At 47.7% G+C, this 288,358-nt stretch overlaps 1 protein-coding gene and 1 long non-coding RNA gene across 4 annotated transcripts; both read right to left on the bottom strand.

The window, feature by feature from the left end:
• Window positions 1–60,236: 60,236 nt before the first annotated feature.
• On the bottom strand, window positions 60,237–270,038 carry Disc1 (DISC1 scaffold protein). Of its 3 annotated transcripts, XM_042277873.2 has the most exons (14): window positions 269,359–270,038; window positions 236,027–237,006; window positions 234,156–234,225; window positions 205,455–205,602; window positions 199,176–199,296; window positions 195,995–196,230; window positions 183,856–183,910; window positions 178,146–178,248; window positions 168,667–168,855; window positions 112,708–112,768; window positions 93,224–93,497; window positions 75,451–75,568; window positions 63,942–64,079; window positions 60,237–63,500 (listed from the first exon to the last, which is right to left on the bottom strand). In XM_042277873.2, exons 1-13 carry the CDS (start codon window positions 269,411–269,413, stop codon window positions 63,943–63,945), a joined length of 2,547 nt encoding a protein of 848 aa, XP_042133807.2. In that variant the 5' UTR covers window positions 269,414–270,038; the 3' UTR covers window positions 60,237–63,500; window position 63,942. The 3 variants fall into 3 exon arrangements, with proteins under 3 accessions (XP_042133807.2, XP_076428451.1, XP_076428452.1); XM_076572336.1 differs by lacking the exons at window positions 60,237–63,500; window positions 63,942–64,079 and having other exon boundaries at window positions 67,660–75,568; XM_076572337.1 differs by lacking the exons at window positions 60,237–63,500; window positions 63,942–64,079 and having other exon boundaries at window positions 67,660–75,568; window positions 205,455–205,599.
• A 1,668-nt stretch (window positions 270,039–271,706) lies between these two features.
• On the bottom strand, window positions 271,707–274,973 carry LOC143273349 (uncharacterized). Its single transcript, XR_013051382.1, has 2 exons — window positions 274,687–274,973; window positions 271,707–272,522 (listed from the first exon to the last, which is right to left on the bottom strand). It is a non-coding gene; the product is annotated as an uncharacterized LOC143273349 (long non-coding RNA).
• Window positions 274,974–288,358: the final 13,385 nt, after the last annotated feature.

Here is a 288,358-nt window from a genome sequence, read left to right as displayed (position 1 = left end):
ACAGCTCCTTCAAACAGACAGAGCCCCCCGGGAAGTGACAAGATCGTGAGGCTAGAGGAGCCCATCAGACTGTTCTCTGGAGTCTCACTGACTCAATTACAGCCTCGCTGGGAGCGGACTGCTGACAGCTCTGAGGAGGCGCCGGCTCACATCTCACCTGCAGGAACAGGAGGCTGTGATGAAAACTCATTCACCATCTTTCCCGAGTGCTGGGGTTACAGGTGTATTCTGTATGCTGCTACATCTGGTGTATGCAGCGTTGGGCTTCACGTAAGGCCAGCTGGGTAAGCGCACTACCAACGGAGCGACACCCCCCCCCTCCTGTTGTGTCTTCATGTGATGTATCATGCTTGCAAACACATACGGGCCTCGGTTCTGTCTCTTCTTTTTGTATCTGTAAAATGTTTCTTGTCAGGTTGGGGGTGCGGGGATTACCCCGATAGATTTTTTTTCTGTGACCAATACATATATAAGGTAGTTGTTACAGAGTTAATCCCTGAAATAGTTAGTTTTAAATGTTCACTTTCCACCCCCACCCTAAACTCACTTAGGAAGAACCCCAATGAAGGATTGAAGAGATATAGGTTGGCCTACAGACATGCCTGTGGGGGATTGCCTTGATTGTTAATTCAGGTGGGAAGACCCACCCTGAAGTTGAGTGACATTATTTGATGGGTCAGACACTGAACTGTGTAACAGTGAAGAAAGCTGGCTGAGTGTAAGCAACACAGAAGCAGGTAACGTGGGCACATTTGTCTTTCTCTGCTGTGGATGCGGGTTAAGTTCCTGCCTTGACTCCGCCCCCTCTCCCCTCCCCCATTAATGGATTATAACCAACTGTCAGCCAAATAAATCCTTTCTTCCCTGAGTTGCTTTTGGTCAGGATGTTTCAGCACAGCAACAGAACGAAGTTGGAGCAATCCCAACAATCCCTTAGATTTTCTTTCTGGAAACTGCTAATGTTTAACAATCTTTCTCAAGGTCCACAGCATCAGTCAGCATCCATGGCCCCAGGCCAAGTCCAGGCTGCCACTCATTCTTAAATGGCCCATGAACATTTTTAAGGGGTCGAAGAAAAAAAAAACAGGGAACAATAATAGTTCACAGTGCTTGGAAATTCTATAGAATTTAACTTTTATGTTCTCCAAATAGTCTTCTTGGCTCGTGGCCATACTGTGTCCCCCCAGATTGCTGGGGAATACAGTTTTTGCTATAGAGTAGGGCTGATCAGTCTGCAAAAGAGGTTTCAGAATGCAGTAAGCCCAGTGTACTTCCTCTCTGGCTCTTTACCCAATGCTTGCCAATCCTGGCATGAGACCTTGCCCATTGTTGCTGACTAAATTCAGACCTTGCCTTTGCAAGTCCCAGCCCACCCTACAAGAGCCCTGACATTATGGCCACCCTGTAGGAAAAGCACAGTTCTCTTAGTACAGTTTGGATCTAGTTTCTTTTATAGATAAATAGCACTTTGTTAATAGCATTTGACCACACTATTTATTTTATAATGAGAACTATTGAATTCCCTTGAAAAGTAGGTTCTCACCATCTAATTTCTTTTGAGGGGACAATTAGACCTGTGTACAGTAGGCTGTTGAAAGTCAGACTGTGACTATTATCAGCAGGGAAAGGTTTTCCTTCTAAATGTTAAAACAGTCTCCTCTAATTAGTGAATTATTATAGAACACCAAACAAAGAATAACACTGCTGTTCTTGGCTTAAATGCAGGCCATTGTTACATCCAACAGATCCCAAAGAGCTTTAGACACTGGGCGGAGTAGTGACAAATTTACCACCTCAGCTTAAGAAGGACACCAAATTCAGAACAGTAACAATGATATTGTACATTTTCCTCCATTTTAATTCTCTGAACTGTTTTCTGGGAAGAAGAGAATGTGGGGAAAGGAAGGCCACCTTGGACCAGAGCAACAGCTAGCCAAGGACAAAGAGGGAGTCTTTCTTTTGTCCATTCCAACTCTACTCCAACTCAGAGACCAGACAACCCCTCTAGGGTCTTAGGAAGGGCATTTCAGGAGACACAGATTCAGACTGTCCCAGGTGAGTAAATAAATGTTCCAGAGATAGAGGGGAAAGTGGATGCTTACGTGGCCATGCAGTCTCAATGCACCACAAAGCTCTGAATTGCCTCTGGAGGGAGCATGAGTTGGAGTTGAGAAAGAGCAGGTGCAGTGTGACCATGTAGACATCCATACAGTAAGTGTGTCCTTAGGACAAGCCTCATACCCCGTAAAAGGTGTCTCCAGTCTCTGGACACATGTCACTACCTTGTGGCTTACAGGAATAGGCAGTCAGGGTTGCAAGTAAAGGAAACACTGTTGCCAGGTGGCAGCCTAAGGCCTGGGTCCCCTTCCCTCAGCAGTTACTGACTCGAAGAAATTTCCTTTACCTATTTCATGTGGGAGTACATAGTGACCAAGACAAACTAGCTACAGTGACTTCCAGAAATAAATATGGCTTCCTGTCAAGGGCTGCAGTGGCACTGAGAAGACCTGGGAAGGTTTCCTGCAAACAGAACGGAGCCCTGCTCAGGGTGAGGACCCCAGGAAAGATGCCGCTGCCTGGTCACCGGCACCCTGACTAGACCAGCAAAGAAACAGGGAATCTTTGGCTAGAGACACAGTCTGTGTTCTTAAAAGAGCTTACCTTGTAACTGGAGGAAGCAAATGGACATTCCTGAGACAATTAAGTAAAAAGTTTACAATAGTCTGGCTTGTTCTATCCCAAGAATTGAAGAAACTCGTGAAATGTATAACTATCTTAGTTTCTTTTTCTGATACTGTGATAAAATACTCTGACAAAGTTGGGCGGTGGTGGTGCACACCTTTAATCCCAGCACTTGGTAGGCCGAAGCAGGGGGATCTCTGTGAGTTCGAGGCCAGCCTGGTCTACAGAGTGAGCCCAGGACAGCCAGGGCTACAGAGAAAACCTGTCTGGAAAAAAAAAGAGAAACAAACAAAAAGAAAAGAAAGTAAGTAAGAAAGAAAGCTCACTTAGTAAGCCCTTTACAATTATTTCCTCTTCTTTGATATATTTTTAATTAATTAATTTTGTTATTATGAGACAGGTCTCATGCAACCCAGTCTGGTCTCAATTCCTGATTCTCCTGCTTCTGCCTCCTTAGTACTTTAACTGATAGGATGGAGGGGAGTGGGAGAGAGTTCATTCTTTGCTTTAAGGTAGTGGCCCCTTAACCTGGGTCTGGAGAATCCCTCTTTGGAGATTCCACATCCCTAGGTTCATCCCTCCATGACACAGAGGACACAGAGCTTGCATCTAGGGACATTTATACACATGCACTCTGTATGTGGACAATGGAAAGTGAAAAGTCTCCATTACATGGAAAATTCTAGACCTTGGGCTCAGGTTCACATTTGTTGCTAAGAGCTGGAAGATTCCAGCCATACTAACAAGGTGCCCAGGGCTTTTTCTTATCAGTGACTCAGCATGGTGCTTAAGGAATGGTGTTCCACTAGTCTCCAGTTGCTTCTCAAATCTCTGCATGAACCACGGTTCTGTTCACACAGGGTCCATTCCCATCACTTTACCCAAGTCTCTCCTCCACCTGCTTAATTGCTGCTCCCTTAAATAGTGCTCCTGCCTGCTGCCGCTTCCTACACACTTTCTGAAATCAAAGTTGAACTGACGGCTCCGTTAACACGCCCACTTTTGTATTGGCTGTGGAAAAATTGATCTCAAACAGAGAAGACCCTGGCTGGCTGGCCAAAATATTAGCTTTGCTACCGAAGACCAGGACCCTTGAAATGCTGAGCCTAAATGTGGAATTCTGGGGAGCGAACGTGAGCCCTTTGCTTTGCAAATGGTCTTAGCTCAGATTATGACTTTATTGACCCAGTCATGATCTAGAACTCATTTTGGGGAAAGGTGTGGAATGTTGGACCCTAGTAACTAGCTTACACGTTTTTTTTTTTAATTTTATCTTTTAAATTGTATGTCTGTGTGTGAGTATGTGCACATGAGTTCAAGTGCTTCAGGAGACTAGAAGAGGGCATTAGATCCTTTGTATCTGGAGTTACAGGTAGTTGTGAGCCGCCCAACATTCTAGGGATCAAACCCAGGTCCTCTGGAAGAGCAGCAAATACTCTTAACCTCTGAACCATCTCTCCAGCCCCGTGGTCTTCCCTAATGGGCTTCCTTATTACAACCTTGTCCTTCCATTGTTTGGCAGTCCCAACAGTCATTCAGCTGGAAGATCACAGATGTAATATTCTCCCCTTTGGCTGCACTGACCATGCCTGTATGTACTAATGATTGTTCAATCTGTAGCTGAGGTTCACAGAGCTTATGGAGTGCCTCCCTGAGAAGCATGGGGTTCCGATCATGCATGGCATAGTAATCCAGGTGCTTCCTCCCTCTCTAAATCTGATGGTTAAGTTAGTAGAACCTTAAGTAGCATTTTTATTATAGTTTGGATGTGAAATGCCCCCTACATGCTCATGTGTAGCATTTTTGTTATAGTTTGAATGTGAAATGCCCCCTACACACTCATGGGTTTGAACACTTGGTTTCCAGCTGCTGATAGTGTCTGGGGAGGCTGTGAAACCTCTGATGTGGGAATCATGACTGATGGAAATGTGGTCCTGGGGAAATTGAGATGAAGCACACTGGTGAATATGTGTGCAAGAATGTTCTAGGTGTCCCAGGCCCCATCCTGGTGTATAACACATGGAAGATGTGACAGGTGAAGGTGGGAAGAATTCTTGGATTACTGGACCCTGGAATGTCCACAGGATGTGCATGCATGTTCAGCCTTCCATCTCTGTCTGGGGGTCATTAGTTCCTACTTGTGAAAGTCAAAGTGTGTTTAGTGGTCACTACCAAGGTGACTCATAGAGCCCAGAGGCAGAGCCTAGCACAAGCCACAGGGACGAGGACAAGAGCCTGACCATTCAGAAGCAGGGGGACCTGATGTGCATTCATGAGCTGTTTAACCCTCCATGGCTTCCCTGCCCATCTTCTTTACCAACCCCCTCTCTCTGCCATCCATCCTTGTTTCTCTGTGCTCAGATCCAAAACAGATAATAAACCCATCCAGGTATGAAGGTCCCAAAGGGAGTCACACAATTCCTTGGTCCTAATGTCAGACCACAAGAAAGATGTCAAGGGGAGCTATCGTCAAGGATGTCAGGGACTTCTGGGTCTAGGTGTCTTTGGCCTCTGTTCTGGCTAGAAGTACTCTGGAAGGTTCTGGAAAAAGGAAGTCTGCATCAGAGGGAGACCTGCAGAGCAGGTCAGTAGCTTCTTGGGGGTGTTTCCATGGGGCTATGAATTTGCTTGCTGTCTACATAAGTCCAGTTTGTGGCTATCTCCCATATGGTGGTAAGTCTGCACTAGAGTTCTCATGATCACGAGGACATGCCTTTCTTCACAGAAGTGATATCAGCTCCCATCTCCTGCCTGTCACTCGCCTCTCCCTCTCAGCTCTCCCTGTAAGATTAGGCTATGAACTTGATAGGCTCAACAAGTTTAGAGGTCCCTGAAAAATATCTGTAGGACTACAGTCTCTCTATCATCTTGCTCTTAGCCGAGATTCCAGAGTTTTGTCCTGAAATAACACAGAACATTGTTGTAGAGAATGCTTATGGTCCACAGAGTGGCCATCCCAGGCCAGGGCTTGCTTCTGCTATCAGAACTGTTGGATTGGCTTCGTGGCTCAAGTCCACACTGACGAGAGCCCATGGGCATCCAGCCCATGCCGGATGAGTCAGGAATGAATGGAGGTCTCCTTCCCATCTTGTTCTCCCCTAGAACCTGTCATTGCCATGTGGCCTGTGTGCCACCTCCTTGGTCATTCAATATTTTATGAATGACACCTTCCAAGATTTGCTGGCACACTCTGCGACCGCCTGCCTCCCTAACATCCTGATGTACTCTCGGGGACAGGCACCGCACACTGAGCCAGTCCAGATGGCCTTGGCTCTCTCCACCAGCTCCCTACCTTGCCAAGCTAGACAAACACAGCCTTTTGACCTCACAGAAGTAGGATGGCTCTGTGTTTTATCTCCCTGTGAACACATACGTGGCTCCACCTGGTCATTGCCAACCTCTGCTGTTGGTATGCCAGCTGGAGCCCTGGCATCCCTCGCCTTCTCAGGGCTTACCATCCCTGTGGAAAAGTTCCTCCCCTCTCAGTCCTGACTAGATAGTTCATAGAAAAGCACGCGTCCTAGTGGTCAGCTGAATCCTTCAAGGCCTTGGGAACCAGAAAGCACTATGCTGTACCTGGTGAGGTCACAGAGGCAACAGAAAAAGGAAGGGGTCCTGTCTTCCCCAGTGCCAGTCACTCCTGGGAGCAGCACCGTACTCCCAGAAAGAGGGTGCTGGCCTCTGAAACACATGACATCTAGATGCAGCTTCCCCAAAGGGAGAGTGTCCACTCAGTCACACACACCTATCAGGCAGGGAGATGTATCAGAAATTGGCCCCCTTCTATGTGTGTGCATGTGTGCACATGCAGAATGCACCTCAGGAATCCTGTCTTCACCTCCCCAGCATTGTGGTTATGAACTTACCACAGATTTTTTTTTTTTAAACTTAGATTCTACAGATTGAACTCAAGACCTTGTGTTTACCCCCAACCTCAGAATCCGCTGGCTCTTATTCTCTATGGGCATAAAGTGAGTCACTATAGCTCAGTGGTGTTGCTGAGACTGGGTACAAGTCCATAGTAGCACATGCGTCAACACTATGGCATTGTTTTGCTGTTTCTTTGATGGAAGGAGCATGCAGTCCAAGGTGGCTGGGAACTGGCAGTGAGGAGCAGGGCTCTGGAGCTAGGCAGTCTGCTGGAGGCTGGCTCTGCTGCTCTCTGGTCCTGGGTCCTAGAGCAAGGGGCTCAGATCGGGTAGATGCCATTTCCTCCTCCACAGAGTGACCTTGACTGAAGGCCTTCCCTTATGAGGCTGCTGAGAGAGCAAAATGAGGCTAGGCAGTACCCAACACGGAAGGCCTGCATGAACGTCAGCTGTCCTCTTCGGCATTGTGTTGGGTCAACGCCTTGACAAGGAGTAAAACTGAAGCCCCCACATTACTTGTGAGCTCAGTGGTTATTCTTCACCCAGTTCTCCCTGCTTCTTCCCTCTCCCTGAATCTCTTTAGAATTTATTCTAGAAGGGGGAATCTGGAAAAGGACCAGTGTCTATCGTGTATCATCTCTGGCCAAGGCTACTTCCAGGAGCGGTGGGTGGGCCAGGGCCTGCTGGCTTGTGGGATACAAAAGGAAGACACACTTTGCCTAACTCTGCCAAGGCCCCTGCCCATTGCTCCTGGGATCCTCCCTCCCCAAGCAGCCCCTTTGGAAGAAACACTAACCACTTTCTGCAGATCCGGCAGAGGAAGACGCCAAGGCCTTGGAGGGAGAGCAGCACAGGCCTGGACTGACCCAGTCAAAAGCACTGCCGCCTTGCTAAGCAGAGAAAACCCAGACCTTTGAAATTCCTGCTGCTGTTGTTCCTAAATCCCAAAACATGCTCTGCTGGAGGAAGAGAAGCTGGCTCAGAAGACTCTGGAAGCCTGAGAAACGTACAAGGTTTGGGAGGCTCAGAAAGTTGCAAGGTACACAAAGCCCCTCCCCTGTGCTACAAAAGCAGTCAACGATTGCTAGGGAAAAGGAGGACGGACACACACACACACACACACACACACACACACACACACACTACTCGTGGAACTCACTGCAAGTGAGGGAGCTCCTGAGATACAGCTTGCGTGCACCTCACAATTCTGGGGTGGGCTTTTCAGTGATGTACCTCTCTCTGAGTCACCCATGCTCCTATAAGCCCTTACCCTATAGGCCCTTGTAAGAAACACGATAAGCTAGTGCTTCACAAAGCTAGACAAAGGTGAAATAGTTTCTTTGGTCTGTGTCCGTACCCCATCTGCGGTGGATAGATGTTTGTCCACGTCTCCTCAGGAAGAGTCACACAATGGATTTGGGGAACGACTCTGTGTGGATTTCCTGGTAAGGAAGATGCAGGCTGACGCCTGGAGGCAGAGGAAAGAACAATGAACCGAACAGAGACACATGGCACTTGTCAAGATAAAGCTGGTAAGGGGAGTGAGAAGAATGGAGGCATCTTTACCAGTGCACCAGAGGAGAGAGATAGGGACGGGAAGGCAGGGCCACTAATCAGTCTGGACAGGAAATTAATGATGGGCCTGAAATGGCTGAGATACCAGACTCATTCTTCACACCCCGGTTTGCTGTCATTAGCTTTCGAGGAGGACGGAGAAGGAGCTGTGGAAACGGCCGAGAAGCAACCAGCTTTGTGCTCTCTCCTCTGCAAGCTGTTTTTCTTACTTCAATCTTGTTTTTGCCTGGGACTGGGGAGGCCTGGGCAGACCGCTCTGGGCTGCATTGATGGTTCTGGGAGGGAGAACTCCATCTTCATAGAGCTGACTGCAATTCCTGACGCAACCTGAGCCTGCAAAGCCCTTTAGTCCAGTTCCTTCTTTTCCCAATTGACCTTTCCTGGAGGCCACCAATTACACATCATTTTTATAAGCAAGTTGAGAGACCTGAATTCTCAGTCTTAACAATATGGAAAAGACATGTCTATAATGTCTGGGCTGGTTGTAAATGCCATATAGGAATCTGGTTTTAGAATTATCCTAACATAGAGTTAAGATGTTGAATTTATAGAAATCATTGTGTGTGGCAGTCATAAAGTCAGGGGAGGAAAGGGAAGCCTCCAGCTATTTTGGAGGCTTCTTTTGAGTTCTTTTTGACTTAACACTAATGTCTTGGTACTATGGTTTGAATGTGCAGCATCCCCACAGGTTCATGTATTCGGTTGGACACTTGGTCACCATTTGGTGGTGCTGTTTTAGGAAGTGGGCCTATCAAGAGAAAATGGGTTGTTGGGCAGGTCCACCCCTGGGCCCATTTCTAACCTAATACCCCACCCCTTCCCTGTAAGTTGCCTAGACTGCTCTGGAACCCTGGACCCTAATGATCCTTCCACATCAGCCACCTGAGTCCTGGGACTGGAGGCATGTCTTACCTTGCCTCGTGTTTTTTTTTTTTTTTTTTAAATCTTTCCACAAAGTGCAGTTCTTGGCTCCCATGTGATGGTTAGTCTTCCTTGTCAACTTGACTGGATTGAGAATCACCTAGGAGACACATTGCTGGTGTGCTTGTGAAGGTGCTCCCTGAGAGGATTAACTGAATAAGGGAAGAGGCACCGTGTAGGCTGCACCATCCCATGGGCTGGAGTCCCGAATGAAAAGGACTCTTTTCATTCCGCTTCCCCACCACAGATGCACTGGACAGATGTTCACACTGCTGTTGCCTGCCTTCCTGCCCTGATGGTACCTTCAAACCACGGGTCCAAATAAACCTTTCCGTCAGTCCATCCTCCCTCCCTTCCGCTGCTTCTCGCCATGTATTTTCACAGCCATGAGGAGCATGTCTACTACAGGCCTCCCTGTGCTGACCGACAGGCCGTCTTGCCTTTTTCCATCTGTCTGTATCTGCCCCCCACTTTGACTATCTCAGCTTTTTAACATCTCCTAAGACCGATCAAGGGTCCACAACTGGGAAGACGCTTTGGAGCACACCCTGATTCAGGATTTTGAATATTTATTAGCAAAGAAGCTCAAAACCATACCCGAAGTGAGAGATGCATTTGCATTCCTAGCAAAGAGACACATCACCCCACAGAACTTGGAACATAGCATCAGCTTGCTCTGCAGCAGGGTCAGCAGCTATTCAAGACCATGGTCATCAGGGGCCAGCCCCAGCTGACCCTCTCAAACCAATACTGGGACTAAGCCTGGCATTTCACAAGCCTCAGAGCAGGAGAGAAAACTATCCACCTCCCTCCTTGCTTCTCCACAGATTCCCCGAAGGGCTTCTAATACAGTGCTCCAGGAAGAGGAGAGAAAATCCAATCAGATTTCTGTTCAGTGATTGTTGAATTGATACATGTAGTTGTACAATGGAGTTAAAATGTTAATGATATTCAAAATAGGTGGCCTGTTGTGAATACATAAATAATCTCATTTCTATTTTATAGGCACGGAATTTTGGTCCTTTCCCCTCAACGGTCTCTCTCTTCATGTGTATATTCTTCATAGATAAGAAATGAAATTGTCTTAAGCCACCAAGGATGGAGCCTCATCTGCCAATCAGCTAGCGAGCATTGCCTGTGAAAGGTTTTGAGAATGAGGACTAAGAAATCAATGCTGCTATAAAGAAAAGACGAGGGACAGAGCCTCCGTGGCTGAGTGGCAGGTAGGAGGAGACAGAAGGGCCAGGGTTGGGGGAGGGGTTAGAGTTAAGGTGGGGTGGGGCTAGGGTTAGGGTTAAGTTGGGTCAGGGCTGGGGTAGGTCAGGGTTAGGGTTAAGGTGAATTTGGGTTGTAGCTGGATCATTGGTGAGCTCGGCTGTCATGGCAAGCATTTGGTGGACATGCTTCCTGTGCCCCAAGCTCCAGGAATAGTGGTGTTAGGAGATCAGGTGATCTGCTGGCTCTACTATGAGAAACTTCAGTGATGTATTAAGAGAGCAAGGCCTGTGAACAGCTGGCTAGATTTTAACAAGATGAGAGAAGGAGAATGCCCTCAAAGGAAAGACTTCTGAGGTGGACTGTGGGAAGCTACACACAAAGTCAAACACCAAGGCAATGTCTGAAGGAGGGAAGCAGCCTGGAATCTGTGTCTGAGATCCGTGGTGCTCCTATCTCCTGTTCACATCCCTTTCACAGCGAATATTCAAGCCTGGAATGCTGCAGCCTTGACGGTGTGAACAATGATAGCATTTGGATCTTCCAGCCAAGCTAACAGTACTGTACATAGAAGCACTGCCAACTGAGGGCTTATTCTGCTTCTTAAATGTATTTCTTGAAACACAGCCATTGGGTATGCATAATGCATACTTTGCAAATAACTAATGAATATTTATTTTATTTGTTAAAAAAAAGAAGAAAGTTAGAGACTCCAGATAATGAGCAATAAGCCAAGCAATGGCTGCTTAATCTTCCAAGTTACAGACTTGGTTTGTGGTCCAGATGCAGTTACCAAGTTTCAGACTGGCATCTAAGCATCGGGACACTGAGATGGGCTTGGTCATCCTCCCTACTAGTTCAGGTCTTCAGGGAGGATGCTACTACCTGCTTGCGAGAAGTACACTGTCATAGAAACAGGAAGTTCAGACCAGGGGCCTTTGGTTTGTGGAGAAAGACAGAACACCTTTGTCCCCAAATCTGAGTAGACAACAAAGTCTGGGCCGCCCCATGTGCTAACCATCTCTTCCGTCTTCTGTGGTCTGAGGCTTCGATGACTCCGGAGGGACCGCCCCTTCCAGGCTCGCCAACTCCTGAAGAGAACAGACAACTCGGTGTCCGATGTTCATTTACAAGCCCATCTTTAATTAAACCCTTCGTAATAACTAAACTTTCTTTAGACATTAACCAGTCTCAGCTATCCTATCACAGTAACAGAAGCTGGGCTAAGGCCCACGGCTAATCCAGGAACCTCTCCCACAGGAACCTCTCTCCAGCCTGCCAGTCTGGAGAGTCACTGTGAATGGAGGCCTTGTCATGTTACGCTGAGCCTGGTCCATATTGCATATTCACAGGTGGTGGCATCAGCTTCCACTGGGAATCATAACCCACTGGATCCTGAGGATCTGTAAAGAGTCCTAGAAGAGTCTCACCGACCCAGAGCTCCTGGACTTCAACAACTGGGAAGTGTTACGGTTTGAACAGCAAGTGTCCCCCCCAAAGGCTCTTAAGTTTGGTCTCCAGCTGGTGGATACATGATTGGCTTGTGAGGCTCTGACCTAATCAATGGACTCATCCCCTTTGGAGTCATAATTTGATGGTACTATGGGGAAGTGAGACCACCACTAGCTAGGGGAGGTAGGTCACTGAGCGTAAGTCTCTAGGGGCTGGATCGTCCCAGGCCCCTGCACCATGCAGGGAGTAGGGTGAATGCATGAACACAGCCTCTAGGGTGGACAACTGGAGTTTGAAGCCCGTTGTCACATACTAGCCATGTGACTTTGAGCAAGGCGCTCAGTCACTCTGTGCCTCTGGTCCCTACGCATGCAATAGGCACTTTTTAGGGCAGGTGGAAGGTAATGTACATTAGCATGCGTACAGCTTTTAGAGCAGAGTTGCCTTATAGGGACTGTGAGTAATTCCACTCCTAGTGTTTTCTAGAAATAGGGTGCTGATCATCGGTTTATTTACTTACTCAACAAGCATGGTGGGAGCTCTGACCATCTGCCGGGCATGCTGCTGCACACTCAGTAAACCGGCAAAACAGTGGTGTGACTAAGGGTTTGTAAACAAGAATTTCCACGCCATATTGTTCGTGACAAGATAAACTTGGGAACAACCCGGATGTCTCCAAGTAAGAGACTAGTTAAATAAATTATGCTACAACTCTAAAGGGGAGTAAAGTGTTGACTCTAAAGGGCTGAAATAGAAAAGGCTTCTAAATGCACTGAAATGTGAAGAGATATTTCTAATGCTGTCACTTGCCTCAGGGCCTTTGCATTTTCTGTGCTTTTTGCCTGGAAAACTTGACATGGCAATTGCTCAACAAATGATTGCTGAATAAATGAGCTAACTGGAAAAAAATCAATTGTAAAACAACACAAATTATGGGCTTATTTTCTAGATACATAAACAGTAGGCAGAGTTGAGAATAATACCAAATATTACAATGGTTATGATGGCTTAATCAGATTTTAGATGGCATTAGCTTTATTCTTTTTGCTTATCTATATTTCTGGCTTTGATCTAATAACCGACCTTATTTTTTCTTAAAAGGGCAATTTAGTTTTAAATAAATCTTCTATACCTAAAAGATCAAATGCAGTTCACCCCCTACATAAAAATAAACCAGTTGTGAGGGGTGGGGGCGGGGGAGGGGGACAACAGGAGAAAGCATTTGCCACAGAAGCTTGAAGACCCAAGTTCAATCCCCAGATCCTGTGTTAAAAGGCAGCTGCAGCTGACCTTTAATCCCAGCACTCGGGAGGCAGAGGCAGGTGGATCTCTGAGTTCAAGCCCAGCCTGGGCTACAGAGTGAGATCCAGGACAACCAGGACTACACAGAGAAACCCTGTCTCAAACAACAACAACATCAACATCCAAAAGGCCAGATGCAGTGGTGCACATCTCTAGTGCCGGCACTCCTAAGGTGAAAAAGGAGGGAGCTAGAAAAATGGTCCAGAAGCTCATGGTGCATTAGCTTGAACGACACAGCTCACCAACAGAAAGAACAAGAGAAATCCTGACTCAAAAGGAGGGTACCCCCCACACACACCCACAAACAATAACAAATAAAATAAATAATAGCAGTCAAGAAGCCAGAACAATAGTGTGCATCAGGCTTTCTTTTAGGCCACCAACCAGCTCCCAAATTATGACATTGAGACTTTTTATTAGTTATTATGAATGCTTGCCCTTAGTTTAGGCTCATCTCTTGCTAGGTCTTATTGTGGTGATATATTGTGTACCCTGATAAACTTGCCTGAGGATCAGAGGACAGAGCCAGCCATTAGATTAGACATAGCGGTCAGGCAGTGGTGGCACACCCTTAATCCTATTACTTGGGAGGCAGAGATCCATCTGGATCTCTGTGAGTTCAAGGCCACACTGGAAACAGAGCCAGGCAGTAGTAGCACACGCCTTTAATTCCAGTACTGGGAAACACACACGCCTTTAATCCCAGGAAGTGATGTCTGGGCAGAGGAAGGTATATAAGGCATGATATAAGGCATAAGGAAACAGGAACTCACTCTCTTTAGGCTGAGGATTTTGTAGAGGTAAGAACTAGTGGCTGGCTGTTCTGCTTCTCTGATCTTTCAGCTTTCACTGTGATATCTGGCTCTGGGTTTTTTGTTTTGTTTTGTTTTGTTTTTGTTTTTTTATTAAAAGACCATTTAAGATTTGAACAACACTTATAACTTAACCTGTTTCTCTTTATCTCCATTTTGCTTCGAGACTTTTTACCTTTCATTTTTTTCTGTATGTCCTACTTTTCCTGCTTCTTCTGTGTCTGTCTGTCTGCAGGCTGGATGGATGGATGGATGGATGGCCGGCCGGCCCTGGGTGTCTCCTTTTCTTTCTCCCTTGTTCTCTTCTCCTTCTCTTCTCTCTCAAGACTAGATTTCTCCTACTTATTCTCTCTGTCTGCCAGCCCCACATAACCTTTTCCTGCCTAGCTCTTGGCCTTTCAGCTTTTTATTAGCCCAATCAGGTGCCTTAGACAGGCAAGTATGAAACAGCAACACATCTTTACATCATTAAACAAATGCAGTATAAACAAATGTAACACACCTTTACACAGTCAAAGTCATATTCTGCAGCATAACCAAACACATCTTTACATAGTTAAATATTCCACAACAATGGTGTGTGTTAATATTTATCAGTCTCTATGCCAGGCACCAGCCAAGGTCTGCTGAATTCAAGGTTTTATTTTACCAGTTTACCATGACTGGAGCAAGAAACCATTATAATGATTTGATTGGGTCTATGTTTCTCTGTCTGTCTCTGTCTCTGTCTCTGTCTCTGTCTCTGTCTCTGTCTCTCTCTCTCTGTGTGTGTGTGTGTGTGTGTGTGTGTGTGTGTGTGTGTGTGTGTGTGTTTGTAACACATCTGTCCTTCTATGTCTGGCTTACATCACTTAGTATCATGACATCGTTATACTTCATCTATATGCTAGGGCTTTTTATGGTCAAATAATATTCCACCATATAACCTATGACATCTCACTTATACTGTGCTGTGGTCTGTTGGATTGGTGGGTTTGCTTTTACCATGGTGCTCTCCGGAACCATGCTTCTGTGAACTTAGGTATTCAGATTATTTGAGTTCCTGCTTCCTACTTTGGAAGATGAAGACCTGGATGTGGCCTTTAGGATCCTGTGGAAATGCTGTTCCACCTTTGAGGCACTGGCATAGTTCTCCATAGCAGCCAAAGCCCTGCGGACTCAGGAGGAACCAGCCTAGTACATTGTACTTTGACTTCTCTCTCTCTACCTTCACCTCCCTGCCCTCCCCTTTAGTTCCTGAGCTTCCCTTTCCCTCACAGAGTCTCAGAGGATAAAACAATGAAGAGTTTCAGGAGCCCAAATCCAGGCTAAGAGTCTCTTGGGATGCCCCTAAAAGGGGTGCCCTTGGTACCCATGGTGCAGTGCTGAGATTCCAGCCAGACCCCACGATCACTCACTGCTCAGCTTTCTCGGGGGGGGGGGGGGGGGGGATGGCAGCCTCTCATTCTTCCCTCCTCTGTAAGATGCCTCTGCGTTCTGGCTTCCAGAAGCACAAGTGGATCTGTCACTACAGACAATACCTGGAGAACAGAACGTTAGGCCACAGGGTTACCTTTGGGTAAAACGCTCCTCTGAGCAAGCAGGGTCATCTCACTTTCAGAATAATGCTCTCCACCACAGATCAGGTCCATCAGGGACCGCAGGGTAGGGACACAGCCACAGCCCCCAGCATCCTATACTCCCTGCCCTCAGGGGCAAATGTGTCTCTCCCTTTGGTAGGAGTTATCCTCTCTATGGTACATGAGAAGATACTGTTCCCAAGGCTGGCGAAGCAGACCTCGGACAAGGGCCATAGAGTTGGGAGCTCGAGTCTCACGGACTGTGGTTTCTTTTGTCGTCGATGTCCCTTTCCCTTTCCTCACCAAGACATGGAGGCATCTCCCTCTCAGGGATGAAGCATCCCAGTCCTTACATGGCTGGGTGGCCTCTCCATCGCAGCAGCTGAAGAACTGGTAGGTGGTTAGGGGAATGTGTTCTACATGACCTCAAAAGATGGACTGGGAGATTTCCCACAGTCCACTCTGGAGGGTCCCAGATCTGTTTATGATTTCCTCATAGATATTTACTCTCCAAATAATCTCTGGAATGTGCGGCTACTCAGCCCAGCCTGTGCACCCCTCAGAGCGGGTGTAATTAGACAACCTATGACTCCATCACTAGATCCACACCGGCAACGAAGCAAAGTTGTAGGAGTTTCAGCTCCGCAGCTATCTGTATGGTTGTTCTCACTTAACGCCTGTGATAAATCACACATCTGCTCCCCTCCCCCACCACAATATTTCCACTCCAGGAGGGGACCATATGACTGCAAGACAGGGTGGGGGGTGCTGGGGGGGGGAGGGGGGAAGCACTAGCTCTGCACAGCTACACTCCTGGATACCTGCTTTTCATCATCATCCTCACCTGTGTGGATGCCAAGGCCCCAGTGAGTAAGCTTGGTAGAATGGGTGGGGCGGCTGTAACTTGCAGGTCTCCCTCCCCCTGCCTTTCCCATCCTACTGGTCCACAGCTTCTTTAGTAGACAGCCTGCTTCGTTCACAGCTGGAATACAGATACCAGACAAATGGCAGTTGGGAGAAAAATGGATTCCACCCTCTTAAATCCAATGCTCAATGTCTCTGAGGAGGGACTAGCAGCAAACATTCCATACAACGGTGTGTAGGGACTTAAATCTGAGTGCTGTAATTCCCCTTTTCTGTTGTATTGTGTGCATATGTGTGCGCATGCATGTGTGCATATAAGCAGTGGTCAACCATTGCTGTCCTTCCTCAGGCTCTACTCACTTTGTTTTTGAGGCAGGGTCTCTCTCCTTGGCTTGAAATTCACCAAGCAAACTAAGCTGGCTCACCAGCAAGCCCCAGGGATCTACCTCCTCAGAATTGGGATTGCAAATACATGTTGCCAGGCCTGGCTTTTTTTTTTTTTTTTTAAACATGGATTTTGGAGGTCAAGTTCAGGTCTCATATTTGCAAAGAGAGTACATTTGCTGACTGAGTCATCACCTGAGGTCCTGAAAGTAGACCTTGTATAGAATGATGAACAAGGACTTAAATCTGAGTCCTGGTACCCTTTTTCCACTGTATTATATTATATGGACCAGAACTCTGTGGCCCCCTTGCTAGCCAATGTGAAGTCTCCTGACTGCAAATGTCCCTGCCCTTTTATTAAATTCCACCACCGGATTCATAGTATCAGGGTTCTAGCACTCCCAGGGTGGCAGGCAGTCTTGCTGCAGGCAGGCAGGCAGTTCCAGAGCCAGGCTGTGCCTGACAACCCCATTTCATTTCCTCTGCCTCCTTCCTGAACTCAACCAAACGAACAGGAGTGTCAGCGCTATTTATGTTTTATAAATGCTAATGCCACAGTATGTTGCCTAAGATGTAAAACAAATGTGTTTGTCAGTGATAACGCATTCATTTAATTTAGATGCTAAATACGCAATGAATAATGCCATCAACAAGGCGGGATGAGGGAAATGAGCCCATAACTCCTCACACTGTCCAAGGAGGAAGTCATGGGAGAGGAGTAAGGCTTCTAGAAGGATTACCATGCTTGAGGGGAGCAGAAAGCCATGATCTTCTTCAAAGACATCATCTGTTCCTATTAAAGTTCATAACTTGAGCTAGAGCCCTCAGGTCCATTCAGAACCCACTGCTCTGTCTCCTGGTTTGATACATGGGTGATGTTCACAAGCTTTCACATGAATTCCTAGGTACTTTGACATAGAGGTAGGCATTAGTGGTCATCCATTGGTCCAGCAGCTGTTACAGATGGGGGGCAGAAGGTGAAGCCACGAAAACCACGCACGTAGGACAAAGGGAGCCACGGCAGCACCCAACTTTGCTTTCTGTTGCTGTGATAAACATCATGACCAAAGCAGCTTGAGGAGGAAAGCTTACTTGGTTTATACTCCCCGGTTACAGCCCAGCACTTAGGGCAGGAACTGGCTTGCTTCCCCTGGTGTTCTTAGCCTGTTTTCTTATACAAAACAGAACCACTTGCCCAAGAGTAGTAAAGCCCACAGTGGACTCATATCAACTAGCAATCAAGAAAATGCCCCTTAGACATGCCCACAGGCCATTCTGATCAAGGCAATCACCCAAGTGAGACTCCCTTGGGTGATTATGGGGTGTGTCGAGCTGACAACTGAGAGGTATAGCAATACTACATATTTTAGGAAAACGTCATCTAGAAAATAGACTAATTTTATTGGTTCATATACCATAAAGGATCAGGGTAATCATTAAGGAAGACGTCATAGTCACGTTATCTGTTGCTTGGATGGAAAGGCTTATTTTGGCTTCCAGTTCAGGGAGATATAGTCCATTATAGCTGTTAGTCATGATGGCAGGAGCAGGGATGGCTGGCCACATTGCATCAACAGTCAGGAAGCAGAGGGAACCGGAAATGTGTCCGCATTATAAAACCTCAAGGTCCCGCCCCTGCCCTCCCCCATGACCCACTTCCTTTAGCAGAGATCTGCTTCCAGAAGGTTGCACAGTCTCCCAAGACAGTGCCATCAGCTGTGGAACCAAGTGTTCAAAAACATGAGCCTGTGGGGGACATTTCACATTTGAACTTCAACAGAAGGTGATTTTTCATCCACTTTCATTGTGAGAGTCTGCTGGAGTCCAGCTCTGACCTGGTGAAGAGTTCTTGGGGGGAGGAGAAGGAATGAGGAAGTATTAGAAAGTTAGAAGGAGACAATAAGAAAGGCAGAGACACAGGACAGCTTCAGGAGGGCCCTGGGTCAATACCCAGTCGCCTCGAGATCTATTCCAAAGAGCTCTTTATACAATGCCAAGGGGCGAGGCAAAAGACTCCCTTTCAAGATCAAAGCACAATGTACAGCCAAGTGTAGACCCTTCAAGACACCTGTGTAACCACGCCCGTGGCCAAATCATCCCATTATGCAGCCCTGCTGGGTAAAGCAAGCTCAAATTCCCTGACCCTGAGTAAGGTCTTACCAGGAAGCCTCTGTGGGCCACCACATTCACCTAAAAGGATGTCTCTGTGTGGTAGCACTTACAGTCCTCTCTATCTTGCCTCTCCCAACCAACCAGTCCACACAGTTCCCAATTTGGCAACGTCTCTGGGACTCCCATAGAAGGAAGGAGGGAGTCTGAGGCTGGAGATAGGTAAAAATTACTCCTCAGCAAAAGAAACCAAAGGCAAGCCAGGGCCTTCTGGCCTCCTGACATTACCTGCCACATCGACTGCTTCCTATGGTACACTAGGGCAGCAGAGGAGGTTGCTGTGGATGTCCTAGGTGGCCATCTGGTAGTCCTAAAGAGTCTGAGCATCTGTTTCCCAGAACATTTGTTCCTGTTTCCAAAATACGGTTTAGATAGCTCAGGTCTACATGAGTTGCCTCAAGCTCTGAAACCAAGCTCTAAGGGGTCACCTCAAGACAGCTCTGAGGAGATCACCCTCAGAGACAGCTTTGAGGGACTGTCCCTGAAGACCAACCAGCTCACTGAGGCAAGCCTGGTATGTGTGTGTGTGTGTGTGTGTGTGTGTGTGTGTGTGTGTGTGTTCCCAGAGTGTCCATAGTTAACTATCTGAAATTTAATTAGGGCTTAAGCATGATCATCACGTTAGCAGAGCCAAGCTGCTGAATTCCCTGTGAAGTCACGTACAAAATAAGGCTCTGAGCTGCCTGGATTTAAATCTTTCATTATTCTCAGTGACCTTGGGCATGTCGGGATGACAATCAGGTGAGAGGTGGGCAATTAACTCTAGTGGGAGAATTGGGACATCTGGTGATCCCAGAAGGCTTCCTTCAGTCCCTCTTGATTCCAGCAGTAAGATTCAGTTGAGGTAGAGGTGGGTTGCCAAAGTTCTGCCCAAAGAGCGCAGTGAGGTGCTGTGGGTTCCAGGCCTGTCCTAACAGGGCCAGGATATGTTAAACACTCAGCATCCCACGAAAGATGCAGACCTTCACTCTACAAATGAGATTTCTCTGCCCATCAGCTCACCTTTTGATAGCATCTTAACATAAACAAAGTGTCCTGTGAGCAATTCAAGCCAGTTAACCTCAGTAAGGCCATGCTTTTTTCACCTTCATAGGTGGGCACAGCTGGATTTCCTGGAGCAGATGCCAGACTGTGCTACGGGGCTGATGTCAACTGGGTTTCCAGTGGGCCAGTCCTGTGCTGTGTTGGGCATTTCACCTGATGAGCATGTTTCTCTGGCACTCCTGGAAATCCTCAACCCCAACAAGTAACTGTCTCCTCTTGCTAAGTCTGCCCTATTCAGTTGAAGCACAAGGCAGGCCACAGGTAGCATCAGAAGTGGCTGTGGGAATAGAGGCCGAGGCAAATGGGAATCTGGGGTTGGTTAGCTAGGGATCCAGCCAATATTAGGAGCTGAGACAATGTGTGGGATGTAATGGTGACAGGCTAGCTTAAGCTGTTGTCTGTGCTCATTGGAAGTGGAGAGCTACAGAAGGCCAGCCTCCTGTTATAGCCCAATAGGAAGGCAGGAAGAGTGCAGAACTCATGGGGCTAGGTGATGACTTGGCCAGTAAAGTGATTGCCTTGCAAATGTGGCAACCTGAGTTCAGATCCCCAGGACCTACATAAAAAACCGGGTGTGGTGGCACTCGCCTATAATTCCAACAATGGCAAGATGGGGGGAATCACTGAGGCATGGAGTCCAGCTAGCTTAGTCTACCTGAAGTTCCAGTTCAATAAAAGACCCTATCTCAAAGGATAGAAGGCAGCTGAGCGCCAACACCTGCGGTCGTCCTCTGACTATGACATACTTTCTATGCACACGCACACAGAAATGTCAGAACCTATGTGCCTTGTCTACCTCTTGTTGCTGGGAAGCGTAATGCAGAAAACAAAGACATCTCTCAACTAAAGGCAGGGTTGGTAGGTGTACCTCAAGATGCCCCCACAGACCATCACCCCTAGTATCTCCATTCCCAACCCCCTAATGTCCACCCTTCCTTTCCTAGTATCCATACTCCACTCCCATACCCAGACCTCCCTAATGTCTCTACACCTCCATCACTAGTGTACATCCCTACTCCCGGTGCCCACATGCCTACCCTGGTACTCCCTAAGCAACCTCTCCCCTTGAATGAAGACTGGATTTATTGACTTACTTCAAATGAATGAAATCTGGTGAGAAGATGGAATGTCACTTCCTGGCTTAAGTTGTAAATACACTGTGGCTTCTTTTTCATGTGATTCTCATCTTTTCTTGGGTGACTGATCTGGAGCAAGCCAAACGACCTGTTAGCCCTGTGGAGAGGCCCATGTGGTTGGATTCCAGGGCCCACCAACAATGACATCATTTCTGATCAAGGAGCCGAGTTTCAGTGAGAAAATGATGGGTTAGAAATAACCCTACCTCCTGCCTGAATGAAACCAGAGTTCAGCAGACAGTGTAGCTGAAACTTCATGAAAGAATCAGAGGCACATGGCTAATCTACCCTTAGATTCATAGAAAAAACTATGAGATGCTTAAATTAAACATATGTTAATTTAAACCACTAATTTAGGATGATTTGCTACACCGTGACTCATCCAGATTCGTGGGAACTAAGATATTTTTGACAGTCCTAGATCTCTTTACATGTTTTAGTATTAAGGAAGGGGTGCTTAAAGGTCAGAGTTGGGATGTGATTCTGCAGGGGAGCCCTCAGGAATCCAAGAAGACAAAAATAAGTCTCCTCTCCTGCCCACTCCGGTGCCTTCTCAAGGGGTGGGCACCTGAGCAAAACAGCCCCCCAGGGGAGAAGAGCAATCATGAAAAACAGAAAAGATCTATTCAATGGCCACCTCGGGAAGAGGAACAAAGGGTCCAGTGACCCGTACACTAGCTCTTCTTCAGGGCCCTGAAAGAGGTTTCTCTCTAAATAGAGAAGGTGTGGGTGGCTAAGCAGTGCTGGTCAAGGTGTGGGCCTGCCTGTCCCTGACGCGTCATCCTCTCAGCTCCAGTCTGTCATACATGGTGGTCTGACAGGTTGTCAGAATTGTGTGACATCTCTTCCTGGGAGACAAGTCCCCCTCTGGCTGGCACCAGGCTTCACCCTTTTCCTTTTCCCAACATGAAGATTGCTGAGAAAATTCTATTGTCTTAATGGTCTGATAGACACATGGGGAGCACATTGTCTCACCCCGGAATGTCTTTCCTCTGGCGGGATGGTTACACTGTTACTATGGATAGCTTTCATTGGCTGCAGTCCACCTCCATAGAGGCCCCTTGCAAGGCTGCTGCTGCTCCGGCCTCTACTTGAACCCTTGGGTGGGGTGAGGGCTCCATACTTTCCCTCCCTCCCCAGTATGTCTAAACACACTCAGACTATCATTTTTTACCTTGTAAAGAAGGGGCCCCTGCCATGTGGAGTATGCTTAGCAAAATCTGCAAGCCAACTGTGAATCCACAGGACATACACAGGATGTTTATGATATCTTTGTAGATTAAAAACCACAAGCCGGTACACCACTTGTCTTCACTCATGCGTGTACACACTGCGTGTTTATGGGCATACCTTCATAATAAAGTGCCTGAGGCTTGCGTGGAAGATGTGGACACTTTGCAAGGTGCCCTAGCTAATAGCTTGACTTGTAAGTCCCCGACCACCCACAGAAGCTTCAGAACCAGTGTGTAGAATGTATTTAAGTGCCAGATGAATTCTGAATGGTGGAGATTGACATGGCTGCATAGTGGGAGGGATTTTTCAAGTTGAATTTGACATACACAGACTTTAATCCTGGCTCCGCCACCTTCCACAGCCTCACTTAGCATTCCTGAGACTCAGCTTTCTTTATAAAAGAAAGTAAATACGCCTGTCTTCCAAGTGTGACTGACTGGATTAAATAGGAAATTAATGTGGCCGTTCTTTGTAACTACCAAGTTGCATTATTCAGGTATTCCTCACACATCCACTCAATGTCTCTGCATTAAATGCTGGAAACAGCTATCAGGATGGAAGACAGACACCCAATAGTTAATTGTACAGTGTATAGTTTGGTTGATATCTCTGTCTCTGTCTCTCTCTTGTGTGTGTATGATGTGTGTATGCATGTGGGGGATGCCACAGCATACATGTGGGGGCCAGAGTACAGCCTTGGGTGTTGGTCCACATTCTCTGCCTTGTTTGAGGCAATATCTCTTGTGTCTTTTTTTTTTTTTTTTTTTTTTTTTCAGTTTTTAGAGACAGGGTTTCTCTGTGTAGTTTTGGAGCTGTCCTGGATCTCGCTCTGTAGACCAGGCTGGCTTCGAACTCACAGAGATCCACCTGGTTCTGCCTCCCAAGTGCTGGGATTAAAGGTGTGCGCCACCACTGTCCAGCAATATCTCTTATTTCGTTGCTATGTGTGCTAGGCTAGCTGGCCTTTGATTTCCAAGGATTCTCCTGTCTCCGCCTCCCATTTATCCTGAAGAGCACTGGGATTATAGAGGGGCATTACCATGTCTGGCTTTATGGGGGTGCTCCAAACTCAGGTCCTCATCCTCATGCTTTAACCATCCCCCTCGCCCAGTTCTGAAGTCTTTATGGAGAGGCCCTTCCCTGGCCCAGTCCAGAAGCAGGGAAAGCTTCAGGGGCTGGCACAGGTTGAGCTGAGGGTGAACCACAAGTGGGAAGAACAGAACCTTCCAAGCACAGGAAGCTGGGTGTCTGGGACTCAGGACCTCATCCTCACCGCACTGACACTGATGAGCAATGGGGAACCACCGACTGGGTTTGTTTTTAATAGATTTCCTTTTTCAGAGAAGCTTTAGCTTCAAGTAGAAAATATGAAGAGTGACCATATACCCCCAGCCCCTCTGCACACACATAGCCACACACATATTGACAACTCTCAGCAGAGAGGTTTGTGTGTGGCCGCCAATGGGTCCACATGGCCATATCATGATCTCCCAAGACCCCTAGTGTACATTGGAGCTCATGCCTGGCACTGTATGCTCTGTGGTGTTTGACAAATGTATGCATCATTACTGTGTCACCCAATGGCATCTCCCTCTAAGACTGACTCTAGTGGAGGGAGAGACGTGCTCAAAATTTCATTAAGATCTATGACATCCACATGGGAGGGTGCCAAAAACAATTTGGGAAGTTGCCCTAAAGTAGAGAAACTGCAAAGGTTTGTGTTAAAAGTGTTGGGGTGGGGTGGTGGATGGGGAGGAAGAGAATCAAGAAAGGAGATTAAGAGGGGAGCTAAGTGCCCTAAAGGATCTCTCTGGAGCACGGTAGGAAGGTGAGTGGCCAGCCCTGGCCTTGTTCCAGGTAGAAGTTCCTGAGCCCCACGTCCCTAGTGGGACAGTTCAAACAGCGTTCCCAGGCCCATGACTTCATTTCAGGAACGGCCTTTGTGTCCACACCCTGGCTTCCTGGATGTCTGCCTTGCCTGTGGTGACTTGGCACATGTGATCCCATCCTTGTACCCACAAGCACGTCCTCCAGGCTGATGCTGAGGCACATGGGGTGTGTGGCACGCTCACGCCTCCCCTTGTTTTCCACCTTCCTCCCCGAAGCCAAGGACAGTGGTTTTCTCGCTTGTGCTTTAACTGGGCAGAGAGCAAGGGGGATCGGTAAAGTGCACACAGAAGAGGAAGCAAAAGGCAGCATCGTGGCTCACACCTACCGTCCCGGTACTCAGAAGGCTGAGACGGGAGGATCCTGAGTGAGGGCCCAGCCTAGGCCACTTAGGGAGACCCTGTGTCAAAACAAAACAAAGCAACACAACAAATAAACACAGGTAAGAGAAAAACAACAGAGAGGAAAAATTAAGGAAGACTGAGGCAGTAGGATCCAAGACAGGAAACAGTTTCACCTCAAATTTCAGGTTTTGTAAGGAAAAAAAGAAAAACAAACTCCAACTTGGACAGATTGATGTTTGGCAACAAATAAAAAGCTTTACAGCAGTCCACAGAGTTATCAAAACTCTACACCTGTCCAAAGTCCCTATTCATCTCCAGAAAAAGAAATGTGTTTAGGAAATGTGCAAAACTTGGCTTTGGGGGAGAGTCTTGTGTTTGACAAGTGATTACCGAGCGTCTGCAAATGTAAACGGCACAAAGCCTCCAATCTGCTCCTTATTAGTGTTGCTGAACTTGAACTGCCGCCAGGGACCTCCTCCCTCCTCTCTCCTCCCTCCTCCCTTCGTCCTTCTCCCCTTTCCTCTCCTCTCCTCCCCACTCCTCCCCTCCCCTCTCTTCCCCTCCCCTCCTCTCCCTTCCCCTCTTCTCTCCTCTCCTCTCTTCTCTTCTCCTTCCTCTTTCCTCTCCTCCCCTCTCCATTCTTTTTTTCTTCTTCTGTTCCTTCCCTTTCAACCCTCCCTCCTCTCTTTTTTCTCACTTTCTCTCTCCTTTCATCTCTTACTTTCCTTTTCCATCAATGGGACAGCATTTTGATGTTTTTTTTCCCTGCTTGGGAATATTCAACTTCTCTTATTTATTTATTTATTTATTTATTTATTTATTTATTTATTTATTTATTTATTTATCTATCTATCTATTTATTTGGCTTGCTGCCACCACCATGTGTCTGTATGTGAGTGCATGCACACAGGGCCTGTTTTCCCGATTGTGCTGGAAACTGGCAATCTCGAGAGATGCCCTTGTCTCCACCTACTTTGGGCCTGGGTTACAGGTGTGCAGGAATGTTCAGCTTGTTACGTGGGTGCTAGGATTCAAATCCCAGTCCTCACAATTGCATAGCCAACACTCTTAAGTGCTCAGCCAACTTTCCAGCCCCCTGGCTTCTTGTTCTCACTCAGAAGAGTCCAAAGATGTCAAATAAGAGCTTCTGCACAGGGGTCAGGCCTTGAGCACAGTAGTCTCAAGGGAATTCCTCAGGAGGATGCAGCTTGGTCAAACCTTGATTTCTTCATTTTCTACTCCACACTACTCCACCACCAAAACCTCTTTATTTCTCCTTTTCTACTACTCCTGGGAGGTTTACAACTGAGGTGGGACATTTTTAAATGGAGAAAACCCTAAAAGAGACAAACTTGGAAATGCTTGCTTTAAAGGTGAAATGATAGAACTCGTATCCAGTGACTGATGGAAACAGATGCAGTGATCCACGGCCAAGCCCCAGGTAGAGCTCCAGGAGTCCAATTGTCAAGAGAGAGGAGCGATTGTATGAGCAAGAGATATTGAGACCATGATTGGAAAAAGTACAGGGACAAACAGCCAAACTAGTGGAAACACATGAACTGTGAACCAATAGCTGAGGAGCCCCCATGGAACTGGATCAGGCCCTCTAGATAAGTGAGACAGTTGATTAGCTTGAACTATTTAGGAGGCCCCCAGGCAGTGGGACCGGGACCTGTCCTTAGTGCATGAGCTGGCTTTTTGGAACCTAGGGCCTATGCTGAGACATTTTGCTCAGCCTCGGTGTAAGGAGGAGGGGCTTGGATCTTCCTCAACTGAATCTACCAGGCTGAGCTGACTCCCCAGGGGAGATCTTGCCTTGGAGGAGGTGGGAATGGGGGGTGGATTGGGGGGAAAGGCTGGGGGGTGGGATGAGGGAGGACAGGGGAATCCATGGCTGATATGTAAAATTAAATTAATTATAAATATATATATGTAAACTTATTTCTTAAATAGTGGAAGCCAGAACAACAACAACAACAAAAAAAAAGGTGAAATGTCCGTACGGGATGCTGACCACACAACACTGGAGCTCAGGTGCTGTGCTCTGAAAGCTGCCTCCTCCCTTCATGGGATCTCTGTTCAGGATCTAACGTCTCTGGGTTTCTGTTCATTTAGCTAGAGAGCTGAGAAGCTTAGGGCTCATGCCTCTGCCTCATGTGGCTGTTAGAATGCCCCAGGTAAAAAGTAAGAGAACATGGCTATCATCATTGGAGAACTGGGGTTCCCCATGTTGGTTAGGTAGTCAAGCTGGCAAAGAGCTGAAACCCACCAAAGAGCTGTATCTCTTGTCTCCAACCACAACACTGGTTCAGACACCCATGTCAGCATGAATGGACCCACTCTGAACCACAGGATGCATTCTGAAATCTGTGTATTTCCCTAGATTATTCACATGAGTTCAACATTTCTTTTTTAAGATTTTTTTCATTTTTATTTGTGTGTATGCGTGTTTTGCCCGCACACACATCTGTGTGCCATATGTGTGCCTGTGTGTGCCCATAGAGGCCAGAAGACGGCATTGAGTTTCTGGAAACTGGCATTACAGATGGCTGTAAAGCCCTGATGAAGATGCTGGGAACTGAACCCAGGTCCTCGGCAAGAGCAGCCAGTGCTCTCAATCTAAACTGCTGATCCACCCCTCCAGGCCTGGGTGTGACACTTCTGTATCTCTTCTTTGGACTTTTTTTTTTTCCTGTGCTGGAGTTGGGACCCCCTGCCTTGGACACGCTAGGCCAGCCACCTGCTGATCCACACCCTAGGTCATTGTTTCTTTTTTTCTGTATCCCAAATTGAAATGTGTTTTCTTTTTTTGTTTTTTTGGTTTTTCGAGACAGAGTTTCTCTGTGTAGCTTTGTGCCTTTCCTGGATCTCACTCTGTAGCCCAGGCTGGCCTCGAACTCACAGAGATCTGCCTGGCTCTGCCTCCCAAGTGCTGGGATTAAAGGGGTGCGCTACCACCGCCCAGCTGAAATGTGTTTTCTACCTAAGTTCACTCAGTGAAAAAGCTCCCGCCGTGTACTTCCCAGTGGAGGAGCGTATTCTATTCATGTAGTCAGGGATGGCTATGTCTTTGTGTGGCTGTGTAAGCAGACAGACCGTCTGCTCATTAGGCGAGCAGATATGTGTGTTTGTAACTCCTTAGAACTCATTCAATAATTACCCGTTCTGGTGTTCCAGGTTTAATTTTAGTTCATGTCTTAGTAGGAAGGGGGAAAAAAACCAAAACAGCAGTCACTATGCCTGCGTCTGTAAACATAATGGAACAGGGACCTCCCCAGCGCAGTCATAGACCAAGGAGGGGAAGAAGCCATTACTAGTAGCTCCCAAAGAAAGAACAGGACCCCCATCTGTTCATGACAGTCACCAAGTCCTCAACCCTCCCAGGGTCCTACTGATATCCTCGAAGGGCCCTCAGTGAGTGAGTGTCCAGGTCAAGTCACACAGTGAAGTACACAGGGGAAGAAAGATGTCATCATTGCAGCAAGTCAAGCCTGGCCTAGGAAGAAGGCAGAAGCCAGGGTACAGGGTGTGACATTAAAGAACACACACGGTGCCCTGAACTGGGGCGGCTCTGCCCTGGGCAGCTGTGACTCTTACCTCAGCTAGAATTTTAAAACAAAAAAACTCTACAAGCTGGTTTTCTCTGTGTGGAACCAGCAGGTGCTAATCCTGGTCCCAGGCCACAGGGACCCTCCCACAGAACTCTAGCCGCTTCTGAACTGCCTTCCCTTCTGTGGACTTCTCAGGTCACTGCATTCGGGGTGTGGGTCGGCTGGTCCTGTGTGTAAACTTCGCTTTGTTTTGAAACCATCAGATTCTACTGATGCCACAACGTCAGAGATTCTGAGCTCTGCACGTTCATCTTTGTAAATGGAGCACTTCTAACTCTTCATTAAACTCCATAGCTCTTTCTAATTCCACTGTTTTCGAGGTCACTTCTCCATCTCCTTACAATGAATTAATGAGTCTAAGAAACCACCTAGGCTGGAGATAGTGGAGTTGTCAGAGTACGTGTCTAGCATGCATGAAGCTCTGGGGCCCACCCCAGTTGTTGCATAAAATGGGTCTGGTGGTGTCTGCAACCTCAGCATTGGGGAGGCTGAGGCAAGGGGAATTCAGGGGAGCTCGTCCTTCACTACACAGTGAAGTTTGACCCCAGTTGGGGGGTGTGTAAGCCTCTGTTAAAAAAGAGGAAGGAGAGAAGGAGGAGGGGAGGTGGAAGTGTGGAAAGCAAGAAAAGAATCAAAGTGAAGGGAAAAAAAGAAAAGAAAAAAAAAGGCCATGACTGGGTCTATGACCAAACCCCAGTTGGGTCCCTGGGAGCCCGAGCCACTGGGGCTTGTCTTGGCCTTCTAAAGACATGAGCAAACACTGGCATCAACATCAACGGTCACAGCTCAGGATGACCCTGCCCCTGAACATGCCTGCCCAAGAGAACCCCAGGCCACACTGAAGAACGTGCTGTTTATTCCAGACACACTATAGAGGGGCTGCAGGGCAGGAGCCTGGCTGGGATACCCAGAGTTCACCGGGACTCCTTCCCACTTGGTCATTTTCCACTTTCCTGACCTTGTTGAGTCCCACTGTCCCCTCCCCATCCTTCTAAGACACCCGGTTCCTTTTGCATTCACGCAGGATGTTCCGCCGCCGCCACCCAGTACACAGTACAGCAGGGTTGCCGTCGGTCCTTTGTACCCATGTTTGCCACTGTGGCTTGGCTACAGTGCCTCACAACACAAGAACAAATACAATGGGGGTGGGGGTGGCATCACCTGATGCCAAGTGGAGTTTCTTGCCTGACAGATTGAGCCAAGACACCACCCCCCATTTATCTGTGGCAGGAGAGCTTAGCTTCCCTTTTAAGAGTAGAACAAAGTCCAGTGCCTTCCTCCTGCATGCTTCTGGGCCACTGTGCCCACCCCACATGCCCACGATGGGGACCAGTGGTCTGAAGTGCTCGAAGGTGAGCCATCCCCATGTGTGTGGACATTTGGCCTTCACCTGGTGGTGTGATTTGAGGGACACTGTGGAACCTTCTAGACTTAGAATGGGCATTTGGGCTTATGGGCAATAGCCTGGTCGCACTTCCCGCCCGAGTCTCTCTCCTTCCTGATTAGCACTTTGATGTAGATAGATGCGCCCACTGCCAGCTATTCCCTGATGGATGTTTGGTCACAACGACAAGGAAGTAATGTAAGCCAGTTCTGCTGGGGAAGCAGAACTTCATACCCCACAGCCCAGGCCTCCTGGGATGCAAGTCTCAGGAAAACGATTCAGACCTCACCCCTTGGCCCTGGTCCAGAGATGCCAGCCCCATCATGGGCACTACTATGTACTGCACATGGCATTCCCATCTGACAGCGGGCCCTTTTTGGATGCCCTGGCACTGTGCCCGGGAGATAAAGACGCAAGCAGGACAGAGTCAAGCCACTCTTTCTTCTTAAAATAAGCAATTCATTTTTCAGGGAGGGAGAGCTATTTTTAAGTGCATTTGCTCCTTGGCAGCTGTTCCCAAAATGGCTTCACCATTCTAAGAAGCCATGATTCATCCCTGGGCTAGGCGAAGGCTGGGGACATGGAAATTCCAGCGGGAGTTATAAATGTCACAGCTCATGCTGAAGGCTCCCCCAACCCCTCTGGGAAGCCAGAAGAGAGTGTCTGCAAATTCCACGGCCTTGGGGAAACAAGAGCCAGCATTCAGCTGGTTGTGGGTCAAGTGTTCTTGCCTTGCCCAGTGTGGGAATCCCACAGCAGCAACCTGAAGCCATGAGGTCTTGGGATTGTCCTCTAGTCTGTTGGCTCCAGGTTCCATCATGTCCTTGTCTCTGCATCTGATTTTATCATTACTTTCCTTTTCCTGATGGAAATATTCTAGAAAACAGTAAAAGAGCTGTAAAAATTTTGAATTTTGTAATTATTTTCATATTTGGTATCAAATATTTCAGACAAAAAAACATGGAAGGGCAACGCATCAGTCAACTGTGTAGTCCTCTTCATTTTCCAAGTCTACCATTGCTTTCGTTCATCTTATTTCCCCGAGGAAGTAAGGCCTTGACCACACTAGGCAAGCACTCCTAAGGCCTTGAACATGCTAGGCAAGCACTCCTAAGGCCTTGAACATGTTAGGCAAGCACTCCTAAGGCCTTGAACATGCTAGGCAAGCACTCCTAAGGCCTTGAACATGCTAGGCAAGCACTCCACAACCAAATCATGTTCTACTCTACTTTTTATCATTTAAACTTTTTAAATTTTATTTCTAATTATGTTCACGTGTGTGCGCACATGAATGTAGGAGCCTGTAGAGACGAGAAGAGGGTATTGGATTCTCTAGCGCTGGAGTCATGGGATTGTAAACTGCCTGTCGTGGGTGCTGGGAATTGAACTGGGGTCCTCTGGAAGAGCAGGACATGTTCTTAATTGCTGAGCCACCTCTTCAGTTCCCTATACCTCACTTTTAAGTATAGGAACTCATCATGACAGATCTTAAGACAGATAAGGTAACCACAATGCTCATTTCTTTAGATACACTTCTGAAAAATTCCAAACACACTCGTGCATACATTTGCATATCTATCTCCTCACTTATGCCTTGCTGTGGGATTGTATGATGGGTACCATCCCCTGTGTTTCCTGTTAGACGGCTTCCCTTTATGTTTCTTTTATCCTGGACTCAGTTATCTTGATGACCAAATTGCAGGATTTCTTTGATGGAAACATGAGAATTGATTGGTTGCCCCTTATTGATGGAAACATCTGTGAACAACCAGATATGGTTTCACCTTAATCCCACCAATGTCCCCATCAGCACTGACAATTGTATTCTGTACAATTTTTTTTGATTGTGTGTAGACAGGGTCTTACGTAGCAAAAGATGGCCTTGAACTATTTATGTAGCTGTGGAGAACCTTGATCTTCTGATCATCTTGCCTCTGCTGCCCTAGTCTGGGGTTACAGGCATGCCTCACTGGACTGGGCTCCCATCTGTGTCACTTCTGAGTGCACAGCTCAGAGGTCTTCACACCATTTGGCAACCATCACCAGCACGCATCGTCGACACAATTTTCAAGTCCCTGATGTCTGACTCCCACACTGGGCAAGGCCAGAGTACTTGATCCACAGTCAGCCAAATTCTGGCTCTTGTTTCCTTGGGCTGTGGAATTTGGGGACACTCACTTGGGATTTCCCAAAGTGCTTAGTGAGCCCTCCACATGAGCTGTGGTCCTGGAAGAAGCCAGACACATGCTTTCTGGAAAAGAGAATGAAATTCTTAATAAAGTTCAACAAGAAACTCCCTTCATCCTGCGGCAGCAGTCCAGGAGACCTTTTTACGTGTGTAGTTTATCCAAAGAACCCCTGGAGCAGCCAAGCAATTCCACTAAAAGCGACTTGTGATGGGCACTCTAGGATGGCCTTCCCAGCACCTGCAGATGTTGCATGCTGTGAGTTCCAGATGCCTGGCTGTTCTCAGAAATGCATGGTGTCAGGATTGTATGGAATTCCCCACGGAGGATTTCCTGGGTTGTTTTGCTTTGTTTTCTAGTTACCATTTTAATACTTTATTATAAAGGTTCTTAGAAAGCATCATCAAGGCCTTCCTTTCAGGGAAATGAACAAAGTACAATATATTTTTAAGGGGAAGTTAAGAACTTCCTGTCTAAAATTAGAAGTATTTATCTCGGCTTATGGGTGGGAAATAAATCCAGAAGTTGTGAATATGGTTTGAGGCCCACAAGGGTCTTGAGACACCAACTTGAGGCAGGAAGAGAAGAGAGGTCCGGGAAATGAGGCTGTCAAATGCTGGCAATAAAGGGGGCAGTGGCCAGGTGATTACATAATGCGGTGTCCAACTGGCCAGGAGCCTCCAAATGAACAGAACCTGGTGGAACAATGGCAGAACACAGGAGCAGGGGGCACCTGGAGGCATCAGTCATGAGCCAGTGCAGAGAACAGAGTGCTTCGGGGGAGAAGAGTGTGGTAGTCTGTTCCCTTGGTCATTCTCTGGCGATTTAGAGACGACCCAGCTGATCTTTGGTGACACCCAAAAAGAAACAAACAAACAGAAGAAAAAGAAAAGAACCCCAGCCCACCTGCCGCTGTCTCTGGAGCAGCTCACATTGTCTGGGAAGTTAAACAGTTAAAAGCAGTTATGCAGAGTGACTCACAGGCATGCAGAGATGTGTACATGTGTGTACACACGCATCTATATGCACACATATATGGATGCACCATAGATGGTGGGGTGTGTGGAAAATGACAAGAAGGATGAAGGGAAATGGTAGAAGCATGTGCCCTTTTATCTCACAGGGACAATTTTCAAGCACCGCAATCTACAGAGGAAACCTGTTCCATGCCACTCCTAATGCTGAGCCAAGGGGGCCCAGTGGACCTGAGGTCCACTGCAGAGGGCAGACTGTGCGTGGGAAAGTGTTCATCCCCAATCTGATTCTTTGCTATTGCTGTTTTCACTTTTAACAGGGTGGTGACTTATGCTCCATCCAGTGGGAAGGAGGGTGGGGCAGTCTTCAGACCCCAGCAGAGTGTGAGCATGCCCCTGTGGGGGCGGGGCCTTGCCTGTGCTTTCTTTTTCCAGCCTTGGCTCAGGGCTGGGCTCCCCAGGAGGCTGAGGACAACAGACCCCTTGTTCCAGGCTAGTGCGGGGGAACAGAAGCATGGTGAAAGTTCCTAGTGGTCAAAGCAGGGCCTGCCATCCCTGGCAAGGGCTGGACACTCCAGTAAAGCCATTAGCAGCACAGGCTCCCCCAAGAGTTAGACTGATAGAAATAAGTGGAAATAATACAAAACATAGACAGACCATAAAGCAGTGGTTCTCAACCTGTGGGTCACAACCCCTTTGAGGGGGGATCAAGTAACCCTTTCACAGGAGTCGCATATCAGATATCTTGTATATCAGATATCTATATTACAATTCATAACCGTAGCAAAATTACAGACATGAAGTAGCAACAAAATAATTGTATGGTTGGGGTCACCACAACATGAAAAACTGTATTAGAGGGTCATAGCATTAGGAAGGTTGAGAACCACTGTCATAAAGACTGTGAGAAAATACTTGCAAAATTTGTAAGAAAATACTTAGAAAAATTTGTAAGAATTTATCATCCAGGGGCCAGTGAGATGGCTAATAGGAAAAGGAGCCTGTTGCCAAGCCTGAGGACCTGAGTTCAATCCCTGGCACCCCGATGGCTGGGAAAAGAGAACCACCAACTCCTAAAGGTTGTCCTCTGACTGCCATACATGCATCGTAACACATGTATGTCTCTGTGGATGCTCTCTCTCTTCTCTCTCTCTCTCTCTCTCTCTCTCTCTCTCTCTCTCTCTCTCTCTCCCTCTCTCTCTCTCTCTCACACACACACACACAATCAATCAATCAATAAATGGATGAAAAACAGAACTTAAAAGAGAAAGATGACTTAATTAAAAAATAGGTAGTAGGCTGAGAGACATGTATCAAAAATAGATGTATCGAAATAGCCAGTAAGATACTCAGCATAGTCAGTCACTGGATATATGCACATCAAAACCGTGATGAGTCTTACAAGGCAGGACTACTAAACCAAACAAAACAGAACAAGAATGTTGGCATGGATATATAGATATCCCCAAATGGGGATACAGAGACACAGCGATGCTCCTGGGGATAATGTGAAATAGCTTAGCAGCCGTGGAAGATGAGGTAGCAGTTGGCTTAAGACGACAGCTCCGTTAGTCAAGTGTGTGCTGGACAAGCATGAGGACCGTGTTCAGACCCTCCACCCACCCACATATAAAGCCAGGCCTAGTAATGTCCATTATGTAACCCCGGTGCTAGGGGCAGAGACAGGAATGACCCTGGGCTCCTGGCCAACCAATCTAGTCAAGGCAGTGAGCTCCAGGTTCAGTGAAGGGACTTTGTTTCGAAAATTAAGGTGGAGAGTGATAGATGAATGTTGTGTATATTTTATGTTCTGACAAATAAAGCTGGAGATCAGAGAGCAGAGCTAGCCACTAGTTAACCATAGAGGCCAAGCAGTGGTGGCACACATTTAATCCCAGCACTTGGGACGGGGAAGCAGGAAGATCAGCAGTTCAAGGCCACCCTGGGCTACATGAAACTGAACCAGTCTAAATGAGAAACAGAGCCGGGTGGTGGTGGCTCACACTTTTAATCCCAACATTTGGAAGGTGGAGACAGGAATAAAGGATGGGTGGAGATAGGAGCCCTGCCACTCAATCTGAGGATTCATAGAGACAAGATCTCTCCATTTTGGTCTGAGATTTTGTAGAAGTAAGAACTCTAGTGGCTGGCTGCTCTGCTTCTCTGATCTTTCAGTTTTCACCCTGATATATGACTCTGGGCTTTTATTGTTAAGACTAATTAGGATCTCAAATCAGATGAAGATACCAAAGTTGACCTCCGGTTTCCACAAGTGCATGCACAAATGAAAGAGAATGTGTGCACATGCACAACTCACACATACACCACACACACTTGCCACATACACACTCATACCCATACATATGCACAACACATTTATATACCTCCTCCCCAACAGAGGAGAAATATAAACCTAGGATTTCCATCTGACTACAGAATTAATTCCCAAAGTACATACCTCAAGCAGTTAAAAATGAAGTGAAACAAATACATGTTGACACATGTTTCTGTCAGCACTGTTTGTAAGAGGCACAAAGCAGAACCAGCTTGCTATCCATCAAAGGGTCAATAAAGGCATTATACATATACGCAATGGACTGTCATTTGGGCATGAATGAAATGTACCAATGCATGCTACAAGGCAGATGAACCTCAAAAAATATGATGAATGACAGTGTCTAGATTCATAAGTTCCCACATTATATGACTCCATATGTTAAATACATATAATGTCCAGAATAGACAGACTCAAAGATGAAACAGATTTTTGTGGCTGTTGGCTGGGAGATTGTTTGTTAGTTATAGGATCCACTGTGCATGTTGAAATGCATACAACTACATGGAGTAAGTGGTGACACCATGGTGTAAATGTAGGAGGTGCCACTGGGTCATCTGCTTTCAAGTGATTAATTTTATATGAATCCTATCTCAAAAGATAATCTTTTGAAAAGAAATACATCATTCTCAATGGCTTCTTTTTCAAACCAACCATACTATACTGGCTGGTTTTGTGTCAACTTGACACAAGCTAGAGTCATCAGAGAGGAAGGAGCCTCAGTTGAGGAAATGCCTCCATAAGATCCAGCTGTAAGGCATTTTCTCAATTAGTGATCAATTGAAGAGGGCCCAGCCCATGGTGGGTGGGGACATCCCTGGGCTGGTGGTCCTGTATTTTATAAGAAAGCAGGCTGAGCAAGCCAGAGGGAGCAAGCCAGTAAGTCGCACTCCTCCATGGCCTCTGCATCAGCTCCTGCCTCCAGATTCCTGCCCTGTTTGAGTTCCTGTTCTGACTTCCTTTGGTTTCTTCCCCAATTTGATTTTTGGCCATAATGTTTCATTGCAGCAATAGAAACCCTAACTAAGACATATATATTTGTGTATATATAATCAATAGGAAGAAAATAACATGGTCACAGTTAGTCAATGAATATCAACATCATCTACCTAGAGAATGTAGATATATCTGGTTCTATTTGGGGAGTATAATTTTCCTACTGTCATTGGTGATCCTACTTAATAATTTTGATTTCCTGATAACCCTCACTGGAAGCAGACATCCCACTGCATAGTCTCTGTAGGTCTGAATCAGTAGCCTGTGAATACAAAAATAATTCAAAATAACTACCCAAAACCAGGGAAAATGACCTAAAACCACCTGCCATATGTCCTTCCATATCTGATGTCTTTTGTGAGTTTAGAGTTTGTTTCTTGTTTGTTCTATATCAACTTCTTGGCATGAGAACACATGCTTGCTACATGCTAATTATCTATGGAGAAAGTCTTTAGCTTGCTGTCACTGGGTTATCAAGAAGCAGAATGATGGGCAGGGAGATGGCTCAGCAGCTAAAGTGCTTGCTGCACCAGCATGAGGCCCTGAGGTCCCATCTCTAACACCCAGAGAAAAGCTGGGCACAGACAGCAGCACTTGCCCGCACTCCCTGCGCTGGGAGGCTGAGACAGAGAAACACCTGGGACTCTCTGCCCACCTGGGGTTCTCTGCCCAGAACCCTCTGCCCATCAGGTTCACTGAGATGCTCTGTCTAAAAAAAGTAAGGTGGAAAATATCTCTGACCTACGCACATTGGGTTCGGGGAGGCAGAGGAAAAAGAAGAGGAGGAGGAAGAGGAGGAGGAGAAGGAAGGAGGAGGTGCTGGGAGGTGGGAAGGCGGGATTCTGGACAAGTCATTGGGTACTCAAGGCTTTGGCATTGTCTTTACTGCTTTTTCTGTTGCTGTGGTAAAATATTCTGATGGGCAGTGTAAACAAGAGTAGGTTTCCTTGGGCTACAGTTCGATGTTCAGTCACTGTGTCAGGGAAGTCAAGACCTGAGGAGCTTTTATGAGGTCACATCACATCTATAGTCAGGAAGAAAAGAGCAATGAATGCTGGTGCTCAGCTAGCTTTCTCCTTTTCAGGCAGCCAGGACCCAAGCCCCGGGAATGATGCCTCCCACTCTTAGTGTGGGCCTTCTGACCGCAGTCAACATCATGAACAGAACCCCTGGCAGGCATGGCCCAAAGCATGTCTCCACATCTCCAAGTCTGCTACTCTGCTCTCTCAGGACTTACATGTGAGTGTCCAAGAAAGACACACACACACACACACAGAGAGAGAGAGAGAGAGAGAGAGAGAGAGAGAGAGAGAGAGAGAGAGAGAGAGAGAGAGAGAGAGTTAGAAGAACTATCTATAGCAGTGGGAGATGGTCTGAGGGAGTCACATACACAAAACAAAAGGTAGTCATTGACTTGCTCAGGAAGAAAGGTGGAACCCTGGAGAAATCCCTCCTGAACTGGGTTTGGGGGGCATCTTATCATGGCTGGGGAAGACAATGTCAGAGGGATGGCACCTGTAGGGGTACTGTGGGGCCAGAGAGGGGCTGCTCCAGAAATAAGTTTCAAGAAAATCTGCACACATGGTCCTGAACCACGCTTGATGTCCCCCTCTGCCTCCATGTCTCCACCTTCCCACGGCTTCCCCTGAGCCTGCTTGACCCATGGCCATCCCTGTCTGCTCATGGTTTACAGAAGAACCAATAAAACCCAGCCACTCCCTGCATGCAACCGGAGATGTTGGCAGAAATGTTATTTTCTATTTTTTTTATGACTCTCTAAGATAAAAAGTCTTTCCCAGCGAGGTACTATTATTCTTGGACAGTCCTCTATTTTTAAAATTTGGGCCAGATCATGCCTCTTGCTTTGGAGTTAGGTCAATGAAGCTCCTCCCCAGTCCACGCTATTTTTAAAATCTGTCCACACTGAACGTGCACTAGAGCAGGATTGGTTTCTGGGGTTATCTTGTCATCGTGGACAAAAGCTCCAGTGTCCTGGCTCTTCATGTTGGTTGGTTTATTGGATTTACAGTCAGATTTAAAAGCTGACTTTCTGGCCTTTCATCCTAGAATGTTTTTGTAACAGAAATCGGGGCGGGGGGCGGGGGGGGGGGGGAGTGCGGGTGGATTCCAGAGGAAAAAAATTTGAAAAAAAGAAAAAATGAACAGGCAGTTCATCTCAATATGCTTAGGATGATATCAAATAAATTCAGGTTTTATGGAGTAGAATTCGATTATAAACAGGAACAAATCCATCTGTCCAAAGCCCTTCCAAAATGTAATTACACCACACTGCGCCTAATGGCTGGTGGTTGATCCAGATAGTTGGCGAAAGGGTCATATCCTCCTGGGATGTCACAGCTCAACCACAGCTCCCTCCTCATCACTAGGACCAGGTTTCCAGCAACAATTAGGGGCAATTAGAATTAACAAACAGGCAGATCTTTCACTGGATAAACAGCCTCTGGCTTCGTAAGTTCCATTAGCAATGGTGGCTCCCTCAAGCCTGGAAGGTTGAAAAATTCCTTTCCTGAAGTAACAGGAAACAAAACAAAACAAAACAAAAAAGTCAGAAGGAAGATTTTCCGTGTGGAGAGTAGAGAGTACTTCTGGGGGATGTTCAACCCCGCTGAGTACAGAGGGAACCCACCAGGAATTCCAGAAGGTCAAAAAAGAAATCAGGGTTTGCTTCTTGGGGAACATGAATCCTGGGACTCACGTGACTGCTGGGTCCATCTGTCTCCTGAAGGAATTAACCTGGAAACATCCTTCCCTGCTACTCAAGAAGAGGAAAAGAGGGAAGACTAGGTCCAAGCTTTCGAGTTGGAGGCATGCGCATCAGGATTGTAAGCTTCCTTTCCACAAGTGAATTCTATTTTCTCTATTCAGCTTCCGGGGCTCCTGTGTCTTCTCTCTGTGAAGTATTCTGGGCAGAACATCTCCCCAGAACTGGACAAACATTCCATTCCCTCAGCCCTCATAGTTGTCACCTGTCTGCCAGACCTCTCAGGACTGAGTCCGGCTTCCCAGCACCTCTTTCTTAACGATTGGATATCTCCCTGATGTCCTCCCACGTTCAATTTCTTGTGCTGGGTCAACGAAAAGCATGGGCTGAATTCCTGCCCCTCTGAAGCCCCACGGCCATGTCATTAAGTCCTTGAGGACTTGGAATCATTCTGCTCTTCATAAGCCCAGGCACCACATGGTGTGGTGCTCACAGTGAAGGCTTGCCTTTCTCACACCCCGTCCCTCAGGGTTCTGGCTTTTTGCCCAGGGTGCTCTGCAGTGGGCAGTGACTCATAGCTGGGAAGAAAATTACTTCAGTGGCAAGAGAAGAAAGACCAGGGCAATATCTCCACAGGGTCCTCGGGTCGCCCACTTCCCCTCCCCTCCATCCTCCTCTTCCACTACCCCAGGGTTACCACCAACTCCAGGCATAGATGGTAATCTCAGGAGGCCAAAGGCAACATTCACTCTCCTCAGTGAAGCAACTGAGTCAGAGTTGTAGGAATGGTCACCCTGACCCCTGCTGGGAGATACAGGGGTCAAAACAGCAGCTGCTGGGTGGTTCCAGACTACACTCTCCCCTTAGAAGAAAAGTGGCCCTGAGGTCTGAGGGACCAGCTCCCTCCTGTGGCTCAGCTATTCTAAGTCGCTGCTCTGAGGTAATAGCTGCTTCTGGCTGGCCCTGGGGCCACTTTTTCCTGGTTTCACATTTCTGGTGATTGGACTCGAACTCGGACATTGCTATTTCAGCCATGTGGGGCCCAGATGTAGATGTCTGCAGGGGTGGGGGGGTGGGGGGGGTTGGAGGCATTTGTTCATCAGGCTACTTTGGGTGATTCCAGTATGTTATTTATAAATGTTCTTCCCACTCCACGCTAAGGTGACCGGTGGCTGGAGAATTTGGAGCCGAGCTTGTGAAGGAGTTGATTTAAGCTCAACAGTGAAGAAATAAGAGAAGACTGAAAAGCATTCTGGGGGCTTGACAAAAGGTAGCAGAAGAGAAGCAGGAGACACAAGGCCAGTCAGCCATCTGCATGACCGGCTTCGATGGGAGGTGTGCAGGCAGTTGGAGACAGGAAGTGGAAACATTCTCTCTGACCCATCACTGATGTCACCAGTCCTTATTCTAATGGCAACCGTCTAACAACAGTAACAGCCACTGTGGTTCCTGGCTCTTCAGAGGGCCCTTTTTTTCTGAGGGTCTCCCTTGGCTTCTCAGGCCACCAAGGTTCTCTGTCTTCTTTTACCATTCTCCATGCCCATCAAGGGCTCAGCAAGAGTGTGGGACTTACAGAAACAGTGCTCACCCCCACATATTTGTTGGGTGGCTCTTAAAGAAACATGCCCTGGCATTCTACCTGGAGTAGCTATTGGTTTCTAACCATTTATATAGGGAGAGGGTTTTTTCCATGTCACTCACAAGTCTAAACAACAAGCCCAAATGTTGTCTGTTGTTTTCTTTACTCTTTTGGGGGGCCTGCCACCCAGCTCCCAAATAAATCACACATGGAGGTGTATTCTTAATTATAAATGCCTGGCCTTAGCTTGGCTTGTTTCTAGTCAGCTTTCCTTAACTTTAAATCAACCCATCTGTCTTTTGCCTCTGGGCTTTTCCCTTTATTTCTGTATACCTTTCTTCCTTACTCCATTGCTGATTGTATAGCTGGGTGGCTGGCCCACTTCTTCTCCTTTCCTCCCAGATTTCTCCTTCTATATATCCTCTCTGCCTGCCAGCCCTGCCTATTTCTCTCTCCTGCATCACTAAGGGCCGTTCAGTTCTTTATTAGACCATCAGGTATTTTAGACAGGCACAGTTAACACAGCTTCACAGAGTTAAACAAATGCAACATAAACAAAAGTAACACACCTTAAAATAATATTCTACAACACCCAAAAGCTTATTTTATTTTGTGCATGTATATGTATGTATGTGTGTCAGTGGGTAGACACATGTTTGTAAGTATGAGTGCATGTATGGGAGGGTGCACATGTGTTTGCAGGTATGCACAAACATCTGTATGCGAATGCCTACATGTGCTTGGCCTAGGCTGTTGACAGTAGCCTCTTGACCAGGCTCCCCTTTCATCCTCTGCCTTCCTTCTGTCTGAACTGAATTCAGCAGCCAGGGTAATGCTTTAAAACATAATTCAAACCACATTTTGCTTCTGCTCAGAGCGTTCCAATAACTCCTGGTTCAACTCAGAGTGAAAACAGAGCTCCTGAAATCTGGAGTCCCGCCCCATCTGGCCTGTTCTCCCTCACTACCCTGTCCCTTCACACACGCCCTCTGACCTCTGACAGTGCCTCTCCCCCTGCCTTCATCTGTCTGCTCTCCAGCCTGGGCCTCCACACACTCAGTCTGGTCTCCTCCACGGCTCCTCCTACCCTATCTGCATGGTCTGACCCACGCCTGCTCTACAACTTTGCCCAACTGTTCCTTTGGCTCTAGACCTACTGTGACTGCCCTGTTCAGGATGTACCCGCCCTCTCTCCCAGCACCTCTGGATCCTCTTGAGAGTCTCTTTACCTCCCTGGGCATCACCCCTCACCATGCCAGTGCCTCACTTAGGACGCAGGCTGTTCCTGTGAAGGCACACACTCCAGGAGAGCAGAGGTCTTGGGTTGTTTTGTTCACTGCTGAATCCTAAGCCATTAGGCCGGTGTCAACCCTAGTAGGGATCTAACATACGTTCTCTGAGTCACTTAACCGCTCTTTAACTACATCTTTAACACATGTAGGAACTAGGATTTGGTGGAATAGTTCCCTTGCCTGAAGCCATTGAGGTCCGTTCCAAGTAGACATTTATGTGGTCTTCCAAGTTGAGTCCATTGGATTAGCCTTCCACATACGGATCCCTGGAATCCCACAGCTGGGAAACACTTTATAGTCTTAGAGTTCATTCCCTCTCTAGAGTTTTCTCAGGTGGGCAAGGTTTATAACTTAGGCTTTATAACTAAGGCTTTAGACTGTTTGTAGCTAGCCCTCCGTGGAGAGAAATTTTACCCTAACTTAGGAGGCGCCAGGCTGGAGCATAGCCTGGCCGATGGCTTTGTACTTGTGCTGGTGGATGCCTTGACAAGGAAAGTACACAGATTGTATCAACATGCTGTCTTTGGAGGCCCTGAACCCATGGCCCAGGACCGCATGTGCAGGGCCTGTGCACACAGAAAGTGCTTCAAGCATCTCCCTCCAGACTGTGCCCCTGGAGCACTCAGGGCTTTGGGCTCTACTCATCTACCCCCCCCCCAACCCCACGCACAGTGTGCTTCTCATAAATTATTCTTTCTGACCCCAGCAGAAGCCATGGGTTTAGGATTAGGTAGGTGACATCATTGCCTGAAACTCGAGGAGGAAAAGGTCAATTTTCATCCGTTAAATGTCAAGCAACCAGCATGATAGATTGCTTTTACTGACTTGCCCAAATCAATAGGTTGTTAAGTCATCTTGTTGACGCTGATTTAATCAATGTCATTGTAGTGGAAGGGAAGAAGGCAGATTGTAACACCAAGTGTTTAAGCCCTGTGCGTTGGTCCCCAGGTTTATCTGGTCCCTGCTCCTCATCAGCTCCCCTTCCATCCTCAACGAACCCGCTGGTGGCAAGCACTCTTACATCCCCAGCTCCCATGCATGGGAGGACAACAGGCTTCAGAAAAGTTACTTGGTTCACCCAAGATCACCCATGCAGTGACTGGTCCACTGCTGTGCCTAATTGCTTGAAAAGGCTATCAGACAAGACCCCACCCTGCCTGGTGGAAGCCTATGACCTTCTAGGAAGGACAGAACCAGAAAGGCAGCTTTGAGAGATCCTGCATTATCAGCAGGCCAGTCTCAGAGCGTATTTGCTTGGCTGTCCAGACGTCTGCCTTTGTGACTCTGGAAGTCACCTGCAAGGCTGCAGGGGAGTTATTTCCTTGGGGTTTTATGCTTTGAGATTGGGGGCAGGGGTTGGAAGAGCTGCGGGGTACCTAGCTCAGCTGGCGTGAGTCTACAGATATTTATTCCTTTGCTTCTGTCACACTCACTGAAGCCCCTAAGCTTTCAACTTGAAAGGTTCCTCAAAGGGCACCATCCTCTCAGAAGCCCAGACCCAAAGCTGCCTCCTGCCTCTCCTCCCTCTGGTTCTCAGTGTCACGAAGGGTGAGTGGATTATCTTTGCTCTCCACAGCTGTGGTCCCATTCGTGCGGCCCTGGGACAATCTTGGCATTTAGCACCTGCCCCTCGTCACACTCTCCAGATGCCAGGCTATTTTGAGCACAGCAAGCACCCTGATTTCCCTTTATCTTGTTCACTATTTTTGTTTTCACAAGCTGAGAAGCCAGTTCCTCTTCCAGGGTCTTGGATGTCTCTCCCTTGATCAAGGGGGACAGCCACAAAGAAACTTAGGGGAGAAATAATCTAATCAATGAAAATAGAGTTCAGGTGCTATTTCAGCTTCTTAGGCAGGCTGATGAGAGGGACAGGTGACTGTTTTTCCAGATGAGGCCAGTCTTGGTGGCCTGGAGGCTGGAGGCCTGAAGGCCTGGCATGCGCACTTGGCAGAAGGCTGCTTTGAACTGTGAAAAGCAACCCAGCTTCTTCTGCAAGAAACACCGCCACAAAATGCACCATAGTCAGATCCAAGGCTGAGGCCAAGAACAACAGAGAAATGGTGGCATCTGTCGGTGGGACAGCTGGGTGTCAAGAACTGACTCAAGAACCAAGAACATAGGTTTTGATTGGGGTTTGGCAGTCCTAGGTTGGCTGACGTCACTTTCAAACAGAGATCACTCCAAGTTTATCATTCTTTGGTAGTTGAAAATCACAACAAAAACAACAATGGATAGAAGAATCAAAATGGTTATCATAGACAAAAATGAAAACTTTTTGTACTTCAGCTTATTCTATAATTTTGCCTGCATCTACTTGTGCTTGAGAGAGCTGGACACTGGTAGATAGAACACAAAAGTTTTGACACCCGGGTCTTTCTGAGGTCAACTTCATCTGGACTTTGTCTCGACACCTGTCACTCTCTAGGTGACTCTGGACAACTCCATTCATCTCTGTGCCTCAGTTTCCCTCTTTGTTGTTGGACAGGATTGGTAGAGTTCAGTAATGAGATGGGGGTTGGATTTAGGATCACCATGGAAACACACCTCTGCCTTTTCTCGATTAGGTTTGACTGAAAACATCTGGGGGTCCTGCTTAATTTTGACACTTTTGTATGTTTCTTCTAAGAAAGATGAGAAGAGTCATGATGGATAGGGCCATGCTGATTAGCCACATCCCCTTCTGGAGTCAGCAAACTACTTTAATGTGGACAGAGGGAAATGGTTGGAATTAGGAGGTCTAAAAAACATGAAAAGAGGCAGATTGGTCTCGCCTTAGGAATATTCTCTGATACATCTAAACACTTCTTGTCAGAGGCACTGGAATAAGATTCTGATGGTTTAAATATGTTCAGCAAAGGCTTCAGTATAGAAAACAAAAGAACACTTAACACACAGCCCGCCTGGACTAATGTTTCCTGACACACTATGCTCACCCCAGAGGCCAGACTGCCAGGCTGGGTCTGACAAGTTCCCCAAGCAGCTTGGAGAGCCAGGTATTTGCTGCCCTGTTGAACTGCCATGTGGCCCCATATTCTGTTCTGTGTGCCCCTTTCTTTGGGGTATCACTAATACAATTCTTATAGACTAGTGAGACCTTGTTCCTTTATAGTATACCAGAATTTCAGAGAAAAGGGTTGGTGTGATGGTTAATCTTTGTTTTCAATCTAACAGGGTTTAGAATCACCATAGAAACACACCTCTGCATTTTCTGGATTAGATTAGTTGAGATGGGATGGCCCGCCCTGCCGGCAGGTGTCACCATGCCGTGGGCTCGAGTATAAGCTGAGCAACAAGGAGAAAGTGAGCTGAGCACTAGCACTCACCTCTCTCTGCTTCATGACTAAGAATGTGATGAGTAGCTGCATGCTTCAGCTGCCATGCCTACCCGCCACCCCAGCCCCATGGACTGTATTCATGAACCATGCCCTCCCCCATGATGGACTGTATTCATGAACCATGCCCTCCCCCATGATGGACTGTATTCATGAACCATGCCTTTCCCCCCATGGACTGTATTCATGAACTACGAGTCAAAATCAACCGTTTTTCTCAGTTATTTTATTGCAGCAATGAAAAAAGTTATATAGTTATTTAAACCTTCTTTGCTTGGCTGTCTGGTCTTAAAGAGTCAGCCTGCCTTGAGTTTCCTAGTTTGTGTGTGTGTGTGTGTGTGTGTGTGTGTGTGTGTGTGTGTACCACGTGTATACCGGTACCCACAGAGGGAATAGGGCATTGGGTCCCCTGGAGCTGCAATTATAGGTAGTTGCAGCTTCCTGGTGTGAGTTCCTGGGTCTTAACTTGGGTCCTCTGCAAGAGCAGCCAGCATTCTTACCACTGAGCCATCTCTCCATCCCCTACCACACATTATCTCTGGTTGCTTCAAGCATTGTCTTCTTGGGACTCTACAAATCCTTTTTGTTTGCTTATTTGCTTGCTGGCTTGTATTGGGAGCTTTTGAGACAGGGTCTTTCTATGTAGCCCTGGCCAGCCTGATATTCACTATGAGGCCCAAGCTTCCTGCCTCAGTTGGGATTACAGGTGTGGGCACAGTCCCGATTCTCTCTATAACTTGAATGAAACAGTACTTCTTTGCATGATTTTAGGTTCATCTTACTAACTTTACCTATCACACTCATGAGACATTCTAAATTCTTAAGAATAAAGCTTCATGTCCCAATAGGCATGCACCAAGGGTGCTCTTCTTACACCTTGGACATTGAAAGAAGCACTGTTTGAACTAGCACAGTTGGCTTCTGGGTTCACACACTGACAAGAAGCTACCACTAGTCAGTGTTGGTACTATATGTTTATGTTTTGATGGCTATCATCCCCTCTCCTGACTTACCCTACCCTCTTAATCTGACTATAGTTACAGTTCTTATTTAGGATAACACGAAGGGGAAAAAAGTAAAGGAATCTTTCAAATTGAAAAAACTAGAAGCAGGTGGAAATATGGCTGCATGTATATTTCCAACATCCCAGGGCACTCAGCCTTGCAGCTATACAAAAACATCAGCATTTTTGCTCTTGGAGGAAGGGCAGACCTTGAAGTCATAATCTCCCTATGTGTGTGTCTTGGGTAATTCTCCAAGACCAAACCTCCCCTGGAACCCTGCCTGTCCATGGCCTGGTCATTCTGCCCGTCTTCCCTGAGCAAACAGACTCCTGAGGACACTTTCATGGAGAAAAGAGTTGGCTCAGTACTGTCCATGACCTCCCTTTGGGTGGCTTCCGGGAGAATCAGCTTGAAGGGAGAGGAAAGGGGGGAAATTTGTGTGCAGAGGAGCTTCCTGAATGCTCTTGCATCCACAGACACCTCCATGGCATCCAAGTACCCACCCAGAAGTCATGGCACCAATGTCAGGCCCGTTTCCCTGTGTCACACTTCAGGACCAGATACCAGATGACTAAGGATCATAAGATAGTCCAAAAAGCCAAGAATGAAAGAATAGTGCAACACCCAGAGAAACTGAGAGACTGTGTTAATAAGTTAATAAAAAAAAGTTAATAAAAGGAGCAGAAAAATGAATAAATAAATAAGCCAGCTGTGGAGGTGCATAGCTCAAGTCCCCGAATGCAGGTGGTGAGGCAGGAAGTGAACCAAGGAATAAGCAGTCTTCTTCACTCACAGGGCTTACTCAAAGCCAGCCTGGGATACATGAGTCCTGTCAAAAACAAAACAAAAAAAGAACAAAAATATATGTCACTGCCAGGGATTTCATGAGTCACTGTGTTTGGAAATGAGAGGAGGAAAAATGTGATCGGAAAATGAGAAAGCTTCACAGTTTAGTTGAAAATGACAGCCAAGAAAGAAAAGTGCAGTACAAGGGTTGCAGAGACTGTCAACATCATAAGTCCCAGAATGGAGACCAAAATTATCCAGAGAGAACAGAAGAAAAGATTTGGGAATATAAAGACGACTCAATCCATCCTGGGGAAAGCTCCACAGAGACAAAGCCAAGAAAGCCGGTTCTTCCTCCATCAACAAAATGCACTGAAGAAGTCCCTAAGCAGAAGAGAGATGCAGCCTCCCAAAGCCAGCCATGTGATGGAAGGGACAGAGCCTAGGAACATTCCTGGTGAGCTCCTGGGACAGGAGGGTGGAGAAAAGATCCCCAAAGCCCTGTGGGGAGATGGAGATGAGCCAGCATGGGCTGGATAGGGTCAGGTAGTCACCAAACTCCACAGGAGGCAACTAACACATTGTAGCGTGTCAGGAAGATGACCCTAGCTACAGCATAATTTTAGCAAGTCAGAAAAAGCAGGGAACAAAGGCCATATGAGCATCCTGCAGGCCTGATAGCGGGCAGTGCCGGAAATATGGAGATGAGTCTGTAAACAGCCTCAGAGAGCAGGCTCATCTGCAGAAGCCCAGCCCCAGGCTCCTAAGTCAAGTGTCTAGGGTCCCCCAGAATGGAGAGGGTAACTTAGTGTCTGTCACCTCCCTGCAGAGTGTGAGTCTCACATCCCAAAGTGCTGATGAGAAGGGCAGCTTTCCTTCATTCAGCCTCAGGGGGATAATGCTGGAGGTGAGAGGCCTTTCCCGAGGCCATCAGGCTGGGGACCAATACAGCAGACAAAAGGTCAGCAGGGACAGCAGGGTCAGGCTGGGGATGAGCAGCACAGTGCAGTGGCAGGTCCCTCAGTGACTGTCCCCCAAGACCATTCATGAGTGTTCAGGGCTTTTATTTTATTTTCAAATACGCTTATGTAACTCATTTACTGAGCAGCAACTGTGCCAGAAGTACAGGAAATTGAGTGCTGAACATGACAAAATCCTTGTCCTCTTAGTTAGAAGGAGAAATTTCAGGTAATTTTCTAAAGAATACAAGAAAAGTGTTAGCTAAAATTCCAAAACGAAGCCCCACACAGTAGCTCATGCTTACAATCCCAGCACTCAGGAGGTGGAGGAGAAACATCAGAAATTCAAGGTCATCCTCAGCTACCAAGTGAGTTTGAGGCCACCTTGGGATAAATGAGACTCTATCTCAAAGATAAACAAAGGACTAGAAAATCTTTTTATAAAATAGAGAGGGCGGGGGGGTAGGGGGGTAGGGTGGGGTTTAGTGGTGGAGCGCTTGCCTACCAAGTGTGAGCCAATCTCCAGCACATCCCATACACAAAAGGGGGGGGGGAGAAAGGGGAGGGGAAAGGGAGGGGGAGGGGAGGGGAAAGGGGAGAGGGAAGAAGACAGAGAGGAATGACTGGGAAGGATGAGAGGAAGAGGAGTGAGGACCTGGTAGGTAAGAGGAACTGAAAGTGTGGAGGAAAACATTCTGAAGGAGCAGGAACAAAGTCAGAAGAAGTAGAAAAGATGAGGTACAGGGACAATTAAAGCCCCACGAGACAATCAGGGGTCAAACTGTGGTCTTAGGGCCATCTGTCCCCAAGTGGCAGAGAAGCCACATTTCTTACCCCCTCTGTATTCAGATTGAAATATGACAGCCTGTTGCTCTGATTCCCTCTCCCCACCAGAGATTTTCTTTGGAGCAAGAGCTCTTTGGACCACAGCATCTCCATAATCCCGTCACATCCCGAGCATCTGGTGACAAACTGCCTCCCAGGACTGAGTGCCATCTGATCCTCCCCACCAGCTCCAAGCGCCATGCCTTTCAATTAGTAGCAGGAATTACTGCACTTACACCAGGGGCCCCAACTTGGCCTCCGCCCTCGCAGACATGTAGTCGCTTCCTTTTAGATTGGGGAGGGAGGGGCGGGGTTTGTAATACTATCCAGCAGATAATACAAGATGATAACTGCCTACTAAATCCTCCTGTTGAAGGAGCTGTAAGAAAGCATCCTCTGGGGAAGTGGAGGGATCCAGGAGCTGGAACCCCACGTGCAAGGGTGCTGATATCAGAACCACAGTATCGCCCCCGGCTCTGTTCTCATGCTCCAGCTTTTCCACATACACAGGCCAGACAATGTGACAAGGCGGCTTTTGCTGAGCTTGACTATTTAATGCCATGTGGCCTAGGAACAACACAGAGAACCACTGGGAGCTAGTATGTTTCTGAGTAGTTTTTCTAGTTTTCTAATTATAGTCATAAGACATCAGCCCGGCCCAGCGTGGCTCACACTTGGGAGGCTGGAGTAGGAGAATTGCCTTGTGTCTGAGGCCAGCCTGGGCTGCATAGTTCCAGGCTAGCCTGTAGAGTAAGACTGTCGCAAAAAAATCAATAAGCAAACAAACAAATAAATAACTTTAGATTTAAATTTAAAAAGAAAACAGAACACCAGGCCTAAGAAGAACACTAAATAGAGAAATGGGAAGGTGGTGGGGAGGCAAGACCTGTGGGGGACACACCCTGAGTCTCCGCCCTCATGGGACTCCATCTCTAGCTCTTTCTGATCCAGATGGGGTTTCTGTAGGGAAGTGAGCAGGTCACCTTCATGCTCATGGTGCACATACATACATACACATACTCAGGTGCACACACACTTGCTCAAATAAATGAATAAATAAATCGTTTTTAAAGAAGGAAATGTGGACACACAGAATGATGAAAGACAAACTGAACTATAGCCACAGTGATAACATAATGTGTTTGTGGCATAACCTGGTCACACTGTGATTGATTTTAGGTCAAAGTAGCATAATTATTTAACTGGAGAAGATTCTTCTAGACATTATTCTAGAACAATTGGTGGGGGGTGGGGTACAGACAAGTACTTTCCAGGGATCCAGTGTTCTCTTCTGGCCTCTGTGGGCACTGCACATGTGTGGTACACATACATACATGCAGACAAAACAACCACACAGATTAAAGAAAATGAGCAAGCCACAGATAAGAAGACTAAGTTCCCTTATTTAGTTGACATAGGATGTGCATCCAGAATATGTTAAATTCCAACAAAAGCATAAAAATAGGAAACTCAGTATGGTGGTTTGAGCTCAAATATTTTAATGCTTATTGCCGAGTTGATAGAATTATTTGGGAAGGTTTAGGAGGTGTGATCTTGTTGGAGGAGGTGTGTCACTGGGGGTGGACTTCAAGGTTTCAAAAGCTCACACAGTTAGCTCTTGCTCTCTGCCCTGTGGTTGTATCGTAAGATGTGACTTCTCAGCTCCAACTCCAGTGATGTGCCTGCCTGCTGCCTGCTACCTGCCTGCTGCCTACCTGCCTGCCTATTGCCTACCTGCTTGCTGTGTACCTGCTGCCTACCTGCCTGTTGCCTACCTGCCTGCTGTGTACCTGCTGCCTACCTGCTACCTGCTGCCTGCTGCCTGCTGCCTGCTGCCTACCTGTCTGCCTGCTGCCTGCCTACAGCCTGCCTATAGCCTGCTGCCTACAGCCTGCAGCCTGCCATGATAGTCTGCAGCTGTGAGCCCCAAATCAAACATTTTCTTTTCAAAGTTGCATTGGTCACGGTGTTTTGTCATGGCAATAGAAAAGTAAAAGAAAAGACCGTCAGCATTCTCCTCCCTCCACACCAAAATAATAACAGGCTAATGATTTATTAAATTAAAGGGTGGTGACATAGCCAAAGATAGAGGGCTTATTTAACATGTGCAAGACCCTGGCCCCATAGAGCAAATTCCTGGGAGATTCAACTTAAAATGAAAATTAATTATATATTTAAAAAATCTGTATACATTTAAGAGTTATGGACAAGTATCATCTGTAGCTGTAAGTTTTCTCAGGTCCTGCCCAGCCCCGTGGTCCCTCAGCCACTTATAAAATAATCATTCAGAGGCTTAATATTAATTATCAGGTGTACGGCCTATGACAGGCCTCTTGCTAGCTCTTATAGTTTAACTCAACTATTAATCTGTGTACCACCACGTGTTCCGGGGCTTTCCCTGCATCCCATTACATGTTGCTCCTAGGATGGCAGTCTGGTGTCTCCTCCATCCCTACTTTCCCTTTCCTGTCTCTCTCCTTGGATTTCCCCCTGCCTCTAAGCTGCCTTGTCATAGGCCAAAGCAGCTTATTTATTAACCAATGGGAACAGCATATATTCACAGCATACAGAAAGATGCCCCCCAGCAATCATCCCTATTATAGTTACAGATGTTGTAAATCAAAACAAAACAAAAAGCATTTCAAAGGAAAAATGAGAAAATACAAAATCACAAAGGAAGATAGGTACTATCTCTTAGTGGAGACTTCTCAAAGCCACATGGTTATTCTGATGAAGAGTAAGAACAAAATTTAGATTTTCCAACATACTACAAGTTTTCTCAGCACTGTCTGCACCCAGTAGGATCTAGAACATTCCCACAGCCTCATCTTGTTTGCTTGACCAGGTATAACCAGTGCTCTGCTCTCTAATTCTGCCTCTCCTGGGCTGTCAGGCAGACAGCATAGATAAGTGGTTCTCATTTACACACGGATAGTATACTAGAAAGTTTATTGGAAAATCACCTGTAAGCCCCCAACAGTGCAGTGTTTACAGGATGCTTGTGATCATCACACAGGAGCCAGAGTGCAGAAACAGAACAGCCTGGTGGTCAGGCTCACAGACCAGTGCAACAGTATCATGAGAACAGCAATTAAAGTTAGCAAACATGGAAACTATTCCAGACACTCAAAGACTCAAGGCTATAATGATACTAATACGTTACAAACGGTGGAATGGCTATTGACACAATTCTTTTAGATTGACAGAGTTCAAGTATTATTGAACGTTATCAGAATAATCAATAGGAAAGAATATTAAGACAATAGTGGGAGAAGACTCTTCAGTTGCAGAAGTCACTCAGCAGTGAACACACTGAGTGTAATCATAACAGAAGTTTAGAGGTCGGGACCACACAGATCCCAGGCAGTGCTAGCCCTGTGTGCTGAATCTTTATGGGTAGGACATTAACAAGTTAGTCGAGGGGGTGGGGGGGAACAAATTCAGTTAACATTCTTTCCATACCACACACTAGCAGAAGTTTGGATGTAAATATTCAAAAGTGAGGACCATGCTATCAAATGTAAATGAAATACTTAACATTATCATTCATGCATAGAAGCAATTGAGGGGGGGGAAAACCTCCCAGGAGAAGAGGCAGATGGAGAATTCTGGGTTTGTTTGATGATGATGACCTAGTGTTGATTGCTCATCAATTCAGAGATGAAAACAAGGGGGGGGGCGGTATTCACCATGGAAAAGCTTGCTTTAAATAAGATTTTAATTGAAGTATAATGTTCATATAGAAAGGTGCATGAATCATAAGTGTGTAGTCATTAATCCCTCCTGAGCACAAAAGAGATCTGTTTTCCAGCTCCTACCAGACATGCTGGATCCGACGAATTCCAAGCTTGGTGTGGATAGGGAGTCTTGCAGCATCAATCACCTTGGTATCGGCATGGTGAAATGATACGTTGGTGAAACTCCTCCACACTCCTGTGTATAATAGAGACTAGTTCCCTAAACTGCACGGCATTTGCTCTACTCTTGATGGTTTTTGACTTTTCATAGGACTTGAGATTGAACCCAGAGCCCGATGCACACAGGTCAAGCCGTCTATGGAGGCAGCAGTATTCTCAATCCCACCTGCAGCTTTGATCCATTTAAAATAATGCAGACACATACACAGCTGCACCTGCTTTCTGGACACACGGTCATGCATTCACCCACTGCGGGACTGCTGGTTGATAAGAAGGCTACTCTGTGTGCTTAGGCAGATGTGTTAAAAAGTGATGGCCCGACCCTCCATGCTCCATGCTGGTGTTTCTTGTTCCTTTACCCTCTCGGAGATGGGGTGGTGTTGCGATTTTCTCAATTGATAACCATGTCGGTTGTCTGGAAATGTATCAGGCTTTTCATTGCTGTAATAAACACCTGTGAGGAACAGCGCAAAGGGAGGATTTCTCCGAGGTCTTGGTTTCTGAGGGTGCCACGTGTCATGGCTGTGAGGATTATCCAGAAGAGTCGACAAGACACCATTTGTCATGAGTTCAGGGGGTTGTCATTGGGTGTATTTCCGATTTTTCTTTGCCTTGGAGTAAAATCCCGTCACAGGCTGGATATTCCAAAGGCCTGGCACCGCTCACTGCTTCTGGTGTCTGAAGCATAAGTCAGTCATCCAGGTTAGAAAAGGTGCCTAGTGAGGGAACAGATTCAAGTGGAGGAAAAAGGTGAGGGGTGGGAAGAAGGGGGTAGCCTGGCATTCAGAAATAAAAACTCAGAAAATGTAACTGTTAAGTATTTTCTAGTTGAAAGTACCCTTTTGAGCATGGGGTGTTTTGTGTGTGTGTGTGTGTGTGTGTGTGTGTGTGTGTGTGTGTGTGTGTGTGTGTAATGACTATGGGGACATAGAAACTCTTCTCAGATCGCAGACTGCCTTATATAGCCAATGGAACTTTCACATTTTCAAAGCAACTTCTATGTGTCCTCACATACACGATGCTTTGTGTGAAGTGGGCAAGAGGAGAGGAGGTGAAGGTGACTCCACAAAGGGTCTGAGCCTCTGGACCCTGGTGCCAGCCAAAGGATGCCAGTACCCTCCTGACGGAGCCATCAGACCCGAAGAGGGCACTGTGCCTCCCAACCTCCTGTCATGGGCTGCTGAGGATGGAGCAGGGCGCTGGAGGGTCCAGGGACAGAGGTCACAGCAGGCTGGGACAGCTGCGATGTGGAGTCACCTTCACCTCCTCTCCTCTTGCACAAACACACCCCAAAATGCCCCCCCCACCTCCCACACGTGTAAACCTACTTGGGCCGGCCCATGCATCCCCCAGGCCACACCTGGTGTGGACAGCTGCCTGGCTCTGAGGAGGGAAAGTCAGAATAGAGCAAAGCAGGTGTGAGCCACAGGCGAAGGCTGAAGGAGATCTGGGCAAGGGCTCAGAGAGAACAGCCCTCCATGAGAACAGCAGCAGCAGCCCAGAGACAGTGCTAGACGCTGAGTCACATGGTGTCCTCTAGACTCAATGCCAACCATTGCCATCACTAACTCGCAACAACTGCGGCCTCCTGTGCTGGGCCCACATAGACTGGCCCCAGCAACAATCAGCCATGGAAGGCAGAGGAGCTTATAGATCCTGAGCCTTTACAGCTAAGCTGCTGGCTTTTGGTAGATTCTGGGAGAAGCTCCTCCTTTTTCAGGCTCCTTGGGTGGCCGTTCGTGTCGTATCCAGAGTCAGGAAGAAAGAGAGATGAACGCTCGCTTTCTCCTTTTCCGCCTTTCTGTCAAGACAGGACCCCGGGTATTCCTTCCCCCTCCCATTAAACTTCTCTGGAAACACTCTCAGACACACAAGTCTCCTAAGAATACCTAAAGCCAGTGCATCACAGTTCATGATCAAGGATAATCATAAAGTATAGGAGAGGGTCTTGTAGCACATCTGAGGCATTGAAAGCAGAGACCACAGAGACAGTGCACGCAACTGTGATTCCCCGTGACTCCAGCACTCAGTGCCTCACGGGAACCCAATAAATGCTTGTCAGGCTGAAAAACCTTAACCATAGGTCCGACCACAGCTCCTTTCCTATACTTGGACTCTACTGTGGGTGCCATGTAATTCCCTGAGAGGCTCGGATTTCTTTGAGTCTAACTACGCTTGAGCTAGGCTCCCCTGTGGGGAGGAATTCTTCTCCCACCTAAGTTTATTGTTTCTCATTTTAGCCTTTTAAATGTATTCTAGTTCCAGGAGAAACCAGAGCCATTGAAGGAAGATATAAAGAATCCACTTCTTTGACTGTTTTCCCTTCTGAGTGCTCTTGATGAAGGAGCCTGGCAAAGCTACTCGGACATCAGGATTCAAAGTGGACGGCACAGCTGTGAACAGAGGCCACAGAACAGATGGACCACTGAGGAACGTCGAGGGACACGAACACCTCGAGCGGAAAGTCCAAGGGTGGCGTGAATACAGATGATGATCAACAGCAAACAGCACTTTTTCCTGTAGTGAAGGGTTTTGAGTCTTATCTAACCATTGATTAGAAAGATGGCTTTAATTAATTTAGATTGGTATATATATATATTCATTGATGGATACCTAGGCTAATCTCATAACTTGGCTATTGTGAATGGCCAGTACTACTGGGTTTCACACAAAATTTTCAAGCACATCATGTACTTTAGACAGATGTATCTATCTCTATATAAAAACAGATAGTTTTATGTTTCTGAAAAAAATCAATGAGAAAAAAATGTGTGGTATCTGCCTCTCTGAGTCTGGCTTATTTCCCTTATGATGATCTCTAATACAGCCATTTTCCATCCAACAGCACAACTGTGCTCTTCTTTATAGCTGAATAATAATAATGTGTGCAAGGTATGGTGGTACATGCCTGTAACACCAGCACAGAGAGGCAGATCATTGCAAGTTCAAAGCCAGCCACAGTTACACAATGAGACCCTGTCTTAAACATAGAACAAAACCAACTTAACTGTGTACATGTGTATGTTTGTGTGTGAGAGTGTGTGTTTGTGAGTGTTTATGTGTTTCATAATTTCACTATTGTGAACAGGGTTGCAAGAAAGATAATTTTGACTGTGAACTCCAAGTCTGAGAAATTTGAAGGAGCAAAACCATGAGGACCCTATTGTAACCGTTCAAGAATCCAAAGCAGCCTTAGACAGAGGGGACAAGACCTTTCTAGCGGCCATTCTGAGAGCAGCCGAACTGGAAGGCTGGCCATGGCATCAGGAAACGAAGGGCACTGTAGGTACTGTGAGAGCTCCCAGCAGCATCGAGGTAGAGATAGCAGCAGGGGAAGGAGATGTGGAGCCCTCCCCAGACAGCAGGGGAGCTCCACAGAAGGTCAGCTCCCACAGTGCAGTCTTCCCAGAGGCTCTCAAAGCCAGGAGAGTTGTAAGGACTAGGTGGAGGCAGGCAAGCTGGCTCAGTGGGTGAGGGCACCTGCTGCCAAGCCTGCTGACCTGAGCTGAATCCCCGGGACCTACCTGGCAGAAGGAAAAGACTGACTCCCACAATGTGTCCTTCTTGAGTTCCCACACGTGCCGCGTCCTATGCAAGCCCCCACACTAAATAAGTAAAAATGTCCTAAGAGTTTACGTCAGAAAAGAGGCGGGGGCAAAAATTACCGTGAATGCACAGAGTCTATGCAGAGAGGTGCAATCTGAGAGCCCTTAAGCGTGGGCACACTGGACAGCACAGAGTGATTGTAAAATACCACAGAAGCAACACAGCCCAACTCCGGTGTCCTCAGGAGTGCTGCCAGTGTTGGTCAGTCCCTTCAGTCCTTATGTCCATCCATGGGGCCATTTACTATCAGATTAGGGGATAAATACATTCTTAAAATCTCACTCAACCGTCCATGGTGCTTCAAAACCAAACAATAAATTACACCCAACCACACACTTTGGCCGACTCCCAGCCATGTCTGGGGAAGGACGGCTTCTACCAAGTGTGTCTCTGTCAGCGTGCCTCCTACTTTGGGGAGCCTTTCAGTAACTTGAACAAAATCTTTCCTGCTTTAAGGAGAGAGGAACTTCATCATGACCAAGAGAAGAGAGACGCGTGTGTCCTTGCTAGCACATCCTAGTGAAAACTGGAACACAGGGAAGCTTGAGGGCCGTCATAGAGCTCTAGTTAATGGCTGTGATTTTCAAATTTCCATGGTTGTCATAAGTTAATAGATGGTACTAGAAGAAAGAGGTTCAATCGGAGAGAAGGCTGGAGTGGTGGAGCTGGAGTGAGAGTGGCTGGATTTGGCCACTCTCCTCCGGGGTCTTCTCTTCCCCAGGTGGCGGACCAGAGTCCCACAGAGGTCTCTGCTCTAGATCAAGCCTGCAGCAGCGTGCCCATCTGTAGCTGCCCCAGCACCTGGCTCCGTCTGACCTTGGGGATAGGTCTGGTGACTGTACCCTTCTGTGTCCTAGGTTTGCTTCTTGCTAAGGGGACAGACACATGAAACCTTCCTCAGAATGTTCAAGGGACAAGTTTACTGTGGTGTCAGGGATGACCTGAGGTCAAAGTTAAACCAACACACTATGTTGCATCTGCTCAAGGTCTAGAAGACCCCTGATCCTTCTGCTCATGAAACAGCCAGATGCTGTCATTCATGACAAAGCCCTCGAAGGTGGTCATTGACTACCCTGCAGACCCACAGCTCCTAGAGCCAGGAAGAGCTGCCCACCCTTTTGCTCAGTCTTAAAAGTTAAAACCTCACCTGGCAAGACATGCAGCCACACCCTTAACATTAACTCCTTTGCTTTGGGGACATAAATCAGAGATGATTTTTCTGGGCATTACATGATACTTGCCATCACACAAAGGCCATGTTAATCTTTTCTCCCACGGTTACATCATGACCTTTGCCTCCCTCTGGCCTCACTGTACTTGCTCATCAGCTCCTCTTGTATTTTGAGAGCATGCACTGGCTTCTTGTTATCACCAGCGTTATAACCTGGGCGAGGGGTCTGTTTTGGTATGAAGATATATATGCATGTGCTGTGGATGCCAGAGGACTGCCTCAGCTTTCATTCCCCCAGTCACTCTCTACCTTGTTTTTGAGACGCTGGTCAGGAAGACTAGGCAACCTGCCCAGCAAGCTCAGGGGACCGGACTTTGTCGTGCCCGCAACTCTGGAATTACAGGTCTGTGTCATCACACCTGGTCCTCATATTGACGGACTGAACTATCATCCCAGTCTTCATCTTCAGTTTTTAAAAAACAGGACCTCAAATGTCAGGAAAAGCTTCTCTCCATAGCATGCACTAGCTAGCATTGTCCTCCAGGTCTTCCTGTTCACATACCTGAGGAGACTGGGTTGATCCAGGCAGCACCCACTGTTCTATCAAGGCAGAGAAAGAGGGAGTCTGGGGTGTTATTTACTACAGCCTCGGGGACAGCTGGACCAGGCCTCTGCCCTTATCCCCACAATTGTGTGGGTATCCCAGAACTTGTCCCGCAGGAGCTGACACCCCCACTGCAGGGAATGCAGCTGGCCTTTAGCTCCCCACAGAAGCTGAGCTTGGTGAACAGGACCAACCACTTTGTCCTGCTCCTCTCCAGAGGATGGAAAACTATGAGGAAAGGAAAAGACACACAAATAGTAAAATTTTCAAATGCAAGATGTTTCAAAACTTAGGAAAAAGAGTTCATTGAAGTGGAGTGGGGGTGGGGGGAACACACCAAGCTGAGGGGTGGTGCTGAAATGCATTGTGGGAAACCAGAGGGACCAGTCTGCAATGGTATCCAATGCAGGGGGCACTTTTCTGGGCAAAGTTCAAAGGCAAGGAAGGCATCCCACACGACTGTCACTGCAGCACTGATTCTAACAGCAGTATACTGGGGAAATTGGATGTGCAATTACATGAGAACATCTAAGTTACAGCAGATCAATCTGATGAAATGCTGTGTACAATAAAAACGACAGCATTCACGCAGCAAACTGAAAATACACGCACCAAGAAGAGTGAAAATTCTGCTGGTGGGGGATAGAGCACGGCTCAGTGGGTGGAAGGAAGTGCTTGCCTAGCATGCATGGAGCTTGGGGTTCAATCCCCAGCCCCATGTGAACCCCGAGAGTGGCGGTTCACACCTGTAACTCCAGTATTCTGGAGATGGAGGCACGAGGATCAGAAATTCACGGTCATCCTCCAATACATGATGAATTTGAGGCCGGCCTGGGAGACATGAGACCCTGCCTCAAAACAAACAAAGTATATTGTCACAGCTCTGTGAAATTTCATTTTTGTGTGGATTTCATATATACATATATGTTGTGTAAGAATCTTTGTAAATTTTTTTTTTACTTCTTGTCATGAATAAAACAGTAAAGAATAAATCATAACTAGCTTGCTCAGAGTGAGCTAAATGGGTGTAGGAGTCTCTCCATGTGTTAGGGCTAGTATTTATCATGTAGATTTAAAACCAAGAGTTCGAGGAGTCAGCACTCAACATTTTCATGACTGAGGGAATGAGTAGCCCTGGACAGGCTCATCTCTACCACAAAGACAGGTTCTAATGAACTCACAGAGTCATTCTGCCCTGAAGTCAGTGTCTCAGTTAGGGTTTCTATTCCTATGAGAAAGACCATGACAAAAAGGATCTGGGGGAGGAAAGAGTTTTTATCAGCTTACAACTCTCAGGTCACACTCCATCACGGAGGGGAGACAGGGCAGGGACTGGAGGCAGAAACAGAAGCAGAAGCCATGACGGGACGCTGCTTGCTGGCTTGCTTCTCTTGGCTTGCTCAGCCTGTTTTCTTACACAGCCCAGAAGCAGCACAGGCCACAGTAGCACAGGCTCCCATTCCATCATTAATCAAACGCACCACAGCTTTGCCTGCAGGCCAGTATGCTGGAGGCATTAGCTGAGCATCCTTCTTCACAAAGGTCGAGCTTGTATCAAGTTGACAAAACCAACCAGCATCATCAAGGAACTTTCTGGGCTGTTGTCTGTGGAGGTATTGGTCATAACCTTTTCTACAGTAGGAACGTGTGTGTGTGTGTGTGTGTGTGTGTGTGTGTGTGTGTGTGTGTGTGTGTGTGTGAGAGAGAGAGAGAGAGAGAGAGAGAGAGAGAGAGAGAGAGAGAGAGAGAGAGAGATGGGGCATCTCAAAGCACACCTAGAAATGAACTGAGCACTGGCTCTGAAGGGGATGTGGGAGGCAGAAAGCAGCTCCATGTCCTACCATATCTAATGTCTCCTATCTTAATATGTCCATCATTCAAGACTTGGCGCTCTCTCTCTCTCTCTCTCTCTCTCTCTCACACACACACACACACACACACACACACACACACACACATACCCAAGGCTGACCTTTATCTCCTGCTTCCACGTCCTAAGCACTGGGATTACAGGCATGCTCTACCGTGCCCCAGCATGTCCTCTATTTCATTCCTACTGAAAAGGAATGACTATTGGGAGATGTTCCCTTGAACAGCTAATTCTGGCCAGTTAATTGAAATGTTTCCCCATTCTCACTCTTGAGCTATCCACTTACAATGTCACCAAGCTCACGTTTCTTCCTTCCCAGTCCCAACTCTCACATATTTCTCACCTGAACCAGTCCGATTCTCCTCCTGCTATGTACTGGACTCTTGTCTAGTTCCCCACATGCTGAGGCCACTTTTATCTTCAGCTCAGTCAAGAAGTCTAGGACAGGATTTTCTGATTTGTTGGCATCTGAATACATAAACACATGCATGATTTTACAACATGACTTTATTGCAAATACTTGGGTTCCTGTAAGTCAACATCATTAATTATCTTGTCACAGATAGGTGAGACAATCCAACCCATTCTTATCATCTACACCCAGAATACAAAATGACCCCAAGGAGCACCATGGCTTGGATATATCAGCTTTTATTTCACATAACAAGCAGGACACTTAATAAAGCAATAACTTACATGACAAAAATCAAAGATCAAATAAAGTGGTAGTATTAAAAATAAAGGTCAATTATGTACACAAGAGGGTGCTGACCAACGTGTGTATAGTTGCTATGTACATGATGTTCATGTTGCCCATAGTAAATGGACATGTTCTGAGAAGCACCACTTAACACAGGAAGCTTCCAGAAAATCCACCCAGTATGAGGCTCTGAGTGGCAGTTCCTGGAATGATCTTTGGGGTGACTGGGAAGGACTGGGTCAGAACAGTGGACAGAGAGTGGGGTTGCTGTAGCCAATCAGAGCCCAGGCTACATAGTGGGGTTTGCTGGGAGTGAGGGGTTCTGAGTTGCTCTGAGTTCAGTGTCTCTCACTCACAGGCAGAATTCACAGGAAAAGTCAGTTTTTAGCTGGTGAATGAGTTTCATAGCTCAAAATGCAGAGAGGACATCAAAGGCACTTAGGAAGGACATTGGTTAGGAACAGCTGCCTGTGGTAGTCAGGATTCCCATAACCCTCCTCTGAAGCCAACTCTGAGCCTTAGGAAGGTGACTTTGCCTTCCTGAGGCCCATGAGCACCATCTGTAGAGTCTACCTCCTCAGGTGCAATTGCGGGACTGTCTGTGAAGGGCTCAGTGTGTGCTGCCCATCCACTGCATTCCTGGGGAGGGAGCCAGCCTCATTACGAAAGAAGGCAGAACTGGAATCAATTGTGACATATTCACCTGATCCGGGGAATGATCAATACCATGAAGTTTCAAGAGCTAGACCTGGTAATGATGAGGTAATGACGATGCTCCAGCTGGCTGCTCTCTGAGGTCCAGCTTTGCAGCGCGGTGGCCATGTACCACTGCCTCCCTTGCGGAACATCACAGTGAAATCAGACAGTACCTGTGGATGGGTTCTGAAATCAGTCCATCAGCAGATGAATGGATAAGGAAATACAGCATATTTATAAGATATATGTGTATGTGCTGTTGTCTTGAAGAAGAATGAGATTGTGTCATTTGTTACAAAAAAGAGAGGCCGTCGCTTTCAACACAGACCTTTGCTGGGGTCTTGGTCATCTCATAACAGTCTAAACTCAAGCCCCAACCTCCCTGGGACATTTGTATGTGGCCCCATAAAAACCTGTCCTGTCCTATAGCTTGGGGATCCACACCCAGGTCCTGGATCTCCTGTGGCTCCAGTGGCTAATGAGAGAAAAGTTGTCATGAGAAGATGGTGTGGCCACAGGAAACACCAGCCTTTCAACGCCCAGCCCGGATGGTACTCCAAGACTAGAGGACGACTAGAGGTGTGGCACAACACGTGATTGAAATGTCACTCACCTGCCCTGACACTGATACCAGTTTTTGCCCAGGAGTCTCAGCTGTCCCTTCCCTGTACCCAGGACTCGAGATCTCTCAGTTCCTTAAACTTTCAAATGCACCATGACCTCATAGAATGTTATGGCGGTGTCAGAATAACATAAACCACTCAGGTCGGTGGTGACTGTCGGGCGCCTCATGCCTGGAAAGCTGCTTTTTAAAGTGTCAAAGTTAAGAACGTTCTTGGCAACAGGAGGTGGTCCTGACTTCAAGCTTTGCTTCACTAGAATTAAGTCAATGATTGGGGGCCCTGGGAGTCATGTGACTGGTCCACCAGACTTTCAGAGGCACAATTATAAATGATTCAGAAATGTGGTTCATTATCAAAACAGCAAGTCTGGGAACAAATGAAACATATTTCTTATTCAAATATGCAAAATGTGTCTTCAAACAGGCTTCTTTTCAACTAAGAGCAAAGCGGTCCTCAGCATGGAAGGCTTGGAGAATTGGCAGGTGCCTTCCAGAAATGGCAGAGTGGTTAGGAAGGGTTAAAAGCTGTGAACCCAAAGGCCCAGAGCGGGGCAAGAGTGTCTCGATCCCTGTCCACACAAAGGCCAGCAGAGCACCCGAGAGAGGCCTTCCTGGGCAGACGCATCAGATTCTGCTAAGCTCAACAGCTGAGAATGTTGGGCTTGATTTTCAAGATACAGACAGGTGCACTAGGGTCATCCCAGAGGGTGCAGCATCATGTACCCCAAGACTGGGGTCAGAACAGGTTTGCATGAAGAAATGCAAAGTCCATCGGGCTTGGGGATATTGAGACTGGATGGAAGTTGGCAGGCTCCATCACACAGGCCCTCTCCCAGGGTGGCTAGCCGAGTTCTGTGGCTCTCAAGCAGGAGTTATGATGCCAGGTTGTTATCATAGACGTGTGTCTCTGAGGTATCCTCCTGTGGTAGTTTATCTTCATTATCAACTTGACTGGACTCAGAATTGCCTAGAAGGCAAAACTCTTGAGTATGTCTGTAAGGGTGTTTCCAACGAGATTTAACTGAGGGATACCCGTGCAAATGTTGGTGGCATCATCACATGGACTGGGATTTTGTGCTGAATCCAAAGGAGGACGAGGTTAAAGCACAACAGTCATCTCTCTCTGCTTCCTGGCTGAGGATGCGGTGTGACCAGCCACCCCATGTTCCTGCCGCCATGCATCCCCTACTGTGATAGACTGTAGCCTCAAACATGAGCCACAATTTCCCAGCCCTTCCTCCCTCCCCCCTCCCTTCAGTTACTTTTGCCCAATAGTTTTTCACAGCAACAGAAAACCAGCTCACACACTTTCTTAGTGCACCTCGTGAGCCCGCTTGAACAACCTGCCTGCAACCGCCTCAGCAGGAGTCTCGGGCAGCTGGGCCCAAGGAGCAAGCCCCAGGGACCTGAGTCTGCCATCATGGAGCACATGGCCTCCATGAACCCACATCGTTCTGTGACTCCTTGGGACCAAAGGGAACAATAGGTTCAGTAGAAACTAGAAAGACTGGCTCAAGAGTCACCTGTCTCCACCTGCACCCCGCCCCACCCCACACCCCTCCCGCCTCCCCCTTCACCGCCCTGGATCTCAGAAAGACCTGAAGTAGCAGGCTTGTGTGTGTGTGGGGGGGGGGGGGGCTTTCTGAGCTGTAGTCATGGCTGGAGAACACAAAGGTGCCAAGGTACTGTGAAGGTGCCCTGGGGCAATCTCCTGAGACTGAGCAGAGCCCCAGGGGAAATGGCCTGGGCAGCTAAGGCCCCACACAGACTCCCAGGTTCCTGGGCTCCAGGCATTGGAGTGGCCGTAAAGAGACGTGGCAGGGGCAGTGGCCATCTCAGGTTTGGTTACCCTCAGAGGTTCTTGAATGGAGAAAGACCATGCTGCAGCAGAAAACAGAAAAGGTAGTGAGAAAAGAGGCAAATTCCAGGAAAATTCACCCAGTCAAGAAGAAATCACTATCAGCTCCCCTACTAGATGCGCCCGTCATGACACGGGACAGTAACCTCTTATGACAACCGAGAGAAGAAGTATCAAGTCACTCCCCCATCTCAGTCTGTGATAAAGCCTCGGCCACTCTCCCATGGGAGGCCGGCAAGGCTCTGTGTTTTGGAATTGGTCCAGACACACGGGTAAATGCAAGAAGAGTGGCTGTACCAGGATAATACTGATGATGTGGTGGCCCACCTCCATACCCCCAAACTCTATACTGACAACATGTGGCCTATCCCCTTCCCAGCCCCTGCTCCACAAGGATGCCATGTGGCTCACCCCTGCCCCAGCCCCCCCCCACCCCTACCCCCACCCCCGCTCCATGCTCACACCTCAGGCCTGTGCTTCCTGAACACCAGCTGTCAAATGGGAAGCCGTGGCCTCCCCTCCTGTCTCCTTTGGTGGCTGGAGCTGCAGGATCATGGCCTGTAGTGTTTCCTTCACCATCTGGAGCTCCCCCTGGAGAGACTGTGGATGCTGTTAAGAAGCACACAAGGAGGAGGCCCCCCCATAGCGCCTGTAAGAGCAAACCAGCCTGCGGAGAGCAGGTGGACACCGACATTGAATCGCAGCTCCATGGTCTCCCAAACCCTGGCAATTAAATATTGATGAAAATTGTATACTTCCCCTTTTAAAAAACCATCATGACTTCTGCCAGGTCCAAGGTTATTAACTCCCACATTTTGGCTTCAAAACTTTGAAGCAAGACTCAGCTGTCAAGTGGAGATAGATTTCCAACTCAGATGCTCAGTGACATGTGACAGTGTGGCCACAGAGCTTCTCAGTCCCCAAGCTGGGGTGGACAACTGTCACATCCAAGTGCTCTGAGAGTGGAAAGGGCAGGGGTTGGAGATCAGAGTCTCCTCCGGAAACCTAGCATTCGGGGCCACTGTAAGGAGGAACCCCTAACATCGACTGTATGCACAGAGGGTGCTCTTGACATGAGCCAGCCAGCTCAGCATCAGGGACTGTGTACTCACAAGACCCTGGTACAAACTTCTTTAAAGCTCTGTTTCTTCTCAGTGGGTACCTTTGGACTCTACACCATCCTAGGCTCTAGCCTGCTGCCATTTTTCCAATTTAGAGCTAAAGGATCTTCCCCTCTCTGGGTTTATAGATTGGTTGCTTCTTGAATACACGGGTTACTAATTTCCTAACTGGTAAGGTGGTTCCTTCTGGAAAGAAAACAGTCAAAAAGAACTCATCAAATGATAACACAGGATCCATAAGGGCTCTTCCAAGAAACCGGTTGGTTCTCTAGACGTTCAACAAAACAGTTAACCAGCAGGAGTCTTTCTGCTCCTACATAACCAGGTCCCCTGTCTCTTTCTCAAGCAAATGACACAGCCTCACCCAGTAGAGACAATGGGAAAGGAGACATAAGTTGGCAGCACCTAACTACGCCCAACTCTTCAGGTGAGGTCAAGCCACCATGAGGTCAGACATGGAGGAAGCTGAGTTTGAGGACAGTGCAGAGACTCACAGGCCACAGGCCACCTGTGCTGCAATGTTGCTCTCCTCAGGTAGGATGTCAACACGGGGCCACAGAAAGCCACGCCCTGGGGGTGTAACTAACAAAAATTCTCTCAGCCTTTTTAGGATAAGAAGCTCCAAAAGCTCTTGGGAATTATGCAAATGAGCCTTTCCTGAACAGAAGTGCCAATCCACCCTGGAAAGTTCAAGTAATTTTTTTTTTTTAATCTTCTGGAAGTTTCACCAGATTTCAGTTTCTGTGTCATGTACATACACTCCCAGGACAGTCCACCATCTGCGCTTGAACTTGAAGGGAATAAGGACAGTACAGGCAGAGAAAGGAAGGAAGCGATCCACTAAAATGCCCTTGGGTTTTGTTGTAAAAAGTGGTTTTTTCCTCCATTCCTCCAGACCCCTGGAAGGGCGTACTAATCTCGGGGTGGGGTGAGGGTGTCATATGACTTTTTGCAAGCCAAAATTTGTGTACCAGACTGAATACCAAGCTGCAATTTGTCACAAGGTCTGGTCTCTGGGAAGGAGTAAGCAGAGTGCACAGTGGCCTCTGGATCCTGACAATATCCTGGGATCTGATTACCTCTGACCCTGGTCTGGGGTTTCACAACACTCTAGACTCTGCTAAGTGATGACAGGAGTCTTACAGAGAGAAATGAAGCCAAAAAGTGATGCTCAGAAAACTTCTGGGACCACAGAGCAAACTAAAAAGGCTGAAGACAGAGAAAAGCCACCAGAGGAAAAGACTAAATTATAAAATTAAATTAACACATCAGTTTCACACATAATAATTTCCATTATTGCACGGAAGAGTCAGTTAAATGGGATCTGAGAATGCAAGTCCCCTGGGAAGCTGGGAAAAATCACATCATGTATACTTAATCATCCCATCTGTAAACTATAGAATCTCACAGCTTAGTCACAGAGGCAGGGCCTAAAGGCGGGGGGGGGGGGGGTGGGGGGTGGGGGTGGGGGGGGGCCGCACAGAGAGAGGGAGAGGAAGAAAGAAAGAGAGAAAGAGAGAAAGAGAATCTTTGTGAGGTACCATGAGGTTTATGGCTTATCTGCCAACACAGTGCCTGAAAACCTCCTTTGGCATAAGAATCACTAAGACAGTCAAAATCACATTCCCAGGGGCTGGAGAGACGGCCCAGCAGGTGAGAGCATTTGCTGCACTTGCAGAGGACTCCAGTTCAGTTCCCAGCACCTACATCAGATGGCCCACAACTGCATGTAACTCCAGGTTCAGGGGGTAGGACAGCCTTTTCCGACCTCTACGGGTACCTGCACTCATGTGCACATACCACCCCCTCAACACACATGCACGCTCAAAATCAAAACCCAAATCTTTTCCAAAATCATGTTCATATTTCACCTCCTGGCCATCAGCTATACTTTGTGGGGGGAGGAGGGGGGTGACAGTTGATGTGTGCTGAACGGAACTGGAGGGAGGGGTGGACAGTTACAGAGCACTTCTTTGGAATAATTTTGGAAAAACTATTCCAGAGATAAGCCATTTATGGCTAGATAATATTTCAGGAGGCTACAATGGTGGCATCTTCCAGACAGTGGCCCTGGGAGGGAGATGTGTAAATCTCTCACGTCTCCGAGATGCTCCATGCACCAAGTTTCTTTTTAAATCCATCTGTATCTCGGAGAAAGCACTCAGGACTGTTCCTCACGTTACACTTGGGAGAAAGGAATGTGCAGACAGGAATTCTTTCTTTTCTTCTCTCATTCAGTAGGTTCCACTGTTGCTTTGCCCCTACTGGCTCTGGGTGGGGACTAAATGCCTGTGAGGGGAGCAGAGCGCAGACATGCAGGCGTGCAGATGGCATGCTGGCTGTTACTCTCCACAGTGGCAGCGGCCTTCCTCTGCCACCAGAGCAGTTAGGTCATCGCCTGTCACCAGGTGCCTTTCCACCCTCAGCTATGAGACATGTGCACCGTGGGGCGTTTACCCACCAACCCCACAGCTCCCCAGAGTTTTCTTGAGTGTGAGCAGCAGGAAATATTAGATAGAAGGATTTATTGTGGAGAATCTTGCGGAGATAAACAGATAGAAAATAAAGGATAGCCTCGAGAGGGCCTGGAACCTATTCCAACAGGCCCCGACTGTCTCTGCCCCAGGGTTTTTATAGAGATGCCAAGGGGTGGAGCAAAAGACTTCCTCCCCCAGCACAGCCAAGTGCAGACCATCTCAGACACCTGCACTCAGGCCCGTTGTCCTAGTCATCCTCTCTTTGCAGACCTGATGGGTAAAGCCACAAGGAACCTGAAAACGGGCTCCCACAGTGCACCCCTTCAAAGTGCCCACCAGAGCACAGCTCTCTTGTCCATCTGTCTCTCTTGCCTCTCGCTCCTCTCTTGCCTCTCTTCTTCCTCTTGTCTCTGTGTCTGCCTGCCTGCTTCTCTCCTGTCCCCACTCCGACAGATCCTTTCCCCATTTCACTCTCCTCCTCCCCCTCCCACAATAAACCTCTTGCACTAACTCTGATGAGCATGGCATGTTTGTTTAGTGGCACACCTCGGCAGGGCCTGCCGAAAGGTACCCACTTGGCCTTTTTTTATTTTTTTATTTTTTTTTATTTATCATTACATTAGCCATGTTGAAAGTTCCAGGGAAGTGGTAGTCCTGGAGTCCTGGCTCAGTGCTCTGGCTACCCCACAGAGGATGCCCTGAGGGACAAGGCACAGAGGGACTAATGAGGAGCTCATGGCAGTGGCCATGAGGAAGATAAGAGGACTCTGAATGTTTCTGAAAGGGCGTACCGAGAACATCTCCCTGATATCTGAGCTGAGCAAAGAATGGAGAAAACAGGTTGCAGTGTGCTGAGGGGAAAAAAAATGCCAGGAAGGCATACATGGGAAGGGAAGAGGGGAGAGGACTCCGTTTTTGTTGGTTTCATTTGGAGACTGTCTCTTGCCGTGCAGCTCGGGCTGGCATTGCAGGGCTGTACCACTACGCTGAGCTTGAGGATTCAACTTTGGACACAGGAAAGGAGAAACTACGAAGTCAGTCAGGAAAAACAGGGGGAAGGGACTGAGTTGCTTTCCAGAGAAAGTCAAGGCTAGAGATGTGCAGTTGGGTCACACTAAACCATGTATTTGAAAACTATTTCTATAACATTGTCTCACTGGTGTACAGAAAAAAAAAATTAACTATCTTTATAATCTAACCAAGACCACCTCCTTCTCTTCTTCCTTCCCACCCTCTTCTTGGCCCTTCCTTTCCTCCCTTTCCTTCCTTTCTTCCTTCTTTTCTTTTAACATAGGACTCTTGTATCCCTGGCCTTGAACTCACCATGTAGTCAAGGATTACTCTGAATTTCCGATCCTCCTGCTTCTGCCTCTGTGCACTAGGATCATGGGTGCGAGCTACCTTGTGCAGTGTTAGGGATCAAACTCAGGACCTTGTGCATTCTAGCCAAGTACCTTACCAACTAAGCTACAGCCCCAAACCAAGATCTTCAGGCTGCTATGCAGTAGAGCAGGGCTGGCATTCCATTTCTGCATCAGGAACGCAACAAGCTCAGGACTGAAGTCCACTGACATATGTGACCTTGGTTTTTGTGAAAGTGTTGAAAAAAATCCAACCCTAGCACTAGAGCTAACTGCATCCACACAGGAACAAGCCCCCAAGGAGCTGTGTGAATCTTACAGAGCTGAGCTTCATGAATCTAAATAGCCGAGGGTCAGAGTCCCCCAGAGCACTGCCAGGCACTGGGACATCTAAGAAAAGCATTACACTAATGATCATAACATCCAGGGGATGGACACCCAGGCTTCTTATAAATACTTCCAGAACCCAAGGCCATCTTCACCACCTCAGATGACAATACCCACTTGTCAGACAGGCAGGTGATTTGTTGAAATGTTGTGCTGTCGACTAGACGTGAGACTTTAGAACATTGGGAACCCAGTGGCCAGGCCATACTATCCAGGAGGGCAGCCATTTGCAGAAGACCAGGAGTCTGTGGACTCTTCCGTGGAGTCTTCTTCACTTGATCTTGGCCAAAAGGCCGAGAAGCGATCCGTGGAGTCTTCTTATCTTATGTGATAGGAATGGAATACTTTACCATCGATGGGGGTTCCTCGTGGCCATTCTGATAGTTTAGTCAAAAGTAGGTCTTCAGGGCTGGGGAGAGAGCTCAGCTGGTAACACTGGCTGTGCAAGCACCAAGACCTGAGTTTCACAGCCAGGCATGGTGGTACATGTCACCCAGTGCCAGGGAGGCAGAGACAGTGACCCGAGACTGGTTGACCAGCCAGGCTAGCTGAAGCAGAGGTCCCCAATATCAGTGAGAGACCTTGTCCTAAGAAATAAGTTTGAGAGCAATTGAAGAAGACATCTGATGCCAACCTCCGGCCTCTGTGTGCACAGACACAAAGAGGAACACATGCACACAGTAGGTCTTCAAGTCACCTGAACTGGTCTGCTTTTCACTGCTATGTTTTCTTGGGGAGGGGGTGCTGGGAGTTGAACCCGTGGCTTTGTGTTGTAAGCAAACATTCAACTCTCTTTTTATATTGTATTTGAGACAGGATCTCTGAAAGCTTCGAGGCTGACCTTGAATCTGAGATCCCTCTGCCTCACCTTCCCAAGTAGCTGGGATTAAAGGTAACACACAATTCTCTGTAGCCATTGTGGACTACAGCAGAAAATTGAACTGTATGGGGAGTCAGAGGCAAGATATCAGTCATTATGAGCTACTAGGAAAGCCCTGTTCATAGCCAGGAAGTAAGCAAGCATAAGGAATTGCTTAACAACCTGGGACCACACTTGGCTTTGGTTGTGCATACATCTTTCTTCTAACAATGCACTTGGCAACCTAAGACTCTTGCCTTCGAGTGCTATGCACACACATCCCTGAGAATAATACACTCAGCAACCTATTAGCAACCTAGGACCCCCTCCCCACCTCCACCCCCACCCCCACACACCTGCATGGAGCTGTAGGCACCCCCATCTCTGAACAATGAAATCAGTTTCTCACCTTCTTAACAACTATCCCAGTAAGAAGATAGGTGCTGTGGAATAATGCTTTTGTACACTGGTTTAATAAAACACTGATCGGCCTGTAGCCAGGCAGGAAGTATAGGTGGGATAAGCAGACAAGGAGAATTCTGGGAAGAGGAAGGCTGAGTGAGGAGACGCCAGCCTGCTGTCCAGGGAGTAGCATGTAATGACACACAGGTAAAACCACAGAAAATGTGGCAATATATAGATTAACAGAAATGGGCTGGATGTAAGTGTAAGAGCTAGTCAGCAGTAGGCCTGAGCTAATGGCTGAGCAGTTTTAATTAAGACAAGCTTCTGTGTGTTTACTTGGGACCAAGCAGCTGCAGGACGAGGGTGGAAGAGATTCCGCAGGACTGGGTGGGACACAGAAAAACTTTCAGCTACAGATAGGAGTACTGATCAGGCCTAGATTGGTTTTAGATGCATGTACAATAAAGCAAACTGTGTCCTCAAAATGAACTTTTAAGGGAGAATCCCCTATTTTCCATCTTATGCCTATGCATAATCTGGTATGCATATGATTAACATCAGATGCATTATGGGAAGGGAATGAGAGAAATGGTTACATAACTTAAAATCTGTCAGTTGAAATAGAGAATCACACAAACCGTATTCTTAGTAACCAAATTCCTCCTCTTGAACCCCATGAAAGAAACCCCGAGACGGCAATCAGGGCCCTTGAGTACCCTCACTCATGTTGTCCATCGTCATTCTTGAAAACATATTTTCTGACCTGTACTACTGCTTTTCTGTGGAGAAAGTATCCTTGCTATTTCCATAAATCTGTGTATACTCATTGCAGTGCTCTGAATAAGACACCAAGAACCTGGAGACCCCTGACCCAGATCCTGTCCACTGGTGCCAAAAGGACCGACGATATGCCCAGGGGACTGTGTCACTGACCTCATGCTAAATTCATCCTGTGTCCCACCAGCAGCAGGACCATCCTGGTCTGCACCCATTGTCTGCTCCAACTTTCCCAGACCTCAGCAGGAGGCAGAAGGAAGCAGCACATGGCTGCCACCCCTCCATCAGCTGGGCATGCACAGTGCCTCAGAGAGCAACCTGCCTGGCCCTCTGCTCTCCCACTCGAAATGACTGAGTATCTTGACCGACGTCCTTCCTGCTCTTGAGTTTTAGAGGCAAAAGAACGTTTCCGAGGAGGCAGGGCAATCAGCCCTCAGCTCTGTTACCTTGGCCTCTTTTGGGTTACACACTGGAAAGTGAAACCAGACAGGAGCCCTTTGGGGCTGTGGAGTTTATGCATGAGCCTGGATACATTTAGTCTCTGCATGCCATCAAGGCTAGCACGACGAATCAATTGGGCACCGTGCATTCCCAATGAGCAGAGAGAATAGGCTCCCAAGAGGGCTTCTGGACAGGAATGCAAATGCCATGTAAATAGAATCAGTCTGGCCCTTGCTCATCCATGACTCAGCAGAGGCTGGCAGAACTGCCTGGGGCTTTGAGAGATGCCAGGCTGGATATGCTGTGCTCCTCTCCTCCCATCGTGAACTATGGAAGGCAAAGGAAAAATAAAGGAGGGGGGAAATTCTGCTTAAAAATTCACAGAGCCCAAAAGCTTTCCAGTTAAGGCATTCTGAACATGGAGGAGCAGTTAGTTACCCAGACTCGAAAGGTTTTTTTGGAATGGAACCGCTAATTAGAATCCAGAATCTGTGAAATCATACTGCAGGTTCAGACCACTGCTAATGGATCCCCAGCATGCCTAGCTGTGAAGTCACATCCCTGCCCTCTCTCTAGAGGCATGACGCGCCCCTCCCCACCGCCTGCTCTCCCAGTGAACTGTGCAGTTCAGAGGCTCACGGTCACCTCAGCTGATGGCTTGAGTGGTCCACCACGCCTGTAACTGAGGAAGCCTGCCAGGATGACAAAGAAACAGCCTATCTGTTTCCTCCGTCCTCGGCTCTGCAACCCAGCCTTCCTCTCCCCCCCTGCAGCCTGCTCTAACTCCGACACCAACAGGCTGTGCAAGAACTGTTCAGAAGGTTTAGAAGCCCCCACCATATTGCATGTCCCCAGCCCACCCCTGTGAGGATGACAGGCTGGCACATTGCCTGCTTTGCTCCTGCAGGCATGTGGCTTATGATAAGGACCCACCCCGGGAAAGATGGACACCACAGCACCTGGAACTCCAATCCTCCAGAAAGGTGTCCCATGTGGCTTTACATCAGCACGCTCCAGCAGGGACTTGGACTCAACACGCATCATCTACTACGTGGACACAGTGGGTCCTGGCAGCATGCTTAATGGAGTCAAGTGAGACACCACCCTCCCTCTTCTGTGTTATTGGTTGCAAGCTTTTCCTTTCAGCCACACTCAGCATTGTGCCTTTGACTGCAAATGAAAACACACACCAGTCAGAGTTTGGCTGGGGGATTCCTGCAGCCTCTTTGGATGCCTTGATAAATTCTAATTTGAAACAACAGCTTTTGTTTGTTAGGGAGCCCCACAGAGCATTGTGAATTCGGCTTCCTGTCTTGGACCCATTGTAATGCTCAAATCCAAGTGCTACTTCATGGAGCTTAAAGACACATTTTGTATGTTATTCTTGCTCAGTGACACAGATCATGGCCTGGATTTCAGAGGAAAATTGAGGTAAATATGTGCTGTGGTGTAGATGTTATCTAAGAAGGGGCTGATTTCAAACCTTACCCAGTACTTCCTGCCCCTAGTGGTATGGTACTCATTTAAAATGTCCCGGACAGGCTCAATCGCTTGAACACTTGGTCGACAGCTGGTAGTGCTCTTTGGTGGGCTTGTGGAACTTGAAGTGGTGGCTCCTGACTGGTGTAAGTGGGTAACTGGGGATGAGCCTTGAGGGTCTTAATCCTGGTCCCCTGCCCCTTAATTCTGGCCCGAGCTCTCTGTTTCCTGAGCCACTAAAGATGTAAGAAGCCTCGCCACAAATGCCCACCACACCATGGGTGGTATCACCAGCTACCATGCCTTCCTACCATGATGGTTTGGATCATGAGTCATGTTCTGCTCAGCTGTGCCAACCCCTCTGTGTCCCAGCAGACCTGAGGCCACCCCCTCCCCCCGCCAGGCTTTGGCTCTGTGTCATGACCTGGTAACAATCACTGTCTTATTTCATAAACAACATGTCCCCTAGAAGAGTTCAAGGCTGTGATCTTTTAACATGCTACCTCCTTCTCTTTCTGCTTCCTGGGGCAATTGTGCAGTAATAGCTTACATCCTGGAGTTAGAAGAGCCAGGGCACAGTGCAGAACAGAATGTTTTTTAAAAATGTAGAAATGGTAGCAGAAGCCATTCAAGGAACAGCCTGCTGAGTTAATAAGCAAGGGCAAAAATGCCAAGTCATCACTTAGTATGCTGCCTCCATTATTAGCCGTACATCTGAACACTACTGAAGAAGAACAATCTTCGGTTGCTCAAAGCTACTTAAACATATGCATGGAGATAAAGTAAAACAGAAACTAAGATTCTAAAAAGTCAGGCAGTGAGAAACAAAGACCAAAATACCCAAACTTCCCACAAACCCTTAAAAGTCAGGGTACTGAACAGAGTAGTAGACGAGGAGGTGACTGCAGCTACAAAGGGTCACTTGTGACGGAATAACTGAGGGATTCAGGCTAAGTATGCCTTTCTCCGTCTGGGTCCCTGTGTAACTTCTTAACTGACACCTTGCTGGGACCTAGAATCACCTGAGACGGGAACTTCAGTTGAAGAATTGTCCACATCAGGTTGGCCTGTGGGAGACTGTCTTGATTGTTAATTGAGATAGGAGGATCCAGCCCACTGTGGGTGGCACCTTTCCCTAGGCTAGACCCTGTGCTATACAGGAGAGGAGAAAGCTAGCCGGGTGAGCAAGCAGGCAGTATGGGTGCATTTGTTCCTCTCTGATCTTGACTGTGGACATGTTGCGACTAGACTAGACACTTGGGTTCCTATCTTGACTTCCTCCAGTGATGAAATTTAATCAGGAAGTATTAGCCAAATAAACCATTTAAAGTGTAAGCCAAATAAAATCTAAGCTGCTTTTGTGTGTGTGTGTGTGGGTGTGGTTTGAGACAAAGTTTCTCTGTGTAACAGTCTTGATTGTCCTAGAACTCACTATGTAGACCAGGTTGGCTTTGAACTCATAGAGATCTGCCTGCCTCTGCCTCCCGAGTGCTAGGATTAAAGGCATGAGCCACCACCACCTGGCTAAACCTAAGCTGCTTTTGGTCAGGGTGCTTTATTACAGTAACTAGAAATGAAGCTAGGGCAGAACCCATTCACACTCTTCCAAGAGCTCACCAGTGACAAATAGCATGCATCCATCACCAGGGACGTGTGCTTCCTATTGTTAGAAATTAGGTGCTCCACCAGCCTGCCCTTCAGGGACTAGGTACCGGCAGACACCGAACACCATCACCCACCTCCGACAGGTGCAATGGATTTCCACTGTCACTACAAGTTGTATATTTTCCCTATGCAACACCTGTGCTCTTTGAAAGGTCCCTCCTGACATCACAGACCTCTCTTGTTCTTTCTGTCTTCCAGTCTCTCTGTCAGTCTGTCTCTCTCTCATGTCCCCACTCCAAGATGGCCGTTTGCTTCCCCTGCTCCAATAAACTTCTTGCGTGAGATCTATTGTACCGTGTGATCTCTTCGCAGCATGCCTTGGCCTGGACCCACCAAGGTACTCTGCCGCTCAATCCTAACACTGGTTTCGTCAATAAATCTTAACATTGGGCCCACATGTCCTCTGGCCACTTGACGAGGGCAGCTAGCTTTGACGTAGGTGTCTGTAGACATGGCACTAAGATACCAAGTTTGGTGCAAGAAAATATAATTATCCGCACCAAGGAGGACTATGTGAAGCTAAATCATGAGTATATGTTAGACATCAGAAAGAAGGTACCCGCAGTGGTTTGATACCCTACTATCTATGACATACAGAAAGCAGGACAAAGGACTTCAAAGAAGGCTTTGGATCTCTTGGTATTGAAAAGGACCTTAGGGAGGTGAGCCAGCAAAATTGCTTTGGTTCTTTCTGGCTGTTCCTCTATGGCCACACAGACTCATCCTGGAGCCCGCCAAAACCTCTATTTTGCCTTGGTTTTGGCTGTGTGCCTATCTGAGCTCGGTGGGTAACACTTAGCAGCTGGGCTTAATAATTGAAAATATTGGATTGTTTACAAAAACTAGAGGAGAGATGCTCCACACAGAATCAACTCAGATCCAAGACGTGCTGAATTACAGGTAACAGTGGCATCGATTCACTCCATCTGTGGAGCCATGGGGAAGTGGTATGCATTTTTAGACTCTCTTCTGCAAAGTAACTTCTGAAATGGAAAGGATATGAAAGACAGCTTCATCGTGACTGTGGATTGCCCTATGAAGTTGATCTTCGAGGTGCAGGAGCCTCGTGCCTATGGCTTCACATTTTTCTCCAACTTCAGCAGAGATGATGTGAGATTCCTGGTCAGAGAATGAGAAAAGGATCATGAGTCAGCTTTGGGATGCTGAGTGCTATGTGTACAGTCAGGACACACGGACAGCTCTCCTGGTTTCTGCACCTCAGTGGGAACCCTGCAGGAGGCACCATTTCCCTGGGAGGTTGTTCTTGAGAACACAGGAGCCAAGTTCAAGTCAAAACTGAAGGATAAGCTGTGTACACATAGGTCCTGCCTTACCTGGTCTGTTTAAAGCTTGACTTTAGCATGGAGATTCCCCAGATGGATTTATCCAAGGAAGCCCAAGTTTTCCAGCTGAATTCTCAGACAATTCACAACATGATAGAAATGGTAGCAAAAGGGGCAGAGGTGTCACCAAGGGGACTGGGCTAACAAATAAGGCCGGAGGGATGTCTTTAAGGGCACAGGAATTTAACAGGGCACTGAGCATTCATCTGCAAACCAGACTTAGCCCCTGAAAGCCAGACTCTGGAGGAGGTTTATTTGTTTACTTATTTATTTACTTGTATTTATTCATTCACTCTTATATGTGTATGTATATGAGAGTGTACATGCTCATGTGTGTATAGAGACATATGCATGTGGGAAGTGTGCATACTCATGTGTGTCCACATGTGTAGCTGGAGAATTTCTCTCCAGCTCCCACCAAGTCCTGCCTCTGGGAAGTGGAGGCTGAGGGAGGGGACACTGTGATCTGCCATGAGGAGAAGCAACATGTTAAGGTACCGGTAAGCCACAAGCCATGTGGCAACTTACAGATTAATAGAAATGGGTTAATTTAAGATATAAGAACAGTTAGCAAGAAGCCTGCTACAACCATACAGTTTGTAAATAATATAAGCGTCTGTGTGTTTATTTTATAAGTGGGCTGTCTGACTGCCAGGGCTTGGCGGGACCCGGAGAGAAAACTCCAGCTACACACATGTATGGATGTCAGAGGACAAGCCTCAGATATCATTCCTCAAGTGCCATCTAACCTGTTGTTTGTTTGTTTGTTTGTTTGTTTGTTTGTATGGTTGGTTGGTTTTTTTGAGGCAGAGGGGTTGGCCTGGAGATCACTGACTAGGCCAGGCTGGCTACTCAGAAAGCCCTGGGGAGTCACCAATCTCTACTTCCCCAGCTCTGGGAATATAAGCATGTGCCACCACAGGACTTTTTATGTGAGTCCACCCCATTAGGGCAGAGGTGATGGTGTCTGGCACAGTTCCAGGTCCCCCACTGGGCATCAGGCATGTGACAAGCATGGTTTAGTGAACAGACAGACGGGTCTTGAAGCCCCCAACCCTGTAGCGTTTCCCTTTCCAATGTGCATCCCAGACACAAGCAGATGTCCCCTTGTCACTCTTGTGCACAGAAGCACTACACAGTACAGTCTAGAGGCTGCCATGCGTCGGTTGTTCTAAACACACTTCAGCTGTCCCCCTGACTCCCTCACAAACTGACCTTGGCCAGCCAGGTAGCCTGAGCTACCACCTCCTCTCCCTGTTCTTCCTAAAAGGACATGCTCTTCCCCCTTCTCTAAATCCTGCCTTCAAGGCCCCACACAAGCCCACCTTGTGGAGCATCAGTGAAGACATGAGTTATGTCCCCTAAGAGCTGTGACTCACTCACACAAGGGCCATTGGCTGGCCATTCATCCCAGGGCCCCATGAGTAACACCTGACCTACAGAAGGCCACAGAGTCCTAAAAATAATTAACAAGGTCAAGAAAATGAGGACAAAAAGTAGGGAATCCTAGAATAAAGAAGAAAATAAGGAAGAAACAGCTCAGAATTAAAACTCAACCACAATATGAAGGCAATATTCTCTCAGCTAAGCATGAAAGACTTAGAAAGCCTATTAAAAGAGTTTTGCAAAGGAATTAAGGTTTTTTTTTTTATTTAGATTAAATGGCCAGGCTACTACAAAAACTGAAGCTAATACCTAACTATCACATAAAAGTGGTCAGGCCTGGCGGCACTGTGCCAAGTCCTTAGAGATCCCACACAATGTGTTAGCATCAGAACCCAGGAATACCAATCGAGTCCAGATACTTGCCGTAACATTTGCTCCATTTGTTCACTCTGCAACACTTCACAACTTAGGTGCCCGATGACTGACAACTCTTTAATAAAACAGTGCTAATGGAAACTATAAATAACTAATGTAAACACTGGAGAAACTTCACATAATGCAAACATTTACCTATATGAAAGAAAGGAAATCCCCAGGCAACATGGAGGATGCATGGATACCATGAAGGTTGGAATGTGAGGCACTAGGGATGGTTTGCTTGGCTTTAACCACAGCACTGAGGACAGGATACATGAAAGCAATAGATAGCCATGTATTTTATTGATCTTAAACGTCATGTCATGGTCACTCAAGGCAAAGAGGAGAGGGCTTAACACAGTGAGGATGGAAGCCATGACTAACAAACTTTTGGTCATGCCCAAAGTCAATGAGAAGGCGGGACATCTGCAGAGCAGTGATTGACAGTGGCCAGATCACCAATCACACATGAAAGAGAAATAAATAAATAAATAAATTGTGACTGCCAATGGGAAAAGAAGGAACTCAACACTGAGCAAACCAAACCCAACAGCTCTATCTTCATCCAAAAAGACCAATGAATGGGAAGCGAAAGTCAAGCCGAACAAACTAAGAACACAGCTCTCCACTTCCCCCAAACAGGCCATCTCCGAAAACTTCGTGCAGACTGACAGTACAGGTGTGAACTTGAGCAACCTTAGACCGCACAGCAAGCCCTCTAGGTTGTTACTGTCCTGTGACTCAGTAATTCCACCTCCCAGAATCTATCACACAGAAACAATTTACATATTCAAACTGGACTTATTTCTATGAAGACTTCGTAATAAGCATGGAAAAATCATATGGGTGTGTGCACATGCCAAATAGAAATGTAAGATTTGAATCACACCAAGATAAAAGTACTATGAGCCCAGCAAAGTGGGAAAAACAGCCCAGGTATAGCGAGAATGGTTAGAGGCAGGCGGTGTGTGTGTGTGTGTGTGTGTGTGTGTGTGTGTGTGTGTGTGTGTGTGTAGCACAGATCATTTCCAGGTAAAATCCTCCAAAAGACATGCAACAGTGAGTCCAGCATACTTGATCATGGTCCTCACTCCCTCTGGCTTTGGGAGAAATGGCCCTTTGGTGAACACTCAGCCTGACAAGAGATTTACATTGTGAGAGTCAGGAGAAAGAAACATGGCCACTGTTTCCCATCCTTCATACCCACCTAGGTACATGCTGGCTGCCTGGAAGGGAGGATTAGGGTGGTGTCCTGCCTCAATGGTGGTGCTCTCCTGGCGCTGAGTGTGTGTGTGTGTGTGTGTGTGTGTGTGTGTGTGTGTGTGTGTGTGTGTGGAGCCCCCTACACCAGGGCTGGCTCCTCCCTTCTCTAACAGTAGCTCACATGAAGCTGTTCTCTCCAGCTCATGGGTTTCAGGATCTGCACCCCCTGGGGGTATCCCAGCAGAAAAGAAAGGGGCTTTCTGAGAACCACATACCAGTTTCCTCTTTTATGCATTTCTTTGTTGTTAAGAATTTATCTATAGTTAAGAATAAAGAATACAGAAGATATAAAGACTTTGTCTCCTTCCCTTAAAATAAAGGAAACTTTTTTCAAGTAAGTTGTCCTTCAAGAAAACCCCAGAAACACTGAAAATCCTGTGTAAGCCAAAATGGTGAATCGTAAGATGCATGCATTGGCTGGAGGTCCCACATTGGGGTCTAACTGCCTGAGGCACAAGCCCTCTGAAACTGTTAAAGTATAGACATAACAGACAGCTGGCACAGGCAGAGGTTTTGAGAGCGTCCTGGGCTTTCCCGAGAGGATTCCAGCTGGTAGCAGCTCAGGAACCATCTAGCATCATTTCTTCTTTTCCATCCAAGGAAAATGTCTCCAAGTACCAGATGACCTGGGCACCAAGACCAGTCTCTCCTGTTACATCTCAGGGCAACACAGAGTCACTCTGAGTTCCTCCTAGAGGGCTCAGCTCCTAGGAAGAGAGAAGGTGGGTACTCTCTCCAGGGCCAGAGCCTACATGAACCAGAAGTGACAATGTTTACGATGACCGTGTTCAGTCCAGCACCTCTGCAGTGTCTGTAATGCATCAGAAGAAAACCTGTATGATTGTTATTTGATAACTAAAAATTATCACCACACCCCTCCTGCCCCTCTCAGAATTCTTGCCTGAGTTGGACTTTCTCAGAATCAGCGGTTCTGAAGATAATTTAGTGTGAGTTGTATCAAAGTGTCTTTGAAAACTGTCCTGTAAGCCCTCCTGTAATTTGCTCCTTGAGCAATCTTTTCAACAATTCAAATTGTTGTTTCTTTTTCTTTTGTAGACACCCGTCTGTCATTTACCCAGAGGAGTGACTTTTTTCCCTGTGGATCAGAATGAACAAGTCTCTGCAGAGATAAACAGCATCATGACCCAGCTCTGCCCCTTCTGGGCCTGGCTCACACCCCAGTTCTCAGACCCTTGTAATTCCTCTTCAAGGAATACCTCCGTGAGGAAGCTCCGCTCACACGAACTCTGGGTATTGGCTGTCTGCCTCCTCCAGGCCGCAACAGGCCAGTGTCCTGACATCTCTGCTGACCCTTGCCTCCCTCAAAGGAGGTCCCGAGGACAGTGAGGCCTTCCACTGTCGGGTGCAACCTTCTGCTATGGGGTGCTAACCGTTAGGGCTGTTGTGGGGAGACTGGGCCCCCAGGGCAGTAGTACTCAGTGGGGCCTGATGGGAGGTGACTGGGCCACCAGGCTCTGCCCTCAGAAGGGACTGAAGCCAGTGTCTGAGTTACTCTATGGTAGCTGAAGTTTTCCTGTGTCCCACCTGGCCCATGGTCAGGACAAATCTCTCCCACCTGTCAGTCCTGCAGCCGCTTGGACCCAAGTAAACACACAGAGGTTTATATTAATTAAAACTGCTCGGCCATTAGCTCAGGCTTATTAGTGATTAGCTCTTACACTTAAATTAACCCATAATTCTTATTTATGTTTAGCCACGTGGCTTGGTACCTTTTCTCAGTTCTGCCTTCACATCTTTCTTCCTCTGTGTCTGGCTGGCGACTCCTGACTCAGCCTTCCTGTTCCCAGAATTCTCTTCTCTGCTTATCCCGCCTATACTTCCTGCCTGGCTACTGGCCAATCAGCATTTTATTTATTAACCAATCAGAGCAACACATTCACAGCATACACAGCAATATTCACAGCAACTCTACTACTGGGAAGAATGTTTTAAAAGAACAAGCCTGAGACTCTTTGGCTTCCTGTCTCACCCTGTGATTTGTTCTGCATGACATAACGCCTCTTACTTTGAGCTGACAGAGCCACAGGGTCCCTCACCAGAGACCAAACAATGGGGCTGTCTGACCCTGCACTTTAGACTCACTGTGAACTAAATAGACCTTCCTTCTTTATAAAGTGCCCAGCCTTAGGCACTTGGTGACAGTAATGGAATATAAGCTAATGTAGAAACTCCTGAAAAAGATTCTTTGCATCTTAGATTGCACTAGCCAGACAATGCTCTCAAGATGATGGGCAGAGGCAGAGAGAGAGAGAGAGAGAGAGAGAGAGAGAGAGAGAGAGAGAGAGTGAGTTAGAGTTTTCCAAACAGCAAATGCCTGTCCAAGTCTCAGTACAGACCATAATAACCTGTCTGGGGTAATCCCTCTGCCTCTGGGGCAACTGCTGGCCTTGAATGACAACAACAGCATTTTATGAACACACACATGTGCCCGTGCACACCAACATGCACATACGTATTGAAAATGGAATCTGTTTCTAGGAGGGGTCAGGTCCTTGTCTCCTACTTAGGGTTAATCCTGTGGAGCAGGTCAGGGGCCCGGCTGGTAGCCACCCCATGGAAGGCAGGTTCATCTTAAGATAATGTACATTTTCCTTCCCAGAATTCCTGTGCACTCGTGCAGTATCCTTGAGGTTCCACTGGGTCCTAGGCCTTTCTGAGTCGAGCTCTTCTGCTTTTCCTCTTTTTCACACAGATGCTGCCCATGCTCACTTCTCTTCTCCATTCTCCTCCCTACAAGATTTACAGCTCACCTGCCCTGGGGTTTCCTTTTAAATGCTAATGAATTATCCCAAGGCTTCCATTTGATAGCATTCTTTGTCCCTAAGCCTTCTGTCTCAATTTTTTTTATTAATGAGACTAAGAACCCCAAGACAGAACCCCAATTTTTCCAGTATTATACGATGACTTTTCTGGGATATCTATGGTGTTGGGTAAACACCTTGTAATTCTTTAATCAGAAGGGAAAACGATCCCTTTCTTGCACTCCTAGACAGCATCATGGGACACATGCATACACACAAATACACAAATGCACACATGCACACATGCACACACACACACACACACACACACACACACACACACACACACTTTTATTGGCCTCAGAGGATGCCCTGTAACCTTATAGATAGTCCCTTCATGGGTACAGGTTAGTAGAGCCAATATAATTTCAAACATCATTTGCAAGTCACCTTGTGATCAAACCTGCAGGCTTAAATGCCCATGATAAATTCTTTCAGCTATATTGAGTTAGAGCTGATGTCAGATTTCTGTCCAGCTCTCCTAGCTCAAGGAGCCTGGTTAAAAACAGAAAACAGGATTCCCTTTGATCAGCAGAACGTTCTCAAGACAACTTTCTGGAACCACAGACCTAAATCGTGCAACTTAGAACCAATGGTTGGCATGATACTAACCCACATGCATGGCGGGACCATCACACACTCCACGGCCAGCATCTTTGAGGACTTTTTTACTTAGTTACATTTCCTGTAAGGATGGTGAAGTCCTTGGATAGGAAGGACATTTGGGAAACACCAACATTTAGAAGTTCTGAACTGGAGTTCATATTCCAATGTCAGGGAATAATAATGGTTGCTTTGATGAGCGTTTGGTAACAGTGTCAGGCTGTATCTACAGCAAGAGAAAGTCTTGTGTATTATTGATATAGGAAGCCCATTGAAATCATTGCGGGGGGGGGGGGGGGTCCTGTGCCTGCCGGTAGGAAAGGTCCCACACTCCCAGAATGCATGGTTTTGGAAATGTCACCATTGGCGGAAATCCACAGCAGACTCATGCAGACAGGTCAGCCCTTTGGTTACACACCGGATTGACATTGTTTAAATAGGTACTGTCTCAAATCATTCTCAAAAGCCATTCTAAGGGAAGAGGCAGGATGAGGCACTGGAGTGAAAACAACTGAACAAGAAAAATCATGTAACTAAATAATAAAGCAACTATGACAAGGACTCAACAGGTCTAGGTTCATACAGGAAGTATGCTTGTGGTGATACATTGTGTACCCTAATACAATTTGCCTGAAGATCAGAGAACAGAACAAGCCTTTAGATTAAACATAGAGGCCAGGCAGTGGTGGCACACACCTTTAATCCTAGCCCTCGGGAGGCAGAGATCCACCATCTGGATCTCTGTGAGTTCAAAGCCACCCTGAACTACATGAGATTGACTCAGTCTAGGAGAGGAAACAGAGCCAGGCAGTGGTGGCACACACCTTTAATCCCAGTACTGGGAGGCACACACGCCTTTAATCCCAGGAAGTGATGGCTGGGCAGAGAAAGGCGTGAGGAGACAGGAACTGAAGGCTTTTCAGCAGAAGTGTCCCCTTCAGCTAGAGGCTTTTTCATCTGGAGCCTTTCCAGTGAGGACTCAGAGATATTCAGTCAGAGGATTCGTGGAGTTCACCAAATCCACGGTGAGCTGTGGCTTGTTCCTTTGTCTCTCTGATCTTTCAGCATTTACCCCAATATCTGGCCCCAGGTTTTTATTATAAGACCATTTAGGAATTCATGTTACTTATGCTGACCTGGGACTAGGTTCCAAAGCCACTGAGAGCCTCCATTGTTGTTGGGGGGGGGCACAGGTGACAGACCACAATCTCCTGCCTGAGCCGCCATCTTGGTTATTGTCCTCTGCCATAACTCAACCAATGCACCCAGGCCCCTGTTTTCCTCACCCATGTGATAAGGGCATCTGAAATAGTCAACCATCACAAAAAACACCTTCCTAGAGTGAAAGTCACAGGCTACACAGTCAGGGAAAGACAGGCGGCTGAGCAGTCTTCTACAGTAGCTGCCAAACCGTCAGCATTTAGGGATTGCTAAGATATGACACTATCCAAAACCCTGCACCGCGCGCGCGCGCACACACACACACACACACACACACACACACACACACACACACACACACACTTACAAACCCCAAAATTCGATTTGAGCCCCAGGATGTCTGCTCTGTTGCTAAGCCTCATTCCCTCTCCTACAGCTTGAGGTAAACCAGATGAGACTACCACCGTGGAAGAGCTCAGTGGACGCTAACCCTTCCCTCAGCTCACTATTACCATCGGAGCCTCTGGGCTGTTTTCCAGAATAGTTTCTTTGCAAATGCATTCCAGGAATGCTCTATGATCTGTATCTTCCCTTCAAAAACACAGTCTTCACAAAAAATCATTACCTCAGACAAATGCCTGTCCGTCACACAAAGAGTATCTCTCGCATCTATTTGAAATAGATCTACGATAAGCTTCACTTTCCACATCCATGCTGAGAGCTACAGTCACTGAGTAAATTCCATTAAGCAGAGAGACACACATTAGGACTCCAAGGGTGCGTCTTTATTATACCAGAGAATAGAAATATTCATCTAAATTCCACATTGTATGGTCACACCCTGAGTGGGTGGGCTTCTCTTTTAAAAGCATCCAGATGTCTGAAGGGGCATAAGGAATCTGAAACATTTAGACCTCTTTAGGTCTGAGCAAGGCGTGAGTTGTCTTCAAGTACGCTACGCTTGTTCAAAGCAGGCTTTGAGAAGCGAGTTCACTGACAAATATGTCCTGTTTTATTTAGTGTTAAACAGAACCAATTAACAGAACCAAAACCTTCAATAGCAGAAGAAATAGCCTGACCGCACAGCACAAACGGGCCTGTTTTTTTCCAGTGTGCACAAAGAACCAGAGAAACTGCCTTTTGTATGGCAGGATTATCCAGGAGGGCTTGGGCTGCCTCCCTTCAGCAGTCTGGGCTTGGACATCAAAGTTGAACCAAGCAGGGGCTGGAGATGTGGCTCAGTTGGCAAAGTGCCTGCTGTACAAGCATGGAGACTGAGTTCGGCCAATTGAGTTGGTGTGCACTCTCATCCCAGTGCTGGGGAGACAGAGACCCATGAGTCCCTGGGATCCACTGACCAGCCAGTCCAGCCTACATGGCAAGTTCCAGGCCAGCGCTTTCTTTTTTCTCTCAAAAAACAAAATATACAGTACCCAAGGAATGACACCTCAAGTTTACCTCTAGCTTCTGCACACACACACACACACACACACACACACACACACACACACACACGCACACACGCACACACACGCACACACGCACACACACATGCACACACAAAGAATCCAATAATTTTCTTAAAACCCACAAAAATGAAATAGAGCAGGCTAGATTTCAATAGGATCTTCTGAGGAAAACCTGTCAGCCAATACAATCTACGGCATCAGACAGGGCCTGAATAATCTCCCTTCCGTGAAGATTCAGAGTCTGGAAACAGTGACAGCAAACCACCAGGACCCCTTTGTGTAAGAAAGTGCAGACAGGGGCTAGAGAGATGGCTCAGGAGTTAAGAGTGCTTGCTGCTCCCCCAGAGACCCCAAGTTGAGCACTTACATGGAGCGGTTCATAATCGCTTATTACTCCAGCTCCAGGGGATCTGACAGATTCTTCTGGCTTCTGTGGACACCCCCGTGTGTGTGGCATACACAGACATATGAATGAAAATAAGTCTTTTAAGACATTTTTCTAAAAGAAGAAAGTGCAGACAGACCACAGCTTGGGACTCCTCCATGAGAATAAGCCCCTAAGAGAACAAGATCAAATGCCACATGTCACCCATGTGTGCTAGGAGTCCTAAAAACTTGAATGTCTGAGTGGAAAAAAAAAAAAAAAAAAAAGAAAGAAAGAAAAAAAAAAGACTGTGTGACAATGAGAACATGGGAGTAGCCGTTTTCAGAGACAAGACTTAGCCTGAATTCTGAATGTTGCCATCCCAGAAAGTACCTGCCTTTTCCCATAGAGTCATGGACACTTGCAGCTTGCAGGGAGAAGATGGGCATTTTGGCGAGCGGGACCTGCCCCTCATGAGACACTGCACCATCCCCAGATGGAGAAGAGTGCACAGCCATTTTTATTTCTCATACTGCTGCTGTAGCTTGTCAGCACCAGCCACCCACTTATGTCTGCTTCGCTAGAACAATGTCCCCCATAAATGCATGAAGAAGGGAAGGACCCCGTGGCTGGGAAAAGACATGGCCGGTGTAGATAGACAGAAAGGCATTAAACTATGTGTGGAAAGGAAGGGGTAGCACTCCTGGGATGGACATAAGATAAAGGTTCAGCCAGGCCTCTTGCCTGTTCCTAGCCTGGATAGTCAGTCCTGGTTTACAATTAGTCTTTGGGGGACAAGAAAATCCCATCTTTAACTATCCTGGTCCTGTTGGGGAATTAGATATGGTCTGGCTGTGATGAAGGATAGACTGTAAGTTCATTTCTGGAAACAGGAAACCCTGGGATAAAAACCTCTCAGCTGCTCGAAGGGCACCGATGTGCATTTGTTAGTGAAGTCTGTGCTGCCCGTGTGTGAAAGTGCCCCTGCCACCCTGTGGTGACTGTGACCACCCTGCTGTCTATCTATCCCTCAGTCTTTGCCAGCAAATGACAAAGAGTTTCCACGGTGGAAGACTCCAGGAGCCCCGAGGTTGTTTTCTCAGAAGCACTGAGCTATGCTTAATTAATGGAAGAAGTATAGAGATGCCCCCACCCTGGGCCCTGGAGCATAGAGAGCAATTCCATACTTTTCCAAAAGTACAGGAAGCAGGCAGATCAGAGGAATCAACTTCCTTCCCTGGGGCAGGTGAAGGAGGCTGGCAGCAGGCAGGAACTTTAATTAACAGAAAAGGACCAGCAGGAGCCACTCACTGGCTACAGAGGAAGTCCCTCCTTTACCCACCTGCTCCCTCCATCACACCCAGGGGCCAAGGCCAGGCTGGAGGGCAGAAAACTTGCACTCTTATTGGATGAATGGTTTCTAAACCTATTTATGCCAATTGTACTTAAAATCCTAATTATATAATTTAAATAGCATATAAAACAGTGCAACATTAACGTGAAAACAAAGTTCTTATCTTTATTTTTTTTAAATGAAAAACCTTGGAAAGATACAATATTGAATAGATGGAGAGAGGAGACAGAGGATGGCTTTGCAAGTACTTCCTAAGTGTACAGTGCACTTAAAAGATGCCACAATTGGAAACTGTGGATGGCAGCTTGTAGGTAAGGCTTGTGCAAGAAGGCCCCTTGAAAGTCTCTTGGCAAACCCCTCCAAAGACCTTAATCCTACACTGTGTGATCAGCAGCTGAAAGTGTGTGTTTTCAGTATCTGGAAAGGTGCTCCTTGCAGGTGGCCATGGCCCCGCACAGGGGAAGGAATGCTGCTGAGATGGTTCAAGGAGATTCTGAGCCCACAGCATCGCTGCATCCCTGCTCGGCTGTTCTTAAGTCCACCCGTGGTGGTGCAAGCTCAGTTCTCTGCATCTGTCTGCCTTGGGGAGCTCAGGATACTTGTTATAACTGACTGAAGACAGAGGATTTAGTTTAGCTCCTGGGTTTAGACAAATGGTTTTCCAGAAGGTAACATGAACTCCTAACAGAAACATCATTCCCATCTGAGACTCAAAAACTATGGCCTAGCTTTCTGAACTTCTCCCAGGGTTGATCTTTTACCTCTGGTTTCAGCATTCTAGAGTTTCTCCAACCTACACTCACTTCCAAACTCTTCCAAATTCATGTAGCAAACTAGTTCAAAAGTTACTATTTTTTTTTTTTTTAAGACAGGGTTTCTCTGTGGAACAGTCCTGGCTGTCCTGGAACTCACTCTGTAGACCAACTCACAGAGATCCGCCTGCCTCTGCCTCTCGAGTGCTGGGATTAAAGGTGTGCACCACCACCGCCACCACTGCCGGCTTAGCTCCAAAGTTTTAAGAGGCACAGAACCAAGGTTATTCATGGCAATGACCCACTGACTCCCCATATCAATCTTTTCTGTATTGTGACTTTTCAGTCCTGTGACCAAAGTACCTGTCACACAATGTAAATAGATGAAGGGCTTATTTGGGCTCATTGATTTGAGGATTCAATCGGGGTTGCTTGGCTCCATGTGCTTGGACAGAGCTTGATGGCCATGGACTTGTAGGGAGGAGGACCTTTTCACATTCTTGCATTGTGTCTTAGTATCTTGTTTGCTATTGTGATAAAAAAAATATGCTAAGAAAAGCAACTAAGGGGAGAGAGGGTTTATTTTACATGCCAGGTCAAGGTTATAGTCCATCACGATGAGGAAGTCACAGAGGCAGAAGCTTGTGTTAGGTGGTCACAGTGTACCCACAGCCAATAAGCAAAGAACAATGAATGCGTGGTACTTATGGCTTAGTTTCCTTTTTCTACTTACACAGTCCAGGATTGCAGCCAGGGATTGGCATCACCCACTCACCATCGGTGAGGAAGATATGGCTATTAGCATTCAGACCCACTTCTTGGGATCCTGGCCAATAAGCAGATAATACCCTGGCCCACCCAGGGGCCTGATGTCATCTTATATAAAACCCACTTTAAGAGAAAACTCCTCCTCCCCACCCTCTTCTCTTTCTCTATACCCACGAGGTGTGCACCTCTGAGCCTCTCTCTCTCTGTCTCTCTGTCTCCCCCTCCCTCCCTCTGTCCCCTTTCTCCTTCCCTCCCTTTCCTCCTCCCTTCCCCCCAATAAACTTTCCGTGTAGATGCCCTGTCTGCATGGTGTGAGTAACTGTCCACCACTCCACACCGCAGCCCACCACCTTGTCTGTATGGCGTGTCTCCCTCACCCACCAGGGCACCTTGGCCCAACCCACCAAGGCCTCTGGCACACCGTATCACAATGATGGTAGGCAAGGAAGACATGGTGGAAGGGACAGGAGGCTGGCTAGTCACACTGCATCTCTAGTTAGCAGAGAATGAACAGGAAGTAGAGCCCTGAACAGGAAGGACAACACCTCAAGGTTCATCCCCAGTGACCTACTTCCTCAAGGAGGCTCAGCCACCTAAGGGTCCAACCTCCCCAAACAGCACCACCTGCCGGGGATCAAATGTTCAAACCCATAAGCCTATAGGGAACATTTCACATTCAAAGCGCCACAGTCAGGAACTAGAAAGCAGGACAAGGGGCCAGAGGCAACATACTCCAAAGCCACCCTCACCTCCTCCCGGTGACCCAGTGCTAGTCTGCAGCTTCTCAATATATTATCACCAGCTGATGACCAAGCCTAACACAAGAACTTTCAGAGGGACATTTCTTGTCCAAACCATAACACTGACCATTTTCCCTCAAACTTTGGCAAAAAAATAAATAAATAAATAAATAAATAAATTTAAAAAAAAAATCAGAGCTTTCCCTGAGCCCCTGGGCTATTTCTAACGGCTCCTGTGTCTCATAAAACTTTGATTAAATAAATTTGTCACTTTTTCCCCTTGTCAACCCATCTTCTGTGAGAGGAGTATCGGCCGTGATTCTGTGATGGCCAGGGAAGGGTTCCTCATCTTCCCAGCCCTAATATTTTGAATGCAGCCTCAGAGACAAAGCTGTGGTGTCTGCTTTTGTCTTTATTGCTGATTTCTTTGCTTGCAGAAATCAGTAGCAACTTTTTGGTTGCTAAAGTACCACATGTGATTCCTCCATGATGCCAGCTTCTCTCTGGCTTATTTTAGCTTGCTTGGTGGCAGCTTGTGGCTTGGAAAGGCCACAGCTGGGAGGGAGATCAGAGGGAGCCATGCTGTCCAGGGAACGAGGCAGGAGGGGAGCTCATCAGTAGAACAGAGAGCAGCCCGGCAGGGGCGGGCCACAGTCAGGAAAGAAAGAATCCCAAAGGTATTGGGGGTCAGAACAGCCAGTATGGGCAGCACCCCGTCAGTACAGGAAACTGACATACTGGTTCCCCAGCTTCTGCCTGGCTCCTGTGTCATGTTGGTACTATCTCTAAACCAGGGCCAACATCAGTAAAGGCTCTGCAGGGAACCCTCAGGACACTGGAAAAGAAAAGGCTCTCACAATCTAGGCATGCCCATGCAGCCCTTAGCAGGGCTGGTGACTTCCTCTAAACAAAACCTCAAGCAAAGGGCTTTGCTTTCACGGACTCCTCTGCAGAATGAAGGTAACTGCACTGAGTAGCCTGGCAGGGACCTTCAGTCACAGGACTGATGTTCCAGAGCAACAAAGCACTCCCTAAACAATGTGCCTCCGAAATGCCTATCACTGCACTGGCCAGATAAGCACAGGAAAAGCTTTGAAACCATCTCCCGGTGGACCTCGGTAAGAAGCCCTCGATTGGTCATGGAAGATTTGGATTGAAAAGCAATTGCCTGCCCCCAGGGTGTCCTGCTTCAATAGGAAAACCAGTGTAGGGGTAGCCTGGGCCAGCAGAGCCTTGCTAAACACACCTGGAGCTGCAAAGCAAAGGAACATTTTGCCTCCACATAAACACATCATCCCCCAGACTTCAGTAGCCCCTGAAAAGCAAGACAGAAAGGCAAAACCACCTTCACCAGGGGACCCCCAACTATTGCACCTCTGAGCCTCAGTGGTCTAAACCCAGTAAATACAAGACTTCCCCTTTATAAAGCCTTAGGCATTTCTCTCATTCACTGCTCACTTTCTCCTGCTGACAACGGGAGCAAAGTAGATTTTCAAAGGTGTTTTAGGTGTTGTGACCTCCAGAAAACCAGAGACACAGAAATCAACACCAGCTAGGCTTCACCATGTGTACAGACACCACAACTAGCAAGACCAAAGAGATGGCCCAATGCGATGTAGCCTGCTCTGCTCACACACACTTCACCATGACAGGCTGAGGCCTCTGAAACAGTGAGCCAAAGACATTCTCTCCTCTCTTGTTTCTGTCGGGCATTCGGTCATGGTAACAAAGGTAATTAATGCTGCTAAAAACTTAGTTCTGATTGTTTTCTTGATTTTTATGGCCATTGTTATTTTTGTGTCTGAGAGTGTATGTGCAGGCATGTGTGTATGAGTTGTATGCATGTTCATATGTGTTGAGAAGGGTGTGCAGAGGTGTTTGTATGTGCACAGGAAAACCATTCATATGTGTGTGTATGCACACAGAGGCCAGAAGTCAACTTTGGTGTCAATCCTTGTTTTTGGTTTTGGTTTGGTTTTTTTTTGTTGTTTTGTTTTGTTTTTGTTTTTGTTTTTGTTTTTTGAGACAGGGTCTCTCACTGCCCCGAGGCTCACCATCCCCACTGCTGAGATGATATTGAGACAGGGTCTCTCACTGCCCTGAGGCTCCCCATGCCCACTGCTGGGATGACATTGAGACAGGGTCTCTCACTTCCCGAGGCTCCCCATCCCCACTGCTGGGATGACATTGAGACAGGGTCTCTCACTGCCCGAGGCTCCCCATCCCCACTGCTGGGATGACAAGCTTACACTGCCATGCCCAGCCTTTCACGTGGGTGCTGGGAGTTGAACTCAAGTCCTCACACTTGCCCAGCAAGCGCTCTACCCACCGAGCCATCTCTCCAGCCCACGCTGTTGCTGGAGCTGTGTCAGTGGATGGGGAGACGCAGACTCCCAGCAGCAGAGACAGAACAAGAGCAGAGACTCCAACCCAGGCCTCTTCTTCCCTGAGTGCTGAGTCTAAATCCACCTGTTTCATACACAGTCCTGATTTTAAGCAGGCAGACATTGCAATTAAACTTTTAGTCAGTTCTGGAAAGTTATGTGCAATAATGTTCATTCTCCCTCTCTCTGTCTCTGTCTGTCTGTCTCCGTCTCTCTCTCTCTCTCTCTCTCTCTCTCTCTCTCTCTCTCTCTCTCTCTCTCTCTCTCTCTCTCTCCATGATTCAGCTATATACATATACACAGAGTGACTATACCACAAGGCAGAGAACACACGTCACTCCTCCCAGATTCCTTCTTCCAGCTTCCAGGCAATGAGACCTTCTCTCTGGTCCCATCATTTTGCTTTTCCCCAAAAAAACATCTGTCATCTCAAGATCTATGACACTTGTGAATCCAAAGACTACCAGTCTCACTATATGAAATGGTCACAGCTTCTCCATGGGGACAATGTGCCAGGACTCCTCAGGGCACACCTGAGACCATGGACAACATCAAACCCAAGTACAACAATTTTTCATGCACATACCTACCTGTGACAAAGCTTGATCTATAAATTAGACATGGTCAGAGATGAACAGCAAGGCATGCTTTAAAAATAAAACAATTATAACAAAATACTGCCATCTCACCCTTAAAGAGGTTCTGCTGCCCTCGGGCTCCTGGAATAGGTTCATGGTTTACTATGGCCCATGCCTTCCGGTGCAAACCTGGTCCCCTGAGAAGCTGTTAAGCATTTGGCAAACTCTGCTACTATTCCAGAGAGAACCCTGAGTAACACAGGGGCTCCACTTAAAGCCTACCCAGCTGAGGCCAGCAGGGACCCAGAGTGACTATGACACCACCCATCTTCCCCTGGGGACATGTGTTCAAATACAGGCCCAGGGCCAGTCCGACAGCACAGACACAGCAACTGGATGTTATGCTGAGCACAGGGCACAGGATCTGTAATGTAATGGCTCTGGTCCTATACAGGGGCAGGAGGCCCCATGGATTGGCTGGGGTCCACTCCCTACCCACCCTCCCATCTCACTGAGTCTTGGTAAAGACAAAGGAAGGGGGGCAATGAGATTTGCACCCCTTCAAAAAGTCAAGGTGAAACAGAAAGAGCCAGGCAGCAGCTACAGCCAAGCTCTTCCCTTACAGAACGTACGGGACCCAGCAGACTACCTGGAAGCCACCAAACAAGGAGCTTGGACGCCTCAGAGGGAAGGCATGGAGTCAGGGAGTACCTTTGGACTTAGGGCAGGAGGGGGATGAAAAGCTGGGAAAGGGAGGGGCGGGGGAGCCTTGTCTACCTGTCAGGGTCAGCCTCCGATTTAAAGAATTAGATAAAATCACGTTCTAACAGAAATGCACACATCAGGCCAAACAACAGGACTGTCTGCGCTTTGTTTTGCTCTGATTTCACGAAAACAGGAACCACAAACTGGTCATGATGTGTTTTGGTGAAATGACAACATGTATAGATTAGAATACATTAGAATGTTTGAATTTGTAAATGATATATTGTAATCTAAAGGCTCTAGAGATACAATGAAATACATGATGCATAACATACAGTCTACATAACAACCTATGCTATATATGATGCATAGTGCATACTATATATAATTCTATATCAACTTCCATATTCTAGAATGAATTAGAATAATGTGGCCATCTAAACTAGGATTAAAAAGAAAGCCAATGTTCCAAGCGTTTCTCTTTGCTCTTCTATGTCCTAAGCTTCAAAAAGTTATATACTCTTTTGTTATCATATTCAAGAGTTATATAAATTTTGGGAACTTCTTGAGGGTCTATGGCAACCCCCCTGCCCAGTTCTGTTTGTTCTTATTCCCAAATTCCACACAACAGACCCCAGACAAAGCCACGTACACACAGGACAAACCTCTTTCTGATGGCCTCCAGCACAGTGTGGTAAGGGGCTTGAGTGAGTATTCCCCTCATGGAACACCAGCCAGGGGGTCTTCTCCTCTTCAGGGTGGGGTCTGGGATGGACAGCCAGGGCAGCTGTCCAGGTGGCCTCTCCTGTGCCGTCCACCTGCTTCTTGTCTTCTGCATGTGGACTACTGCCTGCTTCCTGGAGCCACAGGCTCTGCGTCAGCAGCCGACAAGCCTCCAAGTCGGCTTCCCACACTCTTGCAAGCAGTGGGCACCTGCAGCTAAGACAGACAGAGGGAGGCAGGCATGGCAATTAGCTCGGTGGTGGCTCATGCTACCCATCCACAGTGTGTTGGTGTCAGGGATCATCTCACACTCCACAGCATCGTTTTACAGAGACAAAACATCAACCTGGGGACATAGAGGGACCAAAATCTGTGTGTCCCTAGTCATGGTAATAGTCATGTGGGTCCTTCTTAGCTGTCTTGTCAGCAAGGACACCCAGAATCCCATTTGTGCTTCCAAGAACAAGCACTCAGTATAGCACATCGGGCCCCATACTCCCGCTGGATCTCTTTGAGTCAACAAACCTGCCCAGCTCTGCCTAATCACAGGCTTCCGCAGGTGCTCTTCTACTACCTGGAATGTCATCCCACTAGCAAATACTCACCCACTGACACACATATAACCTGGGCCCATGCCAGTCAAGACCTAAAGCCACCTGCCATCCCACTCTGCTTAGCAGAACACACCCACTCATGCTCCCCTCACAGAATCACAGTGTTTCAGACTCAGCTTACACAGCCCATTCTTGGTGGGGAGCTCCCCACCCCATAGCTAGACACCCAGGATGGGTCTCTGAGCACTCCCCAACATGTGCCTATAACCCCAGTGCTGGGATGCTGGAGGATCCCTGGGGATTGCTGAGCGGTGAATCTCATGGGAAGAGCAAGCTTCAAGTCCAGTAAACGACCCTGTCTCAAAAATAAGTGGAGAGAAATAAAAGAAGATGCCTATTGTCCACTGGTGTGCGTGTGCACACGCTCACACGCACACAGTGCAAACCAAATCTGTGGCATCAGAAGTCAAAAGAGGAGAAAACTTCAGGAGAGGGAGGTCATACCAAGGAGAGCACTGGGGCTCTTGGTGTGCTGGGGGTCCTCCCAGGGTGTGTGTTGTATGAAAACTCATTAAGTAGAACATGTGAGGCCTGCTCTGCCTGTGTTCCCTGCTAATCCAATGTAACAAAAAGAAAGAGAATGTAGTTTTCTGAGCTACGCCCTGTGCAGGACGGAGGAGGATGGACCTAGTGTGGGACAATCCTTAGCAGTTCTGGCTTTAGTCATTTTCCTGGTTCCTAATTTTAGCCAATTCGATGGTGCCTTGGGATCTGGATTTGCATTTCTCCACAAGGCTAATTTCTGGTTCCCCAAGACTATCTCTTTATGTGCCCACTGCTTGCCTGTTCCTTTCTTGAGACCCATTCTGTTCCGAAGACACTTGATGGAGACATTCAATTACTAGTCAGTATCTGTAAGTTTTATCATCAACTCATCTTTTCCATTTTTTTAGGATTAATTTTTGATTATGTGGGTGTGTACATTTAAGTGCCTGCAGAGGGCAGTAGAGGGAGCTGGATCCCTGGGACTAGAGTTAGAGGCAGCTGTGAGCCTCCTGAGATGGGTGCTAGGAACTAAACCTGGGTCCTCTCTAAGAACAGCAAGTGCTCTTAACTGCTGAGCCATCTCTCCAATGCAATTTTCCATTTCTTTGTGCCTGTGTTTATATTTTCTGTCCTCTGCGGAAATTAGCCCCATTTTCATTGGAATTGAAATATAGTGTTATATGCTTGTTCATATTTTTTTCTTTTTAAAATTTTTATTAAGTGTGTGTGTGTGTGTGTGTGTGTGTGTGTGTGTGCATGTGCACATGCATGCCATGATACATGTGTAGAAGTCAGAAGAAATGAATGATTTGGGAGTTGATTCTCTACCTCTATCATGGGGTTCAGGGGATCAAACTCAGGTTGCCAGACCTGCAAGGCAAGCATCGTGACCTGCTGAGCCATCTCTCACCCCATTGGTCATAATTTTAAAAAATTAAAAATCATTTATTCTTGAAGATACCTCTCCTTTCTGTTCTGTGTGAGATTTCTTTGCCTTCTGACTTTGTCCAGTGTTACTGGAAGCTTGCTATTTGTGTTGGTTTGAATGATAATGCCACCAATAGGCTCATATGTTTAAATGTTTGGTCCCCAGTTGGCAAAACTGGGAAGGATTGGGAGGTGTAGCCTTGTCAGAAGAAATGTGTCACTGGGGGTGGGCTTTGAGGTTTCAAAAGCCCATGGCATTCCACGTTAGTGCTCTCTTTCTCTCTCCTCATGAATCAGATGTAAGCTCTCAGCTACTTCTTCAGCACCATGCCTGCCTGCCTGCCGCCATGCTCCCTGCCATGACTGGCCATGGACTCACCCTCTGAAACTGTAAGTCAATAAACTTTCTTCTATAAGTTGCTTTGGTCATGTTGTCTTTTCACAGCAACAGTAAAGTAACTAAGACTCTATCTTATTAGTTGTTTCGAAGAGGTACCCTTTGCTTCATCAATCCTTGGTATTGATTTCTAGTCTTGATTTCATTGGCTTTTGTCCTTACCTTTACGTCTTCTCCTTGCTCCTTTCTGTGGATTGATTGTCTTACCTTTTATTGCCTCCTGAGCTCCTGCCTCATTTTTCTCTTCTGACCTTTCTTCTATTCTTGCTCTCTTAATGTTGTAGTTCAGGTACTTAAGGGTCTGTAGTTTTGTCTGAGCAATTCTCTAACCACACCCATATTTGTACATTTAAATCTCTAAGTATTAAATACTTTAAATATAAAAAAAAAACCTTAAGCACTTGCTGTTCTTCAATATTTCGTAGGCTGGAATGAGACTAGTTTCCAGGATTTATAACTTTATCAACCTGCAGACTTAATGTAGCTCTACAGTCTGTCTTCCCTCTTGCTCTCCTCTTTAAATTGAAGATGCTTTACTGGTATTCTTTCCAGTTTGGGGCCTAATGCTGTCATACCTTCTCTTTGACCCCGGGCCCTATGAACTAGTGGGAATCATAGGATGGGCCAGTGGGAATCATGGGGCAATCTGCAGGTCTCTTAAGGCTCCTAAGGAAAGAGGGTCAACAACTTTCCACATTTTAACTCCTGGAATGTCACAATGATTGATGAAATATAGTGTGTTTCCTGCTTGGGTGAAAGTGGACTGGTCCCGAGCTATCTCTAGAACACACTCGCCAAAGTCTAGGTGCCAATTTCAGAGACACAATCCATGTGGCGATTCAAATATGTGGGTGTAAGATGGCAGTGTTCCTTGTGGACCACGTGATCATTTCTTCAAGGGTTGGGTTTCTGAGACATCTGCTCCTTGCATCTGTTTGTACTAAAGAGAGTCATGGTTGGTGTGTAAGTGGTGAAGTGCCTGCTCTTCTTGCCCAGAAAAGTAATTGGGTCATTAACAAAAACTGCCTTACCGATGAATGACTCAGAACCACCAAGCTTCACGAGAGCAAGGCTGGTGTTTTGAGCTGTAAGGAGGCAGTTTAGAGGTCTGAATCTCAGTGCATGCTCTGGGTAGAGAACTGAGACCCAGTACTGTAGCCGGAGTTTCTCAGCACTGCTCTTACATGCTCCAAAGTTAAAGGAGGCCTAAAAGATCAATCAACCACAACCATGTCTGACTCCTTGGAGGACTGAGTGTGGTCATGCTTTGCTGAGGATGATGTGGGCATGCAGGGATCAGGGCATGTAGTCTGCCTCTCTACTTAAGAAGTAGAAACATCCTGAACTTAGTGGCTCATGGCTCATGGGTATAACCCCAGTGCTTGTGAGGTTGAGGCAGAAGGATTATAGTGAGGTTGAGGCAGAAGGATTATAGTGAGTTCAATGCCAGCCTTGACTATGTAGTGATTTCTGGACTACCCTGGGCTAGAGTGAGATATTGTCTCAAACAAAAACAACGAACCAGCTGGGGACCCTGAGTTCTTTTTTTTTTTTTTTTTTGTTTGTTTGTTTGTTTGTTTGGTTTTGGTTTGGGGCTTTTCAAGACAGGGTTTCTCTGTGTAGCTTTGGTGCCTTTCCTGGGACTCAGGCTGTAGCCCAGGCTGGCTTTGAACTCACAGAGATCTGCCTGCCTCTGCCTCCTGAGTGCTGGGACTAAAGGCGTGCACCACCACTGCCGGAGGGACCCTGAGTTCTAACACTGATGTCTGTAATCTCAGCCCTTATCACCAACCCATCTCTCCTGATTTACTCTCATTTAAAGGAACAGAGCCTTTTGTCTTATTCTCTGGAAACTTTGAAAATCATCAGGTCCTTTTTAATAGACTCACAAGGGAGGAAAACATCAACCCAGAGAGGAGAAGGTGATGGTTCTAAACTCTCAATGGAAGCTATTGAAGCATATGTTTGCCTTCTTTCTATTCCCTGGGCAACTTAATCTCCAACAGAGAGAAAAGGCCACAATTATAAATGTTCAAGTTTTACACTTTGATTTATTTTTTACTACTTAAAAAAATTTAAATTTATTTTATGTGTATGGGTATTTTGTCTGCACATATATTGGTGAGCCATGTGTGTGCCTGGTGTCAGCAAAGGCTACAAAAAGACATCTAATCCCCTGGACTAGAGTTACAGTTATGAGCTGTAGGTGCTGGGAATTGAACCTGGGTCCTCTGGAAAAATATCCAGTGCTCTTAACCACTGAGCCATCTCTCTAGCTCCTTGTTATTTACTTTCTGAGGAAGAAACTTAACCTTATTTTATTTTGTGTGTATGTATACACATATGTAGAGGTCAGAGGTCAACCTCCAGTGCCTTCCTCACTCACTATCCACCTTGTTTTTTGAGGGTCTCTCACTGAACCTGGAGTTTGCCGATTCAGCTATGACAGCTGGCTGGCAGGTCCCAAGGATCTGCCCTTCTCTACCTCTCCAGCGCTGAGATTTCCAGCATGTACCCAGCCGATAGTGGCTCTTATCCTCTCTAGAAAGACCCTCACAGACGCACCCAGAGGTGTATTGTAATCTCTTAGTCACTTCTCAGATCCAACCAAACTGACAATCTAGACTAAGCTCCATATCCACAGTCACTGGATGGCGCTATAGGTATATTATGTCATTCTGTCATTTAGTCCCCAAACAACCTCACAGTGTTGTAATCAGATTATATCGTAGAGGTTTCAAAACATACTTTGAACTCTGCCATTCCTACAGTTGGACATCTAGTGTTTATTCTTTCTCTGGGATCCGGGCTAACCTTGTCCACCAAGCACATGTCAGCTTGATGGGAACAAGGCTCAGAACCACCAAGAAAGGAAGGCCATGTGGCATCCACCTAGCACTTCTTGGACTCTTGCCCTGCAAGACAGCTGTCCATGCTGGAGTCACCAGACTGGAGAGACCATAGGCAATGGCCCTGGAACCTCAGCTGATGGCTACTGTTGGCATGGGATCTGAAGGCACCCCCTTGGGGGGCAGGTGTTAGCATGTGATCTGAAGACACCCCCTTGTGGGGTGGGTGTCCTGTCTTACTAAGACATTCCCATATTCATGACTCACCAATTGTGAGCAAAATGAAGTGGTTGTGTCGGAGCAGAGCTCTGTTGTGCAGGTGAAGGAGTCTGGGTGTCTCAGAAATCACACATAAGCATGATTAGCTTCCCTTTCTTGTTGTAGTAAAGCCAGCCAGCAATGACTGCACAAGCATTTCCAAAATTGTGGATTGTCAACAACTCACAGAAACAGGTGTTCTAGTTCCCTTTCTGTGGTTGTGATAAAACTCCGAGCAAAAGCAAGTTAAAACTAACTAGGGCAACAGGTTTTCAGGTTTTTGCTTGTCTTGTTTTACCACTGTGAGGTGGAAAAGGAGACATCACAGAAGTAGTTGGGTAGGCAGTTTCAAGGAGACAGTATTAAGTATTCTGGTTTAGGATATGCACCAACGCCGACAGGAACTCCCATCCCACCAGCTTGTGAGAAGCAATGACGCTTGTCAACTTGGCAGGCTCCAGGATCACCCAGGATACAATCCACTGGACAAGTCAGTAAGGGAGCTTCTGCTTGCTCTGGACTCTTCTATACAGCTTCCCAGGTATCCCTCGGGTGCCCTCAGAATGGCCCTTTCACTCCTCCAGGAAAGGTACATGGTTTCTAATGACAGATGGCTATTTCCTGTGCCTTTTACTCCCTCAGATTGTCTCTCATTACATTCCAACCATAACTGGTCAGCAGGTAAAATAGGACTTGCCAGAGTAAGCTGGATGACCTGAGTTTGATCCCTGGAACTCACAGTGAAAGGACAGAAGTGACTCTTAAAATCTGTCCTGACCTTCACATACAGGCCATGGAATCTACTCTTTGTACTACTACTACTACTACTATTATTATCATCATCATCATTATTGTTGCTGTTGTTATTATTATTTTAAAATCTAACAGTTCTTCAAGGCCAATATCAGAATTCACATCACCCATATCTTCCCAAACCTCACTCAATAATGCTGCCTTCCTCTGAACCATACGGCATCTGGCAGAACTCTTAACATAGCCACATTCCATTTGATTCCATTGGTCAGACACATGCCTTCCTCTTCATATTTAAAGAGGCTCCTGAATATTTCATGCTCCCTTTTTAAATCCCAGGAAACATATAGACTGGCAAGATGTCACTCACCGTAGGTGCTCAGGAATGACCTAATGAACCCAACAAACACCCAGGGAAGCTGGAAAAATATCTGTCCTAATAAAGGTTAACAGAGGGATGCCTTCCTGCTAAGTAACCATTGCGGAATGGCTACATTAAAAATTAAAGTCTCAGAGTAAACATGGAATAGGCCATTCTAGTTGGCTTCTCAGCTGCTCAAGAACCAAACACAAATTCCAAATTATCGGCACAATGTTAAAGTGGCAGAAACCTTTCTAAGCAACTCAAAAGGACAAAATTGACATGTCTAGATATATGTGAATATATGTATGTATACACTGAAGTTTGGATATATATAAGATCAAGATACCAGAAAATCTGGTGTCTGGTAAGAAAAAAACTCTTCATGATGGCACCATCTAGCTGCATCCCTCATATGGTGGGAGAAGCAAGGACCACTTTCATAAGGATGTTAATGCTAATCATCATTGATGAGGGCCACAGCCTGGTAGCCACTGCACTGGGGATTAAGGATCAGTATTTTAATTGAACCAGGACATGGATATTCAGACCATTGCAGATCATTGAAAGGTTTGTAATTTGAAGGAGAAGAAGTAGGAGAGAGAGGAAGTGGGTGAGGGAGAAGAGGAGGAAGAAGGAGAGAAAAAGGAAAGCAGTAGAAGAAAGGGGGAGAAGTGGAAGGGATTGATATACACACAGATCACTTTGCTAAGTTGCTTGGGAAATCTTGTGTGCTGTGTTAATCAGGTGATCCACGGTACGCACTGTGACAGTGACGAATACGTTGTGGATCAATAGCCACTGTGTCCCCAAATCTACAAGGTTCAAATGCAAAGAGATCTGAATTAGCCCAGGTGCCAACACAATACCTAGGACACCAAAGAGGCTCAGGTGGGTACATCTGGCACACCCTCAAAGACCCTTGGTGTTCCTAACAGGTTCATTACCAATGCTGAAAAAACTAGGACTTCTGCTGTGTTCAAAGCCTTCTACCACAGTTGAGGCAAAGGCACCCCAGTGCCCGCACCCTTCTGGTTTGTGAGGACGGAAACCAACTCTCTTGTTGCAACTTTCATCTACCACCTCTAGAAAATTGTCTCAGAATGCAAAGATGGCCACGAACTGAGTCTATTTACAGAGTCGTGGGGCGCCCATTACGCATGCACAGGAACGAGTGGATTGAACCTTCTCAGGCAAATGGAAGCGCCAGAGATTGCCAACCGCTGCAGATGCAGTCTGCACCGTCACCCTACGACCCAGCGAGTCTCTGCTGCACAAGAGGCCAGTGTGACAGGCCACTGCTGAGGCCGCAGGCTGAGAAGAAATCTGGGACCTGCTGGAGCCCAGGGCAGACTCAGAAACTGTAGCAAGGAATTGTGTGCAGACATCTCTATCTATCCAGGCACACAGTATCATAGCGGCTGAAATCTAAATTGAAGTCTAAAAATAGCACAATAAAATTACTTCCTTCCTTCACTCCACAGAGAGCAAGTGGGCTGACATCCACAGCTGCAGGGCATGGCTGACTTCCGGAGTTCACATGGACAGAACAGTTACACAACTGCCCCATCTTGCGAACACATCGCCCATCCCAGAAAATGAGGAAGCAAAGGCAATTACCCGGTTGGTGGAAACCGATCATGGATATTTGATTATAGTTATTAATGGGGAGAACAGGAGACAGACCGCTGAGCGGCAGGCAAGCACTAAGTGAATGTGTATGAGGTTCCTGGAGGGGGATTAATTTCTGTTTGCTTTTCATCTCTCAGCTACCATCTGAATGTGACATCAAGTTGAAGCGTGGCCTGTCACATCCTTATCAGTATTCAGTGCCACTGCATGCTGGTCACATTATCTCCGCTGGATGTACCAAACGACGGGTCTCTTGCTGTGGGGATCGTTTTCCTCAGATTCTAATGCGGGACTGATGGGGCTAGTGACTGGCTTCTCAGAGGCAGAAAACATACCCTGAAGTGTCAGAAAGACATTCTTCAAGCAAATATTTACATCTCTGTATGTTTTCCATTGGTGTTGAGCACACAATACCTCATCTGGAGGGCGCATGAACCGCCATCAACCTCTCCACCCCATCAGAGGACACGGGGCTTTCTCTGCATCTCAGCCATGAGATCTCAGGCTCCTTAGGCAAAGCCAGGTGTCCCACTGTCCTTTTGCCTGTGGTGGCTTCGCAGCCTCTGTGCAAGGTTAAACCATATCCAAGGCGACAGAGCACAGCACTGGACCCATGCTCTGTTCTCGTCTCCTCTCCAACCAGAGACAACAGAGATTTTATCAAGCTCCTCAGGGCTACCTCTCCATGCTTTAGAGACAGTTCTGAAGTTTGTCCTTCCCTGGGTTTAGCAGACTGAAGGACCCCAGAGTCCATCAAACTGGAAAGATTCTTTATAGTCTAATCACTGCACTCGCCCAGTCTCTCTACATTCCCATGAAAAGCAGTCTGCTCCCACATGTGATTGTGTGGTCCAGTGGGGAGGGAGGCATCCACCAAATACAGTCAAATTAATAACAGCAAGGGGTCACCTGACTGTGCTCAATATTGTAAGGGGTCAGTGGAACAAAAGCCAAAAAAGCCAGTGACATAAGCCATGTAAGAAGTCAAGATCTGTGGGACACTCCTTGTACCCCACCGGAAATGAGCATCATCTGTCTTGAGATTAGGTTATCTGGACATCGGTCCACTGGCTGTCAGAAGAAAGTCCTTAGACAGACTAAAGGAGCTTCAGATGACAACCAGGTATGGGCTTCTGTATAAATGTCCACCAGGTGTAGCCAACCTGCATCCAGCACGCCACATGTGGCCAAGGATTCCTGTGATTATGGCCTAACACGTTGTAAACTGACTTAAAACACAAGAAGATTATGATACACTTTTTTGGCAGGGTCCTCAACAGTTAGTTTTATAGATAAAAATGCTATGTCACAATGTCAAAAGATTGGCCCCTCCTGGATGCTGACACCCTGGGAAACCAAGACGGTACCATGTTCATTCGTAGAATGTTCCCTTAAACTTGACTAGACCCCTCCCCTTATTGAAAGGATCCCCAGTAGTCACTTAGAGATGACAGAGTCAGGCAAACTCCAGGGGAGACCTGACAAGCAGGAGGGGGGGGACACCCTTCAAAACGCATCTCTTCTTCACACTCCAGTGAGTCACACAAATGAGCACACCTGTGCCACCGGCAGCCTCTGGGGCCACTTCCATCCTGAAATACCAGCGCTGACAAACACCATCATCAAGAGCAGTTCCGCTGAGAGCCATGAATCAAGAAATACACAAAAGAGTCAATTAAGGCAGGCTTGAGTGTCTGGAGCATCCTGTCGGCCTGCGCCTGCGGAATGCAGCCACTGCAAGCCCCTGAGGAGACGCAGCATTGCTTACTGTGGAGTTCACAGAATAATAAAGGGAATGACTCGGACTGAGAGCTCTGTGTCACTGTCGCATCTCTGTGAGTCTCACCTTAGGCTTTGTCCAGGAAAGAATTACATGATTTCTACCAGAGACTTAAGATTTTTAATTACGTGTGTGTGTGTGTGTGTGTGTGTGTGTGTGTGTGTGTGTGTGTGTGTGTGTGTGTGTGTGTGTTTTACATGTGGAGGTTAAGAAGACAACTTGAAGAAGTCAGTTTTCTCCTACCAAGTGGGTCCCAAGGGTCAGATTCAGGTCATCTGGCTCAGTGGTAAGTGCTTCTACTGGAGTGAGTGCATTTCACTGGGCAACAAACAGCTGAGGGACTGGAGAAACAGCTCAGTGCTTGCTGCACAAGTATGAGGACTTGAGTTCAAATCCCCAGCACCCACGGAGAAAGCCAGGTGTGCTGATACATGCCTACCACCTCATACATAGGACAGAACTGAGTTTCGTGATGAATGAGACTGGAGTGCTGCTCTCCTTTGGGGCTTAGCACATAATAAAATCACATAAAACTGTCTCGGATCCAGAAATGTCATCTTGGTGGCGGCGGCGGCATCGGCGGCAGCATCGGCGGCAGCATCGGCGGCAGCGGCAGCAGAGGGACACCAGTTTCCACCTGAGTTGGCCACGATGAGGGATCTAGAGCCACACCCTGGTGTGAGGTCAAGCTGTAATGACACAGAGTCTGGTATCTTTGAATCTGGGACTCATCCCTCATCACTGAGGCGCTATCAGCAGCAGCATGACAACGGGCAGCGGGGGCAGGCAGGAGGAAGGGGGAGCAGACTGACTCACAGACCCCTGTGCGGGATGCTGTGTCAACCCTGCGCTCGCCACGGCCCTGGCACAGGCTCACCAGTGAAGGGTCACTGGCAGCCTTGGAAATGCCTACCCTCTAGAGCAGTGGTTCTCAACCTGTGGGTTGTGACCCCTTCAGGGTCAAATGACGCTTTCACAGGGGTCACATATCAGATATCCTGCATATCAGATATCTACATTACAGTTCATAGCCATAGCAAAATTATAGTTATGGAGGAGCAACAAAAATAATTTTATGGTTGGGGATCACCACAATTGAAGAACTGTTATTAAAGGGTCACAGCATTAGGAAGGTTGAGAACCACTGCTCTAGAGTGGGCGTCTGAGAACCTCTCAGACAGCAGCAGGGATTTTAGAACCCACGTGTGTGAATCACAGGTTCATGCCACATTATCATATGAAACTGTCATACAATCTCGATGCTTCCTTGAGTCATTAAAAAGGGCTGGAGAGATGGCTCAGAGGTTAAGAGCACTGGCTGCTCTTCCGGAGGACCCAGGTTCAATTCCCAGCACCCATATGGCAGCTCATAACTGTCTGTAACCCAGCTCCAAGTGATTCAACACCCTCACACAGACAAATGTGCAGGCAAAACACCTGTGCACATAAAATAAAAATAAATAAATCATTAAAAAATAAAAACATTAAAAAAGTCCTCTCATTTAATTAAAGACAAATTGGATCTCTGTCATAAATATATTGACTCAAGTTTAACATCTCTTTAAGATTTCTCAATTCCTGGTCAAACACATCAAAAAGACACAAGCTGGACTTTTGCCTTGAGTGTGTTAACACTCATCTAAGATTGGATACTCCCTGTTAATTAATAATTGTCTTTTTTGTTATGTGTCTTTTCTTCAGAAAGGGCCTCATGTAGCCCAGGCTAGCCTCAAACTCACTATGCTCACTATGTAACTAAGGCTGACTTTGAACCCCTAATCCTTCAGCCTTCAACTTCCAAGTGCTAGGATCACAGGCTGCACCACTACACCCAGGAACATGTCTTTAAACATGTGACAGTCACCCTGGAATGTGAAGGGTGAAATGTCAAATGGTTTTGGAAGTGTCCTCTTGTGTGACATAGCCTTGCCACCTTGAATCAGAGCAACTATGCTGAACTCCACGAGACCCTTATGAGATCAGCCCATTCCCATGCTCTCCCTGGAGTGACCCCTTCCTAGGAATGTCTGAGGGTCAGCAATTGCTGTGGGAGACACTGTTGATGTGTTGCCCCAAAGCAGCCACGTCCTTGTGACATCCACTCAGGCTCCTGTTAGTAAGCCCAATGAACTCATTGCTCCACCGAGCTGGACTGGGATGGAATTGTTTCCTTGATCTGTTCCTGGGGCCCTATCTGGGGTGAATGAGCATTTGTTCACCTGACTGCAGGAAAACCCACGCAACACAGGCTAGCTCTAAAAACAGCCTCATGTCTACTTAACTGTTACAATTATCAAGGACAAGGAAAACAATAACACTGCTCAACCCTTCCTCACATAGACTCAGCGCTGGCACCATGTCACCCAGTGGTCCTCCTGGCATGATGCCCAGGGTTACTTCAGGTCTCTGTTTCTTTATCCACCCTCTACTCTGCATGACATTCCCACTGTCTTGGGGAACTATCAAAGGAGAGGTAGAATGGGGAGCTGCCACACCCCCAGATGCTCTCGGAGGGCCACAAAGGGTCGCTATGCAGAGACACGGAGCCCAGGAGACACAAACAGCTGATTCCTGGGCCTGGGATATGCAAGGTCAGGGCTCTCCATCTCACCAACTCCACTGCCAGGTGTGGCTGTGAAGGCAGCAGGTCTCCAGGACCTCAGCCAGCCGATGCTACGTATGGGAACCATTGCAGGCTCTCGGTCTCCATCAGAGCCACTGACAAGGACTCAATTACCACATGTCTTTCCCTTCCGCCCTCTGCAGGAGCTGTCGGCATCTGGCCAAAGGGCAGGCAACAGAAAGAGCAGACTGTTTAGATAATGGAGGTTGAGAACTGGCCATGACCTTGAGGCTCACCAGGAAGACGGGGGAGTCTCTCTTGCTCTTAGAAAATAAGGATTGATTTCCATGTGGCATTGTGTGAGTGTTCTTGTGTGTGCGTGTGCTTATGTGTACATGGAGAGGCCAAAGGACAGCCTTGGGTGCCAACCACCTTATTTTCAAAGACAGGGTCTCTCACTGACTTGAAACTTGAAAAGTAGGCAAGGCCAGTGAGCACCATAAAGCCTCACGTTTCTACCTCCCCAGTGCTGGGATTAAAGTGTGTGCTACCACATCTGACTTCTTAAAATGTGGGTTCTGGAGACCAAATTCAGGCCAGTGTGCTTATACAGCATCAAGCATTTCACTGGCGGAGCCATCGGCCCATTTCTCAAAGTAGATTTTTTTCATTCCATCATTTTTGTGGTGTTAGGACCGCTACTGATGAATAATAGCTCTCATTTATTCAGTCATTATTGTATATGAGAAGCATCCTTTATCTTCTTCCGTAATTGTCTCATTTTTATGATAGAAAAAGGAGGCTTGAAGAGATTTATCGTCTAGTGAACAGCCACCGCTCAGAAGTGATCACATTCAAATCTAGACAATCTTATTCACGAACCCATATACCTCCTACCCTGCTCTCCACAGCAGCCAGGACAGATGGTCCATGAGGCTCCCTTGTCCTTCCCTGAATGACACCTCTAGCCTGACCCTGGGTTTGAGGGTACACACTGCAGTCACCATTTCAAGGATGGAAGCAGACACAGTCTAGCCATGCTTGAAGGTTTTCTGACCTGTGTTAAAGATGAGGCTTCAAGAGAAATGAGACCCTTGGGATAATTCCTGTGCCTGGTGCTTTTTTAGTTAACAGTATTGAGAAGATTGTGTAGACTCTCTGTCACCTAATACAGGTGTTTCATTTGGGACTAGGGACTAGAGGCTTCTGAGTCACTCTAACAGGAGAGCTGAGCTTCTAGTGGCCAGAGCTCAGAGTTCTCTTTCTGAACTGTCCTGAAGGCTCTATAGGCAGAGCCAGCTCCATCTTAAGGGAATACTTCAGGGCAAGAGTTGTTTCCCTGGGAAAGGAAGTTCACTGCTAGATCCTCTAGAGATGGCAAAGTCCTTCAGCAAAAGACAAAGTAGTGCAGGCATGCAAAGCCAGGCTGTTGCTCTGTTTTGGGTCTCACTGTGTAGCCGTGACTGACCTGGAATTCACTATACAGACCAGGCTGCTCTTGAACTCACAGAGATCCCCCTGCCTCTGCTTCCTGAGTGCTGGGATTAAAGGATTGTGCCACCAACTCTCTGCTCTAGATTTGAAAGTTTACTAGGAATTACATAATTTAAAGGCAGGCAGGGTGTAATCCTGCAATCCTAGCACTTGGGAAGCTGAGGCAGGAGAATCACAACTCACAGGCAAGCAGGTCGTGAGAAGGCAAGACATGGACAGACAGGACAGGTCATGTCTCAGGGGAGCATGATCTGAGGTAAGGGAGAGGTGGACAGGTGACAGGACAGTCAGAGGAGGCGAAATCACCCAGGGCCACGTGACAGAGGTCAACAGCACCTCGCAGGAAAGACGAACTTAGAAACCAAGAGCGCTGCCTCTTTCTGCCTCGGTACCTTAGGCCCTGCACCTGTCCAACAGAGTCGGAGCTGAACAAAGAGTTCTGGCTAGGGGTGAAGGTAGATACAGAACAGGAAAGGAAACTGAACCTCCCTCTATCTGAGGCTGTTGAGGCATCCGCACACCTGAATTCCTCTCCTTTGTGTGAGGTGACAGGCTCCCGGGGCAGCCAGCTTTGTATCTCTCAACTGCTAGGCTTATACTCATTTCCATCCATAGTGCTAGGATGTGGGTTGAAATGGATTCTTTCAGGTGCCAAGGACCTGGCATGACTTGGAATAAAGAACCCATCTGAGGGACCTCAGAGGACTTCACACCACCATGCCCAACTCCTGTTAGGAGGTAGACAGTGGGAGCAGCCAGAACAGCTGGAACCTGCTGGCAGCTGCAGGCTGGGATGAATCACACACATGAAGTGGCTCCTTCATTCTCACCAGGAGGCACCAAGAAATGACCACCTGGAGTTCAAAATCCCAAGACCAACTCCTGTTCTTCCTTCCTTGATGTGAGGACAAAGCAGACCAGGAATGGGGATTTCCCTTGCCTAGAAAGTAAGCAACATTCTCTTCCACATGTCTCTCACTTTTTATCATGTGTCCACTAAGTCAGATCATTTGAATATGCCCTCCAGGATTTATTTCATTTGTGGCATGCATGTACGGCTATATAGATATAGATATAGATATAGATATAGATATAGATATAGATATAGATATAGATATAGATATAGATATAGATATAGATATAGATATAAAATCTCAACCAGTAAAATGGAAGCATGAGAGAGAAATTCTAGAACCTTCCCTCTGCTCCTCTGGCCACAACTGTTTCAGTTACCTGCAGAGAGCAGGCAATTGGCTTGTGGCAATGTGTGACAGATTCTGGGAGCTTTGTGGGATACAACCAGGCCTCTCTCTGAGTACCATGTGAGGCTCAGGACACTGTTGGGTGCAGGCCCGTGGTTCCCATTTGGCTGACTTCCAGCACCAGGGGCTATCAGCCTGAAGGCAGAATGTTGGTGCAAACAGGCTGAGAATGTGTCCAAGAGCCCTGGTAGACACTCCTGGCTTTCTCTAGCCCTGATCACCTCTACTGAACCCTCCTGGGATTTGTAACCTGAGTAACCTACCTGGCTACCATTGCCTGTGAGGGCATTCGTGTAGAAATTTCCTGATAGTAGGTAAACATTAGGTTTAAAAAAAAAAAAAAAACCAAAACAACAATAACAAAAACCATATCTCCTTTAGAAAAAAGTTACCAAGATTTCAATTTCAAAATAAATTTCAGATAAGACACCTGAGTTCCCAAGTGTTCCCACCATGAGCCAGAGGCACACACAGGGGTTTCTGAGCACCCTCACACCCAGAGAAGAAGCCAGTGTCATTTCTGCTTTGATTTTGAAAGTCTGACTCACCCTCAGGTAAACACTTGAGAGATGAAGTAGCATGCAAGGGCACAGAATAAACCAGCAGCCACTAACATGCATTGATGGTTTGCAGCAAAGGCTTCAGCTCCAACCCCAGAAAAACAGCAGAGAGAGGCCGAGACAGTCTAGAAAGGGGGAGAATGTTCCCCCAACCATGCACACAATGGACTCCATAGGTGTACAGGAAGTCAGTGTACACATCCTGGGGTAGGGGCAGGTAAGAATTGGCCCCTGTCAATCAGAGGGAGCAGTTTTTCATTGGACAATAAGGGTTTCTCCTCCACGGTGGTTACGGACACAAGATGTGAGATTGTTATAAAAAATGTACTTCATCTACAAAAGAAAGAGAGGAGCCAGGTGGTGGTGGCACACTCCTTTAATCCCAGCACTCAGGAGGCAGAGGCAGGAGGATCTCTGAGATCTTGAGGCCAGCCTGGGCTACAGAGTGAGTTCTAGGAAAGGTACAAAGCTACACAGAGAAACCCTGTCTCAAAAAAACAAAAAAAAAGAAAGAGAGGGATAGAGGAAAGTAGTGATGGAGAGAGAGAGGGGGGGCAGGCTTCTGTGTCAATCCTTGGGTATTACCCATTTTTTCTGAGAGCAGGGGGAAAGAGAGAGGAGTGGGGGACATCTCTCACTGGCCTGGAACTCACCAATTAGTCCAAGATGGCTGGCCAGAGAGCCCAGGGATTCACCCATCTCTATCTCCCTAGTGCTAAAATTCCAAGTGCCCGTCACCATAACTGGTTTGTTTGGTCCACCTGGAGTCTAGGGGTCAAACTCAAGTCCTCGTGGTTTCAAAGCAAGTACTTTACCAACTGAGCTGCCTCTCTAGCCCCAAAGTAAAACCCCCGAGCCAGGAAGAGTTGTGGTGAACACCTTTAATCTCAGCCCTTGGGAGCCTCAAGTGAGAGGATCCTGAGTTCAAGGCAAATCCAGGCTACAGAAAGAGACTAGACCGTCTCAAAAAACGGCAGGCAAAAGTCAGGATTTTTAAAAATATTTCCTTTGACTCCGTCGGAAAGCTAACAGAGAATATGTGATAATTGAGCAGACTACAGCCCTCCGGGGAAAGGCGCTAAATCAACACATCTCACTTTGCTGTCACCTCTGCAGCGGCCTGAAGGGAACGGTAAGTGGGTAAGGCTTCTTACAGAGGCTTGGCTTTGTTCTTCAACAGTCCACTGTGAGTCACAGAGACAGGATGCCAAGGCCAATGGGTTTGGACTTTATACTTTCCTGGGATGTGTTGAATTTTAATCTTAACAACTAAGAGTAAAGTTTCCGGGGCTGGAGAGATGGCTCAGTGGTTAAGAGCACTGGATGTTCTTCCAGAGGACCCGGGTTCAAGTCCCAGCACCCACATGGTGGCCCCCAACCATCCTTAACTCCAGTCCCAGGGAATACAATGCCCTCTTCTGGCCTCTGTGGACATTGTGCGCATGTGATGCGTACATGACAGACACGCAAGCAAAACACCCATACACATAAAATAAAAATAAACAAACGAGTAATAAAGTTTCAGGAGGTAGCTGCTGATGATCCATTGATGCTTAAACTAAATGTAACTATAGGTTCAGCACATGGCAAACAGCATGCTGGCCCTTAATGAGATGCAGGCGCCTTCTCAGGAGCTCGGCCTGCCGAGGTCGGACAGAGTTCCCAGAGCAAACTGTGGCCGTGACTCGGGATATCAAGAAGGTGGCAGGAAGATGCCACTGAAAAGGACTTCTGTACTGAGTCCTAGACGAACACGTACCAGATCCCATGGGGAATGGGCTGGTGGCCCCACCCTGCAGGCAGGAGGCAGCTGCCACAGCAGGGGTGGTCATATGGCCATTCAGTGAGAAAGATGGTTCCACTGGCAAGGCCAAAGTGGGTCTGTGGGTTCCCTGGGAGGCTGACTTGATGGGACTCAAAACCAAACGCGTGCCGGAGAGGGAAGCCAGCTTGAAACCTGAACCCGTGCTAGGAAGCGGGGCTGGTGGCCACACATAGAAGGATGAGCCCTGGGTGCAACTGGACACACTTGCTCCTAAGAGTACACAGGTCAGCCCAGTACAAGGAGCTGACATGGACGCCTCCCATCGAATTATGTCCACCTACCCACAAAGAAGGAGACCTTCCTCCCACCTGTGGCAAGACACTGCAAATGGGCTGGTGAGTTAGGTAAAGGGCTTGGCAACAAGCCCAGGGACCTGAGTTCACTTGTTATCTGGAACCTCTACAGTATAAGAAGAGAACTGACTCCGGCAAGTTATCATGTGTACCACAGCATGTGCATGCCAACCCTTAGACAAGAAGAGTGAATCAACAAACAGGGAAAAGACAGCTAATTCATCCTGAGGGTTGGTAGGTCGGAGGTGCAGAGCCGCAGTTGGGGAGGTGCCTGTCTGTCAGTGCTCATGCTCTAGGGCGACAGTGTGCTGTATGACTGTAAGTCACATGCTCATGCAGTTTGCATGCCTGAAAAAGAGGGTAGCAGGAATAAGGTGGAGAGAGGCGTGTCAGGATGCCCCCTCCCAGCACATGGCAGGCCAGGAAAGTCAGCCTCAGATCCAAGCCTGAGCTACCTGGGTTCACTCCTGATAGCTACTCTCTGCTGATTAGCTCTGCCACAGCTTTCTCCAGGTCTAGGGGTGGCAAGGTCAGTTGGTGGGTGGAACGGACTTGGCTTGCAACCTGAGGCTAAGCCCACACCCTCGGGATGAATGCCTGGCCCTGCACCCCGAAGGGAGAAGCCTCTGTACTGTCCCAGCAGACAAAGGTTTAAGGCAAATCTATTCCAAAGCCACTTAACAATTTCCAAAATAGTAGCAAGATGTTTCCATAAAACCAAACTGGCTGCCAGGGAGAAAAGCGCAGACTACATTGTCGAACTTGTTCCCTTAATTAGGACCAGATCCCACTGGCTGGGGTTTATTTCCAGAAGTAGACATCCCCGAAAACCAGAAACAGCTTGACGTGCTGCTGCGTCGCTAATGCTTCTCCAATCTGAATTCCTAATTGGGTTTAAAAAGGAAAAAAAAAAAAAAAAAAAAAAAAGCAACCAGGAATTTTCACGCTGGTTTTGATTCGGGATTCAAAACAGAACCTACAATGTACACTCCTACATTGTTCTGTGCATAAACCGGTTCACAGTCCGTAAGACCCCTTCAGAGCTTACACAGAAAGGAAAAGCAAACCGCAGCATGAATTCTCAACTCAGTATCCCAGAGAGGCTTTTCTCATTCCGAGATGTGAAAACTGCCCTGCGTTCTCGCCAAGATGCGTTTAAACATTCTAATCTATTTGCTTTGTCAAGGGGGAGCCCGGGCGAGGAGACGTTGGCACAGCACCTGCTCCTTCCCCTGGGGGACGCAGAGGGCGTTTTCCTGCTTTTCTTTGTTAACCTGCTGTAGAGATTGACTGGCCCTGTCTCTTGCCTTACTGAACTCCAATAAAGCAAACAGCTCGCCCCCGGAGTCTGCAGGGCCCAACACCTCCTTACCTGCGCAGCCGACCCTCCAGGACTTCCATGTACTTCACGGTGCTCGCCTTCACACTTGCTGCTGCAAGACAAAACCCAATGTGAGTGCCACTGTAGCCCAAACGGAGGGAAAACCACAGCCGCTCATTGAAGAGCTGAAAACAAAGGATCGTGGTCAAGGCTCTAATAATAACAGCATGTTGTGTTTGGAAAGTCCTCCGAGTCCATCCAAGCGGCTGCCCGGAGCCATGCGCTGGAAGCATGCAGAGGCTCCAATGGTCTCTGCAGTTAGAATCAGACACAGGCAATGTCACTGGGCCACCCTGACTTAACACTTTTACAGGTAGCTCACTGTCAGCCCATCGCTGTGTGTGACAACACCTTCCTTCCAAAATACAGTCTCTATTAATCAAAACTGGTATGCACTCATGTTTATAAATAATGTGGGCTGTCAAACTAATACTCCGTTAACTAAATTAGATACTAAATGCTAGATTCCCCGTTATGGTTTAGATGTGAAATGTCCTCCAGAGGACACTGTGTTGAATGTTTCGCCACCAGCTTTCAGAAGTGGGTCACTGGGGGCCAGCTCTGAAGGTGGCATCTGCTTCTGGGTCCACCCTGAGCTTTCTTCTTCCTGGCCCACCAAGGTATGATGATCTGCCACCTCGTGCTCACGCTGCTATTGAGTGTCCGTAAACGGAAGTATGTTGCCAAGGATGGGCCTTGAAAACACTATCTGCCTTTGCTTCAGCCTACCCGAGATGACTACGGACACAGCCATCTCGCCTTCCCTGCCTGCCCCACTGTGGTGATATTTTGTCTGTGCTCTAACAAATGAAGCTTGCCTGGAGATCAGAGTGAGGAGCTAGTCACTAGGGGCCAGGCAGTGGTGGCGCACACCTTTAATCCCAGCACTTGGGATCTCACGCCTTTGATCCCAGCACATCGGAGGAAGAAGCAGGATGTAAAGGCGTCAGATTCCCTGGAACTGGAGTTACAGACAGTGATGAGCTGCCATGTGGGTGCTGGGAATTGAACCGGGGGTCCTCTGGAAAAACAGCCTTAACTGCTGAGCCGTCTCTGCAGCCCTGACCTTGGGCTCTTGATAGGGGAGAGGCATGAAGTACTTCTCCACTTGCCAACTGAATTCAATACTCAGATTATGCTATTAGAATGGATTTCAAATAATTAGTTTAATGAATCCAAATGAAGTGGAAACTGATTGGTAACTGAATATAGTAAATTTGTGTATGCCATGAACATTGGTCAGTGCTACAGGTGTTTACCTAGATCTCATTTCATGTAAGGCACGGTACTTAGTACTCGTGTGTGTGTGTGTGTGTGTGTGTGTGTGTGTGTGTGTGTGTGTGTGTGTGTGTATTGCCCAGAGGCAGACATCGGGTGTCTCCCTCAGTCACTCTCCATCTCACTCTTTGAGACAGGGTCTTTCACCGAGCCTGGAGCTGACTGATCTGGCTGGCCAGGCGGGCAGCCAGCCTCAGGGATCATCCCTTTGCTGGGATGACAAGCACGCATCACCACACCAGGCTTTTAAATGGTGCTGGGGGTTGAACTCAGCTCTTCGTGCTTTCCCAGCAGGCACTTCGCCACCTGAGCCATCTCCACAGCTCCCCATACTATTTAACTATAAAAAGGATCCAGCACTGAGGGACCCAGCGGGGCCAATGCAAACAGTGGCTTTCGTGTAGCCAACAAGCTAAGAATAGTTGCTTTTTTTTTTTTTTTTTTTTTTTAAATATAGGATCTCACTATGTAGAAGCCTGGCTGTCCTGGAACTTGCTCTATGGACCAGGCTGGCCTCAAACTCATAGAAATCTTCCTGCCTCCACCTTCTTAGTGCTAGGATTAAAGACATGTGTCACAATGCCCAGCTGTTATAACATTTTCTAAAAACACATTTGTATATGTTTGCCTGTGTGTGTGTGTGTGTACCATATATATATGGTACCACATGCATGTTAGTACATTTTTAAAAGCTGAAAAAGCTTTCATGTGGATGCAGCCACCCCCCTTCCCAAATAACACAAGTGACATTTGGCCTATTTTTGCAAAGAAAGCTATCAGATTTCAATGATCGACTTCAATGATCGACACTCAGGCACCAATTTAGCCAAAATTACCTTCCATTTAGTAAAAATTTTCAGGAAGAAGATGAGAAAACAAAGGAAAAACTGGAATCCTGACAAATTTCAAATATCCAAGGCTCTAGCCACCCTCCAGGTTTGTTTGGAAAGTTAAACCATGTATAAAAATGAGGTGTGAACCCAGCAACTCAAAAGCGCCAGGGACACCAGAAGTTGAGGGAGATGATCTCGCAGCCATTCTGTCTTGGCAAATGAAATGGAACACAACTGTGCATGGCCTTGAATGCTGGGAGGATCCTTCCTACAAAGCTGTTCTGCACACATCTCCTTTCACACTCAAAGGCAGGAAGTCAGCACCTTCATGAGCCATCTCCCCAGCCTCAATATTTTAATGTCCATATTCATCTTGGTTCACTCTTCCGAGCCAAGTGAGTCACGTCTGTGGTTGCACAGGGCTCCACTGCATCTTCATATACGTTTAGCCACAGATTCAATGCTGCAATGGTATATGCCAGTTCTGGCTGGACAGGGCTCTTGAGAGAGAATCCCGAAGCTGGAAGCATTTCACCCTCCCAGGTTGCTAGATATTTCTTACAGAGTTCCAGAGCCAGAAGCCAATGAACACATCACCAAATAGAGTCACTGAGCATTGCAAGGGGTTGATCAGTTTGAGGCTGCTAATTAACCTCTCTTTTCCTCTAATGAGAAGATTTACAGAGAGAAAGGAAAACTAATGGATGTGGGTCCTGGAGAATGAAGATGTATTAACAGAAAGGGCTTCTCTCTGGGGTTCCAGCTAACACAGCTGCCACACAAGCTCCTGTGTTGGCACCATGGGCACGCCATCACCCTGGGCTCAAGAAAGTCGGGCTATTCAGAACTGGCCAAAGTGCAGAGTCGGATAACTGTGAGTGCTCAGCTGTGGTGCTCAACACCAAACTCCCATCATCACAGGCTCGGGGAACTCCACAGGAGAGAGGGGAGAAAGAATGTAAGACGGGCAGGAGAGCCGTGACGTGCTGACTTCTGGATATGGCATGGTTGTTGCACACAGCCGCTCCTGGTAGCTATTGTTACCCACCCAAGGCATGCCCAAGATCAAGCCAGACAAAATCCCAGTATGATCAGGGAAGGGGCCCCCCAGGCCCCACCCATACTGGAGGAGCTATTGTCAAGTGAGGGCTGTTGAGGGAGGAGGAAGAGGAGAGCCGCTCTCCTTTGGGGATGCAGCCACTGGTAGATTGCTTATGCTCCAGCGGACATATTCACGTACATACGGGCGGTGCTAACTAGACTCAGGGAGTTATTAATAATATGAAACCAGGATATAGAGGGGATTGGGGCACCAAAGGGAGCTGAAGGGAGGTAAGAGGTGGGTGGCTATGACCCATATACATTGTATAAATTGATGGAATGTTCACAGGATAAAAAAATATTGTTACAAAAGAAAAGAAAGCAAACCAATCGAGCTGGTGGTAGGAGCTGTCATACGGTGGCCATGGAGGCAAGAGTGAGCCTCAGAGAGAGCCGCTCCAGGCAGCAGTTCTGGGTTCCTCGGGGACGGAGGCGAGGCCTCAGGCCTAGTTAAGTAGGGATAGTTAAAAGAGATTGGGGGGTGGGGACTGAGTTGAGCGAGAGGTCTTAGAGGGTGCAGGAGTAGGTGTGGGTCATTGCACATACAGTAAGATTTGCAGCCTTGAATAATGCACAATGTCAGCTCATTTTACCTTCCTGGAAATTTCCCAGTCGTTTTCCCTGAGCTTGCACCATGATTATTTGGTGGAGCACGTGATCATACCCACAAGTATGATGGGTCACTAGAGGACACAGTCTGTCTGGCAGGACAGGCTCTATGTCCCCATCGTGGCTGCCACAGCCATACATGGAAGTGCGTGTAAGGCCGGATTCACTCTTGCGGGTTTCTCTGGGGCAGGTGAGTGAGACACTGTACATGACCTCACATCATAAGCAGCATTAAGACCAGCAGTATGGGAGCCGGGCGGTGGTGGCGCACACCCTTAATCCCAGCACTCGGGAGGCAGAGCCAGGCGGATCTCTGTGAGTTCGAGGCCAGCCTGGGCTACCAAGTGAGTTCCAGGAAAGGCACAAAACTACACAGAGAAACCCTGTCTCGGAAAAACCAAAAAAAAAAAAAAAAAAAAGACCAGCAGTATGAAAACATCCTCAGAGTAGAGCAGGGTAAATGTTACTCTGGCACCTTCTTGTCCAGGAAGGAAGAACAATCAACATTCACATCCCAGCTTTCAGTCCACCTTGTGGGACAGTGGAAGGCTGATGTGCCAGATGTCCCTGTGCCCAGTGTACACCTCACGACAATACTGACCATCTGATACTCATAGCTGAGAAGTGGCTGAGGTGGAAGGGGAACAGCAGGACGGGAAGGAGCCTCTGGAGGTCAGGAACTGCTGTGCGCTTTGGCTGTGCAGAGGATAAAGCCTGAGCCCCATCCGCCGTGCTTGTCACCAGCTAATTGGGTATCACATGACGTGGTTGAGTCCCACTTTCCCAGATCCACCAGCTTCCTGCATGCCATCTCCTGATGCCCTTCAAGCACACAGCCTGATGTCAACAGGAGTCAATGACAAAGCCAAAGCCAAATGCTCACAGGATGCAGAACAGGCCAGGAAATGCTAACGCTCTCAGCAATAAGCAGCCTCACTCCAGCCCCACGTGCATCCTAGCCAAATGTTCTCTTGATGGAAAGACCGGCTGCCTGCCCTCCATCCCTGCTGACAGCAGCAGGTTCCTGGGTTTGCTTTTCTGCATCCTAGTGCATTTGAATGGAGAAGTTGTGACCTGGAGATTAATTTACAGTATTTCAAAAGTTGCTTAGAATGGTGATTTATTTACCTTGCCTAGCAGCATATATCTGATAATATACACTTTGACTCTTTAATTCCTTTTCTTCTGTCAACCACAAATGCAGGCATGCATGTGTGCACACACAGGCATGGCAGATGTGACCACATGCATGCATGCTCATGTGCTTACATAAAAAAGTGCATGCTTCATGCACACATACGTGCTTATACACTTGTAAGCATGCAAACACACTCATATTCACATATGCATCCGGATATATGCTGTCATGTGTACATGTATGCTCATGTGCACTATGTGAGTGTGCAGCCATGTGCACACACAAATGTAATTCTCTTCATTCCCTTTTAACAGACAGATCAAGGAATGCAATCTGCACCTTTCTTTTGAAATGGAAAACTATCTTAAAATATTTGCTATGGAAAAGCAAATCCGCATTTGATCCTCTTAGGCTAAGGAAAGCAAACCCACCCCGGGCGTTGGCAGGACACTTCCTGTGCATCATTATTTTGTTGAATCCTCACAGTGCTGCTCTAAATCCCTTTGAGGACAGGGATTTAAGGCCCAGGGGAGCTGTTTTGAGGAGAAAATGAAAAAAAAAAAATTCTACCCCAGCTTAGTGATAAACCAAAGCCCAGGCTTTACTGTGTACCGGGCTGCTGCCCAGCTGCCAAGAAGCACAACAGTGGACTTCACTGGAAGAATTCTAACTTCACAGAGGGAAATCCTGCTGTTCTGCTAGCAGGGTTGCCATATAGATACACTGCTGGGTGCTCTGTCCGCAACCCCCCCCCAGGGGGGGGGAGTGGGGGTTGTTGGCGGTGTCCAGCAATACTGGTAAGAAAACAGGACAGGATGCCTAGGCTAGGGGGATGGCTCCATTAATAATGTGCTTACTACACAAGCTGAGACCTGAGTTTCACCCCCAGCATCCACGTTAAAACCCTATAAGCGGTGTCACACACTTGTAACCCCAACACTGGGGACGCTGAGACAGGTGAATCCTGGTCCCTGCTGGTCAGCCAGCCTGGCTTAATCTATGAGCTCCAGGCCAAGGGGAAACTCTGTCTCAAAACATGAGGTGGGCAGCTCCTAAAGAAGGACACCTGAGGTTATTGTCTGGCCTCTACATGTTCACACACACACACACACACACACACACCTGTGTGGACAAAGCACAGCAACATGGGAAACCAGGCCCCATGTACTCCCACATCAGCTGTGGGAGGCACTTTGCAACCGTCTCTACAGGTAAGTAGCCTGACCCTGAGGCTTCTTACACCGGCAGGCCTCAGCAAGATGGAGCTTCTGAACACTGCCAGCTGTTCTATTCTCAACAGCCTGTTCCAGCTGTGCCTACTACCGACCTACAGACACAGTCCCCATGGAACAAGCTGCCCCTTTCCCTGGATATCAAGCACTGGTACTAAGCAACAACCACAGCTAGGTACTGTGACCCCACTGGTACTGACACTATGTTCTCACAGGGGAATAATTATAAGAAAGGATGTAGTTCTCAGAGCACTGACGACCAGTCAAGGAAACAGACACCAGCACAGACTCTGGCTACAAAGCCATCAGCAATGAGTAAATGGAGGACAGAGGAGCCCAGACTGACAGCCTGAGGTTGACAGTGGGACTACATAGAGTCCCCAGAAAGCAAGGCCCAGAACTGATACCGTAAGAGGGGTCCCAGCTGAGACTGCATCTGTCCTTTGGTATCTGCAGCAGGCTGCATCCATGGCTCCCCAAGGATGCTGGAGACTCAAATGAAATGGTGCCATGTCTGCACATAGCAAATACACACCCTCCTGTCCCCCTTAAACCGCCTCTGCATCACTTCATCCCGAACAGTGTCCATGCCATAGGCACTGCTGTTTTACGTGTTGTATAAGGAATAACAACAATGGGAAAGGCCAGAATATGCTCACCATAAACACCATTTTTAAAAATGTTCCTTCACCTAAAGTTGTTTGAATCTGTGAATGCAGAAACTATGGATGTGGAGGGTCAACTATGCACACAAAACAGACAGGGACACAGGGCCAAGTATGACAGGAGTCAGAGGGAGTTCAAAAACCCCACCATCAGACACTAAAACATCAAAACCAGCACACTGCAAGCCCCTGTGCCCCTGCTGGGAGTGGGTTACTGGAAGCTCTGACCACAGTCTGGCTGACAGTGCTGCCCTTGGATGGGAGTACTGCTGGTCTCTGAGAGTGAGTGAGCCTTCCCAGAGTTGGTTCTTCTAAGAACAGTGTGTTATAAACAGAAACCTGGCCCCTCAGTTCCTCTCTGATGTCCTTCTGGTCCCAAAATGCAATCTCTTCCCCAGAGACTCTTGCCACTGGAAAGCCATGGGCCATGAAGTTCTCACCAATGGCTGGACCCAAGGGCTGCTCAGTCTTGGACTTCCAGCCTCCAAAACCATGAATCAGTAGACCTCTTTTCTTCATCCACCTCAGACACTCGTCACAGCAACAGAAAGCGGCTCTCATGTTGGTTTACAGATCCTCGTAGAAATCAGAATGAATCAGCTTTATGTGTAAGATGCACAGACCCTCCTCACCTCTGCCAGGCTATGACAAAGACCAAAGGAATCAGCCAAAGCCAACCCACAGACACGTGATCCCTCCAGCCAAGGGGAAGGTGAGGTCAGAATAACAAGCACCTGGATTCTAAAAGAAAACTGTGCCCCTGCCCCCGCCCCAGCCACTGGATGTCATGTGTCCTGAGTCACATGGACAGCAGGCTCACAGCATCTCACCCTACCATGCTCAGGGATGTGAATAAGAAAACCCCAACATGACAGCTAAAGCACCTGGGAGTTTAACATACATGCTATGGCAAAAAGCAAAGACTGGGGACTGGGACAATGACTCCATGAGTAAAGTGTCTGCCATGCAAGTATGAGGACCTGAGTTCAAATCCCCAGCAATAACAATTGCAACCCCAGCACTGGGGAGGCCAAGACAGGTAGATTCCTGGGGCTTAGTGGCCATCCAGCCTAACCTAATTGGTGAGCTCCAGGTTCAGTGAGAGACCCTGTCTCAAAAAATAAAAGGAGGCTGGAGTGAAGAGTGATTGAGGAAGACATCTCAGGTCAACCTCTGACCAACACATACACATAGGTGCATATATAGTCGCAAAGACCAAAGCCAAAATCACACAGGTACACACACACACACACACACACACACACACACACACACACACACACACATGTAGGCAAGCAAAGAGTAAACTGATAAATATTCCACATACACCTTATAAAGATCATGCCCCAGGTGAGTCTGTGTGCCTCTCTGGTGGCCCTGTCTGAACCCATTTCCCACCTGTGGCAGAACCAGAGGAGCAGATCAGCTGGGAGGCAAGATGGAGGCTAGCATGCTCACTGCATCGCATACATGCAGCCCGTGGTCCCCACTGCAAGAGCAGAGGGGAGTCGCAATATCAGGCTGAATCTCATTTTCAGCCCCTCAATTCAAAAATCACATTTGGGATTCTGCTAAAATGGAAACTGGAAAACACACAACAGTCCTCAGCATCCCACTAGCTTACATCTGGGCTCCCTCCCTCCTTCTCCCCCCTCCCCCCTTCCTTCTTTCCCTCTCCTGCCCACCCTCAGGAGCACAAGGTCCATGAGAATTTAAAAATAGCCTAACAGATTTCAAATGGAGTACACTAAATGGGTCCATTTTCCACGCCTTTCATTTTACATTATACACTGGTTGTCTGGAAGCACATGGCGTAAGTGAGAAGGATACGACATTTAAAATCTAATTTTCAAAAATTGGGTCCTAAGGCAGAACAGTGAAATGCATTTACACGTAGAGTCGCGCCTGCAAATCGATACTGGCAGAGCAAGTGCCCGCCCGCTCGTCCGACAGCCCAGCCTGAACTCACCAAGCCACAGAAGCCAATTCACTCCCTCGGCAGGTGTCTGCCGAGGCCCTGCTAGGTGCCAGGTGGCTCGCCTGGCGCCCCATTGTCCATGTGCTGTAAGTTCGTGGCCTTGAGGACCTTGTGAACTGATGAGGGAGTTGCATGGTTAAAGGTTTACCACATGGGGGAGATGGGGCGGGAGAGAAGCCGGTATGGAAAAGCCAGTGAGCACCCAGAAAAACAGTTTCCGTGGCAGTAGGGGACAGGTGAAGGAGAAGCATGGCCTTTAACCAAGAAAGGAACAGCAGCCAAGAGGTCATCTGGAAGAGCAGAGGGGCATGCGGAGGGTGGATGTGGGAATGTGAGCATCCGGGCTAACCTAGGAAAGTGACGACAGAGGAACCCACAAGAAATGAAGGGGAGGCAAGCAGAGGGCACGGATGTGTTAAGTCCCCTGTGGGAGTGTGACTTTGTCCAACAAACCACGAAGTCATTCAAGGGTTTCCTGCAGGAGAATGGCCCGGCTGCTCCTGATCCAGTGTGGCGTACACTGGATTGTGGCTGGGCAGGATCGGATCTACTGAGCATTCAGGCAGGGCTGCAGGAATCTGGGATTTGACAGTGTGTGGAAGGCACATGTTTGGTTCAATGATATGAATGCAGCCATCTTGGTTGCTAACCTCCACATCTACCCCTGAGTGACCTTGGTCAATTTTCCCCACATAGGGAAAAACTTTTTGTTCACCAGCAAATTGTAAACACGAAACCCTGACAGAAATACCTGGAGCTTTGCAACCCACCCTGGAGGCAGGGGAGCTCTGAGACAAGGCAGGTACATCCCACCCTGTAGGAAGCTACTTCTGTCCTCCTTCTGACTAAGTCACACGCAGGACCCCAGGTCCTGTGCCATCTTCAGGATCACGCATTTGTCAGGGAGTGCCCAATAAACTATATTCTGCAATCCTGGATCCATCTGTCTTGAATCTCACATCGCCATGAGTTGGTACCTCACACACTAGAACCAAGCTGGTCCAGAACAGGTGGCTTTATAGGCAAAGCTAGTTTAGAAATAGAACTGGCAGGCTGTGGCGCTAGACTGGACTGGTCCACACACTCAACAATTACAACAATAATATAAACTAGCATGAATTTCTGATGCTTGTCGTCTATGCTGTTAGAATGCATCTAGCAGAACAGGTGTGAGCCATTATTCCACGAGTGGACACCGGTAACAAGCAAAAGAAGTTAATGACTGCGCCGTGTGGCAGATGCTCAGAATACATGCACTGGTGACAAGCTGCCCATTTTAAGAAGACAGTCAGGGACACACACTGAGATAGTGGAGGTGAGATTACACAGACAGACAGACAGGAAAGGCATCCATTGGCCCTTCTCTTTGCCATGGCCAAATGGCAGCGGAAGAAGAAAGCCAGAGAAGACCTGAAGGGAGAAAGCCAATGTGTGGACTCGAATGTATGCTTAGGCATTTGTATTAGGGACTCATTGCTCTGACCACATACAGGAGAAAACACAATGTCTGAGAGGAAAGTTTTAATTTGGCTTACGGCTTAAGAGGGTAGTGCTCATCATGATGGGAAGGTATGACAGGGTTCATGGAGTTGGAAGCAGGTGGCTGGGACTCCTCACATCTCAGTGGAGCCAGAAGCAGAAAAAAAAAAAAAAATGGAACAGCAGCAGACATCTGACTTTTCCCACTTTTCCTTTTTCTTCAGCCAGGAGCCCAGCACATGGGATAGCGCTGCCACATTCCGGACAAGTCTTCCTTCTCCCATCTCCAAAGCCAGCATGGCTCACACTTCCAACTTCACCAACTCCTCTACCTCGTCTCTCCTGTGGCCAGCCTGAGAAAGCGCTCCACATCAGTCACCCACATCCACCTGGAGAATCCAGGATGTGTTCCCTATTTCAAGATCCATAAGACCCTCGTGTATGCAGAGTCGCCTGGCCTTACAGCAGAATGTTATCATTGGTCCTGAAGATTAAGATGTGGACATCCTAGGACCATTATTCGGTCGATCACTCTGGACAGGTGGAATGAAAAAGCAGATGGAGCCGGGCGGTGGTGGCGCACGCCTTTAATCCCAGCACTCGGGAGGCAGAGCCAGGCGGATCTCTGTGAGTTCGAGGCCAGCCTGGTCTACCAAGTGAGTTCCAGGAAAGGCGCAAAGCTACACAAAGAAACCCTGTCTCGAAAAACCAAAAAAAAAAAAAAAAAAAAAAAGAAAGAAAGAAAGAAAGAAAAAGCAGATGGATACAGAAACCCCACACATGGAAACTTTAAAAGACGGGTGTATCCGTTACATTTCTCATTGCTTTGACACAATGTCGGGCAAAAGCTACTCAGTGAAGTAGTTTATTCGGACTCCTAGCTCCAGGCAGGGAAGTCATGGTGGCACAAGAGCTGGTCACGTGCTCACAATCAGGAAGCCGAGAGAGGCAGTGCTGATGCTGAGCTTGCTTCATCAGCCCATGGGATAGTGCTGCCTGCACTTAGGGTGGTTCTTCACACCTCAACTAATTCCACCAAGAAACTCCTTCACGGGTGTGCCCAGAGGCTTGTCTCCTAGGTAACTCCAGCTTGTGTTACACTGTCAATCAGTATTAACCATCATAGTGGGTAAAGAAGAGGAGTTAGCACAGAGAATACAGTAATGAGACGTAGCAAAGCCAGAAGGGTGTCTCTCTGGCCAGTGGAGAGTACAGTATCCTAAAGCCCGCAGACTCAGGGGTAGCCAGGAGGGTTGGGAAAGGGTCACCTGGATTTTAGAATAAAAAGGGGACTTAAAAGAGGCTCAGTAGGCAACTGTGCTTGCTGTGAAAGCAACATCCTCAGCACACATTAAAAGTCAGGCATGGCTGTGTGCACATATATTCCCAGTGTTGGGGGCTGGAGACGGGCAGATCCTAGGAGCTTGCTGGCCAGCAAGCCTAGGCAAAACAGCAAACTTCAGGTCCAGCAAGACCCTGTCTCAAAAAATAAGGCGAAGAATAGTACGGGAAGACATCTGACATCATTCTCTGGCCTCTGCATATGTCCATACTTGCACGGACGGACAGACAGACAGACAGACACACACACACACACACACACACACACACACACATACACACACAAGACTTGAGGGCTAGGAGATGGCTCGGTAGGTAGAGAACTTGCTGCACATGCGTGAGGCCTGGGTCTAGATCCTCAGCACTCACATAACAGCTGGGCACAGCAGCACACATCTGTGACCCAAGTGCTGAGGGTGAGGGGCAGAGACAGGTGGATCCCTAAAGCTCATTGGTCAGCCAACCAGCCAAACTGGTGAGATCCTATCTCAAAAAATAAGGCAAACAGAGACTGAGGACACCTGACATGGCTCTCTGGATGTCCACATACCACAGACACACATGCACAGGCACACATGTAAGTACACACACATATAAGTACATGCAAGCAATACATGTAAGATTATTTATGATCCACAGCCACACTCACAGTCAAGTGCACACATGTTCAGGAATTTCTAATAGGCTTCTGTGCTCCTGTCCTGGCAACTCCCCCACCCTATGGAAGCTGGGCTCTCCTCCCTCACAAAGCCTTTTCGGCCTTCAAGGAGGCCCTCGAAGCCTCTACCCACAGCCCTGACAGCCCACAGCCTACCCACCTCTCGCAGGACCAGCTGCAGGGTTAACCAAGGAGACATTTTGACAGTGTAGCTGCAGCAGGGCATCAGAACTTCCGTAGCTCAGCAGGCATGACCTCCCTCCTGCTAGATGCAACCAAGCTTCCTGTGTACCGGGAGCAGCCAGCCAATCCTTCCCTTGCAGTACACCGAGACGGATTTCCCCCGGTAATCCAAAGCACTCAAGGCCGACAGAAAACCCAGTCTCCAGCCCCACAGTGCCTGATGTTTGTTTTAAGTATTTAAAATACATTAGGCTTGACACCAGAGTGGCTAATAAGTTAATGTCCCAGGTACCGAGGAGGAGGTAAGTATGAAATTATTGGCTTAAAATGATCCCAGTGAAACCATTTCTTCTAACAAGATCATAAAATGCATTTTCTCAGTGAGCCATATATAACTGGCTTGATGATATAATAAAATGGGGATACAGGCTTAATGGAAGATGGAGTTAGACTGTAGATTAAGGAGCAATTTGTACCTGACATTGCCATATCTGGGCAGTGTCTCTTGGCTGATGTCCTTTCCACCAAAGGGCCCAGAGATAAGTGTGCCATTTCTGCTTATCACAGGGACACGAGATAAACACAGAGCTGATAACTGATAATGCCTTTGACCAACAAGGAGAGAAACAGGAAGTGGAGAGTCAAGTTTTGATTCCACAGATGGGACTGGAAAGACTCTGTCACTACCTTCAAGTCCTGTGGTTTGAAGGGGACCTCATGCCAAGAGACTGTGGCAACAAATTAGCTTTGCTTCTGTTTCATATTTTTGTTTTTGAAACAGGCCCTCTGTAGCCCAGGCTGGCCTTGAATTTGCTATGTAGCTGAGGATGACCTTGATCCTCCTGCCTCCATCTCACAGGTGCTAGGAACACACACATAGACCACACAACACTCAGTTTCTGCCGTGCTGGTGGTCAATCCCAGGGCTTCGTGTATGCTAGGCAAGCACTCTACCAAAGGAGCCACATGCCCAGTCCCATTTTGCTTTGACACGAGAAACGGATATTGAAATTCCTGTGGGCTTGATCTTAGTTGCAGGTGATGAGATTGAGAGCACACAGGCAGTGACCTCAGCCACTACCCTGCTTAGCTTTGTCCATTTGACGGGCGTTAAGGAGACTTTTTCAGGAGTCTCAACCAAGGAACTGCCCAAAACAGTCTGGCCTGTGGCCATGTCTGGGAGGGATTGACTTGATTCATCGATACAGGCACTGTATTCAGATGTCCTAAAATCTCTTTAGCACATCTGTCTTTGTCTGACTTAGAAAGAGTCCCCTATGGCGCGGGGCACTCAGGGCAATGTGGTCTATCTCTAGCTCAGGCCTATCATGAGCTCCCAGGGGCTCCACTGCCCGCCCTTTCCCTCAGAGGTCATCAAGCCACTCTCTAAGTCAACTCCATGGAAGACACACTTCCAGGGTATGCTGGCTCCTTGTAGGGGGTGGGGAGCAGGACACCTCCCCAGCCTCCTTGCCATCAGTTTCCCATCTGATCCCAGTGAAGACCCTCTCTCCCCGTGGGTAACAATGTCACAGACAGTCCACTCCTGGGAGAAGCCCAGCAGCAACAGGCTACAGAAGAGGAGCGCTGCACTTTAGGAAGGAGATTGAACACACAGATTAGCATCTACGCACCTCATGTACTGATCTGAAAACCAGGCCAGTACCCTTCCACTCCCACAGGAGTCTAGGAGATCTATGTTCCTCACGACAGTTAACAGTGGCCATTGCTGCTAGACTGACTCTCCTCATTTTACATCATCAACATCAGCATGGAGATGACGGCCGAGGGACATTAACCTCCATTTCACACTTTGTTACACAGGAGTCTTCTAACAGGAGCACAGATTGAGCTTAATTTCTGAAGCAACTCAATAGAGGCTGACCAGGGTGGAGGCACAGGCATGGTGTGACTTCTCTCGGGCTGCAAGAGGAGTGAGCTTGAATTGCAGGACACAGATCTTGTTAGACACAGCCAGTATGGGATGCATGACTGTTCATTTAGGAATAATCCATGGCCTAAGGCACTCCTCCACCTTGGAAGGCGGAGCAAACAGGCATCACAACAGTAGCAGAGGGAAGGCTGCGTGCTACACAATCCTGGCAATGCCATGCATCCCAGCTACAAGGCAGATGGTACCACTGAGGCACAGGGGAAGGGCAGAGCCTTTGAAATGAGACAATCGAGAGTCAAACCAACCCAACCCCTCTGGCAGGCACATTACCCGGCTTCAGATCCACTTCTTACCTGTGCAGGAAAGTTAAGTACGCCCAAATGTGAACAGCAGCAGAGAAACCACCCAGCTCCCATGGACACACAGAAGCACACAGACTAAGTCCAAGCAGAGAGAATTTCATAGCAGAACTGGGTGATCTACCTACTGCCATTGGCTCCTTGTGTGACCCCAATATGCCACCAAGTTTTTCTGACCTCTGGTTTCTTATCTGAGAGAATTAAATCACATGATCTCAGAGGTGCCAGTGGGTCGGATACCAATGAAAGGGAAGTCATATTGGGAACATTCTATCAGTTTATTTCCTAAAAGTCCCACACACACATGCACTTTCCACCTGCCCCCTTCCAGTGACAATGATAGCAACAGGTAAAGTTGATCTCAGATACTCAGCTTGTCCTGGGACCCGAGGTTTCCAGCAACTTTGGACATGTAGCTAGACTTCCATAGCTACTGCGCCTCCATGCTGGACACCTCTGCTAACAGCGGTCGCCTCTCTCATCCAGGTACCCAGCTAAGTTAGCAACCATTTCAGCAGCTCTGTCCTCCTCAGGTGCTGTTGTAGAATATTTAAAGATTTGTTACATTCTTTCATGTTGTGGAATATTTTGTAATGATGTAAAGATGTGTTGTATTCTTTTATGTTGCATTTGTTTGACTCTGTGAAGCTGTGTTACTTTGCCTGCCTAAAACACCTGATTGGTCTAATAAAGAGCTGAACGGCCAATAGCTAAGCAGGAGAGGGATAGGGGGAGCTGCCAGGCAAAGAGAATAGAAGGAGAAAAAGAAGAAAAGGAGAGGAGCAAGAAAAGGAGGAGGAGAGAGGACACCAGGGGCCAGCCACCCAGCTACACAGGAAGCCATGAAGTAAGAAGTAAAGAAAGGTATATAGAATAGAAAAAGATAAAAGCCCAGAGGCAAAAAGTAGATGGGATAATTTAAGTTAAGAAAAGCTGGCTAGAAATAAGCCAAGCTAAGGCCGGGCATTCATAAGGAAGAATAAGTCTCCATGGGATTATTTGGGAGCTGGGTGGCAGGCCCCCCAAAGAGCAAAGAGTCAAAAAATAACTACAAAGTACCCCCTACACAGAACAAGACCTGAGAAAATGGGCAATATATTTGAACTTAGTCAAAACCCAAGAAACAATGAGACCTGGGAGATCAGCAGCAACACTCTATCCAAGGGCATATAAAAGAGAAGGTGCTGTGTCTGCTTCTAAAACAGTGTTGCTGAACTCAAGAGAAAACCTGGAATGGCCCTCCAGTCACTTCCTTCCTCCTCTTGGCGTGTATGCCTTCTGGAGCCGCTCTCCTTGGCTCGGCTTCCTTGAGCCTCCCTGGGTTTCCTGGCCCGGATCAGCTGCAGAGCAGGCTCCAAATCCATCTGCCTGCTTGCTCTGAGCACTTTCCCATGGAGCCTCTGACAAGCTCAGGACTTGCACGTTTTCAGAGCAGGCGTGTCTGTGCCCTGTGGTGGGGCAGTGCCACCAGGTGCCCACAGAGCCTAGGAAGGGCTGTTCTAAGGCAAGCCGAGACCACACAGCACAGATGGCTTCAGCCATCCTCACCATCTGGGGTTAAAAGTGCATTCTCTGGGCCGTGAGGCTGTATTGTGATGGGGACTACTTGGGGACAGGATTTCCATATTTTGTCTGGAGAGGGTGGGAAGGGAGGCGACAAGAACAGCGGTACTCCTGTGGGCCCGGCTCCAGGAAGTGGAGTCCATTTACACATGAGGACACAGCCTCTGTGGGGAGGACACCTGAGAGAAAACAGCCAGTCACAGCGAGGGCCCTTGCCCTTCACAGGATTTACTGAACCCAATAGCCTCTTGAGCTGCTGTGGTGGATCACGTCTGTCATCCCAGCACTAGGAAAGCTAAGGTATGAGAATAGAAACGTGTCCAAGGTCAGCTGAGGTTATATCATGTGTCCCAGGGCATTCAGAGGTACAGAATGAGAAACTGCCCCTTGAAAGAGCAATACTGGACCAAATAAACCAACAGAGCCTCTAATAGGATCAGAACAGCATCTCAGGAACGTGGCGTGGAACATTCATTAAGTATCTGCATTCTTTACTTTTCTGTTTGCTGTGACAAAATGCCTAAGAGTTTGGGCATATTTGCCCCATGACTGGCACAGTGACAGGCTCCTCCAGACCAGAGAACATTGGCAGTGTGGACAGATGGATGAGGGCTTGTGGGGATGTTAGCTTTACAAAGAAACAGTCTATGCCACAGAAGAGTGACATGGGTCTCCCAATCCCTGTGGCATTAGACACAATACCAGGACAGAACAGAAATGCAGGGTATGACAAAGTCCTGGCCACTCTGACTACCTTGCATGGGGACACGGAAGTAGCAGGTTATACAAATATCTGTCTCCAAAAGAGTAATAATAATAACAACCCGACAACTGTGCCCTCAAAGGACCCTAACCCAGATCTGTGCAGAGGTGCATCCTCCTTTGGAGCAGGGCTGGTTTTATTAATATAAATGGGTAAAAATGGCAGCCATGTGGACCGCACTATGGTAAGGCTGGAAATTCAGACAGGGAAGGAGAAGGCCAAACCTTGTGTGTCAAAGAAAAGAAAGTTCCTCTGTAGCTGGAGAAAAACCAAGTCAGAAGGAGCCTCCACACAGCACTGTCTTCCAAGACATCCACTCATGGGGAAGCGCCAGGCCTAGAAGCACTGTGGCTCTCCAGAAGCCCGAGGAAGAATTCCAGGAAGCAGACAGGCTCCTGAGAAAAACGCACGAAGCCCGTGAGGACAATGCCACATCCCCTTGGGACAGTCTCAGTCCTCTGAGGTGGCCTTGCTCAAAGAGGTCATGGCTGGAGTCTGAGAGCTGAGTTTGCTCTCGACTGCTCTCCTCCTCCACATCCAAATCCTTAGGAAGTTCAGTGGATGAATAAATCTCTGGCCTGCATTTGAGTCCCAGGGGCTTCCTCTCATTTTGTTCCCCACGCTTCCCGCTTCCCTCCTAGCCCGTTAGAGGGCCCTTCCGGCCCCGCCCTTCCTTCAGCCCAGTCTCCTAAGGTTCATACTGAAAATCTAGCCATTGAAACTCCAGCTTATCTGCATATGGGGCCCAGGTACGGACAGGATGGGCTGGGGCCAATCATCAAGAGGCTGTGCGACCCAAGCCAACTTGTAAGATCCGCCTCTTTGTACCTTGTGGTCAGGGAGTCACCGTGGAGAAGGGACACAGGGTGAAGACGGCTTGTGGAGAACAGCCTTCTTCACCCCTGGCCAAGCTGCTGCTCTTACATGTGAGGTGGCATTCTGCATCCACCCACCCTGAAGTTTACACTCAGCATTTCCCATGAGTACTAGTGCCCTGTGCAGACCTGTTTTCCACATGCCTTGTACTGCAGACAGCCTATTGGCATCTAAGGTACTAGTTCTCTCAATGCCGAATGTGCCTCCTGTTCCCTTAAGTGTATCCAAAGCAAAGTGTGAAGAAGGAAGAGTTCCCATTTTTCCAGAAAGTAGCTGACAGTGATGATTTGGGGCTGAGAATGTTTCTGAACATGCAACAGGTAGGTCTCCATGGCAATAACCAGTCCTGCCCTGATAGTCACTGTGTGGCAGTTGTGATGGCCAGTATCCACTGAGGGTCAGTTGTTTAAGGCTGTTGTAGCAAAGTACCACATAGGGGGCTAGGAGATAGTTCAGCTGATGGGGAGATAGCTCAGTAGGGAAAGCATTTGCCTGAGGACCAGGATTCTACCCCCAAGAACCTCCATTTAAAAAAAAAGCCAGGCATGGTGGTGTATGCTTGCAATGCCAGCAATGGGGAAGCAGAGACAGGTGGCTCTCCAGGGTTCAAAGCCAGCCAGGCCTGTGTAATCAGTGAGTTCCAGGTCAGTGAATGGCCTGTTTGAACAAACAAGGTAGACAGCATCCTGAAGAATGACCCCCAAGACTGACCTCTGGCCTCTACATACACATACTCACATATGTACATGCATGTATACCACACACACATACAGTGACCTCTACTTGTACATACACACATCTGTATGCACACACGAAACGGTGACTATGGAGGTCCAGCCCCTCAGTAGTTTCCTCCCAGGGTTTGGGAAGAATCTACAACCAGATGATAATTTAATCTTTGATGATAAATGAATCTATGTACACAAAACTCCTTAGTCCATACACTTGATTATTTTGAGTCAGTTCTCTCTCTACACAGCTTCTATTCTGCTCTCATGCCTAGCTCCTTTTTTGAAAGATTTCTCTCTGCCTTTATCTGCTGTCCCTTCTAAGTTCTATCTTAATTCTGCCTCATCTAGGTCCTTCTCATTTTGTTCTTAACCATTTCATTCTTCCCCATCGGGCTCTTTCTCATCTTCCATCTCATCCTCAAGTTCTCTAGTCAAAATCCTCCTTATCCCTCTCAGTTCTTCATCCTCAAGTTCTCTAGGGTATTCAGTTATAAACCCATGCAATAGCAATCCTCCCCCTCCAACCAGGTCACCAGGCTTGAATTCCTACAGGGTCATAAAGGCAGGTAAGAGTTTTCCTCAGGCAGTGACTGTCAGGGTTCTTATACAACCCAAAAAGGGAGTGGTTAAAGGATGAGGTCAACTGAGAGCTGATATCGCTAGTATATCAAAAAGGGAATCTATGTGCTCAATCTACATTCCTAGAAGTGGTTAGGTAAGAAGTTAGGGGTCTATAATGTTAGTAAGGCAGTATAAGAAAGGAGGGTCTCAGCTTAAATTGTACAAGAAATAAAGCTATCTGCCTGACCTAGGAGACGGGCGTTGTTTCCATAAGGGTGTTACCTTAGTTCAGGAGATCATTTGGCCTTGGATGCTTGATAGGTATTTTAGATAAATACACTGTTAGGAGTTCTTGGAAGCATACAAGAAAATCACTTTAGGAACCAGCCAATATATATATACAAAAGCTAAAATATCACCAAGACTTCTTAAGCCATGGCTTGACCTTCAGAAAAGTCCTTGACTTTTCCACATAGTAGCTTCTGTGATAGTAGCTGGGTTCCATTACATTTTCCTGTGGCTTGCAACACCACAAAATATCATAATTTGAGTGGCTTAAAAACAATATAAATTATCCAGGCATGGTGGCACACACCTTTAGTCTCAGCACTTGGAAGGCAGAAGCAGGCAGATCTCTGAGTTTGAGGCCAGCCTGGTCTACATAGTAAATTCCAAGGCAGCTGAAACTATATAGAGAGACCCTGCCTCAAACAACAAACAAAAAACATTAACTTATTCTCTCACAAGCCCAAAGTCAAGGTGCTGGTAGAGAGGATCCTCAGGGATTTTCAGGGGAACCCATCCCAAGCCACCCCCTGCCTCAAACGCTGCCAACATGTCACTCCTCGGCTTGGAGAGGCATCTCTACCCTTTCTTTCCCCCATCCTCATGTGTCACTGTTCTCTGCGTCTGAGATCCCACTCTCTCCCCTCTTTTTTGTTTTGTTTCATTTTTTTTTTTCCCGAGACAGATGTAGTGGTGAACATTTGTAATTCTAACACTGGGTAGGAGGGACAGAGACAGACAGATCCCAAGGCCTGCTCTCCAGCCAGCCGAGCCTAGTTGGTGAGTTCCTGGCCAGCAAGAAATGTTGTCTTAAAGAAAACAAGGTAGAGCCGGGCGGTGGTGGCACATGCCTTTAATCCCAGCACCCGGGAGGCAGAGCCAGGTGGATCTCTTTGAGTTCGAGGCCAGCCTGAGCTACCAAGTGAGCTCCAGGAAAGGTGCAAAGCTACACAGAGAAACCCTGTCTCAAAAAACCAAAAAAAAAAAAAAAAAAAAAAAAAAAAAAAAAAAAAAAAAGAAAGAAAGAAAGAAAACAAGGTGGATGTGAGGAAGAGCACTTTGCTTCTCTTCTGATTTTAAGGGGAAATGTACCAGGCTGCCCCACAATCACTGCCACCCCCCGAGACCAGTTTAATTCATCCATAGAGCAGCGAGGATCCAGAGAGGCACCCAGAGAGCAAATAGCTGAACATATCTTGCAAAAAACAAAAACAAAAAAACAAGCTTTCAGATGCTGCAAAAAAGCCAAAAGTTGTCACAGAAAAGAGCAAAAGGAAAAAAAAAAAAGGAAAAAAAGAAAAAAATTAAAAAAAAGGAAAAAAAAGAGCAAAAGGAAAAGATTTAGTCGTGTTGTGGACGTGGAAGAAGTATATCTGCCATGCTCTATGAAGCTTATGTGTGGCACCAACCGGCCTAGTCAGTTCTGGGGTGGGGGATATAAACAATTCTCCCTGTCACCCAGGCAGGAGGAGAGGAGGGAAGGATGATGAAAGGCATCCCTGCATCCCTGCTCACAAAGAGGAGACACAGGGACAAGGACATTATCAGCTGGCGATTATTCCAAGTCCCGCGTAAATGCTGGCAGAGGCCCTGCCTTTCAAAAAGCATCCTGCCCACTCTGATGGAAATCCCCTCGGCTTTCAAGCTTCACCTCTAATTTCGCCGTCTCTCTGAAGCCTGGTGAGAACACCCACTCACCCTTCAGGCTCTCTCTTGCACATCTTGTGTGGCCTGGGCCCACCCCATGGTTCACAAGCCGATGGTGTAAGATCCTGAGTCCCACATGAATCAGCGATGCCCCAGGGGCCAGCACTGCCCTCATCCCCATGTCACTCATGGAACCTGAGAGAAAAGCCGTGCACTTTGCAACTTTGTGGAGAAAGTTTTCTACAGTCGTTCAACTCCATCAGGAGATGGTGCTTCAGTCCCAGCCGCAGAATCTCTGGCACGGGTGTGAACGCCCAGTGCCACACTTGTGGTACTTCACGTCTTCCGTCACTCACATCAAAGCTGTGAGGAGAGCGGCAGCAGCCGTTAGGAAACCACAGCCCTAAGTCCAGGCTCAGCCTGGCCATGAGGAACCTTTTCTTCCCCAAGCCACATAGAAGCTTCTGAAAAACTCAAATTCTTGTTCAGCAAAACTGGGGAAATGCAGCCTATTGTGGTGAGTGAGGACTGTCCCCACGGGCTCGTGTATTTGAACACTGGTCCTCGTCAGTGGTGCTGATTACGGAGGCCACAGAGCTTTCAGGATGGGATGCCTTGATGGAGGGAACATGTTAACTAGGGGGCATCCTCAACCCACTTCTCCTTCACAATCTCTGCTTCATGCTTGCCATCAAGGGTGTGAGCTCTCAGGGTTCTGTTCCTGCCACCATGCCTCTCCACCACAATGGACTCTCATCCCTCTGGAACTGTAAGCCAAAATAAACTCTTCCTTCTACAGGTTAAGTTGGTTACTTTACTGAGAGTATTTTATCACAGGAACAGGAAAGTCGCCAACACACAGTTCATTGTTGAAGGGAGGTCAAGGCAGGAACTCAAGCAACTAATCACATTGTGTCCATAGTCAAGACAGAGAGAAACAAATGTACCCGTGCTGCCTGCTTGCTTAGTCACCTGCTTGCTCTCACCTAGTTTTCTCCTCTCTTAACTAGTCAGGATCCCCCACCTAGGGAATGGTGCTGCCCACGGAGGATTGGGTCATCCTACTCAGTTAATCAAGGCAATCCCCCAAAGACACACCAATAGACCAATCTGGATAATGTCTCATTAAGATCCTTCCCAGGTGATTCTAGCCTTTGTCAAGTTGACAGTTAAAACCAACCACAACACACACACACACACACACACACACACACACACACACACACAGCAGAGGTGTAAGGACACCTGCTCCATATTCACACAAACCACACATTACTGTGAGGGTTATTGATTGGGAATTTGGCAGGATCTAGAACCATCTTGGAGACAAACTTCTAGGCATACCTGCAAGGGAGTTTCTGGATTATACTAACTGCGATGGGAAGACCCACCCTAAATGTGGACAGCAAATTCTATGGGCTGGGATTCCAGACTGAGTGAAAAGGAGGAAGAGAGCTGAGTGCCAGGATTCACCTGCTTCTGCTTCCTGACTGTGGATACAATGTGACCAGCTACCGAGCATCTGCTATCGGGTCCTCCCCACCTAGATGGACTCTCAAACTCTCAATGCCAGGAGGTGGTGGTGCAGGCCTTTATTCCCAGCACTCAGGAGGCAGAAGCAAGAGAATCTCTTGAGTTCAAGGCCAGCCTGGTCTACAGAGTGAGTTCCAGAACAGCCAGGACTACATGGAGAAACTCTGTCTCAAAACCACACCCCCCCAAAACAAAATCCACACCTCTCTTCCTTCCTTAAGTTGCTTAAGTAATCTGTCACAGCAAGGAGAAAAGTAGCTAACACAATCACTATAAGCCATCTTCCCTAACATAACAATGACCTGCAATGACTTTCTGGCAGGTGTTTCAAGTCCTCTCCAGGAACCTGTGGGTTTGACACGCTCTTTATTTCACTGGAGAGGCTGCTGGGGCCTTGTGGGGCAGGGTAGGACAGCTTCCTCCAGGGCTGGAGGGGGTCACTGTGCACCACTTAGAGCCACACTCCATACACGCTGACTCTGTGGATATGGATCCACTGAGAGTTCCTTGTGTTTCGTGTTTAAAAGGAAAAAATCAATTCCAGGGGTGTCAGTCTTGTGAAGAATCATCTTGGTGAAGGCAGAAATTGATTGAAAATAAAATGAGTCAGCGGCATCATACCATCGTCTGCTTCCTCTTCTCGAGGCCAGCATCACCGCCTGGGGAATACGTGCCTTGCACACTAGGTGTGTAAATCCACTATCCATAGTCAGCATTCTGCTCTCTGTGAAGCAGCCAATCAGAACGTGTTCTGAGGAAAGGGGCGGGATCCTTCACCAGAAAGACCCACAGCCCGAGTCAACCACCACCCAGGTCCTGCTGCTCTGCTCTGATTCGGCTCTTGTAGGCTGAGGCTGAGCTCGCACTTAAAAAGGACAACTGTTGCAGTTTGGAGGCAGCTCAAGTGTGTCCTCTGGGGATTCCTGGGTTGAAATTTAATCCCCATCGTGAAGTATGAGGGAGTGGAAATTTAATCTGACTGCAGTGTTTAGGGTTGAGCTGTTGGGAGATGAGTACTATTGGATATCAGTAATAAGTGCAAAACCCCATGATTGAATCCTGGTGGCTTTATAAGACAGAGGGGAAAAACTGCATATTTTTCTCTTCCTACAACATTCTGAGTCACTTTGGGACTCTGTCAGGAGGAAGGTTACCACTAGTACCTTGTACCTGAAGAACTCTGAACCCCAGCAAACTTTTCTTTTCTTATAACTTCATCTGTGATAGTGTATCATCACCACCAGAAATATGGAAGGTCAAGGGCTACAGTCAGTCTCCTCCCAAATATGGAATGCTCCTGGGTACAGCAAACAGCAGTTCGGTCTGAACTCCAAAGGGCCCTACAACTGGTGAGACAGGCAGGCCGTCAGCTTCTGCTTTGCACACGCCACTCCCCTGAGCCACTGTGGTGTCCATAACTAGTGAAATGACCAGCAAAGTCAATTGCGTTTACTCCGTAAGTGAGAATTTGCAGATAAGCCCTTGGGTATGTGCACTGTGTGTGTGTTTACATTCATGTGTGTGCAAGTGCATGTATGTGTATATGCGTGCGCGGAGACCAGAGGTTGACATCAGGTATCTTCCCCAGTCAATCTCCACATTACTTTGCTCCAGGATTTCACAACGAACCCTGAGCTCACTGATTTGGCTAGACCAGCTGACTAGCAAGCTCTAAGTAACCACCTGTCTCTACCTTCCCACCCCGAGGGCTGGGGTTTCAGATATCATTGCTACGCTCCGCTTTTTATGTGGGTACTGGAAGCCCAAACTCAGGTCCTCATGCTTTCATTGCAAGCACTTTACAGGCTGAGCCATTTCCCCAGGCCCCCCAACTCTTATTTTAAATAAGAAACAAGCCGCTTGTAGTAGAATACAGAATAATGGATCTAATAGTTCAGGGAATGAGCACTCGGTCTCATAGATGTAATGGTGGGCTTTGCGTTATAGCAGAGTGTGAGATACGTTCAAGGGTGAACGTTAACACACCCACCTACAGTCCCCCAGGACTTGGATATTCCACCAAACAAGAACAAGTCCAAGCAGATCGTTCAAATGGATATGGCAATGGAAAAAGTAACCCTGCCCTCATATGCATCTTGCCTCCTTCAAATGGAAGACAGCAAGTCAGTTCTAGATAACATCTTGGCACCAGAGACCCCGCAGTTGGCATGTGGCAAAGTCAGGGCACTGAGATAGACGGAAGCCAGAACTCAGGAAAAGCCAACGCTTGGAGACACGGTTGGTCCATCTGTCTCACAGAGTTGCCTCAAGAAGGGGCCAGCTGTCTGATCTTGGAGGCACTTAAAATACAATTATATCAGAAAGCAGCCAGGTCTAAACTGTATTGCTTTCTTTTAAAATCACATCCAATATCTTCCCCCTGTTCTGTTGGCTTTTGGAGTTGAACACATAAAATAAAACCACTATGTAGAATTCAGCCAAAGGGAACGAATTATTCAGACCTTGATAAGAAATTTACAAGTATCAGGAAATCCAAATGCACACAGGCTGATCCAGCCGTGCTAGTTAGGGATTGAGAGGAAAGAGCAAGGAAAAGCCATCCCATTTGTCTACAAGTTTCCTTCCTTTTTCCTTTTGTTTTGTTTTTGTAACACAGTCCCAGACCTTAGGAGGTCCCTAGACCTTAGCACGACTGACTCCATGATGGACATACCATTCAGGCTGTCAAACTCAGCACGTAGACAGCACCACGTGCCAAAACTAAAACAAAGGCCTAATCCATCAAAGTCCATATAGTTCTGGGAAAGTCTCTAAATGTGCTAACCTTGCCTTTTGGCTTCTGTAGACCCGCTTCTGGCTAACTGTTCTTGTTAACTAAAGTATGCCAACCCAGAACATGTTTTTTTGTGCTTAAAAGCTCACCCCGAGAAAGGCTCAGTGCTACACTGGGATCTGAACACCCAGTATAATTATCGGCTGGCTAGCAGAGACTTTCTATTGCCTTAAACCTATGTCTGAGAGGTCTTCTCTGGGGAATACCCCACAAGAGTTTTGAAACTGGATCTAATGTAGCATAAGCTGGCCCAGAACTCTGTATAGTTAAGGATGACCTTGAACTCCTGATTCTCCAGCCTCCACTTCCAGAGTGCTGGGATCATAGACACGCCACACTGAGAGTCAAGCCCAGGGCTTCCTAACATGGGATGGAAGTCTAGGATCAAGCCAGGTTTATTAACAGGTGAAATCAATACAGTACACTCACACTGAGAACAAAGCTCTGCCGTCACCGCTGACTCAGCTGCTGCTCCTCTCGTTCCCGATGGACGATGGGAAAGGTCTGGGGAAGGTCACCAAGATGTGGCTTCAGCAAGCCCTCCACAATCCAAGAGCACACCTCAGCTTATATCCCGGTCCCCAGGTCACGTACTCTTTAATACAAACTCTGCCCTGGGGCCAAGCCGCTCCTTACTATTCGTTATTGGACTGAATGGCAGAATCCCCTCAACAGCTTCCTCTATGCAACCCAGCAGTCTACCAACTGAACCACATCCTTGACCACTAAGTTCCCTTCTCATTTTGTTTCAGTTTTTTGTTTTTAAACTCAAAACTCAAGACACTTCCTCCATGGAAATTATTCCCTTAACAATGGCCTCACCTGGAACTTTAAAGCCATGGGAACTACCAGAAATTTTGACAAGAACCATAAGCAAATGATAAAGAACTTTGCCAACACCACCCAGTGTGTGTGTGGAACCACCCTTTGCTACCGAGGACCACTGTGGTGCATGTGTTCCCCCAAAGTCTTGCCTGTTGGAAACTCAGTCCTCCTACAGCATGGCGGGTGTGGGGCTGTAGAGATGACCCCACTGCTTTCTTTTTCCATGTTTTCCTGCATTCATTGCCTTTCTAGATGCTGCAACTAAACACTTGATGCAAGGCAGGAAAAGAGGGTCTGTTTTGCTGGACCGTTTTAGGGTCCAGCCCATCACACAGGGAAAGGCATGGTGGCCGCAGAGTCTCGTGGCTGTGGCAGCAGCCGTGGGGGGGCTGTATGCTCACATCTCAGCAGATCATGAAGCAGAAAGAGGACCATCTGTGCTCATCTAACTCTTTTTCCACTTTCTATTTAGTCTGGGACCACAGAGCATGGGATGGTGACATCCAGATTCAGGATGGGTCCTCACCTTCTATTAATCCTCTCTAGAAATATCTTCACAGACACACCCAGTCCTCATTATTAGTACCCCAGGTGTTTCTTGATCCAATCTAGCTGACAATACGAATTAGCCATCACGCATGCCTTCACCTTCCACCATGGGGTGATACAGCAAGAAGCTCCACTGGGTACCAGACCCTCAACTTTGGACTTTCCAGCATCCGTATGGAGGAAACGAACTGTTCCTTTTACACTACACATACCATGGGATTGTTACAACAGTAAGAAACGGATGGAGTCAGGTAAAGTGACAACCGGCAACCATCATCCCATCCTGCTCTCCTTGCCCAATTCCACCTCTCCCTCCAGAGAGTTCTTTTGCTCACTGCCTCCTTTCCTTCAGCGCATCTCTCCTTTACCACCCACAAAGACATTGGTGGAGACATCATCGGTAGAGAGATGTTTCTTCAGTCCCACTTACAAAACATAAATTCACAGGATGGACACAAAGACTGCTTCAGCAGAAAATGGTGGAACCCAGCTGAGGAGATAGATTGATGGGCAACGTGTGCCACCTTGCAAGCAGGAGCCCCTGAGTTCCATCCCTAGCACACACACGAAATAGAAAACCAGCCAGGTACGGTGGCACATGGCAGAGGTGAAGAGAGGCAGGTCCCTGGGGCTTGCTGACCAGCTAATCCAGCAGAGTCAAGTTCCAGTCCAGTGAGAGACTGTCTCAAATTTGAAAGAATAAAGAAAAGTTGGATAGTGATTCAGGAACAACACCCAAGGTTGTTCTCTGGTCTACACACACACACACACACACACACACACACACACACACACACACACACAACCCCAGGCTACCCACCTGCAGTGACCTGAAAAGACATCTGGAAAGAAGGAGCTTGGGCTGAAGTCTGTAGCCATCTCAAAGATATCCATGTCCCCACTGGGCTGCTTTGCACAGGTAACACAAGGCTCGGACGTCCACCCCACAGGTCTGGACAGATGCTAACGACCACAGGAGCGCTGTGGGCACTCCCTCCCCATCATTCCTATCATCTCAATAGCCCATAACGCTAAAAATAAAAACTATGATTCAGCTCTTCAAACTTCTGGGGTCCTGTCATAACAACAGAGGGCTGGACGCTGGGGGGCAAGATGGAAATCTAATTAATCCTTCCCCCATGGGCACACAAGCTCATCAGATGTTTGCCTTTGGCCCCAACAGAGGCTTTGCATCAGAGAGCCCACCTGTCAGTTTTTCATATGTTTCAGTAGGAAAAGCTCGGAGGCAGCATTTCCCTCTTAACTCAGAGGTAAGTTTTATTAAAAATGTCTGTTACAGCCAGCTGGTATCAAAGCAGTTTGCTAACTAGGCCTGGATGAAAAGGGTTGCAGTTCCTTTATCACAAGGTGATCATGGTGGACTTCAGTGCTCACTCCGGGCTGCCCGCCTAGCCCTGGGAAGGTCAGGAAATCCTGGGTAGGGTGGTGGAGAGGGGGCAGCAAGGACAGAGGGTGACTCCCTCCATTCACACATTCCTGGCTTAAGTAACACCTTCCCTGTCCCGGATGGAGTCCTGCTGTGGGACAGTCTATATGTCAAATTGCTCTGATTGGTCAATAAATAAAACACTGGTTGGCCAGTGGCCAGACAGGAAGTAGGTGGGACAAGGAGAGAGGAGAATTCTGGGAAGCAGAAGGCTGAGGCAGAGAGACACCGCCAGCCACCGCCATGATCAGCAGCATGTGAAGACGCCGGTAAGCCACCAGCCACGTGGCAAGGTATAGATTTATGGAAATGGATTAATTTAAGATATAAGAACAGTTAGCAAGAAGCCTGCCACGGCCATACAGTTTGTAAGCAATATAAGTCTCTGTGTTTGCTTGGTTGGGTCTGAGTGGCTGTGGGACTGGCGGGTGACAGAGATTTGTCCTGACTGTGGGCAAGGCAGGAAAACTCTAGCTACAGAGTCCTTACGCAGAGACCCAACCTGGAATCATATTGCCAGGTTTGTTCACAAAACAGATTGCCTGCTTTGTTCACATAAAAGTAACATGTTTGATCTGGTAAAAATGACCTGCCGTGCAGAAAAACACCCCAGTCAAGAAACCCAGGGCAGGGGACAGGGAAATGGCTTATTTTGGTAAAGTGTTTGCCATATAAGCATGAGAGCTTCAGTTTGGATCTCTAGCACCCACATAAAAACCAGGCATGGTGAGGAATCCCCACCCTGAAGAGGCAGAGACAGGAGGATCTCTGGGGTTTACTGATCAGCCAGCCTGGGTAAACTGCCAAACTCTAAGTTCAGTTAAAGACCCTGTCTCCAAAAGTAAAGTGAGGGCCGGACCTGGCACTTAATCCAACTTAATGATTGTCTTTTTGTCTAGATGTATACGTGTGTATCACATCCACACAGTACCCTTAGAGGCCAGAAGTCACTTTCATTGTTGTTGTTGTTGTTTTGGTTTTTTTAGATAGGGTTTCATTGTGTAGCACTGGCTGTCCTAGAACTCGCTCTGTACACTAGGCTGGCCTCGAACTCACAGAGATCCTCCTGCCTCTGCCTCCTGAGTGTTGGGATTAAATGCATGCACCACCATCACAGGGCTAATCCCAGCATTTGAGAGGAAAAGGCAGGCAGATCTCTGAGTTTGAGGGCAGCCTGCCTGGTCTATACATAGAAAGTTCTAGATCAGCCAGGACTACACAATGAGATCTTGCCTCAAAAATAAAAAGTAGATATTGATCAAGGAAGATACCTGATGTTGATCTTATGCCTACACACACAGACACACACACACACACAAAAACCCCTCATCACAAAGTTTCACCTTGGAAGATGTTTTACAGAACAGCATAACAGGTCCATGTCCCGTCAGCTCCGTCATCACTTTGCCTAAGAAGGGGCCAATGGGCTCATGGAACACAGCGCCTCTGCTCCAGAGCAGCTGTGGCTTGGGGCCCCAACTCAGGTACAGCCACCTCTCCGCTCAGACAAAGGACTCACATTTCACACCTTGGGTCAACATGGACAAGCTGCCCCTCACCTAGCTGACACTATTGTTGCAGCATTCTAAAGCTTCCCCCATAAGAGGCGGCCCCTTACCTGTAATGCCACCTCAGGTAAGCCTGTGGAATTCTGGAATCGGCAAGCACTGTTCTTCCTTCAGCACACTCTCTATGTAGTCAGAGGAGAAAGGAGGTCCTTCTAGAATCCTCCTTTGCACCTCAGGGCTCTCAGTACCTGCTGACCCTCCACTTCTTGTATCCACTGAGCCTGCCCACACTGGCCTCTCCCTGCCTTAAGTCAGGCTTTCCTCCATATCAGGCCTCTCTCACAGCCTGGCCCACCTTCTACCTGCATCCAGGGAGCCAGGGCTCTGCTCAAGTCAGATGACCACATCCTGCTGACAGCTACAGAAGTCTCCTTGGCTGGGCACAAACTCTTCACTGGGCCTCAGAACCTGAGTACTCCATTAATGTTCTCTCAAACCATCCTCAAAGGTCACCCACTCTCCTCAGTCTCACCATGAAGCCTGGAGCAAAGCCCTGTCTGTTCCCTGCACCAAATGAATGAATGAATGAATGAGTGAGTGAGTGAGTGAGTGAGTGAGTTAGTGAGTGAGTAAGTGAATGCCCACTGAATTAGATTGGCATCACTTAGACTTAGGAGCATTTCTTCATTCTACTTCTTAATCTCCAACACCAAATCTCTTCCCTTAATTTGGTTTCTTACTGCCTACACCATCCCATAAGTGCCTGCCTCTCAAAACTTTCTCTCTCTGTCTCTGTCTCTGTCTCTCTGTCTCTGTCTCTCTCTCTCTCTCCCCTTCCCAACCCTCTCTCTTCTTTATTCCTCCTCCTCCCTCCCCTGAACGATGAGACAGCCTCAAGAGACCAAATGCTCTGAGGTGTCAGGAAGCAGGTGCACAGCATGTAAAAGAAAGATCTTCCTTTAGTGCAGACAAGAAGATCAGGAGCTCAAGGTCACCCTTGGCTACATAGCTGAGTTCAAGGTCAGCCTGAGTTATATAAAACCTAGTCCTAGAATGAACAACAGTCTGATGTAGTCATTAAGATCAATTTTTGAGAAAGAAAATGTTAGTTCTCTGTCATATATTATAGGATAAATATTGTATAAAAAACCTGCTACTATTAAACAAAAACACAATCATTTTACAATATTTTTTTTCAAATTTAATTGACTAGAATAATGAAATATCCTCATAGAAAATTCAGATTCGGGATGGCATGGGATCATCAGCCGCAGACATCACACTGTCTCACGCCCTGATTTCAGAATTGGTCTCTGCCCCCACCCCCGATTATTTACATGGTGTAAAGTCAAATGGTGATATATCTTTCTGATGTTTAATAAATGGCAATTAATAACTTAAAAAAAGAAAAGAAAATCCTTCCTTTACTCAGACCTTTCTGGTGGCCCTGGGGAGCAACCAGAAATGATCTCCTCCCCAGCTGGGGGACCCTGACAACAATAAACTTCAAGTAAATCAGCCTGGAGTGTGGAGCTCTGTGCCCGCCCCTTCACGAAAGGTGACCACTAAAAGCCACTGTGCCATCAAGAGCCCCTCCTACGATGACCATCACCTGAAGCCCCCCATAGGGACTGCTGTCTCTCAGGTGAGTGTTCCTCACAGGTCTGCATGCAAAGGCCTCATCTCTGGGGTGCTACTGGGAGGTGGTAGAACACTGGGGGGCCTAATGGGTGGTCTATGTCATGGTGGTATGTCCTTCAAGGTGACTGTGGGGAGCTTGGTCTCTTAGTATCTCTCTACCTCTGGCTCACAGAATGAGCCTGTTTCTCACACTTGTGTCTACCATGGTGTAACTGCTATTCCCACCACAGGCCACACCAATCTTGAACTTGGATCTAGAGAATCATGGATAAAATATAGTTTGCACTGCTTTAAGTTACTTGTCTCTGGTACATCATGATGAGAATACAAGGCCAACTAATACAGATACCACAGCCACTGGATGATGATGCTTTCTCAAGGAGATGTAAGACTTATCCAGCCATAACTGTAATTGTATTGATTATCATGGTGTCTCTGTGGTGTGATACCTGGCATAAAAAACTTAAAGGAGTGGCTGAAAAGATGGCTCAGTGGTTAAGAGCACCTGTCGCTCTTACAGAGGACCTGGGTTCAATTCCCAGCACCCCCACAATGGCTCACACCTGTCTGTAACTCCTATTCCAGGGGATCTGATGCCTTCTGCTCTGCACAGGCAGCCAGCCCGAACATGTTACACATACATACATACATACATACATACATACATACATACATACATACATACATACTGATAAAATGCCCACACATAGAATAAATTGAGTAAATCTAATTAAAAAATGTAAACTTTAAGGAGGAAATATTCACTTGGGCCCCTGGATTGAGAGGGTTTGGTCCATGGTCACAATGACCCCCTGTGCTTAGGCAGAGCATCATGGCAGTAGATCACCCAGAGCCCAAGCTCTGTGTCTCGTGCCTTCTTGACGCCCACCAAGGCGTTGTGATGACTTAAATGGATCTGACACTGCGCTGGGATCCTCCCTTCACCTGCAGACAAACACTGTCACCCAGCCCCTCAACCAGGCAGTCACTCGGGGTCTCCCCCTCCCCAGGGTGTCCCCTGGAACCCTCAGCTGTTCCCCTACAGATCTCTGTGTGATTGTGTGCCGAGTTCTCGACCCAGCCCGATGCATCAAATACCCCTCCCATGTCTCTCTGGGATTCCTGCCTCTGTGGTCCATTCTGCGCAGTCTTTGAAACGCACAGATGCCAACCAGTCACTGACTGCTGGAATGTTCCCTTGACTCCTGAGTCCTCCATGACTCCACATGAGATCAAAGGCTCTTCTTGCCTAGATCTCCTTAAATGGTCATTTCACACTGGAGTGCTTGTCAGAACTTGCCTGAGAGAGACAGCACTCGTGAGATAAGTGTTTGGCTTGGCACCCCTTCCCCAGCCACACACGCAGGGAGTCAAGTCCTCCTCGTCATTGGGGTGTGTGTGTGTGTGTGTGTGTGTGTGTGTGTGTGTGTGTGTGTGTGCACATCTACACAGAAGTCAAGGGACAACCTCAGGGGACATTCTTCAGACACCATTCACCTTCTTTTCTGAGACAGGTATCTCATTAGCTTGGAACTCAGCAGTTCTGCTTCACTGGTTGGCCATAAAGTCCAGATATCCAAACAGTCTTAGCCTCCCCAACACGGGGACCCTAAGTGTGTACCACCCCATTTGCATCCATCTCTCTCTCTCTCTCTCTCTCTCTCTCTCTCTCTCTCTCTCTCTCTCCCTCCCTCCCTCCCTCCCTCCCTCCCTCCCTTTCTCTTTTACAAACGTCTTCAACCTCCCAGCCCTTCACCATCTCTTTCCACACGGATTTCTCTCCTATGGAAGAGGCTGAGGCTCCTGAGGTGAGCCACAGTGGGGTCTTACAAGGGTGATGGGAAATCACATGCAGGAGATTATCTTACGATGGGAAGGGAAGTATTAAAACAGAAAGCTCATGTCAAAGCCAATTTATTAAATAATTGCTTATCTTGGGGCACAAGGAACCTGCCTCTGAAACCTGCACTTATCTTGGAAGCAGGCAGACTCCCGGCAGCAGCCTGTCAAAGGTAAAGTGGAGGGTAGGGTGGGGGTGGAGGTGGGTGGGGTGGGGGTGGGGCGGGGTGAGTCATTCAACGAGAATTTATGTCTACTGCCATCCAAACATTGTCAGGGCCCTGTCCTGTCCTCTGGGATGGTTTAAAATTAAACTCTCTCTCTCTTTTCTAAGAACAGATGGAAAGAGGGACACACAGGCAAACGCTATGCAAACGCCAGCAGAGTCTCAAACAGCGGTGAGTGAAGAAACAGAAAACAGACTAGCGAATGCTAGACCCGCCTCTGGGACAGCAACCTGGCACAACCCTTCTGACACGGAGTCCTGCTCTGTCCACAGTCCCCTCATTCTGTGGAGTCTGCTTGAGACTGGGAGGGGAGTCCTGAGGTCAGGAACGGTGTGCAACTGTGTCTGATGTATGGCTGAATCAGGGGGAGGAGCGGGGAGTCACAGGAGTTTCCAAGCAAATGAAGAAAAATCGCCCTGCAACAAGAACCAACGGCATGGGCACTGTTCTTCATTACTTAGAGGGGTGTGTGTGTGTGTGTGTGTGTGCGTGCGTGCGTGCGTGCGTGCGTGTATGTGTGTGTGTGTGTAGGAAGAAAGTCAATGTTGAAGGGCATAAAATACCTATATAATTCAACACATTGAGGTGGCTAGTACAAAAGTATAAGGAACAGTTCTCCTTTTTGACACGTGGGTACTGATCCCCCTACCAAGAGTGCCCAACCTTTCCACAATTGACGTCTATAAATACGCTGGACCACATTCATAGCTATCCCTGAGATGCATGTAGCCCATGAGCTGACAGACAAATAATGCCTGCGAGACAAAGACATGCCCCTGCCTGCATCAATGGCTGCTTCGGGAGTCTCTTGGTGAGCAAAGGCTCAATTGCTACCCACACCACCACCTGCCTGGTACATGGCCGAAGACAACCAGGGACCCCAGGAATTCCCTCAGGAATTCTTAGGAGCCAGACAGCTATGGAACCTCCATCAGACTGTCTAGAGCTCTTCTCTTGGGTTACTGGGACAGCACGCAGCAGGCAGCAGGCAAAGATGGTATGTCACTGAATAGATGCCATTGGGCTACCTAAAATTCTAGCATCGCTTGCCATCTCCATGACTCCCACATACCACACACCGCCTCACACACATACATCATGTACTTTGTATAGATATACCACACACAACACACACACACACACACACACACACTGTACACAGCACACACATGGATACAAACCCATCCCCACACATGTCCATTTAAGCAGCCTGGCATTTGGAGTACCCCACGCCCCACACCACACCCCTTAAAGGTCAGCATTCTCTCTACCAGCATTCTGAAGAGGGTCCATAATGGGTCCGGAAATACCATCTTCTCTTTCCACTCAGGAAGGCAGGCTGTGGCAGTACCCCTCAGTTCTCATCTTAATCGTGAATAATAATTGGTCATCATAATTAACAATTAGTAATAACGATAGTAGTCCCTTTGCTTATCTCAATAACATGGACCTGGCAAGTCTTACAGGCCCCCGATTTGATCTCAGGTGACTTCTTCTTCGCCTCCTTTGCAAAGAGCAAAACAGAGGCTTTTGGTTCTGCTGCCCACTGATCTGGGGCTGTGTGACTGGAGACTGAGTGAACCCCACTAGGGTCAGCCAATCCTTCCACTGCAGGCCTAGAACTCAGCATGGCCAGACCAACTCAGGGTACACCGTGAGGAGGAAATGAAAAGGGGCTGAATAGGAAAAAGTGATAAAAGGGGCCAGTAGGTAAAGGGACCCGCCACCAAGATTGAGGATCTGAGTTCCATCCCCAGACAGTGTTTCATTGGGAGTGGGGGGTGGAAGGAGAGACTCAATTCCTGAAAGCTGTCCTCTGACCACCCCCCCCCCCCCCCGACACACACACACACACACACACACACACACACACACACACACACACACACACACACACATTCACACACTGAGACACACCACCTAGACTGAAAAGGTGCAGTAGGTACCAGCAGTGAAATACTCCATGAGGTGGCCGGAAGCCCGGGGTAGAGGGATACACAGCTGGCCGGGGCAGAGGATCTGGGCTCAGGAACATGTTCCTCTACCCCTCCTGGAGCTCAGGCACTTGCACAGGCTGCCTTTGAAACGCTCTGCTCCCTGGGATGGGAGGCCTCTGCAGTTTGATCCTGTCCCATGTTCATCCCAGCCACACAGAGCTTTAGAACTCAGTGGGCATGGGAGCACCCCTCCCTGCAGCACAGTGACAGACTTTGTGGCAGTGGCTGGAGCCTCCTGTTCCCCTTCCAAAGACGCTCTAAGCCAAGTTGGCAATTTGAGGACTGGTGGCCACAGGGACGAGTCATTTCATTAAGTCACACCCCCTATTCTGATGGCTTCCTCGCCCGGATTCCCATTTCAATAGTAATGATCATCTATGAGCACTTAACACTTTCTTTCCTAGGGCCAGCGGGATGGCTCAGAGCTGTTGGCTAGCCTGATGATCCGAGTTCAATCCCCAGGGACACATATTGTGAAAGGAGAGGACAGAAAATGGTCTTCAAACTTCCACACGCATGTGTCATGACACATGAACTATCTCTCTCTCTCTCTCTCTCTCTCTCTCTCTCTCTCTCTCTCTCTCTCTCTCTCTCTCAGTCTCTCTCTCTCTCTCTCTCTCACACACACACACACACACACACTACACAAATGTAAAATAAATAACTTTTTCTAAGAAAACCTAACAGCATAGGAAGAGAGGAAAGCAGCCAGCCAGTGGGTCACGGAACAATAACCAGGAGTTACAGGGCCGAGTGCCTGAGACTCAACCTTCTGCAAGGCCTGGGGATGAATTCTTCCTGTCCCACAGCTCTGCAAGCAGCCTAATTAATTAAAGCAATCAGTGCGGGGTCTCCCACAGCGGTACGAGAGCTTTCAGCTTCTCCTGGGTGCCTTGCTCATCCCTCTCAACGCAGCTCCAACCACTGTGTAGGGTCCCCAGCATGGAGGTGTGGGAACCCCAAAGGCATCGACCCAGGTCGGTGCCAAACAGGTGCATCACCCGCACCTTAATCAATCTTTACGTCTTCACTTCTGGCCACACGGAAACTCCAGCTGACTACCACAACCAGACAAGTGAGAAAAGCAATGTGCGTTTCTGAGAAGATTTAAATAAAACATCCCTCGCCATCAAGCCCAACTCCATCTCCTGTTAAGAAGATAGACGCCTCAAGAGTCGCCACAAGGCAGGTGAGCAGAAGGCACATGACCCGGAACAACTGCTCAGAGCCCTGGTGGGGTGGTGCTCGAAAGGCACGCAATTGTGCTGATGTGTCTGTTCTTTTATTCTGGGTTTTACAGAAAGAAAGACTGGGCCTCTCAAGGTGACAGACGAGGTCCCAGAATGCCTCTCTCTTTCCCCGAGTTTCCCTTAAGCTGGCTCGCAGCAGAGAGCCTCGGCTGGTGAGCTTCGCCACAGCGCCCTCTTGTGGCCACAGCTCCGGTGGTGCTGCTCCTCATCCCTTCTAAGAGCTGACTTCTGGCTCTAATTCCAAGTTAATTACAGCCCTGGGTCATCAGGCTTCCAAGGGGAATCCAGTCCATAACAGAGCGCGACAGCTCAGGCGGAGATGTGTTCTCTCTCTCCACCCCTCTTCATGCCTCTTTTTAGTACTGGCTGAGAAGTGGGCATTGAGGTCAGACTCTCCAGAGTCACGACCGTTTCTCCTGCTGCCGTGATGAGCAGCCTGTCTGTGTCCAGGGTCTTGTGTCACAGTACTTATGAACTAAGATGGTTGTATGAATTAGATGTCCAAGACTTTGAACATGCCTGGGACTTTCTAAGACGTGCTTGTTGTCATGTTGGTACTTTTTCTAAATAAATCAAGACTTATTAAGTTTGTATTTGATGTCAGAAATAATTAAGTCCATTTTCTCATCTCACAGGTGAGAAATACCCTGTCCAAAGGAACAGAGTGGCCGTGAGTGGCAGGACACTGCGTGGATGGCACATGTGACTGAGACTTGCAGTCTAGAACAGATGGGTGCCCCATTGTCACTGAGATGGCAACATGACAGTTAATCTACAGCCCAAGACAGAGAGTAGGATGAAGCTAAATATTGACCTTGGTCACTTTCAGAAGACCATGACAATTGCACTCCCAAATCAAACAAGCGCAGCCTGTGAAAAAATCCCTCTTACACGATCAGGGAAACTCACAGAACTTACAGGGCACACAAGGCCCCATCTCAAGTTATATAAACAATCCGCAACTGCCCACAGCAAAGACTCCTTGGTGGTGCTGCTGCATACACCTGCAGGTCATACAGGGAACTGCAGAAGCGCAGCTTTTGTGTGCCATCGCCCGTGATGGGGTGGGACTTCCTCAGTGCGTCAATTGTGTTGAGTCTCGGTGCTTCACGCGTGTTAACCCAATAGACTCGGTGACTCATCTCGCCGGACGCGGGTGGAATTGCTTCCGTGATCCAGCACCCTCTCCATAAAACACAAGGTCTCCACAGGTGTCCCTAAGGGCTTTCAGTGATGGTCCCTGTGACATGGGTAGACACAGGACTGGGTCTGTCACAGTCCCACACATGGCACTGTCCTCAACTAGATAATTGAAAAACTTCCAGAAGAGACTAGCTCAGACCAAGATCACAATTCTCATGGCCAAATTTTTATAAATGAACCGACTATATACAATAATAATGGACTATTTCAAAAGCTGAAAGAAAGGACTTTGGGTGTTTTCTCTGAAATATAATAGAGGGCTGGACCAGTGAGATGGACTCAGCAGACACAGGCCCTTGCTGGCAAGTCCGATGCCCTGGGTTTGATCCCTAAAGCGCACATGCAGAAGGAGAGAAGATCTCCTACAAGCTGTCCTCTTGACACGCACTGCAGCCTATGTGTGCACACATGAAACAAATAAATAAATGTAAATAAATAAGTAGAAACAATACAGGGACATAGGCCAGCAGCACAGTGTTTGCCCACCACACTCAAGGCCCTGGGTTCAATCTCCAGTACTAACATGAAGGAGTGAGAAAGAGAGACATTTCATCTGATTAAAGCATTCCACTTGTGTTGGAGCACCACATGGTACCCACAAATGTGTGATATTGTCATGCTTTTATGATGAGTGAAAAAATAAATTTCAATTTAGGAAATAAAATATGTCCTAAAATAATGAGAACACTGCTTTGTCGTGTGGAATAGCCTGTGAGTGCATAAGGAGAGGCTAGCCCTGGTGCCTCACGTGACAACACACCAGACCTTTGAATAAGATAGCGTAACACCGGCTCGTTCTTCTTATTTTTATTTGAAAAATTCTCACTTCTTTATCTTTTGTGTTGTTTTAGGGGAGGGGCATTGTTTGTTAGTGTGTACGTCTGTGTGCAGTATGAGTGAGTGAACATGCATGTATGTGTGTGTGCTTGTTTGCGGGTGGTACACATGTGTATGCTTGCAAAGGACCTCAGCTGACATTACTCAGGTGCCATCCACCTTGATTTTTGACACAGTGTCTCTCCTTGAAAAGTTAGGCTAGGCTAGGTGGCCAGCAAGTCTCAAGGATCTACCTGCCTCTATTTCCCCAGTGTTGGCATTCAAAGTTCTGATCACGCCTGAGCAACAAGCCTTTTGTGCCCACTGACATACCTCCCCAGTCGTGTGTGTGTGTGTGTGTGTGTGTGTGTGTGTGTGTGTGTGTGTGTGTGTGTGTGTGTGTGTGTGTTTGAGACAGGGTCTCACTATGTAGCTTAGGCTGGCCTAGAATTCAAGATCTTTTTATCTTTCCCATTCGGGGAGTCCAGGCACGTGTTACCACGCCTGAATGTGCACTCAGACTTCTAACCCAGACACATCCTCTCTGCGATGCATCTCTAGAGGCAAACGGGGCCTGGCTGCTTAGCCTTTTTACTCTTTTAAAGATGACCAAAAGACTTATTACAAAGAATGGTGAAATGGTAAAGACCCTGATGCAGGAAAGACGTGGCGATCTGCCTCCTGACGGCTTTATGAGTACAATGTTCCCAAAGGGTCTGGAAGAGACCCCACCATCTTATTAAAAATCAGAGTCCACATTTATCTGTTTGACATGAAACTATATTTTTATTAAAAAGTTTTATAAACTGTGTCAATCATAGTGGAATTCTTATTAGTCTGGTATTTTTTGGCAATGAGCCTGCAGACCCCGAGGGGACTTCAATATGAACTTTGTACGTGCCGTGATGATGGGACGCTCTTCTGTAAGCTAATGAAGAGATATTTGTCTTTTACAACCCCCTAATCAAGTGGGTATTTGTCTTATACCACCCACCCCCTCACCAAAGAAGCCAACAACCTATATCATGTGCAAACTACGTGTCTGCTGCAGATGGGAAAACCTACAAATACTAGCTGCCATTTACACACTACGAGGATGGGTGTGTTTTACTCACATGGCCTCAGTTTCCCCACAGTGAAACCATTAATGTCTACCTCCCAGGTGGAACAGAAGCTCAACAATATTCATACAGCACTTCAAGTGCTCCTGTGGCCAGGGGAGGGCTTTAGTGAATGACAGGGACATCACTGTCATCACCATCCCGTGTCACAAACCATGTTAAGACAGTTACAGCCACGGCTTTGCAAATGCTCCTGAATGGGACGATACATTTCCCAAAGCAACGTGTCTGTCCAAATGTTCACTGGGTCCCTGGAGGACTCGAGGGACCTAGAGAGGGCCTGCCATGAAGTTGTCCTTTTGGACTTGTCTATGACGATGTTTGCAGGAACAAAACAAAATTAAGCTGAAGACTTTCTTTAGATAAAGAAAAACCAGGAAACTTTATTTAACTCAAAGGCAAAAACAGTGAGTGAGATTCAGAATTCTTTTCAGATGTTTGGCTCAAAAAGCATCTGGTACGTGGTCAGGCGTGACTTGCCAGACTCGTGTGCGTAGATACCCCCTAGCTCGGGTGGAAGAAGCTGCCCTGGTTTAGAAAGATAGAAACCAGTTTAAAGATCAGGGCTGTGAAGGATGTAGGGAAATGGGTCTCCTCCAAGCCAAGATAACACAGATGAGGGGTGAGGGGGCAGGGAACACGGAGCAGTGATAAAGTCTAAAGATACAGATGAGTACCGCGTCCTCACTGAGCAAGAACGTGATGGCACGGAGCAATGGGGGACAGAAACTGGACCTTGTTTCCTCAAAGGCCTTCTGGAAGACCTCCCCCCAGTGTCTGCTCAACCTTGAAGAGTTTCTGGCAACGTCCCTCCCCTCTGACACAGAACGTCCTCTCCTGTTCTAGCGCCATGCTGAATGTGTCTTTGGCTACCCGTTTCATAAACTAGAAAAATCTACAGGATGCCAGATTCTTTCCACTGTTGGAAGACTTCTGCTGCAAGACCCAGAACTATGAGAAGTCCATTTATTCTGTAAACATGAAATGGTGAAAGACAAGCCAGTCTTTCTCAAAAAGCCCTCCCCCTATTGATGTTCACATATCTGAGGCACAGGTGTGAAGTCTTTCCCACACTCAGGTGGACACAGAATTCAATCGTATCACCAGCCTTTTATAGCTTACAGAAACAGCAGGTCTCTGCCCTTGATCCCATGCCTGATCAACTCACACCCGTGTCCACATTCACACAAGACAGATGTCAGCAAGGTCACATTTTACAGGGCAACTGAATTACTGAGTTATTCCACTTGGAGCTGAAAAAGGAGAATCGACTCAAGCCGTTGGTTGCTCTGATATTCTGTGAACTTGTTCAAAGACTGCCTTTAGCATGGTGAGTCGCCCAAATTAATCTCCCCTGGACTTTCCCCAGGCATAGAGCTGAGTACACAGTTGCCAATCTCGCTGTGTCCCAGCACCTTAGGAGGAGCAGACTCCAAGGTGAGGTGTGGTAGGTGCAGGGCATATACCTTCCCAATAGTTCTCAGCTAGAGAAGCCATGTTGTTGAGACCTGGCCTGTGTTCTTTCTCCATGTGATGTGGCCTGTCAACCTCTAACCATGAGGAATCACTCCTGCACTCCGCCTGGGTTAACTCTGGGAGAAAACAGAACAGACCTCAGCCCAGGCCAAGGCTTTCCCTAACAGTCATGGATTGCTATTTGCCAGTGTGTTGTGGACCAACTGATGGGGATTTTGGAAGTGATTGGGTCATGAGAGTTCAGACCAGTCCATTGATGAACCAACCCACTGACGAGGTAACCATTTAATGATTATTGGAAGGTGGTGGAGACTAAGAGGGTGTTGCTTGCTTGGTGGAAGGGGGTCCCAAGGGGACTGTCTTTGAAGGGGACCATGTCTCTGTTGCTAAAACCCTTCCCCAGGGTAATGTGAGCAATGTCCACTCCCTCTTCATGAGGTGCCATCAGCAAACCAAAGTGCGATTTCCGGGGAACCAGTGAATTCCTCAGGCTGACTTCAGAGCAGGGGTGACCCCAAAGCCACCACGCAGGAGAGCAGCTTTCCAACGGCCACCTGGATGGAACCCCTTCCTGTGAACCTCACCCAGCCTGTATAACCTGCTCCCTTCCCTGAGACTCCCAGGGTCATGAGTAATTAAGAGAGAATTGCATCCAGATGTCTAGAAGGAAAGACCAGCTAGTCAGGGACGGTCCAGTAACTGTCCTCACTCCCTCCTTCTAAGAGGGATGTCAGTGGTCACAAGCAGCCACAGCTGATCTTGTGAGGATGGAGGGTTGGTGCAGATGACAGTGCTTTACAACAGTCTCTCTGGTTCCCAGTCACAACGAGGTGAGCAGTTCTGCTCCACCATGCCCCTGCGCCATGACATGCAGACCTCACCACAGGCCCAGGAGCAATGGAGTCTGCTGACATGGGCTGAGTCTTCTGACCTGAACGGAAACCATCCTTGCCTTTTAAGTTATTTAATCTGATATTTTGATGTGGTAATGAAAAGTGGCTCACGCATCATATAGATTCAGTTCTCAGCATCACCCAGACCACTGGCTGGTCCTTATGGAATATCCATTGCAGGCAATATACCTTTGCTGTGAGGAAACCAAGGCCCAGCAGCGAATGGCGTGCGGACAACACTCAGACTAAGCCCATCCAGCGTGACGCCCAGGTAAGGGTGGTGGCTCTCCACACAGATTTGGGGTTCCATACATGACAAAAGACTAGAAAACCAAACATAAAATTTTAAACAAATTAGAAGTGAGAACATGCCCGTGTCAGATGGACTCAGTGTCAACAAAGGAGATCATGGGTGCCGTGCTTTCATTTTGAAGGCAAGTTTGAGCTTGAAATCTGCTCCTCACACCATGAAGACATTGGCGTCTCCAGCCCTCTGTCTTATTTAATCATAATGTCAACTCAAGTGTACGGAGAGATGCCTAGGTGATTAGTAAGGCACACTCCTGGCTAGACAGCTGTGAGGGCCTTTCCAGGGGTGACTAGAACAGGAGGACTCGGTGGTTTAATCCATTGATGACTTCAAAATCTGAAGAGCTGACTGGCAGATGGCAGTACTGTGGAAGGCAGGGCCTGGTTGGAGGAAGGAGATCACTAGCGGTGTGGCCCTGGTTCCCTCTGCTTATGTCCCTGCTTCCTGGATACGTGGGGTGAAGAGCGATACTCTGAATCCTTCCACCATGATGGTTCTGCCTCCCCCAGGCCCAGAGACAACGGAACCAGATGTGCAGGGTCTGACGTTTCTGAAACCCCGAACCAAAATAAACTCTCTCCTTTGAACTTGTTTCCCCTGGGCATTGTCTGAAAGATGGGAGGGCTAACACAAGGTCCAAGAACAGGAAAGGAAACCTGTAACATCATTTCCCCGCTGAGTAGAACCAGGCAACTGCTTACACAGGGACGGCCGTTTCTCCAGCCATGCTCCGGCAAGGACTTAGAGGCTTTGGAGAGGGTTTCCAACCCTTGGGCCATGATCCTGAGCACGGATGAGGGACAACATGAACTTCTCCAGCAGGAGCTGGAAGAGAACGGCAGAGAACGGCAGTAAACGCAACACAAGATCAACCACTGTAGGTTTTCAAACGGTGGTCATTCCACAGCATCATGATTGACACTCCAGCAACAACAGAGAGATGCAGAGGGAAGGAAAGAGAGAGTCCGCCACTCTCACACGCCTCCTCTCCTCTCCTCTCCCCTGCAGGGAGTCCCTGCTCTGCTCTATCTCACACATCACAGGGACTATCAGATTTCAGCGCTTTGGATCAGGTGGAGATGCGGTCCAGCCCAGAGCTCAAAGATTTCCATAGACATGGAACAGCTCATCTCCCCTCCCACAGTTGCTCACTCAGCTCAACAAATATTTGTATGAGTTTATATTCCCTGAAGCCTCAGCGTGTGCCGAGCCAAGCCACAAACAAAGCTTTGAGTACAAAAGCCAGAGAGCAGAGCACCGTGGGAGCGGGCCAGCCCACAAGGCACGGCACTCACCCACTAAGGGCATTTCAGATCTGGATTCACACAGTGAATGGTGATTTGGTTAGGACATTCCAGCAAATGAAACGCTGACGTAGCACCCAGAGTCATTGTTGAATGTACATGTGAAAAAAAAATGTCCAGCGAAAACAGACAGCTCTAGATCTTTCAGATTTCAAACTGAGTCACAAATTGGAGCCTCACCTCCCTTCATGGATGGATCAAGTGAGGAAGAGAAGAACAAATGTCACTTCCCCTGGACACAGCCCCCACAAAACAATCTCCTGGTGATGAAAATAAAGATTTTGTAAGCAAAGAACATGTAAGACTGGGGGTTTAATGGTACAAGGGGGTTGGGGGATGGGTAAGAAGGTAAGGGCACTTGCTGCCAAGCCTGATGACCTAAGTTCACTGCCCAGAAGGAGCAAAGGAAAATCATTTGGAATTTTTCTTTATTGAGGCCCTGAAGGTCAGCAATTTGGAACTTTTCTCTATTGAGGCCCTGAAGGTCAGCAGGCTGGTGGCAGATCCTATCCTATCACTTCCTATCTGGAAGTTGCTGAATCACTAATTTTTACTCCTGAGAAGTCAGAGCCGCAGCATCCTCCCTGGGAAACGCTCCAGGTTGGCCTTGAGCTCAGAGAACAAGCTCCCCACACCAGCCTCTTTTCCACCAAAGGTGGTGGTGCATCCTCACGGGTTCCTCTGCTCCAACTGGCTCCAAAAATAATATTCTAATCTCTTGTTTTCAGCCTTCGCAATGGTGGGAATAGATCACCAGAGTATGTCCTTAGGTGGGAGTGGGTCACTGGAGTGTGTCCTTAGGTGGGAGTGGATCACTGGAGTGTGTCCTTAGGTGGGAGTGGGTCACTGGAGTGTGTCCCTGGTGGGAGTAGATCACTGGAGTGTGTCCTTAGGTGGGAGTAGATCACTGGAGTGTGTCCTTAGGTGGGAGTAGATCACTGGAGTGTGTCCTTAGGTGGGAGTAGATCACTGGAGTGTGTCCTTAGGTGGGAGTAGATCACTGGAGTGTGTCCTTAGGTTTGAGTGGGTCACTGGAGTGTGTCCTTAGGTGGGAATAGATGACTGGAGTGTGTCCTTAGGTAGGAGTGGGTCACTGGAGTGTGTCCTCAGGTGTTCTAGCTGCCCCCCAGCCCCTGCCTATGTCTCCCCACGATTCCTGGTAGCCATGCTCTAAGCCACTCTGCTCTCTGCCTCTCCCTCCTCATCATGATGGACAGAACCTTCCAAAATCATGAGCCAAAATAAATCCTTTTCCGTTGTTTCCTTTCTATTTGGTCACGTGACACAAAAGGCTGGGTATGGAGGTGTGTTCAATGTTGTTGAATCTGTGTGTTCAATGTGGTTGGGAACATAGCACTGAGAAGCCTCAGATTCTGCAGTAAATCTAGGTCAACAAGGACCTATCTGCAGATGGGTTCTTAGGGGCTTAAGATTGCCGGAAGAAGACAGCTCAAAGGGAGACTCGGGCTCTTATCATCCAATGCTACAGACAAGTAAGGCCATTTACAGTGACAGCCACTGGGGTGGAGAAGGGATTGGGGCTGGGGGTGGGGCGCTGCCCCTGAAGGCTGGGTGAATGCTGGTCCTGTGGGTGGTGGGGCCCCACTAGAACTCAAGGACAGCAGATCTCATCAGACATGCCTTCTTGACGAGCACTGCTGCCCTGACTGTGACCTCCACATGCTGCCAAAGCCAGTTTCCCTGAAAGGGTGTCTGAGACACGAGGTGGCACTGGCAGCCTCAAGGAACCCAACACTGAAGCACTGAGCATCTGTGGGTGGACCCTGCGTCTTTGAAGGCTGGCACAAAGAGCAAAGAGCCCAGGTCTCTCTCTGGGAAAAAGGCATGTCAGAAAACTCTGAGGTCATCCCCAATCCTGCCCTGTTCCTTTTAAATAGAAGGTCCTCTCTTTTTACCATATTTGAAACAGTTCCAATACAACGTCCTTTTGCAACTTCGTAGAGGCAGATTAGCTGTCCCTTTCCCCCTCTCTCACAGAGAACACAGTCAGGATGGACTAGGGACTTGCTCTCCTGCTTTATGATGCTCCCTGTTTAACTCTGCTATGCAAGCTATCAATATTCAGGCATCACCCACGTCTTCAGATAGAGGTTATCAGACTTTGTCCAGTTTACTCCCTGGAGACTCTGGCAGAATGGGTCTAGATGTTGCTGCCAGCTTCCAAAAGCCCATCAGTATTTTCTCGTCGGGAAAAGTAGCCAATACAGAGGGGAATTCATCATACTGAGACTCAGCGTGGCAATCAGTGTGTATGTACTGCCAGACCAGACCAAGAACCATGCTTCCCCACATCAGCCTCTGTCCCTGCACATACCCAATGGCTTCTCCCCGGAAGTTACCCACTTAGTGGATAAATGTTCCCTCTACAAGTTCCACAGGCAAGGCCACCATCCGGACACCAGCCCCTCTGCATCTCTACAGGCTCCATAAGCAAATCTATTTTCCTGAAGCTATGCCCTCCCTATCCCCACATCAAAATTCTCCATGGGGGATTAAATACAATAACATTTCTATATGTCAAGGTAGATAACTGGTTTTCTAAGTGACACAGAAAAATATAGAGAGATCAGAAATATATGGGTGTCTTAATGTCAAGTTTCTCTACCCAGTGTCTGGGGACCTCATTATATCTAACTTTACAGGACTCAAACAATGTAATCAATGGAAAGACAGGAGAATTCAGTTTCAAAGTTTCTCTGTCCTTATACCATGTAAGGCATGTTCAGGTTTGGTCATCAGCCAGGAACGACCACACTTCCGGTAGAAGTCTGTCTCCCCCTTGTATTTGTGCACAGGTGCCCTAATACATTTCACAGTGACAGCCACAAGCTAGTTTACAGCTGTAATGGAGCCTGCAAGACAAGATGACCTTTCTAATTGTCATGGCAAAGAGCACAATTGCAACTGACTTTGAAACATACCGTAAACTCATTATGCTAAGAGAGAATAGCTTCTGCTTTGGGGCTCACTATGAATATTAATGTCAGAGCTCTTCTTGAAAAAAAAAATGTGCTCTAAATTTTATATTGTATAAAACCCTTTTAATACCAAAGAGGGTGTTTATTTATAGTCTGTGGGCTTCTTCATAGATGCCATTAAGGATTCCATTAAACATGGCAGAATGGAATGAATAGTCACGGAGCATTAAGGCAGGAATAATGATCGCCCTTCTAGAACCAGGCCTGAACCCAGAAGACAGGAGCTGCAAATGTAGACAAGGAGGACAGAACACGGGAACAAGGTTGGTCCTGCATAGACTCCTGGGGGCAGTAAAAGGCACCACAGGGGACGCCGTGCAGGACTGGTAATGAGGGAGTGATCAGGATGGGGCCAGAAGGATGCCAGGAGTAGGTGATGGGAGCTAAGGATGCAGACTACTCCGGAAGAGGAGGGAAGAGCCATGGAGGAGGTGATGGAGGAAGAGAGAAGCCGGTCCTCTGCAACTGCCATGATGAGAAGACGGTTCTTCCTGCAGCGTGGTTCTTCCTGCCGCGTGGTTCAGCAGCATCTCATGCCTGTGTCCACAGAGACGGGGAAGGGCTCTTTGACTCCACACCAAGTGCCCTTTGCCATCTGGGCACAGGTGGGAAGCTGATGAAAACCAATCCTGTCCATAGAAAAGCCCATGACAGTTTCACAGGTCATCCTGTCCACCAACCTTTGAAGACACAGAAAATTTTTGTCTGCCGTTTTCTGGAGACCTCCTCCTTTAGCTCCTATGGCCACATAGGCCACCAACCTAGGAGATCTCAGCACAGTTTTGGAAGAAAAAAAAAAATCCCTATGGCCATGAAACTCTGCTTTAAAGGCTCTAGTGAAGTAAACCGGAAGTGATACCGGAAGAAGCCAGATCAGTGTTTCATCTCTCCTCCCCTGTACGTTGATGGCAGCGAAAGCAGGAGAAAAGCCCTTCCTCAGACTTAACGAAGAAGTGATTTGGTTCATTAAGGTCTAACTTCATTCACCAGATGCCAGGCCTTTCAGTGGGCTTCTGGCCATCATCAGGCTTCCACATCATCTGGCTTGTACTCAGCCATGGTGGTGAGATTGAGGGATGAAGCTCTCATACTAGGGATCAAATCAAACAGAACAAAACCCTTTCAAGGTGAAACCTTAGACGCAAAGGACTCCCACTCAGGCCTCCTCCTACGGGGTCACGGGATGCAACCCTCTTTGTCTTATTTTCCCTGTGTGTGGAACACCCTCCCACCACAGCCAGCAGCATTCGTGGTCCAGGGATGAAGTGGCAAAATGCCTGCTTCCCAGGGGAGGTGATGAGAGCGGAGATGCTAAGGAAGCGGGATGCTGACGTATCAGAGACTGTTCCTTCTCAAGAACTAAACCCACATGAGATCCAACTCCTCCGTGCACAAGCGAAGCACCCGAGAAATGCAGACTGAGGACACAGTAAAGAGCAACGGAGGACGAGGTCTGTGAAGAGCTCGCTTTTAGACCTCCGAGGAGCTGGACAAGAGACACTGCCAGTCACAGAATAGTTATTTCCAGATAAATTCCAGAAACCATCAGAGTAACAATTACTCTAAAATCATGTTGGGAGTATGTAACATAATTCTAAAGCTGTCTGACTGACTGACATCAGTGACCCCAAAACCAGGGGCACATTAATCTCAGGGGTGGGATTCAAGCCAACAGTGACCAAGGAGTACCACAAGATCTGCAGTGCATGCTCCAGTTCCCATACCTAGGTAACCTGACCTAAGGCTAGCAGTGAGCTGTCCTCTGAGAAGCCTGAGAAGCTATGGAACTCTGCTAGAACCTTCTCTGCAGTATGAGTATGTGAATGTGACCATGGACCTCTGAGTTTCCCCAAGCCAGAGCCATCTGGAATGCGGTTGCCAAGAGCAATCTGTGAAACTGAGAATCTAGCGGATGTATAAGGGACACCCTACAGCATAGAGTCACGGTCCTCCTCTAAACAAAGTGGCTGACGCAGAGCTGTGCACTTCAGTTTGGTATGACATCCCAAACCTTCATGCATTCCCATGGGAGGTGGGGCATAGCTAATGCCTTGTACAGGAACATGGAACCAAAGAAGTCAGACCCGGGGAATTTGAAGCTAGGGCACACAGGACCAGGAAATACAGAGCAAAGAACACATAACCAGGGAAATACAACTACAGATCATGTAAGAAACAGAGTCATAGAATATAGAGCCAGGGAACTGACTCAGTGACTTGACGATGAAGACTGACCATCATACATACTTTGTTCATCCCAATCACTTTCAGTCTCATCCATTTTTGACCCTGTAGGCTTTGAGAGGTCCTTCCCTTTCTACATTCTTACTTGTTTTTGTATTACTGGATCCATATTTTCTGGCTCTGTGTTCCCTGGCTCAATGATTCCTGACTCTCTGCTACTAGCTCTATGTTACCTGGCTCCATGTTCCCTAGCTCCATGTTCCTGGCTCTGTGTTCCCTGATTCTATGTTCCCTGGCTCCATGTACCTAGCTCTGTGTTCCCTGGCTCCATGTTCCTGGCTCCATGTTATTTGTCTCTGTGTTCCCTGGTTCCATGTTTACTGGCTCCATGTTCCCTGGCTCTGTGTTCCTTGGCTCTGTGTTCTCTGGCTCCATATTCACTGGTTCCATGTTCCTGGCTCCATTTTCCCTGGCTCTGTGTTCCCTGTCTCCATGTTCCTGGCTCTGTTTTCCTTGGTTCCATGTGTTCTGGCTTTGTGTTCCCTGGTTCTCTGTTTCTGGCTCCATGCTATCTGTCTCTGTGATCCCAGGTTCCATGTTTTCTGGCTTTGTGTTCCCTGGCTCTGTGTTCTGACTCCATGTTATCTGTCTCTGTGTTCCCTGGTTCCATGTTTTCTGGCTTTGTGTTCCCTGGCTCCATGTTCCCTGATTCCACATTCCCTACCTCTGTGTTTCCTGAAAACCTTGTGTTATTGAAGAAGAATGAGAGGAACAACAAATGAAATAGATTAAAATCAGGACATGGAGCCAGGCAGTGATGGCACATATCCTTAATCCCAGCACTGGAGAGGCAGAGGCAGGCATATCTCTGAGTTTCAGGACAGCCTGATCTACAGAGTGAGTTCCAGGACAGCCTGGTCTACACAGAGAAACCCTGTCTGGAACAAAATTAGGACATGGTATGTCTTATGTGAGGTAGGAACATGTTTCAAGGAAGACTAACCCACTGAATCAAACCATCATGGAAAGTCACACAATAAAAACTGGGGGCTTTTAGGAACCTTTGAGGCAGGCAGACGCTAAGGTCAACTGTCTCCTTTGCTTTTTTAGGAGGCTCATCACATCATATTTTGTGGAATATTACTTTAACTATGTAAAGATGTGTTACATTTGTTTCTGCTGCATTTGTTTAATTATGTAAAGATACATTGCTGTTTCCCCTTGCCTGCCTAAGGCACCTGATAAGTCTAATGAAAAGCTGAATAGCCAATAGCTTGGCAGAAGAGGGATAGGTGGGGCTAGTGGGTAGAGAGAATACATAGGAGGAGGAATCTAGGAACAAGAGGAGCGAACGAGGGAGAAAGAGGGAGGGGGAGACAGAGAAGGAGACACCCAGGGCCAGCCAGCTGCCAGACAGACAGACAGACACAGAGCAAGCAGTTAAAGTAGGACATACAGAATAAAGGAAGGTAAAAAGCCTTGAGGTAAAATGTAGATGAAGAGAAACAGGTTAAAATAAGTTATAAGAGCTAGCAAGAAACGAACCTAAGCTAAGGCTGAGCATTCATAACTAATAATGAGCCTTCGTGTCATGATTTTGGGGTTGGTGACCTAAGAAAAAACCTGCTATGACCATATCTCATCCAAAGTCCTTAGCACTTGACACTAACACTGTCTTCTCTCTCTTTTTAGTTTTTTACTTATCTTCATTTTTGTCCTTATTAGATGAATTTCTTAGGTTTCTGTTTTCTCTCGCCCCCATCCTGAGAGAAAAAGGTAGGTCTGATTCTTGTGTTCTTATTTATCTTGGAAGTTTCTCTTGAAGATAGCTGGTGAGTGTGGAGGGGCAGTGTCTACATGTGCAGAGTGCGTAACCCATAGCCTGTCTAAGTGAGTCACCACAGCTACAGACATAAAAAACCTCTGCAGGGCTGCACCCTGGACATCAGAATGAAAGGAATCCACATCCCTTCAGCACACTTCCTTCTGTTGGCTAATTCAAGCTCAGAACTTACCAGGGAATCCAAAGCTCAATGCAGGGCTTGTCCATGTGGACATCTGGTCAACCTCAAACCATCAGTAGAAAATTGTCAAATCACTGCTCTTATGTCACCCCATGTGCTTTCCACCTCCCCAGTTCTTGAAAGAAGGTTGAGTTAAGCAGGAGGCTGTGGACCAACAACCCAAAATATGAAATCCTGCCCTTTAGCCTTCTCCCTGGAAACTGCTTTCTGAACCTAATGATTCCCAACAGGGAGTCCCGAAGGCTCACCAGCTGTGGACCCAGATCTACTCTGGCAGCCTGCAGAACTAGGAGAAATGCATTACCATGCTAATGATGTCCTATTTAAATTCTAGCCCTGATTACTCTGTGATGAAATCTCTTTCCTCCACATTGGTTTCTTTATATCTGAGTTCCAGTGTGAAATCAACAATATTAATAAAGTACAATACAGATTATCAAGTTATACACAGGAGATGGAGAAACAGCTGTATAAATCTTAAGGTTTTTTTTCTGCAAAAAAAAATCTAAAATCAGTTACTAATTTTTTTACACCCTACCTGCTCTTATTAAAAATAAAATTGAAATGCATATTAATGAAAGGCTGCTGGTTAACTTCTGTAGGTATTCAGGGGATGCAGGAGCCACTTTGCTTCTCATTTTCCTCCACTATACTAAATATTCCTCAGAATTTAAATGTGTGACTTGCAGCCTCAGAGCTAACGTCTTCTTCTCTTCACAGGAGTGTGCTACCATAACAGAAACCTATGGATTCAAAGGCAGTGGCCATGTCTGCCTCCCTTTGCCCTTGAGACTGTCATGTTTCTGTCACTGTCCCATCACCCCAATCTGAACAACCAACTCAAGGCTAGGGATGCAGCTCAGCTGGTACAGTGATTTCTTGGCATGCATAAAGTCCTGCGTTCAATACCAGCACATCCCAAACTAGGTATTAGGTACTGCTCACCTCTAATTCCAGTCCTGAAGAGGTGAATGCAGGAGGATCAGGTGTTCAAAGTCATCCTCAACTACATATCAGGTTCAAGGCCAGTCTGAACTACAGAAGACCCTGTCTCAAAAATAAAGCAAAACAATAATTATCCAAACCAGACCATGCCATCACCATCCAGGAGTCACCCTTGTCCCTGCTTTCCTTATGCTGGAAAGGAGATCCAAAGTCTGCACCCACAGTCTAAAACGAGGAAGAAAGAAGGAACACTTCACCTCACTATCCAGCCCATGCAAGCGAACAAAGCTGTATAATCAACAAGGCCATTCTGCTGAGTCCAGAGATGACCCAGTCAGACTTAGAGGCAGTGTTCTGTTCTCAGTGAATTCACTAGCTAGCCAGAGCCAAAGGACACAATGACATCTCCATGTGAGACAGGCCAGTCCATCTCTGATGGCCACCAGAGGTGCCACCTGTCATTAAGAGCTCTCTGTGTGAGCAACACTGCTGATTGGTCCCTGGCCCAGAAATGTTTGCCTTTTTCTACAGAACTCTAGACCTTAGCAAGGCACACTACTGCCCAGGGGAAGGACAGCTCTCATCACCCTTGCCGCTGACCGCCATCGTGTACCAAGGTCAAGTTCACAACAGTGTGGCAGTAGGAAAGCATGAGCAGGTTCCTACAGGGAGCTGGGAAGGGGACAGCTATGTTCTGTCTTTGTGCCTCCCAGCTTGATCTGGCATCTACATGTGTGTCACCTAATTCAAGTCTCTAAGAGCTGCTCATCCATCCCAGCACAGCTTTCTCCAACCCTTGAAACCATTGTCAGAAATCATATTTTATTTTTTAAATGCTTTACATTGGGGTAGAGAATTAGCTTAGCAGTTAAAGTGCTTTGCCTTGAGAGCATAAGGACCCGAGTTTAATCCCCAGTGTCCACATAAAAAGCTGGGTGCTGGAGGCAGACTGGTAATCCCAGGCCTGTGAAGGCAGAGACAGGAGGACCCCTGGGGCTTTCGGACCAGCCAGCCTAACCAAATGGGTAAATTCCAGGTTAGGAGAGACCTCTAAATAAAGCAAAGTAGAAGGTGCCTGAGAGCTGACCCCCAAGGTTGGCCTCTGGCCTCCACTCACATGTGTGTGCACAGCTAACCACATGTACACAGATGAACACAGTATTATATATTGCTCATTTCTTGGTGGTGGTGGTGGTTTTGATTTTTCAAGACAGGGTTTCTCTATGTAGCAGCTCTGGCTGTCCTGGTGCTCACTCTGTAGACTAGGCTGGCCTCGAACTCACTGAGAGCCGCCTGCCTCTGCCTCCCGAGTGTTGGGACTAAAGGTGTGCACGCCACACCCAGCCTTCATTTCTTAGTTTTACCTTGAGATGTTTCATCTACGGGCTGCACAGACAGCGCAGCAATTAAAAGCATGGACTACTCTTGCAAAGGACCTGAATGCAGTTCTCAGCACCCACATCTGCTGGTTCACAAACTGCCTGTCATTTCAGCTCCAGGGGATCCAAAGCCCTCTTCTGGTTTCCAAGGGTATTGTCCTTACCATGGATATAGTCCCTTCCCCCTATACATGTGCATAATTTTTTATTATTATTTTAAGACCTAAGAAACAGGAATTTTATCTAAGACTAAAAAGAGTTGTGGTACAGACACAGATTCGCCTGTTCTTTCTTGCTTGTGCTACATTTGAACTTGAACTCAAAGTCCCCTCTGAAATTGCTGACTCTCAAGGTCCAAAAGCAGCTGAACCCAGACTATGATCTGGTTTATTGCATTCCAATAGGTAAAAGCTTCAATTTACCCAGGAATTTATTTTCTTTTCAAGGATTTTAGTTTTAGTTATATGAATTTATATACATCTCTGTATGTGTGTACATGTGTATACAGCACCTATAGATGTCAGAAGAGGGTGTCACATCCCGGGAGCCACATTACTTGAGAGCTGAGGACCAAACTTGGGTCCTTTGCAAGAGCAGTACATGCTCTTGACCATTAAACTATCTCTCCAGCCCCCCGAAATTCATCTTCTCTATCTTTGTTACCCATGCCCTTCCCAACACTGGATGGTTCATTTGGGTGACCCCAATCCACATCTCCTCAGACTGGTTCAAAGTGAGCTTCAGTCTCATGCACTTGTGAGCCACACTCGGGGAGAGGGTGGCTGACCCAGCATCATCCTAGCATGAAGCATAAAGATCTGCAGCACAAGCCATCTGCAGTTTAGAGCTGTCCCGTATAACAGGCTCCCGTTCCACTTGTTTATGTTTTATTCATCATCTTGAAAGTATTTAGTGAAGTAACAATGATGAGATTCAAAAATACTGCACAGTGCTTTTTTTAAAAAACGATATTAATGGCTTTCAAGAACTCACTCACTATTCAAATGAAAATATCGTTGGGTTAGATTTGCTCAAATCTGTTTACATCTTCTTTATTCTCAGATATAATCCATTCCCCCATTTTGTGTAAAAGCTGAGCAATAACACTATGAAACATTTCATTTTTCCTTATTCATAGAGCAGAAAAAAAAAATCAACAGCAAAAGCCTTCTGGAGATCCACCCTGCTCGACTCTCTCACCGATGAAGTAAGCCAGTCTGCAGGGACGGGAGTTGGGGGGGTGGATTTGGAGCCTCCCTCAGCGACGTGCTTGTGGACACTTGACACACAGCCATGGGCTGCATATTTGGCCAAATAAGCAAACAAATAAATAAAATGTTTGGCCCTTAAGAGTGAAAGGAGGGATGTGCTCGGTGGGCAGAGGCCTGTGCAAGCTTGGTGAACCCGTGTAACCGGAGAGGAAGAGAACCGACTCCTGAAAGTTGTTCTCCGGCCTCTGTGTGACCAACACACAATAACAATCACTTTTTAAAACTTCTTAAGGAAATTGAGAGGCGGGGGAGGGGCCAGAGAGATGGCTCAGTGGATAAGAACACTGGCTGCTCTTGCAGAGGATCTGAGTTCCCTTTCCAGCACCCACATGGTAACTGTAACACCAGCTCCAGGGGATCTGACGCCCTCTTCTGGCTTCCACAGGCACTGCATTCATGTGCTCAAACCCCCTTTAAACACACATTAAAATAAAAATTAGGTATTTTTAAAAGAAAATTAAAAGAGTTAAAGGAAACAGTGCTCAGCTCTGAGCCGTTAAGCCAGCTGAGGCTTCACTGGCTAGAGACACCACGACCACTGACCATCTCTTCGATTCAAACGTGGGAGAAGCCACACCTCACACAATCCACCAGGACTTTAAAACCTAGTTTGCCCATCCCAAAATGGCATGCCTAACCTCTGCCAGCTGGAGTGACGTTTTCTCGTTTGGACTCTGAACACTAATCTTCCCTGTCATCAATTTCTGGAACATTCAGGCGACACCAGTTCTGTTCAATGGAATACAGGGCACATACCCTGTTAGCCTCCCTGGCCTGCCAACACCTGGGCACAGGTGACACCACAGTGTTACCTCTGTCCTTCTTCTGGGGAGAGAATCAAACCTCCGAGGACACCCCAACAAAAGAGTCACTCCCTGTTCCTGCCTCAGCCCTCAGCGTCAGTCTGTGACCTGCACCCTGGAAGAATGAACGGGTGGGGGTGGGGGGATACCTTCAGCTCAGGATGTGCACCCCGGGGAGGAGGCTCCACAGCCCACCATGTCCATCAGCAAAGGCAGAGAAGAAAATGGGAAAGTTCAGAGAAAGGGAAACTGTCCCAGTCGAAGAGCAAAGCCAACGCTGATAGGTGACCCCACCCCATTGTCCAAGGCTCTTGCCAACAATGTCCCCCATGAACTGGCTGGGTGCTCTATGACCTTGTCACAGTGAGGTGATCTGGCCACACGATCCAATAACGTCATCGTTAACTCGTCCTGAGGCTATGGCTCAGGGCTACTCACTGTGGACAGTTTCCTGGAGTGCCAGCTCCTGTCTGCACCTGATGTAGTCCTCTTTGACACTGCCCAGCCTCCTGACATTCCTGGAGCTGAGTGCCAGCAGCCTGCCCAGGAGCGACTCTAGCCCTTCCCGCTCTGACGACAGCGCCCAAATCTCCTCCGTGAGCTCCTTGGCTGTACAGAAGTGGCTTCCTGCAGCACCGGGTGGGAGAGAGGGAGAAAGGAGATACTGTGAGTGTGATTTGTAATAACATTTGTATTCTTGAAAGTTCCATAAATTTATACAATGTATATTGATCATACCCATCCATGACTACCTCCTTCCACCTCTTTCTAGTGCCTGTGCCCTGTCTCCCTTCCAACTTCCTGTCTTTCTGTTTTTGTTGTTGTTATTAATAACCCCATCCACCAAGGCATGAGCAACCTACCAGAAGCCATGTCCCCAAAGGAAAGTGATTCTCCCCACCTCAGCAGCCATCATCTATCAGATTCCTCCAATACGGGTGGGGCCTCTTCAGTCCCTCCCCCATCCATGCTGGAATTTTTTGTAAATGAATTGTAGGGTTCTTGAGTATGAATATTGCGGACAACAGTATCCCAGTGCAATGTCAAAAGGTTAGGTGTACCTGGAAGGGGATGCCACTGGAAGGTCAGGGCCTCTGAAAATGACACAGAGATGCCCAGCAGGACAAGGGAAAGCCCCAAGTATCACTCCACTCAATACCCAAACGTCCAAGGACTGGCAGAGCCCAGCAGGGTGGAAAGGTACTGGCCTTGCAGTAAGACTGCAGCTAAATTAAGCCCCTCCCCGCTTATCAAAAAGCATGACATAGGTAAGGGTTAATCCTAGCACCACAGGGAAGGGTGAACCTCAATTGAGGAATTCACTCCATCAGATCGGCCCATACGTGTGTCTGTGGGCATTTCCCTGATGGCTGACTGATGTAGGTGGACCCAGCCAACTGTGAGTTGCTGCCGTCCCTAGCAGGGTGTACTGGGTTCTATAAAAAAGGCCCTGACCACGACCCTGAAAGCAAGCCAATGAGCAGCATTCCTCTGTGCTCTCTGCTTCCATCCCTGCCTCCAGGTTCCTGCTTGAGCTCCTGCCCTCGCCTCCTTAAGTAATGGACTATGACCCCTAAGCCAAATACACCCTTTCCTCTCCGAGTTCTTCTGGTCAGTGTTTTTAATCACAGCAGCAGAGACCCTAACTAAAACAGCATGAAAAATAAATGAGCCCACTTGGCATAAATGTGTTATGAAATATGATCGTAATAACACCTGAGTTGCAGGTGGCTGCAGGAACCACAGGTGGCTGGGTGCATAAGAAAGAAAAGCCATAAAGCACCGAATAAAATACATGGTGAGGGAGTACAGCGAGGAGCAAGGTCAGGTGCAGAATCAGCTGTGTGTGTCTGGAGGGCAGCGGTGGGGCAGCGGCGGGGCAGCGGCAGGCCACCGGGAGACAATTGCTCTGAAATATACTTTACAACATATTTTAAGACTGAAAGTATGTAGGGAGGAATTTAAAGCATCCTATGCAGATGTGGAAACTGCTTTTGAAAACCTACTGAGAGGAAATAAGACTTAAATAATTGTGGAGATAAACTATAAGCGTCCACTAGAAAACTTGCTACTCCTGGGGTTTCAATTTGCCCCAGATTGATGCATAGATTTAATACAATTCCTATCAAAATTTCATGAAGCCCCTTGGTAGAAATGAATGGGCACATCCTGAAATGTAAAAGGAAACGCAAAGGTCTAGATAAGCCAGAGCAATCAAGCAGTCTACATTTTAAGACCCCAGCTATCATCACCATAAATCAGGCCTGTGTGCATCTGAAAGCAGATAGGCATGCTGGCTGGATTATAATAGAAGTCCAAAGTGGGTGAGTCCTCCAAGAGCCGACTGAGGGAAAGAAAATCGCCCCAGTAGATGTTGACAAAACAACTGTGTGTTCATGTGGGGGCAATGTGAACCCTGATATATACCTCGGACCACACACAAATTACACCCCAGTGAAACATGGGACTCAGACAAAGTTCAAACTATGAAGCCACAAGCAGGAAATAAGAAAGGGCGAGGTACCGGCTTTGGTACCAGCTTTGGTACCGGCTTTGGAACAGGCAGAGCTTTGCAGAGGACACAGACCATAGTAGTCAAAGAAAAACCCTGACAAACGGGCTTCACTGGGGTGATAACCTTCTTTCAGCAAATCAGAAGTGGTTAGGTAGGGAAGCTGGGCGGGGTGCACCTGACACCCCAGCACCTGGAAGGTAGAGGCAGGAGGATCGGGAGTTCAAGGCCAGCTTTAGCTACACAGCAAGTTTTCAGCCAGCCTAGACAACATAAGACGTCAAAAGTAAGTGAAAAAAGAAAGGGGGGAAGAAAGGGAGGGGGTGGGTAAGGGAAGGCAAAGGGGAGGGAGGGGAGGGGAGGGGAGGGGAGGGGAGGGTGAGGTCAAACTGGGACAGACCATTTGCTACAGATAACTGACAAAGGATTCAATTTTACATCTCAACAATTAACACAAATGACAGCATTAACCACAAACAAAGACTCACCAGGCCTTTTACAAAGGGCCATGTGCAGATGGCCAACACACATCAGAAAACATGCGGGACAATATCAGTCACCCGGAGTGTAAATAAAAGCTGCAGAGCCCACTTCAACTCATTCAAACAGCACAAAGCGCTAAACCAAAATGGTCAACACTGGCGAGTGTGTGTGTGTGTGTGTGTGTGTGTGTGTGTGTGTGTGTGTGTGTAATTCCCTGAACTCCCAAACACGCAGAGGTGTAACCCCACTGAGAACACGCTTGCCAATTTGTCCTAAAGTTAAACAAGTCCAACGAGTCTCCATAGAGAGGTGTCACAGAGTACTGAAGTCTTCAACCCCAAACACTCACATTTGACAGCACCTAGTGGCTTTACTCCGGAGTCTCTGGCAAGGTACTCATGCTCCTGTAAGCAATCCTAATGAAACTCGCTGGTTCACCAAAAAAGAGAGGGAGGGAGGGAGGGAGGGAGGGAGGGAGGGAGGGAGGGAGGGAGGGAGGGAGGGAAGGAGGGAGGGAAGGAGGGAGGGAAGGAGGGAGGGAGGGAGATACAAGGTGTCATCCAGCGGCCAGCAGCCAGGAGAAAGTGAGGAATGGGTTGTTCTCTGTGGCTTAATGTGGTCACCAGCCACACCTGGTGGTCCAAGATCCAACCCACTGCAAGGCCAGTTGGCTTCAGGCTTTAGTGAGATCAGGAAAGAACTTGCATTTAAAACTCAAAGTACGCTGAACCAGACATCTATATCACTACCCCAGCCCAAGACTCAAGGATCATGTGGCAAGAGAGGGCAAAAAGAATGTAAGGGACAGGGCTTTGGAAGGCTGTCTTCTGGACATGGTCATTGCACTCAGGAGCTCATGGCAGCTGTAGCTACCTGTACAAGATGGAAGCAGCATTCCTGCATGGCCACCCCTAGCAGAGAAGCTAACAGATGTTAACAGCTGCTGGAGAAGGGGAACCATTTTTGCAAGGTGCCAGCACTGGTTAAGTTATTGATATGCCGGTAGCCCCAAATCCATGCTCATTTAAACAATTCTCATTAAACTCAGTGGCTCGTTAAAAAAATAAAATAAAATAAATAAAAACCCATGAGAGTCATAAGAAGACTTGTTGAGAAGGAGGAAGGGTGAAGACGGAGAGGAAGAGAGGAGAGCGGGGGAGCAAAGGTAATCAAAAAATATTATGTGTATGTATGAAATTGTCAGAAAATAAAAACATGAAGCTAGGTGTGAGCAGCCCGAATCCTACAGAAGTCAGTTCAGAGGCTGGGGAGGTGGCTCAGCCACTGTCTGAGCATAAGGGCTTGAGTTCAAGCCCCAGCAATGTAAACCAAGTAAAATGCTGGGTGTGGTAGGATGTGTGTAATCCCAGCACTGCAGAGGTAGGGACCAGAGAACCCCCAGGCTTGCTGGCCAGCCGGCCTAGCCTAGCTGTGGAGCCCTAGGACCTGGTGGAAGACCTTGTCTCAAAAGGTAAGTAAATAAATAATAATAACAGTGATTATAATAATGGTATAGGTGGGTCCTAAGCAACATCTGAGTTTGGTCTCTGGCCCCCACATGCACACACATGAGCATTCGCACGTGTATATACACACGCCACAAACAAAACCAGAAAACCTTACAGAAGAACCTTAATAAGAAGTTGCTTTTTATTCTCGGAGGAAAACTTTGCAGCCAACAGATCAGATTGTTGTGGAATATTATGTTACCTAGGTGAAGATGTGTTACATTTGCTTATGATGCAGACTATTACTTTAACTGTGTAAAGGTGTGTTACATTTGATTAACGATATAAGGACGTGTGTGTAATTAGGTAAAGATGAGTTTCATTTGTTTCACCTTGCCTGCCTAAGGCACCTGACTGGTCTAATAAAAAACAGAATGGCCAATAGCTAGGCAGGAGAAGGATAGGATGGGCTGGCAGGCAGAAAGAATAAATAGGAAAGAAAAGAACGAGAGAAGGAGAAAGAGAAGAGAATGAGGAAGAAAGAGAGGTATTTCCCCCCTGGGGGCAAGAAGCCAGCCAACTGCCAGCCAGACAGACACAAGAAAGTAAGATATACAGAAGGAAAGAAAAGTAAAAAGCCCTGAGGCAAATGGTAGATAAAGAGAAACAGGTTAATTCAAGTTAAAAGAGCTAGCCAGAAAAGAGCCTATGGGAGGCTGAGCATTTATAACTAAATAAGCAGTCTCTGTGTCACGATTTGGGAGCTGGTTGGTGGCTCAAAAGAAAAAGCCTGGCAGATCTGATGACTCGGGAGGATGGAGGCTAAGTGAAAACATCCACCACAGAGATCTAGGAAGCCTTTGATGATGAAGATGAAGGCGCCTAAGTAAAACCTTAACCAATTCATTGTCCTTTTAAAGGAGTGGCATGCGATCTTCTCCAAGCCTAAATGTGTCTGAAAGAACTCTTTCAATGCATGCGATGAACATTCTAAGGCGAAGGCATGGTGTCATTGTTCAGCTGACAGTGACATTTCTTTCACCGTAGTGTGTAACACATGGGCGCTATTTATGTTCACTGAAATACACATGGTTATCTTGACTTCACAGCTGAGAAAGCTGAAATCTAGAGAATTCCATATCTTGCTGAAGGTCACGCAGGAAGAAGCCACCAGGCAGGCTTCCAGCCCAGGCATCTATCGGTAACCCCCCTCCCCTTAGATACTGCATCACTTACTTCCTGGTTGCTGTCTAAGAGGCTGATTTCAAACCCCTCCCTCCAAATGCTGCAGATATTCGCCCACCGCAGCACAGTCCGAACACCTGGTATATGTCATTCTGTCCATGAAACCCACCATTTCTGATCCCATGAAGGCAACACAAGAGGGAACGAGGCAGTGTCCAGCCCTCTGAGAAGTGACCATAAAGAACAGGGGACAAAGTGTTCCGCAAAGAACAGGTGAATACGGGGCAGGGGGACACAGATGGTGCAATCTGTACAATGCTCGCCTTGCGCACATGAGGACCTGAGTTTGATCCCAGAACTCATGGTTTTAAAAAAAAAAAGTGATGCTTCCTCCTATGACGATTCCTAAAGAAAAGACCTCTACAAAGGAAATGGGGTGTGTGTGTGACTTATCCTGGAAGTACATCCTAGACCCCTGAAGTCACCAATGCTACACAGTCTTAAAGTTATAAAATGAAATGTAAATACACTTAAAGGTTTTTTTTTCACAAATCACAGAGCCATGTAACTCAGTGTGTGCTGATACCAAGGTTGGTTTTCCCATTCTTCCGTTTTCGGTCTCTTAGGCATCCCTGAATCACGATCTTTCCCTCCGATATCACAGAGAGTGGGGATCATCTGACCCATTCTCCAGTCACGGAGGTCATTATCTGAGAAGCTGGTTTTACACTCCACAGAGCCTGCCTTACGCAGACTGTCCCAATCTTCCTGCTTGCCCAGGAATGGTGCTGATGATCCTCTGGGTCTCTGCCTGAAGAACCTCTCGACTCAAGGGAGGGACCACTCCATTCCAAGTGCTGAACTTGCACCCGGTCCTTCTTGTTTCATGTCAGGCCACAGACACAAGTCATCCCTCGACTGAGGATGCCACAGGGGACATGAAATGCCTCTGACCTCATCCCCACCCCACCCCCCACATTGCTATGCTGTACTTGAACCTTCCATTGCAATATCCTAGGCTGTGGATTTAGAGCAAAGGCTCAGCAGTTAAGAACACAGGCTACTCTTCCAAAAGACCTGAGTTCGACTCCCAGCATCCACATCAGATGGCTTGCAACTGCAGGCAACTCCAGCTCCAGGGGATCTGATATCTCTGGCTGACACGGGTACCAATATTCATGTTCACCAACATACACAGATACACAGACACACACACACACACACACACACACACACACACACACACACACACACACAAATGGCTGCCCAGGCCAGCTCTTTCTAGACACCAGAGTAATGGGCAGGCAGCACAGACTGGAAGGGGTCAAGTAAGAGCTTCCAGGTCATCAGCAGTATGAACTGGTCTCCACTGTGAGGGACCTGGTCCTGGATACACAGGTAGATGCATATATTCCCCAGGCAAGAGTTCCTCAAGAAAGGTGCTCTGTGAACATCCCAGCCAGATGCCCCTCAAATTCCCAGTGGGGGAGGCTGCCAACAGTCCCAGAGGGTACCACAGCTTAGCCCCAGGTTCTCAGAATGGGCCACAGGAACACTGAGCAGGAAGCCTCTCCGGATTAGGGACGGCAGGCAGCAGCAGGTGGGTCACCACGTCGTGGGTCAGGCTCTGGACGGGGGTGGAGGGCTTGAAACAGAGCCCATCCGATGAGGCTTCCCCAGTTTTCTCAGCTGGCCAAAACGCTAAAACTAAAAGCCCCATGCCTGTCTGTAGTACGCCATCTTAATATCTGGCTGCACATACATGCACATACCCACACACAGACACACACACGCAGACACACATAAATAAAATATCTTTTTCTAAAAAGTTTAAAGATCTTCCCTGGGCTTCTAAAGACAGGATGTTGATGACCGAGTGAGGGAATTCTGCCTCTTGGATCACACTCTCTTCTTCCCTTGGGCTCCACGGAGGCTCAGCCACCTGTTCTCAGGGGAAGATGCATTGCCTAAGCGAGGCAAAACCCTAACTCAGAGACAAGGCTGCATTCCATCTTCTTTTTTTCCCTCTCTGCAAACGAGGCCATAACTCCAACTAAGTGGCACGGGGAGGCAGTTACGAGGCAGGCCGCACGCTCACCCACCATGTTCGAGGGTTGTAAATGCCACGCTTGGCTGCATCGGGGACCAAGTGGCTCGTTAGCTGCAGCATTAGTGTTTAACGACGTGAGGAACAGAAGCTGCCAGGCGCCTCGCTCCTTCTTAAAACACCATTGAAAACCCATACGTGTAATTATTACACCTTCCCGTTTAATTCTGATTCCTCTGAAGCTGATGGGCTGAATGTTCATCCATCCCATAAATCTCAGAGATCTCTTCGGGGCCGTCATTTATATAACTGGGCTAAAGATCCATCCATCACACTCCAGGGAGTCTGGAGTCCAGCCACTGGTCTGCCGCCACCGCTGGGCTAATTTCATGAACTTGCTAGAAGGACATACCCCACAGCCTTGATGACCCCACCTCTCCGCTGGGCTCTGGGTCCCCTTCCCACATGCCTGACACTGCCATTACAAACATCAAGTCAAACAGTAAATGCCAGTGTGTGTGTGTGGGGGGGGGTTGAAAATAGTATTCAAACGACAGAGCAAGATATTGTATGCTTATGTTCTCAAGCTACCGGGCATGGGCAGAAACCTATCCGTTAAGAGCTGCTGGCATAAAGAGAGTGTGATCTGAGACAGCACCCTGTTCTGAGTCCAGCTTTCGTGTGTGTGTGTGTGTGTGTGTGTGTGTGTGTGTGTGTGTGTGTGTGTGTGTACGTGCATACAGACATATATATGTCTTCACATTTATGTGTGCAGGGCCATGAGAATATACGTACACATGGCTATTGAGGGCCAGAGGTCAAGCTCACGTCATTCCTCGGGTGCTACCTCCCTTGTTTTTGGAAGCAAGGTCTTACTGCTCTGAGCTAATCATGAAGTCAATCTTACTAGTCAGTGAAGCCCAGGACCCCACCTGTCTCCACCTCCCCTTTGCAGGATCACAAGTGCCGGCCACCTCCCAAAGATTCTTTACAAGGACGGGTTCTGGGGAAAGGCAGACAACACTTCACTGACATGTCTCCCCAGCCCTATTACCAACTTCTAAAAGGAGCTGCCTCACATCCGGTGGCTCCCACCACACACAGGGCTCACCAACATCGTCAGAATCACAGCCATCCAGTGGCCCTCACCACACACAGGGCTCACCAACATCGTCGGAATCACAGCCATCCAGTGGCTCCCACCACTCACAGAGCTCACCAACATCGTTGGAATCATAGCCATCCGGTGGCCCCCACCACACACAGGGCTCACCAACATCGTAGGAATCACAGCCATCCGGTGGCTCCCACCACACACAGGGCTCACCATATCCAGTGGCCCCCACCACACACAGGGCTCACCATATCCAGTGGCCCCCACCACACACAGGGCTCACCATATCCAGTGGCCCCCACCACACACAGGGCTCACCAACATCGTCGTCAGAATCACAGCCATCCGGTGGCCCCCACCACACACAGGGCTCACCAACATCGTCGGAATCACAGCCATCCGGTGGCTCCCACCACACACAGGGCTCACCAACATCATCAGAATCACAGCCCATGGAGCAACGGGTCCACTGCCTAAAGCCCTGGAGAAGGTAACCTACATCCCAGACATGGCCCCTCGAGAGCAAACTGTGTCAGTGGGGTGTGTACAGGTCCTTTCCAAGGACTACATCCTTTCCTGGGGAACCATGCTGACCTCTACTCAAACCTGAAACTTCCATCAGGACTCTGAAGAAGAACTTGGGGGTCACTGCACCTCTTTGTTCTTTTCCCAATATGGCCACACTGGATAAATCTCCGTCCCCTGCGTTTCATGGCGACTTGTCTGCTTAACCGGAATATTGGAGACGGTGGCTGAGCCTGGCTTGTTAGGGTTGCTGACGCCCAGGCTCTGAGCCTGACAACTCTGATAACATAATTGCCACATTGTGTGAGTGTGAGTGTGAGTGTGTGTGTGTGTGTGTGTGTGTGTGTGTGTGTGTGTGTGTGTGTGTTGCCGGGCATTGACCTTGAGCCTGGAACTTGGCACATGCTGGGCAAGTGCTAACCATTGAGCTCCCTCTCCATCGCTCTTATTTGGAGACTGTCTCTCTAAATCACTCAAGCTGGCTTAGAATTCACAGTGTAGACTAGGCCCTGACCTTGCAACCCTCCTACCTCAGCCTCCCAGGTAGCTGGGATGACTTCCACATCTTAATCAATGACAAAATGTGAGCGCCTCGGCAGTTACCTGAGACGGCCAGCACCTTGGCTTCCAGCAAGGCGGGCAGCTTGGCGTCAAGGTCACTGAGTCTCCTCCTCAGAGAGCTGCACAGTCTCTCACCTGAGCACACCTACAAGGAGAGATGGCAGGAATCAGTGTCCATTGTTACCAACTAGAAGGTAGCCGGCCTGAGGGGGTCCCCGGTGTCTAATGGAGCTGAGCTGATTGACAGAGAGTAAGCAGAAGGTGGGCGGGGCTTAGGAAGCAATGGGGTTAGGAGGAAAGCGGAGAGGGAAGAGGGGGACAAGAGGAGAGGGGAGGGGAGGGGAGAGAAGGAGTAGAGGCAAGAGAAGGGAAGGAGGGGAGAGGAGGGAAGGGAAAGAGCAGGGAGGGAGATGGCAAAGGGAGAGAAGAGAGAGAAGGGGGAAGGGAGGTAGAGGATGGGGGAGAAAGAGAGGCTGCCGCTGGCATGCCTCAGCACAGCCCTGGCCCTCACAGGCTGCTGTGAGCTCACTCACTCACTCACTCACTCCTGCCAGATCACTCAGCCTCACAGCCTCGCAGCCCTGGGCGATCTGCTCTGATGCCCTGGGAGGAAAGGCCTTGCTGATTTCCTGTCCCTTCCCTTCACCCAGTCTCCTCTGGCTTCCTCTCCAGCTTTTATCCCCTGTCTCCCTGTCACCTCTCTGCGATGATGCCCTTGAAGCAAGGCTCTGCTCTGTCCCTGGCACACAGTAGGCAGTCAATTTAGATGTGGCTTTCACATCCAGGTCAGAGGAACCCTAGAAGACTCTAGAGAAGCTAGAGGGACAGACGCTTGCCGGAGAGTCCGGCTGAGAGACAGACACATCACTGTCAGGAAGACTTGTGGGTTATCAGGTGTCCCCCAGACTTCGCACACACTGCTTGTTTTTCTTTGAGTTTCAAAAACAACAAAAACTCTTCAACCTCAGTCCAGCTTCCCAAATCCCTTATGTTGAGACTAAAACATCACATTTTTTTTTTTGGTTTTTTTTCTCTTATTTAAGGCTAAGAGCTCTTATTTATCTGTTACCTATATTCAGATTAGTGATACACCTGTATTTTCAGCTCACCAAAAGCACACAGCACAGTTTCTGTGGGAATAAAAATGGTGGGCATTTTGGGGAAGTCCATAAAGGATGTAACTGCCCAAGCATCGTTACTCATTTATTTATTTATTGACAAAATAAAAATATATGAAATCCCACTTAGAAACTGAAAGCAATCAGTCCACTTGGATGGAGCGCCCACAGATGACCTAAGATTCGGCTTCCCCCATGCAGTCTACATCTTGAGGGATACAGTCAACCGTAAACATCTGGCTTATCTGAGATCAAACGGAAGCTACCATCAGAATCAAAGCAGACCTCACCCAGTCCAAAAACACTCCACCAGTCCTCTCCGGGATGCTGCAGTTTATTTACCGCTCCATGCCTGGGTTTTTCCAACCTCACTTTGTCACTCACAGCTCAGTCAGTCGGCCTCTGCACCAAAGCCTGAGCAAGCTACTCATCCTCACGTCAGTCATTCATCCTGAGGCTCTTTCAAGAGTCTTGAGACTTATGAGGATGTTAGAATCAAGAACTAAAAGGAAGATGTCCAGGGCGCCTTCCCCTGACCCTGTCTCCATTGGTCCAATGTTCCATGACAGGCCCCGCCCATCCTCTCCATCTCCAACTGTTATCTCAGGAAGTTCAAAGACTCACTAGTTAATTCTGTGACACAGCCAGAGTTCTCAGGTCCCATCTAACCCATGACTAATATTTCTTATTTTAGTTAACAGTGTCTCTTAATCATAATTAGGTCAGTTTCTCCTTTGCTGAGAAAGCCCATCGTTCAAGCTACACTATTAATATGAAACAGCTTTTCTAAATTTTCTGATTAAATTGCACACTCTTTCAGTCTCTGCTGGATATAATATAATATCTACCAATCTCTAGATATCCCAATTATTTCTAACTATTTCCATCTCATTTATCCCTTAATTACCTTTGGCTTGGGTAACCCATGAGAGTCAAGAAATGTAATGAGTGTAAGGAAGGTTGCATCTCTCTCTGAAAATATCAGAGGTTGAACATCTACAGCCCCCCCTCCGCTCTCCCTCCCTCCTTCTCTCCCTCGTGTGTGTGTGTGTGTGTGTGTGTGTGTGTGTGTGTGTGTGTGTGTGTATTGAGCTGAGCCTCTTGCCCCATGGGCACTTACCAGTCTACAGGGGTTAGGGTTCGGGATTGGGTTAGGGTTTGGGTTAGACTTCCCAGGTGAGTCAGTTCGGTCACACAGCTCCTGTGCTCATGTATGTGCAATGTAATGCACATACCCACCCCAGAGAAATCTGCATGTCTTCCTTATTTACAAATAAAATTAGCCCCCGAGGAACTCATTAAAGAACGGAAGTTTTACATTTACAATTTAAAATCTAAGACACGAGTTCCTTAATTTGAGAGAAGAGCAAAGTCATTACAAGTCGACTATAAATATCTCAGAGATAGGGTGTGCAGTGGTGTGAGGGCTTGTGTCCCCCAAAAGTTCCTATGCTGAAATCCAGTGTGATGATGGGGCGAGGAGGCGGAGCTCTGGGACGGAACAGGTCCTAAAGGTAGAACCTTACGAAAGCATAGGTGCCTTTAGGAAAGGGCCCAGGGGGTGGCGGCTCAGGCAGTGAAGGTGTTCGCTTTGTAAACATGGGGGCCTGAGCTGGATCCACAGAACCCGTGTAAAAAGTGGCACACTGTGGCACAAACTTGTAACCCCAGAGCCGGAGAAGTGGAGGCTAGAGGATCCCTGGAGCTTACTGGCAGCCAGTGTAGCCTAACAGGTAAGCTCCAGGCCAATGAGGAACTCTGTCAAAGGAAGTGGATGGCATTCCTGAATACAACACCTATGACTGTCTTCCAGGTGCACACACAGGCACACACACAACAACAATAATAATAATGAGACCTTAGAGAGCCCTCCTGTTCTCTCCCTCTTTCCATCATGTGAGAACACAGCGTGGAGTTGACATCCATGCCTCAGAAGAGATCCCCACAAGAATCTGGCCATGCTGGCACCTGGCCCTCAGCCCTCCAGCCCCAAGAGCTGCCCAGCCTCATTGCTTTGTTTGGTCAAAACACACAAAGACAGAGATCCCTCCCAGCATTTAGAAAAATACAGCATCCTCAAGGTCTCTGGTAATGGTCCTTCTAGCCCATCTTTGAGCCAGGCAAAACAAAAACCACATTTCATTCCTCTTATCTGGGTGAGCAGCCCAGGGAGCTCACGGTGGATTTCAAGCATTCCTGAGTCCAATGTCCTTTTATAGACATTACGGATGCAGACAGGAATCCATCAAACTCTTGACCATGTGACCAGAACAAAACAATCAGATATAACTTTTGGAAGGGAAGAAAAGAAAAATAAGAAGAGGAGCAAACACATACAACCTTACTAACAACTATCAACATGGCAGGATGAGCGTAGTTGTGTGGAACAAAAGCCACTTGGCATTCTACCCAGTAAGGGTCCAAGCATTCCTTTTTTCTCTGATTGTGTGCGTGCGTGCGTGCGTGCGTGCGTGCGTGCGTGCGTGCGTGTGTGTATGCATGCATGTGTGGGGAGGCCAGAGGTCAACTTTGGGTGTCTTCTTCATTCAATCGCCACATTTTTCTGACAGGGTCTCTCATTGAACCCAGACCTCAGGGTTTCCACCAGGCTGGCTGCCTGTGAGCCCTGGGATCCTTCTGTTTCTGCCTCTCCAGTGTTGCCAATGCCCCTCCCACACACACACACACACACACACACACACACACACACACACACACACACACACACAAGTGTGGGCCACAGTGCTCACTCTTTGGGTTCTGGGAATGAAACTCACAGCCTCCCGCTTGCATGGCAGGCACTTGACTGACCCCCCCCCCCCCAATCCCTGCAGTCTTCCTTCCTCTGGTTATGAAAACAAACTAAGATTCCTCCCAGGTCAGAGGCTCTGCTCAGAAACTATTATTCGAATCCTCCACCACTGTGAAACTCTAGTTCCCAGTGATGGCGAGTTGAGGTGCAGGTGTCCATCATAGCACCTCAAGGCTACTCCCAAGGCATCTGGTCCCACAGCTTTGTCAGGTGACCACAAGGGAGGGCTCTGTTCTGAGAACTCTTTACCTAATCACCAGGACACAGACTGTAGCATTCAATGGACTCTACTTGGTCAACATTAGGGCTATACCTGCTGCTTTACATGACAGGGTCTTACTATGAAAGTACAGACAATGTGATGGTTCATGTTTACTGGGGGTTTTGTTTGTCGTTTGTTGAGACAGGCTCCTGCCATATAGCCTTGGACTGCATGGAACTCACTATGTAGACCAGGCTGGCCTCAAACTCAGCGATCTGCTTGTCTCTGCCTCCTGAGTGCTGAGATTAAAGGTGTGTGCCACCATGTCTGGCTGATGTTGACTGTCATCTTGACAGACTCTAGAATCACCTAGGAGATCATCTCTGAACATGCCTTCAAGATTGGGTTAAAGAGTTGGGAAGACCACCCTAAATGTGGGTCTGGGGTCCTGGATTAAATAAAAATGAGAAGTGAGCTGAGCACCAGCACTCATCTCTCTGCTTCCTGACTGTGGATGTCATGTGACCAGCTGCCTCATGCTCCTGCCGCCATGCCTTCCCCACCATGATGGACTGCACCCTCAAACTGTGAGCCACAGTAAGCCCTTCCTCCCTTAAGTTGCCTCTGTCCAGTATTTTGTCACACAGTGAGAAAGGTGACTAATATAGACAACAAGTAATATTAGCAAAATGATCTGAAAAACTGAAAAAAAAAACCCACTCCACCCAATAAACCACTTCCCTTTCTAAGAAGCCTAAACTTGAACTCCCAGGAGAAGCTAATTACTTCCATCCTAAAAACCTTGTTTGTCCACTCATTTGTTCTTGACAGCATCTTGCTGTGTAGCTCAGGCTGGCCTTGAACCCTTGACCCTTCTGTCTCTGCCTCTGGAATGCTGAGATTGCAGTTAGGAGCCATAAAGTTCACTCTAAAAGCCTTTTTAAACAAAGGCATTCAGCATCCCAACATGGTCCTTTGTAGATGTAACCAACAGTCTTATTAAATAAGAAACACAGAACCAATGTAAAAGAGAAAGCCAAGAGGTCAGAGCTCAGAGCTAAAATCTCACCCTTCCTCCTGCGGTGTCCCAGCTTCCCGAAAGAGAGCTATATCCTGTCTGTCCGTCTTTTTATAGTATTTTGTTCTTCCTTCTCATTGGTTGTAAACCCAAACACGTGACTGCCTCGTCACTGTCTGTATGTACAGCCCCCCAGGTCTTAAAGGCATATGTCTCCAATGCTGGCTGTATCCCTGAACACACAGAGATCTATGGGATTAAAGGCGTGTGCCACCACTGCCATACTCTGTCTATGGCTCTAATAGCTCTGACCCCCGGGCAACTTTATTAACATACAATCAAAATCACATTTCAGTACAATTAGATTACCACCACAGTCCTTTCCCAGCCCCTGGGCTGAGCCCCCTTCTGAAGCCAAGGCCAGTGGTCCATTTGGAAGTGACCATGGGTGGAGACCTCTGGGGAGGCAGCAGCTCCCCCTCCCCAGCTCCTCTTCTCTGCCACAGCCTGGGAAATGGGTTCACAAAGTCTGTTTCCTCTAAAATCTCAGTGATCTGAATGTGAAATTAGGTTAGAAGAAAATGGGAGGAGGGTAGGCTTACCTGAGCGGTGATTTCTCTAACAGCCAGGTTCAGTGATTTTGTCCTTTCCCGGAGGCTAGAAGAATTAGAACAAAGCATAGGTCTTCTTGGCAATCAAGATGGATCTCTATACATGTAAGACACTACCAATAGGAACCTTCCATCACCCAAGGAACTGAAGAGGATCAAGAAGAAGGTGACACCTGGCTGGGTTGACATGACCACGGAACTGACACATGGCTAGGAAGCAGATCGCCCCTCTCTAAATATGCTTTACTTAGGCTGCCTTTAAAATCTGTCTTCAGAGGCCAGGGAGGGGGCTCAGTCAGCACAGTGACAGTCACACAAGCATGAGGATCTGAGTTTGAGCTCCTAGAGAATGGGGCAGAACCCACATAAACAAGTCAGGCATAGCAGTAAACATTTGTAGTCCAGCCCTGAGGATATGGAGACAGGCCGATCCCTGTGGTTCACAGCCACCCAGCCTAGCCTACTTGGTGAGTTCCAGGCCTGTCACAAAAACAGGCAGGCCAGGTGTAGCAGCACACATTTGATCCCAGCATGCGGGAGGCAGAGGCAGGTGGATCTCTGTGAGTTTGAAGCCAGCCTGGTCTACCTAGAGAATTCCATGGCAGCCAGCACACACAATCGGTCTTCATTTCCAGAGCAGTGATGGAAGGAGCCGCCCTGATTACAGAAAACCCGGAGCCCTGTAACCAGCTTCCTAAAGGAGTGGGCCACCAGAGTGGCAGCGAACTGCTGGCATTTGAGTGGGCAGGTCAACAATCCAAGAAGGAAGGAATGCCAGTGCCTCTGCATTGAGCCTCAGTGAGAGCAAACAGACACACATATCTCCTATTTCTCAAGAATAACTAAGTCAACTGGCATTCCTTTCCCAGGTGTCTCTAACATGTGACCCATCAGGATAACTATGAATGCCCCAACACATAATCATAAAGTTACTTGAAACACTATGGGACACTTTTGTAATGTGTTGCATGAACCTTGTAGACAATAGTGCCTGCCATAAGGTAAAAGGTTGGACATGCCTGTGGGCCTCAGTTTCTTTTTCTCCCGAGTACTTCTCTTCATATACTGGTTTATTCATGCAATGTCTCCCCAAACTGTAAGTTCCATGTGAACAGCATCCATCTGCTGGGTTCACTCCCTCACGGAAGGGCTCAGGGAGTGGGCACACTGGAGCAGAGAACACCCTGTCTAGAGCCCACCACTCCATGGACTTACGCCTTGCTTATTCTTCCAACACCTCAGGACAGTCAGTTATGTAGGGCTCAGAGCACAAGGCACAGCTCCTGCCCTCAACCACTCATGGCTGCTAGGAGGGCAGGACAGTGTAACAGCTGCAAGAAGGGGGCTGCTCGATTAATACAGGGCAGTCTGCAAGAGGAAGAGGTCCCAGTTTCCAGGTCTCTGTGTGTGTGGTGGGGAGGAGTTTACAGAAAAGTCTTCCACAGCAGCGATAGCAAAGAATAATTTAGAGATAAGCTACCATCAGTAGATGCATGTTGGGGTTCTTCTTCAGCTATGAGAACTGTTGGGGGATGCTATCATCTCTACATATTTGTGATTTCTGAAGCCTAGGCAAGCTGGGGTTGCAAGCTCCCAGAGACTGGGGCAGGCACTCCCACTTGTAACCTGTACCAGATAAGGGGCCACTGGTGAGAGTGAAATCACAGGCGAGGGGCAAGGCACATGGCCACAGCCTCTCTGAGTCAGGAGTCACCACCTGGCAAACCTGAGGTATGAGAGGAAGCCTGGAGCACTTCAGACCTTGGCTAGATGGAAACAGGACATTGAGGGAAGGTGAAATCTGGGCGTCAGCTTATGTGGAGAGCAAGACGGGACAGACTACGTGGGCTGCTGGGGAGAGGGAGGCATGGCTTGGCTCCAGAAGCTGCACTGGCTCTGGAGCCTGGGATCACACTTGTCACCTTCTTCAGCAAGAGTGTCCCTTCCTCTGCCGGGCTCACTGGAGTCTGTTCAAACAGGACATTTTCGTTTGCTTGCTTGTTTTGCTTTTTTGACAGGGTTTCACATAGATCAGGCTAGCCTTGAACTCACAATATAGCTCAGGATGACCTTGAAATCCTGGTCCTCATGTCTCTGTGTCCTGGGTGCTGGGATTACAAGAGTGCACCACAACACTAAGCTTTTTGGGGTGCTAGAAGTCAAGTGTAGTCCTTTCTGCATACTATGCAGGCATGCTACCAACTGAGCTACGTCATGTACCCTCTTAGTCAATGGCTCTCCACGTAATAGAACCCTTGAGCATTTAACAGCACAACAGATTGTGCTGTTGTATTTATATATTAATATATATATATAATATAATAGCACAATATATATCCCCAAACACACTAAAAAACTAGTTCATGAATTTACATATTAAAACAGACAGCAGGTTCTCTGAGTCTAAAACTGAGCTAGCCTCAAGGACAGCACCTTTAGCAAATGTCCCATGTCCCTAGTGAAAAGCAGGTCAAGTACCACCTTTCCAAGGGTGGTCTCAGCTCGTGGCTCTGGGCTCTGATCTGGCCTAGGAGAAAAATGAGCTTCAACTCAAATATCTCGGTGAGAGGAGGTAGTGATGCGGATAATTGAATACATTGTTTTATATCTGATTTGATTTATATTTAATTTATGCTATATTACTTTTTTCAGTAGATTTATTTTCCTAATTATGTGTTGCTCAGGCTAATATTAACATTAGTTGTATCCCCAGGGGATACAGAATGGAAGCCATGGCGGGGGGAGAAGACTATGAATCATCCATGTATATTGCGGTAGCAGGTTTCAAGCTATTTTTAGCATTTCACAGAACCCAAAGTACAACATAGACAGCAGAGGATCTAACAGGACAGGGGTGTCTGAAGTACAGTGAGTCATGTTAACTCCACCCACATGTGATGCTGCTACCACTACCCTGCAGTTCCCAGGAGCAGGAATACCCATTGAAAATACATTATACCAGTTAAATGTTGACAAGGGGTCCATGTATGTCAGTAACAAAGCTTGTCACCATGTTTCACTAAGATTACATATTGAACATGACAAATAAGAGCCATCCCTTCAGATCTGGGTGTGGTGACTCATGCCTGTGATCCCAAGCACCTAGATGGTAGAGAAAGAAGGATCAGGAGTTCAAGGTCATCCTTGGCTTCATAGCACAGCACAGGCCTACCTGGGCTATGTGAGGTCTTGTCTCAATAAACAAACAACCATGAACTATCCCTTCAGATCAAAGGATGCTGCACTGGGATTCAGAAGTTGTCTACCCAGATGCCCCTGTTTACATAAATTAACCTCTTCATTCACAACAACTGTCCTAGAAATAACAGAGTCAAGGGCTGGGGAGATGTCTCAGCTGGTAAAGTGCTTTGCACACAAGCAGGAGAACCAGAGTATCACCCACAGAACCAGGCATTTACACAAGCCATGGGGCTGGAAAGATGGCTCAGCAGTTAAGAGCATTGGTTGCTCTTCCAGAGGACCCAGGTTCCATTCCCAGCATCCACATAGCAGCTCACAGCTGTCAGTAACTCCAGATTCAGGGTATCTGACATCTTGTCCCTCTGGGCACTGCATGTATGTTGTGCATAAACATACATGAAGGCAAAACACCCATACACATAAAGTAAAATAAAAAATAAAACATTTTTTTAAAGCCAGATGTGGTGGTATATGCTTCAGGTTTAGTGAGGGGCCTGGGCTCAAAACACAAGGTGGATAGCTACTGTGGGAAACACCTGAGATTGGCCTCTGTCCACCACACGCACCTGCACACACGAAGAAGAGCAGAAGGAGGGGGAGGAGGAAGAGAAGGAAAGAGTGGGAGGGGAGGGGACAGAGGAACTTCCTGTGAGGATGCATGGAAGATGATCTGCAAGTCAGAGGCCCTCAGACTTCTTGATCCAGGACCTTAGCCTCCACTCCAGGACAGTGACGTCACGCTGTCATGCCTTCCCATGGAAGCCCAAGAGAACTCAGACACACGGGATCCTCAGTTTCCACTAAGATTAACCTTATGTGTTATTCAGAGCCTGCATACTGGGTTGTGTGGAGGGGGGAGCAAGGAGGAAAGGAAGGGAGAGAGAGGGAGGGAGGGAGGGGGAGGGAGGGAGGGAGGGAGCAGGAAGAGGAGAGAAAGGCAGGAGAGTAGAAGGAGAAAGGGAGGGCGGGGAGAGCTGTTTTTCCATGCAGCGGTCCTATCACAGACTCTGCCACCCCAGCACACAGCTGTATCCCCAGAACTGCCTGTGTGGCCATCTGACTTTTGTACAAAGCTGCAGAGAGTGGAATACTCCCGGTCTTCTCTGTCTCCTTTTTCTCCCCGTGACCCGAGTCCACAACCTTCCTGGTTTAGCAGGATTTAGCTGAAGAATGACAGACTGTCCCCAAAGCAAACGAGAAATGACAGAAAGGGCGCGAGACAGCGACGCCGAGCATGGAGGCGACTTGGGTCTTCGACTGAACAGAAAACGGGGCTCCGTTGACATTAACAACCCTGCCAATTACTGCTTAGTCCTTCGGCCTTCCGCAGAGGACAAGTGGGTCAGAAAGTGACAAGGGAGACCGCTGTAGAAAACGAGGACTTATCCACTTGGCCTTTTCCCTCCTGAAACCCTTACATCCTCACTGCTGATAATGTCACACGTCACCACTAGGACGTCCGTGGGACACAGATGACAAACATGTCCTCAATTCCTCTAGACTTGGGATGGCTCACTGAGGCAAGACAGGACACAAAAATGCATCAGGACTGCTCCTTAATAGCCTTGTCAGGGGCTGGTTAGCTGAGGCCTGTGCTCCTGGGACAGGCAGTGTGGTGCAATGGACAGAGACACACACCAAGGGCCAGGTGTCCAGTGCCCACCTGCCAGCTTTGGTGAGCACGCCCTCTCTTCTATACACTTGGGTGGCGGGGCTGAGAGCCCGACAGTAAGGCAGACAGAGGACATGCACATCTGTGCTCCCAGAGGTGGATACAGCCGTCTACAGAAAGGTCTCCCAACACATCACCCAGACACCCAGCGTGCCTGTGTGGCAGCAAATCATACTCCACAGGAATCTGGTGGCAATCAGATGCATACACATCAACTAGAGAGAAATGTTCAAGCTGACGTCTGCCTTGCTGGCCAGCAAAGAAGAAATGAAAGGGTCGTGGTGAACCAGGCGGGGAAACGCTAGGGCTCTTGAGCCTTCTTCAAGATGCTTCCTCTGTATTTGGAGCACCCTTGTGATCCACCTCTGTCTTAGGGTTTCTATTGCCGTGAAGAGACACCATGACACGACAATTCTTATAAAGAAAACATCTCACTGAGGTGGCAGCTTCTAGTTCAGAGGTTCAGTCCATTATCATCATGGCAGGGAGCATGGCAGCGTGCAGGCAGATACAGTGCTGATTTACATCTTGATCAGAAGACAGCAGGAAGTGGACTGTGACACTGAGAGGTACTTAAGCAAAAAGAGAGATCAAAGTACCCCCCCCCCAGTGACACACTTCCATCAACAAGGCCATACCTGCTCCAACAAAGCCACACCTCCTAAGAGTGCCACTCCCTGTGAGCTTATGGGAGGCAATTACATTCAAATGACCACAACCTCCTTTCTGGTTCTTTCTCTCTCTAAACTTGAACTAGAATGCCACACACTCTATCACCCCGAGTCTCCTCCACAAAGCCCAGCTTCTGCCAACACAGCAAAGTGGTACTGGGATAGTGTATTATAGGATTGTGGCTTTTTTTTTCTTTTTTATGTATTTGATTTTTTTGAGACAGGATTTCCCTATGCATCCATGGCTGGCCTGATACTTACTATGTAGACCAGGCTGGCTTTGAACTCACAGAGATCCACCTGCCTCTACCTCCTCAGTGCTGGGCCCCAAAATCTTTTTAATAATATAAAACCCTATATTAGTTTTTCTTAAAGTATAATAAATTGGGCAGACGAGCATACACACAAGGATTTCCCACCTTCCCTGGAGGTTTTCTGAGCTAGAGGCACCAAGCGAAGGAGCCGATCGATACTCAGCTTACTGGATTTTCTAAACTCCCTTGAACTTGATGGTTTGAGTAAGGAAGCTTTAATCTGAAGCTCTGGAGAAGTGTGGAGTCTAAGGAATTACCCAGCAGAAAGGCAGGTATCTCTGCTTGGGTGGACACTTCCTCAGAGGCCACTCTGAAGATCCCAGGCTCAAAATGCCACCTCTATGCCTGCTGACTGGAGCCAGATAGAATTTCTGGGTTCCTTCAGTCACTCTCAGGGGAGCTTGGTCTCATGTGCTTTGGTCTCTTTTGGTTAACCTGTGTTTTCTTTATTTCCCCTTCTCTTCCTCCCTTCCTCTTCCCTGACTCCCTTCCTGTTTGGGAAAGTTACAGAACCTTTAGGAAGCGGAGCCATGCTGGAGGAAGTACATCACTATGGGTGGTCTCTAAGGGGTTATAGCCTCACCCTACTTCCTGTTCTCATTCTCAGCTTCCTGTGTGTGGCTAAAGTGTGATCGGCCAGCTTGCTGTTGCTGCCTGTTGCCACATCTTCCCTGCCAAGATGGACTCCATCCTTCTGGAGTCATAAACTAAAATAAACCCTTATTTTCCTCTAAGTTGCTTTGTCATGATTTTATCACAGCAATAGGAAAGGAGCTGCAATAGTTCCCAAAGCTAAGAGTTCTCCCTGGCAGGAGCCCCACATTCCTGGGCACTGCTGCGTCACCACATCCACTTTCTTGGCAGACAGCTGCCTACCTGGTGAGTTCTTAGAGAGCCAGGTGTATGAGAGAAGGAGGAAGGACAGAAGGAAGGAGTGGGAGGGTCGGGAGGAGGGAGACCTGGAGGGAGGGATGTAGAGAAGGAGGGAGAGAAAGGAAATGGGGAAGGGAGAAACAGTGGGGGACGTGGGGGAGGGGAAAGAGGGAAGGAAGGAGGAGAAAGAGAGGAAGTTGGAAGGATAAAGAGACTCATCGAACATCGTCTTGGCATCGAGAAATCTCATCTTCCTCCAGGTGAGTTCAGACGCTTTCAGGCCCCAGAGGCCATTGTCCTTCACAAACCCGTCTAGGAGGCAGTGAGTACCAGGGAACCCAAACAGAGCCCAGAAGTGAAGGTTAAACAACACCAGTCACCACCAGAAGTGGGGCACAGACTGGAGACTGCGCCTTGTCTCAGGGCTGCCCTGGCATACTGTCCAATTTGATGGGTAGGTGTCACCTCCCCTCACCCCTTGGGTACAGCAATGGGACAGGTCCCTGCACCTGGCTGTTTCCGCACACCTTCCTTAGGGCTCTCTGCCACACCTCCCTGATTCAGGGGTCTGTCTTCCAAGGTCAGCCTTGCTGTCACCCTGGGTCTCCCCACTCCGGTGGTATGGATTTGAGAGGCAGAAGATAACCGATTCTGTTTCCAGTCAGTTGTGACCCGTTGACTTTTACTAATTTGAATCTCACTTACAAGAAGCCCTAGTCCAGTCATGGGTCTCTGACTTCAGTGTGATGGGGATGCCCAAGGCACCTTGTGCAGCGCGCGCGCGCGCGCACGCACACACACACACACACACACACACACACACACACACACACACACACACACGCTCACTGTCTCACCACAGAGCCTCTGGGCAGCCAGCTAAGGAGGGAAGAACCACAGCAGGCCTGGCTTCTGCCTTCCCAGCACCCTCCCCAGCCCAGCTGTGCTACGGAACAGTCCAGGCTCTCCAAGCGCAACCCAGCCAGATCCTGCTATAAGCAGGGATTGGAGTGTTTCACAGTTTACGCCAACAGTTTGTAAAAAGATGCGACATGTTTCTTCCAAATGTACAACCAGAGACAGGTCATCCATGAGCTGCCAGAACACATTTCACACGAAGCATGAAAAGTCCCAGCAGCTAAATGATGAAGAACCCAACCACAGACCGACGTAAGCAGCCAAGCATCTCTGAAGCATGCCAGGAAGCCCCACACCAGCCTGCTGTTGTTATTACTACAATTACCCTCATCTTGATGTACAGGGAGCCAGATGCATGCTAGACAAGGTCCCAGGCTGCCCTCCCCTGGAGTGTGAAGCACAGCCGGGGAGGTGCAGCTGGCAGCGCTGAAGAGTAATGAGCCTGAATCACCACGCCCCTCCTCACATGCCAAGCAGGCGGAACATGCATGCACAGATGTAGCCCTCGGAAAACAGTGGAAACCATCGCCTCGTCCTTCTATCCCTTTTTCCTTCCTTCTCCATCCCTGTTCCACCCTCACACTCCAGTCCCATCACCTACAGAGTTAGTGGAACCAGCCTGGGATGGAGTGAGCATCAAGGTCCTTCTAGACTGCTGCATCAAAGGAGGTCTTGCCGGACAAAGGACAACTGCAGGAGCCTGAGAGATGACTCTGTGGTTAAGGGCACCTGCTGCTCTTGCAGAGGACCTAGGTTCCGTCCCCAGCACTGACATGGTGGCTCACTGTAACTGCCTCTAACTCCAGTTCCAAGGACCCAATACCCTCTTCTGACCTCTGTGGACAACAGGCATGCATGTGATGTGTGTATACGTAGGCAAAACAGTCATACAAATAAAATTAATTAAATACATCTTTAAAAAACTTTTAAGACAACTCAGAGCTTGTTTTCAAGCCCTGGGGGTTGAGATTGCAGGTAAGACCCTAACTCTTTTTTTTTTTTAATTTAACTTTTAATTAGCATGTGGTATTTTCATGCATGCTTAGCTTTGGTCATTCCTCTTCACCCCAACCTGCTCCTCAGGATCCCCCACCTTCTAAACGTACTGGCAGAAATGAAGATATTCCCAGGAAGCACCTGTGTCCCTTCCTCTGGCCATCAGATTTTGGCTATCAGGAGTCTCACACTGGGAAAAAGGAAAGGCTAAACCAGCCAGAATGAATTTGTCCCCAAGAAAGATGTTACCCAGTTCTGACAACCTGTCAGACCACGGTGCAGGACAGACTGGAGCTGAGAACTCCAATGGGTCCAGAGGTGTCCGGGATGGGCAGGACGACATCTTGACCAGCACTGCTTAGCTATGCACACTCCTGTCCTCTATAAACCTAGACCTCCTTTAGGACCCTGAGGATGGACTTGGGGGTCACTGCACCTTCTCTGTTCCTCTTCCCAACAGGACCACATTGACTAAACCTCTTTCTGCTTTCATTAATATCTGTCTCTTTAACTGCCCTACTGAGGACTGGTGCTGGGTGGCCAAGGCCCACACTCTGACCCTGACAATTCCAGTAAGACTCCCCCTGCCCCCCTCCACTCTCCGCCGGAACGCTTCCACCCCCACACGCCCCTTTCCACGTCCATGGCGTTAGGTTTGGGCCAGGAGCTAATCAGATCCTGCCAGTCCACAGCAGCCCCTTTTTCATGACTGCTCTGAAGGAAATGGCATGTGCCCTACCTTGAACCTGCAACCCTTTAACGGACCCCCCAGGTACCTGATTCCTGGAGAACGGCAGGGGCCATAATTCTCATTTCCCCAAAGGAAGTCTACGGGGCTAGGGTTACCAGACTCTAAGATATCAGAGAGCGAAAGGTGGCACATCCCCACCCCATAATACCCATTAATGAAATACACTCCTGCCTCTCACATTCTCGGGCTCATGCATTCCTTCCTTGGAATGCAGGAAACCCCCCCACACACACACTGCCACCCAGGAATTAGCCTCGGCCTGGCTGTGGGTCTGCCCTGTAGACTGTTCATCATGTGATACTCCACGTCTTCCTCTGAGACCTTCAGAAGGGTGCACGTGCTGCCACGTGGGCCCAAACTCTCCTCCAAGTCCCTGCCATGCTTCTGTCTATGTCTAACAAATCTACAACCCTAAGGGACAACCACTCTCCTGTGTCACATGGACTTCATCACCCTCTCCACATCCATTCCTTAAAGCCTCTTTTGCCTCAACCATGGGCAGTTTCCAGTTTCCTGACCTCTGCCCACTCTCTCCCACATGAATACACATATATGAAAATTAGAAACTAGGATCCACATACAAGAGAGAAGACCTAGTGTTTATCTTTCTGGGGTATCAATTGATGTAATGTTTTCTAGTTCCTTCCATTTTCCTACACATTTTAAAGTTTCATTTCTCTTTATAGCCAAATAAAAGTCCATTATCTATGTGCCCCGTGTTCATTAACCACTCATCAGCTGATGGACACTTAGGCTTATTCCTTTTCCTGGCTACTGTCAACAGAGCCACCATAACCATGGATGTGCAAGTATCTCTGTGGTCGGAAGCAGATGCCTAGGAGTGATCGAGCTGGGTTATTTGGGCATTCTGTATTTAGTTTCTTGAGAAGCCTCCACACTGATTTTCACAGTGGCGCCAGTTTGCGCTTCCACCAGCAGTGAATGAGGGTTCTGTGTTCTCCACAACCTCACCAGTGTTTGCTATCATTTGTCTGCAATGAGCCTGACATTTTACATGGCTTCTGTGTGTCTGTGTCCTGTCAGCTTCCTGGCTGGTGACTTCCTGATTGTCCTGGTGCTTAAAAGTTGTCTCCTTTTGAGCTACTGACAGTTGATGGGTGCTGGAGAGAAGTCAGTTTCTTTAGAGGTGAGATTTCCCTTAGGTTGTCCTGCTCTGGTGGATGACCCCATACCCATGTGTTATACAGGCAGACCTTACTGGATTTAGTGGGTTATTGAAAAAAAAAAAAAGACATGAAGTTGGAAGGGGACACTGGAAGGGATCCAGGAGGAGTTGGAGGGGACAAGTCAGGGATGAATATGATCAAAATACATCGCATGCACTATGAAATTCTCAAAGAATATTTTTTTAAAGCACAAGATGCCTATCAGGCCTTGGCCAGCCTCATGCCGGCAGAGGTTCCCTGAGCAGCATCCTCAGGATGCCCCTGCTCTTAGGGAGTTCCTGTGTAGACCTGGCATGGTTCATCCACAGAAGGACCCTCCCCCCATCCTTGCACTTGATGCCAGAAGGCACCTCGTGTCTGCAGCTGGCTTCCATCGGCGCTCTCAGGTTTGTGGGTGATAACAGCTGCCATGTTGATCTAGCCAGGTGTGGTGATGAATCCCAGAACTCATGAGGTGGAAACAGGGGGATTGCCACAAGTTCAAGACTAGCTGAAACTAAAAAGTCTCCCTAAGCAGTGACATTCTCAGTCCCCAAGTCAGCCAGAAGTCACAGAATGAGGATCCCCGCAAGGAGGCAGCGTAGTAACCCAGCAGAGTCCTGAACCCAGACTGGACATCCTCCTTGCCCATCCACAAAGCTCTTCTTTCCCACATGTTTTGGTTTGGTTTGGTTTGGGTTGGGTTGGTCTTATTTTTTTTTTTTTTGATTTGGGAATTTGTGTGTTTGTTTGTTTGTTTGGTTGGTTGGTTGGTTGGTTTTGTGTGTGTAAATGAGCAGAGAGAGACAGAATGTGATTTAACCTGGCGCTCACCAATACAGCTAAACTGGCTGGCCAGCAAGCCTCAGGGACCCTCCTGGGTCTGCACCCCCAGAAATGAGGTTATACTACACCAGATTTCTATGTGGGTTCCAAGGGTTCAAGATCAGGTCCTCATGTTTGTGCAGTAAATACTTTTGTAACTGGTCATCTTCCCAGTCCAGGTCACACTCTTTCGATGACACGTCCTATCTCCAAGTCACACTCTTCAATGCCACACCCTATCCCCAAGTCACACTCTTCAATGCCACTCCCTATCCCCAAGTCACACTCTTTCAATGACACACCCTATCCCCAAGTCACACTCTTCAATGCCACATCCTATCCCCAAGTCACACTCTTTCAATGCCACACCCTATCCCTTAGCAGTGGAATCTGTCTCTCTCCAGATAATTGTCTTCAGCAAAAGCCAATGTCAAAATCTCCATCCAACTGACCCCCAAACGTAGGAGGGAAGGGAGAAGGTGAGACAAGCCAGCCCCTCAGAATGACGGAAACTGCATACTGCAGAGGGGACGGCGCTGGCGGCTAGGGATTGGGGGGACTGAATGCCAAATAACTCCCAGGGCTCAGAACTGACCCTGCAGGGAAGAATCAAAACACCTCTAGCACTTCCACCAAGCAAACAGACTGCCGGAGAAGCACCCGTGGACCATGGCCGGCAAAGTCACCCCAACAAACAGGTGAAAGGGGCCAAGTTGGAAAATCAGTTAGAAAGTCACCAATACCTCCTGAGGGTTTCAGGTGGCTCCAGGCGGAAAGGAGCATGGGTGGCAGAGGTCAGGGTCTCTCCCAAGGCCTTGCTGACTTCCTGCAGCTGGCCTGGGGACAGCTGGGCCACCAGTGGCGTCAGGTCACAGCCCTGCCCCTGGGGCAGTGTCTCCTGCTCCTCCAACGCTTGGCTCAGCTGCTGTTCTTCAACCTCTAGCGCAGACATCCTTGATTGCAGAGCTTCGATTTCCTTCTGCAGAGAATGGGGGAACAGATTTCATCCATTAACCCTGCTCTGCTGATAATGACTCAGTTAAATGAGAGCAGGCCATATGCACCACGGTCGCGAAGCCCACCCCCACCCTTCCGAGGCAGGCGAATTCCAGAAGTTTGCTGAACTGGAAACACCATGCCAGCTTTACGTTTCTGATGAACTGGCAGAAGGAAAAACATTCCCTCCTTCCCAGGCAGTAAATATGGACAGGTGCTAGCCAAGGTTTGCTCTTGAGAGAACCCAGCAAATGATAAATCACTGGCTTCGCTTCTGATGGGCGAGTGAAGGGTCTAGCCGCTCACACCAAACACTGAGACACCAGCTGTGCGCCAGGAGGGAAAAGGGCAGCCTGCTCCCAAACACAGGAACTTAGGATGCCCAGAAAAATAGGAACCTTGGCTTGTTGGGTCAACGGGATTGAGAGAGCAAGGTGCTGTCAAGTCACAGAGTCCTTCAGAATGTCGGACCAATTTAATTCCCAGGATTAGTGAGACGACTCCATCAGCCAAGTGCTGCCATGCAGGCTTGAAAAGCTAGTTCTGATGCCCAGAACCCATGCAAAAGCTCTGGATTCACAGAATGAATCTGTAACCCCGGCATAGGGTGGGCGGAGGCAGAAGATAGGAGGATGCCAGGGACTTGCTAGCCAGCCCAATCAGTGAAGTCTAGATTCAGTGAGAGACCCTGTGTCAAAAAAATAAGGTGCAGGGAGATTGGAGTAGATATCAAATACCAACTTCTGTCTTCCACATACACGTGCACACACATACACCTGTGCCCACATTCAAACACACACACACACACACACACACACACACACACACACACACACACACACACACACAATTTGCCCTCATTTATTAAGCCAGAAACTAAGTTAATCCATAACTGTCATCTGTCTCCAGGCCAAGGAATAAACAAGCAGCAGGTAACTGAACGCAGTGTGATCTCAGTGCTGGGCTGATAGCCATCTCACTGCGTAGGAGTCTGAATATAACACCAGGCTCGGCTAATGGACACGCCCCCTGTTCCCTCACTGTTCCTAGCTGATAAGAGTACGGCTTAATTCCTGCTATCTCCCTATCTCCTGAATGTTCTCTCCACCCACAGCACAGATTCTCCACAGCCTCTACCTCCTGCACGCACCCAGAGAAGAGAGAGGGGGATGAGCTAACCCTCCCTGAGCATCTCTCTAGTCCACCATCTCAGTGTACGCAACAAATGCTCACAACTGACTACTCTGTGTCCACCTCTGAGACCCACACTCATTTTAGTTTGTTGGTTTTGGTTTTGTTTCTTAGAATCAACATCTCACTCAGTAGCTGGCCCAGGACTTCTCTTATAGCCCAGGCTTGAACCTACAACAATACTTCTGCCTCAGCCTCCCTGTACCGGGAAGACAGGCTCCGGTTTTTCTAAACTGTAGTAAGAGAGACATAACAAAAGACATAGCATCTCTACCATTTTGCATGCATAATTCAATAATGTCAGGCATGCACACAAACCATGCCAGCATCCTCACCGTCCAACCACAAAACTGTCTCCATTAAACACTAGCTCTCGCCGGGCGGTGGTGGCGCACGCCTTTAATCCCAGCACTCGGGAGGCAGAGCCAGGCGGATCTCTGTGAGTTCGAGGCCAGCCTGGGCTACCAAGTGAGCTCCAGGAAAGGCGCAAAGCTACACAGAGAAACCCTGTCTCGAAAAACCAAAAAAAAAAAAAAAAAAAAAACACTAGCTCTCCATCCCCCTGCCACCCCCACCCCATCCCCACCCCTACCCCACCAATCTACTTTCCTACTTGAGGATTTCTTCTAAGTAGAGTTTTACAGTATCTATCATTCATAACTGGCTTACGTGGCACAACACAATGTCCTCTACATCCACCTGCACTGTGCCCTGTGGCACAATGTCCTTACAGACCTTTGCACCCACTCCACATTCTGCTTACCCATCCAGTGATGGACACTTGGGCTGTCATCGACTGCAGTAACTCAGATGTCTCATCTAGTCTGTGCTTTCATTTCTGTTCATGTGTGTAACCACAGCAGGATGGTTAGGTCCTAAGGATTCTATTTTTAAGTTTTTGAGGAACTGCAAACTACTTTCAGTGATGATCCTACATCTTATTCTTTTGTTATTTTTTTTCCATTTTTTTTTGTATGTGTGGTATGTGTATGTGTGCATGGGTGTGGGCACGTGTGGGTGGAATGCCTATGCATCTGGGTGGGGGGATGTGCATGTGGAGGCCCAAAGTTGAAGCTAAGAATCATGTCTGATGGTTTTTCCACTCTATTCATTGAGGCTCTTCCATGAATCCCTGATGCTGCCAGCCACTGCTTCTCACAGTTCCCAGTTTCTGCTCCAGGCTCCAGGCTCCAGCAGTCCCACACCCCACCTCCTCTTCATCCCAGCCCCAGGACTACTTCAAGGACTTCTGAAGGCCCCTCCCAGCTCTGGTCTCACCTTGGATCCTTATTCACCATTCAAGCCCTGGACCTTCTTGGCCAGACGTCACCACTGCTCTGTGCCAAGCATGGCTTCCATCCACCTGCTGGTCATTACAGCCTTGTGCCCAGGCCAGATGTAAAACCATGTCCCTTCCCAGAGTCCACCATGGTGGGAACTCCCACAAAGCATTCCCAGACCACAAATCTGTCCTTATCCCTCAAAGGGGAGCTTCTACGGGTCAACAATGGGAGGAGACATTGGCTGCCACAGTCAGAGAGCAGAGCCGGTCCTGAGGCCCATAATGCTGTGCAGCTGCAACCCTGTTGTGTGCAAAAGAGATTCCCCTGTGCCCTCCGGACACTCTGTGACTTCTGCTTTGAGCACTTCAGCAAAGCAATGGCCCACGTCACTGCATCTGACGTAAATGGATAAGAAAAGGGCCACTCCTTCTCTGCAAGATTCTATACTACTCACCTGCAATTGCTGTTTTTCTCGAATAAGCCATTCCCGCCTGGTGACAGATGCAGGCAGGCTGTCCTGGGCAGCCGTCCTTGGCTCTCCTTCAAGTGGGACCTCTGAATCATCAACGCCAGCCCTTCAAGTAACAGATATGCATTGGAACAGGTGTTATGGAAATATTAATTTAAGATGTGTTACATTTGTTTATGCTGTGGAACATTTGTTTAATGATGCAAAGATGTGTTGCATTCTTTTATATTGCATTTGTTTAACTCTGTGAAGCTGTGTTACTTCACCTGTCTAAAACATCTGATTGGTCTAATAAAGAGTTGAATGGCCAACAGCAAGGCAGAAGAAAGAACAGGCGGGGCTGGCAGGCAGAGAGAATAAATAGAAGGAGAACTCTGGGAAAAGAGGACAGAGGATGAAGAAAAAGGAGAAGGAGAGGAAGACATCAGGGGCCATGGAGTGAGAAGTAAACAAAGGTATACAGGAACAGAGAAAGACAAAAGCCCAGAGGCAAAAGATACACAGGGTAATTTAAGTGAAGAAAAGCTGAGTAGAAATAAGCCAAGCTAAGGCTGGGCATTCATAAGTACGAGTAAGCCTCCATGTGTATTTCTTTGGAAACTGGGTGGTGGGCTCCCAAAGAGCAAAGAGTAAAGAGTGAAAAACAACCAACTACATACAGGTGTGGAGAAACAGACATCCTCAGGTCTACATGTACTTTAAGAGACTGCACAAAGCTTCCTGAGTCACAGGTTCGCCCGGGCCTCCCAGGGATGAAGTCGCTAACGTACATCTCTGTTTCAACTACAGTCTGTCATGGAGACGGGCTAACCTATACTATCTAGTTCCCTTTCTGCTGCTGTGATAAAACACTCTGACCAAAAAGCAACAGAGAGAAGGAAGCAGTTTATTTCAGCTTCCACCCTCAGTAGTCTGCTTTCTTATAGAACCCAGGACCCCTATCAATCTCTAATTAAATGAATGCCCTACTGACTTGTCTATAGCCCAATCGTATGGAGGCATTTTCTCAGTGAGGTCCCTCCTCTCCAATGTCTCTAGCTATGTCAAACTGACATATATACAACCAGCCAGAATGCCACCCACACTCCAGCACTTTCCAAGACACCCCAGGCCATAAGATCCTCAGGAAGTTCAGACACCTGCTCCCCCTTCTATCACATCCCACCCTCCCCCATGGGGAAGTCCCCTGAGGGGCTCTTCCGAGGATGGCATGGGACAGGAAGAACACAGTTCAGAGAGGTCACGGCCACAGTGAGAACTTGGATTTGCTTTTTTCTGGCTGTGTCTTTGAACTACCCTCTGAACCCCATGGTCCTCCTCATACTGGACTGCCTGGAGAAGGCAGTAAGACAACCCTGCCCTTGGGGCATTTTCTGGAGACCTCCAACATCTTAACACGTGCACTAGTAAACTGACCACTGGACCTGTCTGGTCCAGACACTCCTGTACAGGATGAACATGAACACGAAGACAGCGGCACAATAAGCCTCTTCTGTGTCTAACGGGTCTAAGGCGCCCTCGGCTGTGAAAAGAGGGTACAAACCCTTCTCCAGGCTCTGAGCTGCTACATGTTCTTCAGGCTTGACTGTGAATCTCGAAGGGAGACACAGCTCCTCTTATGCTGATGTCCCCAGTGCCCAGCACTGAGTCGGGACTCAGCAGATACCTGCTGGGTGGCTTAATGAGCTCATAGCCTTGAAAACGGAGAAGTCATTTCTCTCCTGTCTCCTGCTGCATTCGCTCATTTCTTCCCTTATTTCCCAATTTCCTCGGTGTATGCTGATATTAGAGTTCCCCGAGTTTCTTGAATCAGTGCCATCTGGGTCGAGGTGGGAGCTAGTGTAGAAAGTCAACGCAGAACTGCAAAATCAGCGGCACAGAGAAGCCACAGGTGCGTGGCTGGGAACTAACGCTATGCATGATGGTTAATCACATCCATTACTTAACCCATAAGAAAAGCCCTGTGCTTAACCAACACTCCTCTTTCTGTCTCACATACTCCTGCTCCTGGGGCAGAAAAGAGATCCATGGAGAGCCAGGGGTGGCCCCAGGACACATGCCTCAGTTATGAAGCAGGGACAGGTTTCCATCTTCCATGTTTCTCTTCCCCAGAGTCTCCCTTCTGCTACACACTCTTCTCTGTATATTCGTTAAGTCTCAATATGTGATCCCTCATGGCAGAGCAAATTGGCATCGCTGCTATAAACTAATCAGTATGTAAAATGAGCAGACCCCTCGGGGGAAGATAAAAACCTGCAGCAGCATGGGATGTCGCTGCTTGGTGCTAGCGGGGACCCAGGGTGGGTGGGGGTGTCTAAGATCTAAGATATTACTCTCAGCCTCAGGGGTTCAGATTGGTGCCCACTAGGACCAGCCCTATTGTGGGGAAAGCTTCCTCTTTCTGTCTGGTTTCTTGCCCATCGATCATTGAAGGGATGAAGTCTGCCTGTAAAATCTGATCACGAGCCACAGAGAAAAGCATGGCTGCAGAATGCACAGACGACATCTTTATTCCCTGCTAACGTCTTGGGAGTTTTCCTTCAGTGCCCTGGGTACTCGTTCCAATCTGAGGGTCACGGGGCCCTGTGACATTACAGTCTGCCATGGCATCCAGCTGAAATCAAAGGCTTGTATGCTTGAGAGGGAAGAAAGGAAAATTGGGCAGTCCAGGGTGGCATGCTGCCAGCCTATACTTACAGTTTTGGTCCTGTCTCAGGGGAACAGACAAGCAGCAGCTGTTACATCTGGACAGTGCCAGAGTTCTATCGTGGTAAGACTGGAAACCCTGCCTGTCTTTCATTTTTTATCCTTGTCAGACTCTGCTCCCATGTGTTTTAATTTATCCTCTGGGGGTAAGGTCTCTGATAAATGATATTCTGTGTGTATATAGGGCACATGAAGGTCATTTGAAGCCAGAGTATGGGCCATGAAGTGGGGACCGTGTGCCCCACAGGACAGTGAGCATACTAACACCTGAATGCAGAGGACATTGACTCCATTAGTCAGGGAGCTGCTGTAACAGCAGACTAGGGATCCAAACAGCAGGCAGACCAAACTGTGACTCTGACCTATGGTTGGCATCCCAGAGTGACAGGGCTATGGAAAAAACACACACAAAAATCAGAACTTCCCCCAATGGCTGTGCTATCTACCCAGGATGTTCTAACAAAGTGGAGAAGTAGATTTACCAGACCATCAAAGAACAAAACCAGAGGTGGGAATCTGTAAGTTCGAGGCCAGCCTGGGCTACAGAGTGAGTTCCAGGAATGGCCAGGGCTACACAGAGAAACCCTGTCTCGAAAAAACCAAAACCCAACCAACCAACCAAACAAACAAAAAAGCTATCTTGAACCAAGGAGCAGCATCCACCTCATCCAGGGACTGACCCCATTACTGAGCAACAGAGATTAACACCAGAAGACAGTGTGAGGACTGGCGGCCATTGTTAGAGTATGCAGTGACCTCCAAACCCTAGTGACTCGGGTGACGATATAAACAGTTGGGGGGGGGGGGAGCCACAAGCTTACTTAAGAAGTTGAACAGTAATTTTCAAAATAAGTGACAACAAAAATTAAGTAGCTGGTAGACTCTGGAGTTATTTACATCCCCTTAAATACTACTCTAAACTTTCATAACCTGAGATGTTGAGACACCTCCTCCTCCTCTGGCCAGAGTGACTGGGAGGGCCTCAAATCTGATGATCTCTCATGATCCCTGGCTGTTTGAATATGGGAACATACATTGCTTTCATCAGATTCTCATAGAAGCACTTGATCCCAGAAAGGTAAAGAGGTACTTATTTGAGTTACTAATTGGTGTTGAAAGCTGGCCATGTTAACAAAACTGTTTTATTTCTGCAGGAAAAGTCCCCAGCATTTAGAACAGCCTTTTCCCCCTGAACTCAAGACCAAGCTCCTGAGAAGTTTGTGTCCAGGTCCCCCTGGTGGTCATTGTGAGGACTGCATGAGCTACTGTCTCCTGGGGAGCCTTCCAGATCAGCTGGCCCTGGGGAGGACAAACTTCTCAGGCCACTGAGCGGCTGGCACATGCAAAGACAGACTTTAATTATTAGCAGCTACGTAGCCATGCCCAAGCGCTTTGTAAAACTGTGATATAACGAAGCAGATATCAAGTTTTCTAGCTACGGTAATAACAGGACAGGTGAAATTGACAAAAGAAAGAGCCAAGAATAAAATAACAACGAAAGTGAGGAAGACAGGATCCCTCAGTTTCTGATGAGGTGAGTAGGAAGTGTGGAGGTTCATCCTCCAGCTCTCCCCCCGCCCCCCCACTCTCTGTGTTTACATATATGCTTGTGAACCTATATAAACATGTATACATATGGAACTCCTGCAAAAGTCAGTTGGAAAGGTAAATATAGTGCAGTCCTCCTCTGCGGACAGTCATCCTTCAGAGTGGGGGGATATTCAAGGCAGCAGACTGGAGGCTTCGGACGAGGACACTGTCACTCGGGATATTCTAGGAAGTCTCAGAGAGATGTGTGACTGACAGGCAGAGGATTGGGGGGATGGTGGCTTTACTTGAAGGATGAGCAACCACTGGTGACTGCACCAGGACCCGTGAGCAATCACAGAGTCGAGCGAGGTTCCGCTGTGTGGGAAGCTGGTGCTGGTGCTGACCCGTTAGATGCTGGGCACTGGCGAGGCTGCACCACAGAGGCTTTGGAGGTCCCACTCAGAGCACAAGGTACACCCTGAAATCCCAGGGGCCCCTGATTCCAGCATGAGGTTTCTCTTTACTGCTTTGTGGGAGGTGGATGAGGGTCAAAGGTGGAGTCAGAAAATCCAGCAAGGCAAGAGGCTGCTGCAATAACCCAGATGGAAACTGTAGAGAGCGGAGGAAGGTTTGGGATAGAGGTTGGAAAGGTGAGTGGGAAAAACAGAGACGACAGATGAGCAGAGCTAGCACCCCGTGAATTAGAGGGTCACAGAATGGGGATCTGAGGTGTTTCTGAGGTAACAGAAGGCAGAGGTCATGAGACAAGGCATCCGGGAGGAAGAGGAGGAGGAGGAGAGCGATAATAGATTAGTGGAGTTCCTCTTTCAAGACAGTGGGTCTGGGGAGGTGACTTACTGCACAAGCCTGAGGATCAGAGTTCAGATCCCAGAACCCACACAAAAGCAGGCAGACTTGGGGGCCCACTCATAATCTCAGCACTCAGAAGGCAAAGATAGGGGGTCTCCCAGGTAATCTGGCTGACTAAACTAACCAGAATCAATGAGATCCAGGTTCATCGAAAAGACCCCCACCTCAATAAAGTAGAGAGAAATCAAAGAAGATACTTGATGTCAACTTTGTACCTCCATATGCACACACACATATGCACCCACACACATGCAAAAACATATACACATACACTTCATACACAGATACACAGGTTAAAAAAATAAAATAAAAAACTTTAAAAGAATGTTTTGGCAAGGTTTTCCAGAGAAACAGAAAACAGAATTCATGTACTATAAGAGAGGAATTAGATTGGTTTACATGCTAGAAGCTGGCTAATCCAACCATGGCGGCCTGCATGCTGCAGAGACAGAGGAACAGGAGCTGCTCAGCCCACAAAGCTGGACACCTCAGCAGAATCAAGCCAGAGCTGGAAGCCTGGATGCTCCCTGGAGAGCTGTTAGCATTGAGTCCACATCGTCCAAAGGCCAAAGAAGCTGGAGTCTGATGTGAGCTGAATAGCGGCGGCCATACACACAGAGAGACGGAGAAGGCATGAGCATGCATGCAGCCTTGTCCTCAGCAGCCTTCTTTCTTCTCCTGATAACTGTCCCAGGTGTCACTCACCTTGGGAATTGCCCTCATGGCCCCATAAGTGCGGTTCACCGGGTCTAAGACATCTCTTAATGCAGCCAAGTTGACAGCCCAAACCAACCATCATCCATAATAAGCTTAATCAAGGCAAGGATAAAAACACAGTACCTCTTTAAGGATAAAAAGATGACGTTAATAAATGTATTATTGACCACAGGAAGCCCAGGGTCATCACTCTACAGAGAGGCAAATGCTAGGGAGGAATCCTCAGAGGACTGGGATTTGTACAAAATGACGTCTGGTGCTTATGTTTGAGACACCGGAAGTGTGCAGGCCCTGCAGAAGTGGGGATGTCAATGTGAGGATACAGGGAGAGAGGCAAGACCCCAGAAGCAGCAAGGAGAATGGCCAGTGACAACAGGATGGAGAGAGGACAGTAGAGAAGAGAGCCAAGTGCAGACTGTGGTGGCATCCACAGCTACTCACCTTTGGGTGGCTCCATGCAAGGCCACCTGGGTCTGTGCTGCCAGGTAGCCCAAGAAGCTGGCAAGAGGCGGTTGTCGTGAAGGCAGAACCCAGAGCAGACGGCCTTTCTCCTGTTCCAGGTCTTCCAGTCGCTGTCTCAGTGTCTCTGCTGGAAACCCAGAGAGGTCAAAGAGGGAGAAAGACTGTGAAACTCAGGGACATAACCCAGGTCTCTCCTCAGCCCCAGCCGGCTCCATCTACAACCCAGGTCTCTCCTCAGCCCCAGCCGGCTCCATTTGCAACCCAGGTCTCTCCTCAGCCCCAGCCAGCTCCATCTACAACCCAGGTCTCTCCTCAGCCCCAGCTGGCTCCATCTGCAACCCAGGTCTCTCCTCAGCCCCAGCCGGCTCCATCTGCAACCCAGGTCTCTCAGCCCCAGCCGGCTCCATCTACAACCCAGGTCTCTCCTTAGCCCCAGCCAGCTCCCTCTGAGCCGCCGAGGCTGAGGGCTGCTCTCCAAGCCTGTTGATTTCTTCTGCAGGGTTCCAAGACCTTTCCATCGCTTTGGTCGCCCAGCTGGCAGGGGCTGTAGTTTACCAGGCTCCATGGTGTGGTTATGACTGTGCCCCGCACCCAGAAGGGCGGCTGAGTTTTGTTTTGTTTTTCTTTTAATCATGGTAATCATTTGGGAGAAAACTGCCAAATTTGAAGGATTCGAAAAGAGCAGGTTATTGGTTGGTTGGTTGGTTGGTTTTTCAGAAGAGGTCTCATAGAGTCCAGGATAATTTGGAACTCTCTATGCACCTAAGAGTGACTGTGAACTTTCAATCCTGCCTCCATCTCCCAAGTTCTAGAATTAGAGGCATTGGCCACTATATCCAGTTTACTCAGTGCTGGGGACTGAACCCAGGGCTTGAAGCATGCTAGACAAGCATTCTACCAACTGAGTGAGCTACATCCCTAACACTATAGGATAGATACAGTTTTGAGAAATCAATGCCCCAAAGCCAATTTTTTAATAACATAAATTTTCAATTTTAAAGGAATAAATAGCCAGGCAGTGGTGGCACACACCTTTAATCCCAGCATTTAGGAGGCAGAGGCAGAATGACATCTGAGCTCAAGTTCAGCGTGGTCCACAAAACAAGTTCCAGGACAGCTAGGGCTACACAGAGAAACCCTGTCTCAAAAACCAAAATAAATAAACAAATACATAAATAAATAAATAGTGCTTATCAAGTTGTAGCCAATCACAGGCCTTAAAGGCACAGAGGCAATGTTCATAGTCCCCATGCCAGAGCTGACTGTACCCCTCTGTCACATAGTAGGTCTTATAGTTGTTCTAATGACCTCAGGTCACCTCAGACAAGTTATAAATATGAATCACTATAAAAAACACTTTAAAAATAAGCTACAGATATTGCAATCCCTTCTAGTTCATAATCAAATCCTAGAAAAATTTAAAGCTTCCTATAAAGTTATCTTTGAGCCAGGAGTGGTGGCTTACCACACTTAGGAGGCTGAGGCAGGAGGATCTTGAGTTCAAGAGTAGCCTGGGATACATAGCAAGAGCCTTTTTCAAAAACTAATAAAATATTGTTGCAGAAAGATAGGATCTCGGGCAGTCAGCACTGGCCATGTTCCCCTTCAGTCTGTTCCAGTGTCCTGTGCATGCATCTCTTCCTGTGATATCCTAAGAACACTCTAGAGGCTCCTCCTAGGTTCACAAGATGCCCCTGCACATCCCAAGGGCCTTAGAGACCATTCCCATGGACTTCATTCTACATTAATAGTTTCTGCAAGCTCAACCTTGTGAACCAAGTCTGTCTTCCCAGGTCAAGTTAACACCAGTCACAATGTAGCAGATACAGCCCTTCTCCCATGCTCTTCCTCTGCCAGCACACATGCCCAGATGAAGGGAAGGCAGCCAATCAATGGGCAAGTGTCTGGAGAAAGTCCCCATCCAGGAGTGACTTTTCCATAAATCCACCAAATGACCTGAAAGCGACGTCCAGATACTGCACAGAGAGTAGAATTAATTACTGTCTCATTGCTGTGACAAAATGCTGGTCAAAAGGAGCGAAAGGAAGAAAAGGTCTATGTGGGCTCACAGGGAGGGTACAATGTATCATGACGGGGAAGAATGGAAGGAGGAGCTTGGGATCACACTGTACCCACAGTTAGGGCAAGGGGCCAGATGAACCCTCTTTCCCCTTTTTATTCATGCCGAAATCCCTGCACTCAGGGTTTTGGTACCTCCCACATCCATGGTCAGTCTTCCTGCCTTAGTTAAACCGCTGGGGGGGGGGGGAGAAGCCCTCATAGACACACCAGAATCTCATCTCCTGGTGACTCAAAATCTAGTCAAGTAGACAAAGGAGACTAACCACACCAGGGATTTACTGAGGACCCGTCCTATTGTCCTAATGGGGTTGACACTCTCAGCTTCCTCCATTTCCATTTCTTCTGCCCCGCCAGGGTCCTGAGAGCTCTCCACTTCGTTCCTGCATAGTGCTGACATTACAGTCCCCACAGGCGCACACATGAGCATCAAGAGCAATGGACCACCTGACACATCCCAGCACTACACTGATCTTCGGTGGGGCAGAGTAGTGTACACCTGTAATCCCAGCTGCCGGGAGCCTGAGGAAGGAGGGTTGTGTGAGTGTGAGGCTAGCCTGGGCTACATAGTTATAGGAGAAGAGAAGAGTAGAAAGGACTTGTGCTGTCCTGGCAGTGGAAAAATTAGTGACCAGGTAAAGCAAGAGCTCTCAGGGATAGACTCCTGGGTGAACGGACCTCTTCAAAGTAGCCTTCCCTGTATTTTCAGCTAAAATTGGGCAATCCAAGCATGCCCAGGGGCATGTCTGTCTGTCTGTCATGTCAATCTTTCACATATGTGATTTGAGCCTTTATATATATATTGACAGGGTCTCCCCACATAGCTCTGGCTGTCCTGGAGCTCATTATATAGAACAGACTATCCTCAGACTCACAAGAGATCCACCTCCCTCTGCCTTCCTAGTGCTGGGGTTAAAGGCGGGCGCCACAATTCCCATTGTGACTTTTCTTTTTCAATTATGATCTTAACCTGAGCATGTTCAGGAGTGACCCTCCCCATACGAATATGGACAGACTCCCCTGCTAAACAAAACCCCCACGCTTTGTTTGGGAAGACCATTGCTTTGGAAGTCGCTTTGTGATCTCCTTCGCTCTACAGGTAAGGAATCTTTCCCATGTTGGCTGTGCTGACTTTGGCTTTGTGCTTACCACAGTGTGAACTGACCACACTGTCCAATTAAGAAGTCCTACCAAGAGTTGATCATTTTTTTATATGCAAACTCACAGTAGATGTGGAGATAGCCACAGATGTGGAGATAGCCACAGATGTACATGAGCATACATTTCCAGGTCTCTTCTATTTGCTCCACTCAGAAGGCTGGAAGAAACCAGCCCAGGAGCAATGAGCACACTAGGCCCGCATCAGGTTTGCAAACGTCAACCTCTGGAAGGAAGCAGGGCTGCTGGGGAAGTTGCTGGCCCCAGGGCTGAGGCAGTAGCAGGATGAAATGAGTCTAGCACATCTTCTACCAAAACATTAGAAAGTGCTGGAAGATTGAGGATGTGTCAACAGAACACAAGAGACCCCTAAAGAAACTCAAAGATCAGAGAGTAACTTGAGAATCAGAACAAACAATAATAATGGTCATGTTCATCCCCTTGTAGCAAATTGGGGCCTGGGCATCATGCTGACAAAATGCTTCCTGGTGAGAGGAAGCAAAGAGGAGGCTTGTGGTAAGCAAGTTCCCAGAGATTGTTAAGTAATCCCCCTATAAGATGTATCATTACCAAAAGAAAATGAGAGCTTTGAGGTAGGGAAGCCTAAAACCACAGCATGTCAGTGAGGATGGTGGCCATCCAAAGTAGGGCAAGACACTGTGCAGAGAACACACAGCATAGGTTCAAGGAAGTGGAAGCCTCAGATGGACCTGAGTTACAGGTCCTCAGATACAATGCAAGGTCTTCACTCCTCCAAACATCCAAGGCCATAGCTGCAGGCAATTGTATTCCTAAAGGGAGACGGGAGTAGGGGGCTGGGGCGGGAGGAGAGTCGCTGGGGTTGGGAGTGAGAGAGGAACTAAATCTGTGAAGTAACCTCTTCTCCAGGGACCCCAATTTCTTCCTAAGGGACATCAGACCTATGTCAAAGTTGACTTCATGACTTGAAGGCTACAGCTCCGTGACCTGGGGACATAACCTTGTTTATGGACATACATCTTGGTCCTGGAGGGTAATGAGGCATCATGGCTATAGCTTGTCATCAAGTAGCCAGGAAAAAATTTACAATGGCATGTGGGTCCTGTCAGGGACACAGAATGAGGGACAAATGCAAGCTCGACCTGGGACTTTCTTGTACATGCAGAGGGATTTCCAAACAAGTCAATTTCATTAAAATAGATTAGCCAGCATCCTGCTGTGCCTTTCTGAAGTCCCCCTCCCCCAACTACTTTCCTCCTCTCCATTTGGCCCAGTGGTTAAGCAAACAGAGCTTGTTTCCCTTTTGTGGTAGTTTGAATAAAAATGGCCCCCATTAGATACATAGATTTGAGTGTTTGGTCATTAGGAATGGTACTCCTTGACAGGGATTAGGAGGTGTGGCTTGTTGGAGGACATGTGTCACTGAGGGTGGGCTTTGGGCTTTCAAATGCTCAAGCCAGGCCCAGAGTCTCTCTCTTCCTGCTGCCTGTGGATCTGGACATATAACTCTCAACTACCTATCCAGCACCATGTCTGCCTGCCTGCCAACATGCTTCCCGCCATGCTGATAATAGACCAAACCTCTGAGACTACAAGCAAGCCCCACTTAATTCTGCTTTCTTTTGTAAGAGTTGCCTTGGTCATGGTGTCTCCTCACAGCAACAGAACACTGACGAAGACACCTTGGTTTCTCTTCCTTTTAACTCTCTGTTGTTTGAACATCCTGTCAATACGTTGAATGTGAATTCAGCTGGTAGCTCCGGGCCAGCATCAAGAATATGCTGCATGTACAGGTGCCAAATAAATGCAGCTGGCAAGTCACTTAACAGGAATGATATGATAAAGACAAAAGAATATTGTTCGCACTTTGTAAATAGCAAAAATAAATGAACAAATTCAAAATTAATCAAAAAAAAAAGGTGTGAGCAAGCAGTAAGCAAAATCAGGCATTAAAGACTACATTCTGATTGACAAAATCTATCCCGGGCATATTACAAGCTTTACACAGATGTTTTCATGGCAGAGATGCCGGCTATCACCTCACTCTACCTTGAAGCAAGAGAATTTGTGTCACTGCATTGTATTGAGTTAATTTTCTTTTGTTGTGATAAAATACATGACACCCTCCCCCTAAAAAAAGAGTTTATTTTAGTTCATTGACTTGGGGGAGGAATGGTGGTGGGAACTGGAGAGAGCTGGTCACATGGCATCCACAGTCAGGAAGCAGAAGGGGGCGAATGCTGGTGCTCAGCTCGCTTTCTCCTGTCTCATGAAGCCCAGAGCCCCAGCCCGTGGAATGGTGCTGTCCACAATGCAGGTGGGTCTTCCATCCTCAGGTAGACCTTTCTGGAAATGCCCTCATAGAAACACATGAAAGTTTGTCTCCTTGGTGATTCTAGGCCCCGTGAAACTGACAATAAAGATGAATTACCATCTGTATAAATTTATTAATGTTTAATGAGGGTCATCTGCTACCCTCAGCCCATCAATAATGAGTACCTGTTTCGAAAGCTGCACTATGGAAACCCAGTGAAAGACAACAGATAAAAGAATGAATATGTAAATAAGTATTGATGAAGCAGAAACTTTACATAAAGACATCTTGCTAAGTAGATTGAATTCCTGTTACGCATCTCCCCTGGGATGACAGCATACATGGCATGAGCAATATTCTTAGAGACTGGTGACCAGTCTACATCCTATGGGGCCTCTCCGGCTGCAGCCATCAACATCTTCGCCAGTCATTTTTCATTGCCTTTTACATAATAGTCAAGAAATGCAATTTCTTGAGAGCTGCATATTCTAACTCTCATTAGCATACATATCACACATAGATGGCCAGTTTGCAAGGATTAGACTGTAATAAGATGTATTTCCGACCATCTCAAGCACAATGGAGCCAATCTTTGACATTTCAGAATATTGGAGTTTGTTGGGGTCATTTTCATAAAGATCAGCCGCCATCAGGGCACTGTAGATGTCAAATGCATTAAGCATTTCTGAGCATCTAATGCATGCACAGTGATGTGTGTATATTATTTCTGAACTCCACAACTTGCAGGGTAGGATTACAAATATAGAAAGCAGATTTCAGAACTCTAAATGATTTGCCCAACATGTCAAAGTGAGTGTTATAGCAAAGGTGGAATTGAATCTTGGTCATTTTACATGTCAGCCTCTAGGCTTTTCCACAAACTTCCTTGGAGTCACCCTGTTCCTACATCCCCATCACACAGGGGTCCCATCTCCCTGCTCATGTGTCTAGACCCCTCATGACAGTGAGATCTACCAGGCTGAGCGATAACTACCTGCCTACTGACATCTAGCTCAGGCCAGGCACACATTAGGCACTGTATAAGTACTCCATAGATCCATAAATCTGAGTCTCTGTTTGAACAAGACAGAAAAACAGCCACTGTGTGATAAGCAGAGCCATGTGTGGCGTGTGACAGTCAGTTAACTCTTAAAGTAACCCCAAGGCAGGTGTGCGAGTCCTACTTTGCAAATGAAAGGCTGAAGCTTAAGGAACATTTAAAGCATTCTCCTAATTAGCTGCACAGCTTTGAGTTTCAAAATTCAGCCCAAGATCTTCCCACCTCTATGCTCTGCTCCTCACCACTCCATCTTTCTCTAGGGAGGCTGGTAGCCCCTTGGCCACGTCAAGTCTTGAACTCCAAGTCTCAAAGCTTAGTGCCAATACCCACCATTCCAACAGCTCATTTCCCACCCTCTTTGCTTTTTCTCACAGAAAGTACTGAACAGCCAAAACAAACAAACAAACTCATTAAAGCAAAACCAGCCTTGGATCCAATTCTAGGGGCATGGCGAGGCACCCTTGGTACTCTCGCTTGTGAGATAGAACAATTAGAGAAGCGGTGTGGAAATATTTGAATACTACAGGATAAAAACAGGATGCAAGATTATATATCTGCAGTCTCTGTACTCTGTGATTACAACTGTGTGTGTCTTTTTAAACCCGAGCAGAATTAAGAGCTCAGCAGTCAGTATGATTATGAGTGATTTTATCTCCATTTCTCCACTTACAAAATCAGCTGTAAAATCCCAAGCTGCTTATTATTTCAGGAAGTTATTAACTCACTGGCTCCTTCTACTAGTCTTTGATTTCTGCATAAATGTGGAGATTTGGTTTCTTCAAATTCTTAATGCTAAGCCGCTTAGGGTAAGCCTGGTTCCTGAGGGTCAAAGATCCCTCTGGTGAGCAACGAGGGGGATTTCTGGAAATGTACTCTTCAAAGCTCATGGCACGGAGTAGTGGCCTGGGAAATCATCTTGACGAGGTATGAAGGGGCAGCTGGCCTCCAGAGAGCACAGGAAGCTCTGGAACACCAGCACTCATTTAGCTGTGACGCTTGCCCACTCAGCAGGAAGCCTGTTTCCTCATTCTTGATGCATGGTCATTGATTTGCTCTGACATATTTCAGCAGAATGTGTGGTTTGGAGCATCTGTTCTTCCCAAGGAAAGAAATTATCATGCAAAAGAAATTACATTGTAAGTGACCAAAAGAGTAATAGTAAAGAGACCTCTAGGTATTTACCGAGTCATAAACCAGCCCCACCCACCCACCCACCCGGGGCTCCATTATCAACACACCGTGCAAATGCCACCTCACAGATACATCAGAAAACACACAAATCAGTCTGGTGTGAGCTTCCGGGAAGAAGGCTTCACTGAGGCACTCTGAAGCACCCCTCACCTCTACACAGCAAATAAAGGAGAAGCTTCTGTTTGAGGCCAGCCTGGTCTACATAATGAGTTCCAGGATAGCCAGAGCTACCTAGAAAGACCTTGTCTTGAAACAAACAGGCAAACAGACAGACAGATAAGGTTCTTTCACTAAATACCAATCATGGAGGCAGCCAGGGAGGTAACTTGCCAGCCTCCTCCATTCTGGCTAGAGTTTATTAAGTCCTTGGGTTTTCAAAACCGCAAAAAGCTCTCTCTGAAGAATGTTTATTCCGATGCTAGGAGAGTCAGTCACCTGCATGTGTGGTCCAGGGTCAGGCTCAGGTCTGGAGTGGAGGATCCCCACTGGTAACTGACCAACGGCAGGGGATAGCTGGATCCACTACCTCCTCAGTATTGACACCATTATCGTCATTCCTGCACCTCAACTCTACCTCACCAGCACCAGCACCTCCTATAACCACTACCAACACCACTACTGTGTCACCACCACCTCCTCCACCACCGCCACCTCTACCATCATTATCGGCTATTCCATCTCCATCGACCCTACCATCCTCATCAACCACTTCTGTCACCATCATTCCCACCCATGGTCATCATCGCTACCATTAGCATCCCTCATGCCACCTCCTCCACCCCTCTGTCACCACCACCATTGGACCCGTGCGACCATCAATCCCAGCACCGCCACTGATTTCTAGGGGAGAAGCATGAAACCTGCTGCCTACATCTGTCTCCATTTCTGCCTGTGCTTAGTAATATACACAAGGGGAGGGGCCTTGCCAGAGAGACGGGAACATCCTTGGGATACTTTCCAACATTATAATGTAGAGAACCCAAAAGACAAAATGTCATCTGCCAACACAATGAAGCAAGTCAGGAGGGACTCGTGGAGCATTACTAACAAAGACATCTCTACACAAGAGCCCAAAGTTGGGCGTTGTTATATTTATGTACTCTCTAAATACCAGAGGTGGGTCGTGAGAAAACAGATGTGACCTTTGGAAAGCCAGAAGTACACAGATGCTTTCCAATGGCCGGTTACCATCATCAGTCAAGGCTGCTCACGCTGTCATATTTCCCTGTAAAGACATGCTGTTCACCTCCTCATGAAGCCTCAAGTCCATATGCCCTAAAGAGTCCTTGTGACTGTAGTGGCAAGAGGGGACACCATGGCTTAGCAAGGCACCAAGGCATTCATATGAAAGAATTCTGAATCCAAAGCCTGGTTCTAGAGAGGCCATTTGATGCGGGATACTATCTTGATTGGATCTTAACTGGATCTTGCTCAGAACCTTGCTTTGCCATAGGCTCTTCAACAGTGATATGTGACCTGCCTAGAAATATGAGGTGACTAGTCTTGTCCTAGGTCATGGAAGCATACCATCAATGGAACTACGGCCATTGCCATGAAGTAGGTGGGAAGTATGAAATTTAGTCTAAAGACACTTTCCTTTGTTGTTATTGCTTATTGTTAATTATGATGTTGGTCAGTTGGTAAGTTTTAGGACAGGGTCTCACTATGTAGCCAAGGCTAGCCTATAACTCATGATTTTCCTGCCTCAGCCTTGAAATGCTTAGAGCCTTTGTAAGTCAGCTCAGTGAAATTGTGCCACATTCAGCAGGTAGCCCTAAGAAAGTGGTTTGTGGGAAAACCAAATGGACTGCGTCTTCTGGTGGCACCACCATGTTATAAAAGTAGAAACTCTTAGAAAACTCTTTTAATGAACAAAACTTCTGTGAACATCATAGCTCTCTAGGTGTACAAAAGTAGTATAACCTTGACATGGTGATAAAAGCAAGTTTGTGAGTTTGGTATTGTTTTAAAATTGAGTTCCAACAACGTTCTTCTGAGGGTCCCCCCTAATCCTTAAACTTCCATGGAGAGCATTCAAAACAAGCCCAGGACCAAGAGCTGGATTCCTTTTCTAAGTTACAGAAAAAAATATAATAGGAAAACTACACATTCATTTACAGACATGTAATATGGGAGCCTGGCATGGTAGCTTAGACATGTAATCCCAGCAGTCACAATACTAAGGCAGGAAGATTACTGTATTCTAAAGTCAGGCTTGGCTACTTGGTGAGATCATGTCTCAAATACAAACAAAAACAAACTATGTCAACCTGAAAAAGAAACTCCTGTCTAAAATGTAATAACAGATCTTCCTTCACGAAATAAACTTTATTACCTACTCCCCATTTTAATTGAGATTTGATAAATGCTCAGCTATCACTAAGATGTGCTAAATTTATAGATGATGACTAACCTACTAAGCAATCTCCAGGCACAGCACCCCATGAATGCAGATCTACTCTGAGCAACAGAGAATGCATGCTGGTTCACGCCAGATGAACAACTCGGCACATGCAAAGTTCCTCATGGGATGGAAGAGTGTACCACATCATCACACTTGGCCTCCAGCTGGTGACAGTTTTGGGAGGCTGTTGAACCTTTAGGATGTGGGGCCTTGTTGTTCAAATCTTAGATGGTCTTTTAATTAAAAAAAAAAAAACCAGAGCCAGATATCAGGGTGGAAGCTGAAAGATCAGAGAAGCAGAATAGCCAGCCACTAGTTTTCACCTCTATGAAATCCTCAGCCCAAAGAGAGTGAGTTCCTGTTTCTTTATGCCTTAAATACCTTTCTCTGCCCTGCCATATTACTTCCTGGGATTAAAGGCGTGTGTGCTTTCCAAGTAAAGGCATGAGATCTCAAGTGCTGGGATTAAAGGTGTGTGCCACCACTGCCTGACCTCTATGTCTAATCTAGTGGCTGGCTCTGTCCTCCGATCCTCAGGCAAGTTTATTAGGGTACACAATATATCACCACAGGGCCTAGCTGGAGGAAATGGGTCACTGGAGAGTAGGCCCCCTCTGTTTCCTGTTCCTCAGCATGTGCGGAGTTGAAGAGTCAGAAGTACACACTCCTGATGCCATGGAGTCATCTACCACAGTGTCTTCTTTGCCACGATAAGAACCAACAAACCCCTCCTGCCTTAAGTCACTCCATCAGGTATTTGGTCACAGCAAGGAGAGCAGCAACTAATGCATTCAAACTCTAACAGCTTCCTGCCCCTCCCCATGGAGCAGCAGGTTCCCTATCCCATACACTGAATCTAGACACCTACCAGGTGCACCCCAAGAATGAAAACTATTAAAAGAACAGTTCTTCACAGCACAATGACTAATAGAGCCACCTCTCAACCTTCCAGCCACAGGAACCCCAACCACGCTATGAGCTCACGCCCAGCCAGTATCTCTTGGGCCCTTTCTGCATTCACAGTGACTCTGTGTAATGATGCTGTAGAAAGCTCAAGTGTCACTTTTCTGGCTTCTGCTTCATGAACTCTACTTCCTTCCACGAACACTGCAGATTTGGGGCCACCTCACAGACTGACAGCAGCAGACTCTCTTGGCCCTAAGGTTATTTTTGGAATAAGCCAAAGGCCTCTTCATCATTTCCCTCCATGGGTTTTGGTTGCACTGTTTTTCCTATTAAACTGAGCATGGCATCCAATTAGTTCCTATGAATAGACTTTTCATGAGCAATCTGCTCTGCTGGTGTTTTCCTAAGAAATTAGCTGGACACATCTGCTCACCAGAGCTTGAAAACCACAGGCTCATTCACCCTCTTAATGGCTGGTCCTTGCAACCTGTAATCTCTTCAGACTCCATCACCTTCTGGAGAGCAGCTTTTTAGCATATTCCTCTCTCGCCCAATTCAAGATGTTAGGGTGCACTAGTGAGCAACCACCATTATCATTGTTTTTAAAATACAATGTGAGCCACACTGGTATGGCTATCCCTTCCTGGGATGGAAAATGAAACATACCATGTTCTGCTCTGTGCTGACAGTCCAATGGTGTGGCAGCATGAATAGTTTAAATTCTTTGAATAGTATAAAGTAATGTAAGGTACAGCAGCATGGTCAAAAAAAAAAAAAACTTTAGAGGAGTAAATGATTTTGATAGCCTGAGATTCTTCAATTAGGATGAAATGTAATCAGAAGGAAGATGCCATGCTAGAATATTATTTTCTAGAAATAACACAGAATGGAGCTGCTTTCTTTGTGCTGAAGCACAGCAAAGCAAGTAAAATGGTGACTTTCAGTGCCCAAGTGATGTTAGTAGAAATCACAGGACAGCAGCCAATGGTAAGAAAGACTGAGAAAGGGCCATGATTCTCCATGTGAGCCTTCCCAAGAGCTGGCTCTAAGTAATACCCCTGTAAACAGCCAGAAGAAGCCAAAGGGTACAGATGTCCCTGCAGGACTAGTCAAGAAATTACCTGTCCAGCTCCACAGAATGCCATGCCAATTGGGGAAATGAAACTGAGTTTATGGGACTGTTTTTAGAGGGGAAATGCCAGAGCAAGAGAAAGTAGCTGCAAGAGACTCCGAAGGTGCTTTCTAGAACCCCCTGAATTCTTCCAATTGGCCCCATAGGGCAAGAAGACATGGTCCATGGCCATCAGGCCCAGGGCTCATGTGTCATCCAAAGAACAGAGCCAAGAGACTCCTGAACTGTGAAGACAGACAGCAGCCAGGACTCTGGCTAGGCGTTAGCACTGCATACACTGAGAGGAACAGCCAGTGGGTGCTTCCAGGACCTCGGACCGAAGAGCCAGTAAACGATGCAAAGGAGAGTATGTGTTTCTCTGCCTCTGCAAAGAGTCTTCTAGTGTGAGAAGAAAACAAAATATAAAAGTGATTTTTTTCTCCTAGACTAAGAGACCCAGAGCTGAGTCCTAGATCCAGCCAGTTGACCTCACAACCCCTGGGTGATTTCTCATCTCTAAGATCAGTGTATTCATCTTACATAGGAGACTATTTACACTATCTCATCTTGTGCCACCAAATTATTATGAAACAATGGCCCCCAAATGCCTACAAACACTTTTAAAAACCACAGGTGTAAGAGTTATTGTGGTGATATATTGTGAATACTAATAAAATTTGCCTGAAGATCAGAGGACAAAACAAGCCACTAGATTAAAGATAGAGGCCAGGCAGTGGTGGCACACACCTTTAATCCTAGCACTCGGGAGGCATAGATCTCTTAGGGTTACTACTGCTGTGATGAAATATCACAGCCAAGAGCAAGTTGGGAAGGAAAGGCTTACACTTTCATATCACTGTCCATCCTGAAGGAAGCCAGGACAGGAACTCAAACAGGGTAGAAACCTGGAGGCAGAAACTGATACAGAGGCCATGGAGGGGTGCTGTTTACTGGCTTGTTAATCTAGAGGCTAAATGTCTCAGCTTGTCTTTAGTACGTGCTAGAATCCCAAGAAGTAGGCTCTGATGCCAGTGAAGGAATAGAGACTTGCAAGCAAGGCGAGAGCGAGCAGGCAAAGAGCAAAAGTGTCCTTCTCCCATGCCCTTATATAGGCTTCCAGCAGAAAGTACAGCCCAGATTAAAGGTAGGTTTTCTCAGCTCAAACAATCTGGATTAAAGGTGTGTCTTCCTACCTTAAAGATCCAGATTAGAAATAGATCTTCCTATTTCAAATTAAGCAAAATGTTTAATTAAGCACACTCACGTGTGTGCCCTCCATTTTGGGGTTTTAGTTAATTCAGATGTAGTCAAGTTGACAACCAAGAACAGCCATCATGGATTTGAATAGGAAATATCCATTGCAGGCTCATGTCTTACACAGTTGATTCCCGGGTGGTGGCACTATTCTGGGGGTTTTGGGAATTTGGGGAGGTGGGACCTAGCTAGAGGAAGTAGTCCACAGGGGACAGTCTTTCTGAGTATCCTCTCCCTAGCTCCTTGCTACCTCACTCGCTGCTCCCATTGCCATGACGCTGCCCAAGCAAATGGGACTAAACCAGCCATGAGCCAAAATTCATCCCTTCTCCCTTAAGTTGTTTCTGTTGGGTTTTGTGGTTATAACAACAACAAAAAAACAAAACAAAACAAAAAAACCCCACCTAACAGAATGGCATCTCTGACATTTGGCACACATTCAACATGGCCAACACCTGGAGGACCATCACATAGGGAGGAATTGTTGGCTGACTTTGCCCAGTGCTTTTATTTCTCGTGCATAAAGTGTATGCTCCCTCCTGTCGCTCCCCAGCTCTTTCAGTCCGCCTCAGTCCACGTAAGCAGCACAGGTTTCCGCTGGCACCTAGGCTCTGAGCCACCTGGAAGTCAACAAGCCCTTAAAGGAACAGTGGGACACATGGACAACTAAATTCCATCATACACATTAGCACAACGTCAGTAACAGAAACTAGGAGGTGTTGACAGGTACGCACTACAAAACTAAGGCAAAAGGCACAGGTGTCCATGGAGCAAGGAAAACGAGCATGCTGAGGACTGGGTGGGATGGGAAGGCCACGCTTCCTCACTGGTAATCGTTTGCTACGCTCAACTGTTTGATTATCTCTCAGAGAGCCAGAAACAAGTGGTAGAAGGCTTGCATGAGCTAGAGTTTCAGGAATACAATTATGTTGCTAAGTATCAAGTTTCAAGTGCATCATCAGGGCAGCCCTGCTCCTGGTTTAATTCTATCAAATATAAGTGCTCTTTTCTATGATAATCCCATAGTTACACGCCAGCTTTTTGCAGGGCAGGGTACAGCGTCAGTGATGATGCATATCTACCAAAAACTAGAAAAAAATATAGGCTGGGGAGATGGATTCATTGGTAAATTGCTTACATTGCATGCATGGAGACCTGAGTTCAGGCCCCCGGATTCTACATAAAAAGCTGGTGCAATGTAACACACCTGCAATCCTAGTGATAATGAGATGGAAGGCAGAGACAGACAAACTCCTGAGAGCTGGCAGGCCAGGGAGAGACCTGTCTCAAACAACCAAGTGTTAGGAGCCTGAGGACTGACAACTGTCCTCTGACCACCATACATGCACAGCATGCATGCACACACCTGCACCCATATGTGCACCCCACACAAGCATATGTGTGCATGCAATGAAGAAATGCATGCGGTATCATGCAAGTCTAGTGGAATATTCTAAAAACACTCTGAGTCAGAGCAGAGCAGCAGAGACGCTCGTGAGCCCATGGTGCCACCTGCTGAGCAGTATGCTGGGTGTGTTTGGAGTGATGCCATCAGTGGAGAGAACTTTCCTCCTGTGTTGACCACTCCTAAAGGACATTGTCTTTTCTTCCATGTGAGAGGCTACAGCCCTTCCCTGTCTCCTAAGTTTCCACAAAGAGAGGTGTCCATGGAGCCTGGAGCTCACATGGGCCCAGGGAGACAGACTGAGTGTCACTGTGGGAGTATCCGGGAGCCAGGCTAGACAGCATAGATCAGCATCCCTGCTTTCTTACTGGAGGCTGAGACCTTAAGCACTTCTCCCACTCAGCTCCTCTGGAGCCCCAATCTTACAGGCAGGCTCTAAGAAAAGGCCTAAGTGCATCCTTGCCTTAGCTGGTGACCATTTTCACCCTGTCAACAGTGTGCTATCTGAGAAGGCAGAGTCGGGTGGAGGGGCAGAGCAACATTTCCCAGAATGCTGGTCTAAGCCACTAACAAGTGAGTTGCTTAAAATAACAAGAAGAAAACGAGCACAAAGTCAGTGGTGATTTGTTCTGTGTATGTGTCCTTCTTCCTGGAGGTCACTGATACAGGCGGTAAGACCCAGTAACCCCTGAAGAGTCCATTGTTCGGACATGGGCACCAGGTACAGCAAACTTGTCATAATCATGCACTGGAAGTTCTTCGGGTGAGCAGACACGTAAAAGGGAAGAAGAAGGGAGGGCAGGATGAAGGCAGGACTCCTGCGGCCACAGAAATCACCTGCCGAGGATGACAGGCAAGAGAGATCTGATTATGTGAAGGACAGTGCCTAGAGGCACCGCAATCCAATCGGTGGGGCAAAATCACCAGAACAAGCCACGTCACAGAATGAAGTCAATGTTTTGGAATGTTTGGGACCATCAGAGGGGTCTGTTTTAATAGATGCTGCATGGGGCCGTGCAGAAGTAATGGCTCGCGTGTAGATACGGGTTTTGTGAGGAGAGTCAGCCATGGCCAGTGAGTCCAGCCTCACTGAAACAGGGCAGGAAGTGGGAAGGCTGTTGGCAGTCTACAGACCAGGGTCTGCAAGTGAGCTACCACCTATCCAATGCTTACAGTGAGCGTGTCTTGTCACCAAAGGGGATGGGGACTTAGTTATGGTCCTGAGGTTCCCAGAGTACAGTCCTCGCAGCCAACATGAATCCCATGCTTTTCCATTCCCATTCCTTTTGATGTTTTGAGACAGAGTCTCACTGTGGAACCCAGACTATTATTGAACACTGAGCCATTCTCCTGCCTCCACTCCTAAGAGCTGGAATTATAAATGTGATGGTTAGAAATGATTGGTAGTTTGACAGGATCCGGGATCGCCTCAGAGACAAGCCTCTGGGCATGCCGTAAGGGATTGTCTAGATTAGATTAACTGAGGTAGAAACACTCACACTAACTAACTGACAGATAAAGAGAAGAAAGAAAGCTGAGCCCCACCATCCATCTCTCTCTGCTTCCCGAGGGCAGACGTAATGTGAGCGCGGCTCCCTCAGGCACCTGCTGCCATGCCTTCCCCATTGTGATGGACTCTACTCTTGACCTCTGAGCCAAAACAAACCCATTCTCGCTTAAGATGCTTATGTCAGGGATTCGGTCACAGCAACCAGAAAGGTAGCTAAGAGGACAGGTGGGCACCACCATGTTTAGCTCGCTATTAACTTTTCGTGGGTTTTTTTCCTTCCTTACAAAAAATGTAGGGACTAGAGAGAAGGCTCCATGGTTAAGAGCACTAGCTGCTCTTCCGGAGGCCTCCAGTTCAGTTCCCAGCAGACACACGAGCCTGCGGAGGACAGTTCGAATCCCTCAGCAGCCCACTCTTCCGCCACAGTCCTCTTCTTCCCACTGTGTCTAAAGAAGGAACATGGCTCTAGGCGGGCTCCGGTCATCCTGCCCTGCTTACGTTATGTTAACAGGAGTGTTGTTCAGGGGTTGAGAGTCCCACAGTGAATCCAGAGAAACTGGTCCCCGCCTTCAGGAAGAACATAAATGCCTCTAAGAGGAATGTGCAAAAAGAGTACCTTTGGCCTGGCTGACTGGGAGGCAGTTTTGAGGGTTTCCTTAGAACAAGACTTTCCCGAGCTCACCAGGGGCACCCCTGTTTGAAGACCAGAAAAATCGGTCTCTGGGTCCAGTAACCAGGCAGGGAACATGTGGTTCTCCCAGGTAGGCTTCAGCCAGTAGACTGTGTCTGGACTCCATGAAGTCACGCTTCCACGAAGCACGAGCCACAGCTGGGCAAGCCTTCCCTCTCTCTGCAGAGTTGGACCTTCCCAGGGCATTTGGTGCCTCGGTAGGACTTTTCACACATTCGTTGTCCTCCTTGTTTTGTTTTTGTTTGGCAGTGGAGCCAAACGCCCTGGGAATTTGTGAGATGGATTCTCTCAGGACCGCCAGCTGCACACATAACTGGCTCCCCAGGCCTGGCTTTGGATGCTTCCCTGAGCCCATGTGATAAAAGAGTCACACCTTCACTCACCCTTTGCATAAATGGACTCCCATTGTGAAGGCGTCAGTGCCCTTGATCTCCCCGATCTGCAGACTTGGGAAGATGCACCTGCAGAAACATTTATCCAAACCAAACCCTGTGACAAGCCCCTTTCTGTCAGCATGGTATCCAAGCCGCTCGTTCCTCGGCTTCTCACGTGGCCCAGGAGGAAATGGGAGCAGGAGCTACTGCACTCTGGACAGGAGATGTGGTCTGTCCATCATGACAGATCTGGCTTGCGAAGAAAGCTGGGAGCAGGGCCACAGCTGCCATGACTGGAACCAACTGTTTGCCCCCCCCCCCCTGCACAGGCTCCCTGAAGAGCTAAAGAGAATCCCCTGTGGTGATCTATGGGCTAGTTTCAGAAGAGGAGTTTCTTCCATGAAGCCCACTGGCTACCCCTTCCCACAACCATGCCCAGTACCAATTCTTCCCTGAAGCAGTCCAAAAAGATAAGCAAAATTCACTCTTGAGCCCTCCCATGGAACTCTCAGGGAATCCCCCTGTGGCGGAAACTACAGGAAGCAATCAAACATCAGAGAAAGGAAAAATACAGTGATATGAAAGAAGGGAAGAAAACATCCCACCATGACGCTGGGAAGGAAGGCGAGAGCTGACAGACGGGGTGATAAGCCAATGCGAGTGGGGGTGACACCAGAGAGCCGAGCATCTGACAATTACAACTCATTATGAGCACATCTCACTTCAAAACAAACTCCCCGAGGAACTAATTTACGCTAAATGCGCTGCCAGTGAGTCGGGGAAGCCATCATTTCAAGCCACCCTTGGGCACATGGAAGGGCTTCCTTCACTTGGAGGCTGACAGTGGCGCCTGGTGCCCATCTCCCTCCAGCAAGCTCCCATCAAGCCCGTGCTCTGTCAAGCCTGTCAATAACAACTGATCCCAAATTACGGCACAAGCTGGCACCCTGGATAAAGGTCAGGTGGAAAACTGTCCCTTCCACCCCGTCACTGTCATCGGCTTCGAAAGGTCATTCCACCCAATCCATTGCCGTGACAGAAAATAACGTTGTCTACTGTGACATACGAGGCGTTCCCTTCATACAGGCATCCTGGCTTCTCGTCATGCTCCCTAACATTGAGCCAGGCACTCACAGTTTATTTGAAGCAGGAAGTTGAATACAAACAAAACTGAACAGAAAAACAAAGCTGGGAGCTGAAGACCCTCTTCACAGACTCTTAATACCTAAGGATTCTTCTAGGTGTGTGCTTGTGGCTAAAACTTACTCGGTTATTTGTTATTTTTCTTGTGGTGGTAATAAAAACAATGTAAGGAAGGAAGAGCTTATTCTGCTTTATACAAGGGGATACAATGTATCATGGAGGGAAGGCACCCCAGCCGGAGTGTGAGGAGGCTGGTCACATCACCTCCACCATCAGGAAGCCGGGAGGGGGGAATGTTAGCACTCCACTCACTTGCTTCCTTTTGTTTAGTCCAGGACCCAAGTCCATAGGATGGTGCCACCAACATTCTGGGTAGTCTTTCCTCCCAGGGAGTTAAATCTTTCCAGAAAGATTCCCAAAAGTGTATCTCCACGGTGATTCTAAGTCCAGTCAGGGTGACAAGGGAGGTAAGCCCTCTGTCTTCGTCACTGTTCTGTTGCTGTGAAGAGACACCATGACCACACAACTCTTACAAAGGGAAACGTTTCATTGGGGCTGGCTTACAGTTCAGAGGTTTAGTCCATTATCGTCATGGTGGGAAGCATGGCAGGGTGCAGGCAGACATGGTGCTGGAGACGGAGCTGAGAGTTCTACATCTGGATCAGCAGGAAGCAGGAAGAGAGGAACACTGGGCCTGGCTTGAGCTTTGGAAACCCCAAAGCCCACCCTCAGTGACACACTTCCTCCAACAAGGCCACACCTCCTAATCCCTCTCAATTAGTGCCACTCCCTGATGAACAAACATTCAAATCTACAAGCCTATGGGGGCCGTTCTTACTCAAAGCACCACACCATCATCACACTAGGTACCACATGCAAGCCGAGTTATAGCATGAGCTAATTCTCCAAATGACCCTGTTGCCCTGTTGACAGGTGAGACAATAAAGCGTAAGGAGCTTGAAAAAATCTGTACTAGTTCATCCAGCCTGCTGTGATGGCAGAACCTGATTTTGTTGTCAGATTTTTAACTAGATTGACCTGAAGGTACTGAAATCTATGATTATACTGCTCATATAATTATCTGCTATTAATAACCATAAAAATGACAATAATTGGAGCTGGGTCTATGGCTCAGTTGCTAGAGCAATTATCTAGAATGCATGAAGCTCTGGGTTTGATCCCCTCGGCACCACACAAACTGAGCGCGGTAATACACAACTATAAATCTCAGCATTCAGGAGATAAAGGCAAGAATCTCAGAAATCCAATGTTATCCTTTACTACATAGAGAGTTGAGGCCAGCCTACCCTATATGAGACCCTGTCTCATAACGATAAAGACAGTAATTACTATTTGTAATAAGTTGTATTCTAATGTGGGGATTTAACAAGGCAATTCCATGTAGTTAAAAACTACATAACTAACATAATTTGCATTTGTTATATTATTTTGTCTTTAAAAAATAAAAAGAAAGGCCAGGCAGTGGTGGCACACACCTTTAATCCCAGCACTCGGGAGGCAGAGCCAGGTGGATCTCTGTGAGTTCAAGGCCAGCCTGGGCTACCAAGTAAGTTCCAGGAAAAGGCACAAAGCTACACAGAGAAACCCTGTCTCAAAAAACCAAAATAAAATAAAATAATAAAAAGAAATATAAATAGGGTCTCTCTTCTCCCCAAGAAGCTCAGCCAAGGGGAGAGCCAACAGCTGTATTCAAGTATAATACATAGGAGGACACACAAACATGCCGACATTGACCCCAGGGCAGGAGGGTCTCCTCGGACCTAGGACAAAGAAGGGATGGTAGGTGTTCACAGGGATGTGGTATGGGTCAGGACCCACTGCCCTCTAGAGCAACTGGGGGGCCAGGCAGAAATCAAGTTAGGATTTAGAAAATATAGTTAGGACAGGGCGAGGGTTGTCTGGCCTACTTTAACACCTGTCCTAGTAACAGTGTGATCAGGGGAGGTGGGAAGTGTCCTGGCCAACACCTGTTCTAGTAACAGTGTGATCAGGGGAGGTGGGAAGTGTCCTGGCCAACACCTGTCCTAGTAACAGTGTGATCAGGGGAGGTGGGAAGTGTCCTGGCCAACACCTGTTCTAGTAACAGTGTGATCAGGGGAGGTGGGAAGTGTCCTGGCCAACACCTGTCCTAGTAACAGTGTGATCAGGGGAGGTGGGAAGTGTCCTGGCTAACACCTGTCCTAGTAACAGTGTGATCAGGGGAGGTGGGAAGTGTTCTGGCTAACACCTCTCTTAGTAACGGTGTGATCAGGGGAGGTAGGAAGTGTCTTAGTTTTATGTCAACTTGACACAAGCTAGAGTCACCTAAAAGGAAGGAACCTCAATTAAGAGAAAATCCCTCCATAAGATCCATCTTTGGGCATTTTCTTAATTAATGATTAATGGGGCAGGGACCAGCCCATTATGGGTGATGCCATCCCAGGGCTGGTGGAACTGGGTTCTATAAGAGAGTAGACTAAGCCATGAGAAGCAAGACAGTAAGCAGAACCCCTCCATGCCTCTGCATCAGTTCCTGCCTCCAAGTTTCTGCCCGTTTCCTGCCCTGCTTGAGTTCCTGTCCCGACTTCCTTCAGAGATGGGACTGTGATGTGAAAGTGTAAGCAAGTAAACCCTTTCCTCCCCAACTTGGTGTTTTAGTCATGTTTCATCACAGCAATAGTAACACCGACTAAGACAGAAAGAGGAAAAAACTTTAAGGTGGGGTTCAACATATAAGAGGAACTGAGAGAGGTGAGATAGAAGCCAGGGATCCATGGAGAGACCCATGAACTAGTACACCCAGATAATGCTGAGATCAAAGGACAGAAAAGAAAGACACTGGTGGGAAAGACACACAGACCTACACGCTGTCTCAACTCACAGTCCAGCAAAAAGGGGAGTCAGGCAAGCCCCGGTCCTCCTTACTACAGTAGGAACTGAGCACATGAAACTGGGCTGGGATGAAGCAAAGATAGGGAGCCACAAAGGGATGGTGGATGCAAACATGGCCTTGGGTCTTGGGTTGGATATTCTGGTGGTGCTGTTCCCTGGCTAGATCCTGGACAGTATAAATGGAGAAAGGGAGCTGCTCAGTCACCAGCGACCACCGCTCTCTGCTTCCTGACTGTACATGCAAGGTGGTCAGCTCTCTCAAGCTCCTGCTGCTGTGGCTTCCCGCCGTGATAGACTGTAACCTAGCACTGAGCCACAAAGCCTTTCTTCGTTAAGTTGCTCTTGTCAGAGTATTTTTATTAAAACAACAGGAACATAACTAACACACTGTCCTTGGGAAGTGGACCCCAGAGGCTTTTTTTTAAAAAAAGTTACTTAGGGCAAACAATGACAACACCAGCAACTCTTTTTGGCAAATAATGATTTGGAAGTTCTCTGACGTCTTCAGTCGCAGGAAGTGGACCCTGAGCAGTACCAGTCTCAGTGTCTGAGTGGAGTATGTGGCAATATACATAAGGAGCCCTTTCTGTTCTGCATGGGTGCCTATGGCTGGGGGTCTCCAGGCTCAGTGTGATGAGCAGCCCTGACACAGTGTGACCCAGCAGCCCCTGGGGCCAAGCCCACCTCCCCTGCTCACACTGTTACCGTGTGCCCTTCTCCCAGGCAGCTGGCCATCTCATTTTGCCAAGAGGAAAGGCAGGCTAGTGGGCCAAAACTTGTGTTTGGAGTCCCACCTCAACTAAGGCAATCACGATAACCCCCATGAGCATGCTCAGAGGCCCGTCTCCCAGGTGATCCTAGATTTTTTTTTTTTCAAGTTGACAATTAAGCCAACAATCACAGACAGGGCCTTTAGAGCAACCACACCCCCACACCAAAGCCTTGGGAGACAGTGCAGCAGAAATCAAGCGTCAGACCGAGGTAGGTCTGGAGGAAACGGCCACTGACACCCAGGAAGCTCCACCACTGACAGCAGGCTGGCACCAGAAGTGCCACACATTTCGCTAGATAGATGCAAGACTGAAATAAATGCCTGGACAGTTCACACAAACAAAAAGTCGCCCAGCAATCCACGGCACAGAGCAAGGCAAAGGCCAAGCGGTGGGGCACCACCTTCTTAAGAGGAGATGGCCACCATGTTTGTGACAGTTCTAAAGGGAAGGGTGACACAGTTCTCTGGGGATGGCTCATTATCCCCTCTGCCTACAAGGGCAGAGTTCACAGAACAGCAGAGGCCCACGGAGAGTGCCAAGTCCCAGGCCAGAACACTTCCACCTCTTCTCCAATGTTGTTTCCATCCGGGTCCCACTTCCATTCCGTCCCTTTCTATCTTTTCCCCCTAGCTTCAAAACCAAGATAATCAAGCCTGGGTATGGTACTACACCCATAATCCTAGCTATTTTACATAGGCTGAGACAAAAGGGTCAGGAGTTCAAGACCAGCCTGGGCTACGCAGTGAGATGCCATCTCAAACAAAGACAGGATATTTTTTTTTTAGTTTCTGTCTGTTGCTGTAATAAACATTCTAACCAAAATCAACTTAGGGAGGAAGGGGTTTATTTGGCTTATACTTTCGGATCACATGTTCTTTGTGGAGGAATGCCAAAGCAGTAACTCAAGCGAGAACCCAAGACAGAAACCATGGGAGAATGCTGTTTGCTAGCCGGCTCACACAGGTCATGCTCAGCTAGCTTTATTATACAGCCCAAGACCACCTGCCTAGGGAATGATGCCACCCACAGCGGGATGGATCTTCTAGCATCATTTAACAAGACATTTAATCAAGATAATTCCCCAAATACAATAATACTCACAGGCTAGTTTGATGTAGGCAATTCTTCAATTGAAGCTCTCCTGTCAGATGAGTCTAGGCTGTGTCAAGTTGACAATTAAAAATTAAAACTAACTAGGACAATAATCAATGTTGGGGCTTCCTTAAACCCAAGACACGTTACAGTTTTATTTCCTCAGTGTCATTCAATGTCATCCAGCAAAGCACCAGAAAATTAACAAGAAAAACAAGATCCTGAAATCCACCCTGTAGAGAAGAAAAACCCATTCACTAAGATGTTTAGAATATTCAAACTTCAAATACTTCACTGTAATTTGCATGCTCTACAATATAGCGTGCTTTACCTCATTCACAATTTTATTTTTGCATCTTGAAAGAAATCAAATCACGTACAATGAGCTTCTTATTGCCACATAGAAAGTAAGAAGCCAAATTATCCTGCCCTGCCTTCTGCTTATTCCTGATGTTAACTGCCAGCTGAGGTTACTCAGAAGTCTGTTTCCAGTGCTCTCTAACATGTATGGGCAAAAGGAAGAAAGGGACCCGATCCTTCCAAACGCTGAGCCGTGGGCGCCTCGTATCCAGCACCAACACATTTACTCCTCCCACGCCAGGGAACAGGTTTATCTCTCCTGTTTCGTCCTGGAGCAAACAGGTGCCCGAGAGCAGACAGCAGGGCAAACCGCAGCTGCCACACTGACACCTGTCTCCTCCCCCATCCCAGGACTCTCTACTGCACTTGCCAAGCCATCCCCATCCAGGAGACAGGGAGATGCTAAATATTTCACAACTCATGTTCACAATAGCTAGGCTGAAAACATACAGAGAACGAAAACAAATGTATATATAAATGCATTATCAACAAATGTTTCACAGCTCATGAAGGTGTTTTTAAGGATCTCGGGTTTTGAATAAGTTAAATGTTTCTGTCACTTTGTGCAAGAAGAAGAGTTGGAACACTCTGCCAGTTGAAGCTATCAATCAGTCAACTCAATTGCAGGTTGCGGTCCAATCACTCTTTATTATAATACACATAACACACAGCTAATGGATGGAGCTTTTCCAGAGCCCCACATAGAAACCCTCTTTACACTGTCATGATCAGATGTCAATCAAGGGCTACTTTGTGTATTAGCTAGTTGCTATGACAGAAAGAACTCGGTGAAGAGAGGGTTGTTTGGGCTCATTATTCAGGGAGATAAACCACTGTGGCAGGGAAGGCATGGGAGTGGAGATCTTCTCTGGAACAGGGAAGCACAAGGCTACTGGTCACATTCCTGTCTCAGGCAGGAAGATGCCAGGAACAGAAATGAGGACCAGGCTACAACCCTCCAAACCCATCCCTCCAGTGAGGGTCTACCCAGTAAAAATTCACAACCTCCCCAAAACAGTGATATCAGCTGGGACCAAATGTTACACATACAAACCTCGGAGGACACAAGATTTTGCTTCCTGGGGAAGAGTAGGACAAAAGTCTCTGGGAAACTGGCAACCAGGGGCAACTTGAAACAAATACGTGAGAGAGGGTTTGGGAGGTATAGGTCTATATCTAAGACACACTGATTCATACAGCCGAGCAAGGGACTTGGAGATATAGTCTAGTATGGATGCATCCTGGGATGGCCCCACTGTTCAGCCACCATAGGGTACATTAACACAAGCCTAGTGGCACAGCCAGCCACACCCTTCCCTCCACGGTGCATTTTGCCACACCCCTCAGCTCCTCTATGTAGTACAGGCTGCATCACTGTTCAGTTTGCTACACCCCTCAGCTCCATGGCGCAGACTCCATGGTATATTCTGCTGTGTTCCTCAGCCCCATGTTGAAGCCTGAAGAGCCCTCTTGGCTCCACAGTGGAGCCCTGCACTCCCCTCTGCTCCATGCTGCAGCCTGCCACATCCCTCACCTCCAAGGTGCACACTTGAACAGCACACCACTAGGCTAACCACCATAGGCAACTTGAGAAAACATACGTAGCCAACTGTAACACCAATGCAAGCATTTGCACACCTAAATATATCTAAACATAACACCCCACAACATTCAGGTTTCTCCTAAGGTGTACTGGGGGACAGAGAAACAGTTCAGCAATTAATAGCATTTGCTGCTTTTGTAGAGAACCCCAAGTTCAGTTCCCAGCAAACCTCTGGCCCCCATACACTTGCACACATACACACATGAACACACACACACACACACACACACACACACACACACACACACACACACGGGCAGGGCTAAGATCGTAGGATTTTGCTCCTTCCTCACAGCCTCTCCTTGTTCATTTTGGGGAGCAAAGTGGCGGACATGGTTACGGTGGGCGTAGGGCAGGAACTGACAGAGTACACTGTGGGGATACCCAACACAGGAACAACATGCAAGGTCCTTGTGGGCAGCCTTCTCCTCCCTCTCAGCCATGTCTTCGAGTTCTACTCCACACCCCAGGGTCCGGGCAGTGGTCTCTCCCAAGGTCTCATTCCTGCCCCTCAGCCCCCACAGTCACAGGACAAGCATTAATGTAATGAAGTCTGAGTGTCTTTTGGAAAAAGGCCCTAAACAAACATCGAAAGTATTATTCTCCCCCGCCCCCCACACCCGCCAGGCCTTCCCAGCTAGCAGCAAAGTTGAAAGAAATAGGAATTTGGCTTTCCTGGTGAAGAAAAGATAGAATCAGAGTCCTTAGGGGGTTTCCCAGCAGGCTTCTCAGGGTAACCTAGCTGTGATTTTGATTAGATAAAACATGGAACTTTCTGTTCTCTGCCAACCACATCTTTCTCTTGAGCCCACAGTGAAAGCAGAAAGAAAGAGAAGAAGAGACAGAAGCCAGGGGACACACTGCTGCCCTGCAGCTTTCCTGCATACTTGTTCTCTATCTCAGGAAGGGTGTGCAATGATTCTGTGTGAGATAGAGAACAAGTACGCTGCTGTCTATACGCAAAAGGAAACAAAGTTCATACGGGCCAGGTGAACAAATCTCGACAATTCCAATGTTTTTAGGAACCCTGGAGATATTAGGTGAGAAATAAAGCTATATCCCTGGGTCTTTCGACAGATCTCATTACAATAAGTACTCGTCAATGTCAGCTGAGGTCCCATTGACCCAGAATCCTATCTATCTATGAGAATTCACAGATCCCTGTATTAGTTAATTTTCTTGCCACTCTGTTCTTCTAACAAAAGCAACTTAAGGAGAGAAGGGTTTATTTGAGGGGTTTCAGTCCATCGTGGAAGTGGTGGTGGTGTCCACGGCAGCAGGAACACACAGCAGTGGAGTGGGATTTGGTCTGTGTTCTCTGCCTTCTGGTCAGCCATGACGCAAGACCCTCCACCATATATTCCTGCCACCGTGGACTACCACCACCACGTCCATGATGAACTCTAGGGCAAAAGAAAAAACAGAGGCTCTGCCATGAGCAGTCCCTAGTGCTTTCTCCTCACCTACTCTAGCCGGTGATAGTGTGGTACCACGGCATCCTAATCCTTCATGAAGCGTTCACTGAATGTCCACTGACCAGATGCACACTTCACCAGGACACTCATCATACAAGTTCTCAGCACGCAAGCCAGATGCACAAGCGTGAGGCTTGGGAAGAATGAGAGTGGCGTGTGACTGACTGTGGGCCAATGAACCTGTCCTCTCTATACACTCCAAGGCTCCAGACAGCTGCTCCATCAAGACTCCCAGCCACTGCCGGGGGGCCTGACCCTCCGTGGAAGAGCTCCTGCAGTCACAGCTCCCCGTCCTGAGTCTTCTAGATGCTGGAGAAAGGGCACAGTCCACTCCAGAAGCACGGAGTAGCCACAGACACACAACAAGGAAAATGCCAGGAAGGATGCTAAAAGAGGGTGCCTTTTCTTTCTGACTTCTCTGACAAGAGCATCATAATTCCATTCCCAACGTGTGGCAAGGATATTGAGAGAAGGCAAAGAGGTGTGGTCTTGGCTAGAAAAGGAGCCAAGTCCAGAAAGGTCTATGTCTTGGGGGGTGGGGGTGGGCATGGTTTTTAATCACGTGATGTGGTACTGGGAGAGCTTTGTCCTGAAGGAGGAGGGGACTATGACTCAGCTCTTGACGATGAAAACAAACCCACACAATGCTGCACTAGCCGGGAGCATCAAAACCAGGGCTGCCTTTTACAGACACAATGTACCAGCAGTGAGACAGGACCCGGGAACTGTTGGCTTCTTTTCTATCCACGGTGTAGCTTGGAGCCCAGGGGTTAGTTATCATGGAGAGTACTTGTGCCTCATACCTTCTGCTTCCTCTGGCACTCACCCTTCACCCAGCATTATGTGGAATCTGGTGGCCTGTGGATGGAGGTATGAGGGAACCTGGAGAAGGCCACCTTCAACCCCAAATCCTCTCCCTCCCCTAAGGAGCAGCTCAGTGGCACACACGGTGAGGACACTATGCACCTCTGCTCTCAGGAGGAACTGTTAAGTCCCTCTCAAAGGTCACTCACAGATTCCAACATGGGCCCAATTCCAATAACTCAAGGCATAGTCGATGGAGTAACAGAACCAGGCCAAGGGGCAGCAGCCTACACTTCCAGAGAATCCTTGCTCTGCACTGTACTTCTTGGCCAGTCCTGGATCCTAAAGCAGGCCAACAGCCGGAGTATCTGTCAGCACTACGGATGTCTGGAGAATCTTTAAGTTATTCTAAGCTCTCTTCCTTCCCCACACACGGCAGAGCTCTTAAGGCTCCTCCCAAACCAGCCACCCCTGAAAGCTCCCCTTCTCCACCTCCCTGTGCCCAGTCAGCACCCCCTCATTCTGGCCCAACTCTCGTCTGGCTCCTCATTGGTTCCTGACCAGCTGCTCTCGCTCCTGACCTCATGTTATAGTGTGTCCTTCTTCTCTTGGATATTTTTTACCTTGACGGGTTTCTCCGGCACTGCCTGACATCTCTTGAATGCAACTCATTTCTGTATCTCATCCTGGAGAGCATGAAGCCAGAAAGCTCCATGACGATGCCATCACCTACATCCCAGAGACAGAATCAACACCTTCATTTCTCCCCTGCTGCCCCCATGTGTGTCCAGTTGGTATAGGTGTTGGATCCGTGAGTCATAGGCAGGGCGGTCAGTGATGAGTTAGTATGCTTCTTACAGAGCAGAGCCTTCCTGGCCAACCAATAAAGTTCAACCTACCACCGAGTGGTTGATGCTCCAAAGTGCTTTGAAATCCACAGACCAACAGGGTGGCAGGCTAGCTGGCTGTCCCAGAGCAGAGACTCTCAAAGGAGTCAACCACACAGCTCCCAGGGTGAGGGAGGCAGAATCCAAGAAGGGGAGGAAAGAAGACAGATGACAGGGAGAAGGACGAAACCGTCTACAAACAGATTCAAACTCACCTTTATCATAATCACCATCCTCAATTGCTTTTTCTTGAAGTTTCTGAAGCTTTAAACTTAAGGAAGTGACCTGTGTTGGTTTGAAAGGGAAACATAAGAAATAAATTCTATGTAAGAAATTGCATAAAAGAGATAAATTACAAATAAATCTCAGTAGGTTCATTCTGTGAAATTTAGGAGCACCTAAAAACTATTTCAAAAGTGGGCTGTCAAGAGGGATTGAAGGTGATGGCCCCTGCTGCCAAGCCTGAGGACCTGAGTTTGATCCCCAAGGCCCACACAGTGGAAGAGAGCTCTGACTTCCACAAGTGTTCTCTGACCTCTACAAAAGTACCATGACACACACATGCACATAAATAGAAAATGTAATAAAAAAAATTAAAACCCTGAAAAGCAATACCATTTTTTAAAAAGGAAACTATTTTAAAAGTGAGCTTCTATTTTTTAAAAACACACGAATATACAGTTTTCCAATGCCAAATGCAGGATTCTTTAAAAAAAAAAAAAAAGCAGAATTTAAGCATGAAATCCCCAGAGAGACTTGGAATGCTACAAATACCACAATGTTATGCCATTGGCAGCATGAAGGGCTATGTGGAGAGAAGGAACACAGAGTGCAGGCCAAATGGCCCCTGCTCTAACCTCAGAGCACAGCCATGAAGGTAAACGTGGGAACTAAAAGAGCAGCCAAGGGAGCCAGGCATGGACCTCCGCTGTCTCAGGCCAGCCCAGGAAGGGCTGCAGGCCTGCTTCAAGGGTCCATCACGGGGAAGGTGCTGTCTCGGGCTGGACTTGTAGCTCAGTGCTAGGCACCTAGGTCTCTAGCTCCATCCCCGGCACAGAAAGCACTGAATGGGGAGAAGAAAGGAAGGATGAGGAAGTGGAGAGCCACCAGCAGCCACACCTTCCTTCCCAGAACAACTTCCTAAGGGGCTGTGACCAGTACTTGCTTCTACACACCGAGGCTGGGCACTGGGGAGATGGGTCAGTGAAGTTCTCGCCTGGCAAGTGTAAGGACCTGAGTTCAATGCTCAGAACCTACACAAGCACAGTGACCCATGCTTGCAAATCCAGCAATCCTGGGGAGGAGGTGACAGGAGACTCCAGGAGGCTCACTGACTTACATGGTGCACTCCAGCACAGCGACAGGAAGTTAAGATGACATCCAAAGTTGTCCTCCAGCCTACACACACACACACACACACACACACACACACACACACACACCACACACACACAAGTGTGTGTATGCAGGCACACATGCAAACACATGTTCACAGCAAAATAAAACAGTCTCTTTGTAGGAGGACCCACACAGCCAGCCCATGGGACAAGCAAAGCACAGCAGGGGAGGATGAGGCCACTCTCACGCTTCCCAGCTGACTGTCTCCCTTACCTTCCCAGTGTCTTATTTTTCTCACATTTCTTTACTGCGGGGCAAGGGGAGATGGCAACTCGCAGGAGTCAGCTCTCCCCTTCCACCACGTGGGTCCTGGGAATCAAACTCAGGTTTGTCAGACTTGGCAGCAAGTGCCTTTCCCCACCCACCGAGACATCTTGCCAGCCCCCAGGGTCCTATTCCAAAGCAGAGCTAAGCTGAACAAACCACACTGGAGGTCAAAGATTGTGGAGAAGCATGGGCCCCATCAACAAGTACAGGCCAGCGCCTACGCCACACAGACGGAAAGCAGGGAGCAGAGCACCCATGTTCAGATGCCAGGGGACAGAAGTGTCATCACATCTTTTTAGTCAGCCATCCCAGGCGCCACGGAAGCGTCCAGGTACAGCTCTCAGTCAGCTGCCCACTCCCTGCCTCCACCCAACACAGAGAGTCGGAGAGTTGGAGTAACAGTCTCCTGAAGGACACACACCTCCAGCTGCCTGCGGTTACTCAGTAGGTAGTCCTGTAGCATAGGCTCCCATTCGCCCAGCAGAGAATCCCATCCGCGGGTATCTGCCCAGTCGCTGCCCTGGTCATCCCACCCACCAGCTGAGGTCAGGTCCTGGGATGAGAAGCCAGTGTCCACAGAAGAGACCATGCCACGTTCTGGCTTGCTGCTGCTCCCTGTCACCTGATCCAAGTCCACTAAGCCTGAAGTAGCTTGAAGACTGAAGGTCCAGAGATGTCGAGGCTCCTCAGTGGGCCTGTCTGAGCTGGATGCTTCAGCTGCCATGTCTTGGGGGCTCTGATGAAGGAACTCAGCCTCTCTGGATGGTAGGCAACCTTCTGCTTCTCCACGTTCTCCAGCAGCACCAAGGGAGAGTCGGATGAAGCTGAAGCTGGAGGTAAAGGTGTCTTGGGAGCCAGGAAGAGCTGGGATGTCAGCAGAGCCGTTCAGCTCTGGTGATGCCAGAGCTTTCACAGTCTTCAGGCCCCTCGATCCCTCGCTCCACGCTACATCAAGGCCAGGGGCCAGGGACTTAGAGCTGTCAGAAGACAAAAAGTCTTGCCAACATCCACTGTCCCCAGGTCTGCATGGCCTGGTTAGCTTCTCAGGCAGTTTGTTGCCATTTCTGGAATGAACCACAAAGTGCACTGGCGTTTCTCTCATAGAGCTCTGGGCTGGATGTAAGCCACCCACAGAGGCCACAGCAGGGGCCAGCGAGCTCTTGAGAAAAGGGCTGCCCACCACCTGACAGTGGCTGCTGGGGTCGAGGCCACACTGTCCAGCCCTGGACTGTGAGTAGTGGGACTCCTGGCCTGCTGGCCCTGCTGAGATCTGGCATGACATGCTCACTGCTGGAGAAAGGAACCCGATCCCAGGACTGGCCGCGCTTCTCATGTAGCCTGGTCTCCGTGTCAGCCGCCGCCTCTGAGGGGCTGCCCCAGGCGGTGAGCCATGCCCACTGTCTGAAAAGAGAAGAGAAAACAATACATGTTATTGACTCAGTCGGAAACACATGTGGAGGACATATTAGACATAACAGGTCATCTGTGAGTACACCTACCGAAGATACAGCGTGAACGCTCTTAGGATCCTAAGCCAGGCATGGTGGGACACACCCATAATACACTGAGACATGAAGGCAGAAAGATCAAGGTTATCCTCACCAACATAGGGAGTTCAAACCTAGCCTGAGCTACACGATCCCCTGTCTTAAAAAATTAAAGAGGGCTGGAGAGATGGCTCAGAGGTTAAGAGCACTGACTGCTCTTCCAGAGGTCCTGAGTTCAATTCCCAGCAACCACATGGTGGCTCACAACCATCCGTAATGAGATCTGGTGCCCTCTTCTGGCCTGTAGACATACTTGCTGTATACATAATAAATAAATAAATCTTTAAAAAAAAATTTAAAGAAAATTGGTGCTCCTCTGCCGATGTCCAGCCCAGCCCAGCATGCCAGCCTTTGGTTGGCAGAGAAGCAGGCCCTGCTGTATGTCAGTCCAGGTCCTGGGGGCACAGCCTGGGCAGCTCCCCAGCAACTCTCCTAGTGCCTAGGATACATCTGCATGTCCATCCAGGAGAGGGCTTGGAAAGTAAAATATCAGCGCGTGACTCCATCCTTCATTTTGGTCACTACTGGTCGACACTTGGATTTTCATTATCCAACTGTCCATGTCCCCACGTTCCCAATGCATTCCTGAGGCCTTGGTGACTGACTGGGGTACAAGGGCTGCCCCTCTTTTCAGCTCACACAGTAGACTATTGGGCCAGAGTCCTCATCTGGCTATCCTGAAGAAACAGGAACAGTGACAAAGGCTGTCACCTCACTGTCTGGTCCAAGCGTGGTCATACCACTTGCTGACTGTGTGAACTTCTACAAGCTATTCAACTTCTCTGTGCCTCAGTTTCCTCCTCAGTAAAGGGGGGGGGTCTGGAAGGACCCCTTGTAGAAGGTTCTCATAAGCATCAGTATAAACAGTTTAGAACAGTGTGATAAAAAATGTTAGTTACAGGACTGGGTGGGGGATAGCTCAGCAGGTAAAGTATTCGCTGTGTGAGCATGAGTTCAATCCCCAGAGCCTAGGTAAAGAATTCCACGCATGATGGTGCATGCTTGCAATCCCGGTGCCAAGGAGGTAGAGACAGGAGGATTCCTGAAGTTCATTGACCAGCCATTGTAGCCAAAATTGATGAGCTATAGGTGAAAGACTCTGCCTCAAAAATTAAAGACAGAGAGTCTGGAGAGCTGGCTCAATGGTTAAGGTTGCAACTAGGCACCAAGGAACCTTGCTAGTGCCAACTTCAAAGACATGGACGAGAAGAGCAGGCTTGTTCAGCCACACATTATGCCAACGGAAATGCCAAAGGCAGGTTTTCTAAGGCCACCGTCTTCAAGATGTAGACGGGCCTCTACTTCACAAGAGCACTAGTTGCTCTTGCAGAGGACCTGGAATCAGTTCCCAGTACCCCCATGGCAGCTCACAACCAGCTGTAACTCCATTTCCAGGAGATCCAATGCCCATATCTGACTTCCCCGAACACCAAGTACTACTGTGGTGCATATAAATACATGCAGAAAATACACTCATACACATAAAGTAAATAAATCTAAAAAAATATTTTAAAAATTAAAGATAAGGAAAGACACTCAGTGTTGGCCTTTGATCTCCATATGCACATGGGCATGGGCACACACAAATATATTCCCATTAACAAGGACATACAGCACATTCACAAATACCACACCATATATCCACACAAAGCTGAGTGTGGTGGTGCACACTTGCAACCCCAGCTCTGAGGAGGTAGGGAGACAAGAGGATACCTAGGATTCACTATCCAGACAGCCTAGCCTAATTGGCAAGTTCCAGGTCACAGGGAAAGACCCTGTCTTACACACATGGGGAAATAATTAGAAGTTTGTAATAACTCCCGAGGTCCCGGATATGACCTCCCAAAGCCTGGCTCAGCCCTGATCCTTGTCTTCCTCCAGACTCACCCTTTCTCCTTTCTCTGGGTACCCAAACAGGGATGGTGACTTCAATGACAGGCAGTCAAAAGACATATTTCTGTTCCTTGTTACATCATGACAGCATGATGTTTGCGCCATTTTAGCGCTGGGGTGGCTGATGTGGGGCTAGTCATTTGGGCACCCTAGCTGTCCTTCAGTGTGCCAACTTCCCAGGATGATGCTCACCACAGCATCAGAGCCCCACCAGCTTGGGGCACCCACCAGGGCTACAGAATACAAGCGGGAACAGAGGGAGCCCCAGAAGAACAGCTGTCCCTCCAATCCCCTGTAAAACTGGCAAGAGATTTACTAAAGAACCAGGAATCCAAGTTACAGAGAACACTGCGTTCTGGTCACAGTGACCAGCAGAAAATGCTGTCAGCTTCACATCCTGAACAATAAGTCCCGTGAAACTATATTGTCTTTTGGGTTCAAAGACTTCTAATTATTTTGTAACCCAAATACCATCCCTTAAGTAGCTCTCATGTTGTTCAAAGAGCAATGCTAGGTAGAGCAAACCTTGCTCAGAAATGGGTTCTTTCCAAATACCTGTTCGATCTTAGCTGTATTGCCCTCCTGGGACCCTGAGGCCATAAGCCCCAGCTGCTCCAGCCAGGGCCATGTAAGTCTGGAGAGCCACAGGCCTACTGCCCACAGCTTAAAACCAGACAAGGAAAGTGTCCCTGGCTTAGGGACACGGCTTCATGGTAGCACATCTGCCCATCATTCAATAGGCCCTGGGTTGTAGCTCTGTTAGCAGCCCCCCACCAACACATACACATACAAAGTATTTATCAAACACAATGGGACACAAATCAGAGCCCACTTCTGCAGCTAACTGCAGACTCCTCTGTGGAGGTGACCGCAGGTATTCATTCTAACACTCAACAACTAGAAGGGAGAGGACTGGACAGACACACTGACATCCAGGCCTGAAAGGAACTTCTGGAATGGGCTAGAATGTTCAGAAGAAATCTATGCAGGCTCCAGATCAGGTTGCTAGAAGATTTCTAGCTTTCCACAACCAAAGTGTGCAATTCCCACCCCCAAACACACACACACACACACACACACACCATTTAATTTTTTTCTTTTCTTTCTCTTTTTTTTTTTCTTTTTGTTTCTGCTTTTGTTTCACTTTTTCCCCCCTTGGAGTCTTTGAGGTCCCCTGGGACCACAAATCAGTCCTCACTCATATATCCTTCCTGAAACATGACCTCATGGGTTTGCTCTGGCCTGCAGCTGAGGGAAGGCTGTGTTATGGTTCAGCTGGAGAAGACCACACTTCCTTCTTACCGAGCACAGTCAGCTCCGGAAAGAGACTCAGCCAGACAGGAAGGAAAGCGAGGCACCACCAGGGTGAGGCCCAAAGTGAGGGCTCCGTAGGGTGGCCAGGAAACAGATGTACTCACCCTGCTGTGGGAAAGCCAGGGATGACTTCATTCTCCCCACCTGACCTAGGAACAGCTGTACCAGGAGAGGGGCCTAGAGCAGCTTCTTGAATATTATACAGCCTCCTGTTCCATAAGAGACAGATTCTGGGGGGCAAAGAACAGAACCTTACCTCCTCTCCCAGCACAAACCATCTGATACAGAACCCCATCTCCTCCTCCCAGCCTCATGGCTCATTGAAGGGAAGGGACAAACACGTGCTTAAAACCAATCTAGATATCAAAGGGCTTCGCTGAACTGTCCCACAAGTCCCTGAAAAGTCTGGCTGGGAGAATGTTCAGAGAGGGAGTTGGGTGATTGGGGGGGGGGGGAGTCAGGTTCTCAAGGAGGCAGCTTAAAATTCGACCACTGAGCTCAACAATCAATCCTCAGGGTGCTGGTCACTGCTCAGTTAAAATGAACCAGAGAGCAGCTGGAGGCTGTGCCTGTGTGACTGAAGATGTCCAACATCAGATGCTTTAAACTGGCCAGAGCTAAAGAGAACCCTGGTGACAAGAGTTGATTGTGTTCCCTGGCCTAAAGCTGGCCAACGCCCAGAAGCTCTGTTTCCAGAGTTAAACACAGTTGGCTGTCTCTTCTCCACCCATTCGGGGTTTGCGGCCACACAGGAAAGCCTTTGCCTGACTACACAATTTAAAACCAATAGTAATAGAATTAGATTAATTATTTCTTCCTCAATTGCCCTAAGAAGGTGAACTTCAACTTGTGCCCAAGGTTCTCATTATCCTGGGCTGAGTGTGGTATCCATGCTATCTCAATACAAACCCCACAGGACGAGAGCAGAGGGTAGTGCTGAGCTTCGTGGGAAGTGAGGACGGACACCAGTGTATCAGCTGTCCACCTGAGACAAGGATGAAGCTCAGTGTGCTCTTGGGGAAGGACCGCACATTCAGCCCATGAGGAGCTTCTCAGTGTGAACCTCAAAGTGATAAGGAAGGTTGAGGTCATGTCTAAAAGCTTACTCTTCCTACCTTGCTATCAACATTACAAAACGGAGCCGCTAGAGAGATGGCTTAGCAGTTAAGAAGGGCACACTGCAGCTGGGCGGTGGTGGCACACGCCTTTAATCCCAGCACTCGGGAGGCAGAGGCAGGTGGATCTCTGTGAGTTCGAGGCCAGCCTGGTCTACAGAGCAAGATCCAGGACAGGTACCAAAACTACACAAAGAAACCCTGTCTCAAAAAAAGAAGGCACACTGCAGGCCTGGAGAGATGGCTCAGTGGTTAAGAACACTTGATGCTCTTCCAGAGGATCCAGGTTTGATTCCCAGCACCCACACAGTAGCTCACAATGTCTGTAACTCCAGTCCCAGAGGATCCAGTGTCCTCTTCTGGACTCCGGGATTCATTTGCAAATAACCTCCACATACCACACATATACACATTAAAAAATAATAAAGATAAATGTTTAATATTATAGCACAGAAACACTACAAATAAAATAGCAAACTTCTCTGCCATGCCTGCAAACAAGCATGCATGCACATCCTCATCTGAGGACCATGGTGGGGGGCTGTGATGGCTGTTCTCGGTTGTCATCTTGACTGTACCTGAAATTAACCAAAACGCACACCTGTGGGTACAACTGTGAAAGATCTTTCTAGATCCACCTTCTGGTGGCTTTTTGCCTGCTTGCCCTCACTCTCACTGACAAGTTCATTCCTTCATGGAATTAGAGCCTGTTTCTTCAGGATCTGACATATACTGAAGGCCATCTGAGACACCCAGGCTTGTGGACTGAACAACTACTGGATTGTTGGACTTTCCATTGGAAGACGGTCATTGTTGGACTAGTCAGACTACAGACTGATAAGTCCCATTTTTATATAGAGAGAATCATTCTATCAGTTCTGTTTCTCTAGAGAACCCTGACAAATAGAGTAACCAAAGGAAATTTCTAGAACAGAGATAGAAGTGATACTGTCACACTCTTCTCTCTTTGTTCTCATAAATGTCCACCAAAATGTGTAAGAGTAAAATCTAGTCATTGTTATTTGCTAACTCCTAACAGGATATTTTGAAAAACATGAGCTTGGAATTTTGCCTTTCTCTACTCCTCTCCAAGGCTTAAATTTATTTTTTCCAGGATATTTTCAATACTTTTTAGTATGCTAATATATACACAACAAAATTTGCCATTTTTATCATATGTAAATGCTAAGGTCAATGGTATTGGGTACATTCACACTGTTGTCCAACCACCACTATCATCCATCTGCAGGACTTTTTAAACATCCTTCCAGACTGAAACATGGTGCAAATCAAAGACTGACACTCTTACCCCTCTCCCAGATTCCAGTGATCCCATTCTACTTTCTGTTGTACAGATTTATTAACTCATCAGCCAGAGATCAAGCCTGTTCTAGAGTTGGAAGTCCATCTAGAAGCCTGTTTTCCCAACCTGAGACTCCTCCAGGGAAATTCCAATCCCTTGTGGACCATTATCCCAGTACTCTGATAGCCAAGGAGAGGGGCACAAGCATCTCTTCAGAATATCTTTGTTCCTGCAGGACAATTACTGGAATGCCCCAGAATGTGATCTCACGGACCCTTGGTCCCCACCCTGCCCAAGCTAAGAGCTTCCCAACTCCGATCTACCTTGCTGGGTCTGGCTGCTTCTCCTAGACTTGGAGCACTGGCTGATGCCTGGTGGCAGGCAGTCAAGGGTAATAACTCTGCCACAGGAGTCAGCTCACGTCCCCTTAAAGGAGCCACACCCATGTTGAAGATTCTGCAAGACTGACTAAAGCCTCATGATTGTGAAGAGTTGGAATGTTACAGATCCATAGCCAAAATTATCCTGAGCTATCATTAGCCCCTTTAATAGCTATGCACTACCCACTCCGTGTTTGATCTAATAGCCTTTCTTATCAGGTAAAACCTTAGAACATTGACTTAGAACACCATCGGCTAAGACTTGTCAGCAGCCAGCATTTGAGACCTACAGCAGAGGCTTCCCAGCTTTGCTGTAACCAGCCAATCTGCAGTCCCCATCCCCTTTTCCCATCAACACCTTGATGTATAATTTTGGGAGGAGGAATAGTTGTATGACTATTAAAAATTCCTGTAACCTCTCCCACAGCAGAACACATCCTTCAGGGCAACCCAAATCTATGTTCCCTGGCCATGATCACACACTGAGTTCAGAATAAACTCTTTTATTCCTTTTGGAGTGAGTGCTGTGTTTCGCACCAACACAGGTACACTCCAATATTTACCAGGCAGCCTCTCTCTGCTGAGCTATTAATTCTCATAAATGGTTGTCTTTTTCTGTGCATGTAAAGTGCTACTCAGAAAATCCAGCCCCCATCTGAACCCCCTCAGGAATGCTGCAGGCTACAGATGGGTGTCTCTAATGAATCTTTTAACTGCTGCCCTAATGAAATATGGATGAAGCAGAAGGAGCACTCTCTGTTGCTCGTATCTCAAAACAACTCAGCAACTTGGGTTTCTGGCCATATGTTTGTGCAGCAAAGAGTAGCACGCTCCTGAATCCCACATAACAAAGGGAGCCTTCGCGCGCGCGAGTTATCTGCAAAGTTCTTACTTCCCTTCTTAATGCCACGCTTTCGGCAGGAGCTCATTTCCAGGGCTCTCTAAATGCCCCACTTTGCATGCCAACCTGGAGATGTGTTTATTAACAAAATGATTCCAAATTATCCACGTGGCACATGGAAATTCTTCCCTGGAGGCTGGAGCACCCTTCAAGCAACCCCTTACTTTGTACTTCATTTTCATAATACTCAGGATGTGAGCCCACATCAAAGGCTTATGCTGATCTTAATGTCTGACCCAAAAGATGATATGACAACAGCATCGTATGGTCCTGCCAGGAAAGGGGGCGGGGGGGGGGGGAGGGGGGCCGGTGCTTTTTTCCCCATGCCAGCTCTGGGTCCTGGTGCAGGCATGTGAGGGCAGTGGAAGGAATCGGCACTGCGTGATGACTGGCTGAGGTGGCATCTGTACAGTCCTGGGTGGTAGCAGCTTGCCTAGCATGGGAGCTGGGGCTGCCATCTGAGATGAAATGGGATACAATTAATTGTCTTTTACAACTGTGGGAACACAGTCCAAAAATGGAGTTGTGCGAGAAGAGTTCTGAGTGCTTGTAAGAAAAGTCCAAGAAAACAAGACAAGTCTTGTGACCGAAGATTCTTCGGAGCAGAGAATTGTTCTTAGAATGTGTTTTCATGCCCCTCCCAGGTGGCGCAGACAGGAATGAGTTGACTTTAGCTGTTATTATTCATATGCCTCTATGGAAAAACAGGGTTTTTGTCATGTGTGGCTTGTCCTTGTGGTTGTACGCTTTACTCGGGTGACGCTTCTTGACCCTCAGAGTTATGCCTGGTGCTCTGAATAAAGTCGGCTGTTGCACGAGACTTCAGTCCGACTCATTTTTAGGCCCCGCTCTCCTAGGTTCACTATGCCAACTATAGCAGTAAACACACAACCTCTTGATTCTTCTCGAAAACTTCTCTAGCGTTGGGCCACCGAGATGGCTCAGTGAGTCGAGGTGCTTACTGCCAAGTCGGACAACCTGAGTTCGATCCCTGGGACAAACATGGAGAGAACTGACTCTAATGGGCCTGCCATGGCGAGTGCAGGCGTGCACGCAAGTAAACGTAACAAAAAATGTTTACCTTCTCTAGTCTCACTGATATTGACACTCCATGTGTGCTTCGACGTCTGCGTTCTATTGGTGTTTTTGTTGCTGTGTTGATTTTGCACAGTTGAGCATAGAACTCAGGGCTTCGTGTGTGCTGGGCAAACACTCTACCACTGACCCACGTACACAGACCCTTTTCACCTTTTGTAAATTTTGAGACAAAGTCTCATAAATTGCTCAAGCTGAACTTGCTTTGTAGCCCAGACAAGCCTCGAACTTACAATCCTCCTGCCTCAGACTCCCAAGTAGCTGGGATTAACTACCAGTCCATGCTTAACTTCCATGTTCTTCCACATGTTGAGAGAACACACTCACTAGACAGAATGGCTCTGTTCTGTCTGATCTGAACACCATTAGCTTTTGGAAATGACAATACTGAGGCAGGGGGCTGGATTTCAGTTAACCCGCTTGCTACTTGAAAATGAAGAGTTTGTTTCAGTGGATAAATACCTAAGGAAAGAGACAGCAGGAATACTCAAGATGTTTAAGAGTAAATTCTTCAAGAACTCATTTACATTTAAACCATGCACATTAGTTGCTAAGAAATCTTGGTTCTTCTTGTCTTTGTGATGCTTCCACATGATGGGATCTTGAAGCAAGCAGTAAATTTTACTCTTAGAGTGGGTGTGTGAGGATGCTTTGGTGTCTAAACATCTGAAGAGGGCCTTGGATACAACCGTCTGTTTCCACATTGTGGAAAACACAAACATCTCCACCCAGCTCTTTCTGCAAGCTTCGGTACCAAAGCAGCGTGTTTTCTGATGGTTAAATTATTTAAATGAGATGCCAGTGTCTCTTGCAGTCACTGCCATCAGACTGATATTACATAAACTCTCAGATCAGGGCCATCTGCCAGAGTGGGCAGGGAGCCAGAGCTGCTGGCTGCTCCCCGAGGGCTGGGATTCAGAATATGTTGGGGGCTTGCGTGCAGATATCACATCCAGGTGCAGACCTGAATGATGCCAGCTGACCTGGCAGGTTGAAAATCAAGAGGACAAGTGCCTGAGCGGTGCAAGGCTATGCCTCCCAGGAAGGGAGTGAGCCTTAGGGCAGAGGTCAGTGAGCCGGGAAGAGAAGCAGCATCCAATGGGCTCACACTGCCTTGCTCTGTGTAATCCAGGTCTCTAGTGGGAAATGGTCACAACCATCAACTCTCCATGAGGACAAAACATTGAGCACCCTAGACTTCCAGAAGACAGAACAATGTCATCCAGAGTTCTAAAGTCAAACTGGCTTAAACCAACCCTAACCCCTCAAAACCTTGATTTACTCATCTAGGGAAAGCTAATTCACTAACTTTCTTGGGCGATCATTAGAAAGATGTGGGGATCGTGAGTTCATCTCCCTCTAGAGATCTGCTTGTCCACACTGCCTTCCCCATTGTGCCGATGATTTTATGAAAGCAAGCTTCAAATGCAATGGTGAGGCAAGTCTCACGGTGCAGAGAGTTCTCTGTCTGCTGTGCTGGCTCTCACCACCTTCCTCTGGTTCCCAAGGTACAAACCACAAACTCATCTTCTTTGAACTTCCGGTGTCCAGCTCCATGCCGGTCAGCATGCTCTGTGAGCCTTCTGTCTTCAGACAATGGTGCTTTTCTTATTTGAAATCCTCCTCCAGTCTGCCTTCCTGAGACCTCTCCAGGCACCTCTGATCCCAGCTGGAGCCCTGGTGGGACACAGGAGGTCTTCTAAAGAGAGACATGTATGTCCTGACTTCATGCTGGGAGAGAACAGAGGCAGCTGCTGGGAGTGGAGACAATGGAGGCGACCTGAGGCCCAGCCACCTCTCCCACCCTGTGCCACCACGGGCCATCATGTGTGTTCAGATTCACATGTGTGTATACATAGACATGTGCGTATGGAAGTCGGACAACCTTGGCTGCTGTTCCTCAGGTGCTGACCATCTTTTTTATTTTAAACATCTGTCATTGGCCTGGAACTTGACAAGTAGGCTATGCTTGCTGGCCAGGGATCTTCTATCTCTAACTCTTGGCCCTGGGATTACAGGTGCACATCACCATGCATGACTTTTTTATACATGGGTTCTGGGGAGATAACTCAAGTCTTTGTGTTTGCTCTCTAACCAACTACACTGTCTCCCCAGCCCCGATCATATTCTTTGCACAGAGTCCACACTGGCTGTGTGCAGCCCACCAAGGTTCTCAGCTCTCCGTTATCAATAGCATCTTTTAAAGAAAGATTTTCTGTTCCTACCCTTACAGTTGGAAGCCTCTAATCAGCTTTGTTTTAAATCCACCAATTTGGAGATTATACTCCTGGGCACATTTTCAATTACCCAGCTTATCTTGGAAGAGAACCAGAAAGGATTAAACCTTTCCTGCCTCCAAGAGAGCCCCTGGTGACAGCGGAGGGGAGGGATGTTTGGATGGGAACAGGGACTGGGTGGACGCAGAAGGACTCAGGGATGCTAGATCTTTCCTAGACGCATGGGGAAGGTTCATCTCAGGGTTGGTCCTGGCAGGTTTGTCTTGTCAGGTTCTGTCAGTACCTGCACGGGTTTACTGAACTGTGTTCCTCAGCAGAGGCTGCACTCCTGGCCATGGAGCAGTAAAGCTGCCTTCCTCACAGGACTCAGCACAGGGATGGGTCCTCTGTGGACCAACAGTCTCCAGTGCACCATAGAGATCTGAGGCCACAATCACAGGCTGCTCACAGCCTGGTAACCAGGCGGGCAGAATATCAGTAGTTCCCATATGGCCCAGCTTTTCTTCATGTTTAGATGGAGCAGTACAAGGAGAGACACACTGTAAACTGTCAAGTGCTACAGAAATGAAGTTTCACTAGTGTGCCTGCCTAAGATGGACAGCCCAAAGGCTTTTGGAGCAAATATTATTACAGAAATAAGCCAGTGACTGCCTGTATTACTCAGGCCCTTCTAGCACAGTCATATAGATAAGACGGGGGGGGGGGGTGTAAAAAGCTCAGAACACAAAAAGTCTGAGAACATTCAAAGCATGATGGATACAAACCATGTAGAAATCCATGTATGCACCTATTAAGCAACAAATATGGTCTACATTAACACATGTCGCTTGACCCTCCTCAAAACCTAATGGGGTGAAATCCATGACTGCCCTGGATTTAAATCAAGATTATAGCAGCCTGTTGGAGCTCAGACATTGTCCAGAGTTAGAGCAGGCTGGATCCTAGAAGGACAGTTCAACTAATCAACTCTACCCTGCACGCAACAGTCCCTGTTCTAGGATACAAGGAGTCTGGAGTCAATTCTCACTCCCATAGCTGGCACTGGACTGCAAAGGAGTCTGTGTGGCCAATTCTTACATCTGCAGATTCTCAGATGGTCCTCAAGAGGTGGGCTGCTAAATGAAATGGTAGCTGAGTGCATAGACTAGTCCAGCCTCTCACAGTAAGCAGACTGACAAAAACTAGAAAAACCTGAAGCCAGGTGTTGTGTAGCACACATCTGTAATCACAGCTGCACCATGGGCTTGAGGCAGGAGGATTGTGAGTTTGAAGCAGGCCAGGATTACATTGTAAGATATTGAAGGAGATGGGGAAAGGGAGGGGGGATGGGAGCAGAAGGGAGAAGAAAAGAAATAGCTGTCCATCGTACAGGAGCACCAGTGAAAATGTTCATTTCCAGAGCACTTGACAGTTCATAGTGTGTGGCTTTTTGTCCTGTCCCATTTAAATATGAAGAAAAGCTGAGGTGCAGAGGCAGAGGGGGGGAGGGAGGGAGGGAGGGAGGGAGGGAGGGAGGGAGGGAGAGAGGGAGAAAGGAGAGAGAGAGAGAGAGAGAGAGAGAGAGAGAGAGAGAGAGAGAGAGAGAGAGAGAGCGCGAGCGAGCCAGGAGTAGGGTCCCTGCCTAGAATCCTCGGAATCTGAAAACGTGTTCAAGCATGTTCAGTTTCAAGCAGAGGCTCCTAATGAACTGCCTCTCCCTGGCAAACTGTCCTTCTAGGTCAAGGACATCCGACATAATCTGACAGCCTCACAGAACTAATAATGTGGAAAAAAGGAAACTTCTGGAGAAAGTGACCAGATCAAGCTGAGCTAAGCATAGCGCAGTAGGAGTTGACCCGGTGTGTGCTTCTCATCTGCCCGGGGAGCACGGACATGAAGCCTGAGGGCAGAAATCGTGAGTTGTCACACACATCATTACTGGAATAGACTCAAGTTCACATCTGTGGTCACAGGAACCTAACTCAAGGTGATGGTTAATCCTCGAATCAACTTGCCTGGATCCATACCTACTGAGGCACACCTCGAACGTCCATGAGAGTGTTCCCAGGGAGGACTGACTGTGGGAGGATGGCTGGACCTGAATGGGAGCAGCAGCAGCTCCTGGGCTGAGAGCCTGGGCTGAATAAAGAGGCAATGAGGAGAAATTGAGCTGAGCATGGACATTCCCCTCTCTTCCTGATCTGCCCAGATGTGAGCAAGCAACCTCCCACTTCTGCAGCCACAGCCATCCTGACAGATCATGCTCTGTGGCTGTGAGAAGAAAAAAAAAAAAAACCCTCCCCCGCAAGCTGTCTTTTGTGAACTCAGCCACAACAACCAGAACTACCACGGGGATCATGGAGCAAGAAAACTGTCAAGATGACGAAAGGCCAGAACGAGATTCTGCTCAATATATATTAGGCCAGCAAAAGCTGTACTTCAGACAGACAGAGGACAGACCAGGCCAAGAAAGACAGTCAGACAGACAAAAGAGTCCTTTATCTAGGGCAATGGGGTTAGACCATAGAGAAGGCAGGGCAGAATCAGCCAGCCTGAATTCTCAGTCTTCGTCTCTGTTGAAGAAAGTGATCTTTGGGTTGAAAGGGAGAGCGGTAGCTCAGCTTAGGAGACACTGAAGCCCAAAACGTAAAAAGATAGGGAGAGGAAACCCATCACTTCAAAGGAGTCCACGTCCCCAAAAGAGGTCATGTAGACACCGAGCTGGGGAACTGGGAGAGGACGTAAGTTCTCACAGAGACAGCCGAGATCCATAGAACACTAGCCTTTCCACAAAGTAAGCCTGAGACCGCTTAGTTAACACAAGCCAGAGGAGCAGCCCGGGCTGTGCCTGTGAGTAGCCCAGGGCTAGCAAAAGCCTGAAAGGTCACTGAAACACAATAAGTGCCCTTGACAGCCTACCACCTCAAACACCGTCCTGAGTTGGGGCCACACAGAGCAGCTTTTGACTGATGGCTGAGTTAAAATCAGATGTATGGATGTAGGGACTTATTCTTCCTTGGTTGGCTAGGGAAGGCAGAGTGTAGTATTTGCACCCAAGGCTTATGTCATCCTGGGCAGAATGTAGATTTCATGTCCACTGCAAAGAAAGCCACGACAGCCAAGACTGAGACAGGCTATCCTTTGTTCTTGTTTGGTCGGCCCCCTACTGTTCTCTCAAGGTGCAGGTCATTTCCTCGCCATCTTTTCCTTGGGCATCCTTACCTTCTCCCCTGGTCTCTATACTTCACTCCTTGTCTGGGAAGATGTCCTAGGCGAGGCATCCCAAACCTTAGGCCACCTCACCAGGGACCAAGTGATTCTCCTGTTCTCCAGAGATAAACAAATCATGGTCCATCGTGAGCAGAACTCACAGCCACAACCACAGACATACGCCCGGTGGGCTCTGAGAAACCAGGGCCATGAGGACTGAGAACTGAGAAGCATGCTCATTTCAGCAAGAGAAATGGGGACAGCTGGGGGGGGGGTACATAACTGCAATCTCAGCACGTGGGAAACTGGGGCAGGAGGCTTTCCATGAGTTCGAGACCAGCCTGGGCTACAAAAGAAACAAACAGAAGATCCTGTCTCAAAAGAAACAAACAGAAGCTGGGAGATGACTCTGCCTATAAAGTGCGTGCCACACAAGCAAGAGGACCTGAGTTCAGATCCCCGATACAGAGAAAGAGACAGACAGACAGACAGAGACAGGGAGAAAGACAGAGACAGTGACAGAGACAGACAGGAGAGAGAGAGAGAGAGAGAGAGAGAGAGAGAGAGAGAGAGAGAGAGAGAGAGAGAGAGAGCACTGAGCACAGTGGTGTGTGCCTTCCTTCCTTCTTCCTTCAACTGGAAGCAATTTGTCAAGCAAGGAGGAAAAAAATGAATACAAAGGCCGACCCTGAGGTCCCTGGTGAAAGCTAACTCCAGAGGGAATCAGTGAAGCCACACAACTCCAGAAAGCTCCAGGTCCACAGGGCAAAATTCAAAGCGGCTTCAAGCATAGCCATCTTGATATACATGGATTTGGCTCACGTTCCTGGCTCATAACTCCCGTAGCCCTTGCTATTTCCTAAGTGACTGTAACAAAAAGAAGGTCAAATGGAGAATCTTCCTGTCCTCCTGAGCTCCTGAAGCAGGCTGGAAATAGCTTCAGAGGAAAGGGGGGAAAGGGCGGCCTTTTATCGTCACACTGGAGCACTTGGGGCTTCAGCAGCCTCAGAAAGCAGACTCTTACACACTTACACACACACACACTCTCTCTCTCTCTCTCTCTCTCTCTCTCTCTCTCTCTCTCTCTCTCTCTCTCTCTCTCTCTCTCTCTCTCTCTCCACCTGCCCCTTCATCTCTCTGAGGCAGGTCATCAAAGCTAGGAGTTTTGCTCCTCAAGGTGGGTCACAGGAACTAAAAATACACTATGACCTTCCCCTGCCTCTGTGTCGCAGAGCCGGCCAGGAGATTCTCTGACCTATCTTACCTGGTCATAGGTCACAAGACCCTCATTTCAGAGGGGTCCTGTCCCAAACTCAGAAGGAATGACACACAGAGAAGCCAGGAAGGGGCTGGCAGACAGCCTCACTGAGTGTCCTAGTGACTCTGAGAGCACTGGTCTCACTCTTTGTACATGATCACACTTCGTGTGTGTGTGTGTGTGTGTGTGTGTGTGTGTGTGTGTGTGAGAGAGAGAGAGAGAGAGAGAGAGAGAGAGAGAGAGAGAGAGAGAGAGAGGTGTGAGCACACATATGTGCACGTGCATATGGAAGCTTGAGGCTGATGATGAATGCCTTCTATAGCTTGCCACCTTATATATTGGGGCAGAATCTCTCACTGAACCCAGAGCTTGCCAATTCAGCTAGTCTGGGTAGCCAGCTTGCCCTATTTCTGCCTTCCTAATGCTGGGATTATAGGTGAACCATGACGTCTACCCAGAACTTAGACAGATTTTGGGAACTGAACTGTGGTCAAAAGCAAGTGCTCTTCCCAGTGAGCTGTCTCCCCACCCCGACTCCATCGCTTCTACACTCTGCTTCAGCCGTTTTGTGAAATGAGGTCTCTGTGAAAGCCCTAAAGGACACAGAGATTCCTAGAGGGTGGCCTTGTGAGAGAGCAAGCAAGGTCCGTACTCCCCACACATCTCACCCTGGGCACTTCTTCTTCCTTTCAATTACCATTACAAATGATTAAATGTAAGTGATGTCTCCCAGGATATTGTGAGCCACTGATGCAAATTATTTGGCCCCAGTGAGGGAATTTGGGGAGTCCCACTTTAAAGAAGCTTAGTCAGCATATAGATACCATAGTTAGGGCGGCAACTGGTATCTGAGGGGACAGTGCTGGGGACGGGGCCCTCAGCCCAGGTGGGCAGGGGCAGGGCTACAGTTGAAACTGGATGGCTTGGAATCTCAGCACTGGGGAGGCTGAGGCAGGAGGATCCCCAGGTTGAGGCCAGCCTGAGCTATGGAGAAGAGGTGCCAAGCCGCCAGGGCTGCAGAGTGAAAATTTGTTTCAAAAAATTCAACTAAATTGGCTCAGAGCCCTCCAGCTGGCATTTGCCACAGAAGTGATTGCTTGCCTGTCGATGAGGTGGGACACCTCACACCTTTTGGGGCTCAGAAGCGATCTTTATTATAAAGATATAGTTGGAAGCTCATCCCTGTCTACAAGGCTGCCTGTGCTGGGTGACACCATCTGTGTGGCTTGGACAGGGCAGGCCATCATGCTTTCTTTACGTTCAGTCACTACAACTATAGGCTTTCTTCGTGGCTCCTGTGGGTAGGGAGGTCCTAACACCAGACAGTGACCCAAGATCATGGTCAAAGTCAAGACAAGTCTCTTTGGAAAGTTATAGTAAAGCATTTAGGCTAACAACTGTGAAAGGTACAGCATGAGGCAGATAAGAGCCATATATCCCTGACTGTATGGAATAGCTAATGAAAGACACACAATCTTTTACCTTTGCGTAATTGAATGACCACAGCCTTGGACATACAACTTCTCCTTTAGTCAATGGAACTATTTTGGTCATGAGAAAGTGCCAGATGCAGAGGGCTAACCTCAATGACACCTGACCAACTTTCCAACCTGACCCTTCCCCACCGCCTCCCGGTGAGAACATCTTGCCTTTATTTTGCTCATAGCTTTTATCCTATGCGAGGAGAAAGAGGCATCTAAGGACGTGATGCTCTGACCTCTGCCTGTTGCTCCTGTCCCGGTTTCCCAGGCGCCTGCCTTGCTGTGGTTTTTCTGGGCCACTCCTATGTCTCTCCAGACCCCCAACTCCCCTCTCTCCACTAATCTCCCTGATGGAAGAAAAGACAGCACCTGCTGCAATGACCAACAGGGAACTGTCATGAGAGAGAAGGGTCTCGGGCCCCCATGCAGGGCATCACATGTGGTACCTGGGAAGGAACTGGAAGGATATGTCCTGAGGAAGAAAGACTCTCAGAGCACCTGAGTGCTGTCCTCAGAGACCAAAGGCTGCTACATAGAACAGGGTGAGCGTTGTTCTCCCTTCCAAAGGGCAGCACTTGGATCAATGGCCTGTCTCTCGAGGGCAAAGCAGAGCCATGTCCTGAGCATCAGCTGCCCCGGGCCGTGTCAGAGCACTTCTGACAGCTGCGCGTCACCTCTAACAGTATTTTCAACCCCTTTGTTTAAATGGGCCCCCTCCGTTTAAATATACCACATAGAACAGTTTCATGGTGTGGAGCCAGGGAGATGGTTTAACAGGTAATGTGCTCACTGCAAAAATATGAAGACCTGAGGTCGGATCCCCTACACCCATGTAAAAGCCCTACACACATGGGAAGGCAGAGGCGGGTGGAACTCCAGACCCCACTGGTCAGCTGGTCTAGCTGAAACAAGGTTTAGAGAGACATGAGGTCAAAAAGTAAGTGGGGAGTCATAGGCGAGGGCGTCCACAGTCAGTCATTGGCCTCTACATGAGCACACACAGATGAGTGCATCAGCACGGGTGTGTTCGTGTGTGCACTCTTGCACACACACACACACACACACACACACACAGACAGAACCATCAGTGGGAAAAGACAACCATGCATCACTTCAGAATATAACAAAGACTACACAATGTGCAACAACAACAACAACAAGAGTTTTGTCATGAAGCCGAGACTTTCTCCTTAGCAGGAGAACATGAGAAAACACTGATGTGTCCCAGTAACATCCTGAGACTCTGGAATCATCTCTTATACCACTAGGAAACGTGCCGCATCCATATTCACACAGGAGTGAGTGCTGGAAGTAAAATTGTTGTTAAACAACTTATAGATCCATCCCAAGCAGTATACACAAGAAGCAAGATGGGAGTTCATGCCTGAAAACCACAGTGAGGCTTATAGACTAACAAGCAGAACCCCTAGCTATTAATCTATTATATGTGTGCGTGTGCGTGTGCATGTGCACGTGAGCGTGCGAGCGCGTGCGCGTGCGTGTGCGCGTGCGTGTGCGCGTGCGTGTGCGTGTGTGCGTGTGTGTACGCGCTTGACAACACTAACCATAAACTTAAAGTTTCCTCAGAGGGTAGATTTTGTGACATGTGTGCACCAAACAAAAGAAGTCCTAACAGGGCCAGTGAGCTGGCTTAGCAGGCAGAGGGGCTTGCTCAGCAAGCCCGACAACCTGAGTCCAATCCTTGGAGCCCACAGAAAGGCGGAAGGAGAAAATCGATTCCGCAAAGCTGACCTTTGGCCTCCACACACATGCTATGGCATGCACAACTATGCACATGCATTCTCCCCACAAATAAACGTAAAGGAATTAACACAACAGCAACAACAGTAAAAGGGTCAGGGGAAACTCAGAGAGGAAATGGGTATGATGGTGGTGATGATTTCACGGGTATATAAACAACCCAAACTCATCAGATGTATGCATGTGTGTGGCAGGTGTGCATGAAAACATGTGGGTCCAGGTAAACTTGCATGTGTGACATGTGTCCATGTATGCACGTTCATAGGTGTGTGTGGCTACACATGCATGTGTGTATTCATGCACGTGAAGGTTAGAGGTTGATGCCTGTGTCTTCCTGGATCATGTCCGGCTTTACTTACTGAGACAGGTTCTCCTGCTGAACCCCACGTTCACTCAATCTAGTCAGCCAACTTTCCCTGGAGATTACCTGTCTCCTTCTCCCCAGCGCTGGGTTGCAGGTGTGATGAGATTAGGGTCTGAACTCTGATCTTCACACTTGCACATTACCCACTGAGCCATCCTCTCCGCCACATACAGTGTTGTCTATCAATCCACCTCAAGGAAGCTATTCTCAGGGTGAACAATGAATGTCTTCCCGGGACTTCTCTGTGGCCGCAGCCTCCCATCCTAAGCAGCCCTGGTGTCTCCCGACTCTTGGGGTTACAGACCTCCTAAGACAATGAGTGGGAATAACCTTCATTCCTTCATTGGAGCCAGTTGGCTGCCTTCACCTCTGGGGATTTAACATCAGAGGCCCACACCGGTGAGCAAAGCATATCAGAAGGGCACAGGGGATGGGCAGCCCCTTCCTGGATATGGCTGCTTCTCTCAGTTCCCTCAGCAACATGCTGGAAGTTGCTAAAAGATGCTAAACCAAATAACAAGGCTAAAAACTAGCTGAAGGTATCTCGGCTGACACTGATTGTCATATTTTATTTGTGTGCTAGGGAAAAGATGCCATGCCCTTTAATCAGATTAGCTCTAGAATTTGCCATCGTTCTCCAAGCATTCCATCTGTCTCTCCTTGTTAGCCCAGTCTTTAAACCTTCCCCTGGGGAGACTGATGGAGTGTGGAAGTCACAGGACACAAGATGGCAGACATGCTATAAGACCCAGGAGTGACTCGTTGTCTTGGGCTTTGGAGGACATGAAAAACTCAAGGATTATAGGCAGTGATGACCTTGGACTGAGCAAACAGAATGTTTAATGTTGGTTCCAAAACATAAGCCGTATCTTGGTTGGCACTGAAGAGACTGGCATTCAGACAAGGGAGGTGGGGCCTGCATCTCCTCGCCTACACAGACTCTTCCCCTCTCTAGAAACTGAAGGCTTCATGTCTGGAGTCCAAGGGGGGTGTGCCACTAGCAATAGCCCCATGCTGTCCCAGGAGTCTGGCGATCTGAGGTCTGCAAACTTCCTTGGGGAAGTAAAAATCACTTGACATTCTCCTGGCATCCAGGCACCTGGGGAATCTGTTGTGAGTGGGGGTGTCAGAGATTCCCACACAGGCTCGCAGTAGAGGGCTTGCCATCTCCTTCGCAGAAGAAAGGGCTTCTGCAGCCAGAGTCGGCACAATTAGCCTATCAAGACACGCCTTTGAGAGAAGACAGGCTCAAGGGAGATGGCTCTGTACGGCCTTGGGTGAAGTTATGAGGCAGCCGTTCCCATTGCTGTGACCAAAACCCTGACAAGAAACAACTTGAGAGAGGGTAAGTTTATGCTGGCCCCGGGTTGGAGTGTACAATCCTCCTCCTGGGAGCCTCTGGGGACAATCTACTAGCTTCTGGAATCTCTCTGCTGTGGTCCCTTCATCCTCAAAACCCACAGTTTAGCATCTTAAAACCCCCAACCTTTACTCTCGACTCCTCCCGTCCTTTATAAACACCCACAATTGCTTCAGTAAAGCAGGTGACCTGAGACATATCCAACAACTTAAGTCTTAAACTTAACCACGTCTACCCTTCAAGCCATGTGGGGGAACCTATGCACAGATGCCAGGAATTCGGACATACGCATCTTTGGGGGCCACTATCCTGCCTTCTGAAACTATCATTAGGTGCAGGGAAGAGGGAGGGAGGTGAGGAGAGGGGAAGGTTAGGTTCAACTCAGACCATAGGAAAGAATGAAACTGAAGGCCTGAGAGGTCAGTGCCCCACTTTTCCTTCTGTCACTGTGATAAAAATACCCTGACCAAAAGCAACCCAGGGGAAGGAAGGGTTTATTTCAGATTTCAGCTCACAGTCCATCACCGAGGGCAGTCGGAGCAGGAACTCAATCAGAAACTCGGAGCAGAAATCATGGTGGAAAGCAGCTGCTTGCTGCTGGGTTCACCGGCTCATGCTCAGCTAACCTTCTGATACAGCCCAGGCCATCTGTCTAGGGAATGGTGCCTCCCGCAGTGGGCTGGGCCCTCCCACATCAATTAACAGTTACGTCAGTCCTTCGCCAGGCATGCCACGGCCAATCTGGGTTAGGCAATGGCTCTATGGAGACCATCTTCTCAGGTGACTCTAGACTGTGTCAAGTTGACAGTTACAGCAAACTAGGACGAGCACAGAACATCCAAGCAGGCAAAGCATGGTGACAGGAGCTTGAGACAACCGGTCACACTGCATCCACAGTCAGGAAGCCGCGGGAGATGAATGTTGGTGATACTCAGCTCGATTTCTCCTATCTGTGCAGTCTGGGACCCCAGCCCACGAATGGTGCTGTCCATGGGTAGGGGGAGTCTTCCCACAATTTCAGAACCTTAAAAAATGCCCAGAGGCTTGTCTCTTCTCTTCAGTGATTCTAGTTGCCACCAAGTCACCATCTAATAATAACCATCACAGACATTTTCCTGTTTGAGCCTTAAAACAGCTTCAGGACCCCCGGAGAGTCACGGAAGCTAGCCAGGGCGGGCAGTCAGACGGCAGAAGAGCAAATGCAACGATCCAACTGGGACCACAGCAAGCTCCCCGGGCACACCCTCCAGAAGGTGAGGCAGCTGAACTAGCAATGTCACCTTCCCCATGTTGACACACCGCTGCTGCTCCCTAGGGACCATTGGCCAAACCCCAAAAGTTGCCCCTCAGAAGAGGGCGTTAGGCTGAGGAAGTAGAATGCCAGTTGCTGGGACCACCAGCCCCCTCATGTGGGACCTCACTGGCAAAGTCTCCAACTGCAGCCGACCTCTACTGTGTGACAGTTGTCATATATTGTCTCCTGTCTCCCCTGTGACGACAGTCCTAGGAAGCAGGCATGCCATGCTCAGCCCACAGACAGAGGGAGAGAATCAAACGGCTCATCCCCACCCACGCAGCTAGGGGGTGACAGGGCTGGTGGAGACTTGTAATCAAGACATCCCTCCTCGGTAGTCTAATCGAGCGCCTACCATGAGGCCAGCTCTGTGCAAATGCCATGACCATCCCTGAAAGCACAAGGCAGCTAGGGCTCTTTCCTTTCATTGCTAGGACAACTTGGACAGAAAGTCCCCCGGACGCCTGAAATGCCACTGTTCAGTCTGTTTGTCTGTGCGCTAGTTGATGCCTTACGGGGGTGGGTGGGGGCCAGATCTGCAGGGACAATGAGAATGCACAGCGGCTCTGAAGCTGGCATTTCCTGTGGGTTTTCTGTGGCTGAAACAAAAAGGCCTTTGACTATGGCTCCTGTGAGGTTCCAGGAAGCAAGCTGGCCTCCTCGGCACTGAGGGGCCTTTGACAATGCGGAAGGAACACCCTGAGCAGGGGCCAAGTGGGCTGTCCTGTCACCAGCGCGACAGAGGTGGTAACAGCTCACACGCACCAGTTCCAAAAATTACAGAGCCGGTGGAGTTCTACAGAGAGGCAGAGGCAGCATGGCTCCGTCCCAGGGCTGGGCTGGGAGCATTTAGTAATGGTTTTGTTAGGTTCCTTCAAAGTGTGCTTATTTTCATCCTATAGCCTAACGGCTCAAAAAATTCTTGACAAGCTGATAGGCCTTCTTTAGGGTCAGGGCGCCCTCTGTAGGTATGAAGTTGCCTCTGCAAGAACGTTCTGCCAGGAGAAGCCAACTGTGAGAGTCACATGAAGAAACCAAACGGAGTCCTAGTAGAGAGGGCTTTATACAGACTCCACCGCACAGAGATGAAAGTTACTCAAAGTCCAAACCAAAATTAAGCACAGGAAAAACCCAAAGGCCTAATGGTTCTGGGATGTCCTTCATGTGGCCAGGGCAGACTGCACCTCACAGGTCCTGCAGCCCTCACAGTCCTTGGTATGTGTGATCATCTGTCTCCACAGCAACCCACACCATCACCACCTGCAGCAGTGACTTGCAAAGCTGAGATGGCATGCCACTAGCCCAAGAATTCTTCCTATGACTGTTGCGGCTGGCTGCTCTCTGTCAGGTCCAAAGGAAAATCCATTTCCCCAAATTCTAGTGGCTAGACCAAAGTCAGTGTTCCTCCGGAGTTTGTGAAGTCAGATCCCCTCGGCCAAAGGAGCCATTTCCCTTGTCACTGGCAGAAGGGACACATGGCTGTCTGTGGTGCCTGTTAGCATACCAAAGCACATGCTGGCCTCCAGGCTCCCTCAGTATCACAAGTACTGACATCACAAGTATCACTAGCTCTTCTCACCTCCTTCCCTACCCTAAACTTCTCCAGCTCGTGGGCTCCCTCCCCCCAGCTACTCATTCCCCTTATAACCCTGCTATTCCGACCACGCTCCCTCTTTTGCCTGTGCTCTCTTTGCCTCCCTTTCAGTCTCCCTCTTCTCTCTCTCTCTCTCTCTCTCTGTCTCTGTCTCTCTCTGTCTCTGTCTCTCTCTGTCTCTCTGTCTCTCTCTTTGCCTCTGTCTCTTTCTGTGTCTCTCTCTGTCTCCCCTTCCTCTCTGTCTCTCTGTCTCTCTCTGTTTCTCTGTCTCTCTCTGTCTCTGTCTCTCTCTGTCTCTGTCTCTCTCTGTCTCTGTCTCTCTCTGTCTCTCTGTCTCTCTCTTTGCCTCTGTCTCTCTCTGTGTCTCTCTCTGTCTCCCCTTCCTCTCTGTCTGTCTGTCTCTGTTTCTCTGTCTCTCTCTGTTTCTCTGTCTCTCTCTGCTTTGTCTCTGTCTGTCTCTGTCTGTCTCTGTCTCTGTGTCTGTCTGTCTGTCTCATCTTCCCCATCTCTCTGCTGGTCATGTTGAACTCTGCTCTGGAATCTTCCAGATGCCTCTGGCTGCTCTCCCTCATATCTACAATAAAAACCTTCCCCTCCACCATACCATGGAGCAGTCACGGCATCTGTTTATATACTATAAAAGGCACAGTGCCAGGCCCAGCTCACACTCCAGCCCTGCAGGGCTTTAGGCTGCAAAGCTGGGCATCCAAGGACTTGGAAGATGGTCAAGTAGCACGTGCCCTCTGTTGCCCTCTGTACTCTCTGATAAGACACGCTTGCCCTGTAATTCAGGAACTTTGACGTTTTGTGATAATCACTCTGGTAGGAGATGGGACAGGGGTGCTGGAGGGCTGGCAGTTCAAGAGCTGGCTTGGGGTGCTCTGCCCCACCTTCCTGTGCTCCGCATCCTCATGTTTCCCCCATTAAAATCATGATAATGTGCTTTTTCTCTTCTGAAACACTCATGCTGCTCCTTTAGAAATTGTTGCCACTCTGATTGATCTTAAACATACAATGTACATAAAGGGTACCCCATGAACTAAAGGAATTGTCAGGGGAAATACCCTTTGCTCCTTAACAAAGGAAACAAAGTCTGAAAAGCAAAGTCAACACCAATCCATTCCAAAGTTAGCCAGAGCAGAAGTAACTCCATTTTGTTTCCTCAGAACCCTTTGTCATGTCAGGTGTCTTAAGCATTTACATGCAACACATGTATGAAAGAATATACTTAAATTATCCCAACTCATAACATCCAGAAAATAGAGCTATTAGGTTAAAATGGCAGAACATGTTCATTTTCTGATTGAAATGACCATTTAAGTCAAGCACGCACCCCAGAATAGCTATGAATACAGGCCAACCTAAGAAATTATGAGATTTTTTAAACACGGTTATGTGGTTCTCCAGCCTTTGTAGATGATAACATCTTGTTACAATGTCAAAAAGTAACAGGGTGTGGGGATGAGGGGTGGAGGGCTGATGGTTCAGCAGTTAAGAACATTTGTTTATACAAATAGAACCTGAATTTCCATCCCTAGCACACACGCAACAACAGCATGATCCCACGTGTGTCTGAAACCCCATCACAGAGGGGCACAGAGAGAGGAGGATTCCTGGAGCTTGCTGGCTGCCAGTCTAACAAAACAAAAAACAAAAAACCACAATGTCCAAATGAATAAGCATGATAGAGAGAATCCAACATCCTTCTTTGGGCTCCACACACATGCACAAGCACACACATCCAAACGCACATGTGCATGCAGAGAGAGAGAGAGAGAGAGAGAGAGAGAGAGAGAGAGAGAGAGAGAGAGAGAGAGAGAGAGAGAGCTGGACATGCCTGCATCTTCTCTCCTGCCAAGATGGACCCAAGAGGAAGAAGCCTCTGACCTTCTGGTGTCACAGTAAACTACACAGTAAGGGAGCCAGAGGGCAGCTTCTGGTATTTGGGGACAACACATAGAAGGCTCACCTAAGAATCCTGCAAAGAGCACCAAGCTTGTTTAAATCTCCCCCTAGACGGACAGGCCTCAGGGACAGTCTGCTCCATCTTTAAGTAGCCTACTATGCATAGTATGGTATGTACCAGGTACCTCCAATCTGTGACCTTGTGACATAATGTTGTCCTCTAAAATGTTCACACCTGACACACAACTGAAACACTTTCCCTCCCCCAAAAAACCTACAGTGTTTTCAGTAAGTTTACCGATTTGCATCGGGATGCATTCATGGCTGTCCTTGGCTGCATGTGGCACAAGAGCCACAGGTTAGACACACCTTTGTGGCAACAGGAGCCAAGTGAGTATCCCTGACTACAGACACAATACAGAGGGAGGAAGCCACTGGAAAATTATTGTCTTTCGGGGAGAATTCTAATGAGACAAAGTAAAACAACAGGATTAATAGTTAATAGAAACAAGGTAATTTAAACCCTTCAACTACTGTTTAAACTGAACATGCATTGTCCAGGCCCCAAGCCCAGCAGGCCACACTTTTCTCCTTACTCTCCACCTGGCTATGATACAAAGCACTACAGAAATATTAACAAGAGCAAAATGTGCAAGATTATTCTTCAGAGGATTTGTGCCCACAAAGCAGCTTTCATTATCCTAAGTTTCCAGTGAATTTAAGGTATGAGAAACCAAATTTATCTCTGTTCTTTCACTGGAAGGTCTTCTTCCTCTCCATCACTACTTATATTAGATGCTTTAATTACAAAGGCCACATACACACACACACACACACACACACACACACACACACACACACACCTGATTTGTGAATGGATGGATGAGACAATGAGCAGAGTAGATGGGTTTTATTTTTAATCCAGGAGTGTCAAGACCCACAGGTTGAAAACCACTGCTCTAAATGAAGCTGCAAGTTGATACCTTCAAATCTGTGAGTTTAATTCTGTTCAGATTATAAGTCAACTAGACATTCAATAAATGGATGAATGATGATGACGAGTGATGAAAAAGGTTGAATGATGAATGAATGAACCAATATATCCTTCGATTTAGGCATGGTTAGGTTTTTTTAGACGGGGTCCCATTCTGTAGTGCAGATTGGTCTTGAACTCACAATCCTCCTGCGCCAGCCTTCCAATCCAAGTGCTGGGATAACTGGTATGAGTCACCACATACAGCTTCTTCAGTTGAGAAACTATACAAAAGTAGAAATTAAGAACCTATGTCTTGGCTAGGCGGTGGTGGCACACACCTTTAATCCCAGCACTTGGGAGACAAAGGCAGGCAGATCTCTGTGAGTTCGAGGCCAGCCTGATCTACAGAGAGCATTCCAGGACAGCTAGGGCTACACAGAGAAACTCTGTCTCAAAAAAACAAAAATAAAAACAAAACAACAAAAGAACCTAGATCTTGCTCTTCAGGGGTGGTACATGCCTTTAATTTCAGCATTTGAGAGCAGAAGAAGGCAGATCTCCATGAGTTCAAGGCCTGCCTGGTCTACAAAGCAAGTTCAGGGCAACCAGGGCTGCATAGTGAGACCCTGTCCAAAAAAATATATATATAAGTCTTTCTGTTTTCTTTCTTGGTTTGCTTGTTAGGCAGTGCCGATAGGACCTAAGATTCCATGTATATTGGGTAAATTCTCTGTCACCGAGCTCTATCCCAGGCCCGCTCTGTGCCAATGCCCACTTTCCTCTTTTGTGGAATAAGGAGCCAGGTTTGCTGACCCCCACTGTCACAGCTCTCAATGCTTGGACATCTGAGGAATCCTCAGAGAAGACAGCCCCTCCCTTCAGGAATGCACACGCTCACCTGCATCTTTCGGAGTTCAAACCCACCTATGGACAAGAGCATTGCCATCACAGGCAGATACTGCAGCTGGACAGGTGGAATTGTACCCTCGTTTTCAGGATGAGAACAAGGCTGTGTGGCTTGGAAACGGGCATGAACTTGAACTTGACATGGACTAGACAATGTAAGGTGTGGCAATACAATATTATAAAAACATCTCTTACATTTAAGAGACTGGAACTTTTGCTGGACCCCACAGCTGCCGTTAGTAACACACCTTGAGGTCACGGAAAACTTAAAACTGCTGTCCTTCTGTGTACTCAGCCTGTTTGCTTAATCTGATTTTAGGAGAACAATTTAACAACCAACCTAACTTGCCTTTTCCCGTGTAATCAACTCTTACAACCTAAGCTAATGCATAGCTATAATCTTAAGTTATGTACTCTTCCATGCCCATGACCCAGATAATGCAAGTGTATCATTTGCTGAGAGCAGCAAATACAGAAGTTGAAAGCAGTCTTCTAAAAGGAATACCCATTTATGGATATTGACTGATAAGCAATGATGCTTGTAGTAGTGTTTGTTGTCTGGGTAGGTTGGAATCAGACTTGATCTTTGTAAAAAACTGTTAAGGATTTCTGTAAAGTATCCCATTCCTTCCCCCATGTGATACTTTCTGTGCTGTTCAATAAATACAGAGCAAAGCCTGTTGCTAGGGACAGACATCCAGCGGGAATAGGGGTGGGGGGATGACACAGATTCACAAGACCGCTTCCAGGCAGGCACAGATTCAGACTCATAAAACAGAGGACAAAGCTACAGGAAACAGGAAGTAAATTAAGCACTCACTCTCAGCTAAATGACTCCAAGGGGAAGGGCCTATATTTCTTTCCTTAATGCAATATTGATGCATTATTGGTGACTCAGAGTTAATCATTAACACATTTAAATATCTGTTTATTTATTTTATGTATATAAGTGCTCTGTCTGTGTGTATGCCTTTATGCCAGAGAGGATATCAGATCCCACTAGAGATGGTTGTGAGCCACCATGTGGTTGCTGGGAATCGAACTCAGGACCTCTGGAGGAGCAGCCAGTGCTCTTAACTGCTGAGCCATCTCTCCAGCCCCCATTAATGCATTTAACACATACAGTAGGGCTGTTGCTTCTTCCCTAATTGGGTCTCCAGATATATAGTTCTTAAGGTGGTGTACAGTGGGGCACACCTGTACTCACTCAGTACACTGTAGTCACTTAGGTGACTGAGTCAGGAAGATCTTGAGTTCAAGAGCAGCTTGGTTTACATAGAAGATACACACACACACACACACACACACACACACACACACACACACACACACACACACTTAACCACAGCTGTACTTGTTAAATGGAGACATCAAAGTCTTACCTACCAGAATGTATGCAGAGATGTGAATGCAAATGTCCATGCATGTGTGTGCAGGGGCAAGCAGGTGACATTCACTTCACATTCTGCCTTTTCTGAGACAGTCTCTCATTGAATAGGGAGCACACTAGTTCATCTGGGCTGCCTGGCCAGCGAGCATCCAGGATCCTCATGTCTCTGCCTCCCCAGTGCTAAAGATGTGCCCCCACCACCTAGAGTGTTTTAAACGTAAGGAATCAAACAAAGGGCTTCATTGCAAGTACAGTGAGCACCTTACCAAGTGAGTTACATCCCAAATTGATAACTCAAAGCTCCATCCAGCAGTGAACTGGAGAATTCCATTTACTGCTGTCAGTGAGCAGGGATACTGCTGATTGGAGGAAGCCTTATCCATTTCCTGAGCTATGACAAAAGGTAAGTCACCAAAGGAAAAGGCAGGGAGAAGAAGAGAGACTCTTGGGAGCCCCGACCACCTCCCCAAACCAAATACCAATAATTCATCCACGGGCAGCCCCAGCCCTCCTCCCTCCCCTCTTCTGCTTAATGTGAAAATCTGTGCTCCACGAGAAACAGGAGGGCCCTGACTCTGAAAGGGAAAGTGGAGTCTGAATCTCCAAAGCATCTGGATCATAAGGACTCAGAGGCTGTCCAGAAGCCATTCGAGGAGCTGTCCCCACAGTGCCCTTAGAGTCAAGCCCAAGCGGCAGATGACTCCCTAGAGCAGAAAGCCACCCTTACTGAAGGATGCCAAGGGACAAATGACCAACATAGGTGGTCCAGCCATGCCAGGAGAGGCCCGCTCCAAACCCAGAGTGACTGCCCAAGGCATGTGGGTAGCCAGGGTGGCATGAAAACAGAGCATATAATATCAATTGCTGTTATTATTATTATTATTATTATTATTATTATTATTATTATTAAAGAACAAGTCCAATTCTTATCTAATAGTCCTAACCTAAAATGTCAACTATTCTTACTCTCAGATACTGACATGGCTAGTCTTTTCTTTCTTCCTTTCTTTCTTTTCTTCTTCTTCTTCTTCTTCTTCTTCTTCTTCTCCTCTTCCTCCTCCTCCTCCTCCTTCTTCTTCTTTTTCTTCCTCCTCCTCCTCCTCTTCTTCTTCTGTTGTTGTTTTTTGAAACAGGGTTACTCTCTCTAGCCCTGGCTGCTCTATAGAACTTGCTCTATAGACCAGACTGGCCTCAAACTCAGAGATTCACCTGCCTCTGCCTCCCAAGTGCTAGGATCAAAAGTGTGCAACACCATGGCCCAGCTATGGTCTATGTTACTGCTGTCTCTTTGCTCCAAAGGTCTAACATCAAACTTGAAACCACAATAAAATCCTGGCCTCTACAACTGTATATCTAATGGTTCTTCAGTCAAAATGTTAAGGTTGTTTTTAGGGGCTGGAGAGATGCCTGAGCAGTCAAGAGAATATGTTGATCTTCCAGAGGACCTGAGTTCAGTTCCCAGCACCCGTATCAGGTGGCTTTCAACACCCTGTAACTCCCAGCTCCATGGGATCTGGTACCTTCTTCTAACCTCCTTGGACCTGTGCACACATACATGCACACACACACACACACACACACACACACACACACACACACACACACAAATTAATAAAGATTATTTCTAATGAAGAATTTTAATAAGCACAAAAAGCTGGCTTGTTTTCTACCCAAATGTCTTCATGTTTGAGCAGTGAGCAAGTATCACTTACATCACTTAATAAAAGTAGTAATGGTGTGCATCCCATCTTTGAAATAGATGTGAACCGATGAGCACAGCATAGAAGCCCAGAAAGATGGAGGCCGCAGGCTGTCTGCTCTGCTGACAGTCCATGGTTCTAATGTGAGGAGGCTTCTACGAGTGTGCCCATTTCTGTGCTTCCTACAAAAGGCAAAACCGACCAGAAATGGAGGAACTAGGAACTAATTTTGTAACACAGCCCCAGCCTTGGCTCTCCTCTCTGAAACCCCTCCCCCTCCCCTCAGATAGCACCTAGCCATGTCCTAGGGCTCAACCCTGCAGAGTGACTGTCCAACCAAAACCTTCCACCTCACAGGCCACCCTCCTGCCTCCAGCCAAGTTCAAATGTCAAAATAAAGCATTCACTAAATCCTACTTTGAGTTTTGAGCTGAGATTTCATGACACAGTCTTTCAAAGTTTAATGCCTTTTTATTTGAGAAACTTTCATAATTCATTATTCTTCTGCAAAAAGACATCATAGGACCTTATAACACACAAACAAATTGGTGTGTTTCAAAGTTCTTTCTGAGATTTACTCTTATTTTCTTAGGACCTACAATTGTGAAAAATGTAGGCTAGAGTATGATTGAGTGACTTATATAGCATTCACAAAGCCCTGAGTTTAATCCCTAGGACTGCATATAGGTAGATAACTAGGTAAACAGACAAATGATAGATGGTAGGTAGATAGATAGATGATAGATAGATAGATAGATAGATAGATAGATAGATAGATAGATAGATAGATAGATAGATAGATAGATGATAAAGATAGATACAAAGGGTAGAAATAGAGATATACGATACACTATTACCTATGACCTGACATAGTCTACTCTTAACCTCGGCTCCACCTGATGCCTCCCCTTCAACCAGTGACTAGAGACACCTGCACCTGGGTTCTAAGCCCTCTGTCCTTGTTTGACAACCTGGGCAACAGGCAGGATGACCACAGACCTTGCTGACCCGAAGCAAAGATGAGGACTGCAACACCAGCCCCACACAGGTTTGGGGAGGACTCCATAGAAGGGCAGGAGAAGTGCCTGGCCCATGCAGTCCCTGCAAACATGGTGCCTGGCATCTGCAGGCTGGCACCAGCCCTACAAGTTCCAGACACTCTGCTTCATTGATGCTAGGGCAACACTCTGGGTGCAGAAGACAGTATTACAGCCCAAGTGTTTTGTTTTCTTTCTTTCTTTCTTTCTTTCTTTCTTTCTTTCTTTCTTTCTTTCTTTCTTTCTTTCTTTCTTTCTGTCTTTCTTTTTTGTAAACAAAAGAGAAAACTTGGCATTGGGGTGACAAGTCAGAAAGCAGGTTTCTCATCCAGGGCTCTTTTTGCTGTGGGCAGAGTCCTGGCTGAACCTCAGTAGTCTCCATGCAAGATGCCAAAGGTCTTTTAAAATATCCGGTTATCCAGACTCCAACCAACTCTCACTGGCATTCCCTTATCACCTCTAGTTATTTAGGTCTTGCATGGTCAAAATAATAATTAAGGACACATGCATAGTGGAGAACACCTGTAATCCCAGCACTTGGGAGGCCAAGGCAGGAGAATAGCAAGCTGGAGGCCAGCCTGGGGTATGCAGTGAGTTTAAGGCTAGCCTAGGGAACGAAGAGATTTTTGAGAACTTACTGTGTATCTCAGTCATTGGGCCAAGGGCTTCCTGTTCCCCTACTACATTAAACCCTTTAACAACCCTACTGAGGATGCAGGGAAATCCACTCTATTTTACGAATCGGCAAACTGAGACAGGAGTCTAGGACTGGGGTACAGAGACTCTCAGCCCACACCCCACCGCCAATCCTGTTTTCCAATTCCCATTTGCAAAAATGTCTTCACACAACCTAGTTAAGGAGACCGGGAGGCTGGTGATTAGTGTCCCTTTCACAGATGAGGAAACAGAGGCTCCAGGGGCTAAAAGAAGCACCTCAGTCCCTTGCCTTCTCTCCTTCACCACTGCATGCCCTAACTGCAAAGCCCCAGTCTCAAGCAGGGCTCCATGCTTGGTTTTTGTTCCGTTTTGACTTTGGTTTTTGAGATAGTGTCTCATTTTGTAGCCCAGGCTGTCCTAGAAAAATCTCTGCAATCCTCTGGTCTCAGTCTCTCAAGTGCTAGTTATTAGAGGCGTGTGCTACCATCATGCTCATTTCCTCAGCTTTCTGACAGTGATTTGCTGAGGTCTCTTCATTGCTAAAAAGGGGCCACCCACTTAACTCGATGTCATCACTGGGGTTTGGTAGGTGCCCCAGGCTGATAGAGGAAATGGAGTGGGTCTGTCTGTTCGGCCCGCGCTGCCCGGCGCGTCACAGTCCACAATCGGAAGTGGGCGGCGAGCAGCCCCCCGGGAAGTGCGGGCTGCAATTCTCCACATCTCTCCCAACCTCGCCCTGTGTCCCCGCAGGATCTGCGCCGGCCACCCGAGGCTGGCTGCAGGGAGACCCGGGACCGACCCACACTCGGGCGTACTCCAAGCCTGCCGGGCCACCCCGACACGCGCTGGGAAGAAGCGACCTGGTGCGCCCTCCCCTGACTGCGCTCCGGGATCGTCCGTGGTCACCGGGCTGGGACGTGCTAGGACAGGAGCTGCAGTGGCAGCTGGAGACGCGACCGCCCTCACCCTGCACGCCCCGCTCCCTGCCTCGGTTTCCCTCCCCTGCACCAGGACGAGTAGGACCAGAGTTGTAACCCGAGCCACGCCCGGATTTCGGCAGGCCGCGTTCGCCCTCCTCGTGACTCCCCGGCCCTACCTGCGCCGTGGCTCCGGCCGTGGACCGGAGCGCCCCGGGGACCCCCACCCTGCATCGTGCCGCCTGCTGCGCCCGTGCCGGCGGCGCTGGAGGCCGCGGGAGGCGGTGGGAAACGGGCAGGGGGCAGAGCCGAGGGGAGGCTCCTTCCTCCTTGCCAGGACCGCCGCTTCCTCTCCAGCCTCGGCCCCTTGCACGCCTGCCCGCCAGCACGCGCGCGCGCCGCCCCTCGCGGCTCCCAGACCGCAGGGCTCAGAAAGTTTTGCTTTTCACTTGGGCGAAACCAAGAGGGGAAGTGAGATGGGGCTGGGTGTCCAGGGACCGAAAGACGGGGCGCTTTCCCAGAGCCTGAGAGTGAAAGAAAGGATGGAGGAGAAGACAGAGACTCCTTCCTATCAAGCCGGGTGAAGCGGGAAGAAAAGTGACAGATGACAGGGCGCGGAGGGGGTGGGGTGGGGGGAGCGGAGCAGCTGTTCAAAAATGACTTGTGACTCCAATGTTGAGACTCCCTGGCAGCGCTGGGCTGCCCGATCACACAGGCCTTGGCCCTTGCCAAGCTCGTGGCAGCTGGCTCGCCTCCTCCATCTCTTCCCTTTGGCTCCTTCAGCGAAGCACCTGCTACAGGACAGTGGGTACAGGGGCCAGGCCCTTCATGACCTCGACTCTGGACCCGGAGGCAGGAATAAGCCTACAAAACTGAACTTAATGAAGTAGTCAGCCAGAAGTCCAAGGCCTGGAGCCCTAGCTGTGGGTGGAGCCTGGAGCAGAAGCGGGCGTTGTGAAGAAGCATGGGAGAGTTTCTGCAGAAGAGAGGGACCTGTGGCAGCTAGAAGAGGGACCAGGCCCTGGGAGAGGTGGTGCAGGGTACATTGTCTGTTACGAGGGGCCTGCGGGACAGCACAGGTCGATGGGGCTAAGTAAATAAAGACATGAGCAGAGAGTCTGGATTTAGTGCAGCGGGTGACCGGGTTGGAAAAGGCACTCAGTCGGTGTCCTAACTCACTTCAACTGTCAATGTGACATAGCCTAGGGTCATGTGAGAAGAGAGCCTGAGTCCATGATTGCCTAGATCAATTTGGCCTGCAGCATGTCTGTAAGAAATGTCCTGACAGCTAACTGGTGTAGGAAGACCCAGCCCACTGTGGACTATTTACTAAGATGGGTAGTCTTGAACTATATAAGGAAGCCCGCTGAACAGAAGCCCATCTATGAGCCAGCTGGCAAACAGCATCCTCCGTGGATCCTGCCGTACCTCCTTGGCAGGGAAGTGAGTTCTTGGTTGGAGGTTAATGCTGTGTGGAATAGCAAGCAGACCTGCCTTCAGATCCCTGCCTTGACTCCCCTCCATGATGGGCTGTGATCTGGAGTAAGTTAAATTTAACCCTTTCCTGCCCTGAAAGGTATCCCACAGTCAATATAGTTAAATTGGCCAACCTGCCATAGAACATTCCCAGATATATCTGACCCACACCCAAGGATAGCCAGGAATACCTCCCAATACATAACATAAACTGTCTTAAGACAGGGGGCTGGAAAGATGGCCGGGCAGTTCAGAGCACATGCTGTTCTTGCCAAGGACCAGAGTTCAGTTTCACAGCAACTATATTGAGCAGCTCACACCCACCTGTCACTCCAGCTCCAGAGGACTGATCTGATGCCCTCTTCTGGCTATCACTGGTACTCACACACAGAGACAGACACATACACACACACACACACACACACACACACACACAATGAAAGAAAAGCATTTTTTAAAAATGTAAAATACTACCAGAATCAGATTTTTAAACTCAATTGCCACCTTGTTTGTGAGTACCTGTCTACACACATACTCACATATGCACACACATAAAAGTGAAGGTAGTTTTGTCTCCCGTGAGTGCTCACCAGGAGGTGACCTCAAGCGGAGGACTTCAATAACCGAGTAGATGGATGGCGTGATCTGAAGTTAGCACCAGTCTCTTTCTCCAGCTGCCCTGTTGTTACCCATGCATTCGTGGTGGCCATGGAGGCAGGGATCAACATGGCACTGGACTCAGCAACCTAGATCTCTATTCAACAAGACCCACCCAGCCACAGCAGCCACTGTGCCTGATCTGCCAGCAGCAAAGATCAACACAGAGTCTCCAACACGGCACTGCTCCCTGGAGGTCAGCCAGCTTCCTGGTGGCTGCTTCCTTACATTAAACCACTTCCATCACAGAAGAGGCAGAACCGTGTCCTTATTAAAATATAGTCTTTTCTCATATGACATTTCTGCTATATCCCATGGCCCTTGGTTCATGCCTTGTAATCTTGGAGAGAATACATGGGAGACTTATTGCCATAAGCTCAAGGCCAGCCTAGGGCTACATTCATTTGTTTATTTTAAAACATGTTAATTGGTTTAGAATATGAATATCTGAAGCCTTGCAGAGATGCTTGTCTGCCATTGCACATTGCACAATGCAGAGAGGCATTGTCCACACTGCCCTGCTCCCACAGAGTGACCCTCACAGCAGAGCAGCATGGTGACAGGCCACACTCATTACAGTCCCTACCATGCCAGAGTTGGCAGGCAGTAGGATGGCCTTCTGAGGTCTCCATTACATCCCCAGGGAAGTGCAACATCCAGAAGGGTCGGCTGTAGGTTATGGGAATTATTGTCCAGTATGACAGGCTGGATTCTTGGGCCCAGGAGTCAGGAGGAAGTAGAGCAGAACTCCTGTTCACCCTTGAGGATCTACTGGCAACGTGTGCACATCCTAGCTCCACACTCTCATGCCCTGATGGTCAGTGTTGTGACACTCCCCCACCCCCAAAGGGTGACACTGTATTAAGGTTCTTAAGTGTGATTAACCACAACCAATATAATCCACATTAAGTACAAGGAGTTTTGCTAAGGATCCAGGCAGTTCACAGAGTCGGGAAGCAGGGTTAGGTTGGTGCTCTGCAAAAACCAGAGCCAGCGTGAGGATGCCAGAGACCCCGGCAGCACCATCACTGCTGTTCTTCTGGTAACTCCTGCTTCTCGTTACTCGGGGCTTCACGGGTTTCAAATCCAGCCACATGGAGAACATGACCCACTTGGAGCCAACTCCAAACCTCCAGGAATGAGATCCCATTTGATCCAGTATAGGCTGGAGCCTACTACTCATGCCTCCAGGGTATTCAGATGGAGCCACCTAGGAACACTGGACAACACAGGGGTGAGGGGACTCTATGAGCAAGACAGCTATCCCAAAACTCACCTGCACTAAATGTCATGGTGAGGACCAGCCACTGTGAGTCCTGCTGCTTCAAGCAAACAAGTGACACCTTTAGTTTCCTCTGCTTTTGACTCTCATTCTGGATGCTGAGGTAGGTAAATGTCTCCACACAAAGGGTTACTGAGCACACAAGGAGATCACCGCTCTATCAACAAGTTAAACATTGTTGGAAAACTCTTCCTACTCTTCATGAGAGCAGAGATGGACTCTCAAAGAATAAGTAATATCGGAGGCCCCAGCCCAGAGTCTGTATCCACCACTGGCCAAATCCACAATTGTTCTTCGTATAGAAATTGCATAATCCACATATCACATTTGCATGTGATATGCATATTAAAGTCAAGAGGTTTGCATCTGCAGCCATGAACTCAGAGGACAACATGTAAAACTCTTTTCCAAGTCGACGAATTTCAAAAGTCACGTTTGAGCACACAGGACTCTCTTAGGAGTTGATCGGGTAACGAGTCACACCTGCTGAGCACCTCATACACGCTGGGTACCGCTCTACCCAGACTAATCTTGTTATATTTATTTCACCTTTACAGACAGCTCAGCTAGTGAGGGCTAGAGCTTGCTGGAGCTCTTGCAGGAGGCACAGCAGGAGGTGAGCGGGAGGATAGGGACCGGAGAAAACAGAAAGCACATAAGAAAGAAGCCTTTTATCATGAAGGGGTGTTGGATTTTGTCAAATGCCTTTTCTGCATCTAGTGAGATGATCATGTGGTTTTTTTCTTTGAGTTTGTTTATATGGTGTATTACATTGATGGACTTTCGTATGTTGAACCACCCTTGCATCCCTGGGATGAAGCCTACTTGATCATGGTGGATAATTGTTCTGATGTGTTCTTGGAGTCTGTTTGCCAGTATTTTATTGAGTATTTTTGCATCAATGTTCATGAGGGAGATCGGTCTGTAGTTCTCTTTCTTTGTTGCATCCTTGTTTGGTTTAGGAATCAGGGTAATTGTAGCCTCATAGAAGGAGTTTGGTAATGTTCCTTCTGTTTCTATTATGTGGAACAATTTAGAGAGTATTGGTATTAACTCTTCTTTGAAGATCTGGTAGAATTCTGCGCTGAAACCATCTGGTCCTGGGCTTTTTTTGGTTGGGAGACCTTTAATGACTGTTTCTATTTCCTTAGGGGTTATTGGACTATTTAAATAGTTTATCTGGTCTTGATTAAACTTAGGTATGTGGTATCTATCCAGAAAAATGTCCATTTCTTTTAGGTTTTCCAGTTTTGTGGAGTAGAGGTTTTTGAAATATGACCTTATAATTCTCTGGATTTCCTCAATGTCTGTTGTTATGTCCCCCTTTTCATTTCTGATTTTGTTGATTTGGATTCTCTCTCTCTGTCTTTTGGTTAGTTGAAGCCAAGGTTGGATAAAGCACGGGGACAAATAACCAAATGAATGGAAGCACAGGATCTATGAACCAAAGACTGAGGGGCCCCCAACTGGATCAGGCCACCTGAACGGGTGAGACAGTCATTTGGCTTGATCTGTTTGGGAGGCAGCTGTGCATTGGTGCCAGGTCCTGGGCTCGTTGCATGAGTTGGCTGTTTGAATCCTGGGACTTATGCAGGGACACTTGGCTCGGTCTGGGAGGGGGGAATGGACCTGCCTGGACTGAGTCTACCAGGTCAACCCCGGTCCTCGGGGGAGACCTTGATCTGGAGGAGGTGGGAATGGGGGGTGGGCTGGGGGGAGGGGTGGGCGAGAGGGGGAAAACAGGGGATTCTGTGGCTATTATGTTGAACTGAATGGTGTTGTAAAATAATAATAATAATAATAATAATAATAATAATAAAACCAAAAAAAAATGGGAAAAAAAAAAAAAAAAAGAAAGAAGCCAGTTGACAATGTAAGACTGGAAACCCCTCACCTGTGCGGCATGTGGCCAGCAGAGCATGTGCAGAAAGTGTGATGCATAAATGGCCTGAGGAAGCATGACCTAGGAAGGGTCATGGGCTTCACAGCAGCCGCCTTTTCCTCACTTCACTGGCTCACCCCCACTTCCAGCTGTGTGCTGCCTTGCCTTCTCTCCGGGGGGGAAGAGGGATGTACATGCTATAACACGCACCTGGAGGTCAGAGGACAGCTCTCGGGATTCAGCCTGCTTCTTCTACCATATGAGTTCCTTAGATGGAGTTCAGGCCATCAGGGTTGACAGCAAGTGCCTCTGCCAGCTGAGCTGTCTGGCAGAACCAAACCACGTCTATTTCTCACAGCGTGTTCCTGGTACGCTCCTCTGTCCCGAGGCCTAAGCACCTGGAAGCTTCAGCGGGAACATCGTGCCCCTGGATTCAGCTCAGTCGCTGTAACAGAGATTCAAACCCAGGCAATCAGGCCGTGGAAGGCAGGTGTCCAGCTAGCAGGACACACTGAACTAGACCAAACTGGCATTGATTTGCTCCTCTGTAGTGGGACCTGTAGGATATAAATCATGTATATGGCCACATTTTTCTGCATAGCATCCCTCCCCCTGCTTGTGTTCCACAGTGGGCGGAAGGAGATCACATGGGTGGTGAGAGCCATGCCCAGCAGGCATTGGGTTCACCTTCCTCCTCTGGGTCTAATCCTAAACTCTTTAAGAAGTCATGCCCGCTTCATCCAGGCAGCCTCCAGCTGGAGCCCGTTGGAACGTGCTAGCTAAATTGGGATTGTGATGGGAGGCAGACTGGGAGATTTATCCCTCAAGGGTCCTGTGCATTCTCAGTGTGGCAAAGACAAATAGTACAGGGTATTCCCAGCTCACCGCCAGGCTGGTGGAAGAAAGATCCTCACTGAGAACAATGGCAAGGCCTAGACAATTCTGGGAAATTTAATCATCTAAAAGAGATCTTTCTTTTAAAAAAAAATAATAATAAAATAAACTTGAATGAATTGAAGAAGAGTAATCTGTCTTCAACCCCGGAAATCATGTAGACAGCATGAAGACACCCATCTGTGAATGCCTGGAAGAAGGAAGCAGCTTCCCACTTAGACCAGAATCAAATAACAGCCACAAAGGACATCAAGGTGGCTTAGACCAACACATCACAGAACAGCCATCCTTCAGCCTTGTCAGCAGCCCGTCTCAGGAAGATGAACCTGAGGCACTAGAGGAGGCTTCGGACTTCCAGAGTTTCCCCGGAAACCCACTCCACTCCCTAATGCAGACTCATCTTCCCTTGTGGGTGACTGTCTCTCCCACAGATTTGCTTTCAGAATGGGTTGATGTCATCCAATGGCCAAGGCTATTAGGGAAGGGTTTCTGAACTTTATTCTGCATAGAGATGCAATACTCAAAGACTGTTAGCCCATTTCTGCTTCAGTTACCACAGTAATTTTGGTTGGTTGGTTGGTTGATTGGTTGGTATGTTGGTTGGTTGGTTGGTTGGTTGGTTGGTTTGGAGGGTTTCTTGCTTATTCATAAATGACAGAAGACAACACAAAGACAGAAGAGCACAAGTGCAGGTCACTATCTCAGGACCACATGGGACAAAAAACTCATCTATACCACACATAGGTCAGAGACCTTGAGCTCCATATCCTGGTCAACTGGGTGTCATCTACTTGAGATGGACCTTGATGACTTGACAGATAGGGAGGACATGCTCAGCCAGGTCCCCATCATATGAGCCATCTGGCAGGAGCCCAGCTCACTTCATTCTGTTGGTACCTTTCAACATCCTGGGACTTAGGGGACAATTCCCTTCTAAAGTGATCTACCCAAGCGAGGCTTAATGCTGAGAAGTCTGGACCTATTTGTTTATAGTAAGGAGGAATGATACATATGGATAAAGTAGAGACTCAAATAGAAACTTACTGGGCTGGGGAGCTGGGTCGCTCAGTTGGCAGAGTGCTTGCCTCTTATTCACCAAGCCCTGGGTTCCATCTCCAGTGCCACATAAGCCAGGCACAGTGATGCACACACCTGAGGGCAGCATTCAGGAGCTGGAGGCAAAAGATCAATTTAAACATATCACCAGCTACAAAGGTCTGAGGCCAGCCTGGGCTACAAGAAACCCTGTCTCCAAAAAATAAACAAACAAATATTCAGTCAGGGTCACCAGCATTCCCATTGTGTTTCAAAACCTTTCCTGGTGAGGTGTGTGTGATTTTCTGAAGCTTGTAGAGAGGAGCTAAAGTCAGTCGTGGCACCTCACGGATTGGGTGACACGGATCAGTGTCTAGGTACAAGCCTGCAGAGGCCTCAGCTCTTTGGGTGATAGACAGAGACACATTGGGGGAAAAAAGAAGAAGGAGGAGGAGGAGGAGGAGAAGAAGAAGAAGAAGAAGAAAAAGCCTGTTTTGGGCTAGGGAAATGCTCAGGGGTTAAGAGCACTGGCTGCTCTTCCAGACCTGGATTAGGTTCCCATCACACACTTGGCAGCTGATAAGTGCCGCTAATTCCAGTTCCAGAGAACCTAACATCATTTTCCAGCTTCCAAGGGCACTGCATGTACATGGTACACAGACTTACATGCAGGCAAAATACCCATACCCATAAAATAAAAATAAATAATTTTTTTAAAGTATTTTGAGCTCAGAAGTATGTAGGGAGTAAATTCACAGTGGGCTGGAGTGGCTGCAGATGACTTCCCAGAGAAGAAGAAAGAGAGATGAATGACTGAAGACATACAAAGATTGACAGCTGAGTGAAGAAACTTGAGAAATGTGAATGGCTGGACCTGTGGAAGTCCGGGAAGTGGATTTTCATTCTCATTTATCTTCAGGGTTAGATAAGGTTATCTAACAACAATCACTCTAAATGTCTTCTTACTTTTTCACATTTGTATATAATATCATTTTACCAAAATTAACTCCTTCAAAACTTCCCCTATCTGTATCCGGGAGCTGGGGGGGGGGGGGGCTTGATTTGGAGTCTTCAAAGCAGTATCTCACCCTATCAACCCAGGCTGGCTGCACCCTATTAGCCCAGGTTGGCTTAGATCTCATTATGTACCCCCAAGGAGGCCTTGAACTCAAAGCAATTCTCCTGCCTCAGCCCCTCAAGCACTAGGATTACAGGTATGAGGTCTCTATTTGTATTTTCAATTTTTTTCTTCCCTTCTGCATGAAGTGCTGGGGTCAAAAGTGTGTGTGTGTGTGTGTGTGTGTGTGTGTGTGTGTGTGTGTGTGTGTTTACATTTATTCAGTTGTAGTGGAGGGTCTGTGTGCTATAGCACTAATGCGGAGAAGAGGCAAATTTGCCAGGGATCCAACACAGGTCCATCGGACATAGCAACAAGCAACTTTATCTACTGAGCCATTTCACCAGCCCCTCCTATTTTTATGTAAGATTCTTTAAATTTAAATTTTTAATACATATTATAATAGTATTACCACATGACAACATACATGTTGGGCTTTTTGTTTAGTTTAGTTTTGATTTTTTTGAAACAGGAGTTTTCTGTGTAGCCCTGACTGTCCTGGAACGGGCTCTGTAAACCAGGCTGGCCTCAAACTCAGAGATTCCCCTGCCTCTGTCCCCAAGTGCTGGGATTAAAGGTATGTGCCACCATGTCCAGCCCTAGAAATGGAAGGGAGACATGGGAGAAAATTAGAATCCACCCCCTGCTAGCTCACACAACCAGAGTAGGGTTGTTGGGTTTTTTTGGGGGGGAGGGGAAGCAGTTCTTGAGCCACAGAAGTTCCTCTGCCTATGCTTCTCGAAGGTTGGACCTAAGAGAATGAGCCGCTACACCCAGACAGCATTTTGAAAATTCAAATAGGGCAGAAAAGAACAGACTAGAACATAAGGGACTGTCCAAAGAGCTGTCCTGAAACACTCTGGGGTTGAGTTCTTGCAACAACCCCTTCCTCCTGATAGGAGGTTGTTTTTCTCTTGACGTTTTAAAAGAAAGCATGAATGAACAACTATAAATACGTGGTTTTTGCTTCGGTCAAAATACTCTTTAAAATGAATAGAAGGGACACGAGTTTCTCAGTAGCAGCCACAAGGAGGCAGACGTTGACTAAAAATCCTGCACCAGGCAGCATCCGCGGTGGACCCTTCCTTCTAGGAGTTGCTGGGAAATGGTGACTTTTCCTAGGTCCTCTCCTCTGTGCCCAGCACCTGACCTCCAGACCTTTGCCTGGGGCACTCTCGGCCTGTGCAGATGGAACCTGAGCATCAAACTCTCAGCTTCCATGGGTACAGGATGAGGGCTGAAGGTAAGGGGTAGGCACCGAAGGGTCAGACAAGGGGAGTGTATTCAGATACTGCTCCCAGTACCAAACGCAGGAGACAAGTGGGAGAGGCCGGGCTCTTCCTCCAGAGCAGAGCAAAGCAGGTTCATCTCTGGTCCAGGATAGAAAAGCTAGCCAACTTCTGCTCCGAGGGGAGAGTCGTTCCTCTATCAACACTTTTGGGATCTCTTTTGCACGTTAGTCTGTGCCATAGTATACAGCAGATGCTCAAAAAAGACCTACCGATTTGACATGTCCCCAGATATATTTCCCAGTCCTTAACTAGTCCCTGAGCTGGCACAGTGTCTAAACACCCAGGGGAACAGGGGTGGCTTACAGATGCAGGAAGATTTTGAGGTCATGGCCAGCCTGGGATCCATAGGCAGGCACCAGGAAAAAAAATACAAATAAGTGCATATTCACACTTCCCGCTATGACACCATGTTGAGTGAATAAAAACATGGAGAACAAAACAAGTGGGCAAGTAAAAGAAGGTGTTTAAGTCAAAAAAGCAAACAGCAGCAGCCCAGAGGGAATGTCTTCCTAAAAGTTTAATCTGAGAAAACCTGTGCGTGTGCGTGTGCGTGTGCGTGTGCGTGTACGTGTGCGTGTGCGTGTGTGTGTGTGTGTGTGTGTGTGTGTGTTTAGCAGTCAACAATATGTGTGTCTTCTTAAAATACTCTATTTTTATTTATTGTTTTTGTTTCTGTTTTGTTTGTTTAAGACAGGGTCTCACTATGTAGCCTTGGTTGGCCTGGAACTCACTATGTAGACCAGGCTGGCCTCCAACTCACAGAGATCTGCCTGTCTCTGCCTCCCCAAGTGCTGGGATACACCAAGCCCAATTTTTTGTTACTGTTTGGTTTTTTAAGACAAGGTTTCTATGTAGCCATGGCTGTCCTAGAACTCTATGTAGCCATGGCTGTCCTGGAACTTGTCATGTAGACCAGGCTGGCCTCCACCTCATAGACACCCACCTGCCCCTGCCTCCTGAGTGCTATGGTTAAAGGCCACTATGCCCAGTTCACCTTTACTTTTTGAAACAGGGTCTCTCGGTGAACCTGGAACTCACTGATTCAGCTATGCTGGCTGGCCAGTGAGCCACTGGCATCCTCCTGTCTCCTTCCCTGTGCTAGGATTACAGAGGCTCACTGCTGTGAGCTTTTACAAGGTCCTAGAGAGGGAACTCGGGTTGTCATACCTATACAGCAACACTTTGCCAACTGAGTTATCTCCCTCAGGCCCCGGAGAAAATATTTTAATAGAAACCCCAAACTCTACAAAAGTGGACATGTAAGCCTAAATATTTGAATAAGTAGCAATTATAACATGTCAATTTGAAGATCAGATTACTAGCTATACTGAAAATCATTTGAAAACTGGTCACATGAGAAAAATCGGGGGCTGGATAGATGGTTCAGCAGTTGAGAGTGCTTGCTGCCCTTATGGAGGACTTAAGTCTGGCTCCTAGTACATACATGAAGTGACTCACAACCACCTACAACTCTAACTCCAGGAGATCTGACACCCTCCTCTGGGCACCCACACTCATGTGCGCATACCCACACAGAGATGCACATATACATAACTTCTTTTAAGTGAGAAAGTCACAAATAGTTAGTTTCTGGGTTTTCTAGATATGACTACCAGACTCACTGTGGGCAACAGACCAAGCAGAATATTGCTTGTCTATTGATGTGTGCCAGTAGTGAGGGTTAGAAACAAATGTATGGTGTTTTCATTACTTTTGCCAAGAATTCAGCTCTCAGTGAATGTGTCGACTACAGACAAAGCCCAGGACCTACTGTGGGGATTTTTTTAAATCAGAACCTCTTCGTCTTGCAGTTGCCACAACAGGAAAATTTACTTCCAAATGAACTACTAAAATTTCCTTCACTAACTAAAGATTATTCTTTATTAACAAGATACAGTGACTCACACCTGTCATCCCAACACTCGGAAGACTGAAGCAGGGGGATCGCTGCAAGTGAACCCAGTTTGGGCAATAGCTTGAGACTCTGTTTCAAATCAAAACCAAACAATAAGGATTATCTGGGGCTGGAGAGATGGCTCAGTGGTTAAGAGCACTGGCTGCCTTTGCAGAGGACCCGGATTCAATTCCCAGATCCCCCATGGTGGCTCACAACTATCCATAACTCCAGTTCTAAGGGATCCAATACCCTCTTCTGAATATTTGGGCACCAGACATGCATGTGGTACACATACATACATGCAGGCAAAACACATGAAATCAACTAACTCTAAATTTTTATAAGATTTTGTTTTCTAACAAAAGCCACATGTTTATATTTTGTTTCGAATCTTAAATCTGTAATAAAATGTTCATGAATACATAAATGTCCTTCAGCAAGACAGGAGGCTGTTGCCATGGAAGGTCCCCATTCTTGACAGTCACAGCACAGAAGGTGTCCTGTTGTGATCTGTTGTTGTTGTTGTTGTTTTTAACTCTTTGGCTCTTTAACTCTTTTTTTCTTTGCTCTTTTGGGGGGCCTGCCACCCAGCTCCCAAGTAAATCACACACGGAGTCTTATTCTTACTTATGGATGCCTGGCCTTAGCTTGGCTTATTTCTAGCCAGCTTTGCTTAACTTAAATTATCCCGTCTATCTTTTGCCTCTGAGCTTTTACCTTTCTCTATTTCTGTGTACCTTTCTTTACTTCTTACTCTGTGGCTTGTGTACTGGGTGGCTGGCCCCTTGAGTCCTCCTCCTCTGCTCCTAGATCCTTCTCCCAGATTTCTCCTCCTATTTATTCTCTCTGCCTGCCAGCCCCCCATCCTTCCTCCTGCCTTGCTATTGCTGTTCAGCTCTTTATTAGACGAATCAGGTATTTTAGACAGGCAAAGTAACCCAGCTTCACAGAGTTAAATAAATGCAACATAAAAGAATGCAACACATCTTTGCATCATTAAAACAAATGTTCCACAGCATAAACAAATGTAACACATCTTTTTTTTTTTTTTTTTTTTTTTTTTTTTTTGGTTTTTCGAGACAGGGTTTCTCTGCGTAGCTTTGCACCTTTCCTGGAGCTCACTTGGTAGCCCAGGCTGGCCTTGAACTCACAGAAATCTGCCTGGCTCTGCCTCCCGAGTGCTGGGATTAAAGGCATGTGCCACCACCATCCGGCTAATGTAACACATCTTAAAATAATATTCCATAACAGTGTCCTTCTTCCCAAAACACAAAGTGAACCATCTCAGCCTGCCTTTCCAGTAGAGAATGAGTGACCTGTCCTCTGCTGGCTACTTATATGTGAAGAAAAGTGAGCTTCTTAGGGCAGGATCCAGAACCTGCAACCCCAGGATCAGGGGGAGACCAGGGCAGAGGCTTATGAAGCCAGCTGAAACATGGCTTCCTGCAGCTCTGTGCACAGCCTCCAGATCCTCCAGGCCCACAGAGCATAGAGAATGGGCAGCAGGCTCCAGAAACGGCCTGTAGTTAAAAATGTCCTTTGCACCTCTCCTGCCAGGTTGGAGTGCTGACATGGAAAGTCTTTAGGCCAGAAACTATGAGGACCCGGAGATCCCCAAGCTCTTAACTGAAGTCCCCCATCTTTCCTCAAAGCCCTTTGCTTTGATATATTGAGATATAGCAAGCTGGACATGATAACTTACGCCTATCATCCCAGTACTTGGGAGGCTGAGGCAGGAGGATTGCCATATGTTTGGGGCCACCCTGGGCTACGTAGCAAATACCAGACCAACCAGAACTATGTAGCAAGATCCTGTCTCAAAAAGCAGCAAACAGCAACAAAACCCCACTAAGGGCCATTGAGATTATTCATCCATTAAGACGCTTGCCACCAAGTCTGAGGACCTGAATTCTAACTCTAGGACCCATGTGACAGAAGAAGAGAACTGATTCTTACAAGTTTTCCTCTGACTGCCACATGTGCACCAGGGCCCATACAAACACATTAAACAACAACAACAACAACAAAAAACTATTTGACTACCTTTTTTTTTTTTTTTTTTCTGAGATGGTTTCTCTGTGTAGTTTTGGTGCCTGTCCTGGATCTCGCTCTGTAGACCAGGCTGGCCTCACAGAAATCTGCTTGGCTCTACCTCCCAAATGCTGGGATTAAAGGTGTGCGCCGCCACCGAGCCCCACCCCCACCCCCCGGTTGGCTACTTTTAAAAAAGAGATTGCTCACTGGAAACTTTTTTGTGATTATAATAGAAAAAGGCAGAACTAAGTCAAACTTGTGTGTGTGTGTGTGTGTGTGTGTGCGCGCGCGCGCGCACTCACTTGAGCATCCAGAGGCCCATGAACATGTGAATGAAAGCCAGAGGTTGAGTTTGGGTATCCTTCTCTGTCTCTCTGCCTTAGTTTTTGAGCCAGATTCTCACTGAACTCACCATTTACTACTTGGCTAGATTGGCTGGCCAGGGATCCACTTCCCACTCAGCTCCCCTCAGAGCTAGGCTACAGACACTTGCCTTTTTACATGGTTATTGGGGATCCGATTCAGGATTCTCCAGTTTGTGTGGCAGGCACTTTACTCACAAAACTATCTCCCAGTCCTAAATCAAATTTTGATCTTCTCCAAGAAAAATGGATAATAAACTGATAATCTTAAATAAATATAATTCCTATCAGTAGCAAAATAACATGTTCTTTCTCTGTGTCCCTGTCTCTGTCTCTGTCTCTGTCTCTGTCTCTGTCTCTCTCTCTCTCTCTCTCTCTCTCTCTCTCTCTCACACACACACACACACACACACACACACACACACACACACACACCAGCGTCTCGAATGATACCTAGTACTAGCCTTGAAGTCACAACGCTGTCACAGCATCTTGAACTGAGATCACAGGCACAAGCCACCATGCCTGACTTAACACATCCTTCAATACAGTGAAAGGGATACAGGGGCAGAAAAGTGTGTATGTGGAAATATGAAAACTGGGCAGGAACTTTGAGTTTGTAAAGCAAACATATTAGTTTGGAGGGATATGCATTCGGTAACACATTGCCTTCCAAAGAGCCTAGAAGTCGGTAAGCAGCTTGCTTAAGGGGCTGGTGTGTGGCACAGTGGTGGAGAAATGCCTCGCCGTGCTGAAAGGCTGGTCTGAGACGGCAAGGGCTTTGCAAACGTAAAGAAGCAGGTCCCCATTCCAGGAAAGAGGTCGTGGCATTGAAGGCACAAGAGCCTATGTGCGAAGACACGATCCCACAAATTAAATGGAGAGGTCAAAGACCAGCTTGGCAACTGGAACAAAGAAAATTTGCCATCAAAACTCTTTGGCCTCCTTTCCTAAAGTAAATTTGGAGCTAATCAGCTTTCAAGACTTTTCCGGGGTTTTTTTCCACAGTGATGAGACAAAGGAACACACTTAAGATCAAAACCAGATGTGGCAGTTTTGCTGGTCACTTGTCTGCACGCTTCGCTTCGTAATTACAGCTGTGATTCAGCAGCCAGGGAGCGTGCGTGGGGGAGGGGTGCGAGGGGCCGGGTGGATCTTGTTCCCCGTGGCTTGATGTTGGTCTGTGAGGCTCAAATATGAGCACGGCTACATCTTCCCTGAGTCTAATACATTTCACCACTATGCTAACCATTCCCGACTTGTGAATGCTTTTGGTTACTCTCATGGTAAGTTGGAAAACAATTCTGTAAAGATTTAAAAAAAAAAAATCGCAGGGCCATAGAAATTCCATCAGGCCTTTTACTTACTACTGGGCCTACCCACATGGGTCCCACTGTCCCTTTCCTGCCGGGCCAAGCCTATTGCTCAGCACTTGGCTTCCAGAACCCAGAGGAAATCACTTCTGTCTGTCCCCCTATAACTGTAACATCAGAAGGAGAAGCACAAGGAGAAGCAGGGCACACCCATGATCCTTAAGGCCTGCATGACAACACTCATAATCCTTAAGGCCTCTATCTGCCGCATGAGGATCTTGAACTCGCGTGTGTCGTCGGTTGTTAAATAATGCATTTAAAACTCTATAGCAACTGACAAATGCAGAGAAGAAACAGTTTTGGGGCCCTAAGAGCCTGGCCAAAGACTTATTCATGACCCCAAACAAAGAGACGACATTTGTAGAGGGGAAAGGCAGGAAAGAATTAGAAATAAACTTGTATTTAAGTGAACCCATTCATTACACCTTCTAGTACTTTCCTTACTCAAGAGTTAACCACGGTGTGATTAAAAACACTATCAGACAACTGTGTCTGAATCATTTGCACCTTCAGATTTGGTGTTTTGGGGTTTTATGTTTACTATTTGTTTGGGATCAGGTCTCACTGTAGAATCTTGTTGGCCCATGCTTGTAATCCCACTACAGAAGCAGCCAGGAGGCTCTCTGTCGTCTAGACAGCCTAGCCTACCTGGCAAGCCCCAGGCCAGGGAGGAATCTTATCTCAAAAAATAAGGGCCTAAACTACCAGTGGTGGTGCAGTCTTTAATCTCAGCATTTCAGGATCTCTGTGAGCTCTAGGCTATCCTGGACAGCCAGGGCTACATAGTGAGACCCTGTCTCAAAAATAAACAAGTAAACAAAACAAGAAACAAAGGCCCGAGGAACAACATGTAGAGTTGACCTCTGGCTGACACACACCCATTTGTACCTGCACATATGAACACACACATGCTCACACATACAAATGGACAGGATCTGGGTGTGGTGCTGCATGCCTGTAATTCAAGAACTCAAAGGCTGAGGCAGATGAGTTTAATCTGCCTAAAAAATAACACATATGCCAGGTGGTGGTGGGCACCTTTAATCCCAGCACTCGGGAGGCAGAGCCAGGTGGATCTCTGTGAGTACAAATACACAGAGAGAGAGAGAGAGAGAGAGAGAGAGAGAGAGAGAGAGAGAGAGAGAGAGAGAGAGAGAGAGAGAGAGAGAGAGAGAGAGAAACCTGACCTGGACTTGAATGTCATGAACTCATCAAGAATGCTTTTTGTTCAGGCCAGTGTTCCCTCGGGATTCTCCCTAGAACTCCAAATTTACCAAGCCTGCTAAAGTTAAATTTGGTCATGTTAACTGGTGTCCATTCTCACAACCTTTGGGGGTCGATGTCCTACAATGTCTTCCTGTAGACTTGATAAACTCTATGGAGTGCAGACCAGACATTCTCCATCATCTACAAGCCTGGGCTCTAACTTCCTCACGCCTCAACTCTCTAGCCCCTGTTATTAAAAATCATTCATTCTCAGAAGCCCCGGCCGTGACTGGCTGAGGTGGGCAAACACTCTGGAATGCTTCCCACAGAACTTCATGTAGCCACATCACAGACAGTGTACCTGACCCTGTCCCCTGGGGTCTGTCCCCACCCACCCCCAGGCTATGTTCCTGGAAGCCCTGTCTACAGACCTGCCTCTTTACACTCTCTGGCTGTGGGAACACAAGTTGACTGCAGCTGGGGCCAACATGCTGGAGTCCTGAAGGAGAAGGAAGAAGCCCTTGCTCCCAGGCAGTGGCATTTGACAACCCAGCTGTCCTTCCCCGGCAGCTTCTAGTGACCCTTATTTTATTTTTTTTAAATAAACCCAAATGGCTTTAACTAGATAAGACTAAACAGGCCAAACCTTGAGTGGCCCACTTTGTTGGGATTTTTCATATGCAATGCAAGTAATGGAAGGAGGTAGGGACTCAACTTTCTCAACAGAAGAGAAAGCTGGGTGGTGGGTGGTGGCGCAAGCCTTTAATCCCAGCACCTGGAGGCAGAGGTAGGCAGATCTCTGAATTCAAGGCCAGCCTGGTCTACAAAGTGAATTCCAGGACAGCCAGGGCTACACAGAGAAACCCTATCTCAAAAAACAAAAAAAGGAAAGAAAGAAAAGGAAGAGAGAGAGAGAGAGAGAGAGAGAGAGAGAGAGAGAGAGAAGAGAAGAGAAGAGAAGAGAAGAGAAGAGAAGAGAAGAGAAGAGAAGAGAAGAGAAGAGAAGAGAAAAGAGAAAAAGGATAAAAAAAGTGTTCCATTTCAATGTACCAATGTATGTGACAGCATTTCCTAAGGCATATGAATGGGGGAAGAGCAGAAAATAAATAATAACAACCTGAATTACATTGGTAAAGAGAAGCATGTGTCCAGACGTCACACCTTATTTTTTCAGAGATGTGACAGTGCCCTCGTGGAAAGAGGGACTTGGAGAAGAAAGGCTGCTGGCTGCTTTCCACGTCGGCTCTTCCATGGTGTTTTACTTGCTGCCAGGCTGAGCCTCTATTGTTTTGCTCAGAAGGGAGGTTCGGGGGTGTTAGGAACCATTTTCCCTTCTCCATTTTCATCTATGCACGTGTGGGTCTGTTATTGTGCAGGTTATTGTTTTCTGCCTGACCTCTCTGCAGAGAAGGCTGATGGAGTCAATGAGGATTCCAGATGCAGCCAGGGACCAGAGCAGCACATCCAACCACGCCTGCCCTGGAGCTGCTGATCGGGTCAGGGCCAACACCAACCACGCAGTACCCAGTCAGCACCTTCCATTCCCCGCTGCTCGGATCTCAGTGCAGCTGCGGGTCCGAGGCCAAGCAAAGCGAGAGGATGCATACGGTGATATTAGGTGCACACATAGGCAGAGAAAGGAAAGAAAAGCTGAGAGCAGCAACCTGGGCCTGTGGAGAAGGACCCTGTGAAAGAAATGGCAATGGCCAGGCCTGGTCCCCAGAGAGATGCTCTTACAAGCCTCTTTACCCTCTTTCCACTGATCTCTCCTCCTATTCTGGAATTCCATGCTTAGCCCACACTCCAGCAGATCCCCCTTGAGATAAGTATGAGTGTGTGCACAGCAAAAGAGGAGCCTTTTCCCTCTTCTGTCTGTCCCCAGTCAGCATGTATAGTTCCTGTCATCATAACATACTAGTCACTGATTTATTTGGAGTTTTTAAATTTATTTTTGTTTTATGTATATGGATGTTTTGCATGCATGTATATCTGAACGCCATTGCACACAGTGCCATGAGAAACCAGAAGAGGACACTGGATCTTCTGGAACTGCAGTTACAGATAGTTGTGAGCTGCCCCATGGGTTCTGGAAATGGCCTTGGGTCCTATGTAAGAACAGCCAGTGCTCTTAACTGCTGAGCCATCTCTCCAGCCCACTCATTTGGAGATTGTTCTTGCTTTGACTCTTTTGAGACCATGTCTCAGTATGTAGCCCTAGCTGGCTTGGGATCACTATATAACCCAGGCTGGCTTCCAACTCATGGGGATTCTTCTGCCTCAGCCTCTGAGTACTGGGGTTAAAGGTGTGTGCCACCATGCCTAGCTTTATTTGGATTTTTGAGACACAGTAGCCCAAGCAGACCTGGAATCGCCATATAACCCAACCCAGCCTAGATAGAACTCGCCTCAGCCTCCTGGGTACCGACCACAGCCATAAGCCTGTGAAACCACAACTGAAAGCAATGTTTGCTCGAAAAGATAAGTGATGCTACAAGTTTGAGGTCAGCCTTGGCTACAAAATAAGATCCTGTCTCAAAACAATCAAATAAAACAAAAATAAAATCAGTACATGAAACATCAAAGTAAAAAAGTTTTAAATTAAAGACTTCTATGAAGATGTTTTCCACTGTAGTGTGCAGTATATTTCTCCAGGATCCACTTTGTTACCAAAC

The sequence above is a fragment of the Peromyscus maniculatus genome, chromosome 5 (genome assembly GCF_049852395.1).
Source record: "Peromyscus maniculatus bairdii isolate BWxNUB_F1_BW_parent chromosome 5, HU_Pman_BW_mat_3.1, whole genome shotgun sequence".
NCBI lineage: Eukaryota > Metazoa > Chordata > Mammalia > Rodentia > Cricetidae > Peromyscus > Peromyscus maniculatus.
The sequence above is the reverse complement of the archived record's forward strand: the minus strand, read 5'-3'. Positions and strand labels throughout refer to the sequence as shown.

Coding starts and splice junctions, on each gene's coding strand:
- Disc1 (XM_042277873.2), bottom strand. CDS start 269,413: ATGCAGGGTGGGGGTCCCCGGGGCGCTCCGGTCCACGGCCGGAGCCAC. Junction 183,911..195,994: donor CCACCTGAAACCCTCAGGAG/GTATTGGTGACT, acceptor TAATTCTTCTAG/CCTCCGGGAAAGGACAAAAT. Junction 93,498..112,707: donor CTGGAGGGTCGGCTGCGCAG/GTAAGGAGGTGT, acceptor TGTCTGTCTTAG/CTGCAGGTGCCCACTGCTTG.